The 288358-nt window shown below is 38.4% G+C and overlaps 3 protein-coding genes across 14 annotated transcripts; 1 reads left to right on the plus strand and 2 right to left on the minus strand.

Moving 5' to 3' along the window:
* Window positions 1-22436: 22436 nt before the first annotated feature.
* BIRC6 (baculoviral IAP repeat containing 6) lies at window positions 22437-171062 on the minus strand. 12 transcript variants are annotated; one of them, XM_014059024.2, is made up of 74 exons: window positions 170580-171062; window positions 158955-159136; window positions 157078-157215; window positions 156231-156424; window positions 154689-154800; window positions 152070-152152; window positions 150022-150244; window positions 149777-149937; window positions 148115-148173; window positions 145870-147264; window positions 143383-143532; window positions 142690-142915; window positions 141368-141528; window positions 140503-140589; window positions 138915-139046; window positions 138534-138712; window positions 137087-137232; window positions 135188-135349; window positions 134943-135074; window positions 134527-134624; window positions 133339-133486; window positions 132290-132423; window positions 131148-131294; window positions 130364-130551; window positions 128829-129143; window positions 128334-128433; window positions 127095-127309; window positions 126732-126940; window positions 126175-126521; window positions 118926-119145; window positions 118380-118513; window positions 117759-117896; window positions 114043-114170; window positions 113252-113383; window positions 111896-112111; window positions 110710-110893; window positions 109559-109714; window positions 107221-107354; window positions 105890-106043; window positions 105190-105348; window positions 104275-104429; window positions 103161-103287; window positions 100610-100720; window positions 98660-98793; window positions 98226-98353; window positions 94176-94738; window positions 92752-92927; window positions 92112-92208; window positions 91557-91751; window positions 88779-88979; window positions 87358-87637; window positions 85991-86247; window positions 85612-85720; window positions 84419-84640; window positions 82152-82935; window positions 81454-81597; window positions 79054-79183; window positions 77848-77979; window positions 75551-75718; window positions 74452-74625; window positions 72061-72257; window positions 69584-69884; window positions 67164-67381; window positions 65347-65511; window positions 64757-64925; window positions 37459-37669; window positions 33666-33811; window positions 32630-32740; window positions 30992-31209; window positions 30296-30457; window positions 29773-29850; window positions 28955-29143; window positions 24928-25062; window positions 22437-23131 (listed from the first exon to the last, which is right to left on the minus strand). In XM_014059024.2, exons 1-74 carry the CDS (start codon window positions 170854-170856, stop codon window positions 22952-22954), a joined length of 14622 nt encoding a protein of 4873 aa, XP_013914499.1. In that variant the 5' UTR covers window positions 170857-171062; the 3' UTR covers window positions 22437-22951. The 12 variants fall into 12 exon arrangements, with proteins under 12 accessions (XP_013914499.1, XP_013914484.1, XP_087574090.1 ...); XM_014059009.2 differs by having other exon boundaries at window positions 137102-137232; window positions 140503-140631; XM_087717964.1 differs by having other exon boundaries at window positions 130463-130551; window positions 131160-131294; window positions 140503-140631.
* A 5426-nt stretch (window positions 171063-176488) lies between these two features.
* YIPF4 (Yip1 domain family member 4) lies at window positions 176489-188069 on the minus strand. Its single transcript, XM_087717965.1, has 6 exons — window positions 187848-188069; window positions 183603-183765; window positions 182705-182876; window positions 178850-178927; window positions 178131-178244; window positions 176489-177362 (listed from the first exon to the last, which is right to left on the minus strand). Exons 1-6 carry the CDS (start codon window positions 187945-187947, stop codon window positions 177225-177227), a joined length of 765 nt encoding a protein of 254 aa, XP_087574091.1. The 5' UTR covers window positions 187948-188069; the 3' UTR covers window positions 176489-177224.
* A 6062-nt stretch (window positions 188070-194131) lies between these two features.
* NLRC4 (NLR family CARD domain containing 4) lies at window positions 194132-206538 on the plus strand. The gene is made up of 8 exons (XM_014060857.2): window positions 194132-194233; window positions 196098-196500; window positions 197008-198987; window positions 200246-200338; window positions 200971-201141; window positions 202186-202278; window positions 203564-203728; window positions 205848-206538. Exons 2-8 carry the CDS (start codon window positions 196239-196241, stop codon window positions 206192-206194), a joined length of 3111 nt encoding a protein of 1036 aa, XP_013916332.2. The 5' UTR covers window positions 194132-194233; window positions 196098-196238; the 3' UTR covers window positions 206195-206538.
* The last annotated feature ends 81820 nt before the right edge of the window (window positions 206539-288358 follow it).

Below are 288358 nucleotides of genomic sequence, written 5' to 3' on the forward strand. Positions count from 1 at the left end.
TCTAAAGTCTTTTACAAAAGAGGGTCAGGGTTTTTTTGTAGAAAAGTAAGTAGGTCAGGAGGGGGGGAAGAGAACAGCTGTGCTGGATTACAAAGATTGATAACATATACATATCCTGAATCCATTCCTTACTATCAGTGCTGGAAGAAATGTCCATCTGGGTTCAGTTTCAAGTGGGAGAAAAAGACACTGGAAACATGGAGACTGCTTGGAAAGATGGTTTAATGGTGGACAGGATCCGGATGGACAGGAGCATGAGCTCTTGAACAGAAAAGGGGGATCACATGCTTCAAGATGTTGGATGAAAAAGAAAAAAAGGGTAGAAAAGCCGAGAGTAGTTTAGGTTTAGGTTTGTTGGTTTTGTATGCCGCCCACTCCCGAAGGACTCCGGGCGGCTCACAATAAACAGGGGAGGGAATAAATAAGACAATACAAACAATTTTAAAATCCACAACAGTCACAATTAAGATGGGGCTGGGTGTTTTAACAGCCCCCAGCCTGCCGGAACAGCCAGGACTTAGTAGCTTTACGGAAGGCCGGGCGGTAGTAAGGGTCCGGATCTTCACGGGGAGCTCGTTCCAGAGTGCCCTGGTTTTATGCCCTCTGTTGGGTCCCACCCCAGAGCTTCCCATTCCTGTGTAAGAAATGATTATGGTTGGTGGTGAGACTCCCAAGGGGCAGTGCAGGGGCAACTCTGTAGGCTGTGCTGAGACCCAAGCCTGTTTGTTCTGCTGGCTGATGCAATCCTCCCAGGTGCCATGTGGTGAGATGGGTAGAAGACTAATACCATCATGCCTTAATCCCATCACCCTGGAGCTGAAGTAAGGAGATCTTTTTTATGTAGAATAGACTGGCTCAGGCCTTAATGGCTCATTGACATAGGTGGGGGGACCTGAGTTTCTGTCTCCCATTTAGAGGAAATATTCTGTCTTTTTAATATTTCCTAAAAAACTCAATTTTCTCTAGGAGATGGGTGGATTTTAACTTCCTACACCAGGAAGGTAAGTTTCTTTCCATTTATGTAAGATAAATGGATCTCTCCCTCTTTGTCAACCCCAAGCTCGATAAATTCCATAATTTAGGAACATGGAATTTAACATCACATTTGCATCTTTAATTATTATATTTCTTTCCATAATTGCATTAATGTATGCTATTTAAGATGAATATCATGTTGGTCAATGATGGCAAAAAAATTGGGAGGAGTCTAATGGTACCTTTTTGGACTAATAAACTTTATTAAAATGCATATTTGTGAGCTGCAGCTGATTTCTAATGATAGAAGCTACCACTATATTCCTTTTGATTAATGTATGCTGTAACTCAGGAGTGTCAAGATCATGTTGTCACGGTGTTATCACGTGATGTATCAGGAGTTTTTTCCCCTTTACTAGATTGGGCGTGGGAGTGGCCAGATTGTGACGCATCCAGCCCGTGGGCTGGGAGTTTGACACCCTGCTGTAACTGAAACCAAGCTGAGCTAAGGCTGGAAAAGACCAAATCATAGGAGTAAAACAACCCTCTAATTTCTTACTATATCAACACACACACAAATATCTCATATCCAGCCCTTTTCATACATTAGAGACAAAACAATATTTTCTGATGCATTTATTCACCTGGTCTCTCAGTGTGCACCTAAGATATGACCTCAAACCTATATCTCTCATTCTTTCCATTCGAGGCTGCACTGATATAATTCTTCTAGCTCAGTGATGGCAAATGTTTTGGCTAAGTGAGTAAAAAATTCAGAAAATGCCTAATGTGACACGGCGTGTCACCCAAACAAAAAAGAAAAAAAATTCTCCTTTCATCTAGGCCATCCTGAGCTGCAGCACTTGGGGCAAAATTGAGAATGAGCCCTAGCATAACCACTGCCACTTAAAAAGGACACGCTCCCCAAGGCACACGAGGGATTGCCCGTGGCCCAGTGCTTCCCAGGATCTGCTGCTCACCACTTACCTTCAGGAAGTGTTCACTTTCTCTTGACAGGCCCCTGTGGCCTACCTGAGGCTGCTCCAGATTACACAGGGCCTTTGTTCTCAAAGTGGCTTTGGAGAATGTTCTCCTGCAACCTCTACAACTTTTGAAAACTGGTTGCGCATGCTGCACAATAAATGGGAAGGGCTCCCATGCTCTCGAAAAATTGTGTGATAATAGGGCACGTTTTCAAGAATAGTTGTTGGTAAATGTTGGTGTGTTACCCAAAATGTCACTATTGACATGTATGTCATAGGTTCACCATCACTGATCTGGTTTATACCATTCATACTTCTTCTTTCATGGGACAGAACAACTAGTAGAAGGCTTTTTCTTTCAGTTCCTAGTTCATGAGCAGTTAATTTAAAGTCAGAACATGTGTTGAATATTACTAGCTATGGTTAGGATTTGAGAATTATTTGAACAGAAGTCCATCTCTATTTGCAGCTGAAATTAAAGTATAATTAAAAAGAGATTGACTCTTTTGGATGTATTGGGAGAATGGCTTGACTCATGCAAAAAGGATCAAAGATTAATCCTTTGATGCCTTCACAAATAGCTAGTATAATTTTTATAACCATGGTGGAATTCCAAACATTTGTATCCTGCATGGACTTAAGAACAAGACATAGTAGAATTAAACTAATTTTAAATAAAGCTGATGCTTTATTTATTGTCAGTGTATACTTTGCAGCCATAATGAACCGTATGTCCTTGACAAAGCAAACTTTATATAGGCAAAGCTTCAGCTAAAAGTCACTATTGTTCAAAAAAAAACTCTTTCTGAAGAAACTGTTAAGTTACTAAAATAGGGGTTACTTCTCTTTTTGATTTTATGAGAGAATCCATACGTTTCAGAGAAATTTCTAATAAGTATAGGGCTTGACATTTCTATTTTCAAATCATGAACATCTGCCCTAGGCATTCTTGGAAGTGTGTGTGTGTGTGTGTGTGTGTGTGTGTGTGTGTGTGTGTGCGTGTGTGATTTTTTATGCCCTCCTTTCTCCAATAAATTAGGACATCTTACTTGGAGACCTTCAATTTATCTCCACTTCCCTCATGTAATAAGGGATGACCTGCCTAAAGGGACCTAATGCATTTCTTGATTGAATATGGACTTCAGGCTGAGTATTGTCTGTCCTTAAATCCTTTAAGCATTTCACCAAACTGGCTCTCTAGATACGCCTGGAGATTAGCACTTATGCCTGCCTCCTGTGAAAACCATCTCCATCTTTATTATATCTATATTAGCTGTCTTCTTTTTTAAACTCCTGATGTATTTTCTTTTCTTGTAATTTTTTATCTAAAAGCCACACAGACTTGTTATGGAGTTGGGTGGCCTAAAATGGAAATACTATCTATAAAATTGAATTGGCAGGGAGCGAGCAGTGACCAAGGGAACTCTGTTGTAGATCAAGAGTTCAAGAAAGATTAAGTACCAGGACATAATAGCTTTTAATTGGAATAAGTGCTTTTAAATTGTATCTTTGGGAGGTTTTCAACATAGGGAAATCTGGAAGACTTTATATGAGGGTGTATTTGCGTCTCCTGAAAGGTCAAAATGAGTCTAGATGGCGGCTATGATTATATGATTGGAACCACTTCCTTTTTTATGTATGTTGTAAGAGAGTTTTGGTTATATAGTCATGACTGTCATCTTTTTCTTTTTAACATGTTCCTGAAATGGGGGGGGGTGTTATTTGGAGCATACTGAAATCATAAAATGTCATATATAATCACCTTTATAGATATTTCTCTTATGCAGTTAATTTGTTTACTGAATTGTCTTTTTCTTCAACTTTCTTTCTCTGAAAAAAAATGTTTTATCCTATCTTCAATAACTGCTGTTTGCAATTTTACCATTTCTTTTCCTGTTCAACAAAAAAAAGAAAGGTAAAAATGAATACGTGAAAAAAACTTGCACAATTCATCTTTGCAAAGATAAAAGGGTTCCTTTCTTTCTGTTTGCCTTGGCCTATCTGCCCTGGAAGCCTGCTTCTCTTATGGCATCTCCTTGAATTCTTTCTAGCTTGCTTGCCCATTTCTCTGAAGTAGCTGCTAATATACCATTTCTTTTCATCCAGAGTGCCTTTGTCATTTTGCCCTGACGGAGTTTCAGTGCATTTGACCAGAAAACATTGACGATTAGAGAGGGAAAAGAATCTTAATGCAAATATTAAAGAGGAATACTTTTGGTTTCGAATACATTGTAGAATGCTGTGGGCTGTTTCATTCCACAGTGGGCTGTTTGCTTTAGCATAATTTGGCACTAAGAGTGCTGGAGGAAATGGGAACGTGGCTTTGGGTGGATTTTCAAAGCCTGTCACTTTTTGTCACCATCAAGAGAAACAAAAAGGCAAGAATGGACTGGTACAGTACTGCTTCGTTTGCAACTGTTGACTTGATTTAAAATACATTCCTTGGGATTACTTTGCTATCACTGTCAGATTTCCTCAGTGGTGGGATACATTTTTTTTTACTATCATTTCTGTGGGCGTAGGTTGGTGGGAATGGCATGGCTTGGTGGACGTGGCTTGGTGGATGTGGCAAGGGAAGGATGCTGTAAAATCTCCATTCCCTCCTCACTCCAGGGGAAGGTTACTGCAAAATTCCCATTCTCTCCCGATCAATTGAGACTCGGAGGCAGAGAATAGATGGGGGCAGGGCCAGTCAGAGGTGGTATTTACCGGTTCTCCCAACTACTCAAAATTTCCGCTACCGCTTCTCCAGAACTGGTCAAAACCTGCTGAATACCTCCTCTGGATTCCCTTTCCAAGCTTTGAAAAATGATGGAAGGAACAACCCATCAGGGAGTTTCCCCATGGCAACTATGAGAGCATTGCTGCCTCAAAGATGACTCTACGCATAGAGATAAAGCCACCACTTGAAGAAACAGGACCCTCAAAACTAGAAACTTTGTTAGTATTCCCTCCCTCTTCTTAATTTTTTATAGTACAATTAAGAAAAAGAAAGGTGGCTTCTCTGCTCTACTCCATTCTCTACTCTACTCAATGCCTGAAAATACTTACATTGACTACTTGCACACTTGGAGGAGACCTTTGGAAGATCACATCTGCCTTTAATAGTTGTTTCTGGAGCAGTGCTACATCTAGTTCAACCTTGGTTTTTTGCTGTGCTTTTTTAAAAATCTGTTTTAAAAAATTGATCAATATGGTAAAGAATCTTGTAAAATGCTGGCTATTAGTGAAATGCTGAAACCAGAAATATCTGATCTTTATGATCTCCCATGTAACAAGGCAACCCTATGGAGTTCTTCAGCCAGCTCAGAATGTAGACAGACTGGGCTCATTTATGTGCTAGTGTTCAACCAAGCAGCAGGGTCTCCATTTTTAAAGCCCAATTTAACCTTATTTAAAATAATTGTGGTACAATTCACCAAACAGCACTATGTGATTCAGTTGTGTACAACAGAAGGCCCAGGTAAAGTAGTTTGTTAATTCTAGATCAAAATATTTTGAACTCATTATAATCATATTCTGAGAGCATCTTGTTCTAGAATTTATGTTGTGACTTTGCATTCCAATTCAGATTCTTGTATGTGTGTATGTGCATCAGTATTGGGATTCATTTTTTAAACTACCAGTTTGTGGGCATCGCTTGGTGGGTGTGGCAGGGGAAGGATATTGTAAAATCTCCATTCCCTCCCCACTCCAGGGGAATGATACTACAAAATCCCCATTTCCTCCCAATCAGCTGGGACTCGAGAGTCAGAGAATAGATGGGGAATGGGGCCAGAGGTGACATTTACTGGTTCTCCGAACTACTCACAATTTCTGCTACAGGTTCTCCAGAACTGGTCAAAACCTGCTGAATACCACCTCTGGTGTGTGTGTGTGTGTGTGTGTGTGTGTGTGTGTGTGTGTGTGTGTAAGAAAGAGAGAGAGAGAGAGGGAAAGAGGGAGGGAGGGAGAGGGAGAGAGAAAGAGGGAGGGAGGGAGGAGAGCCATTTTGATATTTTGAGAGTATTATTTTTCAGAAATTAAATTCAACACACAGCCCTTGGCCACCAATTGAAATGAAAGAGACCTATCCCACCAACCTTCAAAACAAACTGTGTTCCCATGGGAAGTATTTATTAGCAACTCTATTTCAGTAAACTGACATCAGAAAAGGCAATAAAGTGATTTACATAGAACAATCTATTACTACTGCTTTTAGACAAAATGAGTTTATGGTGATTAATGGCTTTGCTGTAAAGATGAAAGTTGCTTGAATATGGTTGGCAATTTAAAAATCTTGTGATTTGCTTGCATTGTTTCCCCTTTTCCTTTTTAATTAACTGAAGGAATAAAATAGATTATATTTTAATATAAGAAACAGGAAGCGGGTTTAAAAGTAAAACAACTTGGGAAGCCCGTTCTTCACTGACGAAATTCATTGGGTGGTTTTGGGGGCCAGACTCTGGTTCTTAGGCTGATGTATCTCATGAAATTGATGTGAAATAGAAATAAGAAGGAAATGCGATGTATGTGCTACCGGATCTCCTGAGAAGAAGTTGAAAACAACCCTAAAACAATCTAATTAAAAAAGAAATGCTAGACTGAAGATGTATGGAAGAAGTATTTGTAATTCAAACGTGAATGCACTCTGCATTTTTCAGGTAGCAAGGATATTGTATGACAAACTTTTGAAATGTAAACATTGTTTGTGAAACTATTATATTGTATAGAAATAGCAATAGCACTTAGATTTACATACCCCTTCATAGTGCTTTTACAGCCCTTGACAGAGTCAGCATATTGCCCCCAACAATCTGGGTCCTCATTTTACCCACCTTGGAAGGATGGAAGGCTGAGTTAACCTTGAGTTGGAGAGATTTGAACTGCTGAACTGCAGCTAGCAGTCAGCTGAAGTAGCCTGCAGTACTGCACTTTAACCACTGAGTCACTTTGGGCACAAAACTGGAAAGACTCTGATATACCCACAAAAGAGGAATGGCTGAAGATGATTGAACTAGCAGAGATAGCAAGATTAACTTGTCTGCATAGAGAAATATGAGTTACATTTATTAGTGGCTGGAAAAAAACTTACAAACTTTTTGCTGAAAAAGAAAGAAAAAAATGAGCTTGTGATTTATGGTTTAGAAAACTAGAAACAGTAACTTATGGAATTATGATGTAAACTTATAAATGCATTTATAACATCAGAAGCAGCTTCTTTATAATATTTTTATCTGTTTTCTTTCTGAGTTATGGTCTAACCTTCCTCAAGTCTCTCATAACACACATTTGGGAATCCTAAAAGACTTGAATAGCATTATAAAAAATAATTTTATTTGAAGAAAGTGTTAATTTATAAAAAGCGCACACACAACTCTTGCAAGAGGATTTATATGTTTTTGTTAGATTTAGGTCCTGCCTTTTGCCCAAGTGCTCGAAATTTTGCAATTAACACTCTTTCCTTTTATTTTCATTTTGTAAAATATGTGGAGCTAAGACAGAATGACTGGCTGAAGGTGGAAGAGCAACTATACAAAGAAAGCTAGCATGTCTGGTATTTTAAAATACAAATTGCACTGGGGAGCATATAGATGAAAGTAGTATAGGAAATGAGAGAAGGATGACTTCCTTTCTTTTGAAGGGTGAGTATAGAAGGCTAAGTCCCATGGTGAGATGGAATAGCAAAAGTAACAATTCTCTAAAATGTTTTAGCAAATGTTATCTGTTTTTAAATTGAACTAAATGGCAGCACTGGAGAGTGATTTATTGAAATTTGACATAACGGGATTATATGTGATGCATTAGAGTCGTTCTGATGCTGATACAACTGTTATCCGTGTAGTATTTAACATTTCTGCTTGGTGGGAAAAATCCTTTTGCTACAAAAATGCATTCCTATCCTGTCAGGTTGCACTTACTAGAAAGATATTTAGATCCCCTATTATACCTCTCAGGAAGCAGGGTTTTTAAAAATGGGAGAAGTAAATACAGTTTCATCAAAATGTTCAAACTTTTCTACTGGCTGCTCCTCATTGAAAGATAAATAAAACCATATCTGTTACAATGTTAGGTGAAATGTGAAAAAGTGTAATTTTACTTGTATGACTTAAACACACACAAACATATGTAGAGTTATTGTTGCTGCTGTGTGTTTCATAAACTCCAGTTTTTTAAAAAAAATAATATAAATTGAAACACCTTTAGGTATATAAAAGAACTTGTTCAAACATTTTGAGAATATGGATGAAAGACAAAGGCTGAATCTCCTTTTCAGGCATTTGGATACTTCAATAATATTGTCCAGGAAAATGGAAGAAGCTTCTATGATTTGGATCTGCAGTGACAGGCATTTAGAGTGCAATTTCTGGAGAACAACAGTTTGGGCAAATCAGCTCTATATCAATACATGTTGTGCTGATTTCTAAGTTTAATGTAGCTTTGTACATTCCTCAAAATGAGTTGTGACTTAAGAAGCAGGCCATGCCATAAATTGTTTCTGTCTTAAAAGTCCCTCTTCTGACCTAGTCTTCCTTAAAAAGCATGAAGCAGAGTCTTGGTTCCAACAAAACCACTGTTATTTACATGACTCCCTAAATAGGAGGGAGACGGGGAACCCCATACAGGGAAAGGCTGAGGAATATAGTCAGTTCTTGGCGGACAAAATTGCTCGGTTTCGATCGGAACTGGACTCCACCCCTGCAGATCCAGCCGGGACACAGGGGAATAACTTGGTAGACCATCTCTGGGTTGAGTTTCAGGATGTTGCCTCTGGGGATGTGGACAAGGCTATGCGAGCTGTGAGTTCCTCCACCTGCATACTGGACCCGTGTCCCTCTTGGCTGACTGCCAACAGCAGAGAGGTGACACGAGGCTGGATCCAGGCGGTTGTTACCACCTCTCTTCGGGAGGGACACCTCCCCACCGCACTTAAGGCGGCGGTGGTGAGGCCCCTCCTGAAGAAACCGTCCTTGGATCCAGCAGTTCTTAACAACTATCGTCCAGTCTCCAACCTCCCCTTTCTGGGGAAGGTTGTTGAGAAGGTGGTGGCCTTACAGCTTCAGCGTACCTTGGAGGAAGCTAACTATCTTGACCCCTTCCAGTCTGGCTTCAGGCCTGGTTACAGCACTGAAACCGCTTTGGTCGCATTGACCGATGATCTCTGGAGAGCCAGAGATGGAGGCTATGCGTCCATCCTGGTTCTCCTTGACCTCTCAGCGGCTTTCGATACCATCGACCATGGTATCCTTCTGCGACGACTGCGGGAGGTGGGGGTGGGCGGCACTGTTTTACAGTGGTTCTCCTCCTACCTCTCGGACAGGTCGCAGTCGGTGTTGGTGGGGAGGGAGAGATCGTCCCCGAGGCCCCTAACCTATGGGGTGCCGCAGGGCTCGGTTCTGTCCCCCCTACTATTTAACATATACATGAAACCGCTGGGCGAGATCATTCGGAGGCACGGGATTAAGTACCATCAATATGCGGACGATACGCAGTTGTATCTGTCCGCCCCGTGCCAACTCAATGAAGCGGTGGACGTGATGAACCGGGGCCTTGAGGCTGTTAAAGACTGGATGAGAGCTAACAAACTGGTACTCAACCCGGAAAAGACCGAATGGCTGTTGTGTTTCCCTCCCAAAAATTTGGTTAACGTTCCATCAATCAGGCTGGGGGGGCAAAATTTATCCCCCTCAGATAGGGTCCGCAACTTGGGAGTCCTCCTGGACCCACAGCTGAGCTTTGACCACCATTTGTCGGCTGTGACCAGGGGGGCATTTGCCCAGGTTCGCCTGGTGCGCCAGTTGCGGCCCTACCTGAACCGGGAGGCTCTCACAACAGTCACTCGAGCCCTTGTGATCTCTAGGCTGGAATACTGCAATGTGCTCTACATGGGGCTGCCCTTGAAGAGCATCCGGCGTCTTCAGCTAGTCCAGAACGCGGCCGCGCGAGTGATCATGGGCGCACCACGGTTCGCCCATATAACACCAATCCTCCGTGAGCTGCGCTGGCTACCTGTTGATCGTCGGGTGCACTTCAAGGTCTTACTTACCACCTATAAAGCGCTCCATGGTAGTGGATCTGACTATTTGAGAGACCGCCTCCTGCCAATTACCTCCCTGCGTCCCATCAGATCGCACAGAGTAGGCCTCCTCCGAATTCCATCCGCCAGTCAGTGCCGACTGGCGACTACGCGGAGGAGAGCCTTCTCAGTTGCAGCTCCGACATTATGGAACAACCTCCCCGTGGAGATCCGTACCCTCACCACAGTCCAGGCCTTCCGCACAGCCCTCAAGAACTGGCTATCCCGTCAGGCCTGGGGATAGGATTACTCTCACCCCGCCCGAATGTTGAGTGAATGTTGTGTTTTTATGACCAATTTCCTTTAATCACGTTTCTTTTCTTTTTAAGTCTTGTCTTGCACTCCCTTCCCTTTATTGTTGTAAGCCGCCCTGAGTCCCCTCAGGGAAAAGGGCGGCATATAAATCTGCAATAAAACTAAAAAAAAAACTAAAACTAGACTGTGAATTCGTTTCATTCACAGTCAGCAAGGCTTGACAAACAGTCTTTCAGAGGAATATTTATCAACACGAACTTATCTCACTTGGCGAGCTGCCAGATAACTAGTTTACGAACACAGGGCAAGGCAACACTTGGCAGAGTCTCTTATGAGTCACAAACAGAATTTTCCACTCTTGAAACAACCAAAGGAATGAATTGTTTCCTGCAAAAGCCCACTCCCCGTTTGCTCCTCTTTTGTTTCCTATGGGAGGGGCCAATCAGCTCCAAGGTGTGGCTTTACTCCCAAGTCGACCCTGCTTTCCTAGTGGTTCTTGTCTTCTGGCAGCTCTGTGCATGCGCACCCTGGGAACAAGCTCCAGCTCTTCCTCTGCCTCATTGCTGTCTATCTCCCTCACTGCCTCTGACACAGAGCCCTCGTCTGAGCTTTTCTCAGCCCCTAAGGCTGGCCCATGTTCCTTCCCAACCTCCTCACTGTCCAACTGTGCATCCAGCTCTGCTGGCCGCCAGCGGGCCACAACAGTCCCAAAGGTGCTTTTTTTTCCCAGGAGACAACTGGACTTTCTTGTTTTTCTATCCTAAAAGTGTTTGTTATTGTCAGCCCCACGATGCAAGACCTGTTCTGACCCCCTCCTCCGTCCAGTAACAAAAGCTGAAACAAGCTTGAATGGAATGTCCTTTAATAACAAGACCAGAATCTTGGTGGCTGAAAGCCAAACAAGCAAACAGATAAGGACCTTGGCAGCAAGTCCGACAAACCTTGGCAGTAATCCAGCCTGCCAAGTTAGTTTCTCTTTAGTCAAAGTGTTTACTTCTGCAAGAAGCAGTCTTTTTTATAGTCTGGAGAGGAGCCTAATGACCATCAGCTGAGCATAATTACCTCCTGTAATTATGTAATTGTTCTTGATGCCGAGTAGCTCTTCGATGTCGTGCATCCTGGAACAACTCACTGTTGGTTTCTGGATCACTCTCCCTTGTCTCCTCCCCACTGATCCAAGGCTCAGGCACCACCTGGTGGTCAACCAGTCTCTCTGCGCCCTGCTCGGAGTCAGAACCCTGTCCAGGGTCCTCCACATCCTCCAGGGGCCGACTCATAGGGCCCCTTGCTGTCAGAGTCTGGTGGCAGCTCCAACGGCTCCTGCTGGGCCACAACATAGACCAAACTAGAAATCAAATCCGCTTGAAGGCTAAAATTATTTTTATTAATATTGACTATAATAATTGGAACTTGCACACCTGACTAACTATGCTTTACTTCCCTACCTCCACCCCATTTATGTTTTTGTACATCCCTTCTTGTATTTTTGGACCTACACCACAATTTTCCCCTTGTCACTTTGGTAACGGATCTGGCCTATCTCTGTAAATTTCATCTTTGCTAACTCTCTACAGTTCTAGAACTTAAGGAAATACACAGATCCATTCACTAAATTAATGTTTGCTGCAAGAATGAATTATTCCTTTCAGCTCATTTGCATTTGGTATCCAAGGATTAGGTTGTTTGGCTTTCCTCTTAAAAAGATATGATAGAGGCAAGCAAGAAATTCCAGGGTTCCAGATGAACCTGGAAATAAAAAACAACATTCTAGAACACTATTATGATAGGTAGTCCTCGACTTGTGACTACAATTGAGCCCAAAATTTGTGTTGTTAAGTGAGACATTTGTTAAGCGACTTTTGCCCCATTTTACAATCTTTCTTGCCACAGTATTTAAATGAATCATTGCAGTTGATAAGTTAGTAATCTGGTTGTTAAGTGAATCTGGCTTCCCCATTGACTTGTGAGAAGGTCATAAAAAGATGTTCATGTGACATTGGGGCACAGCAACGGCCATAAATATGAACCCGGTGCCGAGCATCTGAATTTTGATCACATGATTGTGGGAAGCTGCAAAAGTAATAACTGAAAAACAGTCAAAAGTCACATTTTTCACTGCTGTCGTAACTTTCAATGGTCACTAAATGAACTGTTGTAAGTGGAAGACTACCTGTACGGCATTGCCATCAAGATACCTAGAATGATGAGTCTATCAGACATGACAAACTGGGTTTGAACAAGATATTGTCTCCTGGGTTAGAGCTCATGTATCCTGTTGGTTTCAATGCCAATTCCCTAAAAAGCTCATTATTCATTACGTTTGTGGATTAGTTTTTGAAATATTCCCAAGAGTTTTCCTCAACCAGGCCGGCCACCCTCCTAATGTATTGACTCCAAGCACTATTAACCAGCATAAACAATCTCTTCATTCTGAACCAAACTGCAGGATTGAGTTAACCTTGAATAACTGATGTTCTTCTCTCTGTATAAAACAACCCTTTATTTACTTCTAAAAGGAAAAATAACTTAATTCATGTCCCCAGGTTTTGGATTGTGATGTGCTGATCTCACACTGCTATGCAATAAGTGCAACAATATTGAATTCTTTGGATGTTGTAAACCAAGCCTTATCTCAGCTAGCAGAGCAGTGAACTGGAATAATGGGGAGGTACCCATATTGAGAAAGGCTGCTTTAGACAAAGGAAAATTGTGGCAGAGATGGAGAACAAAAGAACACTGCAGAACTATTTTAACTCCTGGAGATAAATAAGCACAAAATTGAATGATTAAGAAAAAAATCACAATACTTATCTCTTTATCTGTTAACATAATATGACAATGATCTGAAACCTTGGAAGATAAATCTAGTTAATATATGATAAAAGCATCACCTATGAAGCAAAATAATTTTCTCATTCAATCTATTGTTTTAAAACATCCATGTTAGGTGATTTGCTTTATATTTTGTAAGATAAAACTGCATTTAGGAGATTTGAAGAGCAAAATTTTTGCATTCATTTGCACAATTAAAATATGTATAAAAGTACTCAAGATGAATAATCTGCTTTTGTATATATTGTTACTTCATTAGCAAAAACGGAAGTTATAAGTTCAATATGAGCTAGTTTAGTATAGGGATAAAAACATCAGGCTAGAAACAGGGAGACTGTAAATTTTAATTCTGCCTTAGGCACAAAGCCAACCTTTAACCAGTCAATCTCTCTCAGCCCTAAAAAAGAAGCAATGCCAAATCATTTCTATAAAACCTTGCCAAGAAAACTGCAAGGAGTTGTCCATGCAGTCTCCAAAAATTAGACATGATTGAATGAAATAAAAAAGGTCAATAGATCCTTCTAAAACATTTTATTGTGAACATAATCTACCTTATATTATTCCCAATGTAGTCCCCTGGTGATACCTAGGATGCCAGCTCCCATAAACTCCAGGTGGCATAATAAACAGTCTTCTAGAGGGCACCAAATACTGTGGAGCTCTCCTCTAACTTACGGCTAAAATTTTACATCTCATTAGATGGATAATCATGTTTTCCAGCAATCAACCCTGATTTCATTAAGCATAAGATACATGGAATAAGATACGAAGCATGTTAGTTAATGACAATTAACCAGCAATAGCTGTGCATTTTTAGAACAAACTAGTGTGTCAGAATGGCATGCGAAATGCAAGGACAAAGCTAATAAATAAATATCAATATTATTTCATGCCTTTATTGGGAATGACATATTCTGCTTCAAAGATATATGTCAGGATGACATATTCTGCTTCAAAGATATATGTCAGGATGACTTTATAAATATTTAGTTTAAACAAGTTTATTAAACAAAATTGCTTAAAAGATAATAGCAACAGTTTGTCCCTTATAACAACACGCGTCACAAAGGGAAGGAGGGAGGGAGGAAGGAAAATAAATCAAGTTTCAAATGTAAGCAGAGAACCAAGAGTGTAAGTTGCAATTCTGAAAAAATTGTTTCTGAAGTTATGAGCTTGTTTCTCATACTGGACACATAACCCGTGGTGCAATGTAACATCCATCAGATATTATGAAGCTAAATGCAATTGTAAATCTATGAAGAGGAAAATTCAGGGGAAGAAGGAAAGAGATGTCAAATGGAAACTTTGGGTGGAAAACAGTTCAAGGGCTAACAGATAAAAGTAGCAATTTGGAATAAAGCAAGAATGCTGCGTATTAAGAATCAATTCATGTTGTTAGCCAGATCCTTTTATCTACATTAAATATAATTATTTTCTAGTAGGCAGTTTCCAGTATAATGTATTCAATGACAGTGTGTTAAGAGAAGGGTTGGCACTGTGACATTAATGGGAGCTTCTCTTGACACTGCCAAACTTGCTGTCCCATCTAAAAAGCATCTTGCCAAAGTTTGCAGTGTATTCTCTAAAAATAGAAACAATAGTTTCAGAGACTTGTCTGGAAGTGTGTCCACCAACTCAGGAAAAAAAAAGCAAAATAGTGAAGGTTGTAGGAAAGCATTCTAGAGAGCTTTTTCTAGAAAACCTTCCTTCCTTCCCCCTTTCCTTTCCATTCTTTCTTCTTTATTTGCTAAAGATGCTTTTAAACTAATTGATGGTGTCCATTTTGTAAACAGAGAAGCCTTCCCATGAAAGCTTTTGTGAAAGTGTCCATATATTTTTAAGCATTGGAATGTTTTACCAACCTAAAAAGATGGCCTATGAAAAGGAACTGCATTGTTGAGCACCAGTTTGCCCAGAGTTGAAGTTGGCAGCAACGCTTAAAACAACCCTGATGGATCACGCCAAGGTTTGTCTAACTCAACATTCTTTGTGGCTGAATGGCCAACTAGGGAAGCATAGATATTGGGCTTAGATTCTGTGAGTATATATTTGATTTTTTTTTAAAAAAATTGAAACACATGCAACACTTGGTATTTAATTAACCTTAGTGTAGCTTTTATTTTAAAGCCAATTCACTCACTTGGAGGGATGTTCTGGGAGCATTTCATAATTTTTAAACATTTTCCACTTTGAATCATTTTGTGATGATACAAACCTAGCCACCCTGAATTTCAGAACTATTATCAATAAATTAAAGCATACCAGCCCCAACAGAAATCCTTGGGGGATTCAATTTCATATATCAAATAATCTATCCATTACTCTGCTCTGATTCTTGTTTCTGACATGCACAATGTCTCCTTCATACATAAGGCTTGGGGAGGCTGCTTTAGAGTGAAACTAATTTTGAAGTTTGGTCTTTTTATGGTATATTGTGTTTTCTATTTATAAAGACATACTAGCAATGTTATGGCTCTTCAGTGAGCTTTATTTAGGAGAGGATTAAAAAGTTGCAAGTTCTGGATGATGTCATAATTTGTTCTTTTTTGTCAAAAGCCACAGACCCAAGGACAATTAGTGCTAATAATGAAATGACTTTTCCGTAAGATTTTCCACTGTATTAAATGCAAGAGAAGATCCAGTACAATTGCATCAGTGGTCTAAAAGCTAAGTCACGTATTGAATAAATTCACTTCCCTCGTAGATCTTGTTTAAAAACACTTATGGCTGTTTCTTCTATATACTGTTTCAACCCATTTTTTCTTCTTTTCTCATATTTTGAATATGAGATTGGGCGTTGGTACTTACCTGATACGCTCATTCTCACTGCAGGTGGAGACAGCAATCAGATTGGGTTAACTCCATCCAGTAACCAATAGGGCTGAATCTACAGTTTATAAAACCATCCTCCTTGCTGCTCCTTCTCAGCTTTTGATGAAGGTGGACTGTAGACTGATGTGTAGTTGATATGATGGAGAAGAAAGGAAAAAAGGGGAAAAGGAAGGGAGAGGCCTACCCTAGTCCTATCAAAGGATGGACCCTGACCGGAACAGGGTGGGGCTGACTGCTGTCTCCACCTGTAGTGAGAATGAGCATATCAGGTAAGTACCAATGCCCATTCTCCGCAATTGGTGGAGACAGCAGTCAGATAGGGACATACCCAAGATTGGCCTGTGTTGGGAGGGATCCAGTCCACGTGAAAGAGGAGTCCAAGGAATGGACCTATTGTAAAACCCTCCTTCCAAAGGCAGCTTCAGCAGAAGCAAAGAGGTCTATCTTGTAATGGCGAATAAAAGGGACTGGGGATGTCCACGTGGCAGCCCTACAAATTTCCTCCACCAAAGTCTGAGTAGCCCAGGCTGCAGACATGGCCGCACTCCGGGTGGAGTGAGCTGTTATGCCTTGTGGCGGACACAGATCATTCACCCTGTATGCCTTAAATATACAGACTCTAAGCCAGTGCCCTACTGTGGAAGAAGAGACCTTGGAGACAAGGGAAGCTGGTTAAAAAGAAATTAGAATGCCTAAATGCAGCAATACATTTGATATAAATATGCAACACCCTGCGAATGTCTAGGGTATGCCACTTTTTTTCTAACCTATGAGTAGGATGGGGACAAAAATTAGGTAGTATAAGTTCCTGAATTTTATGAAAGGATGAGTTCACTTTGGGCATAAATGCTGGATCGAGGCAGAGAACAAATGAAAGATGCAGAGGTCGCTTCTAATTGACAGAGCCACAATTTCAGAAATTCGTCTCGCTGAAGTCACTGAGATCAAGAAGGTGACCTTGAGAGTGATATATTGTAGAGAGACGGTCTGTAATGGTTCGAATAGAGCCTTGGTGAGAAAGTCTAAAACCTTGGTCAGGTTCCAAGTTGGGTACCTCTGAATAGTGGAAGGACGAATGTTGGTCGCTCCACAGAGGAACTGTTGAATGTGTGTGAGATAGGCCCACCTGTCGGTAGAGTTAAGACTGTAGAGAGGGCCGCCACTTGATGCCTCAATGTGTTTGGCGAAAGACCTTTGGTGAGGTACTGTTGGAGAAAGTCTAAAACATTAGCCAGAGAGGCAGACAGAGAAATAATATTAGAAGAGGAACACCACTAGGTAAAAGCTGTCCAGGTAACATCATATATTCGAGTCATAGATGGGCATCGCAACATTTGTATGGTTTGAATGACACTGTCTGATAGCCCATCCGCTCTCAATGCCTCCCGCTCAACCTCCACACGGTTAGTTGCAACCAATGCAGGTCTGGAAGATGGATCAAGCCTTGTGAGAGGACAGCTTGTGCAGCGGAATACACCATGGAGGTGTTACTGATAGCGTCATTAAGTCACCGAACCAGGGACGGCGGGGCCAATGTGATGCCAGAAGAATTTCTGCCTCCTTGTCTAGCATTTTCTGCACCACTCTCTGTATTAGAGGTAGAGGAGGGAACGCGTATAGAAGGCAAAGTGTCCACCCCCTCTGACCCCAGAATTGCATACCTGGTGAAGTATCATAGAAGTGGGGAGTTTTCCCTTGTGGCAAAGAGGTCAAGTACCGGTCTCCCGTATCTGTGGGACAGTTTCCGGAAGAGATTGTGTGAGCTGCTCCACTCGCCGTGGTTGATCTGGGTGCTACTTAGCCAATCGGCCGGAGCGTTGTCGACACCCGAGATGTGTTCCACCCGGAGGGAGAGAAGATAGGTTTCCACGCAAAGCACCAACAGCCACGCCTCCATCATTAGTGGTTTGGACCTTGTCTCCTCTTGCTGATTTACATATGCCTTTGCGGTGATATTGTCTGTGAGACGAGAACATAGGTGTTGCGCACTGTGTTCTGGAACCACCGAAGGGCTAGGTGGATTGCCTGCAGTTCCAGCCAATTGATGGTGTTGGCATGATCTGCTTGTGACCACAGTCCCTGTGCCATCCCTGTTTGGAGGTGGACCCCCACCCCATCAGACTGGCATCTGTGGTGAGCGTGAGGTGAACCGGCTCTCAAAAGAGAGTCCCATGAGTCAATGCCGGTGATAGCCACCACCCCAAGGACTTTATCACGTTCAGTGGGATGGAAACCTGTTACAGTGAGCAGCTGAGGTCGCTCTTCTGGTACAGTAGCAGGTACTATTGCAGGCAATGGCTGTGGAGGCATGCCCATGGCACAATGTAGAAGCAGGACACCATCTTCCCCAACAGAGGAGACAACTGGAGAAGCTGGACTCTGTGACAGGTGCGGATTGTTCTGGCCAGATCCTGCAGGCTATTCTGTTGATCTGATGAGATGAACACTTTGCCCTGCACAGTATCTATTAAAGCCCCCAGATGAAGGATACTGGTGTCTGGATTCAGAGAGCTCTTTGTGAGATTTATTGAGAAGCTTAGGCCCTGAAGGACTTGAATGATGGTGTGAATGTCTCTGATGTAGGGGGACAGCAAGAGAATATCATCCAGATAGACCTGGATCCAGACTAGTCTGGAGTGGGGATGGGCCGCTACCACCGCCAGAACCTTTGTAAAGACCATTGGGGCTGATGACAGCCCAAAGGGGAGGGCTCAGTACTGGTAATGATTTCCCCTATACTCGAACCTAAGGAACTGTCTGTGTTCGCGAAGGATGGGAATATGCAGATACGCCTCCATGAGGCCCACCAAGGAGAGGAGGACGCCCTTGCGGATGTTCTCCAAGATGGACTGCAGGTAGAACTTTCAATAAATGACGAATCAGTTCAAGACTTTGAGATCCAGAATTGGTCTCCATCTCCCTGAGGCTTTTGGCACCCCTAACAGCCGGGAGTAGAACCCCTGGTGTTCTTGGCCCTTGGGAACAGGTTGAATGGCCCTGATCTGAAGAAGATGGCAAATGGCCTGTTCCACCAGCTGTCTCTTTTGAATATCGCAAAACACTGGACAAGGGACAAAATGCCTCGGAGGATTGGAGAGAAATTCCAGAGCCAGACCCCATTTGATGGTCTTCGGGACCCAAGCATCTGTCGTTATTTCTTCCCATTATTCTACAAACACAGCTAGTCATCCCCCTATCGAGAGATCCTCCAGTCACTTTTGATATCTGTAGGATTGGTTGAAGCCCCCTCCAAAGGATTTCCTGGGAGGGTATCGCTGGAAGGTCCTATTGGACCTATCCTGCTGTTGATTGGAGCCCTGCCTAGGGTGAGACTGGCACTGCGGAGGGGGGTTGGAGAAACCCGTCCTGCCCTCGAAAGGGCGGGTGTCAATAGAAGGGAGATGTTTGATTGTCTGACTTGCGGAAGGTTGATTGAAGGACCTTACGCTTGTCTTTTGACTCCACTAATAAAGGCTCTAAAGTGGCCCCAAATAGACTTCCCCCAGAGAATGGGGAAGAAGCCAGATGCCACTTGACTCTGGCATCAACTTGCCAATTTTTATGCCACAATAACTGTCTGGATGTGAAGGGTAGAAGCAATAGCTTTCGAAGCAAAGCAAACTGCATTGAGTGCTGCACCAGCCGAAAATTCAAGAGCTGCTTTCAACTTATTGAACCCTATGGACCCTAGAATCCTTATTGGGAATCCTGCTCTGGAGTTGTTTTAGCCAAAGGAGAGCAGAACTGTTAAAAAAATGAAGAAATGGAAGCCCTAATAGCCCAGGCCGAAACTCCAAACGCTTGTCTTTAGGTTTAAGGGAATCCTCTGAGGCATTGGCAGCTGCATCAGGAGAAGGAAAGGCCACCACTGGCAGGTCTATAGTAGGAAGATCGAGAGCCTTAGCTAAAGCAGGCCCTATGTTATACAGACGTTCTAGGGCATTAGGCAAAGGACTGGAGCCAGGAGAGGCCCATTGTCTTTTTATCACATTCAAAAATATTCTAGAAGGAACAACCTGCTTTTCAACAGTGGGTTCCAGAAAAAGAGGATCTTCCGAATCCCCCGTCTCTGGGGCTGCAGCCTTAAGAGCTGGAATAGGTTTAAAGCCAGCAATTTTCTTTGTCTTAAACAACAAGGACCGAAAAAGAGCAGGTCCCACAAATGAGGATTGATTGGGGCCCAGATCTTCATCCTCAGAGAGGTCTGAATCCCTGGGCGCCTGCTCTTCTTTGTCCCCTACCGTGGAAGCCCGAGACACAGAAAGTTTGGAAGAAGCCTTCCCAGAGGAATGCTTCTTTTTACTTTTAGATTCGGAACCCTCAGACTTAGATTTAGAACTGTGGCTAGAAGATTTATTGCGCTGAAGCCCAGCAGCTATGCCTTTTTCAATGGATGAGGATATGATGGCAGCAACATCTGGGGTTATAGTAGGGGCTGGTTGAAACCCCAGAGACCCCGGGGAGGAAGGAGACTGATCTGCCTCCGGAGAGGGGCCTGCACCTCTCAAAAAGCCCTGTACCCTCTCCTATCGGAGAAGGAGAATCTGGATCAGAAAGAGAAACCTCCGAATCAGAAGAAAGACCCACAGGAAGAGGGTTATCAGGAGAGGACGGGATCACCTGGAATGGATGAGGGCTCTCTCTGCCACCTTGTATGCGCTTGCTGGAAGAAGTCTTGTGAAATGAAGATTTAAGTTGCCTCTTTCCCCCTTTCTTAGCTGTCTTAGGAGCCTTTGCAGGGATCTCCTCAGCTGCCTCAGTTGCTACCACCCTTTTTCTTGAAGGCTGGGCTGATGAAGGACCAGCTATAGGCTCTCTGGTGGAGAGGGCTGAGGGGAGATTACTGCCCCATCTCCTGTGCTGGAAGCCATAGTTAGATGCCAAGAAGAAAACAGCCACCCTCAAGATAATTGCTGATAAAAGGGCCCTGTTACCAACCGTTGGCTTCAAAATGCCCTTTGCACCAAAATAAAGTGCCTCATACTTTCTGCTGGCTTAAAATGGTGTCCGCTGCAGTTTCTGAGGGAACCAGTCAGTGATCCTTCTAAGCACTGCACTGTGCTTCTGACAGAGGTTGCAGAGTTTCCACCCGGGCAATTGCCAGCAGTCTGAATTGAAATAGAAGGATCGGAGCCGTTCTGCTGCCTAATAGGAGCCTCCAACGTTTTAAAATGGCTTTCCCAGCCGCGTGGCTGGCTCCGCAGCATGGGGCAAAGCCCCTTGTTGAATTTGAGCACTCCCTCTGCCTGCAAAGTCTTAAGGATGGCAGAGGGTGAATTATTAAATTTTTAGCAATAGCCAATTAGTAATTAAGAACAAATTAGTCAGAGAAAATCAACTAAAGCTGGGGAGGAGCAGCACGGGGGATGGTTTTATAAACTGTAGACTCAGCTCTATTGGTTACTGGATGGAGTTAAACCTATCTAACTGCTGTCTCCACCAATCGTGAAGAAATGTGACAATCATGTTACCAGAGTAAAGGCAGGAAATGTTGCCCTGTGTTCAAATAATGTTATGTGGCTAACAATGGCTAACATGACATTAGGACAAAATTCATTCTGAGTAAGGGCAAGCACCAAAATTTTGATGAAGAATTCACTTTTCAGGCAATATATAAAGTTTCACTATTCATTTATAGTGCTCTCTTTCCACAAATGAAAGTAAGAAGTTAGTATCTAATGCTAAGAACAAACATTGTAGAAAAGCTATTGATTGTGGTGTGTTTATGTGTGACTGCATTTATGATGGTGTGAAACCAAGACTGTTGCTATTATTACATCTCCTTTGTTGCAATCACAGCTTGGTTTTAAAGCTTTGAAAAATGTTTTCATCTCTGCCATAGGACACATCAACAGGAGGTGCATCTGAAATACATCTTATTTTGGGAAGATGGGAAGATGGGGATAGTATTAATAAATAAAACATTGCCAACAAGTATTTGTAAATCTGTTTCTACTTGCAAATATAACTCTCCTTCTATATTGTCAAATGTTACACATATTGAAGCTAGTAATCTATTAGCTTTGTACCATCTGATTACAAAAATACTCTCACCATATTGAAATTAATATTTGGAAAATAGATGACAGGACAGCGCAATCATCTAACCCAGGGCAATTTGTAAACCTCTCAAATGAAATATTTGAGAAAATATTTCTAAATATTCAACAAGTATTTTTTGCTTAATTTGAAATCATAATCCCGTTTTTAAAAATACCTTTTAATAATGGGCAAGAAATCTTCAAAATTCTTCTCTTCTATTGTGAGAAATATTTTGTCTGTTTGAGTAAATATCACTGAGTTATTAATAAAAATTTAAAAAAGATTAATTCAGTAGTCCACATTTTGGCTGAGGTAAAACCATGTGCATTTATTTCAACTGCATTTTAGAATTAGTTAAGCATAAAATTAAATATGTTGACTGTAATAAATTCAGTCATACAAGTGCAAGTCTCCAACTATAATGTATTCATGGCAAGATTATTAAAAAAGGTACCAGTAAATCATAAGACGGAGCATGTCCATTTGATCTTTATTGAAGTATACAGAAGGTTCTCTTTAGAAATCAAATATGAGAATGGAGATATGGCCAAACGTAAAATCTATCAAATTCAGTGAAAACTGTCTGACTTTAAATAGTAGCTGTAAGAATGACCAATATATATTCTGTTACAACTGCCCTCACTCTACAAGTAAAAAAAAAATAATAAACATTCAGTAAACATTCTTTCCTAAGGTAGCTTCCCTTATATAACAGTGATTTATCCATTCTTGTATACATAACTTTTAAACATACCAATCAGTGGTTCTCACAATTGGAAAATAAAAGCACAAAAAAGTTTACACTCTTGTACAGGTAAATAAAAGATCATCTTGAATTAAACTGTATATCCTGAAGGGCATATTAGAGTTTCAATTTCTTTACCTATTACATAATTAGCTTCTTAGATACAAATATTGACATATTTGGCTTGTGCTTCAAAGCCTTGTGTGTCTATCAAGTCCATGTCAACATAGCTCATAATTTGAAGTCACTTGGGAGGTCTTTACTGCTGCTTGGTTTGACTTGCTCGTGCAAGAGAGTGTCCTCAATACTAGTCATGGCACTGCATCTCTCGTCAGGATCATCCACATCTGGATCCAAGCCTTCAGGGCAGGGGAGTTTCTGAAGCTCTTCCCTCAGCTGAGCTGTGTGACGCTGTACACAGAAACATAGATAGGAAAGGTTCTCTTTCACAGCAGTTTGAGTTTGAGTCCCCATTACAATAAAACCATTATACACTTCATATGGTGACAATAGCCAAGGTTTATACTGTTGATAAAATAAAATAAAAATCTGGGGAGTAGTAGCTGCCCTACATATGTCAGAAAAAAAATTCCACACAGAAAGGCCCAACACATGGATTAAATTCTTATAAGGTGATCATGGATCTGAAGAGGGCAGTGGTGCTTAGCTAATGCATTCACTAGTGGGCTTCTGCAACTATCTACTTGGAAAACACTAATAAAAAAGGACCTAACTCCAGGATGGGCCTTGCAAAGCTGGAAATGCCTGTGTGACACTGAAATGAAAATAGAAAGCAGGAATTAAAAAAAAAGTAATCACTTGTTGGAAATGGGATACAGAAACAAAAGCTCAAGATCAAAGGGATATTTGGATGAAGAATTACTGTACTTCGTTCTTGAAAAGTGAAGGCAGGTTCTCTTATCCAGCAAGCCAAAATTACTCCTATTAAAAATACCATTTTCCATAAAAGGAAGTGATCATTATTTTAAAATGCTTCAACATTAATGTGGGGAGAACTAGGAAAATTCCAAATAGGGTCTGGAGTAGCAGTGGGCAAATCAAATTAAATGTTTTTCAATAGGCTAGGAAGGAGGAAGGCTGGAAAGTAAAGGAAGAAATGAAGGTTGGTCTTTGTGGAGGAAAAGTGAAACTTCAAAGATTTTGCCCAATATGCTGTAGTTTCACTAATCCTTGAAGAATGAAGGCTAAATCTAGAAAGGTGACTGAACAAGGAGGAACAGATTGCATCTTAAAACCCCTTACGAGCAGAATGGACAGTGAATAAATTAAAATATATTCACACTGAATAAAATAGAACAAGATGGAAAGAATAAAGAATTCAGAAGAACCAACAAGGTCTAAGAATTAATATAAAATCACTGTTGTGCAAACATATATTGAAGGAATTCAATTACAACTGTGCCTAGGCATATTTCTCTCCCCCAAGAAATTATGTTAGCTCCAGCAAATTCTGAATGAACTCCAGGCAGACATATTACCCATGTCTGTAAATCACAACAATCACAAAGAAGAATTTTATTGATCTGATAAATTCATTTTTAGTTTATTTCATGTGTTATATTTCAGCAGTTGTGATAAGCAAAAGAATTGTGCAGTTTAGAATTAAATATTTATATTTTAGACAGCTTGCAGAATATTACACATCTGCAAATGCCCTATACCTTTTGGGTACAAGTAAGCAAAGTTGGATTCATTAACCCTAAAAATTACATCTTGAACTGTATGATGATGATTCAGGAACACAGGCATTTCACTTGATTTTTGTTACCTCCAGCTAAGTATGTGAAATGACATTGAAAATCATTGGGTTTTAAGTGACGTTCAATTTCAAATAAAACATATCTTCCTATTGATCTTCAGCATTATTAATCACTATTGGGAGAGAGGACAAGGCAACATGGAGCTGCTTTAAGACTATAATAGCCAATTCATAAAGATAAATGACAGGAACAACTTGAACAGAGAAGGGTCTGGTTTAGAGAAGGAATGTGCAATTTAACTGATATTTTACAATGTTTTCCAATGCAAAAGAAAGAAGAAAAAAGACAATGAAAACAATTCAATCTGACAACAGTTTTAGTATGCACAAGGTGTAATTTTTAAGGAACTTCCTACTTTAATATTTTCACTCACTCACTCACTTTTGGTGAAGATAGCCATGAATGCATATGATTTTAGCTTCTTACCTTTAGAGCTGCAGCGTGATGAGACATAGTTCTGCCTACCCGTTTATCGCTGCTGTACTGCTGTATATCTGCTATCCACTCCTCACACTGAGCCATTATCTCTATCCTCTTCAAGTAGAAGTGTTTATGTATAACCTATGAAAAAAAAGAATAGGAGCGGAAATAAGAATTAGCTATTAATTTACACTTTCACAATGCTTCTGATGTTCATGAACATGGAAGGAACTATTTCATTTTCTAAGTTCATCAGGCAAATGTAGTAGGAAAAGATATGGCTGCTTTAAAGCACCGCCGATAGACTCTGTTTGGTATGAGAAATGTTTTTTGATATAAACAACTATCTAAATAGGAAATTAGTTAATAGCTCTGTAACAATCTTGAGAATTGAATTAAATAATTAAAGTGATTTATCTAATTGGTTTGAATAATTTCATTAATCAAAAAAATTCTTATATAAACTTATAGTAAGTCTTATCTTATGAGATAAGAACAAATGCTATTGTTTTCAGTTATGAAAATATAATTTTGTACACTATTCACATTTGTTTTGTTTAGCAATTTTCAAAAGGTGTGAGTTTACCATATATGAACCGGAGTATCTCAGAATATTGTTTATTTACCAATTTGACCTATATGACTTTCAATATCTGAGTATCTCTGAGATCAATGGATGCTGGTGCAAATTTATTCTCACGAGGGGTGGAGGGAGAACAACTGTGTGGCTGGATCTTTTATTTTTTGGGGTCAACAAAAATCAGTTTGGTCTAGTGGTTAAGACCTAGAAAGCAAGAGACCGTGAGTTCAAGTCCTTCCTTAATCATGAAAGTCACGTGGGTGATCTTGGGCCGGTCACTTTTTTTTAACCTGACTCACTTCACAGGATTACTGCAGTGGGGAAAGTAGGAGGAGGAAGGTGTGTTATATATGGTTGTCGCCTTGAGTTACTTGCAAAAATAATAAAGATGGGATATAAATAAATAATTAAAAACTCCATAATGAGTAGACTTCCTTGTGCTCAAACTCCTGTTCTTAGATACATTTTCTGTATTTTAATCTGATGTTAAAGTTTTATTATATTAAACAATTGTTAAATGGATTTTAATATGTTGAATCATGAGCTTTTCCCCCCAGTTTACCAGCCATTCAACTGAGAGGATTTTAAAGAACTGAAAGGAAAGGAGTTCTTTATTGAATTCCATGCAATAAATTAAATTTAGTGCTTATCAAATTAATTTTTTTAAATTTTATTTTTTTTAAAATTAAAATTAATTTAATCTTAACATTTAACTAGGAGCGTGAAGTAAACTCAGACACTTATTCTAAATGTAATATATAAAATCTTGATAATCAATTACATGAAAAAACCTTGTATTTATAAACTGTATCTTATGCTTCTATTCTGATTTATCATGATAGCTCCTGGTGCCTCAGAATTAAGATAGAAATGCAATGATCGATATGAAATTATCTTTCTATTATTATTCAATTGTTTTTACTTTTGTTAGTGTTTTATTTGGTTTTAATTCTATGTTATTCACCCAAAGTCCCAATCTGATAGTTGGTTGGTCATACAATATAAAATAATTAAATAAATAAGTAAAGAAAGAAATCCAAATATAACTCCTACTGGCTTTAATTACAGTTAAAGTTATTCATGGTGTAAAAATAACCTCTCTGAATATTATTTACGATTGGTTAAGATTACAAAAAAATATAAGAAAATTTGCTATGAAAATGGGAAGGTTTTGGAACATGTAGTTTTGCGGTACAATTGTCAAGCCTTAAATACAATTGAAGGAATGTGGGTACTCTATGCACTGATCTATTTATGTTTCTATTAAGTTAATTTAATGCTACTATTGGGCAAATTTCATTCCAAGGGACCAAAACCCATTAGGATTTTGCAGTAAAATATGCAAATAGATATATCTATTAACTGCACACAATACTTTAGAAAATTTTGCAAAAAATACTTGGCAACAGTACCTACTATATATACTATGTCAGAAACAAAAATCACAAGGACTAATATATTACAATAGTGGGGGGAATATGACCAAGAGAGAGCCACATATATAATCTTAAAACAAGGCCAGGGCTATGCATGATTTATTTTGGCTCCAAATGGACGCTTGCAAGGTCACTTCGAAGTTTGGCAGTAAGTAAAGAAATGTAGAGATAATGAGAGGAGAACAGGAGCCAACTATGTATTTCATTAGAATTGTCTTAAACATTTCATAGCCTTAAAAAGTGGAAGTTAGTGGTCTGGCTTGTTTTCATTATATTTTAAGTATCAAAGCCCTTTTCTGTGAAATGTTCAGTTCACCATTGTTTTAATTATAAATCAGTAATTCAGTTTCTACTGTTAACTTCTACAATTGCAAATGCTTTAGGAATGCTACTCCCAACTAAGCAAGTATAGTGCAGAGGAAACTTCATGGAAGTGAAGGATTTAATTCTTACTTTGTTTAGCAAAAACATATTTGGTCACCTAATCTCAAAAAACAACATATTCCTATTGCTTTCTTTCTGAAAAGTTGGCAGAAAGGTTTGGTGGTTCGAATCCCTAGTGCTGCACAACGGAGTGAGCTCCTGTTACATGTCCTAGCTTCTGCTAACCTAGCAGTTCGAAAGCATGTAAAAATGCAAGTAGGAAAATAGGAAACACCTTTGGTGGTTCCGCACGCCTTCGGTGTTTAGTCATGCCAGCCACATGACCACAGAAACGTCTTTGGACAGTGTTGGCTCTTAGGCTTTGAAACGGAGTTGAGCACCGCCCCCTAGTGTCGGGAATGACTAACACATATGTGTGAGTGGAACTTTTACCTTTAACTATTGCTTTCTTTGAATGTATTATTTCTTTAGGATGTCCTCTAAACTCATATGCATAATTTGATATGGGATACCGAGCAATCAAATAAAATGAAAAAAATAGTGTTGTTAATTTAAAATATGTTTCTCCATAAGATGATTAAAAAAAAATGTTACATTTGCAGGAAGAAATATTATATCTGTGATTCAATTTTTCAAATGTACATGTTTTTCAATTGTACAAATAAGGTCATTGCAGAAATGATATAAATTGCTGGCAATGATATAATTTATTTATTTAGATTTATACGTTGCCTGACTGCAAAATGACTCTGGTTAGCTCACAATATAAAAACAAGCAACAAGATAAAAAATAAAAATACGTAATACATATAAGAAAACAAAACTGAATCCATCCAAAGAATACACCATACATTACACAAACACATACACACAAACACACGTGCACGTGCACACACACACACACAAACCTAATTGCCATCCATCCAAAGAATATAGTATATATACAAATATCTACAAGCTGAGGATTCCACATCTATCCATCCCCAAGCCCTGGGAGAATAGCTAAGTCTTTAAACAGATCTTTACGAATAATTGGCATCCCCACAATTAGTATATTCACTTTATGTATTAGAAATTTGCAGAACTATTTTTAGTACTAAGTACTTTTCTTTGTGAGCAATTACTCTTGTAGAGAAAATGAAAGAGCTGTGTATTACTATGAAAAATAAAGTTTTAGTAAATTCACACATCAATATACAGGTAATTCTCAATGTAAAGAGCATTCAAAATTATTATGGTTCTGTGCAAAGGGACTTACAAACCTGCCTGAAACACCCCAGAGACACAGCAGCAACCCCACCCCCTCCATCCTGCCTCAATGCGTCCTTGCAGGTTTTGGGTCTACTTCTTGTCCTGTTAGGTTCCCTTAGGTTTTGGGCCTATTCCCTACCCTGCTGACTGAATGAATACTACTTCTTGAGGAACAACAAGAAAAGTATGACTGGTAGGCTTAGCAAAGGCATTTAGTTGAGTAGTGTGTGAGAAATAGAACAATGACATCTTAATCTATATACCTTATCTCCATGATAAACACATATTTTAGGTCATATCCTTAGCTAGGTTACATTATGGGGCAATAGAAGACCATTAGATTTACAACCGTTAGATTGCCTAGAAAACCACAAACACAAACCTCTTTAAAACATGGGGAAGGATTTCTGATTTGTTCAAGCATTGCCCATTTAACTGTTGCTTGCCGTATATTTCCATCATATTCTCTGGAACTCTGTGTGCCACTTGGAGTTCCTCTAGATCTTTCGTAGCCTGGTTCATTGAAATAGGGCTCCGCAACTAAAATGAGCGATTGCACAGAGACCAGTACCTAAAGAAAGAAAAAGAAAGGTTTTATGTAGGCCAACAGTTATTAATGAAAACATAAAAACAATTGAAACTTTCCCCTTTGCAGGAATCGATTCATGTTAACAAAATGATACTCTGTTCAGTTTAAGTGCTTGTATATAACATCTTAAAAAGTGATAGTGTGCCTTTAAAAATGTTTTTAAAAGGCTCACAAAACAGTTGATTCTGTTCACTTTGCTTGTGTTTTTGCCACTTTTTTCTTGTCAATATAGATCCATTTCCATTTTATTTCTTAACATAAAACAATTACATGATTAAATATTTTGTGGTACAATTCAATAAAAGTTTTCTTGTTCATCCATATAGTCTTCCATATGCTGTTTGACAACCTACTGCAAACCATGGCTAAATATGTTTATGGTGGACATGAGTAACATAAATTTTGTAATAAAGCACTTATATTTAACCATCTTAATGCAAATACTCTGCTTACCAGCTTGATTTCAAGGCATCTGGGGCTAGATGCAATGATGGAAAAATGAAAATATTCATGCAGTGATGTACTTGCTTTCTGACACTAGGTGCTAATGTTGTAGGGTTTGTATTGCAACATCATGACTTATATGCACTAATGAAGAAAAAGTTACATACTTGTAAAAAGCTTGATGTCTGGGGATTCCACTTCTCTTCTGGTCTTCCATGCCAGGTATTGAGTATACTTAAACAAACCTGAAAATAAAGATTTTGAACCATTTAGGACTCCAATCCTATAGGATTCATAAATGCTACCTGTCCAAAGCTGATGAGTGTTGTATAATTTAAGAAATGTGTCTTCCTATCTTCAAGGGGTGACTGGTATATTATAAAACCCATCATCATGATCTTTGACTGAAAATAAATTCTGATCTTGTACACTGAATTCAGAAATACAGTCAATATACAGAAGCTGGTTTCTACTTATTAGTTGATCTGAATATATAAATATACATATAATCTTAATAGTATTTTATGGGGCTTTGCCAGGAAACAGTATTTTATTTTACACAAAGCAAATTGTGATATTAGTATATTTTCACCCTTCTAAATTAAAACTGTAGATCCCAACTTCACCAAGGATGACCAGAAGATCTGCTGTCATCACACTGGTCTGCAATGAGTTTGACCAACCATTTACCTTGCCATCATTGTATAGGTTTGGATTGAATCTCACGCTGTGTCCGCCAGTTGTTTCCAGATTGACAAGTGGAGGTGAATTAGGATAGTCTTGTGGAAAATACACATCAAATTCAAAACAGCCATTTGCATAAGGTGTGTCTGCTGGGCCAGTTATCAAAACCTTTTGAAAAAGTTAAATTAAATTATCCTTAAGAATCAAAGGAAACTAGATCACAATACAAATTGCCACGGAAATTACAACTGGTTAATTAGCTAATTTACTATTTCAAGCAATAGTCTTTGACTAAATTTACCTTTACTCTTACACCTGAATGGCTCTTTGGCTTCTTTCTCCCAAATAGATGGGCAAAACCTCTTTTACCTGCAGCTAATGATATTCCCTAGAGTTTTCACTTATCACTGTTTTTTTTATTTCAATGACTTGTCTCTCCTGTTTCCTTTTTACTTTTCTGTCATCTTTCCATTCATAAAACTAAAATAAATTTAGGAGACAGCGTCTGGCAAACCTGTTCTCACAAGAACTTAAAAACTAGACTTGAAAAGTGAACTGAACTATCAAATTCTATCAGGTGGGAAAGAGATGTATAGAAGTAGTGGCCTAATTTGCCCCTTGCCACTTCCCAGGTCCAATGAATTCCACAAAATAAGTAACAATATTATTTAACTAGCATAATGGATATACGTCTGGCTTTACCTTCATGATATCTAGTCTCTCCTCATCACAGCGGACAAAAACACTGGATGATGAAGAAAGTGGCAGTGATGTAGAAAGTGTTACAGCTTCTTGAGCAAGACGTCGGGCTCTAGCAGCACTGTTTGCATCAGTGGCATTTTTCACCTGAGACATGTAGTGGTAATTTACTTTAAACACAAGTTTCCCATCATCATCTTCAGAAACCATCTCAAAAGTATCTAAAAAAAAAGCGTTACATTCTTACTTAGGAGAGCAAAACTGTATTTTAACTGGATAAAATAATTAAATTTAATAAAAACAAATCAGTAAATAAAAATATTTTCACAAAACAGTTCTAAAAGATTAAAATGTCAGTCCAAATTCCTCGAGTTCACATCTACACTACCTCTGCATATTGTGTAATCTAAAACTGTGAAGTTATTCTACCTATATATTCTTCCAGAACACAACAGTAGTGATACAATAACATTAATTATAGGAGAAGGTGAGTAAATTATCACGTTAAGTTTAAGAACACGGATAGCTCTCCTGGTTTAGGGCAAGACACACCTTAGTCCAGAACTTTTCTCACAGTGGCCAATCTGATGCCTATTGGTGCTCATAAGCAGGAAATAAAGACATACTCCTCTCTTGTAAGTATTAACTGTGCTAGTTTTTCCTTAACAAATTCTCCCTGTTCCCTCCAAAGTAGAACGAAACAAGTGTCCAACATTGATTATTTGCCATCAATTCCCTCTGTGTGTGTGTTTCTGTGTGTCTGTGTGTCACACAAACACACTTTATATGGCTGCCCATCCTACATATTTGACTTTGGGCAGCTAACTTGGAGGAAAAACAAATTATGTGTCCAGTCCTAATCGGACTGAGTCTAAAGCTGGGAGAGTCACCAGCGGTACCAGTGATGTCACCAACTGTAGACTCAGTCCTATTGGTCACTGGACAGAGACAACCCATCCTGGCTGCTGTCTCCACCGTCCGGAGAAGGGACTAACACCCATTCTCTTTCTCTCTCTGTGTCTGTGTGTGTGTCACACAAACATGCTTTATATGGTTGCCCATCCTATATACATGACTCTGGGCAGCTAACAATTAAAAAATAGAAACAAAGTAAAACAAAACCAGTAATCAAAATAATAAATAATGCAAAAAGCATAAAATAGCAATAGTTTTCCTCAAACTATGATACTGTTTTCTGCCTCACTAACATTTATTCTTGGAAATGTCTCCCAAAATATATGTTATTTTTCTTGCTTATTTCAAATTTATTTGTCAAAGTTGCATTTCCCTTGACAGTTTTGCTAGCGCTCCTGGTTTTCTCGCACTCCATTACAAGTACTAAATTTGTACTAAATTTCAGGTAACTATATCCAGAATTTTGGCAAAAAAATAAAAATAAATGGCAAATTTTAACTTATATGCATCTTTGGGGGTAGGAGTTTTGGATGGTTGTATCTAACACATTCTGAAAGGACTACAAAGGAGTAGTAAAAATATCACTTTTCTCAATCTTTCATATAGGTACACCATTAAAAATGTGTTTCAAATTAAACCACAAAACAACAAAAGCTACAAAGATGCCTTTAGGATTTTTAAAATGTTATAATATAGATTATAGCATTTAGTAAGTAATATACTTACCAAACTGGAGTTTTTTCATTACAGCTACATATTTCTCTTCAAGAGATCTTAAAATTGACAATGGCTTGGGTTTCATTGCGGCTTTTTTAGAGGATTCAGCCAATTTTCTCTCTGTTGTAATGGTTACAACAAAACATATAACAATAAAGTACTGTTAAAGTTATCAATAGTATTTATTTACTGCAAAATTCAGAAGACACTATGCTGATGGTCCTAAAGTCAAACATAATGGTATTTCTTTGGTTCCAACTTTGTGCTTGGTCCTATTCTATCTCTGTCACAGGAATTTCTAAGGAGAAGCAAAAGCACCATGAATAAAAGCTTCAGTAGTTTTGTATTAATAGCATAGTCTTCTTTGATGGATATTGTAGTCTCTAGCAAAGTAGTCTAGATGGAAGAAAGAAGTATGTGTATAAAGTGAGTGGCTCAGCCTGGGGGTGGAGTCAAAAGGAATCAGCCTAGAGCACAGGTGTCAAACTCGTGGCGTCATGTGACGTATCACAATGTTTTCCCTTTTGCAGAGCTGGTGTGGGCATGGCCTGCGTGTTACACATCCAGTCCATGGGCCGCCAGTTTGACACCCCTGGCCTAGAGTCTTTACATTGCCACAAATGGACACCAAACAGACCTTTCTTAATTCCCATCTTTCTTGAATTCCCTTGACCCTCATCTAGCACCACAATAATGCTAATGGAATCCTAGAATCCTGTGCACAAGCAATAAATCAGTTTAACTGGAACTTCATGTGTGACCTTGATCTTCCGCACCTGAGACATGTATGCAAAATAACTTGGGATAAAGTTTCATTTTTCTATGTCTCAGGAAGAATGAAAAAGTTCTTGCCCAGGTATAATTTATACATTAGTTAACATTTGATAATTAAAAAAAACATTTTAAAATGATTGCATTTTATTTTTTATCTACTTGTCCATAGTTTTTTTTAAGGTTTTCCATTTCTGAACTCATTATTACCTCAATCTTGTGGAGAATTTGTATACTGCTAAAAGATAAAATGCAAAAATTCATGCTCATTTACCTTGATTAGCTTGACGCAAACTTGTTGTTGCAGCGTAAACAATTTCAGCAGTCCTTTGAATATCTGGCACCAAAAGAGTCAGCCCCTCGGGTTCCTGATCTGAAGTCTCTGACTTTACTCCAGGTTTTGACTTGTCTTTTTTTGATCTACAGAATAGGTCAAAATTGGACAAGAAAACCTTTAATAGAAGTGAAAATATTTACAAAACATGCCTTAAATATAATGCCTTGAAAGGTTAACCAGGTGTGTGCCTTTCAAATGAGGAAACCATAAAATAAAAATAAAATTTAATATGTATAATTTAAACCACATTTTTCTTGAAATCGATAAACAGGACATTTCTAACAAAAAAACATTGAAGCAATAAAACTACCATATTTTTCAGAGTATAAGATGCAGCGGAGTATAAAATGTACCAAGAGGCAAATTAAAAAAAAAAAGGTTTTGCATTCTGCAAACATCCCCAAAATGGCCCATTTTTTGCAAAAACGTGCCTGTTTCCCCCCCCCCCCAAAAGGGCATGAATAGCCCTTAGGAGGCTTGTAGAATGTTCCTGGAGGGGTGGGGTCAAAAACGAGCAAAAAATGGCCCATTTTTTGTCAAAAAAAAAAAGGCATTAAGAAGCTTATAGAGTGCTCCTGGAGGCTGGGGGGGGGGGAATTGTCCTCCCTAGCCCCCAGAAGCTCTCTGAAAGTCTCCTACAAGCTATGCACGACCATTTTAGTGAAAGGGCGGGGTTTCAGGAGGCAAAAAAAATGCTGTATTCAATGTGTAAGATGCACCCAGATTTTCAGCCTCTTTTTTGAGGAAAAAAGGTACGTCTTATACTCTGAAAAATATGGTACATCTTTTGCAAGGCTTATGAGGCTATGTGAAAATTGTCCCTAGTTTTCCATATGTGCATGCATTGCACACTTCTGCTCGAACTGCTAATGAAACAAAATAGTTTGTCTGCCTATGTATACACTAACACATCTGGGAACAGATTTCAAAGCAGTAATTTAAGTATTCAAAGAACAAAGTTGTTTAAAATCTTCAAATATAGGTACTAAATTTTTTGCTAAGCAGCTCTTTCTAAAACTTTGTATAGCCCCAACAAATGAAGATTGTGAGTGTGTGTGTACAAATTTTCTTTCCTTTTTTCTGTCCAAATTTTCTTTCCTTCTTTTTTTCTATCAAGACAATGCTGATAAATAAAAGCTTCTTTAAATTCTAGCAAACTAAGTGTTTAAAATCTATTTCAGAAACTAGAATAATTAATATGCTGAATAAGCTACGTTTCAAAACATGTGTATGGAATATTAGTGTAAATAACAGCATTTAAATTTTATTCTGAGTACCTTGTATCTGATTAATTTGACTACTTTTCTTCATTTATTTTTATGTTTAATTCAACCAATTTTGTTGTATTTAAATACAATGACAATAAAGATTATACTTATACTTGTCATTTAACTCAATAAAACTAATAGGGTGTGACTTTCCTTCTTGTTTTTACTGCTTTTATTTATCAGATTTTAATTTGCCTTTCATCTACAATATAACAAATAATATTTTGTTCAACATAAAATCTTTTTCTGGTAAAACTATTTATTATCTGGAGTCAGGAGAAATACGAATGATAATTTGATCTGATTTTCTTAATCTGGATTTTGGATATTTGTTTATTCTGAATGCTTGCTTTAACATATAAATTTATTTTGTTCTTCTCGCTCTGATATATTTTTGTCTGCCCCTTTTTCTAGTTATTTTATAATTCATGGGACAAGCAAACATATTTCCTTTTAATATTATTAATTTCTATTTTTATTGTCTGATTATAATTTGCATTTTATTTGTATTATATTATCTCGGCTCTTACTAATTTTTTAAAAGACATTCTTTCTCCTGACCCAGATTTTTGCATACTTTTCATTCTAAAACTTAATTCAAGCTGCTCTTCTATGATACTCTATATACCTATTTGTTCTTCTGTTGGCAATAATGTTTTTCTTCATTATCATCATTATTTTCAAATTCAGTAGAGTCAATGCAATAACTTTTCTGTTTTTAATATATTCTGTTTTAATAGATTCTACTCAAATTATTGCTATAATAATTTTTCATAATATTTTCCCAATGTTTTCTGTTTGTATTTTGTTCTATTCTCAATGAAAAAGATTCTGACTACTTTTTCATTTTTTTTCCTACTGTATTTTTGGGGAATTTATTTTATTTCTTTAGTTCTCTTATTAAAGATACTTTCCCATTTCTTTTCTTTAATGTTGGGGTTCCAACATTTAAGATGCTCTTTGGAAAGGTTTGACTCATTATTGACTTATTTATTTCTGAAGAACAATGACAAGATGTCACACGTATCCTATGTCTACATGAATTCCATTATGAAAGAAAAAGAGGTTAGGAATGTATCAACATGAATTTGAATTTATTTGGGTCTTATTCTTTTTACCCAAATTTAATAATTAAGGTATAATTTTCAGCTGTAAAACATGAAGTAAATTTCAGTTGAAATTTCTATAGTTTATTTGCATATTCAATATTCAATAAACATATATTAGCACAGTAAGAAACTGTCTGGGCGTACAAGAATCAACAACTTCATTCTTTTTTCAATGCTGAAAACTTTGAACATAATTTAAATCCAGCCATTGGAGAAATATTCAAAACTCACCACAGGATTCCTATTTACACCAGGTTTTGATTGTTTTAGAATCAACTTAGTGGTTTTTTTTAAAAAAAAATCTAGATGGAGGTTTTTTTTTCTCCAATTCTTTTATGTTTTTTAAAAAATTAAAAATTAGGTGTAGCTTGATAAATATTGTAATACAATTGAACCACCAACTATGAAGATAATATTTAATGTTCAGCATGATCCCAAGACATCAGCTCTTAGATTAGAGCAAGATGGATTTGCTTAAGAAAGTGTAGACAGTTGTTATTGTTATCGTCCCTATGAAGTACAGTCCTATTATTTAAAATATTAAATTTGGTTTCATAATTTTTCTCTTGACTTCTATCAATTCAGTTGTTTTGGAATTCAGATCAATTCTAAATTTTGGTGTGGTCATCTCAATTTATTAAATACTATTGTTTTAATGTATCCAAAATTTCTAGTATCTGTTAATTACAAAAAGAAATTTCCTGGAGTTATGCAGGGAACTTCTTAAATGTTCAGTTTTGTTTACTGATGCCTCTTTTTTGTGTGTTTGTCACATCTAATATTGGAGAAATGTGCAAGGTACAGATCTCGGCCCATTACTATATATTATGCTGGATTATATCTTGCTTTGTACATAACATTAACTTTGTTTTCCATACCTAACAAATTCCATGACTCAAATATTGAGGGGAAATTTATGTTTTGGAACAATGCCAAATTTCTTGTCATTTTTTCCTAATGTTTCCTTATATTTCACTGCATTGATCCCTTGCATTCTTGGTTTTAACAAAGCTCTAGGTGGAGAGCTCTTCTAAAATTGGAAATGTTTTTTATGAGAGATTCCTACTTTTAAACAAAAGTGATGGCTGGAAGGAGAAAAGTCTCAACTGCTTGAGATTTATTACATGAGGCAATGTTCTTCCCAGATTCTTTTCTAATGGGAAATAGGGGTTTGTAGCAGGAGTCATGAAAACCAAATTTGATGGGCCAAATTTGTTTTAAAATAAGAATAAACCAAAGTTGTTCTTATTTAAAAAAATTCTGCTCTAAGTCATGGAAATAAATGGAGGTTCCCTTGTGTTTCTTTGGGGAGTAGTTATACTTTTCTCACAATCAATCAATCTCAAGAAATACCTCAATCGATTAGTGTAAGTATCCACACATGTCTTCATTTTAGCTAACAGAGTTCCAACCGAAGCTTGGGATTCTAACTGTTCTTCTTCCTCTTCTCCATTTTCTCCAGTCAAGGGAAGCAACAATGGTACCATAGATGTGCAAGAAGCAATGGCTCGGAGAAGTTCCAAAAGAGCTCGATAAAGGGGGACATGCCTTGCCATATCCAAAACTAGTGAAGAAAAGGAAGAAATATAATAAAATTCCAGCTACTTACATTTGAGTTAGATTCTATTTACTTAATAAAAATATCAATTTATAAATGTTTCTTGAAAAAAAGAGGAAAATTAGAATGTTTTTGGTTGTTTTGAACAACTGTAATTGTAAAATCAGAAGTTCATAAGACAGTATAGAGATTGAAAGTATAAAAAGAAACCATCTAAAAGTGCAAATTCAATATAAAAAATAAATTCAAGAAAAAGAATAAATTCAAGAAAAAGAATAAAAAAGGTTTTCTTTCTACAACACACAGTTATGTTTCCTTCATCAGATATCATACCAGCCATTAATTTTAACAGATTTAAAGCGGAATTGGACAAATTCATGGCTATAAATGGCTATTAGTCTTGAATGCTGCTCACTTTCATGGAAGTAGGAAGTATAAGATATGTTAATTTTATGAATGAATTATGACATTAATTCATGGAATTAATACAACTTCAAAATATATCTTAATGTGTATATCTCCTAATTCTTTCCTCAAATTATATTATTTTGAGGACAGTGATTTAGTTTCAAATATTAAATGCTGATATATTTCTGATCTCATTTGTGTTTTTGAGAAAGTAAAGTTTGCCAATTTTTTTTAAAGGTATGCTAAAAGTACAGTTCATATTTTGCTATTTCAGTACCTATAAGTCATCTTTGAAGTTAAACTACAATTTCTTCACTTTCTGTTTCATTTTATTGTGTCCAACTCACTCATTATAAATTATACTTAGGCATATCTGCATTGGTGTTACTGAAAATTCAGAAATTCTTCCATTATGTTTCAAATTCAAGCTGAAGCAGCTATGAAATAATAAGGCTACTGGTTTCCAATCATATTTTTCCCATTGGCAAAGCCACTTGATTGGCACTGTGAATGCAAATCTCCCATGGCAAAAACTACAAACCACATTTTGTGTCACTTACAAAACGTGAACTTTAATACTCATAAAGAATTTTATTTAGTCTTTAAAATGATGTGTATTAAATTAGTATGACCTTATTATTTATAACTCATGTTGCTACATTCTGGGCCAGTTGCAATCTAGGGGTTGCCTGAAGGAGAATGCAATGCAGTAGTCTAAGCTCGTGAAAAGCGGCACATACGTCACTGACATACCAATATCTGTCTTTCAAGAATGGGAGCAATTTTTTAATTAGCCAAAGCAGATAAAAGCTTCATCTCTGGTGTCTATCCAGCATCAATGCCAGATCAGAATGCAGAGGACAGGAGGACGAAACAAGATTGTCCTTGTGCGTATGCCTTTTCTGGAGCATTCTGAAAAAATTACAGCTATCCTTTAGGCTGGTTTGAAAGAACATGTCTTGGTAATGGTATAAATAAAATAAAATGCTATCATTTTATTGAACATCTGAAACTGTATCTTCTGGATCCAATCCTAGCATTCCAATCATTATATTTGATTGCCTTACTGAATGAAATTTATAAAGCAAATGCAGACAGATTGGTTAAAGGTTGCCCTCACCCCTAAATGGCTGCGTATAGTAACCTTTTTCATAGGTATCACTGTCTAAGTTTCAGTGTTCTGTGGAACATCTAAAGGAAAACTAAGCTGGACTGAACAGTTTCCTTTTACTGCTGACCATTCCAAGCAAGACTGCCTTTTTCAGTGAGTTTGACTGCAAGACACAATCAAAATAAGCAAGGTGGAATTTTATGATTTTGCCTTCCACTGATATATCTGTTTTTATATGCTACAATATAATACATTTATAGTAGCAATGACAATCATATGTCTACATTAGAGTAACGAATGGTTGTATAATACAGAATTATTTGGGATGGAATACAGAATAGAGAATACCAAAGTTGGAAGGGACCTTGAAAGACTTTTAGTTACTCCAATCTCCTGCTCAAGCAGGAGACCCTTCAGACAAATGGTTGACCATCTTAAAAACCTCCAGGGATAAGAGCATCCATAACCTCTGGAGGCAAGCAGTACTACTAATTAATTGTTCTCAATGGCAGGAAATTTCTCCTTAGTTCTAGATTGGATCTCTCTTTAATGATCTTCCATCTGTTACTTCTTGTCCTACCCTCAGATGCTTTGGATTTGAGCTGACACCCTCCTCTCTGTGGCAGTCCCTCAAATATTGGAAGGACTCCTATCATGTCACACATAATCCTTCTCTTCATTGGACTATACATTTCCAGTTCCTGAAATAGTTCATTGTATGGTTGGATAAGGTTTTAACAGTTCAAGATTTGGAACTGTGATATTCTCAACTGTTAGCTATATTTGAAAATGTCACTAAGTATGGCTGGGTGTCCAAATATTCAGACTCAATGTATTTCAAAAGAAATACAGAAGAATGTTTTGTTACACATTATAAAAGTTTTGCTAATACTGTACAGAATTGAGAACTGCAGGGAATGCCCAGATTTATACAAAAACACAATCTTATCATGAGTAAAAATTGAGTGTTGTTCTCTAAATTCTTAACATTTTATTGGGGGAAGGGAAGACAAGACGAAATTTGAATACATCACTTAGTACAAAACAATAACATTTGTCAATGACCTTATCATCTGGGAAACTATCATTAGATTTTGGTATTTGTCCAAATGCTCTTTTCTCTCTCATAAGACCCTGAGAATCTGAACTGACACTATGCTTATGATATACAACTCCAAACCTAAAAAAACCTCTATCCATAGTATTTTAATCTCAAAAGTTAATGGCACATTTCATTCAACAAAAAAGTTGGTTTAAACTATAAATTATCTAATTTGATTATCTAACTCATGTGCTAAAAAATTCCCAATATACTTAATGTTTGATATTTATATTAATTCTGGGCAAAGAGCATGGAGAAATGTCTCTTGAAAAAGAAACTTTGCTGTAAGCTATACATTAATTGGAAGCATCCATATTCCTAAACTTTTTACTGTTCCAAGATACTCATAAGAATAACCAAGCCCAATGAACCATTAAATAGATAATATTGAACAGCTCTAAATTCTTTTCCAAAGCATTTAACATTCCAAGTACAGCTTAACCAAATACAGATGACATTTTAAAAGTCTTTTTTTATATTATTGAAATGTGCTCTCAAAAAACACAATGAATAGAGCATATATAACCATAATGAAAAATGGATTATTATGTAATATTTCCCATGTGCCTCAAAGCAAGCTAAGCAAAAGAACCAAATGGAAGCTACACAAAGTATGTATAACCATTTTATAAACATCTTTTAATAACTTATTCAAAGGATATAATGTTTTTGTTTCTTCTATCTTCATCCATAATTTGAATTCAACTCTGAATCTCACACTATTAAATATGCAGATGAAGGTAAAAACGGTATGCATACAACCCATTTAACTTGTAACATGTGGGACTTCATTTTGGTATTATGACATTAGGTTAGTCTCCAGTGACAACGTAAATTGAGGTTTAAAATAAAAGGTGGTGTGATCATAGCTGGTTTCAAATAAACATCTTTTCTATGTTAGGAGCTCCCTCTTCTCATCTTTATTAGCTAACCAGTTCTGTATCATTCATATCTTAAGAAATCATAGAGGCCATAACATTTATTCAGACAGTAATGTTTATATCCTGTTTTTCATCTTTAAGCTTCTGATGCAGCAAACTCTGATTGACGACTGAACCAAAGTCTCTTCCCCCCCAAAAAAATTATATGTGTAGCCTTCATATGTAAATTCAGTAATAATTTCAATAATCACTGAAAATACCATCCAAAGATTATGAAAAAGTACTACTAACAACAATGAATCCTGAGTGTCTTAGTTAACGGGATGTGCAGGAATCTCATTAACTATCCAAAGATTTACAGCACAGGATAGCTACTCCAGCTATTCAATTAAGATAGCTAGAATCCATTTTCTTGCTTTATAATTAGTCAGTTTAGATCTTCAAAGCATAAAATTATTGCCAGTGGTCATATTTTTGTTTCATAATGTCTAAGTAATTTAAAATTTTAAACTTCCCTTGTTTCTGCTTTTGTGGTACATTTTCTTAAACATATGATGTTAACAAACTCACTAAAAGACATGGTCTCAGTTACAATATTTCAAGTGTTACTATGAAATCTGAATCTAATAAGACAGGAAATAAAAAAGCCATTATGTAAATATGGCACAGTGCCCTCTGTATTTCAGGTTGGAAAAGAGACACCTACAACTAAAAACCCCAGAACTGATAAATACAATTATACACTCACAGAGAAAGTTAGATATTTTGTAATAGTTGATTTTTTACATAGGCATTTCTCCTTCTAGATGCAATCAACTTCCTTGAAAGTTTTACTATTGGATAGTTACTGACTGTAGTATATATATGCATGTTTGTGCATCTAAAAAGTAGAGAATTAAAACATGCCTGCAACAAGTTTGTCAGCAAGTTCAGTTCCTTACTCCTACACTATGGGAAGACATCTCAGAGTCCAACCTCAGCATTTAAACAATGGCTCTAATTCATTTGCAGCTCTGCTGAAGTTGGATTAGGTTACAGTTTTTCTCCCATGCCATCACTCTGCTAAACAACTAATTTCCACAACACTATCGAAGTATCTAGTAGGACTGTCTTACTATTATCCTTCTCATCTTTTCTATTACATTTTTCCTTATCTTCTTATGACTATAACAACTTTGTTGCTTGCATCTTACAATTTATATTGTTTTATTTAGAATCTAGTATGATTTATGTTGATTGCTTACTTAGTATCCTATGACTATCACTTAGTATTGTATCTTAAGATTTATGATGAATATATTTTATGATGATTATGATCATGATTTATCATTTGTTGCTCAAATGTACACTGAGATCTTATGCACCGGAGACAAATTCCTTGTGTGGCCAATGGCACCTTTATTGGCCAATAAAGAATTCTATTTCTATTCCTATTCCATTCCATTCTTTCTCCACCAGAAAAAATGGTGACCCTGACGGTTAAGCCACACAATGAATAAGTGAGGCAGAATTTAACAAAACAGACAATTCCAATGCCTCTTTCCAACCCAGGATCCAACTATTGTCTTACCCTAAGGAGTTTCAACCTTGCCCGAAAAATTTACTTCTGTTTTGGAAATTTACAACCTTTGTAACTTTGTCATTCAGGAATTGTCTTTTTCATACCAGAGGACTTTCTCACTGATTGAGCTTATATACCATTTGCAACTGATTGAATGACTAAGAAAACTAATATGGGCCCCCTTCTCATTAAAAAAAAAAGGATTTGGATAACTACACAACAAAAGGACTACTAGATGAACTGTCAGGTGACCTATTTCAGCAGAGCATCCCAGACATTATTCCAACACTACACTGATAGAAAACTCAAAGAATTACAAGAGAGTAACACATCACTATTTACAAGTCGAACCCAGATAGCTAAATGCTAACAAAACTCCAGTTTTTCTCCAAAGAAAAAGTGCTGACAAACACATGGAAAGGAATAATGCCTTCCAGTTTCCCACATTGAGAGAGCAGGAGAGAGAGATGCTCCTGAGTGCTTCAGGCTTAAAGGAGAAGAAGAAGAAAAAAGAAAACACGGTGGTATATAAGGGCTAAAGTTGGTAAGGTGAGAAGCAAAGGACTGCAGATCAGATTGCTATGTAAATATATTTTTTCCTCTTGCTTTTTATCTCGTTCTGTTTCATAAAATAAATAACCCCACCACGCAATAATCACACTGCAATTGATTCTCCCTATTGTAGTCTGGGAAAAAAACAACAAAAACTTCGTTGCCACGAAAGGAATGGAAAGATCTCATTTGAGATCACACATATTCCAGCACATATGCATACAGCTAGATTCTGCCTTCTGTAATAGTTGATCTTCTGCATAGATGTTTCTTTTTCAATTCTGCAATAAAGCTTTCATCTAATCATGCTGGGTCCTCGAAGATACTGCTGTTAGCTAGTTACTAAGCACAGGGGGGAGTGTGTGTGTGTGTGTTTAAATGTCTGAAGGCTCATGAATCAAGCTATGCCTGCATGAAGTCTGACATCTAATGACTTTTGCTTTTTCTATTTAAACAATAACTGGAGGCAGATCTCTTATAAAATGTCTAATTAACACTCAATATTCAATTGCTCTGAAAATAATTGATTGCCTGGAGAGCTCTGTACAAGAATGGGAAATATTGTTTTTATAAAAGGAAAAAAGAAATAATTTCAGACAGTTTGGTCAAAATTACAAAATCCAGGTTCTAACCCTGGAATGCAAGCTTTGGTCCAGCAATATGTTTGTTCAATGTCATTCCCCACCCCATATCTATGATTTAGATGTTTTCAATTTCACAGATTGCTTGTCACATGATGTAACATAGTATCAAAACATTGAGTAAGCATTTGGTAAAACTGATGTATTTTTAAAATTACAGGAATTTCATCGCATAACAGAATAGGAAAGGAGCCTTGGAGGTCTTCTAGTCCAATCCCCTGGTCAAGCAGGATTCAGGAAACCCTATATCATTTCAGATGAAATGCCCAATCTCTTTTTTAAAACGTCCAGAAAACCATTTGTCTGAAATATAGCCGTGATGGCAGTATATAGCCGTGATGGCAAACCTGTGGCATGCGGAGCCATTTCTGAAGGCACATGAGGCTACGCGCTGGCCAGCTGATTTTCAGCCTTTATTTTTGGCCATTTTTCACCCTGAAGCCTCATGAAGCCTCTGGAAGGAGAAAAACGGCCCAACAGGCAACTTGGAAGTCCATTCCCAAACTTCTGGTTTATGTGTTGGGCCGTTTTCGCCCTCCCCAGGTTTCAGGAGGCTTCTCTGAAGCCTGGGTAGGGTGAAAAACGGCCCAATGGGACCCACTGGAAGTTCAGGAACAACTCTGGGTTGTCCATTGGGCCGTTTTTCTCCCTCTGGAGGCTTCAGGGGGCTTTCCTAAAGACTGCAGAGGGCACAAATGGCTCAACGCTCCTCCCAGAAGTCCAGAGGCTTCAGTGAAGCCTCTGTGCGTGCATGGCTGGAGGGCATTGAATTATGGGTGTGGGCGTGCGTGCCCCCCCATTTTTGACATGCCTCAACAAAAAGGTTAGCCATCACTGATATGTAGGGTATCCTGCTTGAACAGGAGGGTGGACTAGAAATGATCCCTTCCAACGCTGGTATTCTGTATTCTAAACATAATTAGAATAATTATAAGTTCTGAATTGTATAAAATTAAATCCTACAGAATGATTCTCTTTTTTGCTCACTCTGCAATGGAAGACATATGGCAGAAACTGATGTTCTTGAATATCTACCATTTTTCTTAGCTACCTCTGCTCAAATTGCTCAATATTTACCAACTTTTGATTCCTGCAGTTGATATGCATTATGTCTGAATGATTCTCCTAAACTTTGCAGAATCTCCCAACAAAAGGGATCAATTATATTCAAAATCTCTTTTATTCTCCACAATAGTGGCTCCCAACCTTTTGGTAAACAGGGACTGGCTCTATGGAGAAGAGTTTTTCCACGGACTGAAGGGGGTGTGATTTTGCATCCTGCCTGCATCCTGCAGATGGGGCTTTGCTTGTTTGCGTGGACCAGGTTGCTGCCATGCCACAGATCGGTGCCGGGCCTGGACTGGCTGTTGGGGACCTCTGCTCCACTATGAAAATAGATTTTTATCCATACAGGTAAAAAAAGATTAAATAAGTTACTTCTACTTTATTTTAATTATCTAATAGCAGAAATGATTTAATTTCACTCTTTGGGGAAGAAAATCAACTAGCTTAAGACAAAATCAAGGACGTTTAAGATATTAGTTGCTCTTCTTAGTAGTTCAATGTAGTTGTAATAAAAATGTAAATATATTTGCATATATCTATCCCCCCACTATATTCTACATAATTATTTCTGCTTCTGATATTTCAAAAGAAAAAATACAAAGCACCCTGCAATGATTCTAGTTTCTGAGATTTCATTAAATATCATCCACACTTTGACACATTGGTTATAACTGGACATGTCATTACAAAAATGAGCAAAAGGGGAAAAATCAAATTAAATTCTTAGAATATGAAATTCTGTCAAGTATTGGACTCATGAATTGTTATTTACATTCATAGTTCTGTCTATAATCATTTCTTTATTGATTCCTTTTTACTACCACTATTTATTTAATATTGCTCTTCAAATTCATTTAAATCACTCTTTCTGGAAAATGGCCAACTAATTCTAATCCTATTCAAATTAATTATGATGTGTGGCTACTGAGATTTAAAGTGAGGAGAAAAGTGTAAGAATAATTATATTTCATTTAAAATTTCACAAGTCGTAGTATTTTTCAAAGGGATTCTAATAAAATAGATGATTTTTAAAAACTCCAACAGATGAAACTTTAAGAAGACTTATCGAACCATACTACCTAAATTTTACAATTACATTTTGTTATGTTAGTGCTTTAATTAATATAATTAATTTAAATCCAAATTCTGTTTCCCCTTTTCTTTAAACTAGATATACACAAGTTTTGGAATACTATTACCAACATAATACTGAATTCCAATAGATTATTTTACGTAGCCAATTTTAATCCTTTAAATAAAGAACTTGGATTAAAATATAATTCAAATGTTTGTGAATTATTTTTATATTTCTATTATAAATGTAGAACAAATTGATTAATTTCCCTATGTTAAATCACCCTATGGAAAAAAAAAGCTGGTGAATGTAAAAATCAAAATAATTTAGGACTGATAACATGTGAAATTTCTTCAGATAATGCCTTAAATGCTCTGATTAAAGTATCTCAAAACCATTGGAAGGCAATATGCTTTTCTTACTATAAATTACCCTCTAATGACAATGAATGTTTCTTGTTTGGTGGTATATTCCATAAAACCAAAGCCATAATAACCACTTGTAGGATTGCTCCTTTTGAAAATGTAAGGATTCCTTTCGCAATATGGAAAATAAAGTATTTATATTTGATATAAATAACATAGTGGAACAGAGAGTTGAATGCCCTCAAATTATATTTATAATGCAGAAATTTTAAGATCACAACCAGCACTAATTTAGTTTCTTATACTGTAGCATCAAAAACTTTGTGTAGTTCATAGAAGATACTAAAAGCTCCTGTTGATTTTAATATTTTGTGCATATATAAAAATTTGCAGTGTTTCAAAATGCAAAGCATTCAAATTATAATAGGTAAAAGTAGTCATTAAAAAGTGGTAAGAAAAATAGAAAACAGTAATCTCTATGTAGGAAGACTAATGGACTGAAAATAGTATTCAGATCTATTACAGCATATAATTTTATTGGATTATTGTAAAATAATATTTTCAAATGAGTAGTAAAATATTATTTCTAAAAAACATACCATGCATATACCAGTTGTTGATATTGTATTTTGTCAGATAGGAATCAGTGAGAGAGCAATAAGAATCAGTCAGAAATCAACTTGTAGAGTCAGTAGCAAAACTTAATCTAAAAATACATAACTTTTGTTGAAAATAATAATAGATTTTTTGAAATAATATAAAATTATGTGAACAATAAATACATTTGTCACCATACACCCCCAAATGTCTTCAGATTGGAAAATATTTTTCATGAAGCTATGTAATAATCAAAGCAATTTGTCAATCAAATAACCTTTCCTCAAAACAGCCATACAATTAGTACATACTAATTCCAAAATGATTTCAAAGTTGATAGAGACCATCTTGCAAATCAGGCTTTGTGCTGTAATATGCTCTGCTTTTATGCTAAACACATCTCTGAGGTTTTTAAAGTTTAAAAAAATACCATAAAAATACTATAATTTATCGGAAACAAATTTAATGAACAGATTTTTACAAATTTTTAACTATGGATAAAGGATGTAAACACACAAGCAAAAAATGTTTTCATTCAAAATCATTGTCTACCAATTTCTTCATAATGAAATATTCAGTTAAGAAAGTATTCATTTTGTTTTTATCTGAAAAAGGTATTACACACACCTTAATACACTAAATTGCATTAGCACAGATCTGAAATTCCACTCAGAATATCAGATAATTACTTCCTATGACAAAAGGCTGGGAACATTTCTTTTCTACATGGTGTTATTTTCACAACTGACCTGTATTCTTCAAAGAGAGAACAGGAAGGGAATGAACAGATTTCAAAACGACAGTTCCATTTTGAATCAACAGTCTACCAAAAGCTGTTGAAATGAAAAAGAACTCAAAAGCAAAAGGACCGAAAACCTTGTTGCGGCTCAAATGCCTTAAGGTTGTTATTTGTAGCATAGTACTTTGTCAATTTGGCTTCCTTCTACACAGCACACTTTCACAAGTGTTGCTGGATTAAAATGTGCCTAGCCTGACAATGAAACAGCAGAACCATCATGCATTGTTATGCAACTCATTGTCTGCAAGGGGGACTTGTAGCTGTTCTTTATTCAGCAAGTGCCAACTGCATGTTTAATCAATGTCACCACTCACTACCGTATGCAACTGAAGCCACTGACATTCCACTCCTCAGATCTGACTGGCTGCTAAGTTATGCAATGCTCTGAAGAATGCCTTGGGATTATTTGTCAGATGCTCTGAATGCAGGTGTGTAATATTCCTATCCTTGTCGCAAAACAACTAACTTTGTTCCTTCTGGATAAAAATATAAACAGGGCAATATAACTGCATCTACTACGTTTGGATTTACAACTCAGCAACACGAAGAAAACATCTTCAGAGAATTAACAAGATCGAGAGCACGTTACCAAAACATGCCTCTGGAATGTCTTGGGTTAACAGCTACATGTATATGACAAAGAGTGGGAGATTAAATTTTAACTGGAAGCCTCAGCTGTGTATCCACTGTTGGTACAGAATGTGCTTCGTCTGATCGAAGATTCAAAAAATTTAAAAGGGGAACAAACATACAACCTGGATAAGAAGAGCAAGGTTTTCCTTCCAAACATAAAATTGTTTCAATGGATAACCGACATAAGGCCTGCATTTCTTGGAAGATATTATAACATTATTGCATCTGCAGCCTAATTTATCAAGAAATTGTTCATGCATGCATACAATTTCTGCTCTGACTGAAAGGAACAGCCCTCCATGAAGATAAGGCTGTTTTTCCACTGCAGTGAGGAGTAAGCAGCATGTCTGATGAGATTTTATTCCTGATGCAATGTAGGGTAAGAGAGGCTTTTACAAATCTTTAAGCGTAAATTAGTTTATTAATTTTTGATTGCTGCAATCACTTTAATTTTAAATATAATTAAAATATTCAAAAACATGTAATTTCAATAGGCATTCAGTTATATGCCTTTCTGGATATTGTGTGTAAACTGTCTGGCATTCCATTCAGATTAGACTGAAAATTTTATTTCCCAGAGTAATATTTAAATGTAACAAATTACAAATCCCAGCATAAATACATCTTCATTTTTAACACCAAAAGATTATAAGGTGAACCATGCAACATAAGTCACATTAAATCTATATTAAAAACCACAAAACAAAAAGGAAACAAAAGACAATAGCTGGTATCTACCATAAATTGTATATATAGCACTTCTCCAAAATCTTCCTAACAGCATCGTGCTATCTGTTGCCACACTTCATGGCAACATTTACACAATTTTCTTTTTTTTTCTTTCCAGTTTAAATGCAGATTTTTAGATATAAAATCCACTAAAACCATTCTATCTTTTATATAAAAGGCTAACCTATTTGGGGCTATGTGATCAAACTTACTTATTAACATATCAACGTATACTAATTTAACTACCTGTCTATTTCCTGTTTATCTGTTTTTCAGTAAGCCACATATGTTTACTATGTAAAGTACAGGTGCAGACTGGGGGGGGGGGGAACTATTCAGTTCAAAAATTAAAATTAGATTGGAATGAACTATACATTTCTCTTTTTTACTATGAAATACACAAAATAGAATACATGTTCATTAATATGTGGGTTATGCACATGTTGTATTTGTGTGTATATGTATATGTGTGAAAGGGAGGGAGGATCCACAAAGTAAGTAATTTTTTTCCTTTTTCTAGCCAGCAGTCCAAACACTGGTGAAGGTCTTTGCAGAAAAAATGAGGAGCGCTGCCATTACAACGTTAGAAGATGTAAAAAAGCAAGAAGAAAGTGAGGAAAAAGAGGAATCTGTTTTAGCTCTGTTGGGAATAATTGGAACAGTGCTTAATCTATTTGTAATAATTTTTGTGTATATCTACACAACACTTTGATGGTTTTCTAGAAATCCAGAAAAGCACAGAGTGCAAAGGCCAGCAATGACAAATAGGATCAGTGAACTCTATCCAACAGGAAACAAAGCCTCAAAAGAAAATACACATTCCAGACAGAACTGCCCAGATAAAGGCCCAGCACCACTGACCATATTCAAATGTATCTTTGAATCTAATTAAGCTTATTACATGTAAATGAAAACAGTATTCAACTTCTAAATGATGAGTGTCAATATTCAAATTCTTAAAATGTAGTGTTCTTCTGCCAGTGAACATGGGGACAGTGATAATATAAGCAGGTTACAAATAAAGAGAATGGTGCCATGAAGCCTACTTGTTTTATTTACCTGATCCCCATTAAGCTTCTGGATTCATTTAAATAACATCTGGGTTGGAATCCAGTGCACTTTCTACCATTATTAAGTGCTAAAATTTATACAACTATACATGAAATGTAGAAAGAAGAACATTGTTAAGCACCATATTATGAATAAATAAAATCTTCATTGATTAGCTTCCATGATACTTTTATTTCTTATACTGCTGACAATTCTGTCAGGTACTGCAATATAATGCTTGTAGGTATTAATTTATATCCATGCTTATAAGCTACACTCTATACAACATGTAATTGTAAAACAATGTTTGTATTGCAAATTGTAATTTTCAAGGGCAATTTTCATTAAAAAAGTGAAGATCATGGTTTGAGGAAAACATAGTAACTGCAATCTACTATAGAAGTCTGACTTTAACAGAATATTGGAAAGAAATACATTGAGTAATTGAAATTTGAATCATGTATGATTTAAAAACAGTTTTTAAAACAGATGGTTTTAAAGTATTATGGTATTATATTGGTTCCAAACAATATATTCTCCATGGCCAATAACCTGGGGAAATCTTTCATGCATTTAGTCAAAATTCCACTTAATTGATCCAAATAAACATTTTTACAGTTTTAAAGTGTCTCTTAGACTATAATATTTATTGGGGGGGGGGAACCATAATGAAACCAATGGGATTTATTTATAATTTTTTTAAAAAAAGAACTGAGCTGTTAAATGTACATCAACTACACTGTTTTCCTATTCCATGTGCCAACTAAACCAATCATCTAAAGAATTATGGTCCATGACGTTGCCTTTCCTATTTTGCCTGTATTTTTAAGAACATTTTAATTAAAAGAAACATCATTAATATTTGAGTAAATAATGTCTTTGAATATTAGATGTGACAATATAACAAGGCAGTTGTCCTTTATTACTGTTTAATATCTGATGAAACTCTAATTTCTAAAACAGGAAATAGGACACTAAACAGATGAAAAACTAAGTCCAATGGACAAGTAGGTTGAACCTAACATCTAAGCTGAAGTCAAAGTTTTTATCCACCATAAGGACCCATTTTTAATTTAAAACATGTACTGTGTATTGCTAAGAACTAAATTAATGTTTGGGAGACTGGCGAAATGCTCAGGCTTATAAAAGGACATTAAGAAGACTTAAAAGTGTTTTATTTCTCTGAAATGAAAGGAGACCTATATCTGGACATCGAATACAAAGAAAGGAATATGGAATAAGAATACATATAGTAATTGGACATGAAGAACTGACAAAAAATTATAGGACTGACGTAAATGAAAAAGAAAACAAAAGAGTATAAGAGCAGAAATGAAAAATGAACACATGGTGCTTGGGCAAAGATGCATATATAGGAGAAATGACAGTATAGGGCACATACATTTTTTATGAATATTTTTGAAAGGAAGTCCAAGGTAAGTAATGAAAAAGAGAAATCAGTAAAGTATAGATCGTAGCAAGGTATTTGTCAATCCTTGTCAAACTATCAGGTACAATTAAATGTCTCTTCAGATTAGCATTTGAACTTGACAATGGTTATGATCAATTTAGAATGTTTACATTTTTCCAGGCAGTCTCAAGAAATCTTAAAGTGACTTAAAGTGGCATACCTGCACATGCACACGCACACAGTTCTAGCAAAATAACTTTGAATCAAGATATCTTTAAAGTATATGTGCTTACACCTAGTATTTGCACTCAAATACTAGAGCAGCCAGGAAGGCTATGGAAAGATAGTCAAATGTCATGATGTGTCTAATACCAGTGATGAGATTCAGCCAGTTCGCACCTATTTGGAAGATTGGTTGTTAACTTTCTAGGCAGTTCGGAGAACTGGTTGCTGGAAAAAATCTCTCTCCTCCCCCCCCCCCCACTTTACAGGACTAATCCTTTCAGGAAGGCAACATTCTGGTGTTGTTTCTTTATTGCCCTGCTTACAGAAACTGCTTCTCAGGTTAACTTTCCTTACATTGTAACAGCTAAGGCAAAGTGCCCATCGATGTGAGTGACATTGAGGTGGCCATGCCCACCCAGTCACATGCCCACCGAGCCCAGGCTACCCAGCTGGTCATTAGAGCAGACAACCAATTGTTAAATTATTTGACTCCCACCACTGGTCTATACCTACGAAGATCAGAACTGCTTAATCAATGGTTCTTCACTCTATGAAAGCTGCAGTTTAAAAAAGTAGGAAAAAAAGAGAGCACTGTGTTTGAACTTTGTATTTGAAAAGGCTATTGAAAATACCATGGGTTGGTAAGAAATCAAACAAATGGATCATAGAACAAATCATTTAAAGTTCTCGCTGAAACAAATGTCCAGGCTTAGATTATATTCTGGATACATTATGTGAAAACTAGCTCTCTTGAGAAATTCATGATGCTTGGATAGGTGGAAGGAAATTGCTTTAGAATTTGCTGGATCTGAAGCACGTGTTGTTTAATTAATTTGGCCTACTGATCTCTATAATAATCTGACAATTGATATTAAGAATCAAGTTCTTAAAATGATGTCTCAGCAGGTACTAGCTCCAGGCTACTAATCTGGGCTGATAATTAACTGAGGTTAGGTGTTCTTGAGAATATTACACTGTTAGCAGGATAAAAATAGCATTGTTGCTTTTGAACATTGGTGTCGAAAAAGACTCCTGAGAATACCATGAACATCTAAGAAAACAAAAGAATAATTGTACAAATCAACCCCGAGTTCCCAATAAAGGCAGATTGAGCCAGGTTCAAATGATGTTATTTCAGGTACATTATTGGAAAAACCTAGCTCTCTGAAGAATGCTGGGACGATTGGAAGGAAAAACGATGAGGATGACCAGCAGCCAGGTATATGAACTCAATTACAATGCCAATAAGTACACTGTTGGAAGACTTGGAAAACCAGATTAGAGACAGCACATCATGGAGAAAATCTATCTATGCAGTTGTTAAGAGTTGATAATACCTTGATGGCACCTAATCAGCCATAAGTTAAATACCACATCTTCTATTCAGCATTCCAGGAAATACACTACTGAGTGGCTTAGATGAATATTCTAATTATTTATTACACGATTTTTTTCTAAAGAGCTATGATATGGTGACTATTTATAATACTTTTGAAAGTTAGATCCATAGGAATTAGGGAGGAGGTGCAATTTGTCACAATAGAGACATTCTTGAGATATAATGACTAATTACAAAATATGCAGACTGACCACTTGTTAGCTTTACAGATTTAACAACTTAAAACCAAATTCTCTCCTAACAGAAAATAAAATGATCAACCATAGGATGAAATTCCATATACTGTCCACTTTTATTGTAAAAAAACACAAATGACAGAAATCTTAATGTCTCAAATGCAAATACTCATAAGCCATCAATTTTACATTCCTATACCAACTCATTCCCAACTACTAAAATTTTGTCTCACCCTCTATAATTTGAAACTAAAAAAAAACTTCAATCCTGCTTTTTTGCACAGCCAAGGCCTTCTTTCTACTTTTGATTGGTCTGGCCCATCTTTCTCAGGATTGAATATTTTGATAATACATACATGTGTAACTTACTGTGCTCTGCAAACTTTTTTCTTGTCCTTTATGCCTCAGTGGAATCTGAACATGGAAGCAGGGAGACTCCATGTATCTTATTCCACTTCTGAACTAGAATAACTTTCACAATATCAAATATCTCTTGAAATAGAAGACGGCTAGCACCTTTGATAACCTTCCACCTTGTCCGTGGGAATCTTAGCTTGTACACTATCTTATATAAAGATTCCTATTTTTCCCAATCTAAAATGTGGCAGGATGGACAAACATGAAAAAAATTGTCTCTTTGTTTGGGATTATAGAGCCATTAATCATTATGCAATTCCTTTTCCTCCCATTGTTTCAAATACTACTGTAGCATTTGTTACTATCCCTGCCAAACTACTCATTTTACTGTCATAAATCTTTGTTCTGTCTCCTTCATTGTATCTTTATAAACAGAAGTAAGATTTGGATAGGTTGCAATTAACATGAATTCAAATATTATGGTATTTGATTTAGTACAAATTATAAATCGATACCAGGTTGTGTTTAAGGCAATGCAAAATTCACTTAATGTCAGGCTAGCACAAGCACAATTGAGGCTAGCACATAAGCGGTTGTGGCTGGGGTTTTAGATGCTGCTAATTATGGATGCTGACTCTAACCTGAATTGGAGCATGCAAATTTGCTGAGATGTGGCTAGATGTGCATCTACCAGCATATTATAAAGATTTAAAAATAAGGGAAAAAAGTTCAGTCTATGCTGCTAAAATATTTTGAGAGGCAATTAAGATATTTTTGTCAGGATAGGAATACTTTTTATATACTTTTTGTTTTTTATTTAAAAAAAATATTCTGTGAATTTCTTAACCACACGTTTATATTTCTACCCTTTGCCATAATAGTTCATTAATATAGATATAAAATATGTTTACAAATTTTACGGTCTATTTCTATCGAGCTGGAATCAATTGCCACATTTTCTACAGAAACATCATTTCAAATAATGCAACCATTTTGAAGGCTTAATTAGCCACACTAATCAAAATCCACTTGTACCTGTTATTTTTACCTCTCAGAGAACAAGTACACTTGGACATGTTTACTCCAGAGATTTTGAATATTTGCAACATGTTTTTCCTTAGGAGCTGCTCAGAGTTTATTGAAAGAGGGGAAGCTATATTAATGTAATAAACAAACAAGCTAACAAACAAATAGGAATGAGTTCACAAGAAACATTAACCCTTCCTGAAGAAGGAAAACTAATACAGTATGTGGATAACCTGCTAGTGGTAGCTCTTGAAAACCACATTAGGAGGTATTCTTGTCACAGATGACACTGAAAGGATATAAAATATACAGCAAAAAACTGCAATTTTACTTCTGAGAAGTTTTTTATTTGGGACACCTAATTTTGGAATCTAATTTAAAACCCAGTCATATTACTTATACAGTAACATGTTCCATAACTAAATTCTGAGAGTTTTTCTAGGGACCATTAATTTCTATCATCAACACATCCCTAAATATTCCACTTTGACTAAGCTTCTTTATGCTTCAAACTTTATTTATGTTCCATATAATTTCTTATCTTAAGCAATTGCTTTCTACCATTTCTGCTTTGGAGAAACCTGATATTAAAAAAACCCATTTAAATTATATAGTCATAAAAAGAGCAGATTTCTTGGTATAACTGGATGGATACCATACAAACATCTATTATTCTATGGAAGTTATCCTATGGCAAATATCTTTCACCCTGCTTGCATGTTGTTGCAACTGCTGCTTTACTAAATGATAAATCACAAAGCCTGATATTAAGAAATCCTCCTACGATAGCTGTTTTGCCATATTAAAAAACCTACATAGAATTTTCTCCCCAAAGACTTCTTGTTATGAAGTAATCTTGTAAACTGCCAAAAATGTTATTTTAGTTCACTGCCCATTCTTGAAGCGCCTTTCCATTTCCTAATCCAACAGAAGGCACTTTGCTCAAATTATTGCATGAATGTCACTTCTACCAAAATTCTTTGATATTCTCCTGGCAAATCATGACCTGATGGCTTCTATCCCAAAGGTAAAATATTTTTTTATATTTATATAGCTCCTCATCTCACAAATATATGATTCTGGGTTGCATACAACACAACAACAGTTAAAAGTCTCAACAGTCTAAAAACAAAGCAAACAAATGAATAAAATATATAATATAATCAAACCTGTCCAAAAGTGGGAGAACAAACATCACTTAATGTCATGTAGCCAACTTGCAGAATCTCTCTGGGATCCCCAAGGTTGGTAGGAAAAAACCCCACATGTTTTAAGAGCATTCCAGAAGGCTAACAGGGATTGGGCTATCCTCAACTTGGCAGGAATGATATTCTTGAGGATGTAGGCCATAGCAGAAAAAGCAGACCACCCATCCTGACAGATGGTGCTAATTTGGGGACAGGGCCCACAGTATTCCACTCCTGCCTGACATGGTGGAATGGGTAGATGTAATTGGGAAGAGAAAGTTCTTCAAATAACCTGGTCTATGCCATGTAGGGTTTAAAGGTAAAAACCAGCACCTTGAATTGCACCTGGAAGCAAATCAGCAACCAGTGGAGCTCACAGAACACAGATGTAACATGTATCTTTCTAGGGACACACTTCATTGTCCGTTCAGCTGCATTCTGAACCAGGCTGAAGCTAACAGATGAACTTCAAGGATATGAGTTACTGTGAGAGCCTCACAATCCAGGAAGAAACACAACTGGGCACAACACAAAGCTGTGAAAAGGCCTTCCTAACTACAACTGCCACTGCTCTTTGACAAAGGGTCATGAGTCTAGAAGACCCTCAAATTGCACACATAAGCATGCATATGTACTCAGTACTTGGTTTGGGCCCCTTTTGCAGCAATTACTGCCTCAATTCGGCGTGGCACGGAAGCTATCAGTTTCACCTTTTAAGTTGCATTACTGAAATAAATGAACTTTTGCACAATGTTCTAATTTTTTGAGTTTCATCTGTACAATCTTTAAACAAGTAAATCGATTTCATATTCCTTTCATTTACACAATAATTATTTTTTTGCAAACTGCAATAGCATAAAACCTCTTCCTTCTATGTCTTACCTCATATGTAAAAACAAATAATTAAAGCCTTATAATTCAATCAGATTATAACTCTATTAAGACTTACCAGAAAAAGTAATAAAAATAATTTTTAATCTCTTGAAATAATTCTCATAAATTAATGTATTATCATCTTTCCTCTCCTCTCAGACACGTCTCCCCAACTTTAACACTTTCCTTCAATTTCAATACTATAGATCCGGGATGGCGAACCTATGGAACTCGTGCCACAGGTGGCACACAGAGCCATTTGTCAGGGCACACGAGGCATTGCCCTGTCAGCTGGCTAGCGCACATGCGCCTGCTGGCCAGCTGAGTTCAGCCTTTTTTAAAGCCATTTTTTGCCCTCCCCAGGCTCCAGAGGCTTTATAGGAGAGGCTTTATAGGAGGCTTTATAGGGGAGGGTGAAAAGAGCCCCCCCCCGTCCCCCCAGAGGCCCTCTGGAGGCTTCAGGACTTCCCTGAAGCCTTTGGAGTGCAAAAAACCGGCCCTATGAGCAAACAGGAAGTTCAGGAATGGACTTCCGGGACCTTCAGGAGGCTTCCCTGAAGCCTCCGGAGGACTAAAAACCACCCTACGAGCAAACTGGAAGTCACTTCCGGTTTGCTTGTAGGGTTGTTTTTTGCCTTTCGGAGGCTTCAGGGAAACCTCCTGAAGGTTCCTGAAACCTCTGGAGGGCCCCCGGGGGCGTGGGAGAGACTGTTTTCGCCCTCCTCAGGCTCCTATAAAGAGAGCCTGGGGAGGGTGAAAAAAGCATGGAAAAATGGGGGGGTGGGTCGCACCTCTCATGTGCGCATGAGCACTGGGTGGTTGTGCGTTGCATTATGGGTGCAGCACGCCTGCATACGAACCCCCCTGCGCTCCCCCCCTATTGCATGTGAGCCAAAAAAGGTTTGCCATTGCTACTATAAATTGTCATTTTCTGTAAAAATATAAGAAACATCTTTTCTTCACGTATCTTATCTATAAATGAATGTTAAAAGCCTCCTTATTTAGCCCTGGGTAAAAAAAAATTAAAAGCTGTTAGGAAAAAAAATCACATATATTTTAACATTGATCCAATAAGCCACCTTTATAAACCTTCCTTTTACTCTTAAAAGTAATGTTTATTCCTTTCAAACAGTGCCTCGAAATCCAATTTCTTTCTTCATAAATAAAACACATCTCTCTTGTTCAAAATAAGAAAGCTGACAAATTTCTGAGTTGAAATCCACACATCCCAAAATCTTCTTTTTTATTAATTGTATCTCCCTTTTAGCTATTAAAACATCAGCTGATTTAATTTGTAAATCTTGTATAAAATCTTGTTCCTATTCTTGTATCCAGTCAATTTTAAGTTCATATTCAAAATAGTTATTTCTGAATTCTATCTTCTATCTCCTCTTTTGAACCCATTTTTATTGTAATAGACAATCTTAAAGTAAGTTCTGAGTACATATTGCCAAATACTGTATCTTTGAATTCTTTTAGAGTTAAAATTCCTTTCTTCAGTCTGAATTAGTGGATTTTCTCCTTTAATTATAATCTTTAGTCTTTTTGTTTTTCTACTTTCCTGTTTCCTGAAAATAAGACCTCCCTGGGTAATAAGCCCAATCGGGCTTTTGAGCGCATGTGCTAAAATAAACCCTCCTTCAAAAATAAGTCCTCCCCGAAAATATTGCAACACAGCAGCAGCCATGCTAGCCGCCTCCTGCACCTCAAAAATAAGACCTCTCCGAAAATAAGGCCAAGTGCTAATTTCAGGAGTCAAAAGAAAATAAGACCCTGTCATGTTTTCGGGGAAACACGATACCTTCCACTCAAGGTTGCCTCTTACTCTGTTTTCTCTAAGCCACAACATTTTCCAAGGGATAGATCTCTTACACTTAAATTGAAAATCTTTATGTATTTTAAAACAAACCACAGGAACTATTTTTATAATTATTTCAAAACCTTATCTAGAGTCAATCTGGCTTCTTTATCTATTTAAACCAAAGTAAACGCCTTGGTGCTTATTTCCAAAAAGATTTTTAAGTTTTTGAACTTACATGAAATTTCTTTAGTTGAGGTTTCAAGGAAAATTATCCACTATAATAAAATGTGTCTTTCTGAAGGCTCTTAGTATACAAAAAGTAACTTACAAACAACTGCTAGTGGAAGTGACTAAGAGAGACAGTTGGTGAACTCAATGTTCTTTTAAAGGCTCTGAATTGAGGCTTGGGCAAAACTGATTTTTCTGGCTCCCAGACCAATAAAACCTATTGTTTTATGCTGTCACTGCAAGGACATCTCTATGGAGCACTAAGAGTGATCCCAGGCCCTTTGAAGAGTTTGGGGAGACAATTAATTCACTGGCCCCTCTTTCTGTTATAGTCATTGGCTCCCTCTTGCAGAGCTATCTCACAGATTCCCCAGAAGTCAAGAAATTGACCATTGGCTTACCTTAATGGTCATTCTCTGGGCGCTGCGGGAGAGTCCAAGCATGGGTTAAATTCAGCCTATTCGCCCATGGACTGAGTTTAAGTTTTAACCAAGCCTCCTCTCTTCATTAAGGACCAGTTCAAAAACGAAGGCGTAGACTCTGATGGATGTGCTCATGACGTTTCCACTGGACGTGTCCATAACTCCAATGCTCTGAGCAGCCTGAGACAACTAATAGGTAAGGGAAGATAAACCCCAGGGTGGGGTTGGACTTTCTTTCAGTGGCAGAGAACGACCATTCAGGTAAGCCAATGGTCATTCTCCTGTGCGCTGCTTGGAGAGTCCAAGCATGGGATATACCCAAGCTATGAGGTCCCACGGAGGGTAACTGGATTGTCCATGGTGCGCGGAGTCGCTACAACCCTTTGTAATATCCTCCTGCCAAAGGATGCCTCAGTTGCAGCGTAGGAGCCAATGTGATAATGTCTAATGAACAGTGTCGGGGATGACCAGGTAGCTGCCCTGCAGATTTCTTCCACAGAAGCTTGTGTCGCCCAAGCAGCTGTGGTGCTGAGTCTCGGTGGTAAAGCTTTGCCCTGGTGCTGGTAAGCCAGCTTAATACAAGCCCTCAGCCACCGACTGATGGTGGACAGTGAAACCTTGCGTCCCATGGAACCTGGTTGAAAAGAGATAAAGAGCGATTCGGAGTGGCGAAATTCCTCCGTCCTCTTGATGTAGCAACGAACCATTCTCCAAATGTTCAGCTTGTGCCAGGTTCATTCCTTGGGATGCTGAGGGTGGGGACAGAAGTTGGGGAGTACCACCTCCTGGGTTCTATGGAACAGAGAGTTAATTTTCGGCAGAAAGGCCGGATCCAACCGGAGTGTAACCCGGTCTGCATGAAAAATTCACAAGTCCTCCCAAATTGAGAGAGCTGCCAACTCTGATCCTCTCTTAGCTGAAGTAATCGCTATGAGAAAAGCTGTCTTCAGAGTAAAATGCCAAAGGCCAATGGAACGTATGGGCATCGTAGTCAAGGCTCACAGAACCAGTGGAAGGTCCCAGGTGGGGAACCTGTGGACTGTGGGTAGACATAAGTTGAGGAAGCTTCTCACCTGAGGGTGCTGCCCTAAAGATACAGCCTGATGTCTAGCTAGGATGGTTGAGAGAGTCGCTACCTGTCAGCGAAGGGTGTTGGGGAACAGCCCTTTGTCCAACCCCTCCTGCAAGAAGTCCAGCAATTGTGGGATGGATGCCGAAGATGTCCAGAGAGTTACACCAGGTAGCAAAAATGGCCCAGATAGCATTATAGATCCAAATCGTAGATGGAAGTAGATGGTACGGATGATCTTGTTTGAAAGCTTGCCTTTCCTCAGGAGTTCCCACTCAAATACCAGATGGCCAACTGGAGCCAGCTGGGATCCGGATGTACTATGGCCTGCTGGCTAAGGGAGAGTAACTCCTGAGGTATTCTCCATGTCTGTGAATGGAGAGGTTGACAAGGTCCTCGTACCAGGATCTCCTGGGCCTGTGAGGTGCTACTAGGAGAACCTTCACTTCCTCTGACAATATCTTCCGAATCAACTGTGGAATGAGAGGAAGCAGCAGAAAAGCATATAGGGGCCAGTGGCAGTGCAGAGTGTCTGTTCCCTCGGCCTGTGGTGTGGCATTTTCTTGAGAAAAACCTTGGGAGTTGAGAGTTGGCTGGACTGGCGAACAGATCGATCACCGATAGACCAAACTTGATGTTTAGTTGATGAAAGGTTGATGGATGAAGACGCCATTCCGAGTTGTCGATGGTCGTCCGGCTCAGCCAGTCCACCCTCACATTGTCCACTCCCGAGATGTGGTCCGCACGTAATGAGGGTAGGTGACGTTCTGTCCACCTCCCCAGAGCTCTCGCTTCTGCCATGAGGGACTTGGTGCCCACCTGGTGGTTGATGTGGGCCTTTGTCGCTATATTGTCTGTGAGCACCAAGACATGGCGACTCATAATGTCCTTTCGAAAGTGGCGTAGGGCCAGCCTGGCAGCCCTTAACTCTAGCCAGTTTATATTGTGTGCTGGCTCGTTTTGCAACCACTTGCCCTGAGTCACTTGTACTTGAAAGTGGGCACCCCATCCTTGGAGATTTGCGTCTGTGGTGACCACCAGATGGTTCAGCTCCTGGAAGAGGCATCCTTTCATCACCGCGCTGGACCCCCACCACTGTAGGGACTGTTTTACCTTTGGTGGAAGTCTGACCCATATGGGAGAGTTGCTGGCTTTCGCCCATTGAATGGGCAGGAGGAACCATTGTAGTTCCCTTGCGTGAAGTCGTGCCCAGGGAACTATGCTTATGCACGATATCATGAGTCCCAGAAGCTGTGAAAGGGACACAATGGACGCAAACTGGTTCACTCTTGCCTCCCGTGTACGGGTGATATTGCACCTGTGGTCCAGTGAAAGGAACACTCGGCAACAGAGAGTCTATTAGAGCCCTGAGATGCAAGATGCGGGTCGAAGGTGTCAGTTGACTGTTTTCTCGGTTTACCGAGAGCCCGTGTTTCTGCAAGGTGGTGATGGTGGTTTGCACATCTCTGAGAGCTTGGTTGATGGACACTGATTGAATCAAGATGTCATCCAGGTAACAAAGAAAACGTATTGAGTGCGAGCGCAGATGGGCCGCTATGACCGTCAGTATCTTGGTGAAAGTCCTCGGTGCTGATGATAGCCCGAACGGCAGAGCTCTGTACTGATAATGCTTGCCGTTGTAGTGGAACCTGAGGAACCTCCTGTGGGACCTGGGATTGGGATATGCAGGTATGCCTCCTTCAGATCGATGGAGGTCAACCTGTCCCCTTGCCTGATGCAACCTAGGATGGTTTGTAAGGATTGCATCTTGAAACGCTTGTAGGCCGGATGTCGATTTAGGTTCTTGATTTAGGTTCTTGAGGGCTTTATGCCTGCGGGCTTCAGCTTTAGATAGGGCCTTGCCACCCCTGGGTTAGGAATCCCTTTCCCCTTGGTGCCCTTCCTGCCCTCCCCCTTCTCCTGGGGATCTGGCCTACTATGTTTGAGCGAGGGGACTGAATGTTTCTCTGGCGCCCTATGGTCTCTGTCAGCCATGGCGATCTTCTACTGGAACAGTCTGACATGGATGGTTCTTCAGGGAGATTCTATAGGCAGCAGACAGGCACCGGTGCTAAGCAGAAGGCTTGGGTGTGCTCCACAGATCTGTCAGTAAGACAGGAGTATGACAGGATGGCCAAAACTCTCCTAGGCTGCCAAACGAGTGTTCTCTGAGGGAGGAGATCTTGCTAGAGCCCCGAACGAAGGCTAAGAGCTCCCTCACGGCGATTGGCAGCTGGGAGGAAAAAGCACGGCAAGTCTAAATGGCCCATAGCGCAAAGCGCGTGAAAATGCTTTAAACACTTTAAAATGGTCGCCGCGCTTCTCAGACACTCAGGGAGCTGTCAAAATAAACCGAAGCCTCCGACGAGTACTCCAGCAGCCGCAACAAGATGAAAGACAGCTGGGGGAGAAGGAAGCCTCCTACCTTCCCCCGCATTTGCCAGCAGCTGTTGGACAAACGCCCCGACAATCGTGAGCTCCGTCAGTGATGGGCGCTCAAATCCAAGCCTCACCAGCAATTTCAAAGCGAAGGCAACAGTGAAGAAATTCCCTGAATCTAACTACAAAGAAAACATAAAAATAAATAAAATACTATGCTAGCTAATGGAGAGTCCCAGTCTATTCGCTCAAGTACTGAGGAGCTCCCCCAAGACGTGTCCATTTTGGACTGGGCTGAGTTTTTGAACTGGTCCTCAATGAGGAGACGAGGCGTGGTTAAAACTTCAATTCAGTCCATGGGTGAATAAGCAGAATTTAACCCATGCTTGGACTCCCCAAGCAGCGCAGAGGAGAAATTGAGGCTTCTATCTCAGAATTCTAACTTTTTGAATAAACAATATTAGAAGTAAAAACAGTTAGGCACTTGGAATTCTAAGCCACAACAAACATAACAAACTGCTAATAAGATTGGTGAATGTGAACTGCAGGAATGCAAGCACAGCCATAAAGAATGAACAACTAAGACTGGGAATTCAATAGTTTTAGATAGGAGCTAAATTAAAACAACAGCTTAGACCCAATTTATAGACTTCTATGTTTAATCCAAAGGATCCGTTGCACAAGGAAGGTAGTATTTCATCCTCTCCACCTCCATGCATACAAATTAATCTAATCAGAAAGGTTAACTCTATTAACAACATTACCTGCTATCACATGACTAATGAACATTTTAACTTTTACTGTAACATCTCAAATAAAAAAGATGTAAACCTAAAAAAAATTGTTCTTGTAACAAGAACTTGTTTATAGGTAGACCTCAAAGCATAATAGAACTCAAAACATTTCTAGGGAATGCAAGCTATGCATTCTGAACTTTAATATCAGGCAAATGTTACACCTGCCCCCTAATACACAGACACCTTATATATACTTTATAAAAAGTTAACTGAACAAAACAAGACAAAGTTTCCATGGAGAATATAATTTAGTCCAATGTGGCAGGAATCAGGCCTTTAGGCACTAGAGAATCTTTCGACAAAGCCAAAAGGGCATTCAGTTTCTCAGCGCAGTCAGTTAAACAAAATTAAGCTGCATTAAGGAAGACAAAAAAAATCAGTATAGAACAGGTTACCTTGCCTATTAGAACCATTACTTATCATTTTACTGAATCATAAAATGTTTTACAAGTGATTCTTGCAAGTTGAATTGATTGGACAACTATTGTTGTTAGTTGCTTCTTTTGACTACCTATATCTTTTAGGAAGTCTTGGCTATAGTTTTATCACTTTAACTCATTCTCAACTGACATCTAGATTTTTGGGAAGTCACAATTGAATAACTTTTGTATAATCATAATAATGTGCCAGTGAGATTTAGAAAGACTTTATAGGATTTGTAAGCAGAAAAGACAGAATCCTACTTTACAACTGAGTAAATAAATGTTAGTCTTTTGACAAACTGTACTGAATTGGATTCAACTTTGTGCAGTTTCAGCTAATACTCAATTGACACGATGAAAAAATAATTGTTATCCTGAAACACCTCTGAGCCACACTGCTGTAAAAAGCATCATACTTTATAGAAGTTTTAAATATTCATCTTTCATATTCACAAATGTATATAAAACACAATTTACAGAAAACCCCCAAAACAGTTATTTTTGTTATATAACAACATGTGATAAAATATGTATAATCTATTAACATCCAAAGCACAGAAGATAAGTTATACATCTCATGGTTTGAAGTGTAATTATATTCATCTTTAAGCTGCTAGTTTCTCACACATTTTACAGAAACTTCAATGCATCTGAATTTCATAATATGCTTTGATATAGCATTACACACACTTAGCATTTCTACATTGGATTGGAAAACAAGTTGTTTTGAAAAACAAAGAGCAATACACTACCTGAATCATTGCGGAGGTAAGATGACATTGCTGGAATAAGACATGATTGACTAAGTAGCTCTAGCAAAACTGATGGAAGGGCACTACTGTTTTGTCCTCTACTTTCATGGCTGGACTGGATATCTCCATTTGATGTGCTGCCTGCAGGATTTATGTAGCTAGCTAGAACCTGAAATTTAAGACAAAGACATTAAGAATTTTACTGAGATGTGCACATAAAGGATATGAACTACAAAGTAGTAGTATTTCTTACTATATACAATATGTAGGAAAACTATTTAAAAATCTCTTCTTCATTACTACAGAAAAATAATATATTTAAAATAAAATTAATAAGCATTCTTCATCAACTTCAAAAACCCATTTAGTGAACAATATAGGCACTCATATATCACTATAGAAATTATCATATTTAATTAAGCCTTATACTTCTCTGCTCAAAACAGATTGCACATGTTAATGTTGGAAAGTTTTCAATAATGGAAGAAATGGCATTCAATACCAATCAAAGGGAAATTCAGTGTAACTCCTAAATGGAAGATTTACTTTTTGGTAAACTAATGTATATGAATATTATATTGTTCTAATACCTGTAAAAGACATGTAACATGCTCTTCTTCCAATCTTTGTTTAGTTAGAGCTTGTTCCACATCCCATCCTGAAGCAGTAGAACCAGTTCCAAATCCAGTGCCTTTAGCCCAGTAAAGTTGCTGTTCTTCTGTTGATGCACTATTGTGTGTGCTTGACATCTGCGTCTAGTTAAAAAAAATTACACTATCATTTGGAATTGCATAGATTCATATTCTAGATCAAAATAGTCAATAAAATCCTACTGAATAAGCCCTCCTTATTTTGGTATCTGGCTTATGGATAAGAAGGGATACGTTGAAAGCTTGCTTAGCAAAGATTCTAACAGGTCTTTACAATTCGTGCTTATCCATTGTACCTGAACTGTGGGATGACATTTATCTACTTTGCTGAATGTAAATGTTTTACATACTGTATATCAATAAGACAAATCTGCTTCTATTGCTAAACAGTGGTAAGCACATATAGTAAACAAAAGTTAGATAAAAAAAGATTTGCTTCCCTATCTGCTTAACAAAAATGAGAGTGCAGGTTTCGATAGTAAGGTCAACCAGGTATAATGGCTTGTGTTTCACAAAAAATACTTTAAAAAAATCTGATAATTCAGAAAGCTATTCTAACCTATCTAACCTATCTACCCACCCATCCATTCAGATAATTTATTGTGTTACGTTAAGTAACTACTTAAAACAATTGTGGTATTAATTGGAAAAATAAGTTTGATCTGAATGACTATTAAGTTCATGAATATTCTTTATCAACAGCTTTCAGTTTTGAGAATAAATTGATAATCACAACATCACCTAAGTAGCAAACATTCTGTTCTACATTACAAAATACTTTGTGTACACAAAGTTATATTATCATGTGTCTTTGAAGCAATTATATTGATTTAAAAGCAAGACTGGACAGTTTCCATAATGTTTTTACATTGCATGTGCTAATTAGGTCTCCATACAAATTGGGAAAAGTCACATTATGAAAGGTGATGTGAAGCTAGGAAATATTATCAGTCAGTTTTTAGGGGGGAAAAACTCCTTATATGAACTGGCGGTTTTTTCTGGAACTCAGACAAAGTTGACATCTTTCCACCAAGTTCCAGGCCACTGAACTTCCAAAAAGCACACAATGCTTATATAAGCTTCAATTACAAAAACTGGACATAATAATGTCTTTATAATAAACAAAGAACTGCTATTAGAAAGACTGAAGGAATTTGGGATAGACACTTCAGGACATGGCAGATAAAAACACTGTATCCACTACCAATGAATTAATTGAGACTTGTTCTCAAAGAACCTGCTGAGAAAGCTTCGTGTTGACAGCTTCATTTTGTAAAATAATCTTGAAAAACAATCCTCTAGCAAGCACACTACTGTGGAAATTGATTACTGTACCATCCCTTCAATATCATGCTACTCTTCTGGATCATTAAGCAAAACAAATATTATTTTAAATAACTACTGATGCTCTGAAATCCATAGCGGTAGGCTTATATGTTTAAATAGGTTAGAAAATTGAGGTCCTTGTGTTAAAAAAAAGAGCTGTATAATTAAAACTCGTAAAAGTATTATTTGAGCTATCCAAAATTAAGGCAGAAACATTAACATGCCAATTTCCCTTTTTATGAAAATGTAGAGTAATCATTATCTGGAAGCAATTATTTGGGCAGTCAACAATACACAGAATAGCAGGGGGGGGGGAAATCCTCATAGATATTGATAATAAAAGACATAAAGTTGGAGTATATATATATAAAAAATTCCTCCAACATCTTTATCATCTTTATCTGAGATCATTATTCTGGAGTCAAACGCACCTCTGTTTGGTTGGAACCAGAATTGGGAACTCTTGGAGCGTGGTGACTAAGAGCAGACAAACAAGCAAGAATAAGGTGAACTGCACCAATTTCCAGGGCCATTCTCCTCAGAAGTACTCCATCATCAGTAGTCAAAGGCGTAGTGCTAAACAAGCTGCGCAGCACGTGAAATGGAAGAGTTGGAAGAACATTAGCTGAAGGAGACTGGAGAATGTGACCTAAAGAAAAGAAATAAATAAAACATTTCAATCGCAATGGCTTGGCATAATGCATTAATCTTCAAATACATATCAAATATTTTATTAGGTGTCTAAAATGCAGCTTTTGTTTTATTATACATTTAAGTGTCATCGACTGCAGGACTTGTGGAAAGCAATGGAAAACAGATGCAATGCCCTTCCATTATGAAGTGTATCTAGAATATAGTGCTAATATGCTTGAAAGTGCAGCAGGAAAGGAAAGCACATTTGCTGTATGGTAAGTAACGAAACTTGGCTTGTATTCAGTTACTAAACCAATTTAATGTTTTTCACACGTCATGCCATTATGAGGATTATACTCCTCGCATGTGACTATTGTCTAGAATGTAGGCCAAATTTTTAGAATGTTTTTATATGAGAATATTTCTTACAAGAGGATAAAATAGATCTTCTCCAAAACCGTCCACAACATAAAAAAATTCAATAAGTATTACCTTGTTCCTTTGGGAACATAACTTTTGTACATGCAATTAATATATAAGATTTATTTCCTGTATATGATTAACTTTATGAAATCAATGAATATATGTTAAAAGATTTATACCATTATGAACATTTTGGTTGTATCAGGCCATTAAATCTCTTTTTAACAAGCTGAAAAAATGCAAAAGCTTCGAGCAGCTGTGCATGGCCATGTTACTTTCCCTTTGCAGAAATGAGAAAACAACTGATGATGTAATAGTCAACTTAGAGCTTCCCATTAGATCGGAACTATCAAATATGGCTAATAGCTTCCATTCAAGCCAGAATCAAAGTGTCAAATTTAAAAAACTTTAATACACTTGTATTTTGTATGAAAAACTACTGATTGAGAAGGCCTTTCCCATCAAAGGGAAGTGTTCAGGTCAGTTGTGGGCTTTGTGGGATCAAAGAAAGTCAAGCACATCTGCGCAAAGCTACAGTGCCTGACACCAAAGCAGCAGTACAATCATTTTATACTTAGCTACAATTAGTTATGGGTTTGAGAGATGAATAGTCTTAGTCATAGCATGATGCTAGATCTCATTTATCTTCAAGAAGTTCAGGGGGGGGGGGGGGAGAAGCTTACTTCTCCCAAAGAAAGCATCTATCAGTGGTAGGGGATTGATGATCATTGTCTATAACAGATACACATAACACCGGGGTTATAGTATTAACAGTGTGTTCTTTGCCCAATCTGATTGCTGCAGCAATGGAAAAGCAACTGAGGAAATAGTAAGAGTTCTAGTCACTTAAAATGGGGTAGCATTCTGACCAAAAAGTATCTCAGATATAAAAGATATTGTTGGGTTTCTACACAGATGCAAAACCTATATAGATGATATACAAAAGATTTTAATTCTCAGATAAAATTAGGATTCTTAATAGGCATGACAAATCAATTTTTTTCTCTTTAAATTAATAGATAAAATAATTGTTTATAAAATTCAATTGTTTCTTCTGTATTTTTTATACATGGATCTCTCAAAACTCAAATTTCTAAGTCATAGAAATATTGATCTTTGCAGCAAATACTGTACCATAAACACAATCATATATCCAATCATTCAAGGAAGATTATTACCTAATAATAACCAAACTGGAGAAATCTTATATTGTTTTGAATTCCATCAAACAATAATTTCTCATAATATATAAAAGAAAGACATTAATAACAAGCAGAATGACAGAGATCAAGAAGTGGGAAATGTTTTTGCTATAATCAAGTATGCTTCTGCACACCAACAGAGAGAATATCCACACAGTAACTTTCTGATAACTTTGGCTCACGCTGTCTCCATTGTGTGCATAATGTAAGAAAGCTGCAACACAAACCTAGGGAAGGGGAAGCAAAAGCAGATCAAGGTGCCAGTTAAGATTAATTTGACTTATTATGTGACAGACTGTCTAAACCTGGTTCAGATAAGAAAAAAATAATTGTAATACATTCAGATAAGAAAAAATAACTTAATTAATTGTATTAGCTTGGAACAATTTTTACCCTGTGCAATGAAGGAAGAATGAAGATATATGTCTTTAAGGACAAGTTTTCAATATCATATGCTTTGCTTCCAAAGCCAGAAAAAATCCAAAATTCCACCGAAAAGCCACTTTTATCTGTTTCAAATACTTGTCTAATTGCACATTCAGAATAATGGTTTAGCAGTAGCCCCAAATATACTTAATAGTTACAGTACATACTTCCTTCACCGTCATCTGTAACTCCCAGCACCAATCTAAGCAGACACTGGGCATGTTTCCTTTCTTTAAGTAGCACCTCAGCATAGCCTGGGAGGCGAAGAAATAATCCAAAAGCAGCCAAAGAATGAGCAGGTATGGGAGACATAGTTTGGACTGTTGATTTGATCGGTGGCGGTTCTGCTGCAATTGTTTCTGGGGCTTCATAAACCAGTTCTCCTGATTGTTCAATGGTAACCCATTCAAACTGATCACTGTCCTTCTGCTTCTCCTGGGTGGTGGATGTAACCACTGGAGCACTCACCTTCAGAAAGAAAAGAAGATGCTTAATACTATCCTCTAAGAGTGACAACCGTATCGGTAAGTAATTCCTTGATTTATTTACAACCTTCTTAACAACTGAATAAAAATAACTGAAAATTAAATTGACAATCAAGTTTTACCTAATATGTAAGCATTTTTGAAAGTTTCTATGAAAATATCTGCCATATATTTTAAAAAGTAAGTCATATATTCAAATAAAACATTAATATTTTTATCATATAAGAGGAAGTAAATATGCCAGTAGGAATTTTCTATTATTACTTCCAGTGTTAGAATTTTGAGACAACTCAACGTAGTATTTTGTAAATACTTCTTTTTTACCACGAGGGGGACAGACAACGCAATATCCATAGAAACCCCCTTTGACACTCACCAGACTCTGCTTTTTGTTTAATGTACCTAATGTGTTCATTTTAGAAGCTTAAGAAAACTTAATGAGAAGCTAGCATGCTGCAAAACTTTCCACATCACATTTATTTACGACAGGAATGCCTCTTGGCCTCTTACTTAGCTCAATAGATATATTTAGAAAATAGAGAGGGGGGGGGGGATGAAGAGCCAATCTGGTATAGTGGTAAAGGTGTTGCCTTCAAAACCAGGGGATTGAATTGTTGTTCTGCCTTAGGCATAAAAGCCGGCTAGGTAACTTTGGGCCAGTCACTCTCTTCAGCCCAACCCATCTCACAAGTTTGCTGTTGTGGAGAAAGTAGCACTATGTAAATTTCCAGCCTCGAGTTATTTATATTAAATAATAATAAAGATGGGATTTAAAAATGTAAAAAAAAAGAAGCGATTGGAACCTTTACCTGTTTAGAAATATAGAAAAAAAATAGCTGGGGTGGTAGAGATTATTTTGAAAGATATAATGTATAATAGTGACTATATAATGATGTAGTGAACCTCAACAGGTAAATTCATATTTTATGACTAGCAACATGCACTATGACAATTTTATGAATTACAGAAGCGTTTTTATGGCAACCATTCACAGAAAACACCCCATCGGCACCTCAGATATCCAAATATATCCACTGCTCCCATAAAATTGCCTGGTCTGTTTAATACAAGGGGTAAATAACTTTTTTTTTTTTTGCCAAAGCTATATTTTATTTATGTATGTTTTAAACTTATCTTTGTGGAGAATATCTGAAATAATGATGACACTACACATTGCTGTATTTTTAAAACCCTTTTTTTCACTTGGGAGGATAATTTTAAAAATGTACAAAAGAAACATTTAAATTTGGTAGTACATACTGAACACTAGAAAGAAGGAATTCAGAACCATTTTTCCTGTGAAGATTTGGGAAAATTATCAAGAGCAATATGTAAAATCAGAAATCCCCAATCAATCAGTTATATAAAAGGGGTTATATATTTTCAAAGCGCAAGCTGTACCTAATAGTTTTTACTTACAGTTAGTGTACAGATATATGCTTAAATGACTGTGTGTGTGTGTGTGTGTGTGTGTGTGTGTCTAACTTATTAGTAAAATCAGTTATTTTTGAAAAACAAACCCAACATTTGTATAATTTATGTGTATTTATGATAAATTATGTTCCAGGGTAAAGTTTCATTTTTCTGATTTTTAAATATATAAGTGAGAAAACAGGAGAATAATTATCTCATAGAGGTGGAAGAAGTCTCTGTGCCTTTCCCTATAAAAAATGGACATTAAGAGATCTGGAGGCAGTTTCCAATATTGAATTTCTTATTTTACATTAATTCAAAGTTAAGAGACATTTTCCAATATACCTGGCATAAATACGACTTTGAAATCATGGAACGTATCAAAAGCAAATTTTCTCATTTTTTCAATATGAAGAAATAAAATTGAGACAAAGTGCTTTAGAATATTCTCAGATTCTGTACCAGCAAGCCCTGAATAATTCCAGTACTTTTAATCATTATATTAATCCATCTCTATACAAGTAAAATTCACTAGATTTTTTTTTAAGCAGGGTACATAGAGGTTTACAGTTATATGTAATAATTCTTAACTGGAATATTGATTCCAATGTTTAGTAAATGCCAAGATAGAAATAACAATGCATACTTTTGAGTACCTTAGCCACCATTAAGCCCATCCATCTGTTCCGTTCTCATAGATTTTAAACTTTTAATTAGGTCAATTATACACGTATCTTTTGACTTACTTGTTGAATCACATCTGGGTAAAGCATAGGAAGTCTTTCTGCAATGAGAGCCAACCCACCCATTCCAGCAAAAACTTGCAATGGGGACTGGAGAGGGCATGCATCAAGAAAAGATTCATCCAGCACAGTATCCATGCATTCTTCAACTGGAGTGACTGCTTCATCTTCAGGGCAAGGTCCCAATAAATCTGCATGATCTATTTGTGCATAACATAATACATAAAAATAATCAAACTTATAAAAATAGTATTAAATAACATTTATTTAGAGCGATTATAGACTTACAGTCTAGCACACTATCGTTTAGCTATAAGTAGGAGAAATATGTTTGGACAAATAAAACACTTGTATATCTCTGAAGAAATACAGTATTTTTCGGAGTAGAAGATGCACCAAGATTTTGAAGAGGCAAATTAAAAAAAAAGTTTTTGCACTCTGCAGACCTCCCAAAAATGGGCCTGTTTTTTTTTTCTAAAAAAGGGGCATGAATAGCCTTTAAGAGGCTTGTAGAGTGCTCCTGGGGGATTCGGGGGGGGAGGGCAAAAACAAGCAAAAAATGGCCCGTTTTTCACTCATTTCTGCCCTCCCCAACCCCCTAGGGGCACTCTGAAAGCCTCCTAAAGATTATGCATGGCCATTTTGGTGAAGGGGGCGAAAAAAAGCTGTATTCAGTGTATAAGGCGCACCCAGATTTTCAGCCTCTTTTTTGAGGGGAAAAAGGTTTGTCTTATACTCTGAAAAATACGGTAGGCAAAATTAGAAAGTAGTTTGTCAAAAACAATGAAAAAGGCAATGAGAAGATTCTGAAATTCTATACTTCTGAGGCAAGAGAAAAATACTGAAAATACTTTGAAAATTTTAATTCTGTATATAGAAATTTTACTATTATTATTTTTATAGCTACCCTATTTTTACTAATAGGATTGACATAATATTTGGGACAATTTTTTTTTTGTTAGGCATGATGTAGGATATAGTATTGTGCATAAAACGGGACAGGAAGACTATGCAGTGTTAATAGAATTGAACTGATTTGAACTGGAATAATTTTGTGATCAGTCATTTTAGAAGTATTTCAAGCCTGAAATAGTGTTTTGAAACAGGACTTTTAAAATTCCTATTAAAAAGTAAAGCAATTATTACTTTTTACAATTTTTATATAGGTCAGCTGCTAAGAAACAACATGGATTGCCATTTCATTTATTCTTGGAATGAAAGTAGGGCAGTAAGAAACTCATTCCAATTTTTGTTTTCTGTGGCTGGAACACTGAAAATGCTTCAGGTTTTCCTCCACTGCAACACATTCAACTTTTAACATGGAGCTTTTTTTGTTTATGTTTCCCCCAAAACCTGATCCAAACAAAACAACAACACTCAAAACCTTTTCTAGGGTTGAGCAAAATGCATTAAATGTGTACTGTCTTGAACTTGAAATACCATTGTTGTTCCACATATGAAGCCAGCTGTTTTTATCATTATGACAAGTGCAGAACAAATTATTTGACATTCTTAAAAATTAAAAAGGAGGACACAAGACACCCAAACAATTAATTCACAAGAACTTTTCTCCCATAGTGAAAACATATCCAATCTTGTAATAACTTATCTGCCTGGCAAGCTACAGTAGCAACTGTTGCTTAGGATTGGATTTTAACACCCTTCCCCTCCACATACACATATTACCCCATCCAGCTAAAGAAACAGTGGCACAAAAATTTCCAATCATAAGACATAAACCATATGCAACATCTGAAACTTCAAAGAGCCACGTTTTATTCTGAGTTTAGTTTGCTTTGCAGTAGTAAACAACAATATGAAATTGTGTTAGATAACTGTCTTGATGTCTGCATTAGGATTTAACATGGTATACAAACAGAACAAACATTTTGTTTGTATTTTCCTCTCTTAATTCTGGTGTTTTAAACAATCCACATGGCAAATCTTTCTCCCTCTCTCTATTTTCAATAGAAGTCAACTATTTTCCATATTATGTACAAATATATCTATATCTATATTTATACACACAAGCACACAAACACAAAAACACAGCAAGTGGAGGTTCATTCTCCAAGCTTGTGGGTTGGTTTTCAAACGTTTCGTTACCAGACTAGGTAACATTTTCAGCAAAGTTTAAGATATGTCACTGTTGGTGTTCTTCTGCTTATAAGGGCTTCGTGTGGTCAGGAGATCTTGTGATGGGAGGATCAAGCCAGGTGAGATGTGTACACACACACACACACACACACACACACACACACACAAACGCAAACATACACACGTGTATATATATAGTAATTTTCAATAAGTTTATGTAAGTTTCCACATTTATATATCATTCAAACAACCAGAGCAAAAAAAACAGTGCCCATATAAAGATAATTCTAAGTATACCTTTTTCAGTGTGTAGGCGCTTGAATGAATCTGTTTTTGAAAGACTAGGGTCTGAGATGACCTTCGAGCCAAGCTTAACTGCCAAGTCTATAGATCGGTATCCTTGAGGAAGCTTGCGGTCATACAACAGAGTCAAAAGTTGGGCAAGGGTCATCTCAGGTGGCAACGGCTGACCTAAATCACATGATGTTACAAGAAGCTCTAAATTGGTATTTAACTGATAAATTCAAATCATAAATAAGCAATTATCATTAACATAATGAATAAGCAGCTTCTGTCTTTTTCATTTTCTAGGCAATCAGTTCCTATAGTTGCAGCACATCCTTAAGTGAAATGAAACGTCCTTTCACAGATTTTCCAGTAATATTGAAAAATAAATCTTCAAAAAGGTAGTCTTTGGCTTATAATGACAATTGGGACTTAAATTTCCATTGCTAACTCATTAAATGAGTCACACCCAATTTTATGACCTTTTTTGCCAAGGTCATTAAGTGAACTCGGCTTCTCCTCCTAACTTTGTCAGAGGTCCCCTATGAATGTTGCAAATGGAAATCACATGACCCTGGGACACTGCCAATACATACTAGTTGCCAACAATGAATTTTGATCATGTGACCACAAGGATACTGTGACAGTTGTAAGTAAGAGGACCGGTTGTAAGTCATTTTTTTTGCCGCAATTATAACTGAACAATTACTAAAAGAATGGTTATAAGCCAAGGACCTCCTTTAAAAAACTACACATACAATATTAATTTGGATAAATACTTAAATGTTATTAAAATACTTGCTTAACAAAATGTGATCAGCACATATTTACCCAAAGAGCTTACTACATTATATCATATATTGAATCAAATAACTGATTCAACTGTAAGTTTATCCATGAACACTAGATATATTTATAATGCTAAGGTTACAAGCGTATAGATACAATGTTCCATAGGACTATATCATATAATTAGAAAACTTCTCATTTCAAGGTTTCTCTATAGTGAATCCGAGAAAATGTGCAGATCCTTGCAAGTCTTCAACATCATTTTATGTACCTTAGCATTCTTGAAAAACATGGTCTAATTTTAAAAAAAGCCGAAAACTACCTGGTAGCAGCTTATGATATAGGTGAAAAACAGGAACACTAATAGTTTTGCTGGAAGAATCATTTCCTGTGGCGGAGCTGCCTACTTTATCTGTCACCACTCTCCCTCGTCTTGAAGGTGGACGAGGTGGTGTGGACAATACAGCTCTTTTTGACTGAGATTTCAAACCTATAATGAAAATGAAGTGTTACATTTTATACAGTTTGCAATGCAACTCAACAGTATTTACACTGTTGCTTAAAAGTTAGTGAAGCTTTTTAAAATTTTCAATATTTCTGCATAAATATAACCAAAACACGACCTGTTCTCCATACAAGTCATAAAACTAGATAAAGAGAGCTCAATTCAACAAAACTCATTATACTTATTCCTTTATTTTTTCAGGGAAATGATCCAAGGCTATATACTTATGTTTGGCAAAAGTATGTGAACCTCTAGCAAGATAGCAAAAGAAAATTCAACCAATGGAATAATGTGTGAGTTTGGGAGAACCTGTCTTATTTAAAGAACAGGTTTCTGGATGTTCACTATTAAAGCCAACCTTCACAACACAGGTACATGGGAGTATGTCATGGCCTGAACAAAGGAGATATCTGAGAATCTTTGAAAAACAGATGTTGATGGAAAAGGCTGGAAAAGGTTATAAAACTTTTGCCAAAGTGTTTGGACTCCACCAGTCCAATGTCAGGCAGACTGTATACAATTAGAGACAATTTAGCACCATTATTATCCTCCGCAAGAGTGGTTGGACAACCAAGATCACATCAAAAAGCAAGGTGTGTAATAATCAGGGAAATCTCAAACAAGCCCAGGGTAACATCTAAGGAACTTAAAGGCCTCTCTTGCACTTGGGAATGTCAGTGTTCATGAGACTTCATCAGGAGAACACCAAGCAACAAGGTATACATGGCTGGCTAAAAGGAGACAGCCAATACTCACCCCACCTCTCTCTCAAAAAGCAAGCAAGCAAGCAAGCAAGCAAGCAAGCAAGCAAGCAAGCAAACAAACAAAAAATCCAGTTTGTAAAAGACCACATGGATAAGCCAGGAGGCTATTGAAAGAATGTCTATGGAGATTCTCAATCATCCAGGTCATAGTTGTCCCAAAGGTGCTTTTTCAAGAGGCAACTGGACTTTCTGGTCCAGTTATCTCTACGTTTGGGACAACCATGACCTGGATGACTAAGAATCTCTATAGACATTTAGCTATGCACTTTGGGATGAACACCCTTCGAATGGTACGGGACTATGAACGGATATTCAGAAAAATGGTAGACTACAGGAACAATTTGCTCTTCAGTTTGTGATTCAGACAGCACAGAGTCATCCCCAACAGCCTGCGCCTGTCTCAACAGTGAAAGTATAATGCAGAAAGCATAGCTCCAGCTTCTCAAACCAGAAAGTCCAGTTGCCTCTTGAAAAGCACCTTTGGAACTATTAAAATAATATTTTGTTGATGGATGAGACCAAAGCACAACTTCTGGGCTTAAATGCAAAGAGTTACATTTTGTGAATGGTGAAGCATGAGAACCTTATCCCATCTGTAAAATATGTTAGTGCAGTACTGTTCTTAATTGAGTTCTGTTCAGTTTTAGGACTTGTGTGGAAAATAGATCACATTTTAAGTCATATTTGAGCAGAAATATTGAAAATTCAAAAGGGTTCCCAAACATGTAAGCACCACAGTATTTGTAAGAGCGACAATAACCTACATATTATATCCATTATATTATATTATATCCTCATAACCCAGCAGATTGTTGCAAGAGAGAAGCCACTTCTGCCTCACCAAGCTTCACTGCAAAGCATCTTCTGTCCCAGGATTTTACATGCATTTTCCTTATGTCTAACCTTATTTAATTCAGACTACATAAGTAATGGGCAAACTGTATTTTTATTCCTTATCCAAATATTAATATCCCATGCCCCATCTTCATTTAGTTTTGTTATCTCTCTTCTCAGTCTATCTCCATTTAGATTTTTTTTGGTATTTTCTGTTATTTCTTCTGGAAGGCAGGAGAGAGTTGTAGACTCTAGTGATGATGAAAAATGTTTGGGATTCCCTTTGTCTAATGCTACACACAGTGCCTCATTCACCTTTGCTTGAACACATGGCTTAACTTTAATTCAGCAAGTTGTAAATTACCATGCTCCAATCTTCTGGCCAATGAATGCAAAGGATCAAGATGGCTAACACTGTTTAAAAAAAGATGCTTTGAATTTAATATTAAAGTTAGCTTACTGTTCCTCATACTATCCCAAATCAGGTATGGTAACTTGACATAAAATTAGACATACCAGATGCAACAACAACACTGTAATTGTCCTGAAACCCACTGTCTGCTTTAACTTTCTCTTTTTCTTCGTAATTCTTTTTTTCCTTGTCTTCTTTTTGTTCACTAATTAATTTTGCTGTTATGCTAGGAGTATCTGGAAACAAAATATTATATTATGTAGAAAGCATTTCTATTTAATTATGTATGTATCTAAAGGTATACACACACACACACACACACACATACTAGGGCTGTAGTAAGTATTTGAAAGAGATGCTTTGCAACAAAATGAAGTGGCTGTATGTGGACATGCATGCAGAGAAGGCCAAGAACAGCTTTCAACGTCACTTAAGCCTGCAAAAGGGATACTATTATCAAAGAGAGGTGGTGTGTTTGTGTGGTGTGTGCATTGTGAAATACTTCTTTTGCAAGTCTTGCACAGCACTATATGCACACATGTACAAGAGTCATTCAGTATTGAAATCAATGAGAAATAGGAAGAAAATAAGGTGGAATTGGTGCAACTTGAATATATTCATTACATTATTGTATATTCTAAAGCCAGTCAAATTTGTCTTGCACAAACCTCACCTCTGTCTCCTTATGACTAAAGAAACAAGGAATGATATAATTTGTTTAGAGCTAGCCTAGCAAGGAGGAGTTAAAGCTCAAATGAAAGATGATATTAACTCTTTCTTAAGTTCATTTTAGAATGTTTTTGTTAAAGATTTATACCCTGTATTGGTTCTGGGAAGTCAGGGGGGGAGGGGGGGTTGGGGGAGGGTGGGGGGGGGGAAGTAAATATTTGTAAAAGTTTTTTTTCCAAAATTTTCATTAAAAAAAACACCTCACCTCTGTCTTGTAACTATGAATAATGGGTGCCGTAATTCAAACCAACAGGTCCCATTTTGCTACACTGCCTTCTAAATTAGTAGTAATATATTGGTGAAATATTTTTCTTTATTTATAGCATCTTTCTAAATATGACAGTTTTGAGCAGTATCTGGTTCTTAAATGTTAAGTCACTTTTATGAACCTGCTGTAAGACTTAAAATAAAGTGTATTTTAGAATAATACAAATGTACTCTTCAGCTCTGATATAAATACACCCTTTTATTATACATTCCACCATGGGAAATTCTGCATTGAGCAATAAATTTATACATGAAATAAAATAACTTTCCACACACTATAATAAAAAAATACCTATTTAATAAAAGCAACTTACCTGATACACGATCAAGAACCTCTGCCAGGGTTGTTGAGACTGGCAACAGAAGAGTACGGAACATATGTCCCGCCCCATACATTGGATGTTGAATTACGTGGCTGGTAGCATTAATTCTACCTTTATACAACTAAAAGTTAAGAAACATAAAAATTATTTTAAGGATTTTGAAATAAAAAGGCCATAAACATTTCATAGTGTTTGTTTGTGTAGAAGCTGGGATTCCCTCTAGATTCACAACTCCTGCTCAATGAAACTATGGCTGGGAGAACTTGCACAGCTTCATCTTGTGTACTAATTGAGTCCATTCCTGCATTGGCAGTCTCTGCTTACAGTCACTCACGCACTGATCACCTCCATACTGGATTACTGCAGCATGGTCTCCATGAAGCTGCCCTTGAAGAGTATCCAGAAGCTTTATCAGCAATAGATGCCCATTCTGTTCCTGTTTCTGCCTCCTCCCCCATACACATATGCACACTCAGCTGAGCTGCAGCTCCTGTTCCTGTCATCTCCTTTCCAAACCTGTCCATGCACCCAGCATGCAGATCTGCCTCCCCATCTCCCTCTTTTTGCACTCTTTCTTCTCCTCCCCCCTTAAGAGCAGCACACCAGCAGTGAACAGCATGTCCCAAAGGATCAAATCCCCAGCAAACTGAACAATCCAAGACCTGAGGACAGATGGGTGGGAGCTTTTCTGAATCTCTTCACTTGGCCAAAAATAATGAGGGGAAAAAAAAGAAGAAAAACAGGGAGGCAGACTCTGAAATGCTTGTGCCCCAAGTCAAGTTTGGAAGAAGCTGCACATGGAATACCCAATACCCCGGTTCACTTCTTTTTTCTTTAAAGATCTTTTGTTTTGAGGATTTCTGGACAAGATAAGCTTTCGGGAAAGGTAGCATTAAAGTTTCTTTTGAGGAGTGGCTGGCTGGGGAGTGGGAAATTGGTTCTTTTGATCAGATAACATTTTTCTTTTTGGGGAAACCTGGGACTGGAGATATTTGCCAATAGCAATAGAAAGAGTATCCTGTCCAGGAACTCCCCCCCCCCAAAAACAAATGATCTTTATAAAAAAAACGGTTGTGGGGTACTCAGGGCTAGCTCTCTAAAGACCACCACCTTCGTCCAACTTGGTTCCAGGCACTAGCATCTCAATGTGCCAAGTGGCAGAAGAGAGATAACAGGAACAAAAGACTTGCTGCTGAGCTGGCGTAGCTCCATCCTTTCCGTCATTCTGGAAATCTCTAAAGACCTGATTATATTTATCAGGCCTGGGAACAGGAGACATGCTTAGATGGCTCCATTGCCAAAGCAGCCATTTTTACCCACTCTTTGCCTAAGGGGTTATATATTCATTTTTACATTTATCTCTTAATGTGAATTTTATGTTTTTGCATTTGTTCTTTTATATTATTGTTATAGGCCAATCAGAGTTGATTTATGTGAGGTATAAATAAATAAAAATGAAATACATAAACAAGCTGTAATGGATGCTAGTTATAGAACGCAATTTAATTCAGAATATTTCAACAGCTTACAAACGAGATGAGAAATATCTAAATTAAAGCATTCTCAAAATATCATTTTGTACAGTATAACTGAATTCCACTCCCAGACTTTATTTTGAAACAGTAATTAAACAAAGAGTCCAGGACCCTGTTTGCCACATTATCTAATTAATAATTCTGAAACACACAGAATCTTTGTGCATAGTTTTTGTGACCTTGAGTTATTAAAAGAAATAGGGCATACTGTTTCTATTAAAGGATTACAAAAAAAATTTCAGAAACAGATTAATTACTGTGATTTACAGTGAACAGCTACCAAGATGAAATGGATATTCTAAACTTCTTTATTTGAAAAGGAAAGGAACACGCTACACAACAAAGAATATAAGCAAAAGAGATGATCCCATTATTCAGGAGCAATGAATGGCAATTGGATTAAGTAATTAACATGGAAATGTATTACACTAGAAATTGAGGCATAATTAATACTAACAGATGGTAAAATATAGGATTTGTCAAGATGTGGGAAGCATATACACTCTTCCCCTTTTGCACCTTATGATTTCAAGGTTATTATCTAAATTTTAGTATAAGAAATTATATAGAACAGGATTATGCATATGGATAATTTACAGAATTAATAATTATGAATAAATTTAGAATAACTATGTATATTGTAAAAGAACTGTGTAATATGTAGTTACTGGTTGGGCAAGGCTAATCTATACCATCAGGGCTGGAAAAATATATTTTAATATTTCCTTTTTAGTAGAAACTGATATGATGAAGTTTTATTTTTGTATCTACTGTGAGTTTTACTTAGCAATGAGCAATGGCTGGGTTGACAGAGGATAGGTAATAGTGGTACAGTGAATGTGGAGAGAAAACTTACTGGGCAAGGTGACTGAAGAAACATTGTCACTTTTTCATCCTCCAGCATCAGCTGCAAAAAAAGCCTTCTAATAAACCCTGAAATATTTCCAGATGTTGGGAGATTGCTTCTTTGAGGAGAGGAATGGAAGAGTTCACAAAGAACCTATGAAGGAATGGAGAAAAAATTTCAGACCAAATTATAAGTATTCATGAGCTATAATTATGAATATTTACTTAGTTGTATCTACAATAGGGCATACATTTGTTGAATTGGTTTCACCAATTTTTCCCCTTTATAACTCTTAAATCAGGTACTTCAGACTATACCTACAGGAACTTCACTAAACTCACATTCCATTGTTGGAATGGGCTATTCCAACCCTACCTAGTGCCTAGACCTTGAAACAGACCATACTCGATCCCTAACACAGCTAGAACCCATTCTGATCTGTAGTAAAATTTGCTATTGCTACGTCTGTTCTTGAAGTTGCTTGCCATGTTATACAGTAGCATAAGAATCTCAGCAGTTCCAAGATCTTTATTCTGTAAGGTTACTGTGTTGTTCTGTATCACATTTACTGAATTCTGATCTCATCATAGGTGCAGGAATAGAAGAGTTAACCATACCATAAGGAATTCTCAGAAAAAGCTGCTCTCAACCAGTCCTTCAAATCTAGCTAAAGTGATATTTTATGCTACATCGACTATTCAGATTACCTGAGCCATCAATCTTTGATTATTAGGATGGCAAGAAATACACTGCAAGAAAAACGCAACGGTAGCATTTTCAATTGCTGTTCTCTGCTGAGTAGTCAGTCCTGTTCCTGAAGCTGAAGTAAGCAAAGTAGGTCTAGCACTATTCTGTTGTTGTGGTGCTGCAGCATGTCCTCCAGAAGTAGCACCAGAATGGCAGAGTAGAAACAAAAGTGCTGTCCATAGTGGATTGACTTCAGAGCCACCTAACCAGTCCTTCATAAGGTTGCTGTTTCCAACGTCTGTCAAGAATCTGAGTACAGGAGCAACTAAATCTGCTGTGATGGGCATTTTATGAAAGTGCTGCGGAATGTGGTGTCTTCTGATCCTATCTTGGGAATTGTCTGTTGTTGGAGTACTGAAATCAGAGGCAGAAGTATGGTTAAAGCAAAAACTTGCAAGGCTTCTTACAAGGAGGGAGGGCAACCCTGAGTCCAATAGCTGTTTAATAGCTTCAGGAGACTGTGATGAGGCAGCAAGAGTGGCCAAATGCGATTCAGTTAGTGCAAGGGGAGCTTGTGCATTTTTAGAGTCATCTGTTAAAGACGAAGTAAGATCCTGTTTTTTGCTGTCATCTGTCATGGACAGTCTGTGTTGCAACTGGATAGGGGGAGGAGTAATACCCATCCAGCCCATGAGTAAGGAAAAATAACTTGGATGAATATGGCACATAGAACAAAGGAGACTGTCAACAGCTTTCTTCAAAACCACATTGCATGGAAGAGACATGGACCAATTAAACAGAGACCTAAGGAGAAATAAAAACCTAATTAGAAAACCATATATATTAACGACACATAAGTTAGTCTTAAATTCAATCATTCTATTTAAAGCAGACTGCAGGACTAAGTATTGATAATATGGATTTTGAGTCACTAGGGAAGTTACTGAAGCCAATAGCTACTGGTTTGCCATAATAGTTCAAGAACACCACAAGAAATTTCTAAAATGCTTATGCCAGCAAATAAAAAGGGAGATATAAAATCAATTAAACCTGATATTTCAGATATTTTTCACACAAATTCTTTTTTTCCTCAAAGTATTATTTTCTCCAATTTACATTGCTTTGAGGCTCTGGAACTATAAATTTGATGAAGTTTTTCTGCGGTTTAGCTACAGACCTTGATTGTCGCAGATTCCTTCTCCATTATCTAAAGATACTGAATATTCAGGCCAAGCCATCCTATTTCTATTCAGGACTTGGGGTTTACTGAAAATATTTGTACAGTTAAGTTTCTTATATTTTTTATGCCACAAAATAAATTACTGCCTTAAGAGGGACTGGGCCTGCCAATTAGGAGCAGTAAATGTCTAAACTGAAATTCTGAAATTAACATTTCCTAAGAAAAGCATGTTTTTGTAGGTAAATAGACTTGTTCTAGAATTGTACTTATACAACCTTTGCCACTGGCTTGTACTAGTACAGAATCAAAGCATTTACTGCATCTTGGAAAATACCCACATTTTAAGTGAAAACTGAAAAGACTCTTCCACAAGAGATGTAGATATTTGTCCAAGCAAACAGGAAAATCCTATTAGATTATGAACGTATATGGGAAACTAGGTCCATATTTCTGAATGATAATCATTGTAACAGACAGCTTTGGGCATTTTTTTAAAAAAAACTTACAGGGAGTCCTCGATTTATGACAACAATTGAGTCCAAAGTTTCTGTTGCTAAGGAAAAGTTAACTTAGTTTTGCCCCATTTTATGACCTTTCTTGCCACAGTTATTAAATTAGTAACATGGTTGTTAAGTGAATCTGGCTTCCTTATTGATATTGTCAAAAGGTCGCAAAAGTTGATCACATAACCTCGGGACACTGCAATGGTCATAAATATATGCCAGTTGCCAAGCATCCAAATTGATCACGAGACCATGGGGATACTGCAACGGCAACAAATGTGAAAAATGGTTGTATGTCACTTTGTTCAGTACTATTGAACAAAGTGACATACAACTTTGAATAGTTGCTAAACAAATGGTTGTAAGTTGAGGACTACTTGTACCATCTTTTTGTCAAAAACGTATGAAAAAAATCAGTAAAACCTACACATAAAAAGAGCAAAGGATTGGAAGTCTCATTGAGAAAGCCATTTTTTCTGAATACAGTTTTATTACATCAGCAATTTATGTTTAAGTATTTGAGTGTTTGTGGCGCTCAAGCACTGCAGAGAAATTCTAGTTCAGACCTCTATCACTTAGTAAAACTAATGCATTGGCTACTTACTCAAAGAGTTCTCTGTTCAACAATGCTGGCAAGTCATATTCCACAAGCAATTCGTAGCTATGCCATAAAATTGCTGCTACACAATGCAAATGTGAAGGAGACGGCATGAGAAGACCATATTCTCTTGTTGAACTGTTTGGACAGACATAGTTAACTCGGCCACTTTTTTTCATGGCTGCAACTCTTGCAGAATCACTGACCCACTTCAACAAAGCTTGAATTCTAGAAGATGGAAATACATTAAGAAGGCATATGGTAGGTATATTTATTTATTTGTAAAACTTACATGGCCACCTGTCTTATATATAATAATCCTAAGTAGCTCACCAGAAAAACAATTTAAACAGTAATATCCCTCAGACATTCCCACCATAGTGGCCTAATATCCATCAGTTCCTCCCTATTCTAGTCTAATATCTGGGATAACTGACAAGTTTTCACAGCTTTCTGGAAGGCTATGAGGGTAGGAGCCCTTTAAGGTATATTTATTGAATCTATTTCTAAGCAGCCGTTATCAAAATGACTCTTGGTGACACACATAGAAAAAAACAAAAACACAAAAAAACTGCAACAGCAATACATAGTAACAATACTGTGAAACAGTTTTGAGAAAATATGAATATAGGAGAAAAAACAAATTTTAAACCAGCACACAAGCTAAAAATAATCTCAAACTAAAAATTATTTCAAAATAATTCAATAAGTGTCTGCTTATTCTAGGTTCTTGGGGAAGACTTCATAGGTGGATAAACATATCAAATCCATTCTAAACATCTGTCTGACTGTGTGACCAACCACAATTTATTAAACTTGTAAGGTGCCTGACTTTCAATGACTCTGAGCATCTTGCAACAATCAAACAATATCACAAATGCCTTAAATCAATTTGTTCTGGCTTTTATATCTTGTCTTTATGTTCAGTGATTCACACATACAGGTTGCCCTCACAGGGTTTATCCATTCCTAACATTTGGGACTTTAGTATACTTTATTTTATTGACAAGAAAGTCAAAGTTAAAAAGGAGGATGCTCTCTATACTGCCGAGTAAAAGCAAATCTTGTTCTAATTCGCAAATGCCAAATTTGATAGTTACAGCCAAATTAGATCACAGAGATACGTTTGTGAAGAAGGAAGGAAGGATAAAATCTATAGATCTTAAATTTGTATATCTATTTAAAAATAAAATATTTACCTTTCTTTTGTTCCAGGGTCCTGAGTTGTCCCAAGCTGATAGAGAATGTCAATTGTGGAGTCAGAAGACAGGCCATTTAATCTTCCAAAAAGTAACGGGCTATTCAAATCTTCTCATATAAATAAAGTAAAAAAAAAAAACACTAAGGAAGATGCACATATAATTCACTGGTCTGCCAAAATATTTTAATAATTTTATTTAAGAAAAACAATGTTTTGCCATGTTTCTACTCATGATAATTACAGTTTGAAAACATAGCTACCAGATTTTCAAAACTCACTATATGTAAATGCATGATAATCTACTAATACAACTTTCTTTTTGTGAGCGGAAGTCTCCCCAAGCTTAAAACTAGAAAGAGATCAAACTATTCTCTTACCTGTAGGGTCACTCCCAGAGGCAGAACAATTTCTTAAAAGAATGTCAATTAGCTTGAGGCCTATTTTAGTGGACTGAAGTCCAATTTTTACAAGCACAGCCTCAATATTTGGAGAATGCATGCCACAGTATGGTGACATCAGGAGAGCAGCACAGGTCTGCAACAGGTTGGCAGTAGGTGCTGCAGCACTAGCCATCATTCCTTCTAAATCACTTATGTGAGTGAGGCAATGATGCAGCAGCCTTAACCATCCAATGCTGGAAAAGACAGAAGTACAATTTAAACAGATGACATCTTGACTTCAACACAAAACGTAATTATTATGTAAATTGGAGTGTAAAACCAAAAGTACTGTTCCCCCTCCCCCTTTTCCAGGTTTATCTGATTTATTAAAAATATATGAAAATAGCTATAGTATTTCTATGGAAAGAAAACCCCTCTTTGAGATATGTAGACTTGAAGTTCAGAAGTTAGGATTAGGTTAACCCTGTTCACAGCTCCTCAAATCAAAATTACAGGCTAGGATTGTTTATGTTGTAGGCCACCTTGGTATGAATTACAATAAGAATGGTATGAAACTAACATCCAAATTTTAAAAGTGCAGAGCATAAAAAAATATCCTCTGAATTTGCTTTGATTCTTCATACCTTCCAAATTGTCTGTGAGGCCTAAATTTATAATCCAATGCTTGCCGAACAGAAATGAATTACGGTTATTCCACAAATCTAATTAGTGGAAAAGATATTAGAGATTTCAGAAAATGAACAAAGGAGGGCCAATAACCATTAAAGGCTTATATATTAAGCCAACAAACTTCAAAAAATTCAAATATTTGTTGAAGTCTAGTCGCCACAGGGGACTGTCAGCCTTACTAGGTAGACCGGACAGGAGATCTATAAGCTATTTCTACTTCATTATAAAACTACATTAACAGAATCTTGCAAGGCGGAAAACACACTATGCCTACCATCTTCATTACTGCCTGAGAAATTAGGGAGGATCTCTTCTCAGCATCTTGCCCCACCCACTTATCCAATTGTGGGCTATGCAGTCTCTTATCTGTTTGTTTCTAGCAGAGTCTCTTTGCTCTGTCTCCTAGTCTTTCTCAAATATCATTACAGGAACAGATGCAATCAGTATAAAAACTGCAACTGGAAGTCTATTTTTAAGCCCAATTGTAATACTTGTAATGATATTTAGAGAAATGTGAGTCGACATAACGCCACACAATTCCCTCTCCCCTGCTAAGCCTGAGGTTTTTCTTGAGGGACAGTATGAATAATAATATCCATTAAGTCTTCTAACATAGCAAAACTTTTTCATATAGGAAAATGAATTAATCTGATATTGCTACTAATAAAACATACCTTGTTTTAGATACCTGGTCTTCAGAAGGAAGGAATGGATTATTGACTGTTGCAGACGAAGTGTTACCAAAGGCAGTCAGTCCAAGTAGTTTAATCTGAGATAGTCCTAATGTGCTAGCATCCCGTGGGCGATGAAGGCGAAGACACACAGCTGAGGCAACTTCAGCTTTCACAAGCTGTATTTTTATGTAGGTAAGACCACTTGTGATAACAGGTGTTGACAAAGGTAACATGTTCACCCCATCTGCACTTATTTCAACAGATACCGAAGAAGGGCATGCTGTAGAGATAGGAATGTTCATATATATTTATATGTAGAACAAAATTTACAGACATCAATTTCATTACTTTAAAACATGAAATAAATACAAATATTCACATATGGAATGGCAATAGCTTTCCATCTTTCCAAGATTGGTAAAACAAAAGCCCAGATTGTTGGGGCAATATACAAATAATGCTTACATTGTAACCCACTCAGAGAGTGCTGCAAAGGATTATAGGGCGATATATAAGCCTACATGCTATTGTATAAGTAAAACAATGAAATCTTGTGGCATATATCTGCACACACTCATAGCACCTGGAACAGTTGGTTATGGAACTAACAAAGGGAAGAGGGAATTGTAATCCTCATGTCAGAATTATAAATCCTAATGTCAGGCTTCCAAAACTGACACATAAAATATTAAGTCTTTAAAAAAAGAAGTATTGAGATTATCTGAAACAAATGGCTGCTATTAATATCTGCAATTGATTACATGCACTAACACATTCGAGTGTAGAAATCTTCTCAAAATGAGGAAGTAGGTAAAACTATAATGAAAGGGAGAGCCAAATAAGATAGTTACTCAAAACCAATAGAGAAATAGCTGGTATGTGTAGATCAAATTAAAAAAGATACATCAATGAATGAAGTTATTAAATGTAAGGAGTTTCTCTCTCCAAGAAAACCAAAACTAACACCAAATTAAGAAAAGATAATAAACTTACATTTCAAACGGTATAGTGTATAAACATAGCAGAAACATGGATGGATTGGAGGGCAGAAAGGTGTGGACAAGTTTCAATGTAAACTATTTATAGCTATTTTTATTTTTATTTTATGACTTTTAATTTCTTATTTGTTTTCTATGCTCTATATAATGTTAATAATAAATGTAAGAATTTTGAAAGTTGTCCACTTTAGCTTCTAGAACTTTGTCAATTCTTTTAAGTCAGATCCTTTCTTCCAAGTATGAATTTTACAATAGATGTAAAACTGTACATTATTTGGCCTACAGCCAGCATGTTTTAAAATCTTTAAGATGGAACCTAGAATCAGATTGTGTTAACAGCACTCTTATTTTATCACAGTAATACAACTTCAAAAGACTTTCTTTACTGTACAACAACAAATGAGGTATTGTGAAGATACCTACTTGCAAGAGAGGCAAGATGTGGCTGAATGTGTATTTCTTTTAGCAACACTGCAGCAGGGAGATGAATTGTAAGGTCACACCAGGCTTCCTCAGGTAGAAAGATGTAAGACCAAGCGGCAGATCGAGCCCTTCGATGTGGTGGAGTTGCCTGCAGCAATACTTCAGCAGGCTGGGCTGTAGGACTACTTGAGGTAATTGAGCCTTAAATAAATAATTGCCATTAATTTAAAAAATATGCCAGATAAACTTGAAAACGATCCAAAATCCAAAAGAGAAGAGAAAAAATTCGTATGTGTGTTGTCTATGGGCAAGCAGTTGAACTCCATTTGTGGCTACATACATTTTACTCACTGTTCTTTATATGCAACTAGAACAAATAAATATTATACATGTGATGTCAATCACTGAGTATTTCAGTTCCATTAAAAATGAGAATGCTACACAGTTCATGTGAAGGTTCCTTCTGACTTGGTGTGAAAAAGGCATCATAAGGCTTAACTTTTTTGCTTAGATTGGCAGAGATAACGTAATTTAGATGTTTACTTTAGGCTTTGTGCATTTACATTGTATCCTTCCAAGTATTGACTGTGGCTGAGTTTGAGTACATGCATAGTAGAAAGATACACTGTTGATCAAATCAGGCAGCAAGAATGAGAATGGCTAATTCTCTATAATCTATTCTCCAGAATAAATGAAATGGTAACTGATGAACACTTAGAGAAAGAATGGCCCACCTCTATTGTAAAGGAGGAGATTTTAAAATTTAATTTTGAAGACTGATCTCTATCCAAAATTGATATACTGCAATTAATGACACTCTTGAAGTAAGCTCTCCTGGTATCTTTCATCCAAGTCTCCAAGGAAAAGCCTCTACTTTAGAAAGGAGGGTTGTCATAAGACCATCTATCAGAAATTTAATTGATAATGGTCTTTGGCAAAATATATAGGCCAGTGATGGCGAATCTATGACCAGAGGTGGCACACAGAGCCCTCTCTGTGGGCACGCATGCCGTCACCACTGCTGTTCCAGTTTCCAGTGTGCGCATGCTCACTGACCAGCTGGTCTTTGTGCATGCAGAACCATTGGAAACCTGAAGACCAGCTGGCCAGCGCGTGCATGTGCAACGGCCAGCTGGTCTTTGGGTTTTCGGTGCTCCAGTGCATGCAAAGACCAGCTGGACAGCGTGCATGCGCACACTGGGAACCCAAAGACTAGTTGGCTGGCGCATGCGCGCCGGCTATCTTGTCTTTAGGTTTCCTGCACTCCGGCATGCACATGTTCTGGTTTTGGCACTCAGTGCCAAAATGGTTGGCCATCACTGATATAGGCCTACAAAGTGTCCAACAGGTTAAGTATCTACTATCTTGTTTCTGCTGGAAGTAATTGTCTGTGGAACTAAGAAAGTAGTGTAAGAGAGAAAGAGTAATGAGAAAGTGTAAACTTGATTTTGTGGCCATTCTGGGGAAAGGAAGATATTAAAGAAGATAGCTGTCAAAAAAAAAAGGATGTCTTGGGTGAAAGGTAAGGAAGATTTGGAGTGGAGTTCCCTGGCATCAAGCCTAGGATAAAAATATATGTCACATGATCTTTGCCCTTATTAGTTGACAGAAATTGCCACAATAGTAGATCCATTCCTCATAACAACAGACAATTTCTATATATTTCCACGGAGAGAGCAAGAAAGACAGAAACTTAATACAAATGTTTATAAATTGTGAATAGCCTAAATAGAAGTTCTTAATTTTCAATCATGCTTCATACTGTCAGAGAAATATTTGTGATCTTGGGGGAAGACAAAGCATCTTATTACATAGTCTGCTCTCATATTTAAGGATACCATTAAACAATAAAAAATGCTTGATATAAATTTGAACCACAAGTCTCTGGAAAGTTTTTTACAGTGGTGTTGGTGAGACACTAAACAGCTTTTACAAAAACATATTACTTTCCAAAAGTATTTGCAAAGATAGATTATTGCTAATGATTATCACATCTGAAGTTTCTGAACCGAAAAGCATCTCTTCACTGTGAGAAATTTTTTTTTTTTTTAAATGCTAAAGTGTTTACATTTTTTTAGTTATAATGAAACAAGGAACATCTTTCTAGTGATTTTAATTCCAAAAAGCTATGGTTAAATGCAATGATTTTAAATCATGTTTTTATCATGAGTCCCCTCCAGGGAAAAGGGTGGCATATAAGTGCAATAAATTCAATGCAATAAATTCAATTATCAGAACTGATATACAACTGAAGCTCTAAATGTAACATTTATTAGAACACAACTAAAACATATATAAATTAAATTTAATGGTGAAGCGGTTACAATGTAAATCTCTCCATATTTTACTTGGTGTAAGAGATTGGTATGGTATAGGGTTTCCTGCTTGCACAGGGGGTTGGACTAAAAGACCTCCAAGGTCCCTGCCAAATTTGTTATTCTGCTATATCAAATCTTAGCCAAAGGCTAGATAATATATAGCTTTAGGAACTTTTTGGAACTATGATATATAGCAAAATTTTGTGGTGAACATTCTTGCTCAGAATTTCAGACAACTTATTTCATGATATGTGAAATAATCATAACAACTTCCTGCACAGTCCTCCTTTCTATACTGTAACGTTTTGTGCCTATTGTATTCCACCACCAGGTGGTGTTATTCCTTCTGCTTTCTCTAGTAATTTAATATTATTTTGCAAAATCTAAGTTTTCCTCAAAATCTGCCAAAACATTCTATTCTCCTGTGTTTCAAAATCATATATAGGGATACGTAACTTACCCAGTGGTGCAAAATTGTGGATTCCTTCTGCATTATCAGGCTCAGAGGCTAGGACTCTTGCTTTCAAAGTACCATCTGTTGCCTTGCTAGGGCCAGAGTCTAAGAATTTCATAATAGTTGAAACCATGCTTCTCGCTGTGTTTACAATGGCTCTGGTACTGGTCACCATGTTATTGCAAATGAGCTGAACACCTCCTAAGCAAGAAAGTCAATAACAGAAAGAGAATAACAATATGATCGGTTACAATTTAAACAGTTTTGACAAAAAGCCGAGTACAATTTATTACAAATCTGGAAAAAATTATGCCTACACAAAGAGAGGATATTCAAAATTCATTTAAACCATATTTGAGACCAGCAACTATTTTCCCTCATGTGCTCCCTTCCTTTCTCCTGTTCTCTTAATAGTCAAAAACTGTTAGATCAAAAGTTCAGTCTGAAGTACTCACGGCTGGGTACACAAGGAGCCTTTTAGTTCAGATGCAAACATGTTTTGACTGTAATTTTGATTGTAATTTCAGTATATTTATGGAAAATGGAAAAGAAGAACCTTACCCATATCATGAAAAGCTTTCAGTGCCTCACTGGTATCCAGCACTCTTAAAATGAACCATAGCAAAGGTTCAGACAACTGGCAAGTGGCAAGAGAACCCTAGTGGAAACAAAAAATATACATTTACCTAGATGTACATAATCAATTGATAAGTTAGCTATATAAGTTACCATTTTTCTGTTTGTTTCCGTTTTTATTTTAAACAATTAGAATAAATGAAAGAACACAATTCTCACAATATCTGAACACCCATTTTTTTCTGAAACTAAAATTCAGTTTGAAGTGAACTGAAGAGCAGTGAAACGAATCTGCCAATGCCCATTGTACCTATTGCAAAGAATAATGTCTACAGCTTATATCGGTAAAGTATCAGTTAGTATTTTCATCTCATTATAGTTTAACAATGAGTCCTCCATGTTTAATAGCTGGGCTGAAAAGAACTAAAAGAGCAACTAAGTCAGCTGACCAGATTTAGATTAAACATTCATTGCTTCTCTTCTTCAGTGGATCCCTATTTAATTCGGTTCAAGTTTATAACACAAAAAAGGCTGTAATCAGCAGTTCAAACAACTTCCCAAAGTCTTTATTAGAGAGAGAGAGAGGATCAGAAATCAATTACAAGATAATACTTTGAACACTTACTTGTCTCCCCATATACCCACAGGCCATATAGGTAAGAATTGGCTGAAGCATCACTTGCACTGTTGTAGCTTTTTTACTGAGTGTTGTTAGTATAGTAAATAATCCATCTCCAACTGATATGGCATCCAATCCTCCATGAAAATTCTCATGCTTTGTAAGATGTAAACCACTGGCCCCTAGGATATAAAGAAGTGTATAAATCTGAAAGCACTGGGAAAATGATTTACGATAGCATTATCCATTTAAATCAGGATGATCTTTTCAACCCTTTCCAAAAAAGTAATATAAAATGATCATGTTTCTTGTTGAAGGACAAATAGCATATAAGACAGTAGGTTTAACAAACTCATATTTCACTATTATTTATGTTAATGATAAAAGCAAAAATGCAAAAGCTGATTTATAATGTCATTTTCAGTAGATATTTGTAGGTTTCAATGGACAATATAATATAATATAGCAATAACAGTAGATAATTTTGTGTTCTTCACACTGTCACAAGAGTGGAACCTTTCCCCCCTCAAAATCTATCTTCTTCAACTACTTGCTACAAACTTTGCACTCTTTCCAGTGCCAAATTAAGAGACAATATAGTATGGTGATTAAACTGGTGAATTAGGAATAGGGAAATACATTCAAATTGACTAGAAACCATGGAGGTTCCCTTGGTGACTTTAGGTTGGTCAGCTCAAGTTACTTCACAGGTAGTAGCAAAGTTGTTATTATGGATATACATTGAAGGATGAAATGCTACATATGCCCTTTTGAGTTTTGGGAGGAAAAGTGGAATCTGTATCTAATAAATAAATATATACGTTTGCTAAAGCATTTTAAAAGAAATGTTATTCAGTTTCTTTTTCTGTTTCAATTCTTTTTATTTTGCTTAAATAATTTATTTTGCTGCATTTTATTCTATTATTTGTATTATATTTCTAATTTGGCATGGATATTTTCCGATTATTGCACACCATTCTCCATTTTTCAAAATAAAATTTAAAGGAAAACTTGAGATTGATTGGTATGTGGGAAGAACAGGATTTAACACTGAGATTTTTATTTGTGTCATTTTCAATTCTTTTGTTAGTTCACTGAAAAATATACTGAGTTATCCATAATAATTCAGGGATAAAAAACATGTGTCATATTATCTGAGCTATTCCAGCTTATCCATCGCCGTAGTTGCTAGGAGTAAAAATTGTCTTGATCGCACATGATCATTCATTCATGTTATATAAAAATATTTGAAATACAGAGTATTCTTACAAAGAAAAACTTTACAGCCAATTTATTTAAATATGGGCATAGCTGGAATGGTAGCAGGCAGCATTACGGATTACCTAAGAATTGCACACAAGCTGTTCTGATCTTTTGAGATGGTTTAGCAGGATACAAAAATTATATACATGCATAATTAAAATACCTACCAATGATCATTGCCATAGCACTGCTGTTACATTGGCCCAGAGCAGACAGAATCTGACTCATGATTTGTTGGTTTGCTAAGACTAGGTCAGCTACATAGACAGTAGAGCCTTGAGTGTTCCCACTGTTTCCATTGCTATCTTTTCCACCAGAAACCTTTTCTTCATCAGAGACACTGTCCATGGTGCTACTCGCCACCTGAGCCCGAGCACTATATTCTCTGTTGCTTGAAAGAGGCAGCTGAACCAGGATATTGACCAACTTGAGCAAATCAAACATGAGCTGATCCCTCGTCATCTCGCCACAGACTGCTTTGGCATCCCCTGGCCGGATGATATTAGCAAAGAGGCCTCCAAAACATGCACGAGCACCCACTGAACTGTCAGAACCACTACGAGACATCACTTTGTCGGTACATGTAATGTAATGGTGCACTAGAAATGTGATGGATTCAATGACAGCGGAAATGGTGCTCACTGAAACGACTTCAAAATTCTGCTCAAGGGTAAATTCCAAAAGCTTCACTTGTGCATCCAGTGGACCCTGGCCAGTCTGGAAAGCACCCCTAGAAATAAAGGGAAATAAAAATTAGGGTTATTTAGGCTGATAAAAATCAAAATACATACAGGTATACATATTGTATATTTTATTATATAAGCCTAGCCAAAAACCTGCATAGAAATAAAAATAAATATCAGAAGACACAAAAATAAAAAATAAGGAATAAAACATAAGAGAAAATAGTACAAACAGGTTTTAGTAACACATACTCCCCCTTTTATCCCATGTTTCAACCACTAACCATTACGTAAATATTTATGATTTATGTTGAACATTAAACATTGGAGAGTGTTGCTTATATTTTAAGTAACAATTATTTGATCAATTATTTTTACTTAATCTTTTGATCCCCCCCCAAAACATATTCCAAGTACATAATTTAGTCTTGCTGTGTAGCACATCATATATAAATGAACCAATCTTGTTTACATTCAATTAATTATTTTATGAATAATATATTGTTAGTTTTACTATTGTAGACTTATGAATTTTGGTCTCCCAATCTTGTATCATCATCAAAATTTCATTTTACCAACCTTTTGTAAATTGTAATATTGTGTTGTTACTATTTGAATAAATCATGATGCTTTTTATTTATATATTTTTAAAAATATTGTTATTAAAAATGCTTGTGGTTTTCGTTCAAATTTATTTTTAAAAAAATCATAATGTTTGATTCATTTCTAATACACCTGAGATTTGCATGACTATCACATGATATAATGTTCCTTTTTGATGGTGACATTTCCAGCACTTACTATACAATTTGTCCACCTAGGTAATCAATGTTACCTATATACCTTCTATAATACATTTTATACAAATTTTTCCCTGAATTATAGGTTGGAATGGATTTTATTAATGCTTCCATTTTGCTGCTGCAATTACTTCTTTAACATTTTGCATTCACTTCAATGAGGAATGTTTACTTTGAGAAACTGAAAGACAAAAAAGATAAGTCTAAAAAGTGGAAAGAGGGGGACATAACTAAGGTAGAATATCAGCAAATAGCCCAAGCCTGTAAAGATGAAGTGAGGAAAGCTAAGGCTCACAATGAAGAAAGGCTTGCCACGAAAGTAAAAAATAACAAAAAAAGCTTCTTCCAACATGTTAAAAACAAGAAAAATGTTAAGGAAACAATTGGTCCATTGCTAGGAGAACGTGGCAAGACGGTGACAAGCAACAGGGAGAAAGCAGAACTATTTATCTCATGTTTTGCATCTGTCTTTATACAAAGGGATAAAACAGTCCAATCTATCAAAAACAGCACCACAAAAATCAGATTAGGAACACAAATTGAAATAGGAAAGAAAACGGTAAGTGAGCATCTGTCTACCCTAGACGAGTTCAAATCACCAGGACCGGATAGATTACACCCCAGGGTTCTGAAGGAACTGGCAGACGAGATCTTAGAACCACTGAATTATATCTTTCAGAAATCCTGGAACACTGGGGAACTACCAGAAGACTGGAAAAGAACTGATGTGGTTCCCATCTTCAAAAAAAGAAAAAAAAATAGATCCAGGAAACTACAGACCTATCAGCCTGGCCTCAATACCAGGGAAGATTCTGGAAAAAATAATCAAGCAACGAAGTAGCGAACACCCAGAAGCAAACAAAGTAAAAGCCAAAAGCCAACATGGGTTTTTCAAAAACAGATCATGCCAGACTAATCTTATTGCATTCTTTGATAATGTAACACAAATTAGTGGATCAGAGGAATGCCGTCGATATAGTTTACTTGGACTTCAGTAAGGCATTTGATAAGGTAGACCATAACCTACTACTAGATAAAGTAGAAGAATGTGGGTTAGACAGCATCACCACCAGATGGATTCGTAACTGGCTGACCAACCGCACTCAACGTGTAGTCCTCAATGGAACTGCATATACATGGAGGGAAGTATGCAGTGGAGTACCCCAAGGCTCTATTTTAGGCCCAGTACTCTTCAACATCTTCATCAATGATTTGGATGAGGGAATAAATGGGGAACTCATCAAATTTGCAGATGACACCAAGCTGGCAGGAATAGCCAACACTCCAGAAGATAGGCTCAAGATACAGAAGGATCTTGACAAACTTGAACATTGGGCACTATCTAATAAAATGAAATTCAATGGTGAAAAGAGTAAGGTTCTACATTTAGGCAACGAAAAAGAAATGCACAGGTACAGTATAGGTAATACCTTGCTCAATAGTAGTAACTGTGAAAGGGATCTTGGAGTCCTAGTGGACAACCATTTAAATATGAGTCAGCAGTGTGCAGCAGCTGCCAAAAAAGCCAACACAGTTCTAGGCTACATAAATAGAGGGATAGAATCAAGATCACGTGTAGTGCTAATACCACTTTATAATGCCTTGGTAAGGCCACACGTAGAATACTGCATTCAGTTTTGGTCGCCATGATGGAGAAAAGATGTGGAGACTCTGGAAAGAATGCAGAGAAGAGCAACAAAGATGATTAGGGGACTGGAGACTAAAACATATGAAGAATGGTTGCAGGAACTGAGTATGTCTAGTTTAAGAGAAAGAAGGACTAGGGGAGACATGATAGAAGTGTTCCAATATCTCAAGAGTTGCCACAAAGAAGAGGGAGTCAAACTATTCTCCAAGGCACCAGAGGGCAGAACAAGAAGCAATGGGTGGAAACTAATCAAGGAGAGAAGCAACCTAGAACCGAGGAGAAATTTTCTGACAGTTAGAACAATTAATCAGTGGAACAGCTTGCCTCCAGAAGTTATGAATGCCCCAACACTGGAAGTCTTTAAGAAGATATTGGATAGCCATCTGTCTGAAACGGTATAGGGTTTCCTGCCTAGGCAGGGGGTTGGACTAGAAGACCTCCAAGGTCCCTTCCAACTCTGCTATTTTATTGTTTTGTATTGATTCAAAGATCAGCAATGTTGACGGAATTTTAGTATTATTGCAACGAAGGATTGGTTAGGGAAACAAGCCCACCAAACTAAGGACCTCTCTATAAAGCAGGGGTGCCTGTGACAACATGGTTTGTGAAGCAACCCTTTCCTTTGTTTGCATACACTTAGTTTCTGATTCATTTTCTGAACCATTGCTCATTTTTATTGTAAACTTCAAAGGCAACAATGCATCACTAAATAACTTCCATGATATTAGATATCATCTTTATTGTTTACAGGTATTGCTCCTGTTGGATTTTTATTTTATTTTAATCATTCTCTTGGCTTGCCAACAGAATTTCATGCTGATGGCTTTTAGTTTTACTTTGCATGGTCCAAAATAATTATGGTTAGGGTTTATTTTTATAAGTTCCTATACCTATAAATTATAAATTCTGATAAAACTTTCCCCCTCCTCAATTTTTGCTTCCAGGAATAGTTTTAATATGTTTAACAAATCAGAAACATGGTAATTTAATATCCATTTGCTGAAAATTGACAAATTCTAAAAATAAACATATGCAATGTTTCTATAGTCCAAAACTATAAATTTTGGTATTTATAATAAACATTACCTCTCAATTGAAAGAATATGTATCAACTTTAATAAAAATTCACTGAACATCTGAGGGCATGCCGAAGAAAGATGCACTTGTAAACGAGTAAGGAATTCTTGCATAGCTTGGGTGGCTGTTGGGCCAACCTGAAATAGATTAAAAGAAGTATTTGCATTACATTCTGAATAACTACATTGTCTGAAATAGTTTGTGATTAAACTATTTAATGCAATTAACATTGCATTCCATTCCAATTTCAAGAGAAGAGAGATCTACATATTCACATTTAAAACTGCAATATTAATTGGTAGGTTTGAATACTCATATTATTTCTCTTAAATGATTAACATTTATCTATACATGCTTTCAACTGACTACCCAAATAGTACAAAAATGAAGATGGTATATAAATCAAATCAGCAAACAAAATTAATATGAATACAAAATATTACCTGTGGACTATGTTGATTTGTTCCATGGGGATTTGTTCCAGAAAGAAACTTCACTAAAATATGAATAAGATTAGGATCTGATACCAGTAGCTGGGCAGTACTTTCCTGAGATGTAATGGCACTACTAGAACCAGCTGTAAGACAAATAAAAAAAGTTTGGTTTTTCTTCAGCCTAAATTATAGTACCTATGACTCTGAAATATTCATTCTATATATAAAGTGTTCTGAAATTCTAAATTTTAAAATACATTCCTTTCTAACTATCAGAATTAATTTGCATGTTCTAGGCAGTACCTGAATACATTCCTAAATGCCAGGAGGATTAATAAGGTAGGAATTTCATTCTGTTATTTAAAAGGGACCCTGGTCTCTAGTTGCCTTGGTGAATGTCTTAAATACTTAGCCATAAGGTACCAAATTTCTTTCATAGCTCCATCTGCCACTTTCAAAACAAAAGAAGGGCCACCAGTTTCAAGCAGCCAAGCTGTATGGGGAAATACATGTAGGAGGAGCAACAGCTATATTTATCAAGATTATTTATCAACATTATCAAAACTGGGAATAAACAGTACATCTTTGGGGCTAACTGAATTTGGAATCATGGATGCTTACAGATATTCTCACAAAATAACAATAGCAATAGCAGTTAGACTTATATACCGCTTCATAGGGCTTTCAGCCCTCTCTAAGCGGTTTACAGAGTCAGCATATCGCCCCCACAGTCTGGGTCCTCATTTCACCCACCTCGGAAGGATGGAAGGCTGAGTCAAACTTCAGCCGATGAGATTTGAACCGCTGAACTGCAGATAGCAGTCAGCTAAAGTGGCCTGCAGTACTGCACCCTAACTACTGTGCCACCTCGGCTCATACTATGAGCAAGTCTTTAACAAAGTATTGGGTTGTACATATTCACAAAATACACATATACCAGAAGATACAATAGACCTAAGGATATATATGACTATTCCACTTTAATTGTCTTCCTTTTCCGTATAGGTAGCCATACCGCACAAGCAGGAATCTATATCCATCCAGTTTTTACTTGCTAAGAATGCTTATGCAGCCTATGCTAATAAATGTCAGTTATCTGCAAAATGTATCAAGCTAAAAATGTTTTGAATTCTCAGAAATACTTTGTTTCAAATCCATAATCTGTATTTTGGGCTGGAAACAGCTGTTCTGACTTTATTGGAAATGCCCCAGCCCTTTCTTAAGTGTTTGGACTCAATCTGAATTTAAAACAGAATTATTGCAAAGTTAATACATTTCAGACTAGAACCGTATGGAAACATTTTTTGCTTAAGGCAGAACATTTTAAACTCGAAACAACTGTTTTGAACCCCAAATAGTCATACACTCCTAATAAATGCATTTAGAAATTGATCTTTTCTTTCAGGTATGTAAATTTTTCAATTTCTTTTTAAGAACAGATTTTTAAAAATTAAAATTAGATGCTGGACGCATGAAAGGTATTTTCAGGCATACTGCTGCTAATGGAGATATTACCTATCCAGTTATTGCTATCCACTATTTATTCAGTATAACCTTATGAAGTTGATATGGCCTACACCAGGGGTGTCAAACCCACATTGTTACAGCGGTGTCACGTGACATTATCAGGACTTTTTTACCCTTCGCTAAACTGGGTGTGGCCAGCACGCATCCGGCCTGCAGGCTGAGAGTTTGACAGCCCTTGTCTACACAAAGCATATTTAATGTAATGATCTAGTATGCTGTGAATTGAAATCTAGATTCATTTGATCAGTAATTCCCCATGTTCCACACACTGAATTAATATAAGAGGTTCTTATTTTATGCTGATATTTTAACAAATACACTGATTAAAATGAGGCATCAATTTTTGGTGTCTACTACTTTTAGTCAAAATGTTTTTCAAAATTTCCTATTTTTTAAAACGATAATTACATTTCTAACTTAACTTGAACTTACAATTGAACTGCATGTTTGTCATGAGAGTTAGGCTGTGAAGTACAAGGCACCATGTTCGCAGCAAGGTATTAGGATACCATGCCAAGACAGTCAGGAAGCTAGTTACTGATGCTGAAAAAAAAAAACCAGACAAATCAAAAATTGCATATCACAACCATAAGTTGCAGTTTTTGGTATTATTGTTGAATTATTTGAAAAGGTTAAATAATGATCGTTTTTTTAGATAAGGGAAAAAAAATCATTATGTCAGAGTCTTTAGTCTTTGGATCTCCCAAGCTAGTAAATGAACTACATACATCACTTAGGAATAACATGCATGAAACTGGCAGGAAAAACTGTGATAATTTCATCAGCATTCAAGATAAAAAAAAAATTATAACACTCTGGTTTTGCTTTAGCTTCTATGTTTCCTCTCTGTTGAAACGAAGACCAAGACTTTTACTTATTTATTGGTAGCGGTCTTATTCCTGTATCCACAGCAATTAACAGAGTTGCTGTCATAGAACTGTCTACAGCCACACTACTTGGGATCATTTTACATGTTGTCAGTTCAGAATATGTCAAGATCTGCACGCAGAAATCAAGCAATTTCCAACATAAAAACAAATTCAATGTTGGACATCCGTGCAAGAATTTGATAATATATGAAGCAGCATTTGTTGTCTTACTTAGGTAATGAGCATACGGCATATTAATGACCGAATTAGTCAACTGACCCTAGGATAAGTATTATTGCTCTTTTTCTTTACAGACTAATAAAAAGAAGTAGTAATATATTCCTAACCCTCAAGCTTGTACCTGTGTATTGCACAGCGCCTAGAGATAGAAAAATGGAAGAAAGCAGGCACCAAATCTTTGGGGGAGATGACCAGTCTAGATAGATGAAATATAAAGGTGTGTGTGTGTGTGTATGTGTGTATACATACATAGTCCTCAAGTTACAACCACAATTGAGCCCAAAATTTATATTGATAAGTGAGACAATTATGGAGTTTTGCCCCATTTTACAACCTTTCTTGTTACATTTGTTAAGTGAATCACTGCAGTAGTTACGTTAGTAACATCGTTGAGGCTTTCCTATTCACTTTGCTTGTCAGAAGGTCGCAAAAGTTGATCCCATGGCTCCAGGATTCACTTATGCTAACTAATCTATGAGAAAGAATCATTATATTATATAATTATATAATATAATCTGATTATATAATCTGCACATTTTATAATTTTAAATACTCCTTAATTGTGTATTGAGTGTATTGAGTTTTAGCCTAAAGGCAGGCTATCTACCGGTATCTATCTATCTATCTATCTATCTATCTATCTATCTATCTATCTATCTATCTATCTATCTATCTATCTATCTATCTATCTATCTATCTATCTATCTATCTATCTATCTTTCTATCTATCTATCTATCTATCTATCATCTATCTATCATCTATCAATCATCTATCAATCATCTATCTATCAATCATCTATCTATCAATCATCTCTCTCTCTCTCTCTCTCTCTCTCTCTCTCTCTCTCTCTCTCTCTCTCTCTCTCTCTCTCTCTCTCTCTCTCTCTCTCTCTCTCTATCTATCTATCTATCTATCTCCTCTCTCTCCTTTATGTATTCATCATTTTACTCTCAGAATGACTTTTGGTTGTCTACCTAATATGGGAATCACCTAAAACAGTGTTAGAATTAAATCCAGTTGAAAGCTTCATTCATTTTAAAGCATACTTTAATGTGGGAAAAATGTATTCCAATATGTTTTATTGTAGAAAGAAAAAGTGGATTCAGGAATTGGTTTTCAAATATAAAGTAACTTGATATATAAAGGACTCAAAGTATCCATCTCCCATCTCCTAAGTTGTCCTCAACATACGACCACAATTGAGCCCAAACTTTCTGTTGATAAGCAAGACATTTGTTAAGTGAGTTTTTCCCCATTTTACAATCTTTCTTGACACATCTGTTAAGTGAATCACTGCAGTTGTTAAGCTAGTAACAATGCTTCTCCATTGGCTTTGCTTGTCAGAAGGTGGCAAAAGGTGATCACATGACCCTGGGACACTGCAACCAACATAACTATGAATCAGTTGCCAGGTGTCTGAATTTTGATCACATGACCATAGGGATGTTGCAAATGTCACGTGAAAAATAGTCATATTTTGACTATAGATAAAAATAGTAGGAAATAAGAGACATAAGATGACTTAAATGTATATAAAGACTGTTATATATGGCACTGATAGAAAAGATATATGAAACAGATATAGATATATGAAGATATAGATATATAATATTTACATGTACAGACAAAGGAAACACAATGGATATGTAAAAGAAGTATAATGTGTTGCAAAGATATTATGTTTATATAAACAAAATTTTAAAAAAATTAAAAAGAAAAATAGTCATAAAGTGCCGTTTTAACTTCAAAAGGTCACTGAACTGATGTTAAGTCAAGGACTAACTGTAGTACAGTATACTGAATACAACAGAATCCCAGTATTTTTAAAACTACTGATTTAGATCAATGCAGCAGTGACAGTGATGCAACTCACCTTGATTTAAAGGAATGACAGGTGTCCGGTTGGCATTGTATAAGAAAATGTCAGAACAGTTGTCTTTAGTTCCAGAAGTTCCAGAATTCAGGCTTAACGTGAGCCATAACTGTAGTAGGGACTCAAGCTAGAGAACAAATATTACAACTGTTAGCAACAAATATTAGCAAATATCTAAAAGGCATACTTAAAACAAGATAACCATGTAATTGAGAACTTGCAATTAAGATTTCAAACATCAATTTTTACTTTGGTTAACAAACTACTGTTGCAGACTGTATTATTTCTGTTATATTTTAATTTGTATGGTTACTAAAAGCAGATAATAACTAGTTTGTCAAAGCAGCAATGTAACATCCAAATTAGTGTTTGCTCGTGTTTTACTGTTACTGAGAATATTTTTGTTTCTTTTATTGGAGCTTAATAATTTGCTTTTGTTCTTCTAAGTTCCGTTGCTTACTTGAAAACTTAGGAAGATACTTATTTTGAAAACATAATTGTATATACTAATGAAAAAATATCAGAGTCCAGAAGAGGACATTATAAAAATGTAACACTGTAAATCAGTTTAAATATATGTTATAACTAGATACGTTGAATGAATGTTATGTGCAAACTCATCCCACGAAACTACAGTTTAAAGCACCAGTGCATGGCTTCATAGATCCTACATTAAAAAATGTATTATATTATGTTTTAATATAATATGTGAGCCATGATCTCTAAAAATGCATGCATATTTTTAAAAATGATAAAAAAGTTTTTAATTAAAATTATGTTATTAATATTTTGTTGTTAACTAGCACTTTACCTATAAGGATTATCTCAGCCTTAGAATATATTGTTTAATTTGCAAAAACATCATAAATAATATTCATCTGTCTGTATGTATGTCTGTTTTGGAAATACATATCTATTTATTTTCAAATATATTTATTAAGGTAAATGTGACAGAGTCAAATACTTTTATTAGAAACATCAACGTGAAAATACAAACAGCAGACTAGGGGTCAACTCAGTAAAATATAGTGCCGAGTGAGTGTACATTTCTTGATACTAAATGCCAACACAGAATATGAACTTTCTACAAATACCAAGGGCAACAATTATGTACCTGAACATGATGGACTTGTAACATGGAAAATAGTTTATTGAAGCATGTGCTTAACACTGGAATGGAGGACAACTGGATAATAAACTGATTGTTTTGATTTGAAGTGTGCAACCCACGTAGCAAAGAATCATCTGTTCCACTAGGAGACTGAGTTACTAGCAAAAAAAAACAAAAAACAAAAAACCAAGATATTTTTAATTACAAAAGAGAATCACATAGTGTTTGTCACTGAATGTGTTATTCTTCCAAAATATTGTGATCAGTTTCCCAGAACTCAAACTGAATTAAATAACTTGAAAAAACAGATTGATATAATGATAACTTAAGTTCAAACTACAATTAGTCTGGCAAACATACTGCTAGGAAATTGAATTAAATTCTTTGTATATCCTATGTCAGGGGTGTCAAACTAGTGATGACACATTGTTGTCACATGATGTATGGCAACTTCCCCCCCTTTTGCTAAAAGGGGGGTGGGCATACCTGGCCTGCGGGCCTCGAGTTTCACACTCCTGTCCTATTTTCTAGAAAGCACCTATATTAATTAATGTTTTGTCATTTTTTATATCTACATGCTTATTGTTATATACTGTAAATAACCACCAAGTTGATAAATATTAGCTAGACAAATTGTCACTTGTTGAAATAACATCTTAAGAACATTCTAAAAAGATAGATTTCCCAAATAGGGAACTCAAGTACAGTACAAAAAAACCCTCTCATATATATAATATGTTTATAATGAACTATGAAATTAATAGGATTTGTAAAATTAGGTGTATGCTGGGAAGTTCATATGTGCTTAATATGTAATTATGCCAATTATACCTAATTGTGATTAGGTATAATTGACATAATACAATCACTATTCAGCTACAAATTCCAGACTATCTACAATAGGAAGAGAAAGATTACCATAACATTCAGAGATGTTTAGGTTTAACTGTGCAAAATTACATGTAGGAGATGTATTGGTCAGGGCCTGCAAAATGGAATCAGCTTCCAGGGTAGACATCATTTTTAGCATCAGTTCTGCTTGGTGTTCCAATCCAACTTCTAAACGTGCATCTAAAGCTTTGAAAAGAATCATAAAACACATTTGTAAATTACATTAAATAGGTAAAACTCTACATGTTTTAATATTGTATTAAACATTAATACGTTATTAAATATTTGTTTATTCTTATAAAAATAAGAGTTTTGACTGATTCATACATTTGGAAATACTTTTAAAATGGATTAAAATAAAAACTAATTATAAAAATGTGCAAACGTGAGCAAAGAGTTAAATACATCAAGTCAGAAAGATCTTTCCTCTAAGTAGCAAGACATGGTTCCAAGACAGAAAAATGTCTAGTTCTTAACTTTAAAATATTTTTTAAAATGCAACATTGTTTTTATAATCTTTATATGCTCACATGTACATCTCTTGTGTAATATGATACTGGATCAGAGTTTCCTAATTATTATCTCTAAAACACTTTTTAAGCATAGTTTGCATAACTATGTAAATATTTTGGAAATATGTCCAAAAGCGAACATGTAATTTTTTTAAACCACAAATACAGTATTTTATGAAATCGGGCTGCAAAGTAAAACTAGCTGATATGCTTACCTTGAGAGACTGATACACTCACAATCTGTGATCCATTCTTCTCAGTTGTAACTGGTGGTTTTGCCACAGAAATTCCAACACCTCCAATATAAGGATTGTAATTGTATGTACCATAATCTGCACCCCAGTAATCGTACCAGGTGCTACTTATAGGCTTTATAAAATAGAAAAAATAATAATTCATTGATCTGAAATTCCACAAAATAAAAACTTGTGTGTGTGTGTGTGTGTGTGTGTGTTCAGTATTTGTATCCTAACATCATGATCTGTATCTATAAGGAAATCAACAGCCTTTATTTTTGCCATATAAGCTGCCAACTATTACTGGCAGTTTTCAGATCAATACGTTCTTTCACTGAACTATAATTTTGACGGTATAAAGGGAATGGCCCAGCTAATATTTACAGCATTTTTTCCCAACTCTTTATTGGACCATTATTTTGTATTATCACTCCAATCACCTGCTAAATGGTCATGCTGAAAGGAGCTGAAATTCAAAGTGTCTTTGAAGAAGATTGCTTTACATGATCATATGCTCAGAATGAAAACAAATGAATTATGAAGTATATAATAATTCAAATTCAAAAATTACAATGTTGTATAAATAGATCTATTACTATTATGCTCAAAATCAAATTCTAGCACAGACATGTTTCCTATTATGACCATTAAGTCCTCTGAATGTCCCTCCTTCTACAGTTTATTTTAATCATATGCTGTGACACATGAATGTAAAGAATGTCACAGATCCAAATATAATTAAATACTTAAGTGGCCTCTGTGGTGTGACATGTCTAGAATCTGATCTGTGGTTCAGATTTACCACCTCAGTATCAATAATATGTGCCCACTTTCTGGTTATGAATTGGTTCTACCAATGTAATACTGATCAGCACTATAATATTACTTCATGTGTTCAAGTTTTAATGCTGGTTTAAAACACCTGATTTTTGTTATAAGCAATAAAATATATTTCCTCCATCATTTTTAAACATATATTTATAAGTTTTTGCCCCTCTTCCATTTCTTCATATACGAAAATAACAAAAAAATTGTTAAAATGATGCATTTTAAAATCATTAGGATTTTACGGAATGTCTAGAAATACCTTAAGACTCTTACTCTTAAGAGTATTTGTCAGAATGAAAATATAACCTGTATATAAAATAACCTCATAATAAATCTAAGAGGTTTATAATGAAAATGATATTGGTACCTATGTATTGTACAGGATTCTACCACGTCAATATCAGAAACACACATTTGAGAAAGAGCTGAGATGGTGTCACAGGTCTTTTGCAGCTATTTTAAAAGTGCATTATGTTCCATACCTTGAAGACTTTTGCTGCCAGAGGATCTTTTTCCAAATCAATATCTAGTGGATCAATGTCAACTTCCATCAGGTCTTGTAATAACTCAAGATCAATGTCTTTGTCCTTTTCCAAAGATGACAAAGGTGGAGTACCTTTGGATGATTAAAATAGTTCATTTATCTACTGAATTTACAGACCATCCCATTGACATGACTCAGAGCAGCTTACAACAATAAGAACAACAATAAAAACAGAAGTTTACAAACAAAATACAGGCAGTCCTTGTCTTCCACCCATAATTGAGCCCGGAATGATGCCAGCTGTGCTTGATATTAATAGCAATAGCAATAGCAGTTTGACTTATATTCCACTTCATAGGGCTTTCAGCCCTCTCTAAGCGGTTTACAGAGTCAGCATATTGCTCCCAACAATCCGGGTCCTCATTTTACCCACCTCGGAAGGATGGAAGGCTGAGTCAACCCTGAGCCAGTGAGATTTGAACAGCCGAACTGCCGAACTAGCAGTCAGCTGAAGTAGCCTGCAGTACTGCACTCTAACCACTGCGCCACCTTGGCTCTATTAAGAGGGCCATCGTGTGACAACCAATGTTTCATTTTTTCCAGAAGCCATTAAGTGAATCACCATGGTTCTTAAGTGAATCCATAGTTGGTAAGTGAATGCTGAGATCATTAACTGAATTCATTGTTTGTAATTGGCTTTTTTTTTTTGCCGGAAACCAAATATAAATGCAGATTTCCAGCAAAAATATTGTAAATCATGGTTACATGAATGTGGGATTCTGTAAACAGCTGAGCACCAGAGAGAGGATTCAGGCCTCCTGGGCATGGGGTGGAGGGAAAAGAAATTGTGACAACTATGTCATTTGCTAGTGTATTTGCCAGCTATGACATTTATTCCTCTAGTGTGCAGAGGGATTGCTCTCCCTAGTGGGGATGGAGAGAGAGTCTAGGCCTCTCTGGTACAGTCAGGGCCCTGGCCCTCTCTTCTCCATAACATGTCCAGGAAGCCTGGACCACTTCTCTGGTGCTCCACTTAACAAGTGCAACTGGGAGAACTAGGATCATAGTTGGTGAATGAAATGTTGCTCAACTACAAAAAATCCTAGGCCCATTTGTGGAGGTGGAGGATTACCTATAGTTTGCAACAAAAAATAGAAATTCTTTGTCTATCTACTCACTAAGTCTTGGAATGTGAGCTCTGAATTTCTATTATGCACAATGTAGGGGGAAGAAAGTAAAATAAGGCTACATTACACTCTAGAGCATGCTTGTCCAGCATTTTGGCTTGCCTGGGTCGCATTGAGTGAAGGGAAATTGTCTTGGACTGCACATAAAATATGTAACATAGTTAATGTCTATAAATAACAAGCTTTAGGTTATTTTTTTTAATTATCTTTTGAGTCCTGTACTAACTGTACAGGGCAACATGTGGCCTATGAATCACAGATCTGACACACCTTCTCTAGAGATTTGCATCTGTTATAGACTGCATCAAGTTTTCACAAATCAAGGCAATAGCAATAAAGAAGAATATTTGTCGTTCAGGGCTTGCTTGTTTTCATCAGTGCTAGTAAGGAGTGCTGCTTGCTGTCAGTTTATATTTTGGTTGCTTGCCTGCCTGTGTGGGTGGTGGCCGTCTTAGAGATTCTTTGGTTGGGCTGTTTACTGGCAGTTTATTGACTGGGGGCACTGCAAACTATGCAAAAGAGATAATTAACCAGCCCCCCAAAAGAAACTACCAGTACTCACCACTCAGATCAGCACAGATTAACTTCAAGGTTAACTTCAGACCAATAATCAAATAAGCAATGCCCCAATCAAAAAACTGTCAAAGAGCCATCAGTAAACAGCCCAACCAAAGAATCTCTAAGACCCCACCCCACCCACAAAGGCAGGCAAGGAACCAGATTATAAACTAACAGCAAACCACTCTCCTTACTAGCACTGATGATGTTACCTAGTTAGGTTAACAAAACGTCTGCAAGAAAACAAGCAAGCTTAGAAGGCAAATATGTATGTCCCAGAATAATGTTGCAAGATCCAATCTGGAGTTGGTCATCGGGACCAGGGATTTATTTTTCTGAGCTTTCAGAGGAACTTCTCTCTAGCAGACTGTTTGGGCTATTTTGTGGGTGGTGTTTATATGCTGCCTGGTTATGTCTGTGGCTTTTTAGGTGCTGAGTACTAAAGGTGCTCAGTACTATTTGACACCAGCACAACTGTATACTTTCCAAACAACTACTGGAATCCAAGAATGTTTAGCAGAATTGCCAAAGCAAAAAAAACAGAACAGTTTTAAACAATTCAATGCCATTATGCAGGTTATATTGATTTACCTGTAATGTCATGTGATAAAGGCTCATCAATAGTTTCCACTAACTGAGCTGCAGACTGCTGAAGAGCATCATCTGAGTCCCCAGTTGAAGTTCCTGCCTCCTCTCCTACTGCAGCCTCCTCCATGGCTTCAGCAGCTACTGGAGCCAACAGTTCTCCTGAATGGTACAAGGAAGAGTTACCCGCGTAGTCAAAGTTGGGTATCAATTTTAAAAGAAGCCTGATGGAGACTGACACATGTACCAAAAGATTATATAATCTAAATATAATTACCCAGGTACCTTGCCCCCTCCCTCAATGAAAGTATTTAGAGCAAAAAATAGTCCCAATGCTGAGACATGGTGTGGAATTGTGGGGCCTTATAAAAGCTTCCTCACTGGAATAAGTTCAGATCCATTTAAAAAAAAATCATACTGGGAATTGACAAGTACATATAAGCTTCAGCGGTCAGAGCAGAAGCAGGTTTTCACTCCATACAGTCACTCAATAATTAGTTAAAATAGTTTTTAACCTTTTGGCAGAGGATCCATTCAATAGGCCCTGACAGACTACCCAAAATATGTTTAGCGGAACAGTTTAAGTACGTCTCAGCTCATCTCCTGCATAAGCTGAATTACTAAAGTTGTTTCATAGCATGGGTTTTCCAACCAATATTTACTCTCCCAGGCAAAGGAAATTTTCAAACAGAGTCCTGAATATCAGTACCCAAGGAAACATGGTGTTATTGGCAAAAAAAGGCCTTTAATATGATTGGCTAAGAACGAAACCATTTTCCAATATGAAAAATATCTGCCTATGAATTTGATGCAATTCTTATAAAGGGCCTATTATAGAGCAGGATTTGAGGTGCTAAAAATGGGTGCTTCCCTCACCTACCGTATTATAAAATGGCGTATAGAGAAGGAAGTTCAGCTAAGAACCTGTTATACCAAACAAATTGGAATATCATATACCGACAAAATATTTTTTTCTCTATTTACCACATACATATTTTATTGTTGCATTTTTAAATCTATTTTGTCCTGGAATTAGTTCCTGTATTTTATCTTTCTTTTGTTGACTTTAATATGGCTCAAGACTAATTCTCCTTCACTGTTCCCTACCGCAGGTAAACAAAGCATTTTCTATAGATAAAATATAATTTTTAACAAACCTGCTAGAATATCTTGCAGCATACATGTCAGAGAATACTGAGCCCACGCTCCTCCCCAAGAGATATCACCTCTGTTAAAGTCTGTTCCAACCAGAAGCAGTAGTAGCCTTTCTAACTGAGCTTCATTCACAATTTCACACAAATGAATTGTAGGCCTTGTTGCATTTGCAATTCTAGCAAGAACCTGAAAAAAAAAACAGTAGACAAAATTCTCTTTGCCGCAACCTGTTTCATATCTATGGAGAACACAACACTTCTACAAAATAAAGATTTGAATATTTAGCAACTGTCATTTACACTTATATTTATAAATAATGGTAAAGGAATTTAGAATAATATCAGAAGTATTAATAAATCAAAAGAAGAAATAAGATAATCCTTCTGGTTTGAGAGCATATGTAACTTTAGTTTGATGCCTTCCATCTGTAGCTTGGGGAAGTTCTTCTCATAGAGTCCCTCCCATTTCTAATTTCTTTATTTTTAATTTTACCTTAGAAATTGCAAAGTTGAAAACTATAAGAAAATATGAATTACTAAAGTTATTGTACTGTAACCAACAGTGTTTCTATCTAAGTGAACAACACTTTCAAAAACTCCCAATAAAATTTTGGTTTATTTCCAACCACTACCTATGCTGTGATGATTCAGATTTTTGCCAGTTATCAGGAACACAATGGCAACATTTTTCAGAGGCAACGTCTTAAGTCAAGAGAGGAAAAGAAGCAAAATTTAGGTGCTCTAGTTAGCATAAATTAAAGTTCATGTAAAGCAACACTGCTAGTTGATACAATCCACAGCTTTTGCTTCACCACAGATGGATTGAGAAAAAACATAGATGATTTTATATAAACAGCTAGGAAAAGGTACATCATATTGATGGAATTATATTTAAAGCCCAACAACCAGCTTCCTTCTCTTATGGAAACTTACTTATTGAAATGTAATTCTACCAGAGCAAAATTCCTTGGGATCAGAACAACAGTGCAAGTTTTACATTTTTTATCCTCTCAAATCATGCTATTTTATTATTTCTCCTTCAAGGGGCTGAAGTCATCATACTTTTGCATGACAAATAATTATTCAGAAAGAATTTTGTGAGAGCTGCTGATCCAGCCTAGTGTACTAAAATGCAAGTTTCAAGTTTTGATCAGGTTTATTTCTTTTAACTGTATTGCATAATACATACCTTGCAGACAAATAACAGCAAATCTGCATGACAAGTAAAATCCATGGACAACAGAAAGAGGGCCAATTTCTGCACTACTGAGATACAACGCTCATGTGCCAATGTAAATGGAAGTGGCTCAATTTCTGGAGTTTCTTTTGCAGTTGATACTTCAGTGTCTAACGTAGAACGGGGCCACTCTGCAGTCCGTCGTAAGCGTATCAAATCCTTAAAGTGCTACATAAATCATAAACACAAACACATTTGTCATTATTCAATTATTCATTGAATCATGAGTCGATAATTTCACAAACAAATAAAGAAAAAAAAACCCACATAAATCACTAGTATCAATAACACAGTATTTCAATCAAAAAGAAATAAGAAAACATTGAGTTACCTTATATAAGCAACATTGAGTTATCTATTGTAAGCCTTATATTACAATATTATGCAATTAGTCCAAATAAATACATGTCTATTTAACTAAACATACATACGTTTATTTCCTAAATCACAGCATGAATAACATTTGTTGTTCTCAAATTTATAATTCTTATAAGAAACAAATTAACTGATTACATAAACTATTATTCAACTATTATCACACTGAAACCTTTTGATAAGACACTGGATAAACTTAGTCTTAACAGTAAGGAATAGTAGTTGGAACATACAATGGTTTCTAGATTAGATGATGTGAAAACACAACCATAATGGTATGATTATTGGTCTTCAAGTGAGGATTTCTCAGCACTTTGTACAATGTGACTCTAACTCTAAGACGGGTGGTAAATAAATTTAATAAATAAACAAATATTCCTAAAAGAAATAATTGAAACCGATAGCCAAAACTATTTCAGACAATTCTGTTGACCAAAAAGTGCTTAATTAATACACCATTTTATTTGAAGAGCATCCTATACCATATAATAAAAGAATGGATAGTGAAGGGGAGTTGTTTTAAAAAGACAAATCCAACTTCCTTTTCCCTTAATTAGTAGCATAATTATCTGGATACAGCTCATGTACCTCTTCTGATGACTCAAAAAGTGCACAGTTGGAGAATTGTTGAAATATTCTAATTTAATCTTAAATTTTTATTATAAGGAACTGTCTTGATGTGAATAACCCACAGCATTATTTAGAAAGCAGCTTATATAAAATATATGTACATTTACATACATATCAACAGGTATCTCTGTTAGAACTGATTAGTTCTAAAACCAGAGATATAGCAGGTAGCTGAATAAATGAGTTAGGCCTTAAGCGGCATAATAAAATCATATGTGGAAAAAATGAACCCAAAACATATTTGAATTTGCAGAAAAAGATATTTCTGCACGAGACAATAAATATAATTGCAGAACATCATACCTTTGACGTGGCCTGCTTTAGTTTTGCCTGTTCTACTAAAAGTTTATAGGATGATCCTTTGTTGCTTTGTATTTTTTCTTTTTCCATCTGTTCCACCAAAGCCTTCTGTTTTGCTTTTAATAAGTTAAGTTGCTAAAAGAAAATGTTAACAGTATATAAAAATGTATATAATAAAATGCAAAATAGATATGCACTTTCATAGGATGGTCAAGTTAAAGTTTTTTTTAAAAAATTAGTTTTTATATTTATAAAACTTTAACAGACTGCCAACAGACCTGAATTACAAAGCCAGTTTCAGTAACAGATTTAAGGTTGCAGAAACTGGTGAGGCTTCAAATACTATATATAGGAGCAGATATTTGTCAAGTGTTTGTCCTCATTGTCAAGTTTTCCAAACGTTGTATAATGAACAAGTTAAATAGAACAGTGGTTTCTCACATTTTTCCCTTCAAAGTTTTAGACTTATGTGAAAACTCTTCTTCTACCAAAATGGTGGAAATCTCTTATTCTACCCTGCAGGGCACGCATAGGATTTCCTTAGATCCCTTGTCTGCAATTATTATATTGTCAATATTGTCAGTATCAGTCACACTTTCAGTTAGGTTCATGGTTGCTGTGGGAAAGTCAGGCAACTGGAATTTTCTTTAACTTGCTTCAGTGCATTCCAGCTACATGCTACCTAACTTATAAAATGTTGCTCTGAATATAAAACATGAATGGCATCTCAAATGCATAATATCCTCCTATAATTTAGAAGAAAGAGAAAATCATTAGTATGAGCTAGAAGTTACCTGTTTGTGATGAACAAGCTGTTTCCTGATCTTTCTGGAATATAACCTATCTAAGCTACTGTTGCCTTTTGAAGATCTATTGAGGCTCTGTGTATGTAAATTATTATTAATGAAACTCCACTGATTGCCTGAAAAGCAAAACAAAATGATATTTCAAATTTGGTAGTCAATGTTTTACACACAGACCACATATATACACAGAATCATGTTATCTTGAAAAAAAGAAAAAAGTGTTAGTTTGTTAAAGGGTACAAACATTGATTGTTATTGTTATGGATGCTGGGAAAACAGCTGATTTAGCTTCATTAAAAGGACCAGAGACGGTATTTAGAAACAGCTAGTTTACATCTTTCAAAACAGGACTTTTTAAAAATGAAATGTTAACTGAATGATCAAACAAACAAACAAACAGGTAATTTTTTTAAAAAGGAAAGTAGAAAAGACATTAAATGTTGCACAAGAAAATCAGATGAGAAAGGAAGTCCTATGCAATAAATCTGTGTATATCAGCCTGTGATAAGCTTTCAGGCTGAATGGCCTTAACCTCATCTTATATTATCCTGATGGATCCCGATCCATCAGCATTTTCAGAGCTGATGTGAATTGTTTTGTAGTGTGTACAGGTAGTCCTCGACTTCATTTAGTGAGCATTCAAAGGGACAATGGCATTGAAAAAAGTGACTTATGACTGTTTTTTCAGACTTAGGACCTCTGCAACATCTCCATGGTCATATGATTAAAACTCAAAATGCTTGGCAATCAGCGTATATTTATGACCGGTCCAGTGTTCCGTGGTCAAGTGATCACTTTCTTGTGACCTTCTGACAAGCAAATTCAATAGGAAAGCCAGATTCACTTAACAACCGTATTACTACATTAACAACTGCAGTGACTCACTTAACTGTGGGAAGAAAGGTCATAAAATGGGGTAAAATTCACTTGGCAACTGAAACATTGGGCTCAATTCTGGTTGTTGAGTCGAGGACAACCTGTACATCATGGCATCTCGCAGGCAACTGAACAGGAACTGTTTGATTGACACTGGCTGTAAAACCTCAGGTCAGCTTGAAACTGAGTGGACCTTAGAATATTCCTTTGCAACAATTAAAATCCCAAAATATTTCTTTTTACTAAGCATGTATTCAATTACTTTATAGTCTGTATATCTTAAAATTAAGCTTAACTAAAAGTTTGTATCTCTTAATCAAACCTTTGGAAACTATCCCAGAATCTGAGGACCACAGATCTGTTACTACAAAGCGTACGATACAATTCCAGAATTTTTTGAAATGTGTACGGGAGGGGAAGGGAGAAAACAGCAGCTAGCATTTATGTCAACTAAAAGCCTACTAACCCAGACTTCAACTTAAACTTGGGCTGCTATGTTATTTCATGTGTGGCTCATGCTGTTATATGGTTTTTGCTTTTATCACTCTCGATGATTGCAGTTTTATTGCACTCCACTCTGGTATTCATTTTAATGAAAATCAGGCTAATGATTCAAATAGGTAAATAAATGGGATTCAATTGTATTCTATAATACAAAATTATAAGCAAATACTAGTGAACAAAATCCCAAACCAAAAGACTCTCCCAGCCCTTATTCATACTTATTTAGTCAAGTGGGAAGGAGTTCTACCCTAAATAATAAAGAAAAGAAAAAGAAAACAAAAAAGTGGACTGGACATGGGTATGTATGGGTTAATAGCTCCTTAACTTAAATATGCACTTTACTTGGGTTGCATAGTTACTGTTTTACCCCAGGAAAAGAAGTACCTTTTTTTAAAAGTACATGTGCATACACACATTGCTACTTTGTATCACCTTTTCAGCTCTGGGCATAAAGTGCTGCCCATCCCTATGTTTTTCCAAATGACTTAATCCAAAAGGGAATGTATATGTTTGCAGATATGTCCCTTGGCATACTGCAGATTTCCTGCCCTGTCTGATTATTAAAGCATTTTTTAAACAGATGAACAGTTAATAAATTGATAGATGGACAGAAATGATGCTGGATTGTAATATTCTTATAGGAATAATTCCAAATATGACACATATCTATAGATAATCTAAGAAAATGAAAGTAGGTGATTGATGCTCAGGGCTTTCTTTGGAAATGGGGAGATACTGGAAATGTGGCCATGGGAAAAAATAATAGTAAAGCTAAGCTAAAATGGTAAAGGGCAACCTGAGAAAATAGCAGCTGGTGGGAAAAATCCTCAGGCTGTGTTACAGTAACTCAGTGCTTTTTGAGTGGCCATTTATCTTGGCAGTCATTCTGTGAATAGACAAGTTCCACCAAACTTTATGCCTACTTCTGTCTAACTGTTAACTAGCACTGGAAATATTATGGAACAAGTTAACTTTATTTGTAAATTCCAAAGAACTGATTAGAAGGGTGTGACTAAAAACTATTATTTAGAATGTTTACTCTTGCAAGTATTTGGCATTCTGATTTTAGAAACAGAAGAACAAGATCAAGTGATGATTTTAAAATTTGTTGCTGGACTAGAGGCTGATTGGGTCTGACCTGAGAGAAACAGGTTCAGGTTCAACCCCAGCAAGATGGTGTGGCTTTAAATGCTTGGTTTTCCTAGCTCTGGAGAGTTCTAATTTTGGTCCTGAATGGGATTGCACTGGCCAGTGAAGAGCTGTGTAATTTAAGGCTCTTCCTAGATTCTCCAGCTTCTGCTGGTACTACCTGTGGCATTACTATAAATCCAGCTTCTGCAACAGTTATGCTCATTTCTGGATTGATAGACTTTCCTCACAGTCAAGCCTTGCTTACCTTGTGGTTGGAATACAATAATGCTTTCAACATGGGCTATCCTTGAAAAAACGATAGATTCAGAATGCGGTAGCCCAAGCAGTGACAGTCAAACCTCACTAAGTCTACATGAAGCCCTTGCTATGTTAACCGAACTGGTTACCAGTTGGTTTCTGAGTGCAATGCAAAATGTTGGTTATTACAGGTACTCATTTTAATCGATATTCTTTCAACAACTGTTTAAAGTTACCATATTGCTGAACAAATGGTACTCTGGAAATTTGTGAAATGAATAATTTTTCCAACACAATAGCAGTGCTCCTAGACTGGGGAGCAAGGATGTCCAGCACAGACAACCTTCCCCACCCCTTTATTTCTACTTGCCATTGTAAGTATTGAACTAATCAAATAGCTAATCAGCAGAATGCTTAATTCAGTATCTGAGATTGGGATACTGGTTCTCTCTAAAATGGAAAATTAAGATTATTTTGTTTTGGAACAACAGCGCAGGATCTTCAATTCTAGAAATATTCTAAGGTGTCAATGGTTAGATTAGCAGTGACAATGATTGGGTGGAGTAAAAAGATTGTAAAAGGAGTGGCAGAACCTGGGGGTGGAGTTAAAAGTGGGATCAGTCTAGAATCCCTATATAGTTACAAGCAAAGTAAGTCTATCCCCCCCCTCCCCCAATTCTATTATCTAACCCCAGGCAGGTGCTAACCATTAGTTGAAAAGATTCCTGTGCAAAGGCATGATTAACAATTAGTCAGTTTAATTGGACCTTTACATATGGACTTGATCTTTCACGCCTGACAAACAAGTTCATAGCTGTTTATAATAAGATTTATCAAAAATGGTAGGTTACTATTCTATGCAAACATAACTGCCCTTTTTCAGGCACTATATGCTCATTAATAGATTTTACCATCTTAAGTAGTATATACTACACCTGTCAAGAATCTTTCTCTCTCTTTTCCATTCAAAGGCTTCTTAGATGTAGCTGCTTCATCTTCCACTGTTGCCACATAGTCTAAGAGTCTAGATACCAACATTACAACCCAGCTAATCATTGGGATGTCCAGAACTCCTTCAAAATAAGAGAATTTGTTTAGGCAATTATTAAGACAAAATATACTAACATATTTTTTTTTCCAGAATTTCAAAATAGTTTACATATCTCTCTTCTCCTCACATAGAAAAGCAAAAAAAAAAAAAAAAAAGAGTGATTAAACTTTGATAACCATGTGAAGAAATTATTTGTTCAGCTATTGGGGAATAAATTTTAATACCTAAAATGAATGCTTTGAAATTAGTTTCAGTCAAATTAGTGTGCAATGGTTGTCTGTGAATTTTTTAGTTCATCTTTTCTTCTAAAGCTCCTGTACATGGGCTTAAAAAAAGCCCAGCTCATAACAGACAATCAATAGATGGTAGCCAAAAATCAAGGTTTTCTGTTATCTGTCTGTTTCTATCTAATTGTGATCTGGATTGTATTTTACAAAACAGTTACACTATCAATGTTGGACAGACTTTTTAAAAAATCTAATATTATTTTAGAAACGTTTGGTACCTTCTGAACATCTGTGGATAGGTAATTGAGGCTGAAGAGGAGACAAGAGATTATCCAAGAGATTCAACAAACTTTCTAAGACACCAGTGTTGCTGAGTGATCTTTGACCAATGCAAGAAAGCAACATGAAGACCCTAAATATAAAAAGTAAGAATTTTAAAAATATTCCTGGCTTCTTTAATAAGTAGCAATAATTCTAATAGAGGAAAAAAAGCTGATCCTAGGGAATATATCATTTATTTCTCTTTTGTTCTTCAGGCATAAAGAACTAAGTCATACTGATAGCATTAAATATACAGATGTCATATTATTTTTGCAGGTACGTTATAGACTATGTATATCAACATGCAGATCCTAATATGAACAGAATACATTTCAACCAATTACAGACAGACTTAATTATGATGATGATGGCTTTCATTTATTATAACCGCAAATTGTTATAATTATTATAAGGCTTTCCCCCTCTTGCTTATCTTTCTATATTTCAATAATATATAGACTGGATGCTGCTTGATGATATATTAAAAATAATGTGAAAATTACCTGTCTTGTGGAAAAATAAGAAGTTGCTCTGAATTATACAATTCCTGCAGGACATTTGAGAGAAACTGCCCCCACCATCTTTCACCTCCACACAGCTGAACGAGTAAAAGCCCTGTGTGCAAACGTATTTTGGGAGTCCCACTAATACATAAGTGCTTGAATAATTCTTCACAGGCTTGAGCATTAAATGTACTTTGTAAAACCACAGGAACAGAGTGCCCTTAGAAAAAGAAATGAAGAATGTTAGATTGCAAAAAAACCATCCTATGCTTAGTTGATCGTGATTCTAGAAGTGAATATAGATTACACAGGTTTGTTTAAGACATTATCTCAGCAGTGACAATATTGCTAGCAGTCTCACAGGTTTCTCTTGAATTAATTAATTGAATTTCTATGTTGCCCATTGCATAATACAGCAACTTTGAGTGATTTACAATATAATAAAAAGTTTAAAATGCCATCAGTCTTTTAATTTAGAAGATTTAGAAGCCTTTTGTCTTCTATTTGTACAAAAAGGCGAATCACTAAAAAAACCAGAACACATGGATACTTCTAAAAAATACAGAAGCTGGTTTTACACAACAAGATCTCTCTCTTTCTCTCTCTCCCTTCCTTATCTCACACACACACTTATCCCTGTAAATTAGATCTCCTTCGACTCACTAGGTTCAACCCCAGGGGCACATCCTCAGTGCCAGCCACAAGGCTGCAGCCTCCGCTTCCTACGCCCCCTGCTGGGGATGTGTTAATGAAAGAACTTTTCCTGAGCGAACTAAGCGTGGCTCTTAATGCACAGACAATTAAAATGGAAGATAAGCTTACAGATCATAGAGAGGTGATAAAGCAGGAGAGAAAAGAGGAAATAAAAGAAATGAAAGAAGAAATCAAAAGTGAAATAAAAGGACTTAAACAGGAGTTCTATGAGAAAATTGATGCCAGGGTTGTTAAAATTAAAGAAGAAATGCTGAGACTTGTAACTGTATTGACAGAACATGTTTCTGGAATTGAAGATAGTCTAGAGGATCTTAATGACGCCAATACCAACTTGACATTGAAAACAGAGGTGGTGGAACAAAAAGTGGAAAATGCTGAAAAAGAAATTATTATGATACAGTATCGACAAATGGAGTTTGCATTAAGAGTAAGGGGGCTGCGTGAGGAGAAACAGGAGAACCTGAAACAGATCCTATCAGAAGCTTTTGACCACCTGATGGGAAGACCAGGGACCAACCTTGACTGGCAAATCGACAAAGCTTATTGTGTTAACTCTTGGCTGGCAAAGCAGAAGCAGCTTCCTCGAGACATCGTTATATACTTCACTACAAGAGACCTTAGAAATATGGTACTACAAGCGTCTTATAACACTAAGCTTCAAATTGGCGGTCAAGACCTGATTGTTTTGAAAGAGATACCACCTCAAATGTTAAGAGCCAGGAGAGACTACGCTTTTTTGGTCGAAGAACTCAGAAATCGTCAGATACAGTATAGATGGGATGCACCATTTGGCATTATATTTACATTTGATAGGCAAAGATATCGCCTCAACTCTGTATGGAAAGCCCGAGATTTTTATTATAATATACTGAAGGCTGGATACCCTGCACCATCTGGACCTGGAGAAAGACCACAAGAAGGACAGGATAGACAGCAAACTACACAACCACCAGATAAGATGGAGCATCTCTCTCTTCTAGAAGCACAAGGTGTTATGGAACAAAGACCTAGCCGCATGATTACTAGACGAATGGAGAAACAAGCTAAAAAGCAACAATATCAACAATCACCGGCCATCGATCAAGGAACTACAATAACAAGTCTGGAAGCAGTGGGAGGAGCTAGGCCTAAGATTAAACAGGCCATGCAGGAAGCTCTAAAAATGCTTCAGCCAACCAAAGATGACAACTAAGATTTTAACATGGAATGTCAATGGACTGAATTCTCCACAGAAGAGAAAGAAAATATTTCACTATCTCAAACAGTTTAAGAATGATGTAATTTGTTTGTAAGAAACTCATATCAAGTCAACTGATCAAAAATATATGATTAACTCAAAACTTGGTCAACATTTTGTAGCTTCCGCTATGGAAAAGAAGAATGGTATAGTTGTATACTTAAGAAAAGATATGAAAGCTGAATTAATAGAAGCAGATCCCTTCGGAAGATATATTGCTTTAGACCTAATCCTAGAAGGGAAAAAGACATTACTTTTGGGAATTTATGCCCCCAATCAACAGCAAGATAGATTCTATAGAAATCTTCATGCTAAATTAGTACAGTGGGACTATAGTTCCTGTATACTATTGGGTGATTGAAATGGAGTGATAGACACTAAGAGAGATAGGAAGACTTCCTGCCTAAATACTAAGATGCGAGCAAAGTTACCCAAACCTTTCTTTGACATCATGGATGACTTTGAATTGAGAGATATTTGGCGAGAAAAAAATGCAGAGGAATATGACTTCACTTTCTTCTTTGACAGGCATCAATCCTTTTCAAGGATTGATTTTATACTAACCACTAATGATTTGCTTTCTAGGGTCAAGAAGACAAAGATTGCGGCTAGGGTCCTTTCGGACCATAACCCAGTTTGGATGGAGTTGGGAAGGGTAGTGCAGGCAAGAAGGTCTTGGAGATTGAATGAAAACTTATTTAAATATGAAAAGTATATTAATGATTGTAAAAAATTGCTATCTGAATATTTTGTTTTGAATATGAAAAAGGGTACAACTATGGAATTTGTATGGGATGCAAGCAATGCGTATATGAGAGGAGTGCTGATGAATATAAATAAAACACATAGAAATAAACAAGGGTTAAAACAAACAGAAATGGAAGAGGAAATTAAGAGAAAAGAGTTGGAGTTAACAATGAACCCAGGCGATACAAAGGTTAAGGAAGCTATTAAAATCTCAATTTGACATGTTGATCTCTGACCAGGTAGCCACTAATTTATTATATGCAAAACACAATACCTTTTGTAATGCAAACAAACCTGACAGGTGGTTAGCTTATCAGATTAGGAAAAAAAAGAAAACTCGAAATATATCTAAACTGATTTACAGAGGGAAGGAGGTCTTTCAACAGGAAGAGATTCAAAAGGCATTTCAGGAATTTTTTACAGAACTGTATAAAGGGGATAAAATTAATGGTTTAGATATAGACAAATATTTAGATAAAGAGAAAATACCTTCAGTTAGAGAAGAGCACAGGCAAAAATTGAATCAACCAATAACCTCGGGGGAAATCTTGCAGGTAATTAAGCAATTAAAGTTAGGGAAAGCACCAGGTACAGATGGTTTGACAGCGGTTTACTATAAAAACTTACAGTTAGAAATGGTAGAACCTCTTAGAGAATTATTTAATATGATTCAAATGGAAGGTAAAGTGCCTCCATCTTGGAAGACAGCGTTTATATCTTTGATACCCAAAGAAGATCAAGATACTACCCAACCCAAAAATTATAGACCTATTTCATTACTGAGTGTAGATTATAAAATTTTTACTAAAATATTAGCAAATAGGTTAATGTTGGTTATTCAACAATTGATACACAAGGACCAAACAGGTTTTATACAGGGGAGACAGATGAAAAGTAATGTCAGATTAATTATTAATGCATTAGAATATTTGGGAAAGAACAACCAGATCCCTGCTGCATTTATATTTTTGGATGCTGAGAAGGCCTTTGATCGAGTTAACTGGCAATTTCTGTTGAAGATATTGCAAAAAATGCAGATAGGAGATAATTTTTTACAGTCAATTAAAGCAATATACCAACAGCAAACAGCACAAATCATAGTCAATGGAAGTTTAACAGACTCTTTTCAAATCGGAAAAGGTACAAGACAGGGCTGTCCTTTGTCCCCATTATTGTTTATTATAACTTTGGAAGTATTGTTGAATAAAATACGGGGCTTGGATGGTTTAAAAGGGATCAAGATTAGGCAGCAAGAATATAGAGTCCGCGCTTTTGCGGATGATTTGGTCATAATATTGGAACAACCGCAGGAATCCAGTATGGTCTTAATGAATACGATTAATCAATATGGTCAAGTGTCTGGTTTTAAAATAAATTTAGGAAAAACAAAAATATTAGCTATAAATATGAATACTAAACAAAAGGAAGAATTAGGAGTGATGATAGGATGTGAGGTAGTTAAAAAAGTCAAATAACTTGGAGTTAACATCTTAACTTCAAATGGGAAATTATATAAGCATAATTATGAACCACTTTGGCATAGTATACAGACAGAGATGAAAAAATGGGAGAAATTGCACTTATCTTTGTTGGGTAGGATAGCGGCAGTGAAAATGAACATCTTACCAAAATTTTTATTTCTTTTCCAAATGTTACCTATACTTAAAAAAGATGCGAATCTTCTAGAATGGCAGAAGGGTATCAACAAATTTGTATGGGCAGGAAAGAAGCCGAGGGTAAAGATGAAAATAATGCAAGATGTACGTGAGAGAGGAGGTTTGAAACTACCAAATTTAAAACTATATTATGATGCAGTGGCATTATCTGTAATTAGTGATTGGACTCATTTAACTAATGATAGAATATTGAATATTGAGGGACACGATCTGGTATATGGTTGGCATGCTTATCTGTTATTCAACAAAAAATTGGATAAGAATTTTAAAAGTCATATTTTAAGAAATGCTTTACTGCGGGTCTGGAAAAAATACCAATATAAATTAAATGACAAGATACCCATGTGGGCAATTCCTAGACATGCAATTGAAAATATGAATATAGCACAAAAACAGGACAGAATTACTTACAGACAGCTTCTTACCTCGGAAAGGGGGGTATTACAATTAAAATCTTTAGAGGTATTAAAAGAGGAGAAGGTAGTTCAAACATGGTTCCAGTATGGGCAATTACAGGCTAGGTGGAAAATAGATCAAAAAATTGGTTTTATCCAAGTTGAGGATAATTTGTTTAAACAAATAAGAGATCAAAGCTTAATGCATATAAAGAGGATATATAATGTATTAATACAGATGGATTCGGAAACAGAATTAGTTAAAGATTTTATGATAAAATGGGCTCAAAATATTGAAGAACCAATAATGTTGGATACATGGGAAAGAATCTGGGTAAGAAATGTGAAATTTACACAAGCTCAAAATCTGAGAGAAAATTTTTACAAAATGTTCTATAGATGGCATTTAGATCCTAAAAAGTTGGCTTCTATGTATTTGAATGTACAGCCTAAATGTTGGAGGTGTGGTTCTCTCGATGCTACGTATTATCATATATGGTGGACCTGCCAAAAGGTTACGGCATTCCGGATAAAAATATGGTGGATTATGCAAAATATCTTTAAAAGAAGGATAAAGTTTACTCCTCAGTTATTTTTACTAGGTATATGTACTGACTTTACAGTGGTAGAGACTAACTTGATTCTGCACCTAATAACGGCAGCAAGACTGTTGGTGGCGCAATACTGGAAGAAGGAAGACTTGCCTACAATTCAAGAATGGACATTGAAAGTCACAAACTTAGCCGAGATGGCTAAAATATCGGCATATCTTAAAGATCACTCAAATGAGAGATATAAACGAGACTGGAAAAAATGGATTGACTATATACAAAATAAATACGGGACCAAGAAACTCCAGTTAGCCTATGCTTAAGATCAGAAATGATTTAAATTGTTTACAGTTAGTTCAGCAAGAAGAAGCTAAGGTCAATGTAGAATGTCATTAATTTCTTTATTTCTTTTTTCTCAATAGATTTTAGACTGTGTTTGTTAAAAATCCATACCGTGTACGGGTTCTGGGAAGTCGGGGGGGGGGGGAAGGAGGAGGGTGGTAGGGGGGGTGGAGGGAGGGAGGGGCATACAAAAAAATTGTACTTCGATGTTTTAATGATTGACGAATGATGAAATATTTGTGTTTTAAAAGAAATAAAAAACCTTTGAAATGGAAAAAGACTCACTAGTGAAGATTTCTTCCCAATTTCTGAATAAAGACAGCTTAGATAGCACCTGAAAATATTTGTTTTATATTTTAATTAATTCTGCACTACTGCAAATTATATGGGAGTATCTTGACTGACTTATCAAGAAAAACAAGAACCCTGTCTGTGAATAAAAGTTAGGCCATTTCCCAGTTAAAGATGCTACACCATCAAATCCCACATATTTATATATCATAAGTTAGAAGGTATTCTAAATATCAAGATGTTATTAAAAATGATGGCAGTTTGAAATAATTTCTTGCAATGGATCAGTTCTTAATGCAATCCATTATTTTTGTTTTGAGTGGTTTACAAACCTATCCTCTCTATGAAATGATTATTATCACAAATTTTCACGGTCTAATTTTATAGGTAGACCTTGACTTACAACCATTTGTTCAGTAACTGAAGTTGAAGGGACTTAAAAAAATGACATGACCATTTTTCACACAGCCAAAATTTGGAAATTGGCAACTGACATGTATTTATGACAGCTGCAGTGTTTTGTGGTCATGTGATCACTCTTTGCGACCTTTTGACAAGCAAAGTTAATGGGGAAGTCACTTAACAACCGTAGGTACTAACTTAACCGCTGCAGTGATTCACTTAGCAACTGTGATAAGAAAGGCTGTAAAATGGGGCAAAATTCACTTAACTGTCTTGCTTAGCAATGGAACTTTTGGGTTCAATTGTGATTGTAAGTGGAAGGCTACCTGTATAAAAAAATTGGAGTTGTGCAATATTTGTTAACATATATGATGTACGTTAGTTTCAAAGAAAGAAGTGATCCAATATTATTCAATTTTTGTACCTTACTGAATAAATGAACCATAATAATCAGTTATCTCCCTTGGATCTCATCCTTTTATTTCATTCTAATTTTAGTACAACTGTCTGTGATACCTATCTTTATTTCTATATTTTGTGGTAGATCAAGAACTTAGGCAGGGAGAACACTAAGAATAACTAGGCTGACCAGAACCAGGGTACTCTGAGATGTACATTTTGTGAATATTCAAAACAGTGGACAGGAAGTTTGAAGGTAAAGCAATTCTCCAGTTCCTGTAAATTTAGAAAATTAAGAGACACAGTTGCTGAAATTTTCAGATTAACCTTAATTTGACTCTTTATAGTCTTATTTTCTTAACCTTTGTCTCATTCATTTAATCTGAAACATTCTACAAAGCCTCAAAATCCCCACTGACACGAACACATATCATTTCAACACTGACCAATTAACAAGTTTGTTATTTTATTAATAAAAATAATTGAGCTACCAACCGTTGGAAGAATGGAGTAAACTAAGTAATGTATCCAAAAGATATCGGATAATTGTGCGCAACTGTTCTGTGGAGGACATCTGAATTAGTTCTTTAGGATCACTCTGTTCTTTCAAAATCTTCCTGCTTGCTCCTAGAGCTACTCTGAGCCTTTGTACAGCATGATGAGCCAAATTCAGCTGAAGCTGGAGTTGAATGCAATCCTGATAAGCAGAAAATACTCGGCTGTCTTCCTCCACTGCCTTATCTGGCTTGCGTAAAAAATACTGAGCATTGTTAGCACTGTTCAGTGGTGGAAGGTCAATACTTTGTAGAAGTGTTTCAAGTCTATGGCAAGCTAAATTATACCTGTAAATGAGGTAAGGAAAAAATGTCTTAATTATACATAAATTATTAATAAAGATCCCAGGACATAAGAATATTTGTACTTATACTGTTAAATAACAGTATTTTAAACAGGACTAACACTTTGCTAACATTCAACAACTTGAATTATCTAACTAACACATCAACATAAACGAAACAACACAACACAACAGAAACAACAACACATTTTACCTGCATTGTATATCTTCCTGCAGTGCAATCATCATAGCTAAATGTTGATCAATTTCTGGCTGGTTTGCAGATTCAACTTCACCTCGCAAAGGATCGTGCATAATCTTCAACTCACTCTCTAAAGGCAAGATGTATGTATGTCCATAGTAAAATCCTAAAGGAATTTTGGCTCTGGCATTTGTACTTCCATAGCGACCAATGACCGTAATCTGAAACAGAAGAAATACAGCCTTTCCATGTCAATTCATTCTTTGAAAATAGGAAATATATTGTAAAACTGAGCATTATTTATCATGAAGAACATTTACCATATTGAAGTATATATTCATTAGAATATATTATCTTTATTGAAAGAATTTTTACCTTCATGAATCTGCAAACTGGTGGCGGGATTAAATCGTGCAGAATAAGAGAATGGGTGCTAATATCAGTAGCAACAACTAGCCTTCTTCCATCAACTTCTTCACCGAGTGTCCAAATATCAATCGATAAGGAAGCCAAATCCCCGCAAGTTGGAATCAACACATCTGTCAATAAGATGGGTCTGCCAAAGTCTAATGTCACAAATCTTCTTGCACCTTTGAACAGAAATAGTCTTGATGAAATACCAATAGAATGATCTCTGCCAGCCTTTGCCAGAAAGGCAATCATGGCCCACAATTTAACAAGACAGAAACCATATTGTCAAAAATATTTAATTTTAACAAAGAAATATTTACAGTTTAGTTACTGCTGGCACTATACAGATTATTCTGGAATTTATGGCTGATATATCAATAGTTTTTTCTACCCACATCCCTGTGTCTTTTGGTTCCCCTCAAACTATAGCTAGAGAAGTGTTAAAATCAACCCTATGAACCCGAACCAGGAATAAATGTAATGTAAACCTTGACTACACTCCCAATCCCTCTTCCCCTTATTTGAAGAATTACTAAATCATTTTACAATTATTTCAAAATTGGTGAGGAAGAGGCTCACACAATTCCCTTCTCATTTTTAAACATAGATCTCCTACATTTAATGTGCAAATATTTTCAGTTAAAATAAAGAAATACTGATCTTGCATACAGAGTTTAATTATACAGCTCTATGGATTTTAAAGCAACTTCTAGGCTACATAACAAACTTCTTAAATTGAGGGAAATTGAAAAATCAATTTGCTATAAAACACCAACTGGAATTTAAATATATGAATCCCAAAATCACCCTTTGTGCCTTGGTCATACTTATACAGTGGTATCTCAGTACTTGTCTTTAATTGATTCCGGGAGGATGAGTACCAAATAAACCATGTGACTTACAATGCAACTCTTTGTTTTGGTGGGAAGGACTTCCTATCTGTCCCTTTTTTATGTCAGTGACCTTCCGTGTATGGCTGACTTCCTGTTTGCCCTCTACAGCTATTCCCCACTTCCTTTTGCATTACACCCAGTACCAAACAAATGATGAGCACTAGGGTCAACATTTTCGTGTCAAAATGCGTCAGTTTTGAAGCAGTTGAGTACCAAGGTACCACTGTAGCAGCTTTGGAATCTAGTTATTATATTAGATATTCAAATCAAATTAACCTAGAAAGAATTAACCTACAAACTACTATTTTACCTGAATGCATTCGCTCTATAATGATAGACTGATGAGGAGGTGGCTGAAGAAAATGTGAAGCATGAGATATTGCAAGAGCAAGGCCAGTTCCAAGTGGATTCTGAAAAAAAAAACCTGATCAATATATAAATACATTGTATTTTGGTATTAGTCACTTGCTACTGCGCGTGCAAAAGTAAAAAAGAGCAGACTGAAAACTCATGGTTGAAAAACTGATCACTCATATTGTATACGAATTAGTTTTTAAGCATACCAATGGAAAAGTTCAAAGCATTTACAAGCTATTTGCACTAGCTTCCTTATATGGAATGTAGGTTTAATAGATTTGGGGCTATTATATAAGAGGTTTTAACAAAACTCCCTGTCAAAATACACTCTCAACTCTTAGATAAAAGGCAAACTACCAAGCAGTCAAAATAGTTCCTGTCATTAATGATCGTTAGATTGGAATTTTATGAAAGCTTTTTTTCTTTTCTTTTCTTTTTCTTTAGTTACCGTTTTGGACTTGTGTGCATTTTTGTTGTGTGCAGAAAGGTTAACTGGAGGAGGATCAATGACTGAACCCGGAAAAAGCTGTGCAAGCTCTGCATTGATAACAGCAGAAACTGCCTCATTAGGTGGTGTAAGAGGCGGAGTCATGAACAGGGGGGTTGTTTTAGGAGTGGGTGGGATGACATCCGACGGATGAATGAAGAACCCTGGGGCTGCTACTGAGTTGGAAGGCACAGAGTTGTGAACAGGACCAACTGCTGATGCTGCTGCAGCAGCTGCTGCTGTTGTCTGATGTAGTTTGGCTTCCAGCTTTGCTTTCTGCAGGGGAAATAAAAGCAGCATATGTACTGTAGGCTGGTGCTGCCCGTGAAGGCAGTAGCAATTAAAAGCATTAGCAATAAGCAGCATGAACAAAACAAACAAAAAAGCAAATAGCTTCAGCTTTCATTTCACACACCAAAGGTTTTTATCAAAAGAATGCAAAAAGGAGCACAAAAAAGTGAACAACAGTGCAAGAAATGAAAGTAGAACACTTCAAGACTCACCTAATTTTTTTTTACTGAACTTGTCTCTTAGAGATAACCTGTTGCATAAACCATGCAAGCTGAAGTTGTCCAGTGCAGCCCAATTGTCTTAAATATATTTAGTATAACTACATTCAATAGAATATTATATCTAAGAATGAATGAGGCTGAAAGCTTAAATCTAAATGTAATCAAAGTTCTTAGTTCACACATTTGTAAACATTTAGGAACCCATTATGTTCACTGTGAATACATCCTGAAATTCTTATATTATGTGTGATGGCTCTTTCATATTAAAAACATTTAAACAAAACAAATTTGCATATTCAGGGAAGTTCCATTTTAACGGACTACTCAGTGTAGGAATGTGTATTACAAAAATCTGTTAAATGCAAAAGTATGTCATTGCACCATATGAACTAAGTGAACACAGATATCCTAAAATTAATATAAATTTAAATGCTTCATCCAGGTTGCTTCGGATGCAAAATATTTTCTGAAGATGTTAAGGCTGAAATTTGCTAACAGAAGATTCTCGAGTTTTGAGCTTGACTAGCACAGATTAGAATGGTTAAGATGGACTGCACACACACTTTAGAAGGAATAGAATACAACTCTGTATCTTTTCCCAAGTGCAATGAAAAGAAGTTTCTGTTTTTAAGGCTCTTAATCAAACAGCAACCTATTTGTTTCTGTTGAAAGAAATCCAAGTACATTTTCCATCTTTCACAGTTTTTTTCATAATCCAAAATAAGGTGAGCTTTTTTTGAAAATGGAACAATAACATATATAAGAAAAAATTTTATGCACCAATAAAAAGCCCATGTGCACTTTGAAGGTCAGAATGTTTGTTACATTCTAACCTGCTACTAAAGAGGTACTTTTTGATAGTTATGCTTGATTTCTTTTTGATTTCCTTTCTCTCTCACAAAGGAGAGAGACTTTCTGCAATTAAGGGAACCATTCTCTCAGCTTTTGAAGTTTAGAGACATCATGAAAGAGATGGCCTCCAACCTGTTGCTGAAGCTTCAAAAGCTGCTGCTGTTTCTCTTGAAGCACCTGGAGCTGCTGCTCGGCTGAGGCCATTGCATGAGAGAGAGACTGCAAAGCTACCTGGGCTGCTGAACTCAGGGCTGTCGAGGCTTCCCCTACTGTCCCAGATGAGAGGCCTCCAACTGCTGGTGTAACCCCAAAGGTACTCACTGGCATGAAACAAAGGAACAAAAGAAAAAGACACGTATGAAGAAAAGCAAGACACAAAGTACCCTGTTTCCCCAAAAATAAGACCTCCCTAGATAATAGCCCAATCGGGTTTTGAGCATGTGCACTAAAATAGATCCTCCCCTGAAAATAAGCCCTCCCTGAAAATATTGCAGCACAGCAGCAGCCACGAGGTGACCATGCTTGCCATCTCCTGCACCTCAAAAATAATAAGACCTTCCCCAAAAAAAGGCCAAGCAGGAAACATGGTATTATCTTGAAAACAGTACACTTTGGGTAATGAGCAAGAAATTAATCTCAAAAGGAAAAAAAAAGTCAGATACAATCTAATTTTTAATGGAACTTTGATTCAACATTCATGGTACAAATAGGGAAATCAAAATATCGGTTTCCAAGGCAGTCAGATTTTTCTCATCATTAAATTAAACCTTGAATTATGTGACTAATTACAATGTGTTGATATCCTTTGTTTAACAATTAATAGCTCAAATTCATTGTAACTTTCTTATTGGAAAGATTATATCAGATTACTAATAGTTTGGTTTACGTAGAAAAAAGTAATAAAATATATATATACCAGTAAACGTACTTGCATCGTCCCTTTCTATTCTTGTTCCATCACTAGTTGAAACACAAGTAAAGTGTAGAGGTTCAACTTCTAAAAGTCCAGTGAGGGAAGTAAAACTACCTTCGGCTGCTGTACAATTACTGATTTTTCCATTCCCTGAATTGGGGGAAAAAATAAAATAATTCAGTTTACTCATATTATTAACTAGAAATAACTTTTTGATTTTTATTGCTATCATGCATGTAAAATGTGGGTGGGGGGGGGGAGAAAAAGATAAATGACTAAGTGCCCAATCCCCCCCCTGCAAAAAAAACAACCCAAAAAACCCTATGTATGTAATTAACACATATGAGAAAAACAGATAACTTTTCAGGAATTTTTTTTTAAAGAATGAACTGGGATTCAGCTCAAGCTTTCTCTGAAAATGGAGGGGAAAGAATCGTCTCCAATTTTCCTACAGTCCTAACCTCATTTATTCTGTTTTTAAGAATGCTGCACAAAACAGGGAATACATTTTGTTTCAAGATAAAACTCAACAATTCTGTCAGAATGTTCCATTGGAATCAAACTCAAAGCAACTAGAATCTTTTGCTCTGATATAAAAAACAAAATTTGTTTTTCTTGGGAAATTCCAAATATTAATTTTAAAATTGCTTCCTCTGATCAGAACAATGCCACTAAAAACAGACCAACTGTTTGTTCTGATCTCAGAATATTCAAAATTATCATACTGACATTTTTATTCACATAAAAAAATTATACATATTCCTAGAAAACCTCAAGAAGAATTCCTAAAGAAACTCAAAATTGTCTTGCCTGGATTCTCTTGGGTATAAGATGACAGACAAAGGACCTCTGCCAAGTTTTTAAGACTTGGTTATAACATCCTGCACTAACAGAGTTCTAGATGTCCTTACAGATTCTGTAACCCACCTCACCTATCTCAAAGGCTAATCTAATCTGAAAAAAATAACCATTTCCTTGTAGCAATGCAACTCTTGAAAATATAGTTCAGCCTATTTTGAGGAGGTTGTTTTTCTTCGATGACAAATTGCAACATGAAGATTATATAACCATGTTATTGCCAAAAGCAAACAATATAGACTATAAAAAAGACTGACTCACAGTTACAAGTGGATACATGGGCTTACCTGAGAGAACATCAGATAAATCAATTTCATCTGACTGAACGCCAATGCTGCTATTATATATATTCTTACAAGAAGAACCACTCATTTCCAAATCAAAGAGCACCGGATCAAAAGGTGAACTATATAATCCATACCTGAAAAAACAATGTAATGCAGGATACTAGGCGATGTGAAGAATTTGGTTAATGGAATAAAATCAATCAAATATTTATAGCTTTAAGGATATCAATGTACAAGACTATTAAATATTTTTGTCAAACTTTTAGCATTTTAAGGAACAAAAAACTGACATTACCATCAAATATATTCAGCAAATTGTTATTTAAAAACAATGCAAAAACGAAGCAATATTACTTATTTCAAGCCCAAAGAATAAGTACTAAAAAGTATGAGTTTAAAAAGTTCAAAATGTAGCAGTTACGGGTGTTGCTTGGTACATGTAATACATGTAATGCCTCATGTTAATACTTCTTCTTTGCAAGCTATAGTTTATTAGTGACTAATGGGCTTTGGTGTATAAGCAAAGATGCTGGTTGTCATTAACAAAGCCTGTGGTACAAGATCTAGTTATTTGCAGGATTGCCCTTTCCAATTATCTGTGCCAATCCAGTATGGATCTGACAGTGCACACATACTTCAGCTACTGTATATGAAACAATGTCATACCCATGAGATAGGCCTTCTATGTCATTGCATTGCCTTTTGAAACAGCAATTCCTTCCAAGGCCCTTATGACCCCAGACCTATCCTTTAAGAAAGCCTTAAATAGCTGGCTTGTAACATAGGCATTGAGCTAGTACATTATTTTATTTATTTTTATTTAGCAAATTTAGAGACTGCCCAACTCACTCTGATTATGTGATGACGCCACTTCTGACAATTCTGCTTAATTGTTGTGTCTCCCCCCCCCCCAGTTGTTTTATCATTGTTCTTAACTAACTGATATTATTTCATTACAATCCGTTATAAGCACCCATTGTGAGTTGCTGATGAGTGGATAACCTTAGCAATTAAATGAATAAAAAGTGATGCAGTTTTTCCCTTGTTACCTTGTTTGAAGGAGTGCTTCCATGGGTGTTAATCGGTCCTGTAATTGTCTAGAGACTGCAGTTAACAGGGAAGCACAAGTAGTACTGCAGCCAGCTAAATCTTCATCTTTTACATAGTTCAGCAAAACAAAATACCAATACACAGAACCTAAAAAGAACACATATAGATGTTCAGCCTTAAGCAGATAGAAAAGCAATCTTTAACTATATGTTTACAGACACCTACAAAATCCATTCAATAAAATTCTATGGCGATTATCAGTCATCCAGGTCATAGTTGTCCCAAAGGTGATTTTTCAGGAGGCAATTGGACTTTCTTTTTTCTTTGAAGACATTTCGCTTCTCATCCAAGATGCTTCTTCAGCTCTGATTGGATGGTGGGGAATGGAAGGATTTATATTCCTTGCAGACAGCTGGTCATTTGCATTCTTTTAGAGAAACGTCTTCAGAGGGAAAAAAAGAAAGAAAATCCAATGCCTCCTGAAAAAGCACCTTTGGGACAACCATAACCTGGAGGACTGAGAATATCCATAGACTTTTAGCTATGCACTTTGGGATGAACACCCTATGAATGGTGTGTCTGAACGGATTTCCAGAACAATTGCAGACTACGGGAACCATTTGCAATTCAGTTTGAGATGCAGACAATACAGACTTATCCCCAACAGCCTGCTCCTGTCTTCAATAGTGAAAGAAAACAGAAAACATCCTGCAGCCCAGAAGGCTCCACACCCATTTGCAGGTGACCCTGAGGACACAGATAAACCTCCAAGTGGTCTCAATGACTCTCTAAAAGAATGCAAACAACCAGCTGTCTGCAAGGAATATAAATCCTTCTATTCCCCACCATCCAGTCAATGAAGACGCTTCTTGAATGAGAAGCGAAATGTCTTCAAAGAAAAAAGAAAGTCCAGTTGCATCCTGAAAAAGCACCTTTGGGACATTCAATAAACTATTCCGTCAATCAATTTTAACAGATTGTGGTAAGTTTGCATTGATACCTATTCAGGCAGTATTCCTAGGTTATATTACTCTGGGTGTATGTTCGTAACATTAACGTATACAAAGAGTAGTAAGTTAAATGCAAGATTAGTATTAAGACAGAAAAGAATATCAAACAAAGAAAAACAGGTAGAAAGTATCAGAAGAAATCAAATTTGATTCCAAAAACAAAAATCTTAATCTTACCTCCAGTTGCCGCTGCAGGTAAATAAGATATATTGCCAAGCAAAGCCTTCAGAAGGACCGAGCTAAATCCTTGTTGACTTGGTTCAAATTTCCCATTACTACAAAAATATATAATTAATTTTATTTTAATATTTTATTTTGTTCCTTGGCAAACATTATTCAGATGTTTTGTTTTGTTTTTACATACATAGGTCTCAGCAGAGAAAGGGCTTAATCAATGTGCAATCCAATTTCTATCTATCTAGAAATACTAAATTTGGTGGAAATGGCTCCTACATAGACACAGGATCGAGCTACAAAATATTAATTTTCTCTATAAAAGATAATCTATGTTAACATATCTTACATTATGTTAGCTAGCATATTCAAATAAAAGAAAACTTTAAGCTGGAAAAAAAACCAAGTTAAATTATTACCTTATGCAAAGAGCTAGAAATCGTGCACATTTATGTGCTATGCTTCGCCCTGCTTCAAAGAAGCATACTCGAATTATGTGGAAGAGACACGTCCTTGTTTTTGACAACAAACTCTCATTTGTTTCTCTTGAACTGAAACATTAAAAACAAAAGCAGACTTTACATCCCAATCATTACTTTTGAGTACTTCTAACCAAGGTAAGAAATCTGTTAAGGGGTCCCTTTATTTATTTATTTATTTTTACCTCCCTGGTCCATTGGATTGAACTCCTGCTAGCCAACACAGGATATCTAATACAAGACTTTGAGCATGTTCTGTCACAACTCCATCTTCTGCCTTTTTGCAAAGGCTGTTAAGAAGTCTTTCATGAAATTCCGAAAACTGCAACATGGCACACCTCTGAACTCTAGAAAAGAAATAATATACAATAAGAAAGAAGGAACTTAATCAGTGAACTGGGGGTAAACTATTCTTGCTTTTGATTATAGCAATGTTAAGGTTTTTCAAGAAGGAAGAAAAGAAGCTTAGTGTTTCTCTCTAATGTGGTTTTAAAAAGTCCCGAAACTGCTTTTTACCTCTTAGATTTGAAATTCAAAACTTGTCTTGTTATAGAAAACCATGTTATTTAAACAACATGCTGAAACCACTTGATTAGATACAAGTAATGCTCAATTTACAACCATTTGTTCAGCAATTGTAAGTATGATTGTACTGGAAAATGAACTTATGATCCATGCCCAAAGTTACAGCTTTTGCAATGTCCCTGGATGTCACAGGATCAAAATTGGCAGCTCACCTGCACTTATGACTGCATGAGGGCTGCAAATCTGCCCTACATGGGTGGGTGGGAGTTGCTACAGCCCTGCAGTCACACACACTGCTAGGCTGGGTGGGGAAGCTGAGGCTTCTAGGGGGATCTGTGATTTTGCACCAAATTGCAGCACCCCAACTCACCTGCCTACATCGAGCCTTCCCCACCCCCATGGCACTTCCACACTTCCTCCACTTACCAACCATGATTCTTGGGTGATGGTTGCTAGGAGTAATGGTATTGAATGTGTTAAGCAACTGACATCTCACTTTACTTAGTATTCTTACTTAGTAAAGTGAACACTGCTTAGTAACTGAAATTCTGATCCCAATTGTGGGATCAGAAAACTACTTGCAATTTGAAGATGACTATGGTTATTAAGTTTGTCTTCTAGTTCAACAGGAAAAAGAAGCTAGGGTAGAAAATCCTAAGTGTGCTTTTTCTATTTACTATTTTACAAATGCTTAATTTTCTAAAGGTTCTGTTTTCATCAAAATGTTCTACTATACAGCTAGTCCTCAACTTACAACTTTTCCTTTTGTAACTCTTCAAAATTATAACAGCATTGAAAAAATGGTTTTTACGCTTACAACCACTGCAGCATCCCCATAGTCAGGTGATCAAAATTCAGGCACTTGACAACTGGCATGTATTTAATGGCAGATGCCATGTCTCAGGGTCATGCATGATCACTATTTGTAACTTTTCCAGCTGGATTCCAACAAGCAAAGTCAATGGGGGAAAGCCAGATTCATTTAACAATCACGTGATTCAATTAACAACTGCAATGATTTGCTTTACTGGCAAAAATATATCCTAAAACAGGGCACAATTCACTTAACTGCCTTGTTTAGCAATGTAAATTTAGTGTTCCAGTTTGGTCATGTCAAGCACCACTTGTAGAGTGAGCCAGTTTAGTGCTGGACTAGGAGCAGGACATTCTGATTTTTAGTCCTGCTTTAAGCATAAAATTAGGTGATTTTGATTCAGTCACTCTATCTCAGCTGTAGAAAGGCACCAGCAAAAAAACTATTCAAAATGTTGTCTATAAAACTGCATGGACATGTAAGTATAATTGTCAAATCTGACTTGAGAGGAAAAAAGTTTTGTTCTAATGAAGATTTGCCATATATTTTTAAATTATTTTAATTAAATCTAAATTAAATTAAACAAGTTAAAATGAAATCTTTATTTTTATATTCAATATAGTTAGCCTATCTTATATATTATTGTTTGAGATACAATGCAGTTCAATATAATAATATCAATAATGCATTAACCTACATTCTTTTTGAATGCGTGTTTAAAAATGTATTTATGAAATATACTCACTGATAACCAACTAACCTTTCCTTTGAAATAGATGTTTTTTTAAATCTTCTAATTGTTACAGATACTTCTTGCAGCAAATCACATCCTCTTAGGTTGTCAGATTTCCGTGAGGAAGTACTGGTTTCTGCTTTATTAGAAGACTTGTCCTGTTTTAAAAAAATAACAATTCATGAATTTGAAAAGTCATACTCTGGATGCATACAAGTATTTTTCATTTTGCCAGGGTATGAAATTTACTTAAATTATTATCAAGTAATACCAAAACACATTTTCTCAGAATTTGAAAATCTTGCATTATATAAAAATTTGAAACATCAATATACAAGTTCTACTATGTTCCTCAATATGTAAGCGTATTATACATTATAATGTTCTTAATAATGCAAGCATGAAGATAGAACTATCAAAAATTGAAGGAGAGAGGTAGAGAGAGAAATTAGTATGTTGCTTATTTTATCAACTACATAAAGGGAAATGACTAGAAAACAATATAGTGATATTATCAAAAATTGTCCCCTGTCCTACATGTTAGGCTTGCATATCATTTTAAACTAGGTTCAGCAGTTAAGAATATTATCAGGAATATCAGATTCTGACAAGTATAATGATAATATTTGTATGTCATATTAAGCATGTTAGTGTGTTGTGAACACACTGCAATAGCTCCTGCATTTATTTCCTAGCCTCTTCCTGACTAGCCAGGAATGTTAGTTTGAAACTTCTATTATTCATTAGATTACAGTAAAATTGCTATGTGGAGGTTACAACAGTGGTTAATTTTGATTACGCATAACTCTATTTTGGAGTACATAAATAAGATCAGACAGTTCAGATCAGGACAAGTAGCTATCCCACTATCTCTTAAACCAGGAGTCTCCAACCCTGGCAATTTTAAGACTTGTGAACTTCAACTCTCAGAATTCCTCAGCCAGCTTTTAGTGTTTGGATATGTTTAGCCAAAGGATTAAAAGTACCGGTTCTGGAAATAGAACAAATTCTAGAGATATTCAAACAGAGGCTGAATAGTATTTGTCAATGGAATCTAATGGATGTTGCTCTGAGCAAGTATTTGGATTAAATGACTTCCATGGTAGTTTCCAATTCCAAGACTACTTGATTCTACGGTTTTGCTAATGGATAGTTCACCAGATGCTGTATTTTTCGGAGTATAAGATGCACCATTTTCCCACGAAAAAAGGGTGAAAATCTGGGTGTGTCTTATACACTGAATACAGCATTTTTGGCCTGCCAAAACCCTGCCCCCTTTGCAAAAATGGCTGTGCATAGCCTTTAGGCGGCTTCCAGAGTGCTCCTGGGGGCCTGTTTTCACGAAAAATGGGCCATTTTGTATTGTTTTTGCCCCCACCCACCCACAGGAGCACTCTACAAGCCTTCTAAAGGCTATGCATGCCCTTTTTTTGGACAAAAAAATATATCATTTAAATACCTTGCCTGCTGCAACTTTTGCTAAAAGTGATGCAAGTGAATGTCCCTTGTTATTTTGAGGTTTCAGAGATGGTATCCTTAAAACAGGCCAGATTCCTCCATTACAGATTTCCTCTGTTACTCTGTCATTCACAGCTTTTACATGGATTAAAAATGAACGGTATTTGCCACCTGCCATGCCTAGAATAAAACAGATATAAAGAAAATAAATTAATTCTCACAGTAGAAACAATTATTGGCCAACTTTTTACCAGAAAAATATTCACATTTTAAATGTCAGGAATCAATTCTAAATATCAGGTCTGTATCTAATCATTTTAAAAAAAAATCATCACACACATTTTAGATTTTGTTCTCCAAAATATTCTGCCAAGAGTATTACCTTTTACAAGCTTTGGACTTGTGAGTGTCAACATTCCAGCATGTCCGGATAAGTCAAGTCCAGTAGCCAACCATACAGGTCCACACAAAATATCTTCTTTGTGATCCTCTAAAAAGGGACATAGCCGAAGGCCTTTAAAAAAAGTATAAAAAAGTAAAATTACACTGATCATAGCAACCTTATACATACAAAATATTTTTTTTAAAAGAATAACATTGAAAGTAGGGTATATTCTTGAAAAGCCAACTCTTGACATACTTTGCTATTTAATGTTATTTTTTTAATCTATCCATTTAAATGAAAAGTTTCTTGTAAAAGTTTTATTTCTATTTTTCTTTTCATAGTTCATTATAAACAGAACTGTCTCCAGTACTTCCATGATTGTAGTATGTACAATCATGGAAGGATCAAATTTGTCTTTTAAATTTATCATTCATGAGCCTAATGCTTTTAGAAAGTTACTTCTCTTATACAACTACAAAATTAACACATTTTGTCTCAAATGCTAGCATACAATGTGGCCTTACATTCAATTTATAATACATCCATGATTATATTTAAGAGCTAGACATTCAGTTTATACCAATGTTCATTAATTTATTTTAAAATTAGGATAAACTAAGATCTCCTTGGAACATTAGCATTTAAATGAAGTGGACAGCTTCATCAATTTCCTCCTCTAACTAGACATTCAAATTGTAATTTTTATACCACTAAGTAACAACAATTCTTCATGCATCAATATAATAAAGAAATATAAAGCTTCAGGACAATATGTGCCAAATTTTATTTCTAGAACTTCATTATTGTTGCACTGTTTTTTTGTGATTATGTAGCAATTTATCAGGATTTGCATTCCTTTCAGTGGGACAAGTCTGTTAGAGAAAATTATTTTTCAAAGTTACCAACTTATCAAACAGGAAGTAAAATTTGGTGGCATTTGTAATCTGACTACTGTAATCCCTTCCTGAATTGTTTTCAAGGAACCAATAAGACCTTTCCATTCTTTTGATGTTCTGAGTTACAGTAATTTCTGATGGTTCTTTCTGGCAAATAGTGGCACTTGAATGAATTGTTTATGGAAGGATTTCTGAAATTCCAGTATTTGATTACCAACTATGATTATCAGAATAAATATACAGTAATAAAATTCATTCTAATAAATTCATTCATATTTCAATGAATGAGGTAAAGCAGATTTTAGTTGGTAAAACCAGTAATAAGCAGGATCCCAGAATAAGAGAAACTAAGTTTATTTAGTTACTTAATTATGATTTATATAATTTATACAGCCACTGTTCTCAAAATTGTAAGTCTAAATGATGACTACAGGGTTAAAACCAAAGAACAAAATAACAAAATTAATTAAATAAACGAATATCTTAGCAAACAAACATCTCAACTAACAATGTAACATACATCCAGGGCCTAAAACCATTCCTTTTTGAATCAGTAAAGACAAGCACTAGAAGAAACTACTAATGGAACCCAGAAGCAAAAGTTCACTAGACTTCCTTCTAAAACTTATCTAGCAAATTTCTATGTGGCAACTCTATTTAAAATAATGTTATACTTCAGCAAAACTCACACTGTGACTCTTCTACATCCATGTTTTGCATTTCTTCATTCAAATCATCCAACCCTGTTTTTCCATTTCTTTCCATTTCATGATGAGCTGGTGATAGAGGAAAAGTTATCTGTCTATCTACAGCTGCTTCTGGAGAACAAATACATAGGAAAAAAACACTTTCAGATTTTTTAAATTAGCACAATCTCTTTTGGAGCATAATTTTATCACATAATATGTTGTGAATGTGTTATAGAAACATTTAAAAATATTTTAAAACTATCATGAACCTTGAAACAATTGGTGCTTGGAATTTCTTGGCTTTTGAGTGGTACACCAAGACCTACGCTCTAAGAATGAAGCAGGGCAAGGATAAAAATTAAAACAGATTTAATTACTAATTCTATGATCACCAATGCCAGCGGGCTTGTGAGGCAATTATTAGCAAACTGTTAAATCTGAGAAATGGGAATTGCCACGTTATCCTCAATCTTAAGTTTCACAATATTCTTGGTTACTTAAATAGTATCAAGACAAATTATATCATCTGTAAAATGCTAATAAAATGAAAATAAAAAAGATTGTTTAAAAATAGAACTGAAATGAATTCCTGCAACACAAAGAAAAAGTATCAAAATCAAAATTAGCATTTATAACATTTCCTCATTCTTAAAACAAGTAAAAATATTTATTGAAGGATAAAACTCATTTTGACATGCAGTGATACCTACTGCTTTCTGAACTTTTCACCATGGGACACTGTTCACCCATTGGATTTCATTTCATTTGACATTGCTTTAACATGTTCAAGCTACTGATGGTTTAATAATGCCATTTTGAAATATATAAATATTACTGAAGGCAAATTGTTCAGTTATTTTCTTACCATTAACTTTCCCTAAGCCAGGAGCTTTATTTTTCAATAAAGTCACTTGAATCTGTGGAATGTTTGTGATACTTGAATTCAAAACAAATTTGAAATCCACATGTCCCACCATACAAGCCTTTGGCAAAACCAGTTCAAAGACATGTTCATCCCAGCTGTTGCTACAAAGAAAAAAAAATGAAAATAATGTTCAATGAGATAAAAAGCTCCAATTTATTTTCATCTGTACAATAATAAAATATGAATGTTTACAACTTTCTCACTATTTTTAGTATGAACCTAATTTTTAAAGTCTATCTAATTCAATAACATAAGATACAATAACATTTTCAAGTTGAAATATCTTTAGGAATGTCTAGAACATTTTGAATTTGCATTCATTTTGATTAAAAATGCCCAATTTCAAATGTTTTACACAGCATGTTTAAGTGTAAAATGGTCTGCTCATTTTGCAAATCTTAAAAAAGTATCTTAAACTCAGAACACTTCTAAAATGAAAAGCAACATGCTAGGATACATGACATTTTGAGTTGAAATGGTTCAAATTTGAAATGTTTGTATACCTCAAGGACTGTTATGGCGAACCTATGGCACGCGTGCCACGGGTGGCATATGGAGTCATTTGTCCAGGCACGTGAAGTGTTGCCCTGTCAGCTGGCCATTTTTCGCCCTCCAGAGGCTTCAGGAGCTTCCCTGAAGCCTCTGAAGCGTAAAAAACAGGCCCTACGGGCAAACCAGAAGTTCAGGAATATGCTTCCGGGTTGCTCGTAGGGCCGGTTTTAGCCCTCCGGAGCCTTCAGGGGCCTTCAGAAGATTTCAGGGAAGCTCCCCCCGCTTTTGGCACGCGAGCCACAAAAGGTTTGCCATCACTGCTCTAGGACATCGTTCTTCTATATAGATGTAGGCCACCTGAAACTTTGGATTTTAAACCAAGTTATAGAACACATCACCTTCCAGTTTTTATATGTAATATAATACAAATGAGATCCAGTTTATTCTAGTGGCTAACGCACCAGGCTGGAAACCAGGAAACTGAGAGTTCTAGTCTCGCCTTAGGCATGAAAGCTGACTGGGTGACTTTGACCTACTTTCAATCCAACTCACTTCGCAGTATTGTTGTTGTGATGAAAACTGAAGGAGGAAGGAGTATTAGGTATATTCACAAGCATGAGTTACTTATAAAAACAATAAAGCAGGGATTAAAATAATAATAAATATAAAAGAAGGCTTCTACTAGGGAATTCCATTTATAACTCAAGATATCAGAAGATTCAATGTTTAAATAAAGTAGGGAGGCAAATGTTCTCTCAAAAATGATTTACCTATCAGTTTGCAATTTCCAAGTCCGGGTATGTTGAGCTGCATCCCCATGATGCTGCTGGTGCAAATGTTGTGGATGTCGTCTTTGTTGCTGTTCTTGTTGCACTTCAACCCAGCATGGTGGAACTGTAGCTGAGAATCGTGGTGTCAACGTTTCAAAACGAGTAAGCTCTACTAAAGATGTCAAAGTTTCAAGCGAGAATGGCTGGTCCACCAGAAGATCAACTCCTGTTTTGTAATTAGAAAATAAAAAGATGTTTAAAAACATTTAATCACAAAAAAAATCAGTAGTTTCCACAAGAAGCTACAGCACTTTTTAAAATATTTGTCTTTTGGTTCAGTTACACTAGAACTAAGTACACATACATATTTCATGGCACCATGTTTTCATGCATGTTATGTTACAGAGTCTCTAGTTGGCATTTAGAAATAAAACTGATTAGCCATCTGCTGCTGGGAAAAACAATCTATGAACATTCTGGTTCAGGTTTCAATATTCATTTTAGTTTGGAAAACACATTTTTTGCAAAAGTAACATGCACAAAAACAGATGAGAATTTTTGCAGTAGGCAGGCACAATATAACAAAAAAAAGCATACTGCTCATTTTATGAGACTTTAAAATGGTACTGTATTGTGTTTCTTCAATCAAATAATATACCTTCTGAAAACATGAATGTAAAATTGAAGACTTACCTGTAATGCCTGGACTTGAAGGATTAGATAAAGGCTTTGTGCCTTCTGTTAATTGCTCCGTCACTTTAGACAGAGATGCATCCACAAGAATATCAGCTTCATCAACATCATCACAAGTTCCTCCAATCTGGAGAAAATGAAGTTCTCCACCTAAAAGAAAGAGTTGAGAATTTAAATAGAAGTCCACAACAGTCCAAATTAAGCACATGTACGCACAAACTCATTTTGACGAAGTGCTTCAATGGAGTGTATTTTCTTGGGCAAGACAAATTTACTTCAAATCAGGTTTTGAGTATGTTGTATGGCACAGTAATATTTCCTAATGGGATGATCTTTCTTTAAAAAATGGAGGGTCAAGTTTTGATGAGCTGTTCTTGGAATACCACTGGCAGCAGTTTCATTGTTACTTGGACTGTCAGTTCTCATGATGCTCAAGAACTGTTGTTCATTTCCTTGGACATTCATTCCTTTCAGGTTAGCAGATGATTTTTTCATAACAGATAACGATTGCAGCCATTAATTACTATTATTGATTTAAAACTAAAACAACATCGGAAGAATAGGCAACACAACAGTTTTACTAAAATGGAATTAGTTCAATTGGACATAAATAATACAGAGAAAAATCTGGAAAATCATTGCCTTCTCAAATGACATATTTACAATGAAGTAAAATAATATCTAATAAAAAATTCCTTGGGAACAATGCATACCAATTATAGTGGAATTAATTTTCATTTTTTTACACATAGCGGGCAAACAGATTATTTTTTTTTAGAAATATCTTAAATCTTCCAATAATTTTAGATGTATACTCAGAGGAATTGGCTGCATCCTTAATTTTTTTTTAGGAAATCTAGGATATTATTCATAAAACGACATTTGGTAAAGACCAAATCACACCTCAGGGTGGTGAAGACAGGTTTAAAACCAACTGAATCATCATAATCATAAATAATAAACAGCAAACTACAATTAAGGTTTCCCAAACTCAAATGTTATACTGTAACCACAGACTTACATAGACATAGAAAAACCACAATAACAAGCTCACTCAACTAATACAACATGGAATTTATTAAAGGTGTCCTTTATTACATTTAATTTCCAATCTGGTGTTGGAACCCTTGGCATTGTGAAACAACTTGTGAAATTAATGGAATGTGCTAGCTGAATTTAAAGGGAAACTATTGTTATATGCAAATAATATTCAGGGTTTTTCAATGAACACCACTGCTCTCTATCTAAATTTGTAGAAGTTGTAAATATTTCATAAAATAAAATTAATATAGCTAATGGTTAAACTATTATTGTTTTGTTTATTGCCCAGTTATTTATTACCCAGAGATTATTATTTCCAGGAAAACATACAGTTTAGCTGATTAGATTGTTTTAAAAATGTTAAAAAATACCCAGATGAAAACAGATACAAAGACAATAATGCCCTTTAGGTCTGTGGGGAAGAATTTGTCATAAAAATAAACAGATTTTTATTTTAATCATATTGCTAAATTAATAGTTAATATTTTATGAAAGAATTAAATAGGCAGGATTTCTTTGTTAAAAGTGTGTTACTCTTATGACAATAGTAGTTTTTATCTTCTTCACTGGGCGTCTCTATTAACCTCAATCATGTTTTGGAATGGACTTAATATTGAATATGTGAGCATGGCTTAAAAGTTTGATTTAGTGTTTTTTAATTTAGGAAATTTTAGTCACTAATTAAAGTAGGAGTTTGGTTATATTTCCAGCACTGAAAGCAGTTGTTAGACATATCTAAGCCCTACTGGGTGGAAAATTTAAATTTGATTTTGCTTCTTATCAGAAACTGATTGTCTGGTAATAGATTTAAAAACAACAACAACAAAATATCATGGTAACAAAATCATTACCTTTGATCAGAAATTGAAAGTTTTAAAGGTATTGGAAATAGTACGTGCAAACTAAGACAACAATGTATTATTAGTAAACGTCTTAAAAAGATTTCAAAAGCAAATTTTTACAAACTTGGTTAGTTCAGGAAAAAAATTATCTTTAATCTCAGTACTATTTTTGTCTCGTGTGTGTGTGTGTGTGAGAGAGAGAGAGAGAGAGAGAGATACTTGTGTATCCATTATTATTTTGTTCTATACTATTAAGTGAACTCTTATTTTCACCATTTTTTCACCTTAATTTTACCCATAAAATAACTTAGGTTTTTATTCTGAAATAGATAATAGTACAACGTAATATTTTAAATTTAAATAAAAACATAAAGAAGAGAAGCCTCTTAAAAGATCAGGACAATAGCTGTGACTGCGAGACTGAAGCCTTTCCACTCATATATGTGTGGAAGTTATGGATGACAAACAAACAAGAGGGCAGATTTTTGATAAGATTGTCATGGCTACCATTTTGACTTTTCTTTCCTAGTTGACATCCCATGGTATAAACAGAGAAACCTGGAAAAATGAAGCATTTTTTTAAAAAAACAAATGAAAATCTTACCTCTAGTGCATGCACAGAGTCTATCAGTGCCTGAGCAGTATATTACTGAGACAAATTTGTCTGATTCTTCAGTACCTTCCTTTTTAGGTGGCTCCACTTTGGCCAGGATTTCAAAGTTTGAAAGATCTAATATTTTAACATAGCCTCCCTGAGTGGTTATTACTAGATGCCCAAGAGCAGAGATTTCCGATCTTTTTTCTCTCTCGCTGCCATTCTTAGAAGTTAATTGTATTTCCTCTGTAGGTTCCTCACAGTCATCTTCTCTATTATCCAATATGTCTGGTGGGAGCAAAATCAATGAGGTAATGGTATCCTGGGGGTCTTTGATATGCTGAATTTTTATAGGTTCCTCTTCTAGAGTCACAATCCTAGTGGCATAGTTCATTTTATAAAGCACTAGATAACCACCACTAGCACTTCGTTGTTCTGGCTGGATTATTAAGGGCGTCTGTACGTCTGCTGGTGAGTCATGCTGGATCATACTGATATTTGCACCATTCACTACAGTAAGATTAGATTCTATTTCTCCTTTCCTTCTATTACATAGTGCCGAGTTTAATTTATTTAAATTATTCAAGGCCTCTACTTGATTTATTGCACTCAGGGATTCAACAGGACATGTCCGCAGTCCTATTAATAAATGAACTCCATCTGCACAAGGAGTGATTGAATCTACACAAAAATTCTCCTCCTCTGCAAACTTTGGCAGTCTTAGGCACTGAACCAAAGTTCCAGGTTTGGGAACCATTGAGTTCCACTTCTCAGAGTCCGGAGAAGTTAGGCTGGCTGTTGCGTCTGCAAACTGCTGAATGTATGTCACAGGAGGATCTTGCAACAGCAATTGCTCCTGGCTATCCAGCTCCATCTCTATGATTTGTGGGACTGTAAAACCATCATCATGTAAACTTTTACTCATGATATTGTTCATCTGTGAAAAGATTTTTCCTGCTTTTTCATCAGATTCCTTAATGCTGTAAAGCAGTAATATAGGTGAAGTCCTCCTTACCAGAGGAGAATTCAGTTCTGAATTAGTACAGGATTCATTGTCAGTTGATCCCAGGTCTGATATACTACCAGCTTGAGTCCTGCTTAAATCATCCAGTGATCTCTGAGAATTACTACTAACAGGAGAGGTAGCAGGCGATTTGTATGTTAATAAACCTCCAGCTAACAAACAAGGAAAGGGAATGTTGTGGTGTTCCAGATGCTTTTCCTTCATCTTTTCACTTTTACAGTTAGTCAGGCAAGGGTTTGCCCCAAGTTCTTCTAAATCTTTCACTGTGTCTTCAAGTACGTTTGCAACTATTTCCCACTGAAGTTTCTCAGGCTGCTGAAGAATGCTGAGAGCAGTTACATCAAGGCTGACCTCCATGGTTTCCTTTTGTGATGTGTGTCCTTAAAGATAAAACATACAATGTAAAAAAAAAAAACCAGATCTTATCCATAGTACAATTATGTTTTTGTAAACCTTTACATTTTATTTATTTATTTAATTTATTGACACACATATACACACACACACACACAAACCAACATCTAATGATATCTTCAAATATTTCTATTTTATCCAAACCAGGTAATTGTAGCTTGCCTAAGCTTGAGGATGGCAAAAATATGCTTTGTCATGTGAATGTCTGACACCTAAAAAATTTACAGAATAGAAGTAAATTACCAGGTAGAGCAATGCATTTAAAATATGGTATAAGACATTTGCATAATGTATTAATATAAGATAATCACACAAACAGGTATAATTTCTATACTGTTAAAGTGAAAGATAAAATATCCAATGTCTAAAACGGAAATAAGAGGAAACCTATGCATATTTTCAGCATCAGTGGTAGAGATCCAACCTTGAAGGAAAATAGGGGGCAGTCAAAATGATCTATCCCCCAACCTCCAAAAAGATTTAAGGGTTTCAAATACATTTTGTCCTCAGAGAATAGTATGAAGACATTCTTAATCAGACAGCCCTTAAAAAGGATCTTGATTTGGGAGCTGCCCCTTCTTTGTTGAAAAGATTGCAGGGAGGAGCAGAAGAAAAAGAATTATGTGCCACATTTTCACTGAACTCATTCCCTCTGCCCTGCTTATGTTAAAAAACAGGTTACTTTATTTCTTAATTCTAAATCAAAGTATTAAGACTAATTGCAAGGTATGTAATCCTTACTCTTTATTGACAAAAGCATTGTGAATAATTGCAAGTAATGTTATTACTATTTCATAATAAATATTATGTGCCTACCAGTCACTGATTCTGATCTGGAATGCTCCTCACTGTCTGAATCTTCTAGCAAATCATCGCTAAAATCAAGATTAGAGAAATTAAGCCAAGAAAACAATTTAATACAATATACCTATTTCTAAACATAAATTTTAGCATTAAAACCTGTTAATATAACAGCATATTATATGATTATTAAATTAAATTAGTTAGGCAAACTACTGATGAGTCCAACGATGATTATACTTATTTTAAATCCATTCTGTGATTTAACCTATATGATCCTCCAATTCAGAAGCAAGTAGCCTGTATTTTTGCTTTAGAAGATATATGGGAAAGAATTTGTTGAGGACTTCAAGTTAACCATCAAGGAGAGTCAATTAAACTCTCACACTAGTGAGATCATCAGGACATATATTCTGTTTTTTATAAATCAAGAGAAATCAAGAGAAAACATGCTGCAAATAGTGTTAATTATGTAGTTTCTGCTTCTTGCTGAAAAACGAGCATTGCTAATTCAAACATTAAGATAACTAAGTACTAGCTACAACTACTACAGTGATTAGAATGCAGTATTGAAGGCTGACTCTGCCCACTGCCAAGAATTCGATCCTGACCATCTGAAGGTTGACTCAGCCTGCCATCCTTCTAAAATCAATAAAATGAGGACCCAGATTATTGAGGACAATAGGCTGACTCTGTAAACCATTTAGAGAATGCTGTAATGCACTGTGAAGCTGTATATTATGTCAGTGCTATTGTTAAAAATACAAAATAAACCAAGAAATATATAAAGGCAAAGGAGGAAAGGGCAACTCATGTCTGTTCTTTCAATCTGTAGGTAGGATTGAGCTATATTGATGACATTCAAATGATAAACTAAGCTTTCATAAACTAACATGAACTATACGGCTTCTAGATTAATAATTCAAACTAAGACATATCAAATGGCAAGAGAAGAAAAATGCAGAGTTGCTTAACTGAACTAAGAAAAAAAGTCTTCAGAAATAAAGTTCTATAAATAATTCTATGTGTTAATTGTTAACAGTTAATAGAAACTCGTAAATTTAAATTAATAGTTAATATAAATTATGAAGTTATTAGCATCCTCAGATTTTATAAATTTATTAATCATTTTAATATGGACTATTCATTTGTTCTGCATAAATCTTACAACAGTAGTTAAATTGCACTGCAATTCATATAAAATTAATGTTGAACTTAATCTCTTAATGTACTTCACTTACTGTCTGTATTACAAACAAGTTGATATTTTAATGTTAGCTTTCATTCTGTATTTCTACAAGCTTTTAAGACAAACCTTTGCAAGTACTATTTATAAAGCCCACTAGGGCTTTACCTGCTTTTGTTTCAATATCTTATTATTGTAAACTTCTGTGAGTCATGTCAGCAGTATATAAATGAAATAAATATATTTCCTGCTGAAAATAATAAGTATGAGTGCAAAAATGTATTTTTAGAACAACTGTTCTGTATAAAAAGAAACCCTTCATATTGGATCAAATATAAATTAAAGTAACATCTTTGGGGGCACATTTCTGTATTGTGAAAACAAAGCTATGTTCTCTTGAAAGGAACTAAATACTGATAGTTCTACCTCAGTACACTATGACTATTTTCAAAGAAATAAGTACACTCACATTCAATCAAATATTATCATACCTGTCTCCTTCTAATTTTGGTATATCTGAACAGCTAGATGAATCTTCTATCCATGTTATTGTTGGTCTTCTTGAATCAACCCCTGAGCTCTGTTCCCCAGACAATACAAGTTGCTGTACAATTACTGGATCATAAGCATTGATCTCAAACTTTAAGTGCACCTATGCAAATGTAAAAACATAATTAAACTTAGATACAAATTCTTATTCATATAATTAGCATTACAATTCTAGACAACCAGATACCTTCATAAGTTTTGAAATATCCCATATGCAGATCTTTCCTCGTTTTGTTGCAGCAGCTAAAAAATGAGGACAGCTTCCAGATCCAAAGCAGACTATTCTGTCTGTGCCATCTGTGCAAGGAAATTGTGCTGGACTTGTTGCCAGCGTGACCGAAAGGGGCACGTTCTGCGTATGTTCACCTTTCACAAATGGGCAGTTAGGGGAATGTCTTTCGTGTTCAGACCTTAATGAATTAGAAAAATAAGTGTTAAAATGCAACAGCATTATTTTTTTCTCATTACTAATTTTGCTGCATATAAGCTAAGGTGTTTGGCTAATTAGCCTGTAAGATAAAAGCACTAACCTAGATAAGTTAAAGAGATAAAGTATAAATTCCAAAGTTCCTGTGAGCAAAACCCTATTCATATCCACTTTTGCAGAGAAGGAGCAAAGGTGATTTTTTTGGTCATTACTCCTCTACTGCAGCTCTCTGTACCTCCAAACAATCTTATCTGGAGAACGGAGATTACCTTCTGGGACTTTATAGTCGCTGATATAGGAAGCTGTACTTCCCCATCTTATCTTTCATAGTATGGATCCAGAGGGTATTAAGGAACTCATTCACTTTTAATTTTTACCTGAATGCAGTGAAATTTGTGATTTTGATGAAAAATGTTTACATAAAGTTTCGCATAATACGTATTTGTACTGCAGTAGATTTACGGTACGTGTTAACGTTCATAATTCAGCATCTTGAGATGTAATTCACAATTCAAAAATGCATAAAAGTGGTTATTTTAGGGAAAGGAGAAAGAAATTAACATATTAGGAGAATCAATTGTAAACATACATGCTCCAGAAAGTGTATAAAGATGAGTTACTAGAAAAATATATACTTTTTATCAACATTTGTCTCTCAGAATTGTGAATCGGTGAATAAATAACTTAAAATCAACCGACAATTTGGAAAATAAAAAAGGAAGTATTGATGTAATCAGTTATCCCTAAGTTCCAGAATAATAATAGGAAGTCATTGGTTCTGAAATAGTTATGATTTGCTTACAAGTATTATTTAAGAGTGATGATTAGGAATAATGGCTGGTTTGTCATTCCATTCGCTAAAAATCTCATTATTCAATCTAATTTTTTAAAACACTCTTATGTTCTTTTGAAATGACAAAAACTCCCCAAATAGAAATTATGTGTATTAATACACAGAACATATTACCATTTATGGTGGATCTGTGAGGAGGCTAAATTTTTTTGGAAAAGGTTCAAAAATTGGCTGGAGGCAATAACAGGGGTTAAAATAGAATGGAAACCTGAAGTTTTTTTATTAGGAATAATGTCTGCGAAATACAAAAAAGAAATCCAGTATTTAATACTACATATAATTACGGCGGCAAGGATTGCCTTTGCCCAGAAATGGAAAAACAAATTAATTCCAAGCGAAGATGAAATAATAAGAAAGGTTATGGATTGTGCTGAAATGGACAAACTAACTAGGGAAAAGAAGAATCAGAATTCTACCAGATATGGGATAAATGGTATAGGTGGATGGAGGAAAGAAACAAAAATCAATGAAGGAATATAACAAAACTCAAAAAATAATAGTTATGAGTAAAATAAGAGGGTTAAGAATGGTGAAATCCAAATGAAATACAACAGAAGGGGAAATAATATAAGGTGAGCGGTATCGATTGATAATTGCTATTATAAAGAACAGGAAGCTCCTGTTTATATTGTATTGTGTAAATGTGGTGTATGTCTGTGTTTTGTGTGTGTGTGTATTTTACATGTTTGTTAATAAAAAATTTTTTTAAAGAAAATGTGTATTACTGAACATTGAAAAATATTTATTTAATATTTAAATATTAAATTCTAAAAGAATTCTATCAGAAAATCCTATGCTACATTTTGACATTTTTAATTACTTAAATACTGTAATCAATACTGAACCTAAATATGTCACAAAAAGATCTAAATCAATAGATCTAACCCAGTTTCTAAGGTAAGCCTTAGATAAAGAACAGAAAGCAGTGCAGATGTTTCAAATATTACATTCTCACCAAGGTTCATCTGTTGGCTCCCAGCATACCAAACATACACTACACGTAAAACACATGGCTCTGTCATCTCCTGATGATGCAGGCTACGGGAGAAGTGAGAGTAACAAATAAAAATTTAAATGTGGCATATGGTATCCCATATATACAAACTCACACACAGCAGAGAACATATCTTTGCTAGTATCTTAACATACATACAAAAAAAAAGGAAAGAAAAAAAGTCTTCTGGATAAATGCAAGTTCGTGAAGGGATAAGCTTCTTGAAAAATGTATAACATGTATAACAATATTTGTCTCCTTGTGCTGTTACAAAATGAGAGAATCACAAATTTATAATACAAATAAACTTCCGCAGTGATGCAGTGGTTAAACGCAGTACTGCAGGATACTCCTACTGACTGCCGTCTGACTGCAATTTGGCAGATCGAATCTTTCCAGGCTCAAGGCTGACTCAGCCTTCCATCCTTCCGAGGTGGGTAAAATGAGGACCCAGATTGTTGGGGGGAATATGCCGACTCTGCAAACTGCTTAGAGAAGGCTGTAAAGCATTGTAAACCATTACATAAGTCTAAGTCCTATTGCAATCCATATAACCTCCATTTATTAGAGAAAATTTGGGGCAGGAATATCCTGAATGAATAAAACACATTCGGTCACAAGTAACTACAGAAAAGCTTTGCTGTAGTAATGGATAAGTATGATATTTGCAATTATTTCTCTTTTGGAAATCCCTGGTGTCTTTTTAAAAAAGGCTTCAGAATCAACTACTATAGATGGATGTTTTACTAGCCTTTCTTACTCTCCCAGGACATTTATAGCACATCTCAAAAATTGAAAAATGAGACTTTAACTCAACTATTGAGGCGTGATTGTTGTACTTTCAAATATCAAAAGGTTATAGACTATCTCAGAAATTCTTAACAAATCCAAGAGATTTTTAATATATTGCAATTGGTAATTGATAAAGTACTGGAAGTTTGCCTGATTTATCTTGCCCTCACTTCTTCACTCACCTCATCCCAATTTAAATCCTACACCAGTCTAGCCATTCAATGCCTTAGATTGTGAATAGCCAACCTTCTGGCCTGCCTGGGCCACAACGACTGAAGACAATTTGTTGTGGGCCACATATAAAATATATAATATAGTTAATAGCAATAGCGCTTAGACTTATATATCGCTTCATAGTGCTTTCCAGGCCTCTCTAAGCAATTTACAGAGTCAGCATATTGCACCCAACAATCTGAGTCCTCATTTTACCAACTTCAGAAGGATGGAAGGTTGAATCAACCTTGAGCTGGTGAGACTTGAACTCTTGGCAGTGAGCAGTGAGTTAACCTGCAATACTGTATTTTTAAAAATATTTTATACAATCTTCTGGGGGCACATTACTAGCTGAAGTGAGTTTCAGTTCACAAAACCTTATGCATTTTAATAAAAACTGTTAGTCAGAAAAGGTGCTACCAGACTCCTGATTACTTTTGCCACAGCTCTCCTCCTATCATCTTTCAAAATCAATAATTAAGAATAGTATATAGTCCTACGTCAAAGTTAAATATTAAAGAATGACCCGATTTGAAACAGACAATTTACAAAAATGTTTGCTTTTTTAAATAAAATAATATAGCATGACATCCTGTCCCTAATAATTTGTATATGCTATTTGTGTAATTTAAATAAAGTGTTTTATTTATTATTTCTCTATTTAAAAATATTGGCATAGTAAAATAAAAATATGGGAAATATTGCATATTTCAACAATTACCTAACAAAGAAAAGTCAATACTCTTGCCCCCCTTTTTAAAATATTGTAAGTAATAAAAAAAAACCAAAACCATTAGCATAACATATTAAGAACTGTCTGCTGACCTCAGGGCTCTTTTTACTTCTAGAAAGCTCTTATATATTAAGCCTCAGAGACTTTTATGAATACAGTGAATAGATAGGAGACTGTAGGATCGCAGGTTGTTGTGAAACAAATCCAGTTACCCGGAAAACACAAAAAGGTAACCTCATGATCATGTTTAAATGCATCAAGTTTTTTTGAAGTGGTATGATAAAACAGCCTTCAAAGAGTTTTCTCACCACCATTTCTGGAATGTTTTCTACTTTGCAGTCTAGTCTATAGTTCTGGTATTCCTTGAAGTCTTTCGAATCAAGTACTGGTAAGGCTTACTCCTATTTTAATTACTGAGGATGCCACTTACTGAGATTAAACACAATATCATTAATATGGTGGTTAAGTGGCTTATTTCTACATGGTTGAGTTGTGCTTCAGGGTGAAATATGGCATACACCATTTACTCCACCTTATGCAAAGACAGTTATGTAGTTGTTCCCCATCTTATATCCTTTAAATTGCTTTGCAAATGGATTCAAAATATATTTTATAAACACTTGGCCAGATTTGTAGCACTTTTAAAATTAACATTTGTAATATTTATTACAATGCAAACTTTATTTCTGAAAAACTGAACATGTGACTCTTTTAAAGGATTAAAGGCACAATCAGGGCCAACAGAAAACTATTGAATATATTTTCAGAAGACAAAGTATTTGAATATACAGCACTAAGAATAATACATTGCTATGTTTTCAGTTAGAAATCTATTTATTTACCTGATGGTAGAACCCAGCTTGAGCCATGGGATCTGGCTGTGCCCACCTATAACCTACATGAGGCCATGAGGTGAAGGTTTCCCGTCTGTTAGCCTCACTATACATTAAAGACCTTGGAAGAAGAAAAAAGGAATTACAAACAGTTCAAAGGCTCCCTAGCTGTTATTAATTCTCCAATCTTGTGACCATTGCCGCTTCCAGAAGAAGCAAAATTATTTACGGTTTGCACCCCGCTCATAAAATCACAACTTAAATGATGACCTGTATTTCTCTTCCTCCCTCTGCTGAATTTCTTACTCCTTCTATCACCCATACTATAATTCTCTCTTATAGAATCTATATTCCACCATAGATACTTGCTCACAATTAAGGGTTATCTCCCAGAACAGTGATTGCCTCCCATTCCTCACATAAAAAACAGGTGAATTCATAGGTATATTACAAGACACAATGATAATGCAGCATTCAGTTTGCAAAAGTTAAAAAACACTGTTGCAATCTTTTTCTTGTATCTATGGATATTTAAGAGGGAGAATGTGGGCTTTTCCCTTCATGAATTATTTCAAAAACCAGAAATGGATAAACCATAATCCATGTGGTTCCCTGCAATCAGGTTTTTTGTATGTGCAGAGAATACATTGCCAAAACTAGCAGCACCCAGAAGTGTACCTATTCACTGAGCTCAATAAGACCCCCTCCAATATCAATCTTCACATTGGTTTTATGTATCTAAAAACATATTACCTGAAAACACAATATTAATTATATTCCCCTGTATAGATGTAATTACTTTTCACAAATTAAACAAATAAACAAACAAAACTGCATAAAGTAACTTGAGTATCTAAGATGTGCTATGATTAGCTATACAAGGGGACTCAGAACTAAGTCTAAAACCATTCTACTAAAACAGGAAGACTATTAATCATCAGACGAATTGCCAGTTTTCAAATGTTAGGCATGTTGGAAATTTTGAATACTGTACCCTAGATGCAAAATGGCTTGACAAGGAAGCACAACAACTTACAGTATATCAATATTCTAGGAAGAATGCTCCCTACTATCCAAATTACTTTAGCATTTTTCTTCCTGCACAGCTGGATGCTGCACATGCAGCATTCTGCGTGTTTATTTTCTAAGAAATCTGTGGAGTCCAAGTGAAACTGAAGTACTTGTAAAAATAAATATGATTCTGTAGGTTGGGGCTTTACTAACAGGTATCAAGGAACATGTCCACAAGGATAACTTAACAACTGACACCATAATATATAGTCCTTGCCCATATATAGGCTGCTATAGTGACTCCTTTACATAAACCATGTGATGCTGGTATAGAGAGGACACTTACAACTCCAAAAAGCAACCTACCATTTCTCTGCCTTCTTTCTCAAGCAAGTGCTCTTTGAATTCTGTGAGGAACTGTCACACATAGCATTGAAAACATGCAATCTGTCACACCAATAATATTGCTTTAGATCAGACTAAAAATACACATGCAAGTGAAACAAAACTTTTTTAAAATGTGAATTAACTTCGCCATACCTATCCACTGATCGGCCAGGCCCCACACCAAGTTCCGGTCGTGCACTGGGCAAGAGGTAAGATAATCTATCCATAACAGATGAAGCTACAGGTAAGGCAGCAATGTTTTGATTTATTTTCTTGAGTTCACTTACAATGGCACTGGCAATAGACTTCAATACATGGTGAGGGAGATGGAACATAACAGTTGCCCACTACAATAAATAAATAAATTAAATTTGAGTTATTGAGTACAAGACCTCAACTTCCAAAACACAATGGGAATGTATTTTTAGGATATAAATGCAATAACAAGACAGAAAGGCTAATGGGTATAAAATGTCTTTAAAAGTAGGTATGCTACCCCAGCAACTTTGAGATATTTTGCTTTGAAACAGAACAAACAGTACACCTCTGGCACTCCAGATGTTGGTGACTTTTTGTTCCCAGCAGCCCTGCCCAACATAGCTACTGTAAGGAGTTACAGATACTCAACCCTACAAATATAAACATAAAAACTAGACTTATTTTTGTTCTGAAAACAGTTCACTCAAACAGAATAACTATGTAAATTTTTCCGAAGACTTCCCTTTCAAACTTTTGCTTACCACGAAGTAACTAATGTCCTACATTAAGAGAGAAACAACAATGGCTAAAAAATGAACCCTCTCTGTATTATAAACATATGATGGTAACTAAACACAAAGTGTCCAACTTTCTCTTCCCAACCTTTATATGGCATATTCATGTTCAAACTTTGATTAACAAATTCATTGCAAGGGAAAACAACTATTAAAAATAAAATATGGAATAGTAACAGCAAAACAGAAAACTCTATGGCATTAAAAACAGTGATAAGTTTTCTTACCTTTGCAACTTTGTGGTTCGCTGCTGTTTCATGTGAGGTATTTTTTAATCCATCTTTCAATTGTGCAAGAAACAAATCATATCCTTCTGTGCTTGACACATCTATCTTCTCTATGCAAGCAGACAACAGTTGTTGAGCCTGAGATGCAAAAAGCAATTTTTTAACTTCTGACAAGCACTGGAGTTATTAATTCAATTTTTTTGCTTTCTATAAAGAATTTATCTTTTGCAACAAATGTTTAAGGAATAAGGCATAAATGGGAAAATATTTTAAGGCATTTAGTTATTATAAAAATAACTCAGTACTCAGAAAACTATTTGAATCTAGTTCCAGATAAAAATCCAAAGTAAAAATAGAGAAAGTGCTTCTTCACAAGAAATATATCCAAATTACTTTAGAAATAAAAGACTACTATTGGGATATATCAACATCCTAAACATAAACAGCAAAGCCAACATTATGTCATGGTATTATAAAATACCCACAGAAGTTAGTTAAAAAAAGAGAAGAAACTGATTTGTGTTCAGATCATATTAAATAATTAGATCTCGCATTTAAACTTACATAATAAAATATATTATGATATATAATCATAATAAAAATGATTATATATTCTTGGAAAGGTGCATGTGTGACACATTCCAAAGTCTGGCTTAATGAAATCTTCCAGGTCTCAATCTTGTTATTGGCAAGGAGGCAAGACAGCACAATTCTAAAGTTTTTTTTCTCCTTCTGCCTTTTTTTTAATTGTTACTATTCCATATTCTGTTAAATATACAATTTTTCAGGATGGAATTAAATAATCAATTCTCCTTTTCCAGTGGTATTATTTGCACTATATATTAAAAATTAATAAAAATATAATTTAAAATGAGATACATGTATCATGATATACAATATAGTAGATGCTCAGAACAATAATAGCAAGTAGCAACGTATCTTCTTTACTATATCACTTTGCAGTAGATGCAAAAACAATTTTTTTGTTTATTAGTAATAAATTATTATTAGCCAAACAATTAATCCAAGTGGGCATCAGATTTGTATTCACCCATGCTTTTTCATAGTGAACTGTTACAATTCTTGTATTCTGTACCAATATGCAACCCAAAGTAACTTATTTGTGGTACATTACAAGCTTGAAAAACTTAAAACAAGGTTGTATAATCAACAATAAAGGAGTTCCTATTTGACTCTTTCATCCAGTTCTTATCATCCAGGCACAATTTGTAAAATGATAGTGCGCACACATAATACTATTTCCTAGTTAGGTATGCTTATTCTAGTTAAATAGATCTCCATGATTAATTTTCTCAAAATATACCAACAGTTAAAATTCAATTAAAATACTTCCAAACAGGAAAAAGGGATATTAATTAGTGGTAATATAGGTCTATGAATATATTCTCCAATCTCTCTATAACTGATTTTAAATAGTTATAAAATATGCCTCTCCTGTTACATAAATCTTATTAATCAAGGAAGGTGAACCAGGAAGATGCATTTCAAACTTTTAAAAGGTAATCATCATCAACCTGAAACCAGTCTGAAAATAAACTGGAAGCCACTGGGTTATTTAGGTTACATGTTCCTGAAATTTACCACCAATCAGCATAATTATCCATTCTTTGAACAGATGAAAATCTCAGGCCACTTCATGAGTATGATTAGTGAGAGGTTCTGCATATGATGAAAATCAGATTCTGCACATTATAAATACATGTAAATGAGGAAGAGACAAAATCTCCCCCCCCCACCAGCATAGTAGCAGTATAATAATAAAAATACATATATTCAATGGAAAAAGTTAAAATGCAATTAGATATAGTGTGTGGAGTTCCTGTAGAAATTTAATAGAAAGACTATTAATCACTTACCTCTGTCACTGGCAATTCAAGCTGAACTATATCATCTTGTTTAGAAACAGGAGTTTGCAGAGCTGTGTCCAACAATAAGATGCCATTCAGATCCTTCCTACATCCAACTGCATAATCATCCACAAAGATGACTTTATCCACTGCGGAAATGTACTGACATTTCACCCGACCACCTGGCTTAGCTGTAAAATGTAAAAAGCAAAACAATAAAATAAAATAAGGAGATTTTAAATCAAGAAAGCATGTTCATGGAATCCTGCTGAAATAAATTGCAATCTCCTCTCACTGATCATACAAGGGAAAGCCTATCATGGAAGGACACTATGTACGACTTCTGAGAAGATTTTAACGAAGTTCCTGCACCTTAAACAAATTTACATTTGAAGATGGATGAATGGTATTCTAACTTCTAATACTGTAGCCTCTTTTCCAGGTATAGATTATTTTCCTTATTTTAATATACTTTAAGTTGAGAAATATCTGAAATGAAACTGAAAAATCAAGAACGCTTGGATTTTTAAAAACAATATTATTCTAATTTTTTATAGAAGAAATGTTTATAGTTACAGACAGGTATGTTTTAACAATCCAAAACCTATTCAGTATAATTTTGATAAAAATATCTTCCAAACAACCATCTAATTCATAACCTAATGATTTATTTAGCACTATAGTAGTACTGTTTTAGTACTAAATAAGCGTACCAAATTGTTCAATCTTTTCATTAAAAATAATCTGAACAAGAGAGAATCGTTATGCATTCTGAAAAGGAAAAGCGCACATACACACATGCATGCATACACCTGTGGCAAACATTGAACATTATTAAGAGTAGTAAAATAAAATACATTCTTTATATACAAGTCTAAAAACCAAAAGATTATGATTTCTAGTTCTGCCTTTATTCGACAACTGTTTTAAGTGACACAGGAATTCAACAAGGTTTATGATCAACACTCTAACTTATAGCCATTGCAGCACCCCTGAAGTCATGTGATCAAAATTTGAGTGCTTAGAACATAAAATAACAGAGTTGGAAGGGACCTTGGAGATCTTCTAGTCCAACCTCCTGCTCAGGCAGGAAACCCTACACCACTTCAGACAAATGGTTATCCGATCTCTTCTTAAAAACTTCCAGTATTGGAGCATTCACAACTTCTGGAAGCAAGTAAATTCACAACTTCTGGAGGCACTGGTTAATTGTTCTGTCAGGAAATTTCTCCTTAGTTCTAAGTTGCTTCTCTCCTTGATTAGTTTCCACCCATGGCTTCTTGTTCTGTCCTCTGGTGCTTTGGAGAATAGTTTGGCTCCCTCTTCTTTGTGGCAGCCCCTGAGATATTGACAGCCTGCTGAACTTGAGATTGCACAGGCAATGCAAGTCCCCCATCTACCTCCTCCATGTATGTCCCTTTTCCGCCTACACTCTCCAGCCCCTGCCATCATAGCTAACCTTTGTTGTCCTCTTGCTCCCACTGCTGACCAAGTATGCCCAGCTTGAAATGGGGACGATGGCCTCACATGGTGCCTTGTGACGGACCAGGGCTGGTACATCACAGCAGAAGGAAGATGGTAAAGATCAGCTGAGGTTGCAGAATGCAAGATCTCAGAGTACAGAGCAGTGAAGGCAGATGGGCTGGCTTCAGGCTGCAGTGCTGGGCAGTAGCTTTCTGGGATTTAGCATTACTTCATGTTGTGATGCTAGGTGGCAGCTTTAAACAGCACCATTGGGCTTCTAGAGGAGGCTACTATGCATTGTGGTGTTGGGCAGAGGCTTTGTGCTGTGCTGTGCTGTTGGGCCTGGTTGGACTTTCCTTGCACTGCAAAAGATTTGCTGCTGAACTGTGGTTCAGGGCTTCTTGCAACTTCAGAACTGCAGTACACCCAGAAGCCAGTGATCAATGGGCTACTTACCACCTGCAAGGCAGAGTGCAAAGTGTCCAAAAGGGGAGAGTTGGGTGAGTTAAAGAAGAGACAATAGCTTACCTTACCAAGGGAAGGGAAGGAGGGACCAAGTGTGGGTTGGTTTGGGGTGGGTACTTACTTAATGTTACATGATTCTTTGTTAACAAATGGCAATGGGGATTGCCAGGATTACATCACTAAGTAATGCTGTTGTGTGATATTGTGCTTTATGACTACATGACTTAATAACAGAAATTCCAGTCCCAATTGTGGTTCTAAGTCAAGGACTATCTATGGGAAACTTTAATTTCTATACTGTTTCTATATTTATGAAATGTATGGTTGTCCAAGACTGTACAATAACAGAAAATTCCACCTTCTCCCTAGAATCTAAAGTAACAGTAGCAATTAAGTATGCTTGCCTACTGAGCTCTTTTCAAATGGTGGAGCATCCCCCGCTAGGAACTCCTGGAAAGGGGCTGGTGGTTTTCTTGGTTTGCTGCTATGAAATGAGATGGGCACTTGCTGGCTATCACCCTGTTGATTTACAAGTTCTGCATCTTGTTGCTGTTTAAGACACTGGTGCTTTTAACAGACATAATCTGGCTAAGAGTCCTGGAGCTTCATAGTAAAAGAATGTCTCTGATCCTTTCTTTTTTTCTTTTTTTCCTAATGATACAGAGATCCTGGCTGATCCAATTTGCATGGCTTCTCCTCTGCTCGATTCCGAGGAGGCTATTGGAAGAGGGTGATATGGGAAAAACAGACTGTAGATTCTCCTTACCATTTCTTCTCTCCCTTAACTCTTCCAGTTATGTCTATTATTATATAATGCTGATGTAGCTCTTCCAGGATATACTTATTCACTTCTGACACCGTTTCAGCTCCCAGATCTTCCATCTTGTATGGGATCGCCAAAGCGTCAAGTTTACACATGAGGTCCTGGTTCTGTCCAATATCAGATGGTTCCCTCAATGAATGAGTTGCTGCTTCCTTCAGCAAAGTTTATCCAAAATTCATTTTGGTGTGATCAGTGGGAAAACTCCACTGGTCTGCCTGCTATAAACATATCAGATTGAGAAGTGAATGTAGAATTGATCCTGATTCTGGCAAGCTTCTATGGGAATGCAGAAGCATTGCCTCAGCTGCAATTTATTGTGCTGCCATGGATTGAGGCAAATTTGCCTCAGCTGTTGCATTAGTCTTATCATGGCATTCTGCAAAGTGGTCATTTGCTGGATCTACTAGCTTCTGGGGTTGCAACAAGGCTGCTGCCAGATGCTTGGTGGATAGCAGAGTTTCTTGACCATCAGAGGATATTCCTGAAATTCCTCTCCTTGGAAGAGAGAAGGAGACTTGCAAGATTGATGTTAGTCTTATCAGGTAGACCAGACAGAAAACACAACCAGATAAGCTAACTTTACCTTATTGTGAAGCTACAGTAACAGAATTTCAGGCCCGGCTCAAGAACGACATAGAGCAAGTCTGTCAAAGTTCAGTTCTTTATTTGCTTGTATTCAACAGACAGAATCTTGCTAGGCTTAACCTTTACTACTCTCACGCTCATAGATGTACCTAGGACGTTCTAGGAATTGGCTACCGTAACTCTTTTTTCTGTCTCCTATTCAGCCCCAGGCTGTATTCCTTCTTTGTCTTGCCCCTCTCCCTTCTAACACATAAATATAGACTGCTAAGGGCAATATCTCCAGCCTAGCTAAAGTGAAAGCCTTACAAAATTTCAAAATCATAATGGATGATAAATAAGAGGGAAGAGTGAACCCTTACAGGAGAATATGTGGTGTGACTCCTTTGCTTAAATTTCTTTGGAGATCCATATTCCAAATTCATTGTTTGAATTTAGATCTAGATTACTGGACTGCAAGAGACCAATTATTCTTTGATTATTTAAGTCACAGATATGAGTTCTAGAAAAGAATTTCTTTCTCTATAGTTTTTTCTCTGCCCGATCTACCCCTCTCAATTCTTGTATTACCTGCTAATTGATTTATGACAAAACCAGTAAAATAACTGGACATGTGCTAATTGAGAACTGTTTGCTGCTCAACTTGTGCAAGATAACATAGAATAAAAAGTGGGGAAAGTACAAGAAGCAACAATAAAAACAGAACTACCAAACAGGGAAATAGAAAACTTGAATGAAAACTGTCAGATTAATATCCAAGAGAATGAATGGATTTAATGAAAGAGGGTGTGGAAGATGTTAGAACAAAATGAAAAAATGTATGCTACAGACTGCTACAAGATATATGGAGATGTTAATAAGGAATAGGATATTTGGTGCAATGATGAAGTGAAAGAGACTATGAATGCATAAAATGATTAGTGCAAAAAAAAATTAAATACCATATTGTCTACTATATATAGTAAAAATAGCATAGAATCATTACAATTTAAAAAGCAATCCAACTGCTGAATTATTTTAGTGGAAATAAAAAAGTGTTCTGGAAGAAGATGAAGATAGCTAAACAAGGAGAAGATGAAGATAGCTAAACAAGGAGGCTCCAACAAAATAAACAATGTTTTTGCTTTTCTTGATTTTGGATGAAACAAAATCCAGAAAGTTCTCAGAGTAGGTAGTCAGACATATATGATGTGTGTTACACAAAATCCAGGCTCTCTCAATTTAGCAGGTCTCAATAAAATACTCCCACGGGTCTGCCTGCTCTATGTCTCCCCAGCCTCTTTTCTTCCCTCCCTCAGCCTCAACTATCACCAGTCATCCTGCACAATTGATGGTCTCAGCAATAATGAAAAATCTGCAAGCATTGCATAGCCCACCGGCCCAACTACTTCATTCTGATGACTTTGCTCAGTCATTACAACCAATATCCATACATTGTGTCACTAAGGAAATCCCTCAAGCCTCTTATTTTTTTTCTCCTGTTTTTCCCAAACCATTTTTGCCAGAATAATCATGTCTTGGTCTGTATTTAGAATCATTTTGTTCCATATATGAATCAACATAAACTTGGACTAATCAAAATTAATAGTTCTATGTATGAAAAAATACGTGGAACATTTTGCACATCCCTATTAGAAATATATTTAATAAAATTATGAAAAATTACCATAAATGTCATATAAGAATCTTCTTTCCTTATAAACCTTTCTTTCTTCTATCACCTGCATTCCCTGCTTCATACATTATATTCATGTACATTAAAAAAGAAACTATTAAGAGTCACTTCTCATGAGATGGGTGGTTATATACATTTGATAAATAAATAAATAAATAAATAAATAACGTCACTACAATTTCAGCACAGTAGATGTAAAAATAAAGTAACAACAGTAATCACAACATATAGTTGCAAGAAAAAGTATGTGAGCCCCTTGGGATTACGTGGAGTTTTGCATGAATTGGTCATAAAATGTGCTCTGAACTTCATCTATGTCACAACAATGGAAAAACACAGCCTGCTGAAAATAATACTACACAAACATTAGATGTTATCATGGTTTAATTGCACATAACATGTAAACATTCACAGTGCAGGGAGGAAAAAGTATGTGAACCGTTGGACTTAATAACTGGTTGACCCTCCTTTGGCAGCAATAACCTCAACCAAACGTTTTCTGTAGTTGCAGATCAGACCTGCACAACAATCTGGAGTAATTTTGGACCACTCCTCTTCACAAAACTGTTTCAGTGTAGCAATATTCTTGGGATGTCTGGTGTGAATCGCTTTCTTAAGGTCATGCCACAGCATTTCAATCGAGTTGAGATCAGGACTCTGACTGGGCCACTCCAGAGGACGTATTCTGTGCTGTTGAAGCCATTTTTGTGTTGACTTACTTGTATGCTTTGGGTCATTGTCCTGTTGCATCACCCATCCTCTGCGGAGCTTCAGCTGGTGGACAGATGGTCATACGTTTTCCTGCAAAATGTCTTGATAAACTCTGGAATTCATTTTCCCATCAATGACAACAATCCGTCCAGGCCCTGAGGCAGCAAAGCAGTCCCAAACCATGATGCTCCCTCCGCCATGTTTTACAGTGGGGATGAGGTTTTGATGTTGGTGTGTTGTGCCTTTTTTCTCCATACATAGTGTTGTGTGTTTTTCCCAAACAACTCAATTTTGGTTTTATCTGTCCACAGTATATTTTGCCAGTAGTGCTGTGGAACATCCAGGTGTTCTTTTGCAAACTTCAAATGTGCTGCAATATTTTTTTTGGACAGCAATGGCTTCCTCCGTGGTGTCCTCCCATGTACTCCATTCTTGTTTAATATTTTCCTTATTGTAGATGTGTCAACAAAAATGTTAGCATGTGCCAGAGATTTCTGTAGGTCTTTAGCTGACACTCTAGGATTCTTCTTTACCTCATGAAGCATTCTGCGCTGTGCTCTTGCAGTCATTTTTACAGGACGACCACACCTAGGGAGAGTAGCAACAGTGCTAAACTTTCTCCATTTGTAGACAGTCTGTCTTACCGTGGACACATGAACATCAAGGCTTTTGGAGATACTTTTGTAACCCTTTCCAGCTTCATGCAAGTCAACAATTCTTGATCGTAGGTCTTCTGAGAGCTCTTTTCTGCGAGGCATGGTTCACATCAGACAGTGCTTCTTGAAACCAGTAAACCCACAACAGGTGTGTGTTTCTAAAGGGCAGAACAGCTGTCAGCAACACATCCAATATCATCACACTGATTGGAGTCAAGGTTGGCTCACTCCTCGCTCCAATTAGCTCTTGGAGACGTCATTAGGCTAGGGGCTCACATACTTTTTCCTCCCTGCACTGTGAATGTTTACATGTTATGTGCAATTAAACGATGGCAACATCTAATGTTTGTGTAGTATTATTTTCAGCAGGCTGTGTTTTTCCATTGTTGTGATGTAGATGAAGTTCAGAGCACATTTTATTACCAATTCATGCAAAACTCCACGTAATCCCAAGGGGCTCACATACTTTTTCTTGCAATATCAACAGTACTAGGTATAAACAGCTTTGCTTCCAATCCCCAAATATGAAACATTACAGAAACTACCCATAATGGCATTTTATACCTTATGGCAGAGGTCCCAAACCCCCGGGCCATGGGGGTTTCAGCTGTTTGGAACCAGACTGCAGAAGTACAGGTGAGCGTGCACGTGCATCCCCCCTTGAGTGGAACTGCATGCACACCCTTGCCCACCGCTTGCGCAACGTACACTTGCCCACTACTCACGCGAAACCGTCCACTTCCCTCCCCGCCAGTCCACAAAACTGGAAAGATTGAGGAACTCTGCCTTATGGTACTGAAGGAAGAAAAGTACTCTTATGCCTACTTTTAGTAAAGCTAAATACATTCTTCAGACTAAAGTTATTGGTTTTGGAGCAATGGTGGCAAAGTTGTCTCCATGGGCACCAATAAGGCTACACACATTTTCCGATATCTAATAGGCTCTAAAAGGCATTAAAACAGCTTTCCATCCAAAATTATTTTCTGCATGTTCTATATGTATCACATAGCTCAGATTGGTCATATGTGCTTGAAAAGATTCTACGAGTCTCAAATATTAATCCTGTTGCCACTTTATTTTGTTCAACCATCAAATACTTAGCTAAAACTATATATACCTTTTCAAAAGATGCACTTATTTCTATCTCTATCACAAATTCTAATAATAAAAGTGAAGGAGTACAATGAACAAATAGGACTTTTCCATTGTTTTGTAGTCCTTCCCTATAGAACACCCTCCTCCACGAGAGCAAGCAGGCCTTTACCCTTTTAACCTTCTTTAACTATTTAAAAGCTGGCTTTCCCGAAACTTTGAGATAGAATGAAGATGAAGTCTGATGAAGATGAAGTGTGAGAATGTTGCGGGCTGTATCAGGGAAGTTTGTTGTGATGTTTTATTGGTCTCTTTTTTATGAATTGTGAATTGTCCAAAGTTTGGTTTCAGGTTGGGTGGCTATACAAATCTTTTAAATAAATAAATGAAACCTCAAATAGCAACTTCATATGAGGGAGATGGACAGCTTTTGAATATGATACAATATATAATAAATAAATCAGACTTCATACATAAGGCTTACATTTTGGTAAAAAATTGCAAAATCACGAAGATGCATTTTTATCCAAATTTATTCAATAAAGGGGGGGGGGAGTGTCAGAAAAGAAAATAGAGATATATCCAAATGCCACAAAAATAGCTCAGTCAACCTAGCATGTGTAGCCTAGCAAACCCTGAGCATCTATCTATATATGAGCTGAGAATTAAGGCTACGACTAGATGGCAATTAACATGTTCTTTGCCTAGCTCAAAGATAGGAAACATATTTACACTGCTGAAAGAAGACATCAGGTGCATTCCAGGAAAAGGCAGTTTGGCATTAGTGGCCTAACCGTTTACCTCAGCTTGACCTAGCAGATCCCCCTGCAACCGAAAAGTCTGATTGGCCAGGCCATGAAACCGTTGTCCTGATGCCTCTTATACTTAGTGCTTCTTTCTGACAAGAATCAGTTTATGCAGGCCAGGGCAGCAGGAAAGCAGAAAGGTTGGGAAGTAGTGTTGCCTGAGGAAGAAAAGGTGCAGTGGCCAAGGAGTAATACTGGATCTGGCTACTCTGCCATACAGATCTCTTTGTCAGACAAGGAGTAGGAAAGACTATAAGCAATTGAACAAGCAATCTCTCTCTGCTAGGCAGAAGGGAGGAAGGACAGACTCTGGTAAGCAAGAAGAGATTAGAGAAACTGAAAGTAAATAAGAAAAAAAATGAAAGTAGCTGTTCTACTCAAACACTGATATCTTTCAAATAATTGTTCAATCATCCTAGATGATCTCGTAAACCTGCACCTTGGGGGAACTGATTTGCAGTGATTCTGGCCCCTCCTTTCAAGCCATGTCCTGATGCAAGAGTCTTCAGATCTATTCCTAAGACGCTAACCTATGCTGTTCCACAGGATTCCATCTTTTACTGTATGCTGCTCAGGTTCACATGGAAATTACTTGTGTAGCTCATTCACATTTGGTCTGAAATACTATTAGTATTCTGATAATATATGGCCCCAAAATATTTTCCAATTCATTCCAAGGAAGCAATCATTATGTTTGACCATTGCTTACATTAATAATGAACTTAATATTCATTCTTAATGAACTTAAGAAAACAAATTGAAATTCACTACTTAAATTCAAAAGAGATTTCTTGATAAGGTAATGATGATGATGAAGAACCACTAGTCTAAATCAATTAATAAGCCTACAATATATTTTTTTATTTTCAACTGTTACCAGTTTTTCTGATGGAGGCTGCAGCAAGAACTACATTTTAAAAAATTATATCCATTGGGCCAATTGATGTAATCTGACCATTTATTTATTTTATTATATCTCAGTTTGATTACATAGTCCTCGATTTCCCACCGCAATTGAACTCAAAATTTTTGTTAAGTGAAACATTTGTTAATCAAGTTTTTCCCCATTTATGACCTTTCTTGCCACAATTGTTAAGTGAATCACTGCAATTAAGTTAGTAACAAGGTTATTAAGTGAATCTGGCTTCCCCATTGACTTTGCTTGCCAGGTCGCAAAAGACGATCACATGATCCTGGGTCACTGCAACTGCCATAAATACGAGTCAGTTGTCAAGCATCTAAATTCTGATCCCCTAACCACGGTGATTATTCAATGGTCATAAGTGTGATAAACAATCAGTCACTTTTTTCAGTGATGGTGTAAGTTTGAACGGTCACTAAATGAACTGTTGTAAATCGGGGACTACCTATAACTGCAATTTACTCAACTCTTTATAGTAGTAGTCTTGAAAACTATTTGGAAATTGCAATTAATATACACTGTAATAGCTAGACTACTAACTGGTACAAAATTACCAAGATAACATGATAGGAATAAGCTGACAGTCAGCAGCAGAAAAGTAGTGGGCACAATTGGATAATCAAAACCCTGCCCCTTTTAACATGTAACACATGCACCTAAAAAGAGAAAGCTCTTGCTATTTGAAGCTATTTATGACCCTGCAGAATGCAGATGCTCCATAACTTGATAATACTGAAAAACCTGCATTGATTGTCAAATGATTTTCAACTATAACTAAAGACATTAGTGCTAATTACCAACGTCCGAAAAAGGTCATGATCTGACTAACAGAAGATTTTCTCTCATATCTATGGGAGATGCTTTCAGAGGCCTACTTACAGTAAAGAGAGCTTCTTTTGTCCCTTCACTTTCTTTGCCTTTAGAATACTTGTAAAAACTCTATTTACTGAGGCTTTTAACATTATTATTTGTGATTTAATTATTTTTCTTTTGTACATTTTATGTTGTTTTAACTTGTAAAAGCTCGATTATTCATTTTGAACAGAAAAGTGGCATTTAAAACAAATATGTAAATAAAGCATAATCCGTACAACTGCAGTACTTAAGTGTTCTATTGTCATCTTCTACCTTTTAAATTATTTTTACACAAAAACATTCTTATCCCAGGTATTTTTGGTTCTCACTATAAATATTTTTAGCCTTATCAATTATTCTTTAAAAAAAAAAAAGCCCTACCGCAACCTTCACAAAACACAATGAGTACTAAGAAATGATAAACAAGGATTACATTTCTTTGTCTTAAACACATTTTTCAAATGTTGAAATATATTGCATTAAAGAAATTGACCAATGTAACAAAATTCCATAAGGGTAATAACCTACAACTAGTTCAACATGTTGCTATATTCCACTTCAAAGTAGCATTATAAGAAAAGCAGAAATCTGCTTAGTTGTAACATTTAATATAAAAAAACACAGCATAACCACCTAATTTAATAAATCAATGGTTGTCAAGTCTAGTTAAGGGGTATCTGAATTTTTAGTATAGTAATGCTTTCAGTGTTATTACCAATAGGCTATTCAAGCAAGGATTATACTGTAGTCACATTTAGGTAAATACAGCATATCGATACAGGTTTGTAATCACCAGCTATCACATGGATATACCCATTTCTAATAAAGCATTTGAAGAAACTTATTTTGGTCAACCTTTCCCACTTCTCTCTTAACAATTGGTGGAGTCATGGTTTTAGGAAAGGTGGGGGGAGGGTGAGGAGGAAATAAGTCAGAATTTGAAATAGTTTTCCAGAACTGGGATTCTGTCACTCTTGGCCAACGTTGCCCTTCCTTTTCAGCACTGCCATGTGGAATGACAGCGGTGGGGCTTAAGGTCTGGCATTTCCGGAGCACACCGAGCTGAGGAACCCTGCTTTAAAACAAACCATTTGCGAAGTGGGAAAAGAAAGCAAGCAGGGAGCCGTTCAAGCCGGCACGGAAAGGCAACTTTGGACTTCCACTTCTGCCCTCCTCCTCCTCCTCCTCTCTCAAAGCGTCCAACTCCGCCGGCCTTTCTTTATTGGCTTCGGCTCTACGTCCTCCCGAGTCACAATCCGAAAGAATAAAAGCGGCGGGTGCTCAAGAGAAAAAAAGAAACCGGCTCGCCCTTCGCACTCTTGCCAGGCAAGTAAACGGACTTCCAGGCCCCGAAGCCCAACCGTCACATTCACACACACACACACACCCGGGACAGATCGGAAAGCCACGGCGAGCGGGAGAGAAGAGACGAGGGGGACACGGCGGTCTTTTCTTCCCAAAACGCCGCCCGCTCTCCCTACACGAACCCGCGGCGCCCACTTGCCACTCTTCCTCCACCTACCGCCCACCCACGGGGGTCCCGTTTTGGACCGGCCTCCGACCCGACACCCCCCCCCCCTCACCGTTGAGCGCCGACGCCTGCAGCGTAGCTCCTGAGGTGCCGTCGATGACTTTGATGGCGCCGCGGGCGGTCACGGCCAGGATGGCGTTGAGCGCCGGGTGGTAACACAGGCTGCAAAGCCCGTCGGCGTCGCAACGCAGGCAGCCGTCCCGCAGCAGCAGCCACTCGCAGGGGCCTGGACCCGGCCCCGGTCCTGGACCCGGCCCTGGCCCCGGCCCCGGCCCGGTCGACACCGGCCCCGAGGAGCAAGACGCTCCCCCGGCCTCCTCCGCCGCCATCGCGCAGGACAAGAAGCCCGGCGGAACCGCTCAGTGACAGTCCCGAGAGGAGCCGCCGCCACCAGTCAGCATCCGGGTCCGGAGAAAGGGGGAGGGGAAAAAAGGGAGAGGGGAAGAGAGACAGAGAGAGAAAAGAAGAGGGAGCTGAGCGTCGGCGTCCGCAGGAAATGACGTAACTGCGCCGGAAGCAGGGTGCCGCTAAGAAACCGCTTCTCAAGTGTTCAGTGCATGGTTCGAAGTGAAAGGGCGGAAGGAGAACTGACATGCGCCCTACCGCCTCCTGAGGCGATTCCTAAGAGCTCGCTTTAAGTCACCTGACCAGCAGATGCTGCCTATTCCAGCCTCCGTAACCAGATGTGTCTCCGCCCTTCAGCCTGCTTTTAATGGCCGTTGAAGTGGCGGGTGTATTTATTTTGTAAACTGACGAAATAGAACTACTGGAAAGGAGAAGAAAAAAATACAAAACAAAACCCAGGTTCCCTTTCAGATTTTGAGAGAAAACCGATTTACAATTTTTGGCAGCCTTCAAAATTTGGAGCCTCCGAATGTAAAACGTCTCGACTGCTGGAGATGACAAGGATAGGACTTTGAGACCAGTCGGGCGAAGAAGGCTGGCTGCAGGTCCCTTCTTGATTCTCATTGGTTTTCGGCCTCTAAAGTCTAATATAACTTTGTTATAGATCCGGCCAAGCGGGTGAGGATTTATAGCGTTTATTTTCACAGCCACAGCCTGACTGTGTATTAGGATAGTGAGATAATGCCACCGCATTTCCATGTATTGAAAGTAGTAAATCCCACTTTGGTGTGTTTAAAAAGATACTTGGACTCCTGTTTTAAGTGTGGAACTTTTCCTTTTGAGTTGCTCTTCTATTCCCTTTACTTTTACTATTTCCAAGGAAGTAATGAGTTCTTGGGCTGTTTGAGCCCTTGGACTAGTACAAGAAAATAATGGTTATGGCTACTATATCTTATCTGTAATAATCTGCATACCACAAGATGTCAAAGAGTTAGTTTTCCCTGTCACTTTGCTGCTATCTAGTGGTAACCTGGATTTTTGCAGCCAAGATACGTTAGCCTTAACTAACTTAACTCTAGCTATGAAAGCTAGACCATTTGGAGGGTTGAAGAAAAATGATGCCTTTGAATTGTGCTGAACAAAATAGTTGAACATACCACCAATTACAAAAAGAACAGATCATTTAATATTGGAGGAAATAAAAATCACGCTGCTCATTGGAAGCACTAATAATGAAACTATGGTTTTTGGATACATCACGCAAAAGCAATAGTCAATGGAGAAAATTTTGATGCTTACAAAAATTGAATGCAATTGAAAGAGAGGCCAACAGAAGACAAGATCCAGGATACCATTGCTAATGATATAAGCATGAGCTTACATGAAATCAGAAGCAGTAACCAAGAGGCAGTCATGGTGGAATGATGTCCATCAGGCCACAGAATGCAGAAATGACTGAATGCAGAACTTCCATTATCTGAAATGATATAATCAGAGTGTACAGCAGTTGTCATGGTGGTGAACAGCACTAATCACCACTTCTAAGCCCAGTCTGGCCAGAAAGCTCAAAGCCTCTGAAATGGAGGTGTCTATGTCTCATCAGAAAACCTGAAGGATATTAGGGTCTGTGTTAGCAAAAGCCATTGAGATACTCAAAAGAATCAACAGACATAAGCTATCTACTTTCAACAGTCCTGTATTTCAGGTTTAAAAAGCCTAGCCTTTTTCTAGCAACATATTTTCAAATACATTTATTTGTGTATTGATACAAGCTCAGAAGCATTCAGTTTAATGCTGAGGAAAGAAGCTTATTTAAGAGTAAAGAAACATTACTAGTTTCTATCTTACAGACACTATTATGTCTATTTAATGATAGGTTTAACATTCCTCAATATTCAAGAGTTCTAGAGGTATTCATCTAAAATACAGAAAGCTTAAAAATCTGAAACAGAGATATTAAAGTAGATAAGAACAATGGGCTATATCTATGCCATTGATATCCAAAACTTGACTTCAGTAAGCACGGCAGATACATTTATTTGCAGAACTTATAGGGCCTATTGTCTCACATAGTGATCCAACTAATAAAAACAGGACTAAAAGTAGAACATCAGGTGCCAGACGAACCAAACGATTAGCTTCCTGACTCAACACTATCAGCTTGGCCCAGCATTTGGTCTTCACATCATTCTAGAAGACTAAAAGGATAGATTCCCATTAATCTCAGTTGGGAGACTATTCCAAAAGGCTGGGATGGTTACAGAGAAGGCACATTTCTAAGGTCCAATCAGATGACAGTATTTAAGGGAAATGACCTGGAGTGCACCTACCATGCCTGGCTTAGTAGAAGGGGCAGAGATCCTTAGGTGCAGGTGGTCCCACAAACAACATGGCCCTGTGTAGGTGATAACAAGCCATTCAAATTGCACCCCGAAAGAACATTGGAACAGTTCAGCTTACACAACAGTAGTGTAAATCAAGCAAACCACAGGGCATCAAGAACTATGTCTGCTATAGCATTTTGGACCAGCTGCAGCTTTTGGATGGTCTTCAAGGGCAGTCCCATTACAGCATTGCAGTAATCCAAATGAAAAGTGACTTTCAAAGACGTTGAAAAATAAGACATCAAAAAAGTGCTAACATATGCACTAAGAGTTGGACAGCATAAAAATGTAATAAAAATAGTTGTTATTCTTTTAAACGCAGTACAAGTCCATTGTGTAATGCTTCTTTCAAAGTGGGTACCTTGGGGGGGGGGGGAGTAAGCCGCAAAAGGAAACTTTTTCCTTTAAACTAAATGTGAAATTGAAAGAAAAGCAGAATTAGCCTCAAAATTTTAAAAAGAAACTTATGATTTCACTAAAAATAGTTACGAACGCCTACTGCAAAGAAAAGTATGTGTATAACAGAATTAGTTTTCTCAGGTTATAACATTCAGTAGATGCAACATGACTGTAAATAGGCTGTGTCAAACGCACACATGGATACCTATGACTTTAGCTGATGGAAAGCTATAAAATGAAACCTTGTGATTATTTTCACATGTTTTCAGATGACAAAAGCTTGTATTTCAGTAATCCTAAAAATTTATTTACATTCTTATAAACACATTTTAAACATATGAAATATGGGTATTTATCTCTTGGATTAGATATTATACAGAAGATTTATATGTATTGTGCAAACAAACTGAATTCCATTTGGTATAAAATACATGTATTTTACATATATGTTAGGCTAAAAGTAGAAGTTGATGCAGTACTATAAATAAATAGTTTAATCCACTGGGAAACTCTTGACAAAGCTTCTTTTATACAGCATATTTAAATGATATTGAACCTTGGAAACAAAATGGATTCTGCTCAGGTTTACAGAAAATATTGTCACATCCTAATATATACTTTAATCCAAACCAGTTTCTAATCAATTAAGACAATAGCTATTTTAATGAATTAGCATTTATACCAAACACATTTTTCTATTTAAGAATGCTTCTGATGATTGGCTGATTACATGAACCAACTTTGAGATCATGCTGAACAGATTGGGTAGAAGTGTTAGCCCAGCATATGTTCAGGGCATTGGGTATGGGAAATCTGAGATTGCCTGGATTGCCTTATATCTCTGTTACCTCTAGGCAGAACTATCTGTTTTAAAGCTGAATTTGATTATTAAGATTTAAAAAGGGTAGATGAAACTGAAATATTATATTTATAGTTTAAGCAGAAATAATATTGTAGTTTCATACACAATACATTTTTCTTCCATGTTAGTGTTTGTAGAAATCAAAGTCTGCCATAGAATTGGACATTCTGGAGATCATTAAATAATACACGGTTCTGAAAATGATCATTAATAATGATGTTGATTTAGAGCCCAGGTGACACAGTGGTTAGAATGCAGTACTGGCTGTTGGCTGCTTGCAATTTGGCAGTTCGAATCTCACCAGGCTCAAGGTTGACTCAGTCTTCCATCCTTCCAAGGTCAGTATGAGGACCCAGATTGTTGGGGGTAATATGCTGACTCTGTAAACCGCTTAAGAGAGGGCTGCAAAGCACTGTGAAGCGGGGTATAAGTCTAAATGCTATTGCTATTATACAGAAAAGCACAAGCTGTTTTTAAGTGGAAAGTAGCACTTTCAGAGCTTTTATAAGTACAAGCATCGCTTCATATGAAAAGTAGATACAACTTGTTATTCTTCAATTTTTATAATTCTGTAGAGGGGGAACTAATAGAAGGCACATGTTAAAGCCTTTTTGTTTTATTCCTGACTTTGATTTCCATGAAATTTATTCATAAAAAATGGGTCCAATGACATGAGTGGGGTGTAGAAGAAAAGACTGATGACAGCATTACAGCACAAGCCTCACCCTGTTTCACAACACTCCTTACATCATGCATTGCACACATGCCCCAAAGTTTTGGGGCTTGCGTGTGATGCTCCTTTTATCATTCTGAGAAAAACAACCAGATCCTGTGGCTGCGCTGATTAATAAATTCTAACATCGGGAATGGATTTAAGTTATTTTCCTAAATGCTGATAACTTGAAATTAAGTTCCATCAAAATAAGCGAATGTTAGGTCTAAACTTTATCTGGTTAACGATAAAAATCTGCTGCTTGACTTATAGAATTGGCAGAAATTAAACATTTAATTTGTCAATAAAATCAACAAATAGCCACAGTAGTTCGTAGCTACTTATTCTTCTATTAAACAATGCATAATTGTTTAACTTATTCAAATACAATCAAATTTAATCCATATGAAAATGTTTAGAATTGCTGAAAAACAATATGGCAATATATTAACAATTTTGCAAAGTATATAGTTCCTTTTTTCCCCAAGTCTCTTGGTTATAATATATGTTATTTAAGTGCAGTGAGATGTCAATGCGCATCCAAAAATTCAAATTCAGAAATGCAAAAGTAATTATTTCTTTATTTGGATGAGCAACTCAATGCAATTTATGCCTTTGATTGCCAATTTGACAAAAATTATTTGTATATCTGCTTATCTGAATAAGCAGACTGGATTAAATATGTGCCTTGCAAACAGGGTGGATCCGATTTAAATCAAGTCATTTTAAATCATGATTTAAATCACTAGTAATAAGGCTTGATTTAAATCAACTTGATTTAAATCATAATTTTTAAAGATCAATTGTCATCTCTGTCCTGCAGCGGCTCTTCCTCTGACCTGCTGTTGACTCACCAACAGTCCCAATATTGCAGAATATGCTACGTAACTAAGCTCCATTTCACGCTGAATAAACTAAATTATTAATGTATCTTAAATAGAAAACTCTTTAGATAGATTTTTACTCCAAAATCATTTTATTAAATTAAATTTGATTTTTAAAAATCCAATTTAAATAAAAAAAATCCATTTTTTGATTTTTTTTAAATCTATTTTTATCCACCCTGCTTGAAAATGATAAATGTTGCTATGAAAATCCTTATGATGCAGAATGTCTTTCTCATTTGTAACAATTAAATAATCATTTCAATAATGTCAATTCATATTAAACTTGATAAACAAATTGCAAATGCAACTTTGTAGCTAACAATTTTACCAACCAGTTTACATAAACAGCAAAACAAGGTGTTATAAAACAAGTTCAATTTTGAAGAAAGCAGTGTTTATTCTATTGAAGATTTTTTTTCAGAACCATACTATTTATTTAAACTTTTTTCCACTTACCACTTTCATAAAACTTCAGATAAAAACTTTTTTTTCTGAAAGATTTCAAAATCAACTTTGTAAAGCAATATTTTGCTATGACATATTTACAGTTGAACTTTTTTAAAAAAAAGAATTACTTCAAATACTACTAAATATTACTTCAAATATTTCATGTGATGGTAATGACAACCATAAATCCCCTTTATGATGAAATTTCCTAAACCAATCTTTGATCAACATAAAACTTTAAATCAGAACTGATAACTCAATAGCCAAGTCAAGAGTGGACAAGATTACACATTAAAATATAGGAACAATGAGGATTGGTTGATGAATACATTTATGGGAACTATAGTTCACTCATTTTTTTCAAGTTCCATGACAGTTTACCTATCATATGGACCTCGTGCTTTTGGCACAAGTAATAAGTTTCTTCAATAACATATTTATAAATGTTACCATCTGTATTCATTAAAATCTAACAAACCTAAACTCTGGTATAAATCTGCATTATAATTAAAAATGCTTAAATAATAATACACAGATGTACTTAAGGATACTACTGAAACTTCGTCCGCCTGATAGGATACAGTCACTTGCCTTTTCTATCCACCAACAGTTCATTCTTCATGGTGATCAAAATGTCCTTGTTTGAATCTAGCAATTTTGGTCACACCCCAGTATATAAAGACAGAAAATAAATGTACAGTAAAAAGATGGGATAAATCAGAAGAGGCTTCTTGGTTTTAAATTCTTCACCAACTAATAAGGAAGCAGCACTGTATGCAGCCCAAAACACTCCAAAAAGCTGGGAGAAATAAAAAGAAAGAAATATTATCAAAGCAAGGAAAGTCCCAAACTGCACACTAGAACTTTTTTTTAATCAAGAAACAACAGAATAAACTTGTTATGCCAGTAATCTGAAACTAAATTCCTACTACTGTATGGACAATCTAGCACTGCAATTCAACATATCTGGAACACTACATAGCAGGAAGCTGATCTTCAGTGAATACCAAATCAGTACTTATGTATTTACAAAATGAGAAAGTCCTAACAAGATGTTTTTGTTTTGTTTTGCTCCCCTTACTTTATAAAGCAGTCAATTGATTATTATTAAGAGAAAAAAGTAATTTCATCCAAATGTTTTTGAAAGCTTCCTTTAACAAGCTGTTTTCCTTTTCCTTTTATATCATTTTTCATTTACACTATGTTGATGTTTTTGTACATCAGTCAGAATAGTTATTTATAGCCATTAAAAGGAGTACTGTAAGTCAAACTTTATTATATATTATATCTCATATATCGTATAATATTTTATATCCCTGCCTGAGTTGGGCTGAGAGAGACTGGCCCAATATCACCTAGCTGATTTTCATGGCTATGGCAGGACTTGAATTCATGGATCCTTGCTTTCTAGCCATAATCGCTAGTGAATTCTCTCAATTTATAGGCATACATTAGCTCAAAAGCAAAGTAGAACATGAATACTAGCTGCAAAATATACTGTTGTATAAAATTAATTGATATATTGTTGAGATTTTGGTCTTCTGGTCATGAATGATATTGAACTTACTTTTATTAGAGTAGAAACAATTTCAAATGATCCAACTACAAGGAGTACAGGTGCTATTACAATAAGAGGAAGTAAAGAATATCCAATCACTCCCAGAACTTGACCATATGCAACCTGTAAATTTAAAATACTTCAGTCATTGTTTCCAGTAACTCAGTCTACTAACAAAGATAATTGTTCAAACTTGAGTACATAAGTCATTTATGTTCTTACAAGCCTAATTCCCAAATCCTCTTCTTCGTGTAGTCATTTTCTAAACAAACAAAATTTTGCAGAATGGTAGACGCTCTGGTTTCATGTTAGAAATATTCCTAATAAGATGAGTTCAACAAAGGATATTTATTGCTAAAAGACAAGAGTTGATTTGAAAGGAGTGTTGAAAAGAAAAACTATATTGAAAGGATGCATTTGAATAAAGGTTGGTACCGATTTGTTTTGAATATTTCAATTTGGAATTTAGTGTTTAACAGCAGAATTCTCTCAGTGGTATAAACAGACTTTTCTAATGTTATCAGTTTTCTTTTTCTATACTTCCCAGCTTACTGTTGATACTTTCTGATAAACCAATAATAATGGGCAACTAGTATTCATCCAAGTTGTTCATGGATAGGACCATAAAATGGGAAATTAAGGAATGAAAATTTATATAACTAGTCCCAATTTAAAAATAATTTAAGTTGAACTTTCAAATAGCAAGTCAACTTTCAAAAAATTCTTACCTCTCCTCCAAGAACCCTGGCCAACAGGAAGATGGTTAAGGATCCAAATATCCAAATAGTTATAATCCAGGATACCACCTTAAGAAATAAAGATTCTAATCAACACAGTTACTTATGAACTGAAAAATTAATTCATTTTGACTGACAAAAACTCTTCCTTAAATTGGAAAAACAATGCCTTCAATCAGCCTATTTACTTTTGTTCATGTAATTATGCAAGCCTTATACAGGACAAAATCCTCCCAAGTTTTCATAACATGGTTGCTTCATATTATTAAACTGAAGGATAGTATATTCCACAAAAGTGCTAGACTTCAGGGTGGGCTTTAATATGTACATAACATTTATCAACATGTCCTTAATTCAAATATGTACAGTATTTTCTTAAGATAATTGTTCTGTCCCCCCTTCTCCGCTCGTTAACAGACGACAGGCAAACAAACTTAAAAGGAACTCTCTTTATCAGTTCTCGACTCAGACTGGCTGCGAGCCCAAAAATAAACATAAATCAAGTCTCTGACCAGATAACAGAATACAAAACAAAACTCTTACAAAGCAATGCACTTCTCCAAGTGCCTCTCACAAACCATGACCGATGAATGTTGAACGAACGAATGAACGTTGACTCTTGCAACCAGGGCATGGCACCATCCATCCTTTTATCCCCAGAAGATGCCCCTAACGAGCCCCAGCTGCATTGTTAATCTTGCATCCCGAAAAGACTCACAGAAGACTGCTGCTGAGTCACAACACTATCCCTCACCGCAGGGCCCTTTCCCCGGGTTCCGATGGTCTGGATGCAGTTGGAATGACTTGTCCACAAGAGGGCCCGCACCCATTTCCTGTGGTGCCTTTTTTATGAGTCCCAAACCTCTGCAGGAATAGCCCCCTTGAATCGGAACTCCCTAGGTATCCGGTGGCCACCATGTTTCCTTCCGCCCTTCACGGCGTTAACACCCCGTCCAGGGTCCTTCACCCTCTGCAAGGCCGATCCACCATCCCCCCTACCATCGGAGGTTGACGGCCGCTCTACCAGCTTCGGCCAAGCCTTAACACCCTGTCCAGGGTCCTTCACCTCCTCCAAGGCCAACTCATATGCTCCCTCGCCGTTAGAGTCCGGCGGTAGCTCCACCGACTCCTGCCGAGCCACCACGCAATCCCCTCCCGCAGAGCCCTTCCCCTGGTTCCGATGATCGGGGTGCGGCCCAGAAGGGTTGGTGACGGCCTCCACGGAACACGGTCCAAGACACTGGTACCCCGCTGGAAACCTTGAAACAAAGTCCAGTGCTGCAGGGACCGGAGTCGACAAAGGCTGGTATCTTGGCGGAGTTCTCCTTGCAGACCTGGCCCTTTGGCACTGGGCACATGACTCCACGCACCTCCGCACGTCATTTTTCAGATGGGGCCACCAAAATTGACGGGAGGCCAGGCACAATGTCCGAAAAAAACCCCAATGTCTTGATGCAGACGCGCAATGAACCTGCGAGAGCACCCGTCGACGGATGTGCCCTGCGGGAACATAAAGCCGGCACCGACACTTCACAAGATCCCCTTTCAAAGTCCATGGGGACACCGGCCCCACCTTCCACCCCCCCGTCGCTCCACCCAGTCGTCACCCCGCTGCGCATCCCGTATCAGAGACTGCTTGCTCACGGGATGACAAATGGCAGCGCAGAATGCAACAGGTAGAACAGTCCGAGGTGGAAGTGAGTTCGCAGGGTCAGAGTTCTCTACTTTACTCGGCAGGGCATTTGCCCTGGGACTCCACACACCCCGAACGCACGCTACCTTGTGCGAACGGGGTATCACGGCCGCACAAATTTGCTGGTTGTCCGACATGATAGTTCGTTGCTGAGGGACGGCTGCAGTCCGCGCAACCCTTCTGTTCTTCTTGGGGCAACTCCCTGCCAGGTGTCCAAGATCCCCACAGTAGAAGCACAGTCCCTCAGCACGTCGTCTGTCCATCTCTGTCCGTGACACTCGAGGTCTGACAGCACCCAACTCCATGGGCTCCTCCCAGTCCACTGCAGTCCCTTGTTGAATCGGCATGCTGGTGATCTCCTGAAATACACGGCAAGGCCTTCACCTCTGCAGCCAGGCGTCTATCCAGAGGCACAGGTGGACCAACGCATTGATCCATCCTGGAACGTGTCCATTAGCGCTGGTTCATTCCACGTGGAATCCTGGCTACGCAGCCTGAATTCACTAACATAGTCCTGCAATGAACCACTCCCCTGCTGCAGTGACTTCAGACTTCTAGCTGATGTTTCCCCCTTGATAGGATCTTCAAACATCCATTTGAAGTACTGACAAAAGCCCTGGAAGTCATCCAACAAAGGGCTCTGCTGAATTAACAAGGGGGTAGCCCAACGGGCAGCTGTGCCTGAGAGGAAACTGATAATGAATCCCACCTTCATCCGGTCAGTGGGAAAGTCCTCCACTCTCAAACTCAGGAACAGCTGGCATTGTCCCAGAAACACGGCAAACATAGCCAGACTCCCATCATATTTATCTGGCATGGCTACTGGGCACTTCCTCCTTGGCTGGTTTTTTTTTTTTTTTTTTTGCAGCTCTCTGCAACTACGTAATTTGGTCTGCCAACATTGCGATTTGTTGGGCCATTTGTCTATTTTCAGCCATTAATTGTTCCATAATTAATGAAATGGAGTCTTGTCAGGCAGGAGTCAAACTGTTCTGTCCCCCCTTCTCCACTCGTTAACAGACGACAGGCAAACAAACTTAAAAGGAACTCTCTTTATCAGTTCTTGACTCAGACTGGCTGCGAGCCCAAAAATAAACATAAATCAAGTCTCTGACCAGATAACAGAATACAAAACAAAACTCTTACAAAGCAATCCACTTCTCCAAGTGTCTCTCACAAACCATGACCGATGAATGTTGAACAAACGAATGAACGTTGACTCCTGCAACCAGGGCGTGGCACCATCCATCCTTTTATCCCCAGAAGATGCCCCTAACGAGCCCCAGCTGCATTGTTAATCTTGCAACCCAAAAAGACTCACAGAAGACTGCTGCTGAGTCACAACAGATAATACACTCATGTTGATTTTTAAAGGAGATGCTGATAGAAGCAATGTGTGCTCCTAGACTTGCTCCAAAATACCTTTTCAACTTCAGATCCAAAGTACAGCCCTAGTAAATCCCAAGTACATAACAGATAAACAAATAAAATCCAGTACTCTCTTCATTAACACAGTACTAAAATCCCATGATACCTCAAATAACTTTTCTAAATCTGTTAACATAATAAATGAAAAATTTAAAAGTGATTAATTATGGATCAAATTAACCAGTGATTCCTAACTATGATAATCTATAAAAGTAACAGGAATAGCAGTAACAGTTTTAGTTATTCTGCATAAAAAGAATTTTCAGATTCAAACAGTTGTTCCTATGAGCTACTATTATCTTCAAGCCCTGCCTATTAAATACTTATTGGACAATATAAGAAACACAATAGAATAGATTCATCTTGATCCAAAAGGCCTCTGCAAAATTATAGTTCAAAAAGCAGCCAATCACTACAATGTATTATCAATGGATTAGGGCCAAAACGTTCAGTCTGCAGAACACGTTCCACTTGGAAATACTAGATTAAAAATAAACAAAGCGGAATAACATAAGCACAGATTATCTATTGAAGAAGAAATAAAATTTAAGAGAAAAAACATCACTAGATATAAGAACCATATTCCAGTTATTTTAAAGAGTATATTCAAGTTTCTATATGAAGATGCAGGCAAGTTTAATATTTGACTGATAATAGTTTAACTGTATTAATAGTTGATGACAGCTTAAAATAATGAAGGTGGTTTTAAAAAAAAGTTCACCCACCTTGAATTGTCCATATAATGAGATCATTGAGAAGAATAAAACAACAGCCAAAGGGCCCCAGAAATCAGGATTATCTCTTACTACTTGTCTGTTGAATCCGAGAGAAGGCATTGGCATCAAGACACACCGAATTTTGTAGTATATATCCTTCAGATCAATGTCTAATTCTTCTCTGTTACAAAAAAAAGTAGAACTTCCATAATATATCCTGAAATTATGGCTTAGCATTATTTGAAAATACAGACTTTATGAATTGTACATGAAACATAGCAACTGAAAGATTTCCCCCCAAATATATTTAGCTATTCTTGAACAAGCGAAAAATTTTTAATACTAGGAAACAATAAACAATAAGCTAAGCCACTCCTTGTCTGACAGCTATATTATTCCATGTTAAATATTGCAAGAGAATAATGATCATATTCTTACTTCCTAGGAAAGAAAATTATAGTAGGAAACCTAGAAAGAAGGTGCAACTCAAAAATAATCCATAATCATACTATTATCAGAAACTGATATCCTTTTATTCATGGAATACAGATGCAAATATACACACCGTAAGCATTTTTAAACAATTGTCTATTATAGCTTTGAGATTCTCCTTATTAAAGTTTTCAATAATTTTACTTGATTCTACTGAAAAAAATATTTTAATCTATGATGTTTTCTAAACAGTATACTATGACATGTTGCCAAAATGGAATCTTCTACCTATAGTGTACAACAAATATTGAAATGATAGCTGTATTTAAATGTCAATAAATACATAATCATTTGTCAACTGTGTTTTTTCATTTAACTCCTTGTTCACTATTCCTACAAATCACTGCCCTTAGTCTAACAAGAAATTAGTTTCAAGGCAGAGCTAAGCTAAGAATCTCAAAACAACGTGACTTACAAGAGTGGTTTGTTATCTTCAGGGTCATCATCCTCCACCTCTAAAAGCCAACCATAACCTCTTTGCCTCAGGAAGGTAGTTGCTGTGGATTCTTTCATAAATTCCACATTTCCTCCTCCAAGGTTGAGTTTCACATCTGTAGATGCTATTGAGCCACTTAAATCTTAAGTTAAAAAAATATAAGAGAATGTAGTCAAGAATATTTTTTTTGCTATACTGGGATGTATATTGATATATGAGAAAAAGGGAAGGTTGCTTAATTCTCATGTCATGCTACGTTGTAGCATTGTTGGTTTGTTTTTGGCTTGACCTGATATGCAACTCATTCTACAAAAAAAAGTGGTTTATAAATTAAAGTGGGTGAGTTTGTATATTATCCTAAGCTAAAAGAAATGTAACATAATGAAAGAAGCTAAATTATCCATAAACACATATAAGGAAATAGCTTACAAAGAAATAATTGGTTGCATAAAGAATTCAAAAGAAATGCATTGCAAAAATGGGTTAACATGAACTTTAAAATTTTAAAGCAGTGATATCCTTTGGAAGGCTTATGACTGCTTCAGAGGTTGTTGGATGCATGCATAGATGACACTAGATTTGGGGCCACCAGCAAAATAGCATGCACACACATGGGCAGATACCTGAAAACAGTTTTTACACCAACAATGCCAGCTTTCCAAAGGACCTGGATGTTTTAAAACTTCAGGAAGCAGTGCCATGCTCATGTGATATGTTTCACAAAGCCCTAACAAATACCAACATTGTGGAGAACTAAAATATTCATTTTAGCATGAAGTTTCATAGGGTTCTTCCCTATAGTTCAGTTGAAAAGCTCTCCACCCCGATTAGCCAACAGGAAACTAAAGCAATATAGGATTTGCTGTCTGTATATGCTTTTGCTTGCTGCTAGAGGATGGTGTTATTTCCTGTGTAGGAAAGACAATACTTTCCCATCTTCTCATCATCAACTGGCAGGAAAACCATTCCCTAATCACAGAGAGAAGGCTTGATCTGTAGATTTAAATCTTGACACCCTTCACTTGCCACTTCTCTCAGCTGGGGAGATCAGCTGCCCAAGCCAGGAAAGTAAGCAGAGAAGATCTCTTTATTTCCCAGGTCTTTAAACTAATGACTCAAAGATTTGGACCAGTTAATTCAAACAGCAGACTGGCACAGGAGTCTCTGCTTTTTTAGTATTGCCTGTCCACCTCCCAGCTGTTGTTCAGGCCAAACTTGAACACTGGCTTAGTATTATTTCAAAAGAACATTACATGAAGAAAAAGCCAAACAACAACTGACAGATGAAATGCTAGGGTGGGGACAGGATATGCATTCTTTCTCCTGTATTATCACATAGTCCACATTCATGTAGATGGCATGGCAAAAAAAAATTAGATTGTTTTGGATTTTTCAGTGATGTTGTTAGGAAGAAGGGAAATACTGCAGAAGACTTATGCATCAACAATAGTCTTTTTTTTAACACTTAAATATTTTTTTATTTCCATTTTCTTTTTCATAACACACACTCTCATGTATACTATACATAGCCCATATTGTATAGTATTAAATAATAATTACATCAGTTCCTCTTGTCAACAGTACCCAGAAAAATAGAAACCCATTATAGCTCTTCTGCTCTCCATACACCTCCCTCTTCTACCACCCTCCAACTTTCTATCCTCCCTCCATCATCCTTTTCCACTCTACTTCCCCTCCCCCTCTAACACTCCTCTCTCTACAATCCACTCCTCCTTATCCTTCTCAACCTCCCCCCCCTACCCTCTCTCCCATCCCTCTCCTCCCATCTTCCCTCTCCCCTCTATTTCCCACTCCTCCTCTCCTTGGTGTATTTCCTCTACATGTCAATATACTTGACATATCCTAGTTTTAAAGAAAAAAAATAGTAATAATAATAGTAATGAGAATATAAGAAAAAAAAAACAGTATACATGTGGGGTCAAATTACATCAAAATCTAACTCGTCAAACCTGACATATATCCCTCCCTCCCACCCTCCCCCCCAACCTACCCCCACCCGACTTCCCAGAACCCGTACACAGTGTAGATCTTTAACAAACACAGTCTATAATATATTGGAAAAAAGAATAAGAAATTGATAACATCTTTACATTGAACTTAGCTCCACCTTGCTAAACTAACTTTAAACAATTTAAATCATTCCTGATCTTAAGCATAAGCTATCTGGAATTTCTTAGTCCCATATTTATTTTGTATATAATCAATCCATTTTTTCCAGTCTCGTTTATATCTCTCATTTGAGTGGTCCTTAAGATATGCAGATATTTTAGCCATCTCGGCTAAATTTGTGACTTTCAATGTCTTAAAGTCTTGTAAGTTAAAAGACTATGGACAAGGCAATTTTATATGATAAATGAAAAAACAAAGAATTGGAGAAAATATCTGTGATTTATTATATACATATAACTCTAAGAATAAGATACTTTTTCACAATCAAGTGGAAGATGCAGCCAAACTCTGTTTATGTCTCCCAATTATACAAAATAGTTGACTGTTTCATCAGTGAGCAGGGTAGATTAAAAACTTGGCCTGTTATTTCTGTAACAATAATGCTCAGATACTGCTGAAGCATTGCATCTATTCTTTCTAAAATCCATAGAGCTACTGTTATGCTTTTCTGTTCACTGCACAAAAATGACATTTTGATTGAAGAGCATGAAGGAGGTTTAACTTAAAAAAAGAACAGTTTAACCATCAGTTGAAGTCATAGGATATTCAGTTTTGACATGCAGAGCTCTATACACAGTGTAGAGAACTAGTTGAGTTTTAAAGTTTTCCATTAAAAACCTGGGAAATATCAATACATTTAATACAGTAATCCTCTACATATGATGACAATTGGCACCAGAACATCTGTCCCTAAGCGATGTGGTTGTTATATGAGTCACATCCAATTGTACCCTATTTAACAGAATAACAGTGTTATTGGAGGTCTTCTAGTCCAACCTGCTACTCAAGCAGGACACCCTATACCATTCCAGACAAGCACCCCCAACCTCTGAAGATCATCTGCTTCACTGGAAATTTGTCCTTAGTTCTAGATTGAGTCTCTCCTTGATTGACTGCATATGCCATGGTCATTAAGCAAATCACCAAGGTAATTAAGGAAATATTACAGTCATTAAGCAAATCCAGCTTCCTCTTTTGGTTGTTGAAGTCCCCTGGGAAAGTTGTAAATGAAGATCACATGACCCCAGTTTGCTGCAACCATCTTAAATACATGTTGGTTGCCAAGCACCTGAATACTGATCAAGGGACCATGGAGATGCTGTGGTGGTCATATGTATGAAGACCAGTTGTAAGTCACTTTTTCAATGTTGTCATAACTCTGAAAGGTTGTTAAATGAATCATCCTACGTTGAGGACTACCTGCATTATTTAAAGTCATAATGGCATCCATATTAACTGATTTCAAAGGCCAGTCTAGTTCAGCATTTTGTTTTCATAGCAGCTAATCACATGGTTCTGTTAATAGCAGTTTCAATTGCAACTTCTTTGCTATGTCCTTCAGCAACTGGTTATCAAAAGTTTTAGTCTTTTGGTACCAAATGTAAACCATAGTTGCCATGATCAATAGGGATTGTAAACCTTATCCTTCAAACTCTATACTCTCACTTTTTCCATCTTTGTCCCAAAATACAGCCAAGCCCATGAATCATACTAATTGGATGTGATCAGTCTAAGTTTTTAACTTCAATTATTATTATCAATAATTTTGAATAACAACTAATTTGCCTGCAAGTGTTACTCTCCAATGGATAACTTGACAGCAACTCTCAGAAAGCTGCTCAAAAGTGCCCCAAGGCTGCTGTATACAGAGATCTATAAGCAAAAGCAATCTGCTGATGCCCTATCAGAGTGAGTAACCAAGGTGCCACATCCACAGCCCTATGCGTTGGTGTGTGTGTGTATAAAATATGGAAACAATGGAAGGAAACTACCAGAATTCATTTTTAGTCTGTACTCCCTTCTTTAGCTGCTTTGCGTAACTCAGTAAAGCTTCATACTCCCCTCCTCCGCCTCCTCCAGCACCATTGCTCGATCCCTCCTTATTTACTGGACTTGTTAATCCAGCCCTCCTCTCTTCCCGCAGGTGCCTCTGCCACGCAGACCAGGCTGCGCCACAGGGATCCGGGTTCCTTGGTTCCCTCCTCCAGGCAGCTCCCGGGGTGCCCTCTCGGCGGAAGGCGCTCCCGTTCTTACCTTCGGCATCGGCCGAGGAGACGAAGGTGAAATCGCCGTTATTGGGAGCGTAGAGCGGCGGCAGCGGCGGCGAAGCTTTGGGGGGACCCGGGTGCTGCATCGCTCCGCCCGCCGCAACGGCTCGGTCGGAGAGCCGAGAAAGGGCCGAACGGAACCGCCGGGCAGCCCGGTCAACAGCAACCCGCGGAGGCGGAGATCATCCCTTCCTCCTCCCTCCCTCCCTCCTCCTCCTCCTCCTGCTGCTGACTGAGCACCTAGCAGCAAACCTGAGATCGACTTTCCGATTGGGCTCCCGTAAAACCCTCTTTGATTGGCTGCTAAGATCTTCTTCCCGATTGCTTCGGAACTGGATTCCATTGGTCTGGAGAGCCCTGGTTCCTGGTCATTGGTTGGATCAGGACCCAGACGGGAGGCGGAAGAAAGAAAAAGATGGGAGGGGGGTAGAGGGGAGGAGAGTTCTTCTGGCAAGGAAAGGGGGTGGGGTAAATCTTGCACCGTCTTCCTTGAAAACTTCCACGCCTCTGATGATGATGATGTGATGATGATGCCACGAAAGAAGCTTCGGCTATAACTCTCTGATTGGCTACTTCCTTGCATTGTGCATTTAGTTTGTTGCGTAGAAAATAGGGGTTTCTCTGCCTATTTTTTTGCTTAGCAAGCGCCTGTTCTGCTGATCTATTAATGCTCAGTCAGTATTGTAATGCTGAGGAGGCAGAATGTATCTATTGAATCTATTGTTAGATCTCTTGAGTTATTTGCAGTAGATCAGCACGGAGTTCCAATGGTCAGTTATTTAATAGGTGCAGCAACTTAGGCTAAAATGACAATAGTTGTCAGTTAATCCAAAGCTCAAACAACCTCCAGATAAGCTTTTTCAAAAACCTTTTTTGGTGTTAGAAGCATTTCTGATGTTTTTACATGTCTACTGAAATGCCTTGTATACAATCGAAGGGGTGTGGTGGCCAATTACTTTTACCCCACTACCTTTCCCTCATTATTGCATCAGTTTTGAACCTTAGAGGCAGAAACAGGAATTGATTGCAATCTAACATAAGCTTCCTGGCAGAAATGCATCAGTCAAGACCATTAATGCGCCAAAGATACCAGGGGCCGCAGTATGAAAGATCCTTTCAATTACTTTTAGCAGCAGAGGACAGAAAGAATTCTGCCACTAAAAATGCAGATTAAAAGCAATTTGATTCTTCCTTCAAATCTAGAAAATGGTACAGTATTATCTAAAAAGAGTCTTCAACATGCATATGGCTGTTTATAAAAACAACACAAAGATGTTGATATTTATTAGATGTATGTACCACACTTTCTCCAGAAGCTCAAGGTTACATCCATGAGGTAGTCTAGTCATTTTATACTCAAGTTGAGGAAAGACAAGTGGCTCAAAGTCATCCAGTAAGTTTCTGTAATTCAAATGGACTAGAATCTGGATTTCTCCAATACTAGTCAATACAATACTTTACTGATCACACCAGAACCTGGTCCCTTGATACCGTAGGATATGTGATATAAGTATGTTAAGTAAAAATAATCAGTTTGTGATTGAACATGTAGTGAACCAGGCCAATGTATATGCTCATATTCTGCAGCGAACCAATAAAATATTCTATTATTTTGCTTTATTGTATTCTCAGATATTATAGCAATAAATTAGTGTACCATAAATTGCTGGCTTCCTCCTTTTTTATATTGCTATGCTTTTTATTTTTGTAGTTCTGTTGATCCTTTTGTATTATTGTGTGCATTGTATTTTTTAAAAAAATTGTTTGCAATTTTACAATTAAAAAACATAACAGTTGATTTATTGTCAGCTATCCATGGTTGCTAATGAGTTGTCCTGTTGTCTTGTATGTGTTTTGTCTCAGATATGTCAATAGCATTGTTGCTGTTTATAGCTATTCCAGGGACAGAAACAAGGGCAAAATGGGCTTTCTGAAAATTGAAATGGATTAAAAATTACTTGAGCACAATGCTCCAGCATTTTCTATCTGGACTTGTCACATTAAATATAAAAAATGAGTGAGCCCAAAACTTATCAGTTTCATCTTTTGCCTTGAGCAAGAATAATTAATGGGTTTGTTTCTAATTATAAAATAAAAATGTCATCTGTATATGATAGACATTTATAATGCTTCATATGATTTTTTTTTTATTTTTTTTGCTGAGGGGTGAATTCGAGCGCTCATTTGCCCCTTCCTTCACTTTTGAAACAGTCCCTTTTTGCACTTTCGCAATGCCCTCATTCTTAGGGTTCTGACCTAATTAGAATATAGATTTAAAATATGGGATCTTAGCAGTCAGACAGCTTTAGCATATATCATTGCAGTGTTGGTATAAGAGTCCAGTTCTTTTTTTTTATGCCAGATACAATCTGAAGGAATTAATTCAGGATATAACAGAATGCAAATAAATGTTCTATCAGCCACACCACAGTCCCTGGACATGTGGGAGTAACTGTCACCTAGGAAACCTAGATAGATTTCAGAGTACAGCTCCACAGAAACCCTGCTGTGAAACCCTCTGGTTGAAGTTGAGCTCTATGGAGCCCTTCAGCTGTTCCTATTATAGTAGCACAGAAGCATTCCTGCCTAGATTTTTTCACCCTGTTGACGGTTGACGGTGAAGCAGTCAAGGCTAGTTCTTGGTAATTTCAAACTGCCCATTGGTGATATAGAATTTGGAGGAGCTCAAGAATTCGTGGCAACCATTGACTTGAGCATTGGAGTTTGTATATTGGTCTAGGTCAGTGATGGCTAACCTTTTTGATCTCCTGTGCCGAAATCACATGCATGCCCACGCCCACAATGCAATACGCTTCGCCCACGATGATATACGCATGACCCCCCTGTACAACCCCCATCCTTGTGCATGTGCGTGATTCCCCCATGCATACAGACGACCTCCCCGCACATGCATGCCACTCCCCCATGACCCATTTTGGGCCTAGCAGGGCTCCCTGAAATTTCCTGGGACCAAAAATGGGCCATGGGTGGATGGATATAGCTTAAGTTTGGCAAGATTCTGTGCATTACATGTAAATAAATAAAGGATTTGTCTATGGAGATCCTAGTTATGGTTGTCCCAAAGGTGCTTTTTCAAGAGGCAACTGGACTTTCTTGTTTTTCTTTGAAAATGTTTCACTTCTCATCCAAGAAGCTTCTTCAGCTCTGATGAGAGGGTGGGGCATGGAAGGATTTATATTGCATTCTTTTAGGGAATCATTGAGGCCACTTGGAGGTTTATCTGCGTCCTCAGGGTCACCTGACTAGTGCCTGCATCTCAAACTGAAGTGCAAATGGTTCCTGTAGTCTGCAATTTTTCTGGAAATCCGTTCATACTCCTGCACCATTCAACTGAGCCCTTTGTTGCCCTTTAAAATAGGCATGTGAGGAGGAACTTAGATTGGATGGTTCCTATGTAGCCTCTCAGTGTAATCAATCCTGGGGTGTTTCTTGGTTTTCTGAGAAACTCCAGCAGATGAAGCAGCAGAAGAGATGCCTAGAGTGACACTGGAGAAAGATAAAAACCTGGCCTACAGGTTTACTACAGGTAAGAAGAGCAACAAAATGTGACTATTTTCTCTGCTGTTATCATGTCCACAAATAGCTGTCCAGCGGCCCTTTATAAAGTGTCCCGTTCATTGCTGCAGAGAACAGGCGACAAGGACATTTGAAGAGTCTCTGTGAAGAATAATTTAGGCATCTAGAATAAAGTTACTCAGATCCATTTGGAATTAAACTCCAACTGGGCAAATCCTATCAAGGCAATGGAAGCACAACCTTGCCTGCTTAGCTGGGTTGAGTCTTGTCCGGGAGACAGTTTTACCTTATTAGTCCTTTATCATAACTAACAAAACCGTACTACTGAAGTGTTGTTTATTGTTAGGCTGTATGGACAAGTTAAAGAATAAAGATCTGGTGGGATGTATGAGCCAGACGGTGCTACTAACCTGATGACCTACTGGATGCTTCCTATTTGGCTAATCACTGTGTGTGATGACCCGGGGCAAGGCACGGAGGCAACACAGTCAGCTGAGATAGTTCAAACTCCCCTTTATTGCTCCAACTTTTCCCCAAACTCCCATGTTTATGACAAGTTCCGGAGCAAACTGCTCACACATACACCTCCAGCAGCCTTGGGCTGTGTGTAGTACAGCAAAACACTGTTAGCACAATGGCTTCTAGGCAAGAAACCCAGCAAGGCAAGGGAACAAGGCAATGAGTTCCATGAAGCAAAGAAACTAGACAAGAAGTCCAGCGAACTCCAGAATTGGCAACGGCACATGAATTCAGTGTTTGTTCCCAACAAGTGTCCCTCTCCACAGTGTCTCCTAAAGTCTCAGCCCCCAGGTGTGCCTTGTGAAGAGGGGCGGGGCATTCTCCTCTCAAGCCATCAGGTTGGCCTGCGTTGTTCTTGCCTCCTCTTCACTTTCTGTGCTTGGGAATCAGGAGTGGGCAGTCCTTGCTCATTGTCTGAGCTCCCTCGCTCCTCATCTCCACTGTCTGCCCCTTCTCCCTCCCCGTCAGTCATCCTGCCCCTGTTCTTTCCTGTTGGCAAGCCGTCCCAAGCCCATGGGATCCAGGCTGCCTTGTCCAGCTCCTCCACACATTCCTCTAATGCCAATGAGGCCACATCCCCGACCTCTGTCAGCCCCAGCTCTGGTTCCTCCTCCTCCGCGGACTCAGGCTCTGACAAGGCCATGACGCTGTGGGTACAGAATGATGGACTGATTCACCAAATGTTTTAGGACTATAGTTTCCACCACCTCTTCCCATTGGCTATTGATATTCTAATATGGCAATGGGGAGTGTGGCAATTGTCTAGTTTTTAGAGGATCATCATTTCCCCTACCTTCTAAATCTTTGGTATGATCCATACCAAAGTATTACAGCCTAATACATAGCAGATGACTAACTTAGTACTTTCCAGAGGTATGACATTTCTTTAGGCTTCCCAAGCAAAGGGGAGATTGTGGTCAATTGTGTAAGAAGATCTTATTGTTCTTATTAGGAGTCTTTTGTCCAGGGATATGTATGAGTTGTTGATTTTTTTAGATTTCATCTTACTTTTATTATTCTTGGCCCCTGTAGGTGTTTCCATTCCATCTTTAATATCCTGATCACAGATGTTTAATTTCTGAGTTCAGAATATTCAGTTATCTGGCTAATTTATATGTAGCGAAAAGTTCTACATTCCTTGGCCTGTATCAGTACATTCCAGCAACTAAAATGTAGCTCTATGAAAAACGTATTCTCATTGTTGAAAGAAATGTCCTTCTGGGTTCGGCTCCAAGTGGGGAAAAAGATACTGGAGACATGGAGGCTGCTTGGAAAGATGGTTTTAATGGTGGACAGAACCACGTGACTTGAGTCCTGAACAGAAAAGGTGATCACATGCTTCAATGTTGGTGGAGAAAAAGAGAAGCAAAGCCTGAGATGCTGAGTCCCTGGTTTTATGCCCTCTTTGGCCTTTGATCTTGAGCTTGTATTCTCATTGGTTGTCAGACTCCCATGGGGCCATGCAGGGGCAACTCTCTAGGCTGCGTTTTGAATCCAGGTTTGGTTCAGTTCTCAGATGCCATGTGGCGAGTTGGGTAAAGGTCCAATATTATCATGCCTTAATCCCATCCCCCTGGAGCTGAAGGGGAGAACTCTTTATTATATAAAGGGACTGGCTTGGCCTTCTTAATGGCCCATTGTCAAAGTGGGTGGGGGCAGGAAGCTGCAGGGAGCTATTCTCTCTTTAAAACATGTTTCTTCCTTTTCACATCCAGGGAAATATAATATTCTGCCTTTTCAATATTTCCTAGGATATTTAATTTTTCTGGGAGAGGACTGGGTGATAACTTCTTACATCTTAACCTGCTTAAATTAGGCCTGTGTGTTTTGTAATTATGGCTTTATGTGCAGATCTGGAGGAATTTTCATTTTGTTTTAAAACATTTTTCTCTGGTGCCCAGGAAAATGATGTACAGGAAGATGCTGCAATGTTGTCACAGAGATGTCACAACTTTAATTCCCTTTAAAAAGAGAGGTTTGAAATTTTCTGGGCAAAGAATTGAGAACATCCCACCTGCTCAGGTTTATACTTCAGCTGAAATCATACCTAGAGCAAGCACCTGGCTCTGACCCAAGTTACACCCGCACTTGCTTCCTTGCCAGATCATTTGTAATGAATGTTGTGGAGATGACAGTATGACAGTATTCCCTTCTGTAAGCACTACCCTTTCTTGCAACACCCCTCTTCTGAAAACCGGAAGTGTTGTTAGTATTCTGTGAGCCAAGTGAAACAAATGTCAAAGTTCGGCAACTGGGCGTGAGAAGGAACTTAGAACGGCTACAGATTGGTAACGTTTTCCCTAACAGGGAAAGCAGGTATGTTTCTTTTTTGCTTGATATGCTTTGAAAACTACAGGCATTGTTTTAGATTAGTATTATAGAACAACCATAACAAGAGATGGGTATTCTTTGGGGATGATTTCTACTTACATTTGTGAAAGAAAGAAAGGAAGGAAGTAGGGTGGGGAACATGGACAGAGAGATTTCTTTACTAGAAGCAGCTCCAGATCTAGCCACCAATCTTTTCCTCAAGATCCAACTCCCGCAGCTCCAGTTTAGGATTCCTGGAGCTCCTTCAAACAAATACATTTTTCTCATGATCCACGTGCTTTTCCTTTTTTTGGGGGGGGGGGAATGGGGGAAATGGGGGGGGGGGAGGAGAACATAGCTGCTACTCCAGAGCCTTAATATATTTGGTGAAACTGAACTGTGCAAATAAACTTTGTAGGTAAAAGACATCAATGGACAGCTTCCTGACAAAGTTATGGATATTTTCTGCCTTCTTTGGTGCCAGCTCTGTGTCATGCATATTGCTTTTATTCCTGTCCAGATCTCTTGACTGCCTATCAGTTGAGCCAACTGCAAGTGTAGAATTCAGAGATGGCTCAACATATTTTGATCAGTGGTGGGTTTTCATTTTTTTTACTACTGGTTTGCTCGTGTGCTCGCACATGTGCAAAAGCGTCCACCACCCAATCCGGGCCAAACCGGGAGCAGCCCACCTCTGATTTTGATGAAGGACGCTGAAAATCTATGTTATTGTCTCATTGCTTAGTTAAAAAAAATACAATATGTATTTGATAGTTTGCTGCTAATTAACCGAACTACACACTTGCTGCTTTAATCCTATGTTCTTGTCAAAAGGATCAAGTTGATTCAATCAGGAATTTTTAGGCTTTTAACCCTTGCTTAACTCTGCTCGAGTGATCATAAAATGCCTAAAGTCAGACTAGTTGAGGCACTTAGTAAGCACTAAGCAGAGTCATCCACGGTGACTCTGGCAGCAACTAGCTCAGCCTTTTTCCTTTTACATTTTTTTTCCCTTTTCATGATGACAGTGGTGAGGCTCTGCCTCCCCTGCCTCCCCTGACTGCACGTCACTGGTTGATTGTTAAGATTTTGTTATGACCCCTGAGAAATGTTCATCATTGTAAGAGATTTTAAGGAATTGGCCTTTCTTAATGACAGTCACATCACAAAATGAACCACATTGGCACATCTTGTACTACCGTTAGGAGATGGTTTGGGTGGATTCAACCTTTTTGACAGTTTGCTGTGGACTTCTGCATACCAGGAAGGAAAATAAATATGATAGATATGATATATTAATTCACCATTGACATTTCCCATCCTATATAGAAAACGAGGGATGTGGTGGTTCAGTGGCTAATACCCTGAGCTTTTTGATCAGAAAGGTTGGCAGCTCGGCAGTTTGAATCCCTAGTGCCGTGTAGCGGAATGAGCTCCCGTTACTTGTCCCAGCTTTTGCCAATCTAGCAGTTCGAAACCACATAAAAATGCAAGTAGAAAAAATAGGTACCATCTTTGGTGGGAAGGTAACAGCGTTTCGTGTGCCTTCGGCATTTAGTCATGTCAGCTACATGACCATGGAGACATCTTTGGACAGTGCTGGCTTTTTGGCTTTGAAACAGGGATGAGCACCGCCCCCTAGAATCAGGAACAACTAGCACATATGTGCAAGGGGAACCTTTACCTTTACCTATAGAAAACAAATGTCCTCATTTATCCAAGAAGATTCTATACAGAATGTAAAACTTGAAAAATGATTTTTTTTAAATATCAATTTTTATAATTAGCATCGTTGCATGGTGATATGATTCAGTCTGTGTGTATTTGTGAAATTCATGTTTTATTATTAAAATCTCTGCATTTCCTCTAGGATTACCAACCATTTCTGCTGCTGTATTTGAACCTTCAGAATAAGAGTTATGACCCGCAGTCAAACCAAGTTAGCATTCATTATTCAGAGCACAAGTAGAATTGATTAGATTCAGATTGGAAGAACCATCTGCTCTCACCAATGGATTTTTTAGAGAACAACCGTGAACAGCTTATTCAAAGAATGGAGATGGCAACCATCGAGAAAATTGTAGATTGTCTTTTTGCAAAATCTGTTTTGTCACATGAAGAAAAAGATAGTATCCTTTGCCAAAAAGTAAGGCAGGATGTGTCAAGAAAATTGACATGCTCCATTTTGGAAAAAGGTAGTGAAGCCTGTGATATTTTGGTGAGATCACTGGAGAAAATAGATTTTTTCCTTTTTAAGAAACTACAGGGAAGCCGTAAGTAGATATCCAATTTATTTTTTATTAATTATTATTATATTCTTATAGTAAGTATCTTTATTAAGATTGCCATTTTTTTCAAATTTAGTTGCTTTATTAAGTACAAATTAACTTTAATTATTTTGCCTAAGATAGAGGTGGTGTCAGGAGAAAGTCATCCATTCAGACTTTTATGTACTATTAAAAATATAGAAACCAGTAGTTTTCAAGAATCTTGTACCACACCAGAGAAAGTTTTTGAAAGTTAGAACTAGCCCCTGAAGAGGGCTCTAAAAAGATCTGTGCTTCAAAAATCCAGATAATTACTAACCTGCAGCAAAACATGAAAGGGGTTTTCACTTATCAAGGTTTTTACAGCTCAGATTGTACAACAGCTCTAATTAAAATCTAGTATAAAATGTAGGTTGCCTCTATCAGATCTCATTTAATCTGCATTGTAATAGTATATCAATTAAATCATACTCTTAGGTAACATGGCATTCAGATCTTTCTGTTTTGTTTTAGATACAGATGGACAAGTTACACAACAAGATGTTGATTACTTAGCTCAGGATTTAAGTAACCTATATAGGAACCCATCCTTTAAACGTTTTCATCCACTGGGCGAAGAAATTGATATCATCTTTGATTTGAAGAATACCTATACAGATATCTTGCTTTGGAAGAAAGATATCCATAATTTCCGCTTGGCGCAAATGACTTTAAATACCCTTTTAGATGAACTTGAAAGCCCCTGTATTATAGAGGGGGAAGCTGGGAAAGGAAAAACGACTCTCCTCAAAAAGATTGCTTTACTCTGGGCTAATGAAGATCATCCTTCTCTGATGAGGTTCCAACTTGTCTTCTTCATCAGCCTGAGTGGGGTAGAGGCAGGCCTATATGAGACCATATGTGAGCAACTTCTTAAGAAGAACTATAGAATATGTAAAGAAGACTTTATGAAGATATTAGAATTGCTAGCAGAAAAAGTCCTTTTCCTTTTAGATGGGTATGATGAATTCAAGTCCCAGAGCTGCCCAGAAATAGAAGCACTGATAAAAAAAAGCCATAAATTCAAGAACACAGTTATTGTTACTACAAGGACCGAGTCAATTCGAAGACTGAGGCTGTTTGGGTCACTGATTGCTGAGACAGGCGATCTAACCGTGGAAAGTGCAAAAACACTAGTTACAAATGTTTTGAAAGAAGCCACATTAGCTGAGGGCCTACTGTCTCAGTTGGAAAGTTTAGAGTCCACTTTTCAGAATTCTGGGACTCAGCTGGAGAACCTGATGAGGACACCTTTATTTGTGATTATTGCTTGTGCCATCCAAATGGGAGAATCCACTTTTACTCCACATACACAAACCACTCTGTTCTCCACCCTATACAATTTGTTAGTAGGGAAAAACAAGCACAAGATCAGAGGGACAAGTGACAAACATTTTCGGCTCAGCCTAATTCACTGTGGAAATTTGGCTTTGGATGGAATCTTTGAGCAAAAATTTGTTTTTCATCCCGATGATTTTTCCAGTGTGAAAGAACAAGTGCTGTTATCTATGGGCCTTATGCACAAGTACACAGCTCAGAGACTAAAAGAAGCATATACATTTTTTCATAAATCTTTCCAAGAATATATTGCAGGTAGAAGACTTTCCAGGCTATTGAGATCCAATAGCGATGAGGAAGTAACCAGAGGATTCCATTATCTCCAAAGAATTGGGAGTTTTTCGGATATAATTACTACTTATCACAGTTTGCTTTTGTATACCTGTGGATCGTCTTCTGAAGCCACCCAAAAAATTGTCAGCCATTTATCAGCCATTCATCAGAAGGGTAGTCTTTTTGGATTGCCTTTTGCTCATGATTTATTTCCAGAAGAACCCAAAAAATATGAACAAATTGCTGAAGAAGAAGAAGGCTTAATAGCAACTCGGGAAAATTCATTTGTGGAGTGTGTTATTAGATTCCTTTATGAAAGTATCTCTGAAACAACAGTAAAGGAGGAGTTTGAGGAATTTTTCCATGATAAAAAATTGTACATCAATACCCAGAGGATTCCTACCTATGTCTCTGGGTTTTTTGACTATTTTTCTAATTGTGTAAGTATGTTAGAAGTCATCAAATTAGACTTTTTTGGTACTTCATCAGCTACAAGGACAGCATGGAAAACTGTCATCCCCGAAAAGGCGGTGTCCTTATTCTTCAACTGGGATCGAAAGCTCAAAGGTTTAGAAATTGCCTTAAAAGATTTCAATCAATTAGAGAAAGGTGATATTAAGTATCTGGAAAAAATATGTTGCTCTGCCTCAAGTCTGAGACTGATTATCAACAAATGTCCTGGCCTCACAGGAAAGTTGAGGGAAGTCCTCAATAGCTGCACAAATCTGCAGGATCTTATTGTAGAGTCCACGCCTCTTAGCATGGAAGATGAGCAACAGATAACTAAAATGATGGTACTGAAAACTATAAAGGTAAAAGATCTGCAGAGTGAAAACCAGCATGGTATGTGAACAATAATATTGATAAATAACATGTTTACTGTAATTCAGATACTGTATATTGCGTAGGGAGTTTCCAGACCCTCATAAAAAAGGCCCCTTTATACACTCTTGTATTTCTGTTCCATGGGCTAATGTGGAGTATACCCTACTATATCAATAAGATCTCTGTTAAGGTCATCTTCCCTAATCTCTGTTCTGGATTATAGCGCCATCTAACTTTACTTGAATTGGCAGAAAGCTATATCAACATGAAATTTGCTATTCCTATCACCTATTTCCTATCCTTCGCCTTCATAATGCATTGTTCCTCAGTCATCTTAAAACAGAACAGTCAGAACATAGATTAATAGAGTTGGAAGGGACCTCAGAGGTCTCCTAGTCCATCTCCCTGCTCGAGCAGGAGATCCCATACCATTTCAGATGAATAGTTGTCCAGTCTCTTTTTGAAAGCCTTCACTGATGGAGCATCTAAAACTTCTAAAGGCAAGCTATTCCATTGGTTGATTGCTGTCACCATTAGGAAATTTCTCCTTAGTTCTAGACTGCTTCTCTCCTTGGTTAGTTTCCAACCCTTGTTTCTTGACTTGCCTTTTGGTGCTTTGGAAAATAGTTTGACCCTCTCAGAAAAGTATGATAAAGCCTGACCAATTTTGACTGATGCTACCCTGATGTTGAGCAATGTTTAAGGAAGAAAGAAAACATGTATACTTACTCAAAATCTCCTCCTTTTATTTTCTTCTGCATATATTACAGAGGTGGTATTCATCAGGTTTGGACCAGTTCTGGAGAACCGATAGTGGAAGTTTTGACTAGTTCAGAAAACCAGTAAATACCACCTCTGACTGACCCCGTCCCCATCTATTCTCTGCCTCCTGAGTCCCAGCTGATCAGGCGGAAATGGGGATTTTGCAGTAACCTTCCCCTGTAGTGGGGAAAGAATGGAGATTTTACAGTATCCTTCCCTTGCCACTCCCACCAGGTTATGCCCACCAAGCCACTCCCACAGAACCAGTAGTAAAAAAAAATTGAATCCAACCACTGATATATTACTCTCAAGTTTGTTGAAGATATATAAATGAGAGAGAAGTATTTGGATGTAGGATGGAGAATGGAGAAGATATGAAGATAGGGTGGAAGAAAGGCTCTTTTCTGGCTCAGATGAATATTATTGATGTCTATTTCTCCATCCAGTTCATCCATCCAACTCCATCTAACCTTATATCATTATGAGTTTTTTAAACCAGATGTTCTTTTCTTAGGGGGCCTTCTTGATGGAATATCTATCCTTGCCAATGTGGAAAAAATTATATTTGATAATGTCAAGATGAACGAGAACACTGCTGACAAATTAGGTAACTTTAGTGAATGAACCCAGAAAGTATCCTATAGCCTTCGGTTGAAATGAATTTAATGTATGTTTAATAACATTTATATATTCTATCCCTCCATTTGTTTTTTTTCTTCCTTCATTTTATCCTGTTGTTAGATTGCATGTTTTAATTTTAAATATTAAATTTAGTATAAATAAGAAGCTGATTATTTTACCATGAATATACCAGTCAAATATTTTTAATCTGCCCTGAAAAAATAGACTAAAGCATCTTGAGTGATTGCCAATACCCTGTATGTTCCTCCTGGTTAGCAGGATATGGGGAGCATATACTGGTTTGGTTTGCAAGTTAGTCCTTAAATTAGACATCCCATTTGCTTAGAAATGCACGTTTGAGATAAAATTGGATATCGGTTGTCCTTGAATTATACTAGCAAAATATAGAACAATATAGAACAATACTATTTAATAATGAAAAAGGAATGCTGCATAGGGCACAAGCAATGTTTTGTACCACATGTTTTTCCATTTCTTTTGCTTTTCTGCACTTTGCAGAATGTTGCTTATTTCAAAAGGGAATACTATGGTGTTATAGATATACAAGTTGTAATAGAAATCAACTATAACCAGTTTTTTTCCTCAATTTGTTTATAGCTGAAGGCTTAAAGAATTTGAAAAAGTTGAATTCATTGCAATTGAAAGAGCTTACAAATATTGGAGATGGAATGATAAGAATAGTAAAATCAATATCCTTAAATCTTCAAGAACTAGAAGAAATTTATTTGGTTAACTGCTGCATTTCTGCGACTGCTATAGAAATTCTCGGTAACACCAGTGTTTTGGTTATTTGAATTCACATTCTATTTATAAGTTATCCGGTAATAATAGCATTCTTGGGGATATACCAAACTTCTAAAACAGACGACATTCTGAATAGTATTGCTTACAATTCTAGAACAGATTCCCTCCACCCCAAACTATTAACCGTCTTGTCGGTTGTAAATTTTGAGAAAGGATAGTAGGTTGAAGGAATCCACACTGTAGAACAAAAACAGTATTTCAAAACCGAATAACTTTATAATTATTATGCAGTTCAGTCTGTTTATCCTACTCTAGGGCACCGGGGGCAGCTGTTAGGGGTTTCCGACACCAAGGTCATATCAGTTGCTATTGGATCGTGTATGGTGGAAATGCCACCAGCTTGCTGCTTTTCAAAACATATTCAGCTCTTGAACTCTGACTTTTCCCAATCTATAAATCAGCCTTCTTCAACCTGGCATCCTCAGTAATATGTGTCGAAATTACCGCTCTCAGGCTTTTTAACCAAGGTGACCAATTGAAAATGCTTCCTTTTTCTGGGGCCCTCCATATGCTACTAAACTGTAACTTTCAGGATCCTTTTAACAATAGGTTTGTTGATCAGGGTTTCTGGGTATTAAAACTTCAGCAACATCTGGAAAGCCAAAAATCCCATTCCTCTTTTAGCTAAACCTTCTGTCTGTGAATTACCAGTTCAAGACATAGTTCCTCAAAAGGGCGATTCTAAATCATGTCTTGTTACTGTATGTCATTCAGACATTTATGTCTGTTTTCATCTTCAGTCTTTCTTCCTCTAGATCTTCCAGAATCAGACCTTTTCCTTTAACCATTTGTATTTAATTTAATTTAACTCCATTAGACTCTGAGCAGATAATGAAATCCAGAAAACCATTAACTATATGTATATAATTTGATTTCTGTTATTGCTGATGTTATTATTATTAGCAATTTATCACAGTGGTCTTTTTAATGAAGCACGGATTAATGGTTTTATTTCATACCCTTTCCCATGCCTATAAATTAATTCACTGTGTGTTTCTTATTTTATAGTTCAGAATATTGGCAATTTACCCAAACTTTCTGCCCTTGATTTATCCAACAATTTTTTGGGAAATGGAGGAAAAGAAGCTCTTTGTCAATTAGGTAAGAAAGATCATTTTATCTCAGGAAAATGGTGAGTTTGGTGTCTTGCTCAATAGCGGAGCCATGTTGATGCAGTGGTTAGAATGCGATATTGCAGGTTAACTCTGCCCACAGCCAGGAGTTTGATCCTGATCATCTGAAGGTTGATTCAGCCTTCGATCCTTCCAAGGTCAGTAAAATGAGAACCCAGATTGTTGGGGGCAATATGCTGGTTCTGTAAACCGCTTAGAGAGGGCTGTAAAGCACTGTGAAGCGGTGTTTAAGTCTGAGTGCTATTGCTATGTTCTAACAAATCTCAATCTTAATTTGGATTTTGGATTGAAAAGAAAAATAGACAAGAATGAAAAATATATGTACTTCAAGGCTAAATTGTCAGATTCTTGGTATTCTCTGAGCTGGTTTTTCTTCCTGTGGACATACTTCATAAGTGGTCAGTAGAGGGGGCATGCATAAATGCACTAACATGCCTATCATACTTGTCATTGTATTTTTATTCTCTTATTCTTGCTCTCATTTTTGTTTGACAAATTTCAATTAAAAAAAAAATCATTACCAGCTACTACAATCATTAGCATATGGATGAGTGAAGTTCGCTGGCTGCTTTTATATATGATAGCTTAAACTACCTAAAAATACAAACCTAAAACAGTAATAAGGATTCTATAATATTAGATACAATTTTATAAAATTAATAAATAGAATATAATTAGAATTAGAATATTATTTATTATATATTATCATATACAAATATTCAATAAATAAATCCTAAAAACAAATATCCTACTTTAAAGGCCTCTTTTAAAATGCCAACTAGCAGGTCATTTTCTATAAAGTAATTCAACAGAAGGCATTTCAGAGATGGGGTAATGATAGGGAAGGCTTGATCAAGAATTACAGACAAACAAGGCTAGAACAAATTTTGTGAGCTAAATGGCATGGTGAAAAATCATATTATAGGGATGTGGGAGCTCTTTGCAGCAAAAAATGGGAATACAATCATGATTCATATGTTGAACTGGTGATTTCTTTGAAATACAGTATATTATCTATCTGCATTGTTTATGACTTTTCAATATTTATTTGCAGACTATCTTTTAATTAATGCCATAGTAGATGGCAGCTTCTAGTTGAATTTGTTGATTCCTATAACGTTAAAATGAGTCTGATTTGGTTAATCACCAGATTGGTTGCAAGCTACATTGGGACATTGAAAAGCATCCTGAAAAAAGACAGAAGGAAAACAAAACAGTAATCAGAACTAAAGGTGAATTTATCTTTTTTTTAGTTGAAAGCTTAAATGTCCTACCAAAGATGAAAATTCTGATGTTCCCTTGGGTGGATGAAGTAAATGTTTGCCTTGTTAAGTTAGAAGAGTTAAAGAAAATGCCACGACTGACCAAACTTGGGCTAAAGAAATGGAGAACTACCAACTCTGAGGCCATAATTCTCAGTAAGTATATTTTGCAGTATTAAAAGAGGAACATGAAAACAAGAGTGAAGGACTCACATATGGTAGCATACTCAGTCAAAGCAATAACTCTGATCTAAAAGGCTATTGCAAGAGTTATTTATAGCCATCTCACTGCCGTGACTCTGGGTGGCTTATAAAGTTAAAAATAAAAAAAACAATTCAATCACAATCAAAAAATAATGGCAAAATCATTTTTAAAAACCCTCTTAAAATAATGAAAACATTAAAACAATCTGTGGGAGAGCACCGTTCATTTTCTTGAAAGCACAACCATTTATCATGTTCTCCACATCACTAGATCCCAGGCCGGATGACAAAGCCATGTTTTCAGACTGCTCTAGACAGCCAACAGGATCAGGGCTGATCTCCCCTGAGAAGGGATCATGTTCTCAAGGATGGTTGCTGCAGCAGAACGGGGTCTCTTCCTGGCTCCTGTCAAATAACATTCCTTTGTACACAGAATTACACCATGTCATTTCTGCCAGGTCTGATGGACAGATAGATTTGATTGAGGCAGTCCCTCAAATACCTCAGCTGACTTTTGCAGATGTTCTGCATGTTTGTGTATATAGAAATATGACCTAAAACAAAAAATACACTCAAAAGATTAATGTTCATACTTGGTACATGGAAAAAACAGAACTATGTTTCAGCAGTTAGCAATACAATAATAGGCCTCCTGGGGACACAATCTAAACCAGGGGTCCCCAATCTCCGGACCGTGGCCCACTACCGGGCTTTGAACTGTTTGGAACCAGGTGATGGAAGTGCCGGATGAGGGCATTTGCATCTCCACTTGCATGAGCAATGGGTCAGCACATGCATTCATGCTACATTTGCACAAGTGACAAGCATGCATGCCCACCGCTCGCAAAAATGGAGCTGCAAATACACATGCTTGCCACCGTTCATGCATAGCCATCCACTCTCTCCCCACCCCCGGCCGATCTGCAAAGCTGGAAAGGTTGGGGAACTCTGGACTAAACTACAACAGCACTATTTAGATTGCTACCTGATTCATAATTCTATGAAACTTCTTTAGAAGCATCTTGGAAGAAAACTATCTGTTGCTTTTACACTTTAAGTTTTCTAAAAGTCTGGCTATGTTAGAAGTCCATATACTGTATATCGGCAGTAATGTTAGCACCACATGACCTTCTGATCACACAGGCAGTTGGGTATAGATGGCGAGTTAAGTGTTTATTTTATGTCCCTTCTTTATCTGTCACTGTCTGTTTTTGCCTCGGAGATCTCAGGTCACTTCCCTCTGTTTTCTTCCGCAGGCACATGCGGAAACATGCTTTTTGACTCTTCTCCTGGCAGGAATTATTATTTTAATTTATATAGCCACTGTCTTTCCGTAGCAGCCCTAGAGGTCCAACAGCATATTAGAAAAAAATAAAAAAACCCAACAACCAATAAAGCCAGACATCTGAATTTAAAAAAAACATTCTGCAGTAACTCATAACAAAAACTTCCTGTCGTTAGATACATTTTGCCTATCCCTAAATAGTTCCAGTAAATAAATCTCCCCTCTCTTATGGCTATATAACCTGCTTGCCAAATCCTTGATGAGGTCAGATTCTTGCTCTTCAGAATACTTATGTAGGATCCTCCAACCTTAAATACTAATTGATTTGATTTTGAAATGTAAAGCCTTATCTTTATATTCTCCTCGATATTAAGATTCATGGTAGGCCATTTTTGAACATTCATTTTGCTCTGTATGGAGAACTAGGCAGGCAGGAACTGAGGCGAGGCAGGTTGCAGTAACAAACAACCTTTATTGTAACAGCTAACAATGCAAAGTGCAAGGCAACTCCTGAACCGGCAACAACAACATTGGCTGTCTGACAGCTCTTTATATAGTAGCCGTCAGACGGCTGAACCAATCAGAAGGCTGCATCTTCCCGCTGAAAGGCTGCTTGCATCTTAGCCAATCAGGGAAGTCCTGTAGCCGGCAATGCTTTTGACAGCATAGTAAGTCCGAGGACTTAACACATTGATATATACATGATTAAGTCTCCACACAATTACATTTACTGTATAATCTGAGAAACAAGAAATTACTAAATGTAATTCAAACCTATTTCCCTAGGTACCCTTTTTGCAAAAGCATCTTTGGCGGACCTCCAGCATCTGGACATGGCAGAGACTTGCCTGACAAGTGAGGAGTGGCTCACTATCTTGAAGGCATTAACTCATCTCAAGAAGTTGACATTTCTAGACTTCAGCCAAGAACGAGGCTTCACACCCTCTGCCCTGTTAGTCTTGACACTGGCTCGCCTAATAAACCAGTTGGTTTCTTTACAAGAGATTGATCTGACTGGCTGGCAGTTTGATACACATGAGCTGCAAGAAATTAACAAAGCAAAGGAAACTCATAGGAATGAGTTGCAAGTAATAGTTTCTTCAAGCAAGCCATTTCTGGATACAATAATTTGATCATTCCCAGAGCCCTAATGAAGTGCATTTCTATGTATCTGGATCTTAATATGAAGAACCTACAGATGGGAAAGACTTATAAATGAGGGGCAAAAAACACTCCAGAATATACACTTGAAATCAGGAAACAAATGTGAAATATTTCAAAAAAGCACAAGCAAGCTTTTAAAAAATGTGGAAGGAAAGCTGGTGTTATACAAGTTCTCTTTATCTGATTTTAATATATCATATTATAATGTATAAACAATTATAATATTCTTTGTTTTTTAATAATAAGAATGAATCTATTTTGAAAGACAAATCTAATACTGTCAGTATAAACAAGATTATGTCTGCACATTTTCCTTTGGTGTTTTGGTGCTTTAATTTCCCCCTCTTTTATTTGATGCAAAAACCAAGAAAGATTATTTTAAAGGTTATTCTGCAATGAAAATCATCTAAACATTTTATTCCCTTTTATGACTATTGTTTCTCTTGAAAGAAAGATAACATCACAATACAAACAGGTAACCAAAGCCTTTGATCTCATCCCTTAGGATGTCTTAGCAAATTTTGAACTGATGTGTAATCAGCCATGTATGGATAAAAATGAGAGACCAGATAAAGAAAGAAAGCTCATTTTTCTTTCCCTAGTCTCCTCCACCTGCATCATTTCATTATCATCAGTAGTTTTTTTGTTTTTGAATAAGTGTGTGGCTAGGACAGCTTTTGACCTCCATTTAACCACCATATTTATTATCTGAAGAATGCTTTTACTGAACTGAAGGTTAGATAATGCTAAATTAGGAATCCTAAAATATGTGTAGTAGTAGGAAATGCTTCAAGAAATACACTTTAGAGAGGACCGCTTGTAAATCATCACTTTCAGATGCTGCTTCATCATTCCTAAGATGAGTGACTTTATAGAGTAGCTTACCACCTTACTAGCAACTGTATGGTGTCCCTCTGAGACTTTTTGGTACATTGTATTGTGCAATGGCTGTGGCCATTACCTATACAGACAACCAGCTGAGCACATGGAGTTAATCTAAATATTCCTGCTGAGTGCATAAGGCTGGATAGCCAGAGAGTCAGATGGGTCAATGTTGACACCCAAAGTGTTATTTTGGAGGAAGCTACAGTGTGGGTGGCATTGATGGAAGAAAAGTGGGTTCTTCTCTGATCTCAAGTGGAAGCCCTCCTGAGTCAATCAGCCACAGGATGTTATTAGAGTACTATGGCACATCTGCAACTGCAATTTCATTGGCTAAGTGAATGGGAGTTTTTCTTCTGTTGCTTAATTATAGTAGATTTGGAGGAAACTTTCACAGGATTTAAGGATATGTGGAACTTCCCTGTTGGAGATCAGCTCTCCAATGAAAATCACTTTCCTTACTCTTAGGTTTAAATAAAAATACTGTACATTCCGATTTGGCAGCAGGCTAGGTAATCAACAGTATCAGCTTGCCTTTAAGAAGGATCACTTTGAAGCATTTTCATTGATATGGAAAGAAATCGAGATACAGATTGCAAGACAAATCTTTAAAGAGTTAGAAAGCAAGCAAGAACTGTTGGGTTTCCATAATAATGCTGTGCCAATGTTCATTATTATCAGCCCTCCAAGTCAGACCACACTAGGAAACCAATGGAATACAGGTCAATAATACTTTTATTGTAAATCTGTAGTATCATAATCTTTCAAGTCTGATTGTGCTTCCCCTTCCTTCCCTTTATCTAGGGGTGAATTAGTGAGGGCCTTCCCTATGATGTTTACTCACATTACTTTCCTGGCCCTGGGCTCACATCCCTTTTATCTCATGGTTGCCTTGGTAGTGATTCTTCTTCCTGTCTTTCAAGGCCCTTCCCTTGTCCCTCTATTATTATGTATGGAGTATCTTTACTCAGATCAGTTAGAAGGGAAATCAAACAGACCATAGAAATAACAATGGGTTACACCAATCCTAGGTACACCTGCTGACATCAGGAACAAAGCTTTTTGCAACCACTTCAAGGCAAACAATAATGCACAAAACCAAGTTCTTCGGAGATTACATGATTTCAGAAATAATTTCCAATAATGGTGAATTTCAAAGCCCCCTCCCCACTGTTTTGTTTTTCATAGTTTGATCAGTTAAAAACTACTGACTCTGCTTGAAGGTTTGCAACCTTGGGGTAATTTTAGTTGGACTCTTTCCCACAAGTGCAATAAAAATGTCCTTAATGCTACTTAGAAGCTTGTTAATCAGATTAGAAGAAGGGTTGCAGTAGTTGTATTAAATGATTATCCGATCAATGTCTAATCTCTCTCTCTCTCTTTTTTAAAGAGAAAAAGGTATGTTGGAAAAGCTACTTTGAAATATAAGTCCAAAACAGTAGCAATTGTTAACCATCAGGTATTGATGTGTATGGCTGGATTGTTAGCTAATTAAAATTCTTCCCACAGAAAAGTCATTTCACCCTTGCCTTGACCTACCTCATATGACTGCAGAAGCTGCATAGGATTAGTATAGCCGTATGGAATGTATGAAGTGCTTATTTATCACCTCTTCCCACTTAGCTGGAGTGAGCAAATGGTACAACAGGAGCTGTTAGAGTCTTAACACTTCAAACTTGCAGTCTTCAATTATAATGGCCATCAGGAAAATAGCCCCCCTTAAAAAGGCATGGGATAGTTCTCAACTCAATGCTCAAATTTGGCTTGGCATTTCCTGCTTACATGTAATGGAATCCATTAGCGGCCTTGAGGAAAGAAAAGGAGAAATGCTGCCTGGGAAACAGTCAGACAAGATGGGTAGGTAGCCCACAATTGTTTAACAGTCACAGAAAGAAGCCTACCAGTAACAGAGTTGGAAGGGACCATGGAGGTCATCTAGTCCAACCCCCTGCTCACGCAGGAGATCTATACTAGAGATTCGAACCGCTGAACTGCTGACCTTTCTGAGCCTGGCATTTGAAAGCAGCGACCGAAAGTTTTGCGCTTCCAGATTTGCACAATTCTGTTAATGTAGCCTTACAATAATGTAGATTTAGCTCATACATTTCTTTTCTGGCTTACCTGGGAGGGCTGACATCACCTTACTTCAATTTGCTTTCAGTTAATAATAGCCACTCAGGGGTCAACTTTATCGAGGGATCACCTTTTGCTTCATGGAAAAGGGCTGCTTTAAAGGACTTGAGGAAGCAAGTAAAGAAGTAAATCGTCTTGTCCCATCTTAGGATCTTTCCCCACTTACACCTAGCAGATCAGAACACACCCTGAAAATATTTTATACTGTCACATCCTGCAACACTGCTTTTTTCTTATTCTCAGTCATAGGCGAGACAGACTGAAATTACTCCTTAGCTCTACTGCTCGATTTTGTCTCATTCTATTCTGAAGGTAACAGCCGGGTCTGTAGCATGTTTTACAAATGTCAAGATTGTGGCTACAATCATGTGATCAACAACTGGACCCTTTTTATGCACAGCATCATGCATATAGAAAAGGATGCTGATCACATGGTTGTGGCTACCATCTTCACTTTTTTAAAATTCCCCTTTAAAAATTTCTAAGAGGAAGGATGGAAATTAGGAATGGGGAAAGATATTTCAAGACAGTACAGTTTTCTGATATTTCAAGAATGGATTTTTTTTAAAAAAATGTAATTTTTAAAAATAATAATCTCAAAATTAGGATAGTACAAATACCAAAGAACAGCAATAAATAATAATATATTTTTATGATTGTTGTGAACAGTAAGTCAATAAAGTTTAATTTCGATGTGCATTTCACACATTAGATGGCACTATTTATCCATTTCTGCTAAACCAGGAAAAAAGGGAGGAATGGATAGAAAAGTTAGAATCAGCACAGTTGCCAAGCTTAATTATTTTCAGGAAATCACTTTTGCAAGATGATGTAATTTATTTTTTCCCCAACACTTTAATAACATGAACACTCTATAGCAAAAACAGCTGTCAAAATTTTGAAATGGAAATAAAAGTATAAATCAAAAAGAGATGTCTAATTATCTTTCCTAGGAACCCAGAAAGTTATTGGTCAAGGTCAACAGCTCAGATGGCTGTAAGGGGGAATGGAGACAAATTTATGGAGCAGAGGAAATATTTTAAAAAGCCAGTCATAATTATTAGTTCTTCTTACATTCTTAAATACTTTTTAAATTATGTTAACTACAAGAAAATATGGCCACACAAATATGAAAAATGAAGGGCTGTTATTTGATAGCACTTAAAAGGTATATGTGCATGCTTTCTTTTTGTGCAGTTCAATCCAATAAAAATATAATTGAATGATCCATAATATTAAGAAAGGTCAGCAGGTCAGTGGTTTGAATCCCTAGCGCTGCATAACAAAGTGAGCTCCCATTACATGTCCCAGCTTCTGCCAACCTAGCAGTTCGAAAGCACGTACAAAATGCATGTAGAAAAATAAGAACCACCTTTGATGGGAAGGTAACAGTGTTCCATGCATCTTTGGCATTTAGTCATGCTGGCCACATGACCATGGAGATGTTTTCAGACAGCACTGGCTCTTTGCCTTTGAAACGGAGATGAGCACTGCCCCCTAGAGTCAGGAATGACTAGCACGCATGTGCGAGGGAAACCTTTACCTTTACCTAATATTAAGAAAACAGAAGCTTGTGTGAATTTTGGTTTACTTCTTCAGGTGCGGGGAACATTATCTTGAAAGAACAATCCATACATAGTTGTAATTTTTTGATATAGAGATGTACATATGTGAATACGGCATGTAAGTATGAATAGCAAATAGAAGAATCATCGGAAAATGAAATGAAGGAAACAGGAGCAGTGATCATTATTTATATAGTTGCCATTAATCAGACAACTGTGGCTGTAACTTAGATATTGGCAAACAAATCAACACATGTAGTGCAATTAAAAAGGTATGCTTAATCAAGGGGAAATAGTGTAAGTCATCTAAAGCAGTCAATGAAATAGCTTGCCTTCAGAAATTGAGAGTGCTTTCTCACTGGAGGTTTTTAAGAAAAGGCTGGACCTGTCTGAAGTGGTATAGGGTCTTCTGCTTGAGCAGGGGATTGGACTAGAAGACTTCCAAGGTCCCTACCAACTCTCATTCTGATTGATTGAAATCAGTTTTTCAATTCTTTTCATTGAGATAACTGTTTCATTCCATTCATGAACAATAGCGTTCATCTTCACTTGAACACTAGATGGCAGCAAAGAGTTTGAGTTTTCTGAGGTTTTTTTTTCCTTCCATCTAGTGCTCATCTGTAGTTCTGCAGCATAGATTTGCTACATTGGGATTATCAGGCAAGTAGGAGAGGGGAAGAAGCAATGATTTGTTATTGTTCACATTTTGAATCTTGGTTAATTAAGTCATTTCCAAGTATATGTTTTATTATAAAAATAAAACATAACAAACAAAACAAAACAAAAACATACATTCAACACTAACAATATAAAAAAAGAAAAAATAGTGTACAAAAAAAGAGGAAAAACTGATCAAATAAATTTAACATTTAACATGCATGATCCACCCTGGTTGTGTGCTTAAAAAAAAGCAGTAAACTGTTTTTCAGTTAATTTCCATGCCCTAAGTTTTTAACATGCCTTGGATTATTATTTATGGATAATGGAAATACATATCTGAATAGTATTTTTGGCAGAGCTGTTTAACTAAGATGAGTGGGGTAAAACTGAATTTACCACTAAAGCATAGATCTCTGGTCCTGTGATTAAGTAGAACAACTCTTTTCTCAGTATACATTTTGCACAGTTGTGAATTAACTTCAGACAGGGGATTCTGCAGGGGTGAAATGCTACTGGTTCAGACTGGTTCGCCCGTACTGGTAGTAAAGATGCCAGCTGTTCGCCCGAACCGATAGTAAAAAAAAATGCTACGGGCGAACTGGTTTTCCCAATGATCAGCTGTGCCACATGATTTATATTAGTTAGAAAGCAGGAGTTCTTGCTTTCTAACTAATCTAAATTGTGTGGCACAGCAGATTTCCCTGCCCGCCCTCACTGTTCACCTACCTTTGCAGCCACGCTCGGTAGCAGGCTCTTCCCATCCACCTGGATGTCATTTTTACCCTCTGCGCAGAAGGTCCTGTGCATCACATAGCTGCCAAACAGGTAGCAAAGATAAGTGGATTTCACCCCTGTGATTCTGTGCTCAGTTTAACGAGTCAATACTATGAAATATGGCTTCTAAGAGCCTGATATATGCAGTGCTTGATTCAGAAAGAAAGAAAAAAATCAGAACGAGAATGGACATTAAAATGAGAAGGAAAGTGATGGAATTACAAATAATGCTCTATGCAAGGAGGGGAATGCTGCTCTTCTGGAACTATTTGGCTTGATGACAATCTATTGTCCCATTTTTCGCTGTTGTATCCCTGGATTGAACAGGAGATGTCAGCAGGACAAATGTGTTGGAAAAGAAATGTGTTTTTCATCCAGCCATCCAAAACTGCACAGAAAAATGGTCCTGCCTTATCTGTCTTCAGTGAATTGCGGCAACACACAGCTTAGATGGAGTCTCAGCATGAATCTTGGCGGTGGATGCTGCAAAGTTTGGGAAGCATGAATAAAGGTATTTATTCCTGGGGAAAAAAATAATATGAGACCAATTATTTTCTATGGAAACTGGAAAATAAACACCCAAACTGGCAGCCAAACATCTCCTTTCTGTTTAAGAAAAAGACCAAGTGAAAGGTTACTTTGTAATCTTCACTACTAAAGTGTTTATTCAGTTAAATTCCACATTAGCTTTTCTTAGACAAACACAGAGAGCTTGATAGAACTTGCTGCGAAGTCAATGCAAAGAGTCTCTTTGACTTCCGTGGAAGCAAGGTCATGCCCACAGGGACACTCTTCATTGGGGGGTCCGGTTAGCCCAAATCCACAATTCAGCAAAAGCCAAATATTTGGCTTCGTTCTGACATGGCGCCATTCAAGTCAATAGCATTTAAATTTGTTTAAATCTGAAACATTTGCAAGTGGCTGGCCCAGCCTGTGTGAAACCCAGAGTTGCTCATGGATTTTAAAGGCTGCCATGGCTCTTCTTTTCCTGCAGTTGAATTTCCAGGTTAACTTGATGACCAGTAGGGAAATTCTTGAAGAAATGTTGCCCCCCCCCCCCCCCCCCGCAACCTCTCAGTACTGGAACATCAACATTTTACTGACAACTAAAGGTTCTTTTCAAAAGGCCACTGGACTTCCTGGGGTTTTTTCCCCCTTTGAAAATGTTTTGCTTCTGATCCAAAAAGCTTCTTTAGCTTCTTGGATGAGAAGTAAAACATTTTCAAGGGGAAAAAAATGTCCAGTTGCCTTTTGAAAAACACTTTGGGACAACCATGACATGAGATTGAGAATCTCCATAGACATTCTACTGACACATATTACCAGGGGGAAAATGATGGTCCTAAATATATAAGCATATTGTTGTTAGTTGCGAAGCCGTGTCTGCCCCATCACAACTCCATCAACAATGTTCCTCCAGGTCTTCCTGTCCTCTACCATCCTCTGGAGTCCCTTTAAGCTCACGCCTACTGCTTCAGTGACTCCATCCAGCAACCTCATTCTCTGTTGTCCCCTTCTTCTTTTGCCCTCTATTGTTCCCAGCATTAGGCTCTTCTCCAGTGAGTCCTTCCTTCTCATTAGGTGGCCAAAGTATTTGAGTTTTCATCTTCATGATCTGGCCTTCTAAAGAGCAGTCAGGGTTGATCTCCTCTAGGACTGACCTGTTTGATCACCTTGCAGTCCATGGGACTCACAGGAGTCTTCTCCAGCACCAGAGTTCAAAGGCCTCAATTCTTTGGCGCTGAGCCTTCCTTATGGTCCAACTTTCACAGCCATACATTGCAACTGGGAAAAACATAGCCTTGACTATACACACTTGTTGGCAGGGTGATGTCTCTGCTTTTTAGTATGCTGTCTAGATTTGCCATATAAGCATAAAACATGTGGAATGACCATTTAGAACTTACCTGACATTTCATGGTTTGGTTGAAATTTAAAAGGCCTGTTGGATTTGGAAGAAAGAAGATCTCTTAGATTTAGGAGGCCAGGCACACAAATAAAAATAATAATAACACACAGGCCCCCAAAGCCCTGTGCTTTATATTTGCTTGCCCCCACACTGATCTTTGTCCATGAAGACTTTGAGGAATGATGACAGGTCATATTTATTTTCATAAATATGAATAATTAAATGTGTTCAAGTTTGATCTTTGATGTAGAAGAAATTATTTCCGTGAATGGTGGACTATGGGACTCTTCATACTCCATTCTCCTGGGACAAAGTCTTGCTTCATTCTTAGTAAATAGAATTTGATTATGACTGCAAAATAAGTACATGTTTGGATTGTGCCCCTTGGGGAAGCATTAGGAGTATATACTCTTTATTTACTTGAACTAGTTTTAGGATGGATACATAATGCTCTGCAGGGAGCTCATAAGGTCACACAACACAAATAATTAGAACTAGTAACAATAGAAGAGAACCAGTTTGGTGCAGTGACTGAAAATCCCCATACTAAAAACTGAAAACCAGTAAGTTCTCATTCTTGCTTTAGGAGGTAGGCTTATGGGAAGGTTTTAATTTATAACAGAGCTGTCCAACCTTGGCAACTTTAAGATTTGGCTGGCTGAAGAATTCTGGGAGTTCCTGGAAGTCCACAGGTCTTAAAGTTGCCAAGTTTGGTCACTCCTGTTTATAAGATTGAAAAAGTTTAAAAACCCACACTCCAGATTAACACTTGTTAGGAACTCCTGACAATTCTTCAAAGCACCAGAGGGCAGAACAAGAAGCAATGGATGGAAACTAATCAAGGAGAGTAGCAACTTAGAATTGAAGAGAAATTTCCTGCTAGTTAGAACAATTAAGCAGTGGAACAACTTGCCTCCAGAAGTTGTGAATGCTCCAACACTTAAAAACTCCAGTTTTTAAGAAGATGTTGGCTAACCATTTGTCTGAAGTGGTGTAGAGTTTCCTGCCTAGGCAGGGGTTGAACTAGAAGACCTCCACGGTCCCTTCCAACTCTGTTATTCCATTCTATTCCTCCCACCAAACATCTTTTCCATGGGCTCATTCTGCACCTGCAGAGGTCAACAGTGAAATCCTGGTCCCAGATGTGCCAGAGCATCTTTTTGCTTTCAGATTATAACTACAGGTACTGCGGGGCTTAACAGAAATGCTCTCCAGCTTCACCTCAGGTAAGGTTTATTCCATGCTTTCTTCTACCAGGTCAACTGTTTTGATATACTGGGTGGCGAAATCCAGAAAGCTTTTTTCAAGCTTTGACACTGACTTCATTGTAGATTTGCAATGATTTGTACAGCCTTCTTCTCTTTCTGCCCGATTTAACCTACATGGGTTGGGTTTTCTATCTAGCGTTTTGACCCATTGAGCTTCTTTCTTCACAGCAATTACAAAATGCACACTGAAATGTGCAATTTCCATAGGTTCACAGAGAAGCAAGTGTTACAGGTGAAGTAATGTGTTTGCATAGGCCAGAGTCAAGGGGGCTGTGTCCTAGTTGCCAGCAGAAGCCCCCCGGATCTGTCTACTGCATTCAGCAGCTGCCAAAAGGTTGTTGCTAGAGTCTGCCCAAGGCCCAAGGCAGACTTTTCATAGCAAAGCAACAAGCCATTAATGTTCCTCTATGGCTGCTAGTCTTCCTCGCTTTTTAAACATCTGCCACAAACTGTACTGTGGAGGGTCTCTAGAAAATCATGCAAATGCTTCATTCATGGGCACAAAAGGATTAAAAAAACCATGATCTGCTGACTTCAAGCCAGTCAGTCTCAATGTGTGTTTGAAGTGTTGGTGATCAATGCTTATTTTGGGAGCATTATAATAATTTGAAGAGGAAAAATTGCTGCTGTTTAAAAAGAAAGAGATTGAGGCAGGAGTGTGTGGTCCCAGCCTGGACAGAGTCCATTTCTATAGCTACCCCTGCTGGTTCAGGCTCTCAGATAGCATTAATTTATTCATTAGTAAGATCTGTGGTTATACAATCCACAGGATTTGCAAGTTGAGTGTGCTTGGCAAAAGTGGGAGGATTGGGGAAAGTGGTTGCAGGTTCAGTTTGCGCTCATTTGTACAAGACATTCGAAATACATGTAAGGATGTATAATTATATAAATATAATGATGAGAATAGCGGGGAATTGTAACCAGGTCTACATCTCGGCCAAACTAGGCTGGGGTGGTGGTGGTTAAAAGCACAATGACTATATATGTATACTTTTTTGTTCTGTTTCTTTAAAAAAAAGGAGGAAGATATATGTTAAAATTAAATATGCATATTGAAAAGGAATTATAAATATCATCAACATAAAGTGGAGTTTGCTCAGAAGCTGAAATACACCAAGTAAATGAGATGAAGAGTGGGTAGAAAAAGAGAGAGGTGAGGGAAGAAGAGAGGGATGGGAGAGATGGTGGGGGGGAAGAGGAGGAGAGAAAGGAGGAGTGGAAAGGGGGGAGATGAGAAGGAGAGAGGAAGGGGAAGTAGAGAAGAGAAGGATGACAGAGAGAAGAAAGGTGGTAGGGAGGGGGAGGAGAGAGGGAGAAGAAAGTGATGGATAAGGTACAAATATGGTGTATGGAGAGCAGAAGAGCCAATAATTGTGTTTTGGGAATTGATGGCAAGGGGAATTGATGTAAACATTTAATAATACAATATGATGTTGGCTATGTAATAGTATACATGTGATTATATGATATGAAAATGGAAAAATAAAAAAACTTAATATGCCATAATTCCTATGGCACATGAAAAAAGACATTCTAAAGAAGTCTGTAAATAAAACAATTTAAGACATTTTTGCACATACACACATTTCGCACACTAGTTTGAAAACATATCATTAAATCAGAGAAATGTTAGAGGTCCTCTAATCCAGTGTTTTTCAACCTTTTTTGTGCAAAGGCACACTTTTTTCATGAAAAAAATCACGAGGCACACCACCATTAGAAAATGTTAAAAAAATTTAACTCTGTGCCTATATTGACTATATATAAAGTAATTTTCCCACGGCACACCTTACACTATGTCACGGCACACTAGTGTGCCGCGGCACAGTGGTTGAAAAACACTGCTCTAATCTAACCCCTTGCCCAAGGCAGGAGTTCTTAATTCCATCCCAGACAAATGGCTGTCCAAATCTTTTCTTGAAAACCTCCAGAGATGGAGCATCAGAGGTGGGTTCCTACCAGTTTGGCTCCGTTCTCCCAGAGCGAACCGGTTCTCTGTTTTTGTTAAAAGAGGGCCCACCCACCCGCCCCTGGGTTATGTTTGCCTTTATTCCAGCTTCTGAAGCCCAGCTGATGAGGAGCGGCAGCTTGAATTGCCACTCCTCAGCTGTTTCCCCTTTTTTCTGACTAATTTTCATTGAATTGAGCACACACGCTCAGCGAACCCGTAGTAAACTGGTTAGGAACCCACCACTGTGGAGCACCCAGATCTCAGGAACGCAAGCTGTTCCACTGATTAATTGTTCTCATTGTCAGAAAATTCCTCCTCTGTTCTAGGCTGGTTCTCCCTCTGACAGGCTTCCATCTTTGCTTCCTGTTTTGCCCTCAGATTCTTTGGAGGTCAATATCACAACAGAGACTCCTTTGGAGGATTTGGTTCAGGAGTTATGCAGCTTATTAATTTTTAAAAAATATTAAATTTATAATAGTTAAATATTTATTTATGTTTAACCACATATTATTTATATTTAGCAACAATTATTAAATATTTATTTACCATCAGTGGTTTGCTAGATTGAGGACTTTTATTTCGATGCTTATTTGATCTTTTTATAGGGGAATGAAAACATATGAATTAAATGCAACTCTCTCAGAGCGAGATGACAGGAAAGAAATGGGGTCCAATTTAATTGCAGTTTCTTTCCAGAGGCAAAGAAGACATTTTTCATTGCTAGCAGAAATCTAGTTTTACAGGAAAAAGCTAGGCTGTACAAGGCAGGGGACAGGACAGAGCCATTTTTAACATTTGTTGATGGTCCAAGGGCTGTTTCTCTTTGTTGTTTGTCCCCTCCCCCACATTTCTGTGTGTTGCATTGATATTGGAAATCATTACTTCTGGAAACACTCTCACTTTTGATAAGGCAACTACCAAGAAAGTGAGGAGACTTTTCTTTCCATTTTGATTTTTTCAAAAAATAGTGAAAAACAGAAGAAATGATGCTATTTAACTACGAAAAGGAGGGGGGAATTAGAAATTAATTTATGCTACCAGAAATCAACATTGGCTGGGGCAATTATTACATTGCTAACTTTGGTTAAGCAATAAACAATCAGAAAAGGCAAATAGGAAATACTTTATTAAAAGTATAGGAACTGTGAGAAATCTCACTGGTGTCTTATCAGTCAACATCGGACATATTGCTGTTGTTGCACTTAAGATTTATTACGAAAACCAAAAACCCACAATTTTAAAAAAGAGAGATAAGAATATAGAATGCATTGATTTATAGCAAAAAGTTTCAAGTAATGTAAAGCACATCTATTCATCTCTATTTGTAACTTGTAAATGCAATTTTTTAAATACTGTATGGACTTCATCTCTGGTAAGTGCATAAAAGATGGTAGCTAATCTTTTCTGCATCCCAAAAATAATATCACTGTGAAAAGGAACCAAATGTTGGCATCTTAGGATAGTATGGGTATCAACTATTGTTTACACCTGCATAACCATAACTAAGGAATAAAGATGACAATCATTAGAATGATTTGTTCAGTTGGAGGCATTCAGAGCCATGTTTTAACACAGGGGTGTCAAATTCAAGGCTTGCGGGCCAGATTCGTGGGGTGCTTAGATTTGGCACGTAGGGCTGTCGGGGAAACAGCAAAGGCTGTCTGTGGTGCCTCTACAGGGTGGGTTGCAGGTGGTACGCCCCGGTACTGGTGTACCGGATCTTGCCCAGAGCACCAAGTACCGTTCCGGTCTGGTGCTCCAGAGGGCCCACCCACCCGCCTGGGCTCTTTACCGGTGTTTTATGCTTTTGGCGCTTCCACGCATGCGCATGGTGCGTACAGCACCTGTGCGACACTCTGTGGAGCAGCTGGAGCGTCGTGGAGGCTTGCGGAAGCGTCATTTGATGCTAGAATGCATGCATGTACCACATGTGTGTGTGCTCGCGCTGAGCATGTGCATGTTGGTAGGAATCCGGAACCCACCACTGTGCCCCTGCTACTGAAAACGGAGCTTGTGAGGGCTGTGCACATACACCCAAGCTCTGTTTTCCCTGGCAGAGGGTTGCAGAAGGCTGTCACAGCCGAAAACAGTGCTCGGCAGCCCATTTTCACTGGCAGAGTGTTTGGGTCCCCATAGGTGTCCCCCCAACATGAGTGACATCATGCTGGCCATACCCACACCAGCCAGCCAGCCCCCGCCCCAGGTCAAACACAACCCTGATGTGGCCTTCAATGAAATCGAGTTTGACACCCCTGTTTTAACACCATTAGTTTGATCAACTTTAACTCATGGTAAGATTATGCTGAGAGCATTGCCAAGGAAGGATCCCACTCACATTGGGAAGTCCTAATATGGGGAGTCCTCAGACTTGAATAAACTGTGGGAAGTACCACTACCTATGAAAAAGTCCCAGGTGGGAGAGGCTTGAAGAAGATGAGGGTGCAGGCAGACTCATACTCTATTATCTGGCAACAGCATGAATCAGTTCTGTCTCTCTTGACTAATTTGGTTCTGGATGAGCAGTAGGAAAGAGAAAATGAGAGAAACGTGTCTTTGTTTCCTGGACCATCAAGAAAAGACCTTTTTTCCTGTTGCATTTGTGTCTTGTCTGTGAATCAGCTGGTAGTGTATCTCAAATTATAAAGAGAGAGGAAGCACCTTAAACTGTAATCTTAATATCACAATACAAATTATTTATATATTACAGTTTAGTCATTTCAATTTAAAAATGCTCACTTTATAATGTGTTGTCTCTTGCCTCGGGAAAGCTTGGTTATGAAAATGTTTTCTTATTTTTTTTTTGTAAGGTAAAATATGGACAAACTACTAACAACATTTAGTAAGTGCATTCAGTAAACAGACTTTAAACCTTCTTTACTTTTTAAGTCTATTTACCTAGTAAGTTAAAAGTATACAAGTCTTTTATTACATTTTGCAGAAAGTTGCTCCCCCAGCTGGATGTAACCTGTAAACAGCCTGTTTGGCTATGTTTGTATTTTAAGTAGTTTACTTTTCTGCTTACTTCAGTATCCTGTACTATTTCATATTGCAATATTTTTCACTGTTGCCTAGAAAACCAGATCAATAAATCAATATCTGGATGAAAATCTTTCTGTGGAAATCAAGTGAGTAATAGCAAATCTTGCAATAAGGTCACCTTTCGGCGCATGCGCGGGTTTGGAATGGCGACCGGGCTTTTCGCTCCACATCAATCTGGCGAAAAAAGCTCCGGGAAGCCTCCAAACGGACCGCAAAAACTGTCGGAAACAGCTCCTGGGAGAGCCTAAGAGCTTCGGAACCCACAGGACCCGCTGAAAAATCGGAGGCTCGTATCCTGTTATAGCGGCAGCCCGGGTCACCCAGCTGTGTGAGGAAGGCGGCGACGGCGGCGCGCGGCGGTGAGAGCGGCGCGCGGACGTCCGGAGCCCCCCCCCACCACTTTACCACCTTTTGGAAGCCCCTGGTGCTGCTGGTGAGCCCCCTGGCCAATTACCTACCGGCCCCTAGTCCTGGGCCACCCAGCTGTGCGAGGAAGGCGGCGACGGCGGCGCGCGGCGGTGAGAGCGGCGCGCGGGCGTCCGGAGCCCCCCCCCACCACTTTACCATCGTTTGGAAGCCCCTGGTGCTGCTGGTGAGCCCCTTGGCCAACTACCTACTGGCCCCTGGTCCTATTAGCCATCCCAGAGCAGCGGAATAGCAGCTGCTGAAGCTGAAAAGAAAAACATTGTGGAGGAAAGCATGGAGGAAATGGCGGCCCCAAACAGCTGACTCACAGCGTTACATTTCTACATCTCCTTTTCAGCCAGCCTACTGACTTCATTGGAGCTGAATGGCTGTGACTGTGACTGTACGTCTGTGAGTCTTGGTGACTAGTGAGCTGAGAGGGACTAATTTTTGATTTAGCTTATTTTAAAGAAGGGGGCTGTCGGAAGCCGTTGGAGGCTGCATTGAATCCACAGATTGAAGGGCTGTGCTTGTTACTGCCCCAGACGCCCCCCCCCCTCGGATCTATCTCTGCTCACTTTACTATTGGTTACCTATTTTATTATTTGTCATCTGCGGCTTTACTATTTACCATCATTGTAGCCCCCTCCGGACCTTGCTCCCTGCTCACTTAACCACTAGGAGGAGTAGGATTGTGGCCAACTGGCAGGGAGCGATAGAGGATGGCGGCTACAGGGACAAGGATTGAGCCCCGAAAATACCAGCATTTTTTCCTCCATTTGCAAGAGCGGTGCAAGTCAGCCTCGAACCCTGGTCCCCTACATTGGGGGCCTTATATATCCTTGGGAAAGAGACTTTCGAATATACAGCCCGCTAACCCCCACCAGTGGGACAAGACTATATGGGAGCCATTTACGAACTTTGGAGCTCTATACTCAACTTTGTTTGTCTACAGCCACCTTACATACTATGTACTTTTGACGTGGTGGCTAAGGACATCTCCCCAGGACATAAGAAGGGAGAGGAGCAGACCATCGCTTCCTCCACTGTTTCCATATTATTATTATATATTATAATTGCGCAATTTTTAAATAGAATGTTGAGTGTATGGGAGTTGTTTGGAATTGAATGAATGGCCCACTTTTAGTAATTGTTACCTTTGTATTTTATATGTTTTAAATTTTACGTGGGATTTGTTAGAGTGGATAAATGAGAATGTCTGACTCGGAGGACCTGCTGGGGATGGCGGGAGGAACCGGGGTGGTTGGGGGGACCATGGACATGGGAGTGGGTCGGAGCATAGCGGTCGTGACAGGGAGAGGCAGATACGGCGGGGACCTTAGGGCTGGCCATTACCGGGGAAGGAGGGTTCGCTACATTACAGAGATCCCTCCTTCCGGCCCTAGGAGTCCCACTCCAAGACCAGATGGCGCGAGTAGTCAGGACCCTGGGCTCAGGCTGTTGTCGCTAAATGCCAGGTCTGTTGTTCACAAAGCTCCCCTCGTCCGGGACTTAATTGTTGACGAGAGGGCAGACCTGGCATGTATTACTGAAACCTGGCTGGGCACAGAAGGAGGAGTCCCCCTCGTAGAGATGTGCCCAGAGGGATTTCAGGTGCTTCATCAGCCGAGAGCCCAGGGAAGGGGTGGCGGTGTGGCTATTGTAATCCGGGAGTCTCTGTTACCTCGTAGGGTCCCTGCTCCGGAGCTTGTCGGGTGTGAGTCTCTGCTGATAAAGTTGGACCTCAAGGGTCAAGTGGGTTTGCTGCTAACGTACCTGCCTCCCAACTGCGTTGCAGCATCCCTCCCCTCGCTCCTCGAGTCAGTAGCCGAGCTGGCAGTTGAGTTCCCCAGACTTATTGTTCTGGGGGATTTCAACTTGCCATCGCTCGGTGAACGCTCTGACGGGGCGCAGGAGTTCATGGCTTCCATGACAGCCATGGGCTTGACCCAGGTAATTCGGGGCCCAACCCATGCAGCGGGTCACATGCTCGACCTCGTATTTCTCTCGGAGCAGTGGATGTGTGATCTTGGTCTGAGGGGTAATGAGATCATACCCCTGTCGTGGTCAGACCATTGCCTACTGAGGCTTGACTTCCGGAGGCCAAACCCCCACCGTAGGGAGGAGGAACCGACCAGGTGGTTCCGCCCCAGGCGACTTATGGACCCTCAGAGGTTCCAGACGGAGCTTGGGGTTATTCCTGATACCCTCGCCCACAGTTCGGCGGAGACTCTGGCTGCCGCCTGGTACTCGGCGGCGTCGGAGTCTCTCGACCGGATTGCGCCACTACGGCCCCTCCGGGTCGGTGGATCCCGGAGAGTTCCCTGGTTCACCGAGGAACTCCGGGAGAAGAAACGCCGGAGGAGATGCCTAGAGCACCAGTGGAGGTCCGATAAGTCCGAGGCAAACCGAGCACTCTTAACCACCTGCACCAAGGACTATGTTCGAGCATTAAGAACTGCAAAAAGATCATATATTTCTTCCTTGGTTGCGTCCGCCGAGTCACGCCCAGCCGCCCTGTTCAGGATAACCCGCTCCCTCCTTAATAGGAGGGATGCGGGAGACCCCTTGCAGGGTAGGGCTGAGGATTATGCTCAATTCTTGGCGGACAAAGTAGCTCGGTTTCGATCGGACTTGGACTCCACCGCAGTAGATCCAGCTGAGACACAGGAGGATCATCTGCCACATCAACTCTGGGTTGAGTTCCAGGAAGTTGCCTCTGGGGATGTGGACAAGGCCATCCGAGCTGTAAGTGCCTCCACTTGTATTCTGGACCCGTGTCCCTCCTGGCTGGTGGCTAACAGCAGGGAGGTGACACATGGCTGGATCCAGGCGGTTGTCACCGCCTCCCTTCGGGAGGGGCACTTCCCCGCCGTACTTAAAACGGCGGTGGTGAGACCCCTCCTTAAGAAACCATCGTTAGATCCAGCCATCTTAAACAACTTTCGTCCTGTCTCCAACCTTCCCTTTATCGGGAAGGTTGTTGAGAAGGTGGTGGCCTTTCAGCTTCGACGGGCCTTGGAGGAAGCTAGCTATCTTGACCCCTTCCAGTCCGGCTTCAGACCTGGTTACAGCACAGAAACCGCTTTGGTCGCATTGACCGATGATCTCTGGAGGGCCAGAGATGGAGGCTATGCGTCCATCCTGGTTCTCCTTGACCTCTCAGCGGCTTTCGATACCATCGACCATGGTATCCTTCTGCGACGACTGCGGGAGGTGGGAGTGGGAGGCACTGTTCTGCGGTGGTTCTCCTCCTACCTCTCGGACAGGTCGCAGTCGGTGTTAGTCGGGGGGCAGAGATCGTCCCTGAGGCCCCTAACATGTGGGGTACCCCAGGGTTCGGTCTTATCCCCCCTACTATTTAACATATACATGAAACCGCTGGGCGAGATCATTCGGAGGCACGGGATAAAATACCACCAATACGCGGACGATACGCAATTGTATCTGTCCGCCCCGTGCCAACTCAATGAAGCGGTGGACGTGATGAACCAGGGTCTGGAGGCCGTTAAGAACTGGATGAGTGCTAACAAACTGGTGCTCAACCCGGATAAAACCGAGTGGCTGTTGTGTTTCCCCCCCAATAATTTGGCTAATATACCAACGCTTAGGCTGGGGGGTCAAATTTTATACCCCTCAGATAGGGTCCGCAACTTAGGAGTCCTCCTGGATCCACAGCTGACTTTTGACCACCAGCTGTCAGCTGTGACCAGGGGGGCATTTGCCCAGGTTCGCCTGGTCCGCCAGTTGCGGCCCTACCTAGATCGGGGGGCCCTCACAACAGTCACTCGAGCCCTCGTGATCTCTAGACTGGAATACTGCAATGGGCTCTACATGGGGTTGCCCCTGAAGTGCATCCGGCGACTACAGCTAGTCCAAAATGCAGCCGCGCGAGTGATAGTGGGCGCACCTCGGTTCGCCCACGTTACACCTGTCCTCCGCGAGCTGCACTGGCTACCTGTTGGTCTCCGGGTGCGCTTCAGGATACTAATGACCATCTTTAAAGCACTCCATGGTAGTGGATCTGGGTACTTGAGAGACCGCCTTCTGCCGATTACCTCCCTAAACCGACCAATTAGATCGCACAGGCTAGGCCTCCTCCGAATCCCATCAGCCAGTCAATGCCGACTGGCGACCACACGGAGGAGAGCCTTCTCTGTTGCTGCCCCGACCCTATGGAACGAGCTCCCCATGGAGATCCGCACCCTCACCACGATCCAGACCTTCCGCGCAGCCCTCAAGATCTGGCTCTCCCAGCAGGCCTGGGAATAGGTTTCCAATCACCCGCCCGAGTGTTTGATTGCTGAATGAAAGTTGTGTTTTATTAATTTTCTTTTGTTCACCAATTGTTTTGTTTTGACCTTGCACTTCCCCTCCCCTGTGGTTGTAAGCCGCCCTGAGTCCCCTCAGGGAAAAGGGCGGCATATAAATCCCAATAAAACCTAAAACCTAAAAACCTTGTCATCAGAATCTAGAAGAATGAAAAAAACAAGTGGTGTCCTGCAAAAAAAATGAAGTTTGGCCTGTTGTTGATGGAGATCAGAGCTCAAAGTATGTTCTGCTGGGAATCACAGAGCAACTGGTGGTACATTTTGCCCTAATTCCATCTCAGATTGTGATCCTCATGATGATGGAGAATCTATATAGAGATGGAGGTGTTTGCAGTAGAGGTGTTGGTGTAGATGAGCTGTTGTCTACTTAGTTGATGAGTGGTGATTGTCTGTGGTGACTCAGCAGAAAGAACAACAAGAGAATGCCACTTCCAATTTTGTCCCCCATCTTATGTCTGGTGCATGGGACAGATCATTAGCTGGCTAACTTAGGCTAGCATGTCTTGACTGCAGTGGATATGTTGTCATGAAGGTTGAAGCCCTTGCTGGAATGGGTTGAGAGTAGAGTTCTCTAAAATGATGCTTCTGAAACTGTCTTCTCCAGCCCAGAGTTTGAATGGCACAGGAGTTCTTGGCCACCATGGACCTGACCCAGCTGACTAATGGCACAACTCATACTAGTAATCACACATTACCCCTGATTTTTGTTCTGGAGCAGTGACAACATGATGTAGAATTGGGGGATGTTAATATCAATACTTTGCTGCGGAGACATCATTCCTTTTTTGAATCTGGGATTCTCCTTGTTGGAAGGAGGAAGGATGTTTTTCATTTCCCCCACACCAGGAATTTAATGGACCCACTGGGATTTTAGAGGCAACTTGGGGCAATTTCTGAAGCTCTGGTATATAGTTTGATTGAGAGTCTGGTCACAGCTTGAAATGAGCATGTGGCTAGGCACAGGATCAGATCATGCTGTGCAGAATCTCTATTTCACAGATCATGTAGCACAGATCCCTCACTTACAGAAACACTGAGAGAGATGAAATGACTCAAGAGATGCCTTGAGCACTACTAGAGAAAGACTAAGAGCTAATCTGATGGAACACTGGTGAAAAATCTTTATTAGGACTGCTCTTTTTGTCATTACAGTGATGAAGAGAGCTTACTACTCTGCTTTTATTGTGCCCACAGTTAGTTCTCTGTGTTAAACTCAGTGGTGTATTAATCATTAAGCAGACTAAGCATGTGCTTAGATCACCAGGCCCAAGAGGGCACCACAAAGTTGAGAAAGAAAAAAACCCAATGAAGATTTGTACAGTATGTACAAAGGAGGGGGAGCACCAAGATTTGTCAGTGCTTAGGGCACCAGTGTGCCTTAATCCGCCACTGGTTAAACTAGATACCTCTGGGTAAGGAGGGATTGAGAGAACGCCTGGAAGATTATTCTAGGCAACTATCAGATAAACTCATTTAAGGTTGCTTAAAGTTGGACTCTGGCTGGGTTAATTGGTCCAGAATGCAGAGGCACATGCAGTTTTGGGCATGCCATTTTTTCTCAGTGTACTTTCTCCCAGTTAGTTTTGTATGTGCCAAGTCAAAGTGCTGGCTACCATTGAGGAACCTAACCTCATGTCATACATGCTTTTCTTCAAAACATGTACCCAGCCCAAAGATTAGATAAAATAGACTTGCTGGAGGTCCTTTATATTAAAACGACTCTTTTCTATACCTGCACTATGGAATACATAGCCTTCCATGTGAGATGTAGAGGATTTGCCTTCCACAAGCTGTTAAAACCTGGCTCCTCCCTGAGGCATTGTGCCATAATGAGTGGGTGACTCCAGCTTTTTTTTTCTTTTTGAGACAGTGTTATGATGCTGGAGGTGTGTTAATCTTGTGTTTTTATTTTTTGTGTGTTTGCTGCCACCCAGGCTTGTTTTATATAACATGGGTGGCCATATATATATTTCTAATAAGAATAAATAAATACTATGTCATATACTTTGACTTTATCCCAGAATTTTCTATAAAGGAGAGGTTGAAGGTGTTCATGGCCGGTTTAACAGTAGTAAAGAAGAAAAATAGCAAACCATTCCACTAGTATAAAATTATTACCATCTGGATTTATTATCCAGACAATCTCGGTTTGATTGTGCTGAATAATGTACATTTGGTAAACATTGCACATGGACAGTATTATTAATATTGCAAACTTTGTAAGAAAGTGAGGTCATAAGTATAAGATTAGACTAGCAGAAGAGAGGGCAGAATTCCAGAAGATAACATGAAGAACTTGCAGGGTTGAAGGCTTTGAAGGTCAGCTCCCACATGGGCAAAAGTTAATGCTGTCACTTGATGGAGTCTGTCCAGCAATTTACAAAAGTCACTCTCTTACATTTTGGCTTTCACCCAATAACTGAACAGCACAACTGCAGACAGGATATTCCTATTCTTGGCTGAGGAATGGTTTGCTTTTCTAGCTGAAGTGGAGACCTTGCTTGCAGTTGCAATATACACTGGCGAAGTAATCTGCAAACTTGCTTCCATTTGCAATCTAGGCAAATGTTGACTGATATTAACAGTGTGCACCCACCATGCTCAGTTGAAACATATTGTGACCATGCTGACTGGCGATTTTGGAAAGTGTGGTTGTGAATCATCTGAAGAGCACTAGCTTGGAAAAAGCTACTTTATCTTAAGAATGATTGCTGGTTTCTAGGCACTTTAGTGCCCATTGGGATCTGGTACTTATTGTCCTTATTTGTTAGAAGCCCCTGGTAACTGCAAACTAGGGCATACAAAATCTCTGCTAGACCAATTCTCAAATACAGCTTGTTTGTCTGGAATCTGCACTGTATATTGGACATTAACATAATTGAGCGAGTCCAGAAGTATTTCATGAGAAGAGTACTCTATACCTATAGTTGCAACAGAATACCTTATGCCACCAGGCTTGAAATGTTGGGCCTGGACAACCTAGAACTATGCTGCCTATGGTCTGACCTAAGCGTAGTACACAAAATTATCTGCTACACCATCCTACCTGAGAATGACTACTTCAGCTTCAACTACAAAGATACACAAGCACACAATAGATACAAATTCAAGGTAAACGGCTCCAAACTCGATTGCAGAAAATACTTCAGCAACAGAGTGTTCAATGCCTGGAATGCATTACCTGACTCTGTTGTTACATCCACAAACTCCAAAACTTTAACCTTAAACTGTCTACTGTTGACCCCACCCCATTCCTAAGAGGTCAGTAGGGGTGTGCATAAGCGTACCAGCATGCCTAACATCCCTGTCCTATTGTTCCCATTTATTTGTACCCATTTCCTGTGTTCTTATTCATCTTCATGCTTATTCCTGTTATCTTGTACATGAGTGACAAAATAACTAAATAAATAAAATAAAAAGGTTGACCAAAATATTTTCAGTTTTGGAGTGCTTTGAGATTGAAATATGGCCATAGTGGAAAGGTTCCAAGGTTGGTGGGACCATTCTGAAATGTTTGAGTGCAGACTACATACCTGAAGAGAGGACACAGACAGGAAAAGGTTCTTTTTTAAAACAGCACAAGAAAATACTCATGAAATGCTGCAACCTCTACACTTCCATTGGAATAGTGATGGCTTAGAGGAAGCAGGCAGAATAAATACATAAATATTGTTTTTGTAATGAAGTAAAAGTGAATAAACACATGCTTTTATCCTCTCTCTCAAAATAAATTGACATCATTTGTTTGCTTATTGACTAAATTTCAGATCATAAATCACAAACTTTCCTGTCTTAGTGTTGCTCCAGGAGATCTCAGAGTCGTCTTCGACCAATTCCTTGCCTCTGTTAACCTTCCCTGCTTTGCCACTGAAAATAATCAAAATAAAAACATTAAAGTATCAAACTACTTCTAGATTAGTCCTTGAAGCCACCAGAAGTCAAGCTGAACTTGAAGAAAGCTTTACCTTTATTTTATGAAATTATACTTTGATTTTGAAAAAGGAAATATGGCTGGCAATGGGCTATGTTGTTTTGACCCTCTTAAATAGGCTAGGTGGAAGAAAGATTGAAGTTCTTGCATAAAATCATGGAATCAGAATGAGAGATTCAGACATGTAGCTTATGGCTGGCAGTCATTGGAGAGCTTCAGGTGTGTGAGCTCTGTGGATATATTCTGAAAAAGTGTTCTTTCTGTGTTTGCATGTTCCTTGGGGATGTGCCCCAGCAGTGTGCCTTTGGGTGTGGCTAGCCACTCCTTAGTTGGTCCAATAGTGTTGTTCAAAAAGTTGGGGACATCTCTATTCTTAGCACCATAGGATGATGTTGGGGGACAGTGGAACTCTAACATACAAGGGTAGAATTGGGAATAAATGAAAGTGGTAAGAAAGCTTGAGTATGACATGAAATATTCACTCCGTTGTGCTAGTTGGTTAAAAAGAACTGACCAAACCAAAGTTATATCCCACCTTGTAGGATCAGTTTAAGGGTGGCAAAAAAACCACCCCCTTTTTTCATTTTCATTTATTTTTGCCTTGCTATACCACCAGATCCTGAAGATGAAACTCAAATACTTTGGCCACCTAATGAGAAGGAAGGACTCACTGGAGAAGAGCCTAATGCTGGGAAAGATTGGGGGCAGAAGAAGAAGGGGACGACAGAGGCTGGATGGAATCATCGAAGCAGTAGGTGTGAGCTTAAATGGACTCCAGAGGAGGGTAGAGGACAGGAAGGCCTGGAGGAACATTGTCCATGGGGTCACGACGGGTCAGACACGACTTCACAACTAACAACAACAACACTAAAAAAATGCTAACATCTTAGAGACCCCAAAATGAGAATCTAGTCCAGTTTTAAAAACTGTGCTGCTTTCTAAACACTCATATCCTGAGAAGTCAAATCCTGTGGCTGACCTCTGCTTTTCTGCTATCACCTTTTAAATGTCAGGAGGACTCGCGTTATTCAGTTATTTGCAGTTTCATAAAACAGCAGTATTTTAGGAATGGCTGTCACTGAACAATTAATGAACTATGCTGTATTGCTACAATATTTAGGCATTAGAACAAGGTTTACTCTTGAGGTTTGCACAAATCTTAATAAGTACTTCTGATTGGATTTTAATTTTAAATAAAAACATCTAAAATGTAAAATGTCAGTAATGTCTGCTCATAAAATGGATAGTGATCAAACAAGAAACCCAACAGGACTGAAAATATTCAAGTTGTGGTAGACAGTTCTACAATATGAATTTACTATTGTAATCAGATATGAATTTTGAAAGGCATTACAGGTAGTCCTTGACTTATGACCACAATTGAGCTCAGCATTTATGTTGCTAAGCAAGACATTTGTTAAGTGAGTTTTGCCCCATTTTACCACCTTTCTTGCCACAGTTGTTAAGTGAATTACTGCAGTTGTTAAGTTAGTAACATAGTTGTTAAGTGAATCTGGTTTCCCCATTGATTTTGCTTGTCAGAAGGTCACAAAAAGTGATCAAGTGCAACCATCATAAATATGAGTCACTTGCCAAACTTTTTAATTATGATCATGTGACCACAGAGATGCTGCAATGTTCATGTGAAAAATGGTCAAAAGTCCCTTTTTTCAGTTACTGTTGTAACTTTGAACGGTCACAAAATGAGCTATTGTAAGTCAAGCACTACTTGTATGTTGCAAGTGGACAGTAGTATGTTTTGAACAGCTACAACAGAATGGCACCAGTTACACCAATCTTTGGAGATGTCAAAGCTGAGCCAGTTGACTTATATGCTCTTTACATTCTCCATTGTGGTCTACAGAAAGTTCTTTTAGAGCAGCTTATGGAGAATATAAGGCAGCGATAGAGACTAATTTGGTTCTGCACCTAATAACGGCAGCAAGACTGTTGGTGGCGCAATACTGGAAGAAGGAAGACTTGCCTACAACTCAAGAATGGACATTGAAAGTCACAAACCTAGCCGAGATGGCGAAAATATCGGCATATCTTAAAGACCATTCAAATGAGAGATATAAACGAGACTGGAAAAATGGATTGACTATATACAAAACAAATATGGGACTAAGAAATTACAGATAGCCTATGCTTAAGATTAGGAATAATCTAAACCAGTGGTCCCCAACCTTTTTATCGCCGCGGACCAGTCAGCCTTTGATAATTTTACCGTGGCCCGCTGAGGGCGCGCAGGGGTGGGGGGGCGTTGTTCGCGCGCGCTGTAAAATGTAAAATTTTATTGAATATTAACTAGGTTGCTTCTTTTAAGCTATTTTAATGTTTTAAAAAGTAAAATCTGATTTGACAAAATTCTCAAGAGTAGTACATGAAAATTTGGCATAAACCTGCGTTATTCTTAGGTGAACATTCTGAGTAAGTTCTAAATAGCCGAATTTCTCTATTTCCTTTTGAGCCTGTATCCGCAAGACTCCATGCAACACATTCAAGGAACTCATATCCCTCCATGAAGTATGGAGCATTCCCAGAGTTTACAGAATACGCATCTTGACACCATATTTGACTCTTCACAAGGAGTAGAATACACAGCTATAAAACGGGAAGAAGCAGACTCGGTCGGGGGGCGGCAACAGGCGCTTCACCAGGCGGGTCGAAGGAGCCGCAGTCGGCTTGGCATTCGGGGCTGGGCGGGGGGCCTGGCGCACCGAAGCCTTCGCCTCTCGGAAGGGTCAGCGAACCGCCTGGCGACACGGAAGGTCGGCCGCCTGCCCCCTCCCCTCCATGGGAAGCACGAGGCTCCGCGTCCTTTGAGCCCGAGTGGCCGCCAGGCCAAGTGCGCGCCTTCACTTTGGCGACAAAATGACAGCCCTGGAGAGCTACTGTGGTGCCAGGCTGGGCGAAGGGAGCCGCCGCCGGCAGGCGGGCGCCCTCCCCTCCCTCCCGCAGCGGAGCCTCCCTCGGCCTCTCGGAACGGCGAAGCTCCCCAAGTTCCCCCGAAACGGCCGCGCTGCGCCCCTCCCCCCGCAACCTTAGTTTCTCCTTGGGAGGAAAATGCAGCGCCGCCGCCCCCTCCTGCCCCCCCTTGTCATTCCACGGGGCAGGCGGGCCGGGCGAGTCCGCGGACAAAGTTTCGCCTCCCAGGCAGCCTCCGCCAGCAGCATCCCAAATTCGGGCCGAGGCCGCCGCTCCCGCCCCCTCCCTCCCGGGGCGAGCAGAGCAAGAGGGCGGGGGGGGAGATCGGGCCTCCCCTCGCCCCCCCAGCCCCGCACATCTGGGGCGGCGGGGGGGGGCAGAGAAAGGGCGCGTTCATGAGGACTACAAAGTTGCAAATATGGCCCCCAGCCGCTGCAGCTATCATGGCCCCCGGCCGCTGCGCGGCCCGGTGCCAGGTACTCCACGGCCCGGCACCGGTCCGCGGACCGGGGGTTGGGGACCACTGATCTAAACTGTTCATAGCTAGTGCAACAGGAAGAAGCTGAGTTCAATGCAGAGATGTTATTAATTTCTTTTTTTATTATTTCCTTTGTTTTAATATATTTTAGACTGTGTGTTAAAAATTTATACCGTTTACGGGCTCTGGGAAGTCGGGGGGAGGAAGGGAGGTGGGGTGTTAGGGGGGATACATAGTATGTGTTAGATTTTAAAGTAACGTGACTGCACTTGTATACTGTTGCTCTTTAATTCTACTGTAAAAATAGGACAAGCTGAATATATTAATAGATTGTAGAAATACACCGAAGGGAGGAGTAGAGGGATAGAAGAAAGAGGGGTAGAGAGGGTGGGAGAGAGGACTGGAGGGAGGGTGAGAAGGAAGGGAGGGAGTGTATCGGGAGAGAGGAGTGGTAGAGGGGGAGGGGAAGTAGGGTAGAGGGGAATGATGGAGGGAAGATGGAAAGTTGGAGGGGGGCGAAAGAAAGGGTGTATGGAGGGTCGAAGAGGTACATTGGGTTTCTATTTTGGGGAGTATTATTGACAAGAGGAATGGCTGTGTCTATTGAATAATGTTATATGGCCCCGGTTCTGCACAGTATATATGTGACTGTACGAAAATGAAAATGGAAAATAAAAAACACATTTATAATTTAAAAAAGAGAGAATATATGACTGTCTTACTCTAGTACCTACCAGTCTGTTCCTGATCATCACATATTCAGGTCTTGGTTGTGACTTACAAAACCCCAAAACCTCTTTCCCAGCTTCCCCAAGCTTGGTAATATCTTGGTAACTTCTCTTAGCCTTGCCACTATCACAGACATGTTTGGTGGAGATGTGAAAGGAAGCCTTCCAAGATGTTGCAACTCCGGGCAGACGAAGGCCAGCTCAATTTTCTTGGCTGAGCTGTAAGCAAAAGTATTTTTATTCAGGCAGGTTGGCTGCCTTTCTGCATGGCCGCTGTTTGTTTATTAAGGTGCTTTTTGTAACATTTTAATGTCTGTGTGGTTTCTCCGCAGGTAGGATCTAACCAATGAAACAAAATACTGTATAAATTTTAATTATTTATTCATTCAATAAATAATTGAGTGTACAGGCATTTTTATTTCTGGTGCAGGGTGGAATTTTATTTTCTTTCCATTTTACTCTGTGTTACTGCTTAGCTACAAAGCTTTCATTCTTAGGCCTGCTTTTTCCTTTTCTTTCTTAAAGATGTTTTCTATCTCTAAAATGCATCCCGGTGAAAAGATCTGGACCAAGGGATGGCTGGAGCAGTACCGTTCTTTTTGGTCTAGGTACCTACAACCGTGTTTCCCTGAAAATAAGACTGATATAAGAAAATAAGATTAATATAATAAAATTATATTAATTTTTCCTACAAAAGTTGCGTTAGGGCTTATTTTCTTGTTAGGGCTTATTTTCAAGGAAATACGATACTAAATGTGTCCATCTGACTGACAATCTTAACTGGGGCATATTTTTGAGGTAGGGCTTATATTACAAGCATCCTGAAAAATCATGCTAGGGCCTATTTTCCGGTTGGGTCTTATTTTCAGGGAAACAGGATAAATGCCATTTCATTTTCAAATATGCACGTGCTAAAAGTGCGATATGTTTTGACCTTAAAAAAAGGCGCACACACACACACTAAACAAAGACAAAGATTTCTTTAAGAAATTTTCTAAATCAATTTCTTTGAACCCAGTTAAGCTTTTGGTACTAAACTAGGTAAGGACTGTTGCTTTCATGTTTGGTCGATTTTGAAAATATTCCTTATGGTTTATGCTTAACTATATTGTGCCTTGACATTTTCAAAACTAGACCGAGGAACGTTATCTTCCTTTCACCAAAAAGCAAAGCTATCTTGTGAAACCTTTGAAATATGCATGCATGTTTTTGCTCCAAAAAGTAAGAGAGAGAGAGAGAGAGAGAGAGTGAGAGAGAGGGAGGGAGGGAGGGAGGGAGGGAGAGAGGGAGAGGGAGAGGGAGAGGGAGAGAAAGAATGAGAGAGAGATACTTGTTGATCAATCAAAGCAAAGAACAGAGATGGGCAACTTCATTCACTAGATTTGACTGTGCCTACAACACTACATTTTATGGCTGCTACAACTCCCAGAATATTGTTATCAATATTCACTAGCAAGCATCCACATAATAGAGGCATTTGCACCAATTTGTAGAAAACCAAAGAAAGATGCCTTCTGAAACATAATAAAAAGTCCAACTTTCTCATTCCAGCTTTTGATTTCTAAAAAAGAAAAAGTCCAGCCCCTGTTTGTGGAAAAATAGTCCTACTACCCCAGCAAACAATTTTGCTAGAAAAGGCGTTGGGATAAAAGCTGTGGCCCAGTTCCAAAAAAAAAAGTGCTTTCAAGGGCAAAGATATTCTTTGCCTAGCAGCATTAGAAAAATAGCTTATCGTTGCCTTATTCCATCTTTTGGCTTCCCTGTCTTATGTATAGACCTGGGACTCTCAGGCAGTTCATATCTACATCTGAACTAGGATTAACTCTGATTAGCTTCTGAGTAAACCAGCGTCATCTGGGTGCTTCGGCTAGTTAAGTCAGTCCTATATACACGTACTTGAGCTATGATGTGTAAAATCAGACACTTGGAAGAGCAAGATCTGGACAACAAACTAGTGAAGGAGTCGGAGGCAGATGATACGGGACACAGAAAATTCTCTACTTATACTAGGATACTTCTACTGACTGCTGTCTGACTGCAATTTGGCAGATCGAATCTTACCAGGCTCAAGCTTGACTCAGCCTTCCATCCTTCCGAGGTGGGTAAAATGAGGACCCAGATTGTTGGAGGGAATATGCTGACTCTGCAAACTGCTTAGAGAAGGCTAAAGCACTGTGAACCGTTATATGTCTAAGTCCTATTGCAATCCATATAACCTCCATTTATTAGAGAAAATTTGGGGCAGGAATATCCTGAATGAATAAAACACATTTGGCCACACGTAACTACAGAAAAGCTTTGCTGTAGTAATGTATAAGTATGATATTTACAATTATTTCTTTTTTGGAAATCCCTGGTGTCTTTTATAAAAAGGCTTCAGAATCAACTACTATAGATGGATGCTTTACTAGCCTTTCTTACTCTCCCAGGACATTTTATAGCAGATCTCAAAAATTGAAAAATGAGACTTTAACTCCACTATTGAGGAGTGATTGTTGTACTTGCAAATATCAAAAGGTTATAGACTATCTCAGAAATTCTTAACAAATCCAAGAGGTTTTTAATATATTGCAATTGGTAATTGATAAAGTACTGGAAGTTTGCCTGACATAATTGATTTATCTTGCCCTCACTTCTTCACTCACCTCATCCCAATTTAAATCCTACACCAGTCTAGCCATTCAATGCCTTAGATTGTGAATAGCCAACCTTCTGGCCTGCCTGGGCCACACCGACTGAATTTGTCATGGGCCACATATAAAATATATAATATACAGTAATTAATAGCAATAGCACTTAGACTTATATATCGCTTCATAGTGCTTTCCAGGCCTCTCTAGGCAGTTTACAGAGTCAGCCTATTGCCCCCAACAATCTGGGTCCTCATTTTACCCACCTTGGAAGGATGGAAGGTTGAGTCAACCTCGAGCCTGGTGAGATTCAATCTGCAAAATTGCAGGCAACTGGCAGTCAGCAGAAGTAGCCTGCAATACTGCATTCTAACCACTGGGCCACCACAGCTCTTAAGCTATAAGCCTGCCAGAATTTTCTTCTTATGCTAAAAGCATCAAGATGGGGTTACTTTGAGTAAAGCACTTTTATTTCTTAGGACTAGGTAGAGATGCTATCTAACTGAAAAACAAAGAGAAGCCTTTGGAAATACCAAGTAAGGCTATTTGTCTGAAAAGACTAAGAGCAAGCTGACTTGCAGTCCAAAAGCAAATTCCTGAGTGCTTGCACTCGGAAGCACATGTCCTGTAAGTAATCATGAATATTTTTCATGGCTCTAATAATTATTTCTGAGAAGACTGAAATACAGTGTAGATTACAGATTAACAGAGTTGCAAGGGACCTTGTAAGTCATCTAGTTCAGCCCTCCACCCAAGTAGATCCTACATCATTTCTGGCAGATGACAGCCCAGTCTCTTCTTGAAAGGTCCGAGGGATGAAGCTCCTGCAACTTCCAAAGACGACTTCTGTTCCATTGGTTGATTCCTCTCACTGTCAGAAAATTCGTCCTTATTTCCAGGTTGAATCTCTCCTTGATCAGTTTCCATCCATTATTCCTTTTCTGGCCTTCGGGTGCTTTAGAAAATAGCTTTGAGGTAGGACATAAAGTGAATCAAGATATAAAAGTAAGACATGACACAAGGAAGGAATAAAGACCTGATTTTGAGACTTGTACCAGAGCAGGAAATGTTAAAAGCCAAAACCCCAAGTTCAGCTACAGTTCACACATATGACTCCAGAGGACAAGCTAGCCACAAGAAGTTACTGGAACAGTTAAACAAGATATGTAGTAACAGGAACTACGAACCCATCAGCACTAGCATGTTACATTCCTGTGTTCTGCTGCTTTTGAAAGATATATAAGAACTGACTTTTTTATAAGCTGTTGTTCAGATATTTAAATGGCTGTCTTGCCTATCTTGCCTCTGAACCTTGATACCAATAAAGCCACTTCTTTTGATTCTGAAATCTGAGTCCCTTAATTTCCTACAGCTTGACCCCCTCCTCTTTGTGGCAGCCCCTCAAATATTGGAAGACTGCTATCATGTCTCCCCCGATCCTTCTCTTCACTAGACTAGCCAGGCCCAGTTCCTGCAACCGTTCGTCATATGTTTTAGCCTCCAGTCCACGAGGCCATAATAATAGATGCTGCTTTTGCATGAACTCATAAATTCATAAGATCTAGGCACTGTACTGTATGCTTATGTATGCTTATGTTTCAGCCTATTGCAAAGAAAAATCAGGATATTTGTCCAACAGTAACTTTGCATAGTCTGCAACTCACTATTTCCTTTGTTTCAGACATAGTGGACAATTATTTTCTAACTCTTTGCTAATTTGGTAGCAGCCTGACTTACCCATAATCTTCTATCAGAATGTTTTATTTACTAAATTATTTACAGGTGGGGTTTTTTTAAAAGGAAAAAATATTCAAGGAAGTAGACTTATAGGCCCCAGGAGGAGACACTAGGGAACATAAGGTATGTTGAACATTGGGTTTTTCCCATGCCTCCCTGCTTCCTTTTAGCCTTGCTCTTTGAAGTCAGGAATTCTTGACCTCAGAAGTCAAAAAGGAGAGCTGGAGTGGGTCACCGATCCACAGGATTCCAAATTTCCTGGGCGCTCTGTTAAAATTTAGATTGGAACTCTAGGAAGGTTCCTCCATATCTGCTTAAGAAGTGAAAACAAACAAGGGCAAACAAGGAACACTGCCCTTCTTATTTTTCCATTGTTTTGCATTGCTGGCTAAGTGTTTGGAATCTTTAGCATAATCCAAAGCTGAGGCATTCTGATCAGAATGGACAGTCATTTGGCTGGATTCACTACAAAGGGAATTGCAGCTGAAACCTATGCAATATCTGCTAAGTGAACATGGGAATACAAGGACATAATCCAGAACCAAGAATTTATACTTTGTTTCATCTACAAGTGTTTGCACACATCTATATTAAATTAAAAGACTTATTAGGACTTGGCAAAGTGTAGACATGTGTTGTGTATGATATGCAATACAAGGGAATCTGATGCACCTACAGTTAATCATAGATCTCTGAATAATTCAAGAATTATTGTTGGTAAGAGTGAAAATAGTTCAAGTGCCAAAGACTGCTAGTAATGCAGAGGCAGAGGCCCTTTTGTGTCTCTCCTCACACAGTATCCAATTGGTGCACACAAGTCTGATTCCAGATTTATACCCCTAGCCCTCTTTTTAGTCTTCCTTACTTTTAGTCTATTGCAGTTTTTCTCAACCTTGCAAACTTTAACCAATGCGTGGACTTCAACTCCCAGAAGTCCTAAGCCAGCATTCTATTGAAACTTCAAAATCAAGCTTTGTTCTACAACATGCAGGAAAAATGGCTATAGAACATAGTTCCCTAGATGGGTGGACTTCTGATATTTTGGACTACAGATTCCATAATTCTGGACCAGGACAATCTATGGGAATTTAAGGACTTTACTGCAATACATAATAATGGCATCACGTTTAAGAAATCTGGAATAAGGTTTATAAAGGCATGGGTACAGGTCACCGAAGGGACCATCTCATCCAACTGGGATTGGCCTGCCCTACTCATGCTGGCAGAAGAGGCATTGGCCAGGGAATTCTGGATGGCAGGGTCCAGGAGAAGGCCTTTTCTTTGTTGTTGCACCTGCCCTCTGGACCATCTCTCCCCCCTCCCCCTCCCGGAGTGATGCCTGCTCTCAATCTCCCAGACTTTCCATAAGAATCTAAAGACCTGGCTCTGCCAGTTGGCTTGTGACTCCAAAGGACAGGCTCCATAGTCGAGGTGGTTGTAGATTAATAGCTGATCCCACTTCCCCCACTACCCATTCCACTACTTCCCTCCTTCCCCATCTTTTAGCTATTGCATTTTGTATTTTTATAGTTTTGTAGTATTTTATTTATATAGTTTTATGTTTAATATTGTAAGCCTTCCAGAGTTACCTTTTGGTAAGATGGGCAGCCAACAAATTTGGTAAATAGTAGTAAGCAAGTAAATAAATAAGTAAATAAGTAAAGTAAAATAAGTTAATAACCCAAAATGCAATTGCTGTACATATTGTTTAATTAAACTAACAATTTCTCTCTCTCAATCTGACTTGGAGCTGAAGACTGAAAGCCAACTTGACTAAACCTAGTTTCTTTAGGGAAAAAAACATTCTGCTGGCACAGATTAATAAACTATCCTAAACAAATATTTCTGATTGGTATATTATAGGTAGGTTTCAAGCAGAGGCGGGTTGCCAGTTTTTTTACTAATGGTTCGGAGGCAATCCCGCATGCACGAGCCTCCTGCCACCGTTACTACCGGTACAGCTGATCCGGGCCCAACCGACAACAACCAACCTCTGATTTCAAGGTGAAGGAAGTCACCTAGTTTCTTGATTTACAAGAAGAGATACCATAAAAAGTACCGTATTTTTCAGAGTATAAGATGCACCTTTTTTCCTCAAAAAAGAAGCTGAAAATCTGGGTGCGTCTTATACATCGAATACAACATTTTTTTGCCTCCCAAAGCCCTGCCCCCTTCACCAAAATGGCCGTGCATACCCTTATGGAGGCTTTCAGAGAACTCCTGGGGGCTGGGGATGGCAGAAATGAACAAAAAACGGGCAGTTTTTTGCCTCCCCAGCCCCCAGCAGCAGACTATAAGCCTCCATAAGGGTATGCATGCAATTTTTTTGACAAAAATTGGGCCCGTTTTCGTGAAAAACTCCCTCTCTATCCCTTTATCTACCTACCTGCTTTTTAAAAATTTGCTTCTTCAAAACCTTGGTGCTTCTTATACTCTGGTGCATCTTATACTCTGAAAAATATGGCAATTTTTAAGTCAGTGATTTGTACTTCACTTTGACTTAACCATCTCAAATTAATAGATTGGTGTTGCTGATTTTATTTTCTTCTCCCAAGAGAGATGTTGGATAACCCTGAGCTGAGATCAAGAGGCTTGGGAAGTAAAAAGCTAATGTTTATATCAAACAGGACAAAGCTTTGGCTTCATACACTGATTGTATATGACCCACTAAAGTTAACTTACCCAGTAAACTTACTTGACCAGCCAGACTTTGAAAAGCTAAAAAAAGAAAAAAAAATGCTAGAGGAAGGCAATACTTCAAGATCATATTCTGTAGAAGCCATTACTGTAACCTGTATCTGTAGTTTCTTAGCAACAGCTGATCCAGCAATCCCATGCAAACCATCCCACGGGGCCAGGACCACTTATCATAAATGACATTGTTGGGCATGAAAGGCATGTCTGATGGTTTGCAGACCAAACATTAAACATACACACTCAGTATGAAATGGAGCTCTTACAATGCAATCAGAAACTTCATTAAAACCCGCAGCTCTTGGGAAAACAACCCCAGAAACAATATATAATCTTGGAAAAAATATTTTTTAGCAGATGCATAACGAGAGGGAGATTTTTTAAAGCTTTCCATTAAGGCAGATTTAAAGGTTGTTTAAAAGAAGCTCTGAAATATGGATTTAAGCTCGAAAATAAATTGCCTTATAGGCAAAAGGTGCATGCTCTTGCATGCCCAACAATGTCATTGATGGTATTCTTTTTCCAAAAGGAATTTCACTGAATTATATTTATTTACGGCACGTTCATTTCATTCACATTGCAGTTATTTATAAAAACAATATTCCAGGAAGAGGACTTTCAGGTGATTTTCTATGGCAAGAGTCCAAAAAAATAGATTCTAGGGAAGTAAGAATGTTTAAAAGGGTAGATGGAGAGATGAGTAAAAAAAAGTTTCTCCTTTTACACCCAATCTTAACGCTAAATAGGTTTCCTCTGCAATGCAGGGGTGTTAAACTCAATTTCTTTGAGGGCCGCATCAAGATTGGGTTTGACCTCGGGGGATGGGATGGGTGTGGCCAGGGTGGCCGTGACCAGCTCAACGTCACTCATGTTGCTGGCGCCTGTAGTGACTTGAGCGATCTGCCAGTGAAAACGGACTCCTAAGCTCCATTTTCGCCTGCGATGGCCTCCTGCAACCCTCTGCTAGCAAAAATAGAGCTTGGGAAGGCTGCCCGCGGCCCTCATAAGCTCCGTGTTTGCTGGCAGATGTACCACTGGCCAGTTCTTCACTATTTCCCAGGCAGCCCCATGGGCCAGATTTAAGCACCTCCCGGGTAGGCCCCGGCCCCGGGCCTTAACACCTCTGCTCCAACTGGATTTTCTCCATGTATTTTACCAGAAAATGTAGATAGGACAGGCTTAAATAATGAGCGCCCTCCTAACCATACTGATGCAATATGAAGGTACAATTACAGATAAGGTGAAACCTGGCTCAAAAACATTAATGTCTGGTAAAATACATGGGAAAATCTCATAGGGGGAAATTGAATGTCCCCCAGTAGTGGATTTCAAATTTTTTTTAGAACATCTTCTGTAGGTGTGCCCTGCTTTGTGGGAGTGGCTTGCCAGCCATGTGACCGGGTGGGAGTGGCTTGCTACCATGCCAACTTGTAAAATGTGGTGAAAATGTGGTAAAATGTGACTGGGTCGGCATGGCCAACTTGTAAAATGTGGTGAAACTCACTTAACAATGCTCTTGCTTAGCAACCAAAATGTTGGCTCAGAAACTCTGGCATTTGAAGCACGCAAGTCTTAAAGCTGTCAAGTTACAAGACCCTTGCACCCCTAACCCTTTAGAAAAAAAAACCCAGGGGTAGTGAAACTTGACAGCTTTAAGACTTGTGGACTTCAACTCCCAGCATTCTTCCTCTCACTCTTCATCTTGATGATGTGCGGATGGGCAAGTGGAGGGATCTGGAACCAGTTCTAAATGGCACTGTAGATTTGTGGAACCTCTTCTATAGAAGAGGTTAGAACTGGCAGGAACCCACCCCTTATGTCACCAATAGATTCATAGTGGATTGGTAGGGCGCTGACTTTTTGAATACACCCTAACTACATTTACTGGTAAAAGAGTTAGGAAAATCCCTTAGGAGGAAAAACCCTCTTAGGGTTCAGGTTAGGTTGCCATGAGCTTGAAGAGCAAAATGGATGTTGCCAACAAATTCATAGGCCATCATTATTATTAGGAGGGTATTGAATTTTCGAGCTTTCTGTCAAAAAAAACACTGAAGAACCTCTGGTTCTAAAGTATTTTTAAAAACTATAATTCTCACATCCCTCCCATTGACCATTGTGGTTGGACTTCCAGTTGAAGAAACTATGGAAAGCCTGGGTTTTTACCATTTGCTTTAAAGCATAGTCCACTATTGATATGCAAATATGTAAAATTTCTGCTTTGTACATAATAAAGGCAGTCCTCCTTTAATAACACTAATAACACTAAGTGGACTTAATTATTATCCATAATTAAGTGATATGGTTTTATCACTAATTGCCATCATTAAACAAGGAATTTGTGAAGTGAAGACCTGACATGATCTCAAGTTGCAAATTCCTGCTGGCATCTCCACTGACTTTGGTTGTGGGAGAGGATCAGGGAAGGTCAAAAACCACGATTACATGACCGCAGGACATTGTGATAAGTTGTAAGTACAAGGATCAGTTGCAATTGCCATCAGTTTAAGTTTGAACCAATGTATAATAGTATATTGCATCATATGCTTTGATAATAAAAAGAAAGAAAAAATCCTACATCCTCACCATGAAAGCCATTGGTTATATATTTCATACAGAATAAGTTCCCAGTTAATTAGGATAATTAATATAATTAAAGCCCTTTGAATCAAATCATGGCAGAGATAGTGACCATTTACATTTAAATTTTTCATGTGAGGTTCCTTTATACAGTTGGATATTTGTAGCTCACACAGTGCTACATAAACTATTGAATCCTGAGTGAAAATAGTGCCTTGTCAGCCGGAGGTACTCAAAAGAATTTCCCCAGAGACTCTTAAAAACGCATTGGCTAATGGGAAATTAATTTTTTAGCACTAGATGTTGCCATTTCCAGTCACCTCAGAACAGGCTGTTTCTTGCTATCCACATTTAAAAGGGAAAGAGTATTTATAAAGAGCTTTGTACTTAAAGGGGTGGAAAACGCAGACAGACAAAAAAACAGAGCAACAGCAGTTTGGCTTTCCAATGAGCCAGTGAAATAGCATATTGTTGATCTCAGCGCAATAATATTGCTGATCACCCCAGGACAATTACATCAGAAGGTGCCAGTATTGGAAACTCCAGTTAATTGTTGCTTTGGGTCAGTAACGTTAAGAGCTGAAATTCCAAACCAGATTTACAATCACCTCTTCTTTTCCCAAATATTTTGCTTTCAGAGGGATTCTTAACCACTTCATTTTGAACTGAACATAATATACCTCATAACATCATAAACCACTTGAAATGACTTTTTTCCACTTTAGAAAACCACGTAGTGCTGTCAGGAGAGTCTATGAAACTCTAACCAAGAGTCTTAGCATGTCATTAAATTATCTTTCCTGGGATTCTTTGCAGAAAGCTTTATACTTATTATTATTATAAAATTGGTGGAAGTTTATAATGCAGGTACATGTTTAAAGATATACAACCTTTTCCCTCTTTTCTCAGGGTAATTGGCCACTATTATCTGAAGTCAGGAATTCTACAGGAAAGGACTAAACTAGACAAAAGGGTGTCCATAACCACATAGTTGAAGTTCTGCCTGCTTTTTATGTGCACAACACACGATACATATAGCAAGGGGTAGCTCCAATGGCACAACTGCAGTTGCTATCTCAACCTTTTTGACCTCCTTCTGTTACAGATATTCCTGACAGAAGTTCTCGCTGCCTATCTTGAGTTAATTAAAAACTACCCTGGTTTGAAACCGGATTGCCAATCCTGAACATGCATCTATGTCCTCTGTATGCTGCAGTCTCCTTAATCTCTATCAAAGGTTGATGAAGCCCAACAGATTCAATACTGTTCAAAGCACTTCTTGAACCTCTCTTCCTTCTCTTTTCCTCTTGGTCAGGCAGCTATGCAACTGAGTCAGCTCCAAGTTTGCTACCCAGAGTAGTTTTGATGCTCTGGGCTCCCAGCTGCAATGCCCTGTTCTGAAAGCACTTCTTGGGAAGGCCTGGATATACATCTGCCTCTTTGAGACAAAACTGCATAGTGATTTAAGTAAGAGAATCAGCCATCAATCGATCTATCAAGGCGCTTTTAGGACCAAAGCATTATTGAGTATCATATCAGTGGTGGGTTGCAGGTGGTACGCCCCGGTATAGGCGTACCGGTATCTGCCGGGAGCACCGGGTACCATTCCGGTACGGTGCTCCGGAGGGCCCACCTGCCCACCATCCTTACCTGTATTTGAGTTCTTCGGTGCTTCCGCACATGTGCATGGAGCATACAGTGCCTGTGCAACCTCTGCCGAACAGCTGGAGCATCGCGGAGGCATCGTGGAGCATCACAGGAGGTAAGGATGCATGCGTGCACTGCACACGTGCGTGCACGTGCTGTGCGCATTCATGTGGTGAACGCTGGGCCCTGTTGCACCATAAGATTGCAAGAGGATCCGGAAGCCACCACTGTAGCACACTATTAAAAATTTTGTTTAAAGAAAAGGCCTCCTTCACAGTTGCTATTGTTATAGAATCCAGAAGAGCGTTGTATTGCAAACTCTTTTCTGGAATGGTTGGATTATAACTGAGGAAAGCACATTTCCTGTCAAGCAGGACTATTCCTGATATACTGTCTTTGTGGAGTCAACCTCTTCCAGGCTCTGGACAATATGGGGACATATATCTAAATGAGGCAACATAAAGAATTAGTGTTGGAGCCAGCTGTTGGCTCATTTTGATAACAGCCTGGTCAGAATGCAAGGTCAATGTGGGGGGGGGTGTATTACTTTCACAGTGGTATAGTTAAGTCAATCTACAGACTGTCTAGCCACCTCATGGAGAAACTTGACCTTCCAATTAAGTTAGAGGTTATGTTCCCATGCATTTTTCTTATCAATACAGATGACAAGCAGGTCGGTCCTGCTCTTAATTAGCCTTCAATGTGTGCAAAAAATCCTTAGCTCAGATCCAAATGTCTTTTGATAGCCTCTTTTCAACATAAGATCTTGAACTCTTGATCCCTTCCATACTTCAGCATATAACTCTAAGAAAAACAAGAATTTGCTGGAAAGTATTTCACCACATAAAACAGCTAAGCACCATTGTCATACTAGCAATTTTCCTGTTGCGTTTCTCAGGCAAGCTTTCAGGAATGCTTCTTGTCCCTGGACATGCAAGCAAGTAACCAGGATATTATGTAATGTTGGGTTGCTCCCCAGGGAACCTGGGCTTCTAGAAGGCAAGATCGTTTTGATTCATTGGCAATAAAATATATTCTAAGTCATCTCATATTCTCAAAATTGCCTTTTCTGATGAAGTGTGAGAAAAATGGCTATGTCTGAAGTATGTAAGAATGTGGCCAATGGAAAACATCCAACTTTTCCATATACTATCTGTGCACTTAATTGAACATTGAAGGAGATTCCTAGGCAGGTTCATAACTATCAGCTTCTGAATCCCCAAATCTACAGAGCCAATGCTATTTCCATCATGACATACACTTGGCAGGTACAACTAGTACTATACAGGCATAGATTGAAGCCCCAGTCATCTGAATGAAAGATTGGAACTGCCATATTGTATATAGTTAGTTTTCTTTCAAGCAGAATTGGATAGTTGTTTTGGACTGTACTCAAGTGCAAGAGTATTGTCTGAATAGTCCCCCGCCCCCCGACCTAATAAACATGAGTGATGCTATAGCATTAGCTAGATGCCAGGCAAAACAGCTTTGTAACTGTCTTGTTTTCATCATTCTACTGCTTCTTAGAACATCTTCCTGATCTTGGACATGAATGGTTTCCTTCCCCTTGACAGGACACGGCGGGGGAAGGGAGTCATAATGTTACAGCTGTACAGCTTTTGGGAAATAATTTAGACAACTGCTTCAAAGTATGATGCACTTGTCTGCAGATCTTTAAAGCAATTATGGCTTTTCCAACATTCACACACCTGCTCTTTGTGATTTCTATGTGATTCCAGGTGCTGTGATGTTTACTTTCTTGTATGTTCTGAAGCAATTTTTTGGAACTGAATTTGAAGCAGGGCATAGCCTTAGTAAATAGGCATCTTCAGATCTCAGGTCCTCACTTCCTTATGTTTTCAGGGTGATTTTGAAAAATCTGGAGATTGGACCAGTCTGAATGTATGGCCTCTGATTCTTAGAAATCTAGTGGTAAAATTGCTAATATAAAATTATATTCCTTAAAGAGCTTAGTGTACCAACCACTTACAGCAATCCACTGAAAACAAAAACAGCTAGTAAATTGAAAGTTGACATGAGTCATTTCCAATGCCCTTTGTTTAATTTTCTAAAGAACTTGAACTGATGACTTGCTATCCATAGAAGGATAAAAAATGTGCTTCAATAGCTAGTTGGATTTCAGTTAACTGGTTCTTGGCTTCTCTCATCCCTGATTAATGATGCAAAGTAATTGAAGGAGCCAAGAGTCATGCAAATGCAAGCAAGTGAAGAAGACCAGAAAATGTTTCTGACTCCCAAGAGCTCCCATTTCGTCCTTTTTTTAAAAATTAGCACACTGTCAACTACTAATATGAGATGTACTTGTTTGTGCCCAAACAAGTAAGCTAACCTGATAAACCTCATCCAGAAAACTTGATAGAATCGCAGCTCAGTTCCTACATCATTCTCATTCCCCAGCATAATTTTGGCTTAGCCATTGCTTATTTGTTTTCGATATCCTTCCATTTTCCTTTTTGTGTGTGATGTAGGTATACCATTCAAGGCAGGCGATTAATGGTCTGTCATTCTGAGACAGGGGTTGGGGATATCTTTAAATGCCAAAATGAGAACTGTATTGCTTTCCTCTACACTAATAAATTCTTCATTACAGTTTTGTCCTGGACCTGAGAGAAACATTTTTAGTGTATTTGCTATATGAGGCCTGTAAGCTTTCCTTCCAGGCTACATAAACATAACTCCACACTATACAAGAATACCTAACTCATCCTTTTCTCATTGCCTGACTTCGGCAATATTTTTTTTTTGTTCCTTTTGTCTTTTATAGAGTTGCCTGAACCCAAATCTGTTTTTGTTTTTAATTCATGTCTAATGCCTACATATTCATCCTGGGAAAAATACTACCGAGGTGGCGCAGTGGTTAGAGTGCAGCACTGCAGGCTACTTCAGCTGACTGTTAGCTAAGGTGACCAGATTTTCAGATTGGTAAAGAGGGACACCATTGACCCGGGGGGGGGGGGGGCCTTGATTAAAAATTTTATATTTTGTCAAAAGGTCACACAAGACGATTATATGACCCCAGGACACTGAAAGCATCATAAATATGAATCTGTTGCAAAATTTTGATCACGTGACCATGAGGATGCTTCAACGGTCGCTAAGTGTGAAAAATGGTCGCTAAGTGTGAAAAATGGTCATCAGTCACTTTTTTCAATGCCTTTGTAACTTTGGTCACTAAATGAACTGTTTGAAAGCTAAAGCTAGCTTGCATTATGCTAGCTTACATTTTCAAGAGAGAGAAGCTAAACTCCTTATTAGAATTGAAATAGAAATGAGTAGAGTAGAATAGAGTAGAATAGTTTATTACCCAAGTGTGATTGGACACACGAGAATCATAAGCTACAACACTTAGTGATAGTCTCTCTCTCTCTCTCTCTCTCTCTCTCTCACTCACTCACTCACTCACTCACACACACACACACACACACACACACACACACACACACAAACAAAAATACACACACACTCCTCCTCTGGATTCAATGGGGTTTAGGAAATCCCCCCATCTCACACACACCCTCTTTCTTTCTCTCTTCCCTCCTCTGGATTCAATGGGGTTTAGGAAATCCCCCCCACCTCACCCACTCCCTCTTTCTTTCTCTCTTCCCCCCTCTGGATTCAATGGGGTTTAGGAAATCCCCCCACCTCACACACTCCCTCTTTCTTTCTCTCTTCCCTCCTCTGGATTCAATGGGGTTTAGGAAATCCCCCCACCTCACCCACTCCCTCTTTCTTTCTCTCTTCCCTCCTCTGGATTCAATGGGGTTTAGGAAATCCCCCCATCTCACACACACCCTCTTTCTTTCTCTCTCCCCTCCTCTGGATTCAATGGGGTTTAGGAAATCCCCCCACCTCACCCACTCCCTCTTTCTTTCTCTCTTCCCTCCTCTGGATTCAATGGGGTTTAGGAAATCCCCCCACCTCACACACTCCCTCTTTCTTTCTCTCTCCCCTCCTCTGGATTCAATGGGATTTTTAGAAAATCCCCACTCCTGTGCACGCACTCCCTCTTTCTCTCTCCCCTCCTCTGGATTCAATGGGACTTTTAGAAAATCCCCACTCCTTTGCACACACTCTCTCTTTCTCTCTCTCTCTCCCCTCCTCTGGATTCAATGGGACTTTTAGAAAATCCCCACTCCTGTGCACACACTCCCTCTTTCTCTCTATCTCTCCCCTCCTCTGGATTCAATGGGACTTTTAGAAAATCCCCACTCCTGTGCACACACTCCCTCTTTCTCTCTCTCTCTCTCTCCCCTCCTCTGGATTCAATGGGACTTTTAGAAAATCCCCACTCCTGTGCACACACTCCCTCCCTCCCTCCCTCCCTCTCTCTCTCTCTCTCTCTCCCCTCCTCTGGATTCAATGGGACTTTTAGAAAATCCCCACTCCTGTGCACACACTTCCCCCCCCTCTCTCTCTCCCCCCTCCTCTGGATTCAATGGGACTTTTAGAAAATCCCCCCCTCCTGTGCACACAATCCCTCTTTCTCTCTCTCTCTCTCCCCCTCCCTCTCCCTCTCTCTTTCCTTAAATTCTGAAGCCTGAAGAGGGAAGGGGCTGGAAATAGTAAAGATCCTCAAGGATAAATTCTTCTGCTTTTGATTTGCATTATTACTACAGCACATTTCTACTAAGCTCCTGTAAATCTATGCTTTTGATACACATACTGCTGCATAGCATTCACTAAAGAATGAGCCGAGGTGGCGCAGTGGTTAAATGCAGCACTGCAGGCTACTGCTAGATCAGCAGTTCAGCGGTTCAAATCTCACCGGCTCAGGGTTGACTCAGCCTTCCATCCTTCCGAGGTGGGTAAAATGAGGACCCGGATTGTTGGGGGCAATATGCTGACTCTCTGTAAACCGCTTAGAGAGGGCTGAAAGCCCTATGAAGCGGTATATAAGTCTACTGCTATTGCTATTCCATGTGTTATCATTTTTCCTAGCTGGGTCTTTGGTCCAATAAGTAAAAGAATTTGCAAGCATGTAGGTATGACATGGTGAGCTCATGTAACTTGGGGCTGCCACTTGTTCCTCTGAAGCCACAGCCATTTCTTCCTCTGAAATCTCTTCTCTTCAAATCAAAGTCCTTTAAACGTCCTTTATGCCAAGCAAATTGGAGTTCTACAATTCAGATCCTGTTTCAACCATGATAATTGGCGCTTTTTTTTTTACTACAACATGCCCTGCATATTTCATTATCTGGAATGTCATTGAAGGGATCAGGATGGGTCTTCAGCATTTTAAAAACAGGGATGCTGGAGCTAAAAACCTCACTGTAAAATACTTAGAGCAAGAAAGAGTTGGAGAGACCCGTGCTGTTTGCGAACTTGGAAAGTGGGGGATTACGCCGTCTTGGCGAGCCGATCCCCCCACCCCACCCCACCCCACCCCCATCCTCTTTTCTCCGCCGGGCGGGGGGACTCGGCGCAACCACCTCCATCCCCGTGCCTCAAACCCTCTTCCTCCCCTCCACTCCAAAACTCCTCGGGGCAGACAGCGAAGGAGAGGTGGAGGTAGAAGCGTTCAGTTTTTTAAAAAGAATTGAATTGAAAACAGTAACGAGAGAGACAAAAATCAGAGTATCCAAAAAAAAAACCAACCCAACACTTTTTTTGTGTTGTTTTCCGCGCTTCGCTCCAGGATCCAGATGAGGAAGGCTACGGCCGTTCCCAAAACCTTTTCCCTCTCCCTCTTTCTCTCTCTTCCCCCCCCCAAAAGCAGGACGTAATAGAGCTGTTTCGAGTCCCGACCATTTGGGATCCATTCAGAATCCTCTCGCTGCCAAACTCTTAAAGCTTTATCAACTCTACAACAAACCCCTTTTTCTCCCCTCTTCTCCTCTCCTTCGCTCGGTCACTCCCCAGAAGGTGAAACCTGAGCGGGGCAGCGATTCCCCTACGTGCTTCAGACACGTTGGAGAGAAGTGGGGTTCACCTCTCACTTTCTCCCCGCAACTTTAAAGGAGCGCGCGCGCGTGCGTGCACCATGGGGAAAACGCCTCCAAGCGGCCCCGCAGAAACAACCGTGGGAGAGAAAAAGACCTTTTCTTCTCTGTTTTTCCTTTCTTTTCCTTTCTTTCCTTTTCCTTTCTTTTCTTTCTCCCGCGGACACACGCCCCAAATTTTTGCCGATTCTTAACCGCCATTGGGGGGAGTGGAGAAAGTGGAAAAGGCAATATTCTATCCTATCTGGAATAACACGGGGGATTCTCAGTCATCCTGGAGCTCCCTGGACATCGCAGCAGCCCCAATTGCGCGGGATCTCGGCGTTTTTCACATCGGGGCATGCTGCAAGAAGAGGGAGTGAGCTTAACATCTCAGCTTTGCTGCCCAGCGCTGGCAGAGGGAGTGGCTCCCCCCCTGCTCAGAGCACCTGAGCTGGGCACTGCGTTACCACTGCCCTGCCTACTCAGACCAGCTGAGCCTCCCTGGACATCGCAGCAGCCCCAAGTGCACGGGATCTCGGCGTTTTTCGCATTGGGGCGTGCTGCAAGAAGAGGGAGTGAGCTTAACATCTCAGCTTTGCTGCCCAGCGCTGGCAGGGGGGAATCCCGTCTCGGCCTCAGGTGGCTGCAGCAGAAGCAGCGAGCTTTCCCCGCTGCATAGGGATGTGGGGAAAGGGCTCGGGTGCCCAGTTTTCTCTCCCTCCTTCTTTCCTTCTCTCTCTCTGCTCTGGGAAAGGAGCAGCGCTCTGGCAAGCCCCGAGAGATTCCCCCGTTCTCTCTCTCTCCCTCGCTCTCCCGGCCCTTCCAAGCCGAGGCGGCGGGGCAGAAAGAGGAGTCCGAGGGGGAGGGAGGGAGGAGGGGGAGGCGGCTGCGGTGGCTGGGCAATGGCCAGCAGCGGCCGAAGCAGGGGGGAGGGAGAGCGAGATTTTGGCGAGGCGGCCGCGGGGAGGACCGAGGGAGGAAGAGAGGACGGGGTTGCTTGGGAACAGAGAGCACCAGGGCGCGGAGGGAAAGAGCAGCGCGCGCCCAGCCGCCGCCGCTGCCTCCACTTCGGAAGGTTCCTCCGGCGGATTGTCTTCCCCGCATCGCCCTCGCTCTGGGAAAGGAGCAGCACTCCGGTGGGCCCCGAGAGATTCCCCCGTTCTCTCTCTCTCTCGCGGCCCTTCCAAGCCGAGGCAGCGGGGCGGGAAGAGGAGTCCGAGGGGGAGGGAGGGAGGAAGGGGAGGTGGCGGCGGCGGCTGGGCAATGGCGGGATGGTGGGAAGCGAGGCGCCGCCAGCGGTGGGAAGCGACCACGAGTCGAAAGAAGGGAAGCAACCACGAGGGAAAGAAGGCGGCGGGGGGACCCGCAGCTCAGTGGGCGTCTCCTCGCGGGACGGAACCCTCTCTCTCTCTCTCTCTCTCTCTCGCCGCCGCCCCATCCTGTGGCTGCCACCATGGACGGGGAGGAGGAGGAGGTGGAGGAAGAAGAAGAGGAGGAAGCGGGACGAATCCTTTTGAGAGGGGATGGGCGCGACCTGGCAGGCACAGGGAAAACTCCGCAGGGTGCGAAGGAAGCAGCGCGGCAGCGGCAGAGCTGGGAAGGTGCTGTCCCCGGAGCCCAAGGGTGAGCGGGCTGGCGCCGGGCTGGCGCCGGGCTGGCGAGCGGGCACCTTTCTCGCACACAGGACGGGCGCAACCTGGGAGACACAGGGAAAGGCGCCCGCTCGCCAGTCCGCCCGCCCACCCTTGGGCTCCCGGGGCACTTCCCCAGCACCTTCCTTCGCGCCATGTGGTTTCTCGCACACAGGACAGGTGCAACCTGGCAGACACAGGGAAAACTCCGCAGGGTGCGAAGGAAGCAGCGTGGCAGCGGCGGAGCTGGGAAGGTGCTGCCCCCGGAGCGCAAGGGTGAGCGGGCTGGCGCGGGCTGGCGAGCGGGCGCCTTTCTCGCACACAGGGAAGGGGAGGAGCGCGATGGTCCTTGGGGGCTCTGCGGAAGCCCTGCCAAAGCGCCCCTTTCCCAGCTCGGAGCGGGATGAGCAGCGAGCTGAGTCTTGTTTAAAACGATGGCTAGGCCGCTCATTCGCTCCGCCGCTCTTGCGTGGAGGTCTGAGAAGGCAGAGGGGTGGGAGGGGTGCGAAGGAACCAGCGCGGCGGCGCTTGGCGAGCGGGTGCCTTTCTCGCACACAGGGAAGGGGAGGAGGGCGGCGGCACTAACCCCACGCAGGTTACTAATTCCCGGTTTACTCACCAGTGAAGCAGCAAAACAAAGCAAACGGCCGCGAAGGTGAAATGAAATGGAGACTCCTGCGACTCATGCGGCGTGCTAAGCGGACTCCAGCCAATCAGTGAGCTGGCTGGGATGGAAAACTTTAAGCACGCCGCGTTTTCCATCCCAGCCAGCTCACTGATTGGCTGCAGTCCAGGCCAATCAGTGAGCGGCAGGCTGAGGCTTCCGGGGAGTGGCCTGTCGCCGGTCGGCAGCTTAACAGAGCTGCCCCCAGAATTCAGGATCGTTATCTACTCAATATCAAGAAGATAACTCTTTTTTCAGACAAGAAAAAAGCAGTGAGGAATCTCAGCTGGTAAGAATCTTCTTTGAAGTTCACAGTTTGTTTCTTTGTGAGCTGTGGACGGAGGGGGAGGATCGACCCAAAGCTGAGTCATTCAACTCCGACCTGAACTTCACAGCTGTTATTCACAGCACGAGACAGGATCCCCTCCCCCTCAGGACAATCTTTAGAAAAGAGACTATTAAAAATCAATACGAGCAAAGACCAACCTGTGAACTTTTAAACCTTTCTCTATCTGAAATACCAGCTTCAATGTTATAAAAACCTCTTTTGCTTAATTGTCTTCAAAATGGCGTTTACAGCTTCTGCATCTGTTATCTCCGGCTTCCTGCTACAGAAGTAAAGAAATAATCTCTTATAATTTAATTAGAGCTACTCCCTTAAAGCTTTCAAGACTCTTTGTTGATTCAGACACATTCCAAACATTCTAAACGGACTTTCTCTTTTGAAATCCTCCGTAAAACCCCTTGGAAAAAAAAAAGAAAAAAAAAAGAAGGGAAAAAAGGGGGGGGGAGGAATTTCTTTTTCTCCACATAGCACAGTGGATTAGTAATTTAGAATAAATAATTAAAACCAAAATATAATGGCATCCAAATCAACCTCTGTTAAATTACCTCCGAAAACGTCTCCCTTACCTGGCACAAAGTTGCAGCCCCCACCATCTATGCCCCCTAGTGGAGATGTACTAACAAAAGAATTTTTTCTGGAAATGTTCAAAGAATCCAGAGAACAGAACTTAGAAATGTTTAAAGAATTCAGAGAACAGAATCTAGAAATGATTAAAGATTTCAAAGATGAAATAAGGAATGAGATGGAAGTTCTATATGACAAATTCGATACCAGGGTCACTAAAATGAATGATAATATGATGGGAATTGTAAATGTGATAACAGAATATATTTCTGGAATGGAAGATAATTTAGAAACTCTCAATGAAGCTAAAACTAACCTGATATCCAAAACTGAAGTGGTGGAACAAAAAATTGATAATGCTGAAAAACAAATTATTATGATACAGTATAAGCAGATGGAGCTTGCATTAAGAGTGAGGGGGCTGCGTGAAGAAAAGCAGGAGAACTTAAAGCAAATGTTTTCTGAAGCTTTTGACCGTCTGGTGGGAAAACCGGGATCCAATTTTGATTGGCAGATTGACAGGATTTTTCGTGTTAACTCATGGGCGGCAAAACAAAGGCAACTTCCCCGAGACGTGGTAATATACTTTGTTACAAGAGAATCTAGAAATATGATACTACAAGAGTCCTACAATACTAAGCTTCAAATTGGTGCACAGGACCTGATTGTTCTGAAAGAAATACCGCCTCAGATGCTAAGAGCCAGAAGAGATTATGCTTTTCTGGTGGAAGAGCTCAGAAGGCGCCAGATACAGTACAGATGGGATGCCCCATTCGGTATTATAGTTACAATGGACAAACAAAGATATCATCTCAGCTCTGTATGGAAAGCTCGTGATTTCTATCATAAGATTCTGAAGATGGGATACCCTGAACCTTCGGGATATGGTGAAAAACCACGAGACGAACAAGATAAACAGCAAACCACACAACCATTAGATAAAATGTATCATCTCCCTCTTCCGGAAGGGCAAGGAGTCAAGGAAAAAAGATCCAACCGCAAGACCACCAGACAAACGGATAAACAAGCTACTATGCAACAATCTCAACAATCATTGGCCACTGACCAAGGAGCTACTGCAACAAGCTCAGAAGCTGTGGGAGGAGCCAAACCAAAGGTGAGACAGGCCTTGCGGGAGGCTCTAAAAAAGCTTCAGGCAACCAAAAATGACAACTAAGATTTTGACATGGAATGTTAACGGATTGAACTCTCCACAGAAAAGAAAGAAAATATTTCATTATCTTAAACAGTTTAAGAATGACATAATTTGCTTGCAAGAAACTCATATCAAATCAACCGATCAAAAATATTTGTTTAACCCCAAACTGGGCCAACATTTTGCGACCTCAGCCATGGAAAAGAAAAATGGCATAGTAGTATATTTAAGAAAAGACATTAAAGCTGAGCTAATTGAAGCAGATCCCTTTGGAAGATATATTGCATTAGATTTAATCTTAGAAGGGAAAAAGACGTTACTTTTGGGAATTTATGCTCCTAATCAACAACAAGATGGATTTTATAGAAATCTCCATGCTAAATTAGTACAGTGGGATTTTGAGTCTTGTATATTAATGGGTGACTGGAATGGCGTGATCGACACCAAAAGAGATAAGAAGACAGCTCGCCCGAACACCAAATTTCGAGCTAAGTTACCCAAACCCTTTTTTGACATGCTGGACGACTTTGAATTGCGAGACGCTTGGCGCGAGAGGCATGCAGAAGAATATGACTTTACCTTTTTTTCCAATAGACATCAATCTCTTTCAAGGATTGATTTTATACTAATTACAAATGATTTACTTTGTAGGGTGAAGAAGACAAAGATTATGGCGAGAGTTCTTTCAGACCATAATCCAGTCTGGATGGAATTGGGAAGGGTAGCCCAGGCAAGAAGGTCCTGGAGGTTGAATGAAAACTTATTTAGATATGAAAAGTATGTTAATGATTGTAAAAAATTGCTATCGGAATATTTTGTCTTCAATATGAACAAGGGTACATCTTTGGAATATGTATGGGATGCAAGCAAAGCGTATATGAGAGGAGTATTAATGAATATAAATAAAATACATAGATACAAACAAGGGCAAAAACGAAAAGAATTGGAAGAGGAAATTAAAGGGAAAGAGTCAGAATTAACATTGAATCCGGGAGATACAAAGATTAGGGAAACAATTGCTATATTAAAATCTCAGTTTGATATGCTGATCTCTGACCAGGTAGCTACTAGTTTATTATATGCTAAACATAATACTTTCTGCAATGCAAATAAACCCGGTAGGTGGTTGGCTTATCAGATTAGAAAAAAAAGGAAAGCTCGAAATGTATCCAAATTGTGTCACAGAGGGAAGGAAGTGTTTCAACAGGAAGAGATTCAAAAGGTATTTCGGGAATTTTTTACAGAGTTGTATAAAGGGGATAAAATCAAGGACGGAGATATAGACAAATACCTAGATAAAGAGAAAATCCCCCTAGTCAGAGAAGAACATAGGCATAAGCTGAACCAACCTATAACCTCTGGTGAAATTTTGCAGGCAATTAAACAATTAAAGTTAGGGAAAGCACCAGGCACAGATGGTTTAACAGCTGTTTATTATAAATATCTACAGTTAGAAATGGTAGAACCCCTCAGAGAATTATTCAATAAAATTCAATCGGGAGGGAAAGTGCCTCCCTCGTGGAAGACTGCGTTCATATCGTTGATACCCAAAGAAGATCAAGACCTTACCCAACCAAAAAATTACAGACCTATTTCATTACTTAATATAGATTATAAAATTTTTACTAAAATATTAGCAAATAGGCTAATGGGGGTAACTCAGCAACTGATACATACCGATCAAACTGGTTTTATACAGGGCAGACAGATGAAGGATAACGTTAGATTAATTATCAACGCTTTAGAATACCTGGGAAAGAACAATCAAATCCCGGCCGCATTCATATTTTTGGATGCGGAGAAAGCCTTTGATCGAGTTAATTGGCAATTCCTGCTGAAGACATTGCAAAAAATGCAGATAGGAGATGGCTTTTTACGGTCAATTGGTGCAATATATCAGCAGCAAACAGCCCAGATCATTGTCAATGGAAGTCTGACAGACTCCTTTCAAATTGAAAAAGGTACAAGACAGGGCTGTCCTCTGTCCCCATTATTGTTTATTATAACTTTGGAAATACTGTTGAATAAGATACGGGGCCTGGGCGGTCTAAAAGGGATCAAAATTAGACAGCAAGAATATAGAGTTCGTGCATTTGCGGATGATCTGGTTATAATATTGGAACAACCGCAGGAATCTAGTAGGGTATTATTGAATACGATCAATCAATATGGTCAAGTCTCGGGATTTAAAATAAATCTAGGAAAAACCAAAATAATAGCTATAAATATGACTATCAAACAGAAGGAAGAACTGGGGGCGACGCTAAGATGTGAGGTAGTTAAAAAAGTTAAATATCTTGGAGTTAATATCTCAATTTCAAATGGGAAATTATACAAGTATAATTATGAATCACTTTGGCATAGTACACAGTTGGAGTTGAAAAGGTGGGAAAAACTGCATTTGTCCTTGCTGGGTAGAATAGCGGCAGTAAAAATGAACATTTTACCAAAATTTTTATTTCTTTTTCAAATGTTACCAATACTTAAAAGAGATGCGAATCTTTTAGAATGGCAGAAGGGTATCAACAAATTTGTGTGGGCAGGAAAGAAGCCGAGGGTAAAGATGAAAATAATGCAAGATGCACGTGAAAGAGGAGGATTGAAATTACCTAACTTAAAATTATACTATGACGCAGTGGCATTATCTGCAATTAGTGATTGGATTCATCTAACTAATGACAGAATTTTGAATATCGAGGGATATGATTTGTTATATGGTTGGCATGCTTACCTGTTATTTAACAAAAAAACGGATAAGAAATTTAAAAATCACATCTTAAGAAATGCTTTATTGCGGGTTTGGAAAAAATATCAACATAAACTAAATGATAAAGTGCCCATGTGGGCAATTCCTAGACATGCAATTGAAAATATGAATGTAGAACAAAAACACGATAGAACCACTTATAGACAACTTCTTATCTCAGAAAGAGGGGTGATGGAACTAAAATCTTTAGAGGTACTTAAAGAAGAGAAGGTAGTTCAAACGTGGTTTCAGTATGGTCAACTACAAGCTAGGTGGAAAACAGATCAAAAAACTGGCTTTGTAAAAGTTGAGGATAATTTGTTTAAACAAATAAGAGATCAAAGCTCAATGCATATAAAGAGGATATATAATGTATTAGTACAGATGGATTCTGAAACGGAACTGATTAAGGATTGTATGATAAAATGGGCTCAGAATGTCGAGGAACCAATAATGCTTGATACATGGGAAAGAATCTGGGTAAGAAATGTGAAATTTACACAAGCACAAAACTTGAGAGAAAATTTTTATAAGATGTTTTATAGATGGCACCTAGATCCTAAAAAGCTTGCCTCTATGTATCCAAATGTTCAACCTAAATGTTGGAGATGTGGTTCTTGTGATGCTACATATTTTCATATATGGTGGACATGTCGTAATGTTAAGGCATTTTGGATAAAAATATGGTGGATCCTGCAAAACATCTTTAAAAGAAGGATAAAATTTACCCCCCAGCTGTTTTTACTGGGTATATGCATTGATTTTACAGTAGCAGAGACTAATTTGATCCTGTATTTAATAACGGCAGCAAGACTCTTGGTGGCGCAGTATTGGAAGAAGAAAGATTTACCCACAATTCAAGAATGGACTTTGAAAGTTATGAACTTAGCCGAAATGGCCAAAATCTCAGCATATCTCAAAGAACATTCAAACGAGAGATACAAAAGAGACTGGAAAAAGTGGATTGATTACATAAAAAGTAAATATGGGACTAAAAAACTCCAGATAGCTTATGCTTAGTATCAGTAATAATTTAAATTGTTTAAAATTTGGGTAACAGTAAGAAGCTGAGTTCAATGTAGAGATATTTCAGACTGTGATTGTTCAAAAATTATACCATGTATGGTCTTTGGGAAGTCGGGGGGAGGGAAGGGAGGTGGGGATTTAGGGGGAGGGGGGAGGGGGGAAATACAATATGTGTTAAATTCCATGATTGTATTTGTATACTGTGGCTTTTCAATGTTAGTGCGAAAATAGTACAAACCGAATATACTGGAAGGTAATAGATACCGAAGGAAAGAGTCGAGTGAAAGAAGAAGGAGGGTGGAGAGGGTGAGAGAGAGGAGGAGGAGAAGGGAGGGAGGGAATGGAGAGGGAGTGATAGGGTTAGAAAGAAGGGGAGGGGAAGTAGGCGTAGAGGGGTGTGTGAGAAGGAAGAATGAAAGTTGGAGGGGGTTGAAAGAGGGTGTATGGCAGGCCAAGGTGGTATACTGGGTTTGTATTGTAGAGGGCATTTTCTATATAAGTGAGGGCCGTGTTTATTATTCAATGTTATATGCCCTGATCAAGCACAGTGAATATGTGATTGTATAGAATGAAAACATAATAAAATATACATTGGAAAAGTGAGCGGCAGGCTGGGCTGGCTTAGATTTTTAGAAATAGATGGGGGAACTAACGAGCGAGCTAGCGGCAGCTGATGGGAGGGGGAGCCAGCGAGCCCCAAAATAAAGCGGGGTTTTTTTAGAACCAGGCGGGACGCAGGAAAAATGATAAAAAGTCGTGCCTGTCCCGCCAGATGCGGGACGTCTGGTCACCCTACTGTTAGCTGCAGTTCGGCGGTTCAAATCTCACCGGCTCAGGGTTGACTCAGCCTTCCATCCTTCCAAGGTGGGTAAAATGAGGACCCAGATTGTTGTGGGTGATATGCTGACTCTGTAAACCGCTTAGAGAGGGCTGAAAGCCCTATGAAGCGGTATATAAGTCTAACTGCTATTGCTATTGCTATTGTTCAATATTTCTGTTTTTCTAGACTTTGTTTTTTTCCTGGTAAAAACAGCAATGGCATACATTGTAGTAAAAGAGCTGAGTGTAGGTCAGCCTGACAAGGTAGATCTGACAAAGAGACCAATGCCATGTAGGTCAGGACTATTTTTTTTTTTTGTGACAAGAGGAAGAGGATCTTGCAAGTCTGCATGTTCTACCTGCCCCTCTCCCTTTGCAGATTTATTTTTTCAGATTATTTCTTGGCCTGGGCTCAGGCCTCTTTTATCTGCCTGTTGCCTTAATAGTGGCTCTTCCTCCTGTTCTTCAAGGCCATTCCTTCTACCCTCTGTATTGGGTGGAAGACTGTTCCATTACAGGTAGTCCTCGACTTACATCCATTTTTTTTAGCAACCATTTGAAGTTACAATGGCACTGAAGAAAAGTGAGCTTAAGATTAGTTCCTGCACCTATGATTGCTGCTGCATCCCCACAGTCATGTGACCGAACTTTGGGTGCTCAGCAGGGGTGGGTTTCTCGCCCCGTTCCAACCGGATCGGTTGGAACGAGGCCGGCGGCGTCCTCACGCACGCACGTGGCGCGCACGCGCACGCACGCAGCATCCTCGTGCATGCACGCGGCATCCTCGCGCACGCACACAGCGCGTGCATGCGTATTAGCGTCTGTGCGATGCTCCAGGTGCTCCTGGAGGATCGCGCAGGCGTTCTGCGCATGCGTGGAAAGCACGAAATTCAAAAAAACCGGGTAAGAAGCGGGCGCGGGTGTGCGGGCGCGCGCGGGCGCGGGGGGGGGCTTCGTTGTTCCCGGAAGTTACTTACTTCCGGGTTCGGCGACCAACCGGATCGCAGGGACCGGTGCGAACCGGTTGAAACCCAGCCCTGGTGCTCAGCCAATGGCATGTATTTCAACTGTTGCAGCATCCAAGGTCATAAGGGCTCCACTGTGTGACCTTCCTAGCTAGTTTCTGATAAGCAAAGTCAATGAGGGAAACCGGATTTGCTTCATGACTGCATACTTCACTGCAATGATTCACTTAACAGCTGTAGCAAAAAAGGATTCACTTAACAATTGTCTTGTTTAGCAACCAAAATTATGGTCCCAATTGTGGTTGTAAGTCAGGGACTATCTGTACTTGGCCAAAAGAATGGAGATAATGAATACATTGCCTTTTTAATCCATACCCAACCCGTATAACTGTTTCTCTGCAAAGCAATATTTCTTCTCACCCTCTTGCATACTTTATGTCACTTGACATAAATATGGATGACAGTTAAGATAGTTAATTCAGATAGTTAAATTCCTTCTTGCTTTGTTCATAAGCATGTCTGAAATGGAGAATAGAGATTTAAATCCACCAATTTCACCGGAAGTGACAAGCAAACTTTACTCTGACTTATTGTCTGTGTAATACCATTCTCCCAGAAAAGCCGTACTTAAGAAAAAGAAAGAAAATGTTTTTAACCTCCAATGTGTTACTGCATTATTTGCTTTGGTGTCTGTCCAAATCCCATTATGGACATTTTAATGTGTTCATTTATTTTTAATTTCTCCCGGTAGCGCCTGACAACAAAATGGAACTATAACAACTGTTTATCTTCACTGTACATCACATAAATAAAATAAATATTCCCTGGCATTTCAATGGGTTTGTGGAAATATTTATGAACTGAATGCAGACATAGTCAGTCATAGCTGCTCCTAAAATGTTACCAGGATCAATAACCCTCCTACATTCCACAGTTATTTTTTAAATTTGGTTCATTTTTTAATATGATTTTCAATTTTGAATCATTAATTTACTTCTTGTACAAAATGCATATGTTTTAACATTTTTCAACAGACTTATTTAAGTGTTTTATTGTCTACTAATCAGCAAAAAGAATATCTTTTCTCTGGGGTTTCAGATAAAGCCATGTAAGTACTGGTTTACAAGAATATAATGTGACTCAGCCAGCCGAGCACAATTAACTGTGGTAGATTTGATCAGAGATACTACTGAGTAAGATGTATAAAATCGTATTAAAAGAATTATTTTGCCTGTGGGGGTTTATCTTGCATCAGAGAAGAGTTTTAATCCAAATTCCTGGATATATTCCATGATTGTTTCTGAGGCCATTTACTGTTCCTAAATAAAGAGGAACTGTCATAATGCATAGTTTTATAGCTGGGTTCTGATTTGAAATAATGTTGATGAATGTGCTTTAGGGGGCAAGCAGAAAATTACATGGATTCTTTTTCCTGCTCAAAGGAAAAACAACCTTATCCCTTAATAAATGGAGGGCACAACATCTCCATATGTATCATAATGTGACACTCTTTGGAGCAAGCCTACTGTCATGGATTTACAGCTAAAGGTGAACAAGTTTCTTTCAACTGGGAATATTTTTTGTTGCATTATTTGAAAGAGAATTTAAGGAAATTCAGGCTTGACACAATCAATGTTTTATATATTTATCAAATCTGACTCCTGATTAACTCTTGATTAACTATATAGTGGAAATAGTTAATAAGTAAAAGATTTTTGAAATCCTTCAAGAAAAGAAATGAATGAAAATTCCTAACAGAAGTCATTTATTATTTATTACAAGACCTTTCAATTATGCCTCATGATGACAGAAAAATTTAAATATATGATACAGAGACATATTTACTGTAATGATATTAGCTCAATAATTTGTGGGATAGGAAATATGAGAAATGACATTTAATTATTATGTGTAAATTGCATGTACTGTAATATAAAGTTCCTTTATATCCTGGGCAGTTGTGCGCCTGCGCAGGGGAAGATGGCTGCCTGAGCTTTTCGCTCTGGCTGGAAGAGAGTTTGAATTGCTCAGAATTGAGCCTCTCCTGAACGCTAGACCCATTGCAGAGTGGAATTCCGTGAGGAGAAATCGAGACGATCTTGGAGGGGTGACTATTTTGGGAAACGCTGCCCCGGCGGCTTTGGGGAGGTCTTCGGCGTTGTCGGACGGCGTCGAGCGGCCTGGGCGGTGCCCCCCCCTCACGGACGGCAGTTTTCCAGCTGGCGGCGAGCCTGGCCGAATTCGGGACGGCGCTTGGTTGATTGCTTTGGGAGTGCGGCCCTGCGGCTTTGAGTGGTCTTGCGCCGTTGTCGGATGGTGTTGGGCGGCCTTCGGGCGGCGCCCCCCCTCATGAACGGCGGTTCTCCGGCTGGCAATGAGCCCAACTTGAATTCAGGACGGCGTTTGGCCGCGGAGTGACACCTTGCCTGGGGGCATTACTTTGGCGGCTGTGGACAGTCTCTGGGGGTGCTGACGAATGATTTTTGGGTGCCCCCCTCCCGTTCGTCCCTGCGGGCGATGGTTTTTCCATCTGGTGGCAGTTTGTTGGCTGAGTTCGGAGCGCTGTGGCCTTGTTTTTTGCCAGCAGGATGCCGCTGGGTTGTGCTGCCGCCCTGGGGGGTTGGTGAATTTAACTCTGCTCCGCTATGGACCCGTGCGACTGGCCTTCTTGCCATCGCCGTTGCTGCCCCTAGCGCGTTTTCCCTCCCCCTTCCATTGCAGCCTTTTTGACTTTAATTACCATCTAACTATCACTGCCACGGATCGGCTGCTATAATTCTGGCTTGTGATCACCGTGGCCGACTCCCGCCTCCGACTCCCACTACCGCTACCATCCGTGATTGTTCCTGGCTTGCCTTCTTCAGACGACGCTGCCTCCCTGAACTGTTTCCACCTTTTGACCGCTCTCACCCTTGCCACTCTGACTGCTGCTGCTCGGCCATGGAGTTTTTTGATCTCTGTCCTCACCGAGAGCCTTGCATGCCATTTTGTATTTACAATTCTTGCAGAAAGGGAAAGCGGAGGACAAAAAGGGCGTGGGTAGGGAATTTGCCCTCTCCCCCTTCAACCGGGATTAACCCCCCATCTACTTTAAACTGTAGAACTTTGTCCCTTCTACTTGATCCAGTGGAGGAGAAGCCCCTGAGCGTAAAGACTTTCCTCTCTTGTCCTATTACTGACTTATTTATCTTCAAGCTGCGCCAATTGCCTGTCGGCTCAAGAACAGCGTCCATCTTTATTGTTGAGTGTAGGAGTGCATGTTGGTATGGATGGCTGAGAGAATGTTCCCACATGCTTTAGACTTAAGTTTTAAATTTTTATCTGTTTCTATTGTATATTTTAGCATTTTACTTTCAGTGGGGTATGCATGTGGAGAATGGTTGGCCGGTGTGTATGAGGGGATTGAGAGTGCGACCTGGTGCCCCCTCCACTGAATGCAGAAGCAGAAGTGGATGGGGGCCTGGACTCGCCTCTTGTCCCAGAATGTGTGGTTTAAATGGCCTGCCGGGGAGAACGGAGGCTACGGGAAGGGAAGTGGGGCCGACGGGTGCGGGGCCGGGCCGGTGCATCCTGGTCATTGTTGGGAGAAGCAGGTTCAACGGGAGCTATAGGGATAGCCATTATTGGGGAAGGCGGGTTCGCTACGTTACAGCGATCCCCCCTTCCAGCCCTACCAGCTCCACTCCAGGACCAGATGGCGAGAGTTCTCAGGGCCCTGGTCTCAGACTGCTGTTGCTAAATGCCAAGTCTGTAATTCATAAAGCTCCCCTCATCTGGGACCTAATATTAGACGAGGGGGCAGACCTGGCATGTATTACTGAAACCTGGCTGGGCCATGAGGGAGGAGTCCCCCTCACTGAAATGTGCCCAGAAGGTTTTTGGGTGCAACATCAGAGAAGGGGTGGGGGAGTGGCTGTCATCATCCAGGAGTCTCTAGCTCCTCGCAGGTCCCTGCTCCGGAGATTGTCGGGTGTGAGTCCCTTCTGGTGAAGTTGGACCTTGGGGGTCAAGTGGGGTTGTTACTAACGTACTTACCTCCTAACTGCGTTACAACAGCCCTACCTGTGCTTCTTGAATCAGTAGCCGAGCTGGCGGTTGAGTTCCCCAGGCTTATAGTGCTGGGAGATTTCAACCTGCCGTCGCTCAGCAAACGCTCTGACGGAGCACGGGAGTTCATGGTTTCCATGACAGCCATGGACTTGACCCCAAGGAATTCAGGGTCCGACTCATACAGTGGGTCACACGCTTGACCTCGTGTTTCTTTGGGGCAGTGGAGATGTGATCTTGGGTTGAGGGGCATTAAGATCTTGCCCCTGTCATGGTCAGATCACTTCCTGGTGAGGCTTGACTTCTGGAAACCAATCCCCCACTGTAGGGAGGTGGAACCGATTAGGTGGTTCCGTCCCAAGCGCCTGATGGACCCTATGGGATGTCAGACGGCACTTGGGGAGATACCTGAATCTCTGGCCCGCAGTCCGACAGAGTCCTTGGCCGCTGCTTGGAATACAGCGGTGGCGGAGGCTCTAAACCGGATTGTGCCTTTACGGCCTCTCCACAGCAGTGGATCTAGGAGGGCTCCTTGGTTCACCGAGGAACTCCGAGAGATGAAGCGCCAAAAGAGATGCCTAGAGCGACAATGGAGGGCTAGTAACTCTGAATCCGACCGAACACAAACAATTAAGAGCCTTTGTTAGGACTTATCTAGTGGCAATACGGGTGGCAAAATGTGCGCATTTTTCTGCTCTTATCGCATCCGCAAAATCGCACCCAGCCGCCTTGTTTAGGATAGCCCGCTCCCTCTTGAAAGAGAGGGATGCGGACAAATCTCTACAGGGTAGAGTTGAGGAATTTGCCCAGTTTCTGTTGGATAAAATCGCTCGGATTTGGACGGACTTGGACTCCACTTGGAAGATACCAGCCGAGGTGCTGGGGGAAGGCCCTGATCGGATTTTATGGAGTGAGTTTCAACTTGTCGCTCCTGAGGAAGTGGACAAGGCCATGGGAGCGGTGAGTGCCTCCACCTGTTTACTGGATCCGTGTCCCTCCTGGCTGGTCTCGGCCAGCAGGGAGGTGATGCGTGGTTGGCTCCAGGGGATTATTAACACCTCTCTTCAGGAGGGATCCTTCCCGCACCCCCTAAAGGATGCGGTGGTGAGACCCCTCCTCAAGAAACCTTCCCTGGATCCAGCCATTTTGAACAACTATTGTCCAGTCTCCAACCTCCCATTCATGGGGAAGGTTGTTGAGAAGGTGGTGGCCTTTCAACTCCAACGGACCTTGGATTAAACGGATTATCTGGATCCCTTTCAGTCGGGTTTCAGGCCTGGTTACGGCACCGAAACTGCTTTGGTCGTGCTGACCGATGATCTCTGGCAGGCCAGGGATAGAGGTCATTCCTCTATCCTAGTGCTTCTTGACCTCTCAGCGGCCTTCGATACCATCGACCATGGTATCCTTCTGCGATGGTTATGGGAGGTGGGAGGTACCGTCCTACGGTGGTTCTCCTCCTCTCGGACAGGTCACAGTCGGTGTTGGTTGGGGGACAGAGATTGACCCCTAGGCCCCTCAAATATGGGGTGCCACAAGGTTCGGTCCTGTCCCCCCTCCTGTTTTAATATCTACATGAAGCCGCTGGGTGAGATCATATGCCGGCACAGGATTAAATATCATCAATATGCGGACGATACACAACTGTATCTGTCCGCCCCATGCCAATTCAGTGAAGCAGTTGAAGTGATGTGCCAGTGCCTGGAGGCTGTCAGGGTCTGGATGGGAGCGAACAAGCTTGCACTCAATCCAGACAAGACCGAGTGGCTATTGATGTTGCCTCCCAAGGATGGTCCTGATATTCCACCTCTGACCCTGGGGGTGAAATTATCCACCCCTCGGAGAGGGCTCGCAATCTGGGTGTCCTCCTGGACCCACAGCTGACGTTAGAACACCATTTGTCAGCTGTGACCAGGGAGGTCTTTGCCCAGGTTCGCCTGGTGCACCAGTTGCGGCCCTATCTGGACCGGGAGGCACTTTGAATGGTCACTCACGCCCTCGTGACCTCAAGTCTGGATTACTGTAAAGTGTTCTACATGGGGCTGCCCCTGAAGATTGTCCGAAGACTACAGCTGGTTCAGAATGCAGCTGCGTGAGCGATAATGTTACACCTATCCTCTGCGAGCTGCACTGGCTTCCTATCGGTCTCCGGACCCGCTTCAAGGTACTAGTCGTTACTTTTAAAGCCCTACATGGTATTGGACCTGGCTACCTGAGAGACCTCTTGCCATTTACCTCCCAATGACCAATAAGATCACACAGGTTGGGCCTCCTCCGGGTGCCGTCGACCGGACAATGCCGGTTGGCGGCTCCCCGAGGGAGGGCCTTCTCTGTAGCTGCACCGGACTTGTGGAAAGGCTACCTGCCTATAGATACGGACCCTCACCACTCTCCCAGCCTTCCATAAAGCGACCAAGACCTGGCTGGTCCGGCAGGCCTGGGGCTGTTGATTATTCCAGCCCCATTTGATGAAATGGATGTTGTGTTGATTTTAATTCTGTAATTTTAAATGTTTTAAATGTTTTTATTGTTGTGAGCCGCCCAGAGTCCCTAGGGAGTGGGCGGCATACAAATACCATTAAAGTTTGAAAGTTTGGTGAATAATATAATAGAATGGAATGAATGGAATAGAATAGAATTCTTTATTGGCCAAGTGTTGTTGGACACACAAGGAATTTGTCTTTGGTGCATATGCTCTCAGTGTATATAAAAAGACATGAAAAGCTATATTCATCAAGAATCATAAGGTACAACACTTAAAATTGTGTTGCTTGAGAGATTAAATAAATCTAAAGTGGAGTAACTAAATACTTCACGTTTTTATATATATGTAATACTTTCTGCCCAATTTTGTTTTATCAGCTTGCTCATAACCAATGGGAAAATGAATATTACAAAAATATGTACCTGCGTACATATAGCTGTGTAACTAACCTTTATAATTTGCCAATCAGTTCAGCTATGAAAATAGTACAGATATACAGACAGGGAGAGTTACAGAACATCTTTTCCTCAAAGTTTTAGCAAAATACTCTTGCATAAGACATTGAATAAATGCCCTATTCCAATAGAGTATATAGGATAGAATTGCCACAGGTATTTTAATTATTAGTGTCTCCCCCCGCCCCAAAGAATCTCTTTGGGAAATAAGCAGAAATGGTTGGGACACTTAGATAAATCTTTGCATTTATCCCATTGTACCTACTACTGCTGAATAAGACGTGGCAGAATTCTTTGAAATAAACCCCTTAGTAAGCAAATTATGTAACTGTGAAGCTATAGTTCTTTAAGCATCAAATTACAACTAAAACAACAAAGCTCCATCTGGAATGCAGCCCCTGAAGTTTTATTTTGATTAATATTTTCCTGGCTATTTTGTAAAATGATCTGCATTTTTCTTCTACTATTGTTGCAGAACATGGAAAATGGGGGATTTTTCAAATAAAGTGTATTAATATCTTCATCAAAATTACAGGAAAAATGATTTCAAAGTGGTTAACAAGTGCATAGGTCTGGAAAAAGTTTTCAGAAAATAAATTCCTTATTTATAAAAAAAAATTATGGTGTTCTTCTATTCCAAGAATATCTTTACAGAAAATGCAATGACCAGTTAATGGGACGGATTCCAAATTATCCCAATCTAGAATTATATTGTCATGCTTACCTACTGTCAAGTATTAAATATTGGAAGCCAACAATTGGCATTCATCTCCCAATTTGGAACAATTTGGTATATGCATACAAAGTAATTTTGGTTGGATGAATAGTATGAGTGTCTAAACACACTAGAACTGTTAATGCTACTAGTATTATAATTGCTACTAGGATATACTTTGCTTCTTTTCCTTTTTTCTATTGTACTGTTTCATTTTTAAGCATTTTTATGTATAGTTTCATATGGTTTTGCATTATAATTGTTGTGTGTTTTCTAAAAATAAATTTAAAATGTGGTGAACAAACTAGCAAAATGAAAATGGTAACAAAAACAATAAGCGCGTATATATAATCCAGTGAACTGAATAATAAAGCAGGGTAGGTATTATTTTAGAAGCCATTATAAGGAGAGGACAAGCATTGATAATATTGGCACTGTCACAGTTTGCTAAATTGTGATTTGTTAATTCAACCCCAGATGAAACCATAAATCATGGACAATGGTGGTTAGGTTCATATGTTGCATTAAGCCATGAAGTTGATTATTTGGCTTTGAGGTAGCATAGTTTATGAGACCAGTAACTGCCTTCTGCAACTTTGCTCTGAATAACAATGGTAAACCTAATCAGTAATTAACTGATAATTAATTAATTGAAAATAATATTGTTCTGTGAGAGACAGTGAGATAATAATTTTACAGAGGAAGTATTAAAGTTTAGGAATAAATATTAGTATCAGGAAGCAAATACTTAATGCATAGTTTATGAATTTGCTAAAGAGAAAAGATTTTTCTTAGCAACAGGATAAACATGGATATTTTAAAAAAAAGCCTACCTATTCCTTTAGTCCAAAACAAACAGATTTTAAATTTAAACAAAAGCAATGCCGTTCTGACAGCCACCATTAAATACCACAGGGCTAAATGATCCTGAAGTTAAAGTTCACCTGGAAGCAATATGAACAGCCATGTCCCGTGCCAAATTCAATTTTGCTCTCCAGAAATCTACTAGCAAGCCAACTGCACATTTCTGAACAACACACACACACAGCACCAAAGGGATACATTTCAAATAACAAGTCAAGTATTTTTGGCATTCCATGGAGAACGTCCCAAAGCTCCATCCACAAGGCAGCAGGATTAAAAAGAAATAGCGAGGCACCTGAGAAAAACTGTTATAGCCCAGCACACGTTGAAAGAAATGTCCTTCTAGGTTCAGCTCCAAGTGGGGAAGAAGACACTGGAGATATGGAGGCTGCTTGGAAAGATGGTTTATTGTTGGACAGGGCCACATGGCTTGAGCCCTGAACAGAAAAGGTGATCACACGCTTCAACGTTGGTGGAGAAGAGAGAAGGGCTGAGGAAGGGGCTTGCTAGGCTTTTTATACCCTGTTTAGTCCCACCTCTCTGTTTCCTGTTCCTGTGTAAGAAATGTATTCTGACTGGTTGTCAGACTCCCATGGTGCCATGCAGGGGGCTACTCTCTAGGCCAGTGTTTTTCAACCACTGTGCCGTGGCACACTAGTGTGCCGTGACATAGTGTAAGGTGTGCCGTGGGAAAAACACCCGCCTAAAGTCAATATAGGCACAGAGTTAAATTTTTTTAACATTTTCTAATGGTGGTGTGCCTCGTGATTTTTTTCATGAAAAAAGTGTGCCTTTGCACAAAAAAGGTTGAAAAACACTGCTCTAGGCTGTGATGAGTCCAGGTATAGATGAGTTCTCAGATGCTATGTAGAGAGTTGAGTAATATCCCTTCCCCCTACAGCTGCAGTGAGGAGAAGTCTTTATTATGTAAAGTGGGCTAGCCTGGCCATCTCAATGGCCCATTGACAAAGTATGAATGGGCAAGAAGCTACAGACAACTATTCTGTCTTTTAAAACATGCTTCTTTTCACATCCAGAGAAACATTCTGCCTTTTCAATATTTCCTAGGATATATCATTTTTTCTGGGAGAGGGCTGGATGATAACTTCCCACACACATAAAACCTGCATTTATATTTATTAAAAATGTATGTTAAATAAAATATTTATCTTGCAAAGCAGCAACTCCCCCACTTACTTTAAATTGCATTTATTGGTAGTCAGAATATGCAGTTATCATATAATTACATGGCGATTACATGCGATTACATGGACGTATGATTTAAATTTATGGATACAAAAACACCAGACTAATTCTTATGTGCCAGTCCATATGTGAAAAGTGCCTTAGCTACAACTGTTCCTCCATCTGGTCACATCTATGATGGATAGACCTGGTGCATTACACTTTGTAGAATTTGCTTCCCTATAGGGTGCCTTCCAGATGGGTTGAATTAGACATTCCCATAGTTCCTAGTCAGCATAATACTTCTAGTTTGGTATTTATCTTGAATTTAATCTCTGTTCTCAGAAGGCCTCCTCCCTCCTTTTAAGAGTTTTGAAATATGGAAAAATTATACTGTACCTGTATATAATTATACAACTCTTTAAGATAAGGGTGTTGTGAGTATATTCCCAAAAGCTAAGTCCTTTTTAAAAAAAACCCTTCCTTAGTGCCTCTCTCTTTGTACAATCCAATATTGGGAAGGAAAGGCTATTTACCAGCAGACCTAAAGTAGCAACAGTGATCTTTGAAAGTATGCAAGCACTGACATTTCCTATGGCAATTAAAAGTGGAAGGTATAGCACTGGGAAGAAGGCAAGTATCTGGTAATAACAGAGCAGTTATCAAGTTTTTATCTGCAGCTTAAATACCTTAGTGCAGTGGTCTCCAACCTTGGCAACTTTAAGACTTGTGGACTTCAACTCCCAGAGTTCCTCAGCCAGCTGGCTGAGAAACTCTGGGAGTTGAAGTCTACAGGTCTTAAAGTGGCCAAGGTTGGAGACCACTGCCTTAAAAGTGTACTCTTTGCTTTTTTGTTGAGATTTTAAATTCATTATATTTAGTAGATTTTTATTCCACCTTTATTATTTTTATAAATAGCTCAACACACAGTACTCTTTCCTCCTCTTATTTTCCTTCTATGAACAACCTTGTGAGGTTGGTTGGGTGACAGAGAGTGATTGTTATTCTGCTAAAGTCAAATATTGATTATATTCATTTGGATCTAGATCAAGGGTGTCAAACTCAATTTCATTGAAGGCCATCTCAGGGTTGTGTTTGACCTTGGGAGGAGTCTGGGGGCGTGGCCAGGGTGGGTGTGGCCAGCGTGACACCACTCGTGTCAAGACCAGGGTGACTGTGGAAGCCCGAGCACTCTGCCAGTGAAAACGGGCTCCTGAGCTCCATTTGTAGCTGCCACGCCCTCTTGCAACCCTCTACCAGTGAAAACGGAGCTTGCATGCGGCCCTTCCAAGCTCCGTTTTAACTGGCAGAGGGATGTAGGAGGGCATGGCAGCTGAAAACAGAGCTCAGGAGCTGTTTTTGCTGGCAGAAGCACCACAGGCCAGGGCTTCACTGTTTCCATTATGGCCCCATGAGCCAGATATAAGTACTCCGTGGGCCGGATCTACCCCCACCCCCCAGTCTTGAATTTGACATCCCTCATCTAGATGTTGTTCCCAGTGACATTCTGCTCACAATTGGGAGGGGGGGAACAGACCAAAAACAACAACAACACATTGTTGTTTTTCTTCTTTTCTTTAAGCTTCCTTCCACTGATGTGTGTAGAAACTTTTTCAGGAGATTTTGAGCTTCCTGTAGAATGGTACAGGAGTGGCACAGATAAGGAAAGTGAAAGGAAAAATGGGTGAAAATGGAAATCTTATCAAAGATAGATATTCTGTTTGTAGAGGAAAATATCTCGATTTACCTACTGTTGTTATTAATTCCTGGTAAACAGCCTAGAAGACTTTGAGCAAATAGTCACAATATTAATTTCCCCCCGTAAATAAACAATACATTTCTGCTTCGTAAATGGTGGCATAGTGACTCAATGGTTAAGATGGTGGGCTTGTTGGCTGGAAAGCCAGCAGCCCAGGTTCGAGACCCAAGCGTCATGTGATGGGGTGAGCTGCCATTCTCACTCTTGCCAAACTAGCAGTTCACAAGCATGCAAATATGAGTAAATAAATAGATATCACTTCAGTGGGAAGGGAACAACGTTCTGTGACATCACGGTGGCCATGTGAATGCAGAAATGTCTTTAGACAGTGCTAGACAGTACTGGGTTAATGGTCTTCAAAAGTAGATGAGCACTCTTCCCCCCCCCCCCAATAGTGGGCAAAGATTAGCAGAGTAAAAGTGGTAGGGATACCTTTAACTTTTATGTGGTAAATAACTATTTTTCTGGGCCCTCAAGTCTTTGGAGGCAAAATTTCTGTAGTAAATCAATTGCTTGGAAAATGACATTTATCTCCACTGTAATTGCTTGAAAAAAGGCCAGGTATTGGATAACAGAGGTCTATGTATTTAAAATAGGATATTTGTGTGTTGAACATTTTTATAGCTGAGAACACTTTGAAATTCCAAAAATCTTCCTTACTTCAATAAAACCTATTTCACATCCTTACCAAAGAAGGGAATTAATCTGCAGAATATAAAGTATCTTTGGCAAGACTGAGATCTTGATGAAATCTGCCCTTCCAAGGCACAAGAAGGGGATTGTTTAATTGCTTGAAAACTTCTCATTTGTTTTGAAGTTTTTATGTTTTATATCAGTAATATTGAGGCTTATTTTAATACCTTCAGTAATGAAATCCAATGTTTGACTTGAAAATACAGTATTGTGATGTATTCAGTCTAATATTAAAAGAAATCACATTAAAAGGTCTTATTCAAGAAACATAATTATTATGATTTTTTTAAACTTAAAAAACTACTTTGTTAATATGCTTTTTGTCTGAAGCCTTTTGGCCCAATCAAGGTTAATCAGTCAGTTAATTTAAATGTCAAGATGAAAAGTAGTGCCTTCAATTTTTATTACTCCAAAAATTCTAATATATATTTTGCATCCAGGTGTGACAGTAGGCAATTCTCATTCCCCACTTAACACAACTTCTAACATGTGTCATCATGGTTCTGATAATAGCAATAGCAATAGCAGACTTATATACCGCTTCATAGGGCTTTCAGCCTTTCTAAGCGGTTTACAGAGTCAGCATATTGCCCCCCACAGTCTGGGTCCTCATTTCACCCACCTCAGAAGGATGGAAGGCTGAGTCAACCTGAGCCGGTGAGATTTGAACCACCGAACTACAGATAGCAGTCAGCTGAAGTGGCCTGCAGTACTGTACTCTAACCACTGTGCCACCTCAGCTTTTCATAAACAGATTTTTTTGGTGTAATGTGTGTAAATTTGAAACATAATTGGGTCATTCTAGTTTCTTTTTGAATTATCTCATTTGTAACAGGAAGACTCAATAGAAATGGGCTGAAGGAATTCTCATCCAATATGGATTTTAATGTATTTGCCTTCTGCAAATAAATTAGATCATCCACACAGGCAAAATTGTGTCCTTTCGAAGTCTACTTATTTTGTAACCTTTAAGCAGAGGTGGTGTTCAGCAGGTTCTGACCAGTTCTAGAGAACCGGTAGCAGAAATTTTGAGTAGTTCAGAGAACCTGTAAATACCACCTCTGACTGGCCCCACCCTCATCTATTCTCTGCCTCCCGAGACCCAGATGAACAGGAGGAAATGGGGATTTCGCAGTAACCTTCCCCTGTCACTCCCACCAAGCCACGCCCACCAAGCTACACCATGCTCACCAAGCCACGCCCACAGAACCAGTAGTAAAAAAAATTGAATCCGACTACTGCCTCGAAGGGCACAAAGCCAACACTGCATTTGAGCAGCTTCTCTAAGCAAGATCCTTTCTAATATATTGAAGGTTAACTATAGTGGCTGAATCTTATAAATCCTGAAAACAAATTCTACTTTGTTGCTATTTTTGTGTCTTTTCTATTGATCAAACAAAGATGCAGCAGTTAGGAGTCAGTTTTTCTGCTGCTTGCTCTCCTAGAACTCTGGAAGAACTCCAGGGAGTCTGCAAGAATTGTATTAGGCATCCCAAAATAATCAAATAACAATACTAGATCAAAATATTATTGATGGTAACAGTAATCCAATTTCTCTTTAATCTTAGATTTCCTCAGTTTGCTTTTCAAATAAGCTTTGGGGAGTGCCATTCAGATCTTCATAAAAGGAAAGCACCTTACAAAGATTTGCACAACTCTACATTCTGTTAGCAATGTTCTTTAGTGTTGTATTCATATAAAAACCCTTCCTGAATTTAACAGATTTTCTCAAGCTTTATCAGAAGAATGATTTAATTATTCTTTGTATAAGGTTGAATCTTTGTCATCTGAGAATTTCACATCATCAGTTTTAATCTTGCTTCCATTCTGTAAATATTCAACATATTCATTAATTTATATTCTGTATCATTTAATATCATTGGAGTTTAGGAAAGATGAAGGGCTTGGTTGTCATGAACTACCGTATGTATTCCAGAAATATAGAGATCAGTTTTGCTGCTTTTAATGTTCTGTACTTTGTACCTCGTAATCTATGCTTTAAAAAACTTTGAAACCAATGGAGTCCTGGTTTGTATGAAAATGAAACCTAGGATTGTTACTATTGATCTCTTTGTCCATTTTGAAGATGCTAATGGATATTTGTGCCTTTCTGAGCTGAAAATTTATTTCTCCAATATTTTCACAGGATGCATAGGAACCTAGAGCTATAACGTGGTGTACTTCAGAGGGGATTTAATCAATATAGAGAGCCTATGAGTGGAGGAAAAACATTATCTAGAGAACACCACAGTGAATCCAAAACTCAGTGGTAGTCTATAAAAATGACAAGAAATTCTTTTCAATTCTTAAATGGAAATGTCTGTTTGCATGAACTACTGATAACCATCAAATTGTAAGAAACCAGGGAGATATTCTCTGTACAGTTGCTAAGATACAGGCAATTTTATTATGCTTAATGTTTCCATTTATTTCTCCTCTCTAGATTTAAAAGTAATAACCTTTACTTTTTTATTTATTTCATATGTTGTTATTAAGGTCCCTGCAGAAAACTGCATTGTAAAATACAAGAAAGTAAAGGGAAAAAAAAATCATGCTTGAAATATAGATTGAACTTTTGTCCTCTTGAGTACTTGGCCTGTTAGACGGAGATAACTATGCACTGAGCATTTTAGAGCTAATCCCCAGCACACACACATATCTCAATTGGCATGAGCATGCCCTGGTTACTGCTGTTTTATGCTATGTTCTCATTATATTGTCTTCAAAGCATCCTCACTCCACAGCTGAGGGAGCTTTATGTTCTCTTTATCTCTTTCAGTGCTAAGGTAGCCTTTTTCCTCTCCTTCTAATACAATTTCCCCATGAACATGATTTAGCACAACAACATGGTTAACGATGTAGCTGAGGTCTGAGGTCTGCCTAACTCCTACTGGCTACTCCAGGCTGATGCAGCCTGGGCCCCTCTTGTAACTGCATATGGAAAAAACCCTTGGGAATCTGGGCAAAGAGATGAGACAGAATACATGAACCCGTAACAGAAGTATACATTCCAAAATTAGGGTACCATATATTGGTTGCAAATACACAGATAACCACAGGATGGCAGCAAAAAGATACAGATCATTCTCATATGTTGCGGCCATCTAACGAGTGTTTAGATTTTTACAACTCAGATCTGGTAGCCCTACTAAAATAGCTCTCTCAAACTGTTTTCCAAAATTTAGTCCCACCTACGTGTATGAGGTTTCCTATCCACTCTGTGACCTTAAGCTCCTCCAAATGTTACATGGTTTGGCCACCAAACAGCTGTCCCACCCTTGGCTTAAACGAGCAGATTGTATCTTCTAATCTAAGAAGAATATTGCTTGTATGCTTTTTCTTCTATCGTTGGAAGGAAAAGCTAGAGATAATCTAAACAATGGGCAATAAGAGTTTTGGGTAGATGGAAGATAGAAGCCTCCACATTCTGATCACCTTAAACACATAGCTGAGTGCTAAAGGATCTACTAGTTCTTAAGAAGGCTAAATTCTATTTATCCAGCAATGGATTATTTCTCTTCTCTTTCTTCTCTCTCTTCTCCCTCTCTTTTCCCTCCCCTCCCATCCCATCCCCTCTCCTCTCCTCTCATGTCTTTGAGTCAGCATTGACTTCTGGTGACTGCCTCAACAGGATGCTGCAGTTTCCTTGGAGAGATTTCAGAAATGATTTGTCCTTGCCTTTTATCTCAGGCTGAGAGATAGAGAATAGCCCAAGGTCAACTAGCTGGCTTAGAGCGGAAAGGAGTCTAGGTTTCTAGCCTGATGCTTTAAAGACTACATCAAATTGATTTTCAAATGACTCATTGTATGATTAAGAATGAAAAACAATCAATGACATGGAGCAAAAAGCTTGTTTCATTCTTGTGATTGCTTCCTACAATGAATAAATGGCTCACTATTGAATTGAACAATTTTAAGTGATTTTCCAAAGGCAGCATCAATGTATGCATTAGTCTGAAGATGCCAATATTTCATACGTCATATGTTATTAAACCAGCATTTTAAATCTAGTAATGTAAATGTTGAAAAATCAAAGTGAGGGTGCCTTGTTAATCAGAATAATCACATTTTCCACCATACTCTGCAGACAAGCTCTTTCTAATGAAAATACACTCAGCAGGCTTTTGTTAGATAAAGATCATAAATATAGGAATGCTGTTCTTTAAAATTTTTATAGAAGCATTTCCTGTGTTAAAAAAATAACAGTACTTGTGCCCAGGAGAAAAAAAATAAAAAAATAAGTTCTATGATAAGATACTGTACTACTAGCAACTTTCAAAATATTGTTGAATTTTGGGGTGATCGGGAGGGCTGCATCTTTGTTCAGTTGAATTTCTTTAACAACATGGAATATATTTCAAAAATCTATATTTCAAGGTAGTTGAAATTTGATATCTCTATGCAGAGATCATATGGTTTACTGGTTGTATATTATTAAAATTCTCAGAAGAATCTTGAAGAAATCGCCCTTTTCATCTTATTAGTGTCCAGGGACCAGACTGGTGAGTAATGGTGATTGTACCTTTCTTTACTCAAAGAGAAACAAAATCCAATAAGCAAAATGTCTTGCTGGACTATTCTGCCATCCTGATGCTCATTCTATACCTTGGGGGTAACACACTGGTGAAATCTTTTTTTTTTGCCACCGGTTCTGTGGGTGTGGTTTGTGGGGGAGGGGGTGTCATGTGTCTGTGTGGGTGTAGCCAACTTTTTTCTCACTTTTTAAAGCATTTTTTCCCCTGCCAGTTTGTCTGAACCGGCAGGAAAAAAATGCTTTAAAAAATGGAGGAAAAGCTTTCAACACTGATGTTGCTCACAGTTGAGTTGTGCGATCCTCAGAACCTTTTTTTTTTTTTTACTACTGATAAAAAATCATCTCTGCCGTTTTGGTCAAACCGGGCTGAACCGGGAAGTTTTCACCCCTGGGGTAATAGTTTCTGACTAATTTATTTTCCTTCGCTTTATCTTTTCCAAATGTTCTTTACCGGATTTCTCTTGCTGTTCTACCTAGAGCAGAGGTGCCAAACTTGACTTCATTGAGGGCCACATCAGGGTTTTGTTTGACCTCGGGGGCCAGGGTGGGCATGGCCAGCTTGATGTCACTCATGCTGGGGGCATCTGCGGTGGCCTGAGTCCTCTGTCAGTGAAAACAGGGTCTTGAGCTCCATTTTCAGCCATGACAGCCTCCGGCCCCCTGAGCTTTGTTTTCACTGGCAGAGGGCAGCAGGAAGCCAGTCCTTTGTTGTTTCTAGGGCAGCCTGTGGGCCACATCTAAGCACCCCATGGGCCGGATCTGGCCCCCGGGACCTTGAGTTTGTCATCCCTGACCTAGAGGAATAAAACCTGCTGGCTGGTCTCCACATAATCTGGAATTTACAGTAAGGAGCCACGTTCTCCAACTGCAACATCAATGTGGTAGTTAGAAAGGAGAACATTGGGAGCCCATCATTGAAAGCTCTGCAGGACTCCTTCCTTCTTGACTTTATGTTTTGCCGATGAAGCCTCCGCTTTAGCTAGCTAATTCTTGGATGCAGTGGAGGCAGTCCACTTGTTATTTCCCCCCTGGGAAAGGGCAGAACTCTGCCTACAACCAATTCTCTTTTCGACTTAGCTTTCCTGGCCTGTTGCTGATGTAAAATGCTACTCATCACCAGTTTGATTTAAGATTTAGAGGCTGTCTAGTCAATTGCTCAACATGGTATAGAGATAATGAGCACCAGGCTCTGCTTTGCCTTAGACTACAGAATGTATTTGGCCAATCACGAGGCTCAGGAAATTATGTGAAACTCAAGCTTCTCATCTACCTGTCCCACTAAAGCGGGGAGAGAAGGAATGTTGCTGGTCCCATACCCTAGGGAGATACACCTGGCGAGCCTTCTCCATAGTGGCTCCATCTCTCTGAAACATCATTCCCCCAGAGATTAGAATGGCTCCCACTCTAACACTGTTCCGGAAGGTGCGAAGACCTGGTTCTGCCAGCAGCCTGGGGAACATAGAGTGGGATGGAGCCAGTGGTGGGTTTCAATTTTTTTTGGAATCTCTTCTGTAGGTGTGGCCTGCTTTGTGGGAGTGGCTTGCCAGCCATGTGACCTGGTAGGAGTGGCTTGCCAGCCATGTGACTGGATGGGAGTGGCTTGGAAATCATGTGACCGGATGGGAGTGGCTTGGCAGTCATGTGATTGGGTGGGGGTGGCCCAGACGATGTCACTGAATTCTTTGCTCCAAAGGATGATCTACAAAAAGATATAAAAAAGGAAATTTATTATTTTGTGTACTTACTACTTAAATAAGATTAAAATAAGTACACAAAACAATAAAAGAGCTACTTACAGAAGGAAGATGACTGTCCTTGCCAGTCTTCAATATCAATGACTCTAATGAATGGCCTGCACAAAGAAGAGACACAGAAATGAACTCTTTCATTGCATGCCCTGCATTAGGATGAAACCAGCACACAAAATAATAGCAAAGGGAGATTACTGTCTTTTTGTGGGTTGAAGTCACCCACTGACCACCTTGTTCCAATGAATGGCCTGCACAAAGAGATACAGAAAGGAAGACTTTAATTGCTTGCACTACTATATTAAGGATGAGACCAGCACACAAAGCAATAAAACAGCTACTTACATAGGAAAGATGACTGTCCTAGCGGTCATACTCTGTTGTCTCTTCATCCTGTTAAATAATACTAACTACAGAAGAAATAAACAATATTGGACTCGATTGTGGTTGTAAACTGAGGACTACACTACAGGTAACAGAAGGGATCTCTGTTTTCACCCAACAATGTACAGTCTTTTCAGGAAGGATGTCTCCCAACAAACAGGAAAGATATAGTTTTTCATCCAAGAAGTTAGATCAAGAATGAATGTCATAGGTAGATTCACAGAGCAATACAGATTTCTTTTTCCGAAATTTATTCCTCATTTCAAAAAACAGGAATATATGAATTAGGTTCAGTACTTAGGACAGACCAAGTAGCTATTCAAGAGTTAGTAATATCATGGTTAGAAGCAATGGTAAAGCAAGATATGGATTTAAAACCATTAATATTTGGTTGTATATTTCAAAGGGAATAAAATACATATTTAATTTTATACATGTTAACAGCTGCTGGAATTGTGTTTGCACAACAGTGGAAAAACAAAGATATGAAAATGAATAAATATTAGAATATGCAGGAATGAATAAATTGACAATTAAAATCAAGAAGGCTTTGAATACTGTTTCATGTGAGATTTGTTTTATCAATTGCTAACTAACAGAAACAGAAATTATAAATCTAAAAGTATGAAAGAAAACACCAATTATGTAAGGAAAGGTGACTAAAATGTATAAGGAAATATTATTAGTACTTGATCATTATTAATATGTAGATAACTGCGGGACATTACACACATACAAACTATGACAGTACCAGGAAAACACAATTTTTTTAAAACAATTTCCCCCCAAAAGACTGCAGATGAAACCAGTTTTTTTCCCTAACCCTAAGGACAGGAAAGACAAAGCCACTGGAATAAAAAACATCAAGGCATTGTGGGAAATTATAAAGGACAGTGCCAGGGAGCTCACAGAACCAGCAACCACCAGGGACGTGCAGTCACTAGAGGCAAGGGAGGCAGGGCCTCACCAGTCTCCTCAGGAAAAGGAAAGAATTTTAAAGAATTTTTTAAAAATAATTAAAGCCAAGGTAGTTGCTACCAGATTCCAAGTCACAGTGACTTGGAGTCTCTGCTTAGTGTTAACTATAGGAGGAGGCAAGAGACCTCGGGGGCCGCTTTTGCATAAGGAATTTTTCGCCTTTTAAAAGTTAAGAAAGGGTTAAAAAGCAAAAAAAAATTGTATGCATAGGAGGCACTGATTCTCCTGTCTCCTGATCTGGGAGCAGCGAATCATGCCTTGTTGGCAGTTGAGCATGCTTACGTTGGGCGGGTTATTTTGGAGGGCACGCTTCAGAGGAGAGAGGAGTGGGGGAGAAGGAGGAGGCTCGCTATTCACTGCAACATGTATGTATTATTTGGTTGGTTCACTAGTTGAAACAGAAATAGTTCCCTGAATCCCTGAAGAATATTTAAAGTGGTAAAAGAAGCTGACTTCTTCAAATGAGGAGCCCACAGCCCAGACGAGGCTGGAGCGAGAGCCGCGGAGGCGAAAGGTGAAGAGGGGTGGGGGGCATGTTCCAAGAGGCCCCCTCCCCTTTTGGTACTCCACAAGCCAGGCCCACAGCGGCAAGAGGCTCAGCTCTGCTTCTATCCCCCCCTCCAGTCCAGAGAAGCCGGCTGCGGGCGAGTCTCCGCAGCCCCGGTTCCCTCTCCAAGCAGCCCCAGGAGGAAACAGGCCAGCCCTGCTTCCCTCCCCGGACTTTCCAGCAGTGGAGGACAGTGACGTGCGGTGAAGCTTATGGCTGGTGAGGCAAAAAGAAAGAAAGTGGCTTTTGCCCCCCCGCCCCGCGGCAGCTATGTCCGAAATAGAGGCGTCCCGCACCCCGCAGCTATGTCCGACCCAGCTGCGAGGTGCCTCTATGTCAGACAGAAGCGGTGGGGCGCTTTCTTTCGGCTTTTGCCTGCCCCGCAGGGCAAACACTTCCACCTTGCAGGTGCTGGAGCTGCAGGCCACCAGGAGTATGTCCCGCCCACAGCAGAAGAGCGCCGGTTCCTGCCCAGGCTGGAGTGAGAGCCGTGGAGGTGAAAGGTGAAGAGGGGCGGGGTGGGGGTGTTCCAAGAGGCCCCCTTTGCAAGCCAGGCCCGCAGCAGCAAGAGGCTCAGCTCCGCTTCTATCCCCCCCTCTGCTCCAGAGAAGTCGGCCATGAGCGAGTCTCCGCAGTCCCAGTTCCCTCTCCAAGTAGCCCCAGGAGGAAACGGGCCAGCCACACTTCCCTCCCTGGACTTTCCGGCATTGAAGGACCCGCATTCCGCTCCCTCTTCCAAGTCCTGAGTGGCCAGCCTTTCACCTCCGCGGCTCTCGCTCCAGCCTTGTCCAGGCTCCTCCTCGGCAGGCCTGCTGGAGCTCTGGAAGAAAGTGGCAGAAGCCGAGGCTGGCCACTCGGGGCTTGGAAGGGGGAGCAGAATGCGGGTCCTCCACTGCCAGAAAGTCCAGGGATTGAAGCGGGGCTGGCCTGTTTCCTCCTGGGGCTTCTTGGAGAGGCAACCGGGGCTGCAGAGACTCGCCCACGGCTGGCTTCTCTGTAGCGGAGGGGGGGAATAGAAGCAGAGCTGAGCCTCTTGCCGCTGCGGGCCTGGCTTGCAGAGTGCAAAAAGGGGAGGGGGCCTCTTGGAACACCCCAGACCAACCCCTCTTTGGCTTTCGCCTCCGCGGCTCTCGCTCCAGCCTGGGAAGGAACCGGTGCTCTTCTGCTGTGGGCGGGACGTACTCCTGGTGGCCTGCGGCTCCAGCGCCTGCAAGGTGGAAGTGTTTGCCCTGCGGGGCAGGCAAAAGCTGAAAGAAAGCGCCCCACCGCTTCTGTCTGACATAGGTGGGTCGGACATAGCTGCGGGGCATGGAACGCCTCTATTTTGGACATAGTTGCTGCGGAGAGGGGGGGGGCAAAATCCGCTTTCTTTCTTTTTGCCTCACCAGCCATAAGCTTCACTGCACGTCAGTGGCAACCACCTCACAATTACCTAAATAACCAGGTTTCACACAAAAACACACAAAATCTGGCAAAGCTGCCTTGCACCAACCTGGCCTGCCCATAGAAAAGCAGCCACTTTGAGACACATAAACCATGCACCAACCTGCACACTTAAAACCAACATATTGCATCACAAATAAAACATTTGCAAAAAGGAATAACATTTCTCGTAATAAACATATTCTATAAACAATAAATAAATAAAAAATTCCCTAAAAATAATATTTAAAAAAATATTCTATAAATAATAAAAAAATCCTTAAAAACCATTACAATATTCTATACACAATAAATCAAAATAAAATCATTAAAAATATTCTATACACAATAAATTAAAATAATCCATTGAAAAATATTTTATACACAATACTGTGGATAGAATATTTTAAAATTGTTTTATTTAAAAGTATTGAGTATAGAATATTTTTAAATGGTTTATTTTAATTTATTGTTGATAGAATATTTTTTTAAATAGTCTAAGACAATTTGAAAAAAGATTCTACCAACAATAATTTAAAATAAAACCATTTTAAAATATTGTACACACAATAATTTAATTTTAAAGTATTCTACAAACAATAAATTAAAATAAACCATTTTTAAAAATTTTATACTCAATACTTTTAAATAAAACAATTTAAAAAAATTCTATACACAATAAATAAAATATTCTTAAAAAAAAACATTAAAAGCATAAAAGAAAAAAAACCCGGGTCACTTACCAGCAGGCAGAATCAGCAGCTCTCCGATGCGATGGATGCAGCAGGGAGCAGGCAGGCGACGAGGCAGCAGGTAAGCTGGACTGAAGGGACAAGGGACAACCGGATCAGCCAGGCGAGGCTGGGGACTGGGGAGGTAGCAGGAAACCCCCTTTCAGCCACGCGGCATGCACCAACTTGTGGCTTTTGTGAAGAAAGGCCTTCAGGCCTTCCCTTGAGAAAGCCGTGAGCTGGCGTACACTAGCCTCCAACTGCCGCCCACCCCCTTTCAGCCATGTGGTGTATGCCAGACCGTGGCTTTCACAAGGGAAGGCCTGAAGGCCTTCCCAGGCGAGAGCCGTGAGCTGGTGTATGGTAGCTTCCTGCCACCACCGCCGCTGCCCACCCCCTTTCAGCCTCGCACTTAGTGGCTTACCTGAGGGAAGCAGCAAGTTGCTGGAAGGTGAAGCAAAGCAAAGTGAAGATAGGACCCGATCAGCAAGCGTGATGCGACAGCTGCTCGGGAACAAGAAAGACTCTTTTCAAAAGAGGAATGTTGGCCGTTGGTGCCGCACTTTTAAATGTGTATTAGAGGCGGGCAGGTCGACTTCAGCCGCTCACTGATTGGCTGGATTCCAGCCAATCAGTGAGCGGTGGGCTGGGCTAGTTTACTGCAGACAGGCGGGGGAGCGAGCAAGTTGTGATGGAACAGACGGAGCGAGCGAGCAAGTTGCGATGGAACAGGCGGAGCGAGCGAGCAACAGGGCGAGCAACAGGTGTTCCGGAACTTACTTCCGGGTCTACCGGTGGAACCTCTTCTAATCAGTACGGTAGATTTGACAAACCTCTTCTACCAAACTGGTTAGAACTGGCAGGAACCCACCCCTGGATGGAGCCCATTAAATGGCTCATATGATGTGTTGTCACCAGGATGGTAGGTGGTGGGTTATTTTATTATATATGATTCTTTTATTAGTTTTATCATTTTTTATATGAGGTTTTTATATTTTTGTAAGCCGCCTTTTGTCGCCATGTCTAAATAGCTGGCAATATAAACCTCCTAAATAAATACTTTTAAGAGAATTTGCGCTCTGCTTTCTTGGTCCAATAAGTAGATAGAACACAAGAGTTTGATAAAAGAGAAAATAGAGCCAAAGAATAATTCCAAATGGCAAAGGGATTTTACAATGATTACAATGTACAATAATTACAATGATTCCTCCTACAAATGAAAGAAAGAAGAGGCAGTGGGATGAATGAAAGGAAATGGCTTATGACAAATAGATGACACTTCCAAACAACTGCCAGTCTCTAATCCAGTGTTTCTCAACCTTGGCAGCTTTAGTCCTGTGGACTTCAACTCCCAGAATCCCAGCTGTGCTGGCTGGGGGATTCTGGGAATTGAAGTTCACAGGACTTAAAGTCTCCAAGGTTGAGAAACACTGCTCTAATCCTTAGCAGCAGTTTTATACTATCAGTAATGTATTGCCCAACACACTCTCCAGATGACCAAGAGAGCATAAAAAATAATAGTCAGCCACAGGTCTGCCTCCCACTTTTTTTTCCTTCCTACATTTGCTTCTTACAATCAGGGGAGAAAAGGAAGTCTTGTCATTTTAATTCAATGTTCCCTGCAGCCTCTGTTGAATCTTATGAGAAATAGAAGCATAATCTTTGCTCAAGAAGCTCTTCTGAAATAATTTGATTTTAAGAATTAGTGGGTTTAAAATGGATAGCTCTTTGAACGACATCTTGTTCAATTGAGAAAAAGAGAATAAAACAGAGAATCTCTTTCAGCTCCTTGCAGTGTAAAACATGAATTTTTATGTCCTTTATCTCTTTACAATAAATAAATGAAGATTTTCTTAGCAAGAAAATTGAACAATATTTCTATAATTTTGCATAGGTTTGGACAGCCAGAGGTCCGCCTTACCTATATTTCTAATTCCGATGTACAATAGAATTTGTCTTTATGGGAGCTCAGCCAAGAGTGCTGGAGGTTTCTTTCTTTCCCCATCCAGGCATGATCAATTGTACCCAAATTGCTGAAAACTGGGAAGCCCAGTTTTGGAAAATATTCACTCATTCATTTTTATTGACAGTTGTCAAAGTGGGCAAAGCTTATTTTTTTACCAGTAGCAGAATACAGACACGCTTATTGGACTAAGGCAAATTGTGATAATACATTGCCTGCTGTGATCCCCCCCCCCTCCCAGGGCATGAGCCCAAGGAAACTGATGCTACTTTTATTTTTAAAGATAGCCAGTCATTTATTTTAAGTCTCTGCAAGATGGGGAGTCCACTGTTCCTTAGAATTTCTATAGGAAAATCGAAAGTAGATAATGTTGATCATTATTGAAGCTGAGATTTGGCAAAATTGGTGCAATTTGAGGAAATGACCGAATGGTTAATTGCCTATAATGAAAGTCAATCATTATATACGCAGCCTTAGAAATAATATCATATAGTGTAGGATATTTTGGAGTCAAAGATAATGCACTTCTCACTGATATGTAAGCTCAGTGGAGTTGTTTTTACAGCTGCTGTTATGCTTCAGACTTCTATATTAGAAATGTGAGGACACATGAGCTTATCCTGCACACGACAGCTCTAATTTCACGTGGCATGGCTCTATCACAAGTCACTTGCACACCACTAGAACTCAAGTCGAACTCAACTGACAGGCTTTCAGCTCACATTACCACAAAGCTAGAGTTTTGCCACTGAAACTGTCAGAAAGGTTAGGCAGCATTTACTAGACACATTTTCACTTAATTGTGAATCCCATCTAGTTCGTAAAAGAACAATTGTTTGCTTTGGGGGGGGCAAAGCTTGCCTATCTATGGTTCAATTGTCAGCCAAATCCAAAACATGTGCTATTAAAGGCTGCTCTGACTAGCCACACAGCACACGGAGCTATAATGTGGTTTTAGCTCAGTGTGGGTGTATGAATGACCTAACTGATCTATTCAATAAGCCATCCTGCTAAAATCATTAGATCTGTATGAACCAGCAGATAGCTAAGCTAGGTGAGCTAAAATCTCAATGTTTGCGATATGGGATATGTGTAATTCTTAGGAAACCAGGATTTGAGTGGAGCTTCCAGATTTAGTTTCCTGTATGACAACTCATACAACATGTGGAATCCACTACAAACTAGCTGAACACAAAGCATACACAGGTTGAGCATTCACAGGCTGCGCCAGAACTGAGATTGTGTGCCTATAGCAGTTCTTGAAACCTGGCAAAAATCACCGCAATTAAATTAATACTTAGCTGTTCTTTCCCCATGTGTTACCTTTTACAGCATCACAAGGCAGAAAGTTCTAACTCTGAAGGCTGGGAGGGGTCATATATCCCACGGGTAATTTTCCCAAAGAAAACTGAACCCTGAAACAGCGGGGACCAGAAACTTGCGTGACAACTTGGTGCATTGCTTTCTTAAGCAAGCCATTCCAGTTCCCCTGAACAGATTACTGGCAAAGCAAAGGCATCCTCTGAAGTTTTATTTTCTAGGCAGCCATTCTGCTAGAATTTTTTAAAAAATGTTCACCTACTTTAAATTATTTGTTTAAAAAACTTAAAATCTAAAGTTGTTCTTTGTTCTTGATTTCTGGAATATCTTGACCTGGTGAATCAGAGTCTGTGGCAGAAAGAAAGAAGGAAAGGAAGGAAGGAAGGAAGGAAGGAAGGAAGGAAGGAAGGAGATTTAAGTTGACCAACAGGAGAAAGAATCTGGTGAACCCATAAGATCAGGGAGGATAAGAAAAGGCAAGATGACAGTCATGATCATATAATCAAAGTCAAACCTCTTTTTAAAAAAATTGCATTGCATGTTTTGATCAGGCAGTTGCAACCACCATTTTGATTTTTCTGACAGGCATTGTAATTTATAGACTAGTATGCAGTACATCATCTAGGATTTAACCAATAAACCAAAATTCTGACATTTATGTTTTACAGTTCCATGAAGATGCTGCTTATGTGTCTGTTATTTCAGTTAGATGCAACAAATCACTTCTTGAAATGGGATTGAAACATGGGATTAAAAAATAATCCCATGGGATGCCAACCAAATTACAGGTAGGCCATGCAATATTTTATGGGGAATTAGTTAATGGAATGCTGAGTGATGAAGTGAAGCGGGCAGAATTGGGATTTCCCAGTGTTTTGGGTAATGGTTTAAAACCTTTCACATTCTATCTATTTTAGGGCTTGCACTATCTGTTTTGTTCAAGAGTGGAAAAACGAACTTGATTGACACGTAACACTAAAAAATCAGATGACAAACTTCCCCCTTTTATTACTGTATTTGGCAGTTATTTGATGATTAGTCCTGATGGTTTTGTAATAGGTTGGTCTAAGTGGTACGGCAGATGCAGTCTTGTTAGAAACTCTGAGAACTGTTATCATTCATCAAAGATGCCTTTTGGAAATAGACACTTGCATAGACCTTTGAAGTGCCAGCTGCTTTCTATGCTTGCTGGAATGCACAGTGGTGAAATTTCTTTCCTACCTACTGCCTGCCAGCAAGAATTGGTCAAGGATATGTTCATATACATCAGTGGTTCTCAACCTGTGGGTCAGGACCCCTTTGGGGGTCGAATGACCCTTTCATAGGGGTTGCCTAAGACCATCGGAAAACACATATTTTTGAAAAAATATGGAAAACGTAAAATAACTTTATGGTTGGGGGTCACCACAACATGAGGAACTGTATTAAAGGGTCGCGGCATTAGGAAGGTTGAGACCCATTGATATACATGAAGAGCAGGGGTGGGATTCTACCAGTTCGGCCCAGTTCAGGTGTACAGGCATCTCCAACGATCAGCTGAGAGCAAACTGATTCTCTTTGACCTTCAGCTGGACCCGCCCTCTCTCCCCTGGGCTATACTCACCTGTATTTCCTTGTTTTTTTAGCCCAGTTGATAGGCATGGCGGAACTGATTGCTGCACCTCAGCTGGAGTTAAAGAAAGAAAGATAACCCTCTAATTTTAATACAGGCTTAATCTGCCACTTGCTCTCTTCTGTGTTCAATTTTAATTTTACTTTAAGTCTTTTGGGGTATTCTCTTCTGTAATAGTAAATATAAATAGTTTATCTCACCACTTTCAACACACTCTCTCTCCTACTCAGCTTCCGTTCAGGGGTCTGTCCCAACCTTATGCAGTTTAAAATGGCTGCTTCTCTTGTATCTAGCAAAAAAAGCTTCTTCCTGGATCAATCAGGGACTTTGTGATGTTCCTGAGATTAGCAGGACATGCTCGTCTCTATCACCATATCTTCGGGACGGTTTAGGTCCAAAAAGAACTGTCCAACAACAGAGATTCGACAGCAATTCTGGAGTTTCAAGATTGCATGTTGTGTTGTAGCGATGTCAGGCCCCGCCTTTCTACCTAAGCAACCGAATTTTGATCATGTGACCACAGGGATGCTGCAATGGCTGTAAATGTGAAAAATGGTCATGTCAC

The sequence above is a fragment of the Thamnophis sirtalis genome, unplaced genomic scaffold, assembly GCF_051295495.1.
Source record: "Thamnophis sirtalis isolate CommonGarterSnake01/CBP01778 unplaced genomic scaffold, rThaSir2_p1.2 scaffold_6, whole genome shotgun sequence".
Lineage (NCBI taxonomy): Eukaryota > Metazoa > Chordata > Lepidosauria > Squamata > Natricidae > Thamnophis > Thamnophis sirtalis.

Excerpts from the sequence above, each read along its gene's own strand:
- BIRC6 (XM_014058994.2), bottom strand. The coding sequence starts at position 170,856 with ATGGCGGCGGAGGAGGCCGGGGGAGCGTCTTGCTCCTCGGGGCCGGTG. Across the intron at positions 159,137-170,579 it reads GCAGGCGTCGGCGCTCAACG|CTAAGCCAGGTGGTCGGGTG; the intron begins GTGAGGGGGGGG and ends TACATTTTACAG. Across the intron at positions 131,295-132,289 it reads TTTATCTGATGTTCTCTCAG|GGAATGGAAAAATCAGTAAT; the intron begins GTAAGCCCATGT and ends CCCCCAATTCAG.
- NLRC4 (XM_014060857.2), top strand. The coding sequence starts at position 196,239 with ATGGATTTTTTAGAGAACAACCGTGAACAGCTTATTCAAAGAATGGAG. Across the intron at positions 198,988-200,245 it reads GCAGAGTGAAAACCAGCATG|GGGGCCTTCTTGATGGAATA; the intron begins GTATGTGAACAA and ends TTCTTTTCTTAG. Across the intron at positions 201,142-202,185 it reads GACTGCTATAGAAATTCTCG|TTCAGAATATTGGCAATTTA; the intron begins GTAACACCAGTG and ends CTTATTTTATAG.
- YIPF4 (XM_087717965.1), bottom strand. The coding sequence starts at position 187,947 with ATGCAGCACCCGGGTCCCCCCAAAGCTTCGCCGCCGCTGCCGCCGCTC. Across the intron at positions 183,766-187,847 it reads CTCCTCGGCCGATGCCGAAG|ATTTAAGTGGCTCAATAGCA; the intron begins GTAAGAACGGGA and ends TTTTAACTTAAG. Across the intron at positions 182,877-183,602 it reads GAAGATAACAAACCACTCTT|AGAAGAATTAGACATTGATC; the intron begins GTAAGTCACGTT and ends TTTTTGTAACAG.